Source organism: Schistocerca cancellata, chromosome 2 (genome assembly GCF_023864275.1).
Source record: "Schistocerca cancellata isolate TAMUIC-IGC-003103 chromosome 2, iqSchCanc2.1, whole genome shotgun sequence".
NCBI lineage: Eukaryota > Metazoa > Arthropoda > Insecta > Orthoptera > Acrididae > Schistocerca > Schistocerca cancellata.
The window spans coordinates 355,205,575-355,461,177 of NC_064627.1; the positions used below are offsets into that span (position 1 = coordinate 355,205,575).

The 255,603-nt window shown below is 41.8% G+C and overlaps 1 protein-coding gene and 1 non-coding gene across 3 annotated transcripts; one reads left to right on the forward strand and one right to left on the reverse strand.

The window, feature by feature from the left end:
* The first annotated feature begins 77,468 nt into the window (after positions 1-77,468).
* On the forward strand, positions 77,469-243,176 carry LOC126145661 (vascular endothelial growth factor A-A-like). 2 transcript variants are annotated; one of them, XM_049915573.1, is made up of 7 exons: positions 77,469-77,657; positions 141,702-141,860; positions 178,464-178,560; positions 200,649-200,854; positions 218,698-218,805; positions 226,577-226,764; positions 242,713-243,176. In XM_049915573.1, the coding sequence occupies exons 1-7, from the start codon at positions 77,556-77,558 to the stop codon at positions 242,744-242,746; spliced, it is 894 nt and encodes a 297-aa protein (XP_049771530.1). In that variant the 5' UTR covers positions 77,469-77,555; the 3' UTR covers positions 242,747-243,176. The 2 variants fall into 2 exon arrangements, with proteins under 2 accessions (XP_049771530.1, XP_049771531.1); XM_049915574.1 differs by lacking the exon at positions 141,702-141,860.
* On the reverse strand, positions 122,285-122,356 carry Trnah-gug (transfer RNA histidin (anticodon GUG)). Its single transcript has one exon. It is a non-coding gene; the product is annotated as a tRNA-His (tRNA).
* Positions 243,177-255,603: the final 12,427 nt, after the last annotated feature.

The following is a 255,603-nucleotide window of genomic DNA, read 5'->3' on the forward strand; positions in this document are numbered from 1 at the left end:
TTCAACACCCAACCTAAACCTATTACAAAGATCAACAAAAGGCGCAGTGCATGTGAGTGTCTGTGTGAAACCAAAAGAGTTAAGTTATCTGTATAAAACATACAGATTGAAATAACTTCAGAACGTCAAAACCAAGTACCTTTGTCTTCCTCTTTATATAGCAAAAGCGACCCAAAATTCCTAAACCCCAGGAAACACTTCAGTCACATTCAACGGTATATACCAGCACTGCAAATCCAGAAACTCATTCCCTGGAAAGCCATCATCACCATCAAAACCAATGACCTGCATTATCATTCGTCCATACTAAGATTTGTCTCTTCTTTTGGAGGAAATTCGACCATAACAATCCTTTTAACCCTTTACCAAAACAACTACAGCCTCCACACTGGCGCCCAATGTTCACAGCAGTAATTAAAAATGTTGACTGAGAACACACAGACAAAGAAATTGAAAGTGAACTGAACGCACTACCAGGAATCAATGTACACAATGCACCACATGTTGAAAATGATAACAGCCTCAAAACTTAGTAAGAGTTTTTTAGAAGGACCTGACAACATAGGTAGACTTAAAAACAATAGGGCCTTATTTACTGCAGGAAACAACTTGTAGCAGCATCTAGAACAATGATGACAATGTAGTAGTGTCACCAATATAACGGCCATCTGACCAAAAACTGCAAGAACCCACCCAACTGTCTTCAATGCAAGCAACACCACCTTTGCAAACAATGAGTGAATCTACAATCCCCACCTACCTGTAACAGCTGTGCCCAATCTCATCATACCTCCTCCTACAAGTCTAAATCCAAACCCCTTCCCCAAAAACCTGAACTCACTTTGGCCACATACATTGCTAATATACTGCTCCATGCTAACAACTCCCTCCATCCTCCACCCACTGCTGAATACAGCTCCTTTTTTTAACCATAGTCCTCCACAGCATCCACTCTTTTGAAAGACCCCATATCCTGCAATATTAATAAAACTTGTCACCTGAACTATTTTTTATCTCCATACATACGTCACATATTCCCAAAATGAAGCCCATTTCATTTTTGATTGCTTCTAAACACTCATTTGAACCTAAACCTCAAACATCTCCCTGCCTAACTGAAAATAGTGTAACAGACACACATTACTCTTTACCAAAATATCTGTTCCCTCTGCTCCAATGAAATGCTCTTACCCATGCCCTCAAACAACACAAAACTGATGCTCTCCTCCTTCACAATACCTTCCTCCAATCCTAGCATTGCTCACATGTCTCCTTATATGCCACACTGAGCTGATAATGCTAAGCCTATTTCCCATGATAGAGTAGTCATTGCCCATCTCCCAAATAGGCATTCTACACATTAACCCATCTTAAATGTTCCAATTGAGCGCCTCACCTGCCGCAATTTTCTCCAAAAACTTACATTTACCCTTGTCACTATCTACATCCACCATAAGTATCACATTACTTATGATTTTCTAACCTACATAGACCAAGCCCTTAATATACACATAATCAACCATTAACCTGTGAAAAACCTGTTGAAAACTATATGATGGTATTAGTTTATTAACATCCTGAGTGGCTACAAAATCCACATCCCTACCCACACCCAACTCGATACCCCTGTATACTACCCCTAATGACATTATTGCTCCAAATAACCCAGTGATTGTCAATCTGCATGCTACAAGCTGTATGTAGAGTAAATAAAGTATTTGTGTGACTCATGGTTCTCAACCACATTTTATAATAATATCCAAAAACGTCAACTAACACTGAAAACAAAAATATTTACAGGCACACTAATATTTTAAGATATTTTTTATTTCAATTAATGTTGATGAATTCAGCCATGGGCAAGTTTGCCACTTATCTTAGGGGCAGAAGTGGGGATTAGGGAATGTGATAGGGAGGAACATTTGATTGTTTGTCTTCCAGTACTGATAAATTACAGGTGTGAGCCACTCATACTGATTAGCTGATATGGTATAAATATGAAACAGAAATAACCAGGATTTATGAATGGGAATTATAGAGTTTATCACCTTCAAATAAGGAATATGAGTTTAAATTAAAGCTATTGTAATACAACAAAATCAGTAGAGGAAAAATGACATTCAAAACATTTAGTGAACATTTATGATCATGTCTCATATTGCATAATGCATTTAAATATAAATCCAATTAATGTTATTAATCAATTAATGATCCACTGCCACAAGCAACTCAACAACACTTCATAGGCAATTACAGGGTCGCAACTTTGTTGCTGAGGTGTTGCCCCACACTGTCAGTAGCAACCCTTGAGCAAAAGAGTTTGACTAAAACTGCCCTAACCTCTTGAGATGCAGTCCAGTAGAAGCCCTAAATCCAACTGGAGGTGATCATCTATCTCAACTACTTCAGATTTCTTACTGTGTACCAATCCCAATACAACACACTCCTAATCATCCACCATGAGGAATCCAGGATTTTCCTATGCAGACTGGAATGGATGCCATGACCAAATCCTGCCTTTATCGAAAGCCACAATTCCAAACTTCAGAATCCTGATGACATCCAGCAAGAGGCTGATTTCCTGTAACAAACCATCTCAAATGCAATTTCCAATCACATCCCACTATGAGCTATAATGGCTCTGAGCACTATGGGACTTAACATCTGTGGTCATCAGTTCCCTAGAACTTAGAACTACTTAAACCTAACTAACCTAAGGACATCACACACATCCATGCCCGAGGCAGGATTCGAACCTGTGACCATAGCGGTCACGCGGTTCCAGACTGAAGCGCCTAGAACCGCAAGGCCACACTGGCCGGCTATGAGCTATATACTACAACTGTCGCACTCCACCTTCATGTGCTCTTCCTCTGCTCCAAGAAATCCATTAGCTCTGTAGAGAATTGTTTCATACCTGTGACTAAGACAAGCTCACACACCACAAATAGCTCCTGCAGTCACATATCCCTACCTACACAACAAGAGACTCCTTCCTGGCAGTCTCACCAAATCCAAGCACTTTGATTCCTACTTTGCAGATGCTTTCACCACCATAAATAGTCCAGACTTTGACAACTTTTGATGATAACTTGATGGACCCTATGTGTATGAACATAAATACATATCCAACCTCTCACACCAAACTGCCTGTACTGACACAGCATTCCACAAGCAGAATAAAACACATCAATAACAGATGATAACACAAACTCTCACAAAAAAGTGAAACGCTGCACCTGGTCATGAAACAGTTACTGCCACCTCAAGGAATGCCCTAGAATCTACCCCAAAGTCATTGCTATACTTTACAATACCAACCTCTACACAGGTCATTAGCAGAGCTGTGGAAAACTTGCAAATTCCTGCTGTTCCCTAAAGCTAATAAACTACCACCACAGACCCCTTTCTATTGCCCATTAGCCTCACATCAGTTTGCAGCAGAATCCAACTCAATGAACCCATTATCACCTTGCACTCCACGTACCTATCTCCAACACCCAATGTGGCTTCATTGACGACCAACTTCCTTACAACAATCTCTGACAACCATGCCTCCATCCTTGCTACCCTCCCTATTTTCCTTTCCCTGTGGCTTCATAACCTGGGTTGTGAGTAACTGAATCTCCTTTCCCTTCTTCCTTTTCTTTCCCCTCTCTCCTCCCCGATGAAGGGACATTTGTTCCGAAAGCTAGGAACGTAAATTTTCGGTTCTGTTTTATGTGTACCTATCGGCTGTACTGAGCTGAGGTAAGTACTGGCCAGCCCCTCTATCTCTTACCTTCAATCAATTAAATTAATGAAAACCTGCCATATTTGACTCCATTCATATCCAAAAACAACTGCTCTCTATGTCGTAAATCTATGCACTCTCAGTTAAATATATCTGTCTTACTGGCATCCTTCCTTCACCACTGTCCTACATATGTCACATCCAACCACACCTACTCCCATACATTTCACCACAGTGCAGATCTGTCCCAAGGCTCTGTCCTGTCCTCCCTCCTTTACATCCTGTACATTGCAGACATTCCCAGACCTCTACCCTCGACCTATTTCCTGCAATAAGTTGAAGAATTCACTTACCTAGCCACTCGCCGCACCCTTCAGTTCTCCCATACCTTCTTCCACCGCCACTTCCTGCTCAAGAAATGTAATATTCCAAAATTCAGATGATCCACAAAAGATTTTTTGGTCACACAACTTGATATTTCTGTCATCCAGACTGCTTCCACTTCTCCATTTGCAACTAACTCATCCCTCTGACTAACACATACCTCCTTACCATCCAACACGAATCCCAAAACTGACTAAAATTACAAAACAGCCACACCTGGGCTGTACATCCTTCTACCTTTATTGTCACCTATAAATCCCTCATCTGCCCCATCCTAACTGCCTGTCCCCTAAATTCTGCAAGTCCCTAGAAGTCCTGGAACGACATGCAACCTACCTTGTCTTCTGTATGACCGCACCTTCTCCAACTCACATGCTACACCAACTCATCCATTTCTCACTACTTTTTCTCTTCATGAGCACCTTTGATATAATACATTAATCGTAAAACCCAGTGCCTATGAAATGTCCCATTTTACCTTTTAGCTTTTATACACTTTTATTCTCTTATTTATGTCAAATGGTTTGGGATTACTATGAGAACTTTCTATCTTGATAGAAAAGTAGAATAATTTTTATTTAATTTTTAGTTTCCTTTTATTTATACAGTCATCTAATACAATTTTTAGAATCAATTTACATTATGTCTAATATTATCTATTTGCAATGTATCCACTCTTTGAAACAGTATCTCATAAGCTATCTAATGAAACAGTTACAGGATGTCTGTACTGTGACCAGTCCACAACTCATAAGTCAATGGTAAGGTGATTGAATTCCAAAGACAGAATGTCATTCAGAACAATGTCAATTAAATTTTTATATTACTTCCTACTTGCCTAGCATCCATTAACAACATCATAGTTTTGGGCATTGCAGTACATACACACATGCTGAGACAGAAGACAGCATTTACAGTTAGGCTATCCACCCATAATTCTTGTATTTTTGAAAGTGCTGTAAATACTCTGTATTGAAATGTTAAAGTTGTATTGAATCTGAATTTTGTCACTCTTTATTGACCCTTTAGAAAGCAGAAACATTCAGTTTACTACCAGGATGGAATATTGGTGACATTATGAAAAGAATGGATTCCTACTCACCATACAGTGTATATGTTGTGCAGACAGGCACAACAAAAGGACTGCTAATCAAGTACACTTTTGGCAAAAAGGCCTTCTTCAGAATTATACAACATACATACATACACACACAGTCATGCAAACACAACTCACACATATGTGACCACTGTCTCTGGCTGCCAAGGCCTAACTGCCCTTTGGCAGATATGACCTTCAATTCCAGCCCAAGATGCTGGAGTTCGTGGTCATGTTTGCATGAGGTATGCTTGCCTGTGTGTATGAATAGTGTGTGTCTCTTTTACTAATGAAGGCTGTGGCTGAAAGCTTCATGTAAGTGTCTTTTAATTGTGCCTGTCTGCAACTTAACATCTCTTCTTTATGGTAAGTGCAACTGTGCCTCGGTCGGGCACACAGTTTTAATCTGCCAGGAAGTTTCAATTTTAAGTAAGATGTCAAAAAACTGCGTGGTTGAAGCCCCTTAATATTTTACTCAGTAAATAAGAACAATAAAAGTTATCAACTTTAACAGTACATACTAAACATCATAATTTTGAAGCAGCACTGGCAATTTTGCATCTCTCTGTACTGTTAGTAAAATAGATGCTTAATTAAATTTGTTCATACACAATAAGATACAAATTATAACTTCAATAACACAGTAGTCTGCAGTCAATTAAACACATTAAGATTATAGTGAGATATATAATCAAATTCTAGAAAAATCACACTGATACAAAAATTAATTGAAAGAAAAAATAGCTTCGGCATTTTGTGGTCAATGACGCCCTGAGATTTATTATCAGTTCATTGGTGCTCAGATGTGCTGCATCATATCGTTCAGCTCTCATACCATTTGCATGTTCTTTTTTCCTGAATATCTCTTCACATTCAATTACTATTCAAACAGCAGCATATCAATCCAAGGTTAATAATCATGATCTTGAACAGCATGCAGGCTTGTTTTGTCTACTCTAAGATTTTTTCTTGCATCACATGCAGAACAGTTCTGTTTTTTCAGGATCACATACATAACAAACTGATATGTATTGTTTTTGTGTGCATGACAACGTAATACAGCTCTACATCACAGGAGATTCCCCAGCTTGTTGCATCCAGATCAGATTTACAAATTGTGCTCCTAATCAGGGTCAGATTACAAATTCTCTTTGATAATTGCAACTTCTTATTATGTAATTACTACAAATTTCTTCTGATAAAATTTACACAGACAATAGCCATGTATCATCAATAAATACAATACACAGTGTTAGGCAAAAATGACATTTCACAAAGCAGATACAAAACTGTGTTAAATGTATGTCAGATGGCAGTGTAGTTACATTATACAGGCACCCAATACCCCTCCCACTAATCATCAATTCAGGTATGTTGCTGCACCATTACATCCACATTCAACCTTCCATGCACCTTCATGCCTTACCTATCCTCCTACTTCACAGTGATGAAATCCATCCTGCAATATAGTCGCCTTTCCAACCCTAGTCACAACATTCCATCTCTCCACTCCTCCATCTCACTGACCTTTAGTTGTTGCCTGCAGTCCCACAGGTTCCAATTTTCACACTCAACATCCCACCTCCATCATATCATTACCATTTTCATGCACCATCAGGATCAGCATTGTACCAAGGCATCATTAATGTTTACCACGAGTTGTCATTTTTAACTAAAATTTCAAATAGTCTAAAAAGTTTTAAACACCTATTGTTCATCAACGTACTTTTTAAAGAACACCATTTATTGTCATCTGTTGTTTTATGTCTCTCAAAATTTGTTTTAAATATGTATAATGTTTGGTTGGATGGTTAGTGGTTCTTATCCATTGCAATCTCTCCCTTCCCCCTCCCCCTCACAGGGAGTTGCAATAGTTGCAATAACAATAAAGGAAATGTAAAAAGTAGCACTTCAGAAGATTTATGGAGAGTTTATACCTCCTCAAATATCACAGACACACTACTACATAGCATTTTCTTATCTTGTTTACTATCCCATGCTATCACCATGGTCTATATTACAATCAACTTCTTCTTTTCTCTTAAACATTTTGTACCTTCCTCTCCCTCATTTTATACTCTTCTCTTGCTCCTGGTGTCTTCTGTAGAAACTGTACTCCAAAAGTACCGTTCTTCTTCAAACCTAGTTCTTTAACTTCAGGATTCCACCAAAGTGTCTCCCTGTGTCTCCGCCTTTTATCAGTTCATTCATACAACTCATCCCCTTCTTTTAAAGAGTATTCTTAACACTCCTTCATTCTTATTGCACAGTTTATAGCTCAATCAGAAACTTTTTGTTTCTTATTTTCCTCTGATATTGTTCCTTTAGCTCTGCTCCTTCTAGTTTCATAGTATCATTTACGATTCCTGCTTTTCTTCTCCTTTTTTTCTACTTCATTACCCTGATTTTCATCAGTAACATCTGGTGACAGCTATCTAAGCTTCTGATTGTATTCCTTTGATAATTTCTACATAACTCATCATCTGATCATCTGTTGTTGCTGTTATCTTCAGTACAAATGCGTATCTGATGCAACTTCTAACCCCCTTTCTTTGTTTTCATATTTGTTAAAATCAATGGTTGAAATTCAGCAGGAAACATCAGTGGCATGCATTGGTGTAGTCTGGGTATGACAAAGCACAAAGGCAATGCTAATAAATTACAATGTGATGAAAAAAGATTATTTGAAAGAGAAAAAGTTACTTGAGTTATATTTTCTATGTAATCTTCACAAAGTTTCTTTTATTTGGCTCAGTATCTATTTGGTTGATTCCTGCTTTAGGAAGAGAGATCCAGATTTTGTAGTTCATTTATTATATTTTAGAAATGAAATATTGCATAGCTTTGCTTGTTTTCATTACTTACACAATTTGTTGCTTGTACAATGCATCACACAATTACAGGACTTTTTCAGATAAATATCTCCCTACTTGGATTTCCAGCATAGAACAGCACAGAACTGGTAGCACTGAACAGAATGTACAGAACACAACTCCATCAATAGCATCAACAAGTTAGACTATCTCGCAACACAGAAACATTATAACATATCAGTCTATGCATCAAAAGATAAACTCTTATGTCATTTATATGTTACATAATTTGCTTTACACATGTTTTCAAATTATCATCCAAAAGTGATAATAGAAATAACAAATACAATAACAGCAATTTTGAACATATTTTCCAAATAAAAGAAATAGGTTTGACAGGGCTTTTTAGTGTTTTAATTCTTAGTTTGAAATAGCTGTTTATTGCATGTTCTTAAAACTGAAAATGAATAAAATAATCCTTTAATGTTTGTTTACTCATAAATAAAACAACAAAATTTTGCTATCTATAAAGAGTGTCAGTAGATAAGGTAGTATGTTTATTTGAATGTATTGACAATCATGTTGAAGAAAAGTGTGTCACTGATCAGTCCCATTACAAGCTCTTCTTCATCTCTGAATAGCTACTGCAATCTACACCATTTGTACCTATCTACTGTATTCATGCCTGGGTCTCCCTCTAAGCTTTTACCCCTCCACACTTCCTTCCTTTACCAGATTGACTATTTCTTGATGACTTAGGATGTATCCTACCAACTAGTTTCAGTCAGATTCTGCCATACATTTATTTTTCTTCAATTTTGTTCAGAATTTCATCATCATTACTTAGTTGATCCTGATGTTTGATCAGTGTGCAGATTGAATAACACTGGAAATAGTCAACACCCCTATCTTACGCTCTTCTTAAACTACTGCTCCCCTTTCATGTTCCTTTGACTTACAACTGCACTCTGGTTTCTGTACAAGTTGGAAATAGCCCTTTTGCTACCCAAATAGCAAAACCCATTTATTACTTTAGTGTTTCATTTGCTAATCTAATTTCATTATCCTTGCCTGGCTTAATATCAGTACCTTCCATTATCATTGTTTTAATTTTGTTGGTGATCATCTTATGATCTCTTATTGAGGCATTATATATATATATGCCATTCAGCTCCTCTTCCAAGTCTATTGCCAACTACGACAGAATTATAATACTACCATCAAACCTCAAAGATTTTATTTCTTCTCCCTGAATTTTAATTCCGTTTCCAAATTTCTCCTTGGTTTCCATTACTGTTAGCTCAGTGTACAGATTGAATAATATGGGTTATAGGCTACAACCCTATCTTATTCCATCCCCAACCACTGCTTCCTATACATGTCCTTTGGCTCTTACAACTGTTTTCTGGTTTCTGTAGAAGTTGTAAATAACCTCTTTCACCCTGTATGTTATACTTCTGACCTTCAAAATTTCAAAGAGTTTATAGCAATCATCTTTATTTAAAGCTTCCTTTAAATCTACAAATGCTATAAACATAGATTTCATTTTCTTTACCTTATCTGTTAAGACAAGTCATAGGGTCCACAGCTCGTGGTCTCATGGTTGTGTTCTCGCTTCCCAAGCATGGGGTCCCGGGTTTGATTCCTGGTGAGGTCAGGGATTTTCACCTGCCTTGAGATGACTGGGTGTTTATGTTGTCCTTGTCATTTCATTATCATTCATGAAAGTGGCGAGATCAGACTGATCAAAGGTTGGGAATTTGTATGGGCACTGATAACCGCACAGTTGAGTGCCCCACAAACCAATCATCATCACAAGTCATAGGATAAGCATTGCCTCAGTTTTCTACATACCTCTGAAATCCTTACCTTCATTGTTTTTCCATTCTTCTGGTAATTATTTGTGTCATTTTTTGCAGCTGTGACATATTAAACTGATAGTTTGATAATATTGATGCCAAACAGCACCTGCATGTTTTGGAATTTGAATAATTACCTTATTCTTGAAAGCTGAGAGTATTTCTCCTGCATTGTATCTCTTAAACTTCAGGTGGAATATTTTTGTTGTGCCTAGCTCTCTCACCAATCTCAATAACTCTGAGAGAATGTTGTCTGCTACAGGGGTCTTGTTTCGACTTAGGTCTTCATGTTCTCTGGCAAGCTCTTTTCACAGTATCATATTTCTAATCTCATAGACTTCCTCTTTTTTATCTATAATATTGTTTTGAACTCTGAGAGAATGTTGTCTATTACAGGGGTCTTGTTTTGCCTTATGTCTTCTTGTTCTCTGCCAAACTCTTTTCATACTATAATATTTCTAATCTCATGTACTTCCTCTTCTTTATCTATAATATTGTCTTGAAGTTCAGTTCTCTTGTATAACACTTCTATAATATTCCTTCCACATTTCAGATTTCCCTTGTATGCTTTGTACTGTCTTGCCATCTAGCCTCTTGATAGTCATACAGCTGCTTCTCCTTCCTCTAAAGCTCTCTTTAATTTTCCTATACATGCTTTCTGTCTTCTCCCTATTAATACATGCTTCTACAACCTCACATTAGTCCTGTAACCATTTCTGATTAGCCATTTTACACTTTCTGTCAGTTTCATTTTTAGACATCTGTATTAAGTTTCACCTGTTTCATTTGCTGCATTTTTATATTTTCTCCTTTTGTCAGTTATATTCAATATCCCCTGTTTTACCCAAAGATTTCTATTAAGCTATATCTTTTTACTTGTGTTATCCTCTACTGCTTTCATTATTTCATATCTCAAAGCTACCCATTTCTATTCTGTGGTATTCCTTGCTATTGCTTCAGTCAGACACTGCCTAATACTCACTTTGAAACTCTTAAAAATCTCATGTTCTTTCAATTTATCCACAATCAATCTCTTTAATTTCTTAATCTAGTAACATATGATCATTTACCACTTTTTACACCTGTCATTGCTATATCATTTTATCTTATGATTGTGCCTCTTATCAAAGTACTGGATTTCCCATTTCAATCCCTTTTCCAAAAACTTAATCACCTTTCACCTTCCTTGTTTCTGCCACCCAGCCATTTGCTCCAAGTATACTTTTGCATCCATGTCTTTCTACATCAGCTAGTGAATTCAGTATTCGGCAGTACTGAAGAATTTAAGAATTACTTTACCAAATGTAAAAAAAAATCTTTAGAAATGTAGTTAATCCATCGAAAAAACTGCAAAATGATAACCTGCTCAAATTATCAGCTAACAAAAGTAAATCTATGTGGAAAATCGTTACTGCACATAGTGGCAGAAATCAACAGCTGACAAGTAATATGAACCTAAAAATAAATGGGAAATCAATCACAAATGAAAAAGAAATAGCAGATGAATTTAACTGATATTTTATTAAAAATGTTGAAAGTCTCACAGACCACCTTAAAAATAATCACCTCCTAAACTTAGAACAAAACAACAGCACCGACACACTGTTCTTATTACCAACAGCAGAGGCAGAAATAGAAAAAATTATTCATACAAAGATTAAGAAAAATTCTCTGCAGGACAAGATCAGATCCCCTGCTTTCATCTCCATAACTGCAGCAACCTTATAAGTAAACCACTGTCCCACATAATAAACTCTTCATTCCTCAACAGCATATTTCCTAATAAACTCAAGACCACAAACATCAAACCCATTCATAAAAAGGAAGTAAAGATGATATCAACAATTACAGGCCGATAGCAGTACTCTCAGTATTCAGCAAAATATTTGCATATACTACGGCAGACAGACTAAATTCTTTTCTGAAAAAAAGAAAAGCCATATCAGCTGCTCAGTTTGGTTTCCAAGGAGGAAAAACCACAACTGATGCAATACAGCAACTCCTGGGTTACACCTTAACACTAATAGACAAGAAGCTTCCAGCCATAGGCATTTTTCTTGGCCTAAAAAAGGCATTTGGTATGGTCAATCACAATATACTGCTCCAAAAAAATTTACTCCCATGGAATAAGGGGCACTGGCCATGACTGGTTTGAAAGCTACCTCCAAGACAGAAACCAATATGTCCAAATGAATGTAACCAATTGACCAGGAATTGCTAATACTGTACAGTCATCTACCCAAATCACAGAGCATGGAGTTCCCCAAGGCTCAATGTTGGGACCCTTATTATTCTTACTTTATATAAATGACATATCCTTAAATTTACACAATAGCAGAACCTTCCTCTTCACTGATGATACCACAATTATGATACCCCACTCAAATGAACATCTTCAAGACGCAATCAACAGGAGCACAGCACAACTAAACTCATGGCATAATTCAAACAGACTACTCCTAAATATAAAAAAGACAGCTGGTATTACTTTCCACCAGTACCAAATATATCACTGAGTGATGATAAAATCAACTGTGTAAAGGAAGCCAAATTTTTGGGGGTTTACCATTACTGACATGCTTACATGGAAAGTCATATTGATATAACCTGCACCAAACTGAGTAAAGTATGTTTCATGGTTACACAAATAAGAAATATTGTTAATACCAGCACCCTCACATCAATGTACTATGCTTTATTCCATTCTATATTAAGCTACGGAATTATCTTTTGGGGCCACAGTGCAGAAGCAGTGAGACTGTTTAAACTCCAAAAAAAGTAGTTAGAATAATATTATTCAAACAGCAGAAAGAATCTTGTAAACCACTGTTCCAGAATCTGAACATATTACCCCTCCCATGTCAGTACATACTGGACCTCATACTGGACCTACTATGTTCCACCAAGAAAAATATTAGCAACTCAGATATAAACTGAAACTGGCACCAACATGTTACAAGGTCAAAGAACTCTCTATGAGTAATTCTCTATTCAACAAAACTATACAGTAAATGCATCAAATATATGGGAATAAAACTCTACAATCATCTCCCAATAGCAGTGAACAACATTACACAATTGAAGGATTTTAAAGTAAAACTACGGCCACTTCTAATTAAACACTGCCTCTATAGCATACAGGAATTCCCTGAAAACAACTTGCTATAAAAAACTGCTATAAGTAAGTGCTCAGCAGAAACATCATCAGAAAATGGATCCCAAACTACTGACCTTATGTAAGACAACTAAATGTAAGTTTTATTTTATAAATGCTAAATTCTGGTAGAGAATAAATATAAGACCTAAGTACATTACACATGTGATATAAAAATGCAATCATTTTATAGATTCAGATACATGTATCTCTTCTTATAAAAGACTAATATGTATAATAAATAAATAAAATGAATAAAAAAACTTTCATTCTGTTCAATGTGAGATAGGATAATAGGTTTAAATATTTTATTATGGTGTAATTAGTGATATTGGTCTATAATTTGAAACTTCTACCTTACTTTCTTTCTCAGAATCAGAATCAGTATCAAAATCTTATTATCTTATTATGTGCATATATAAATCATTTACTTAATCTACAGGAGACTCATCAATATAAATAATGCAACTGACATTCACTTAATTTGCGAAAAAAACTAAAATGAACATTAATTTACAAATATAATTACTAGTTTTATGTGTTACTCTACAAAGAAATCTTTATAATCTTTTAAAAATTCTATTACTGAATAACAACTTATTTACACTAGGATGGCATGTAATTTTATCTTCAGTACATCTACTTCGTCACCAGGATAGTTTCTCAGTTTTAAAAAATTACTACAAATTTTCATAGTTATGTACTAAGGAGTCTGGGAGAGACTTTTAATCTATGAGATGGTAACATAGCATTATCTTCATTTCTTGTGTCACACATAGATTGAAATAGTTTCCTATAAACAATTCTGGACTGTAGCACATAAAGATAAATAGTTCAAAATGTAAATACATGGAATAGTTAAAATATTTAGATCCCTCAATAAAGGTTGACATCAAAGCCTAGGCATCATATGACATGTATTTCTAATAACAGTTTTTTGAAGTGTTAATATTCTGTTTACACTTCTTCCTGAAGATTATTGTGTATCTTCCAATAGACTCAAAATAACTATGGTAAACAACTTTCCTATTGTCCATGTCACTTGCACAGGCCAATATTGTGACTGTGAATGCAAGACTATTTAGTTTGTTGCCAAACAGCTTATGTGAGAAATCTGAACAAATTTTTTTCTAGAAATATCCCCAAAATTTGACACAATCTGCTTCCCTAATTTCCTAATTTTTATGTGTAGTTTGGAAGTGACTTTATTTTGATTGTTTGGTTCTAAACTGCACTAGCTGGGTCTTTGTCACGTTTAATTTTAATCTATTTACATCAAATCAATGTTGTAAACTATTTAGTGGGCCAATAACTCTTTGAGGAATTTGTTCTGGAGTCACACTTTCAATGAGTATAGAAGTGTTGTCTGCAAATAAAACTGAGCAGGATGTTGTATGTAGAATACATCATTTATATAAAATAAAACCAGGATTAGGTCTAAAAAGAAAACTTGTGGGACTCCTCATGAAATAATTTTCCAGTCTGAGAAACACTTTCCTGTACCTGAAATTACAGCTACTCTCTGCTTTCTACCTGTCAAATATTATTTGAACCATTCCAAAGCACTACTATCTTTCCAATTTATGTACGAATAGAGAGTAGTTTGAACAGTCAAAAGTCTTCATAAAGTCACAGAAAATTCCTGTGACTTTTTTGGAGTTGTGCAGAGAGAAGAAAATTTTATCAATAAATTTGTTGACAGTACATGCAGTACTCTTCCCTTCCTGGAAGCCAAACTGATTTAATGTGATGACTTTAGCTTTTGCTATGAAATTTTGCACCTGGATTGCAAATAACTTTTTCCAAATACTTTTGAGAATATTGTTAGAAGACTTACTGGTTGTAATTTTCTACACCTTCCAAATACTCAAAGCATTTCTTGAAGACTGTTTTTATTACTGCAGGCCTTAGAACAGCCTTAATGGAATGACTTGTAAATTATTTGAGTTACGGGCCCTGATGCTGTACTATAAATTGTGTTAATTACCATAGTGGCTATTTCAGACATTTGCTTACCCACCGTTACTTTTATGCTTCCTGCAATACTAAAATGAATGTGTTATGTAAGGGATTACTGATAGGCCTATTGTTTATATGATTTTTACTATCACATTAAAGATACCTGCCTAAATAGGCTTTCCATAATTAAGTTCCAATTTCAAAACACTGTAGAACAAGAATGACACCTCAGAATGACAATAAATGTAAACAACTTATTATTGCCACAGAGAGAAATATAAAAACATTTAAGCATAAGAATATGCACAACAACAGACATGCAGCACATGGCTATTCCTCAGTTTGTGTCCAACATGACTGTTTTGATGAAGGATTGCATGATGCTGATGAAGCTCTTTTATAAGAATGGTGATTATATGACAGTTGGCCTGCAGAAAAACTAGACACTCAAGTGCATGAAAAAGGCTAGGGGTCTGGAGGAAATGACTACAAAATGTGAAAAGACAGGTTGTCTTGAAGTGCAGTAAATGGCACAGGGAGGAAAGCAGTTGGTCTGACATCTGCTGGAGATGTGTCCACAGCATTCCAGGAGGGATCAAGTGATGGTGTGCAAACATGCTGTGCATGGAGAGTTGCCTGAACATTGGACATGCCTGTGAGCATGATGCATAAAATCCTATAAAACATCTTGCATGACTACTCATACAAAATCACCCATGTTTAGGAGTTGGTCCCTGCTGACCTGCCAGCAAGATAAAAGTTCATTCTAGAATTTCTTGCTCATGTAGAAGTGGAGTGTGAATGACTATGGAACATTCTATGGCCAGACAAAGCTCATTTCCATCTCCAAGGACATATCCATACACAGAATTGCACAGAATATGGGCAATGGGAAATTTGCATACACATCTACCAGAACCACATCTATCTGCAAAGATAATAGTGGTGTGGGTTGACAGCATTATTTATCAAAGGACCATATTTTTTCAAGGAGATGAGTTCTGTGGGTTATGTCACCTGTACTGTAACTGGGAAACACATGAGACTCTTTTGCACACCAGTGTCATTCCCGCCCTTCAACAGTGTGGAAGGTTGGTGTTTCTCAACACATTGCACAGCCAGTGAAGCAGCTACTGCAGAATCATTTCAGAATTGCTAGAATTATGAGCCATCATTTCCCTACAGCCTGGATATCCAGGTCATCTGATCTTAATCTGTGTGACTTCTGGCTGTGGTGTTACCCAAAAGGTGTTGGATTCAGTGCACCAATTAAGAACATAGATGAATTGAAGGCAAGCATTGTCCAGCAAATTTTGAACATGACCCCCAAGACACTCCAATCTCAATTTCAACTTGTGGCAGAAAATGGTGGTCAGCATATAGAATATGTCTTGTGCCAGTCTCACTACAACTAGAAACTGATGTCATTTTTCTTTTTATGTGGGTTTTGGCCCCAGGAAAATTAAAACTAATGTCATTTTGTGTAAAATGAAGGTCGAGCTATGAGAAATGAAAGGAAAAGGAATAATTACAGATGTAAGCTGCATTGGGTCCTTATGTAGAACCAGTGGCGATGAGTGAAAATATGTGTCAGACTAGGACTTGAATGCAGGATCTCCTGCTTACTACACAGTAGTGTTAACAACTGCATCATCCAAACACAGTGTTTATCACAATTATTTGGATTATCTCAGCACACTTCTCTGATTAAGTATTTTAACAGTCAATGATGTGACACAAGTAAAGAAAAGGAATACTTCTGTAATAATGACCATCTTTTACATATCTCTTAATCTATTTTAAAGGTATTGTTCTCTAGTATCAGAGATAACTAGATTTCTTTAGTTTATATGAATATAATGTATTTGTCAGATTCATGTAAATTATACTACAGTCCAATAACTTTATGTTTAGTTAACCCATTTGAGTGAAATTTTTTGTAGAGCATGGCACCAACCATTTCAATTGCTCCTTTATTGCTGTTCTGTTCAAGAAATGAAATTCTTTTAAATGGAATATGTTTACTAACAAATATGCCATCCCACCTCTTTTGTAGTCTAACCTGCAGTAACTAATTGCTAATGGATAACCACCTTATTTGTGATGTATAAATTCACTAGCCATCAGTTCAGGGTCTGTTATTACTAATAGGTGTAGTGAGTTCTCATCCACAGACAGTTTTACCAACTAAGTTTTTTATAGATGCTGACATTTAGGTGCATTAATCTTACGGGGACAGATTTTTTCCCACATTCTCTTCTCTACAAATCACGACAATAGATAAGGGAGCTTGAATCATGAAATGCATCCATATTTAAGAATATGGACAACCATCAGCTGTATAATGTAATGACAGCAATGAAAATTTGTGCCAGACCAGGACTCAGACCCAGATTTCCCACTTTAGGTGAGTGTTTGTCTTAACCACTTTGGCTATCCATGCACAACTCATGGTCAGAACCATACTCCTATATGTTATCATTCATGCATTACAACCTGCACTTGTGCACATTATGTAATTTTCATATAGAGGGGGGAGATTTTAATTGAAATTAACTGCCTGGTATCGGTGGATAAATATGATATTGCAGTGCCTGCGCAGTACAGTGCAATGTCCCTTCAGACATGCATGCAAGCTGACAAACCAGGCTGTGACTTTCAATTGAAATGTCCTCCCTTGAATACATGATCCATATGAGTGCAGGATGCAATGCATGAATGATCACACATGGAAGTTCAGGTCTGGCTATGAGTTGTGCATGGAGAGCCAAAGTGGTTAAGGCAATCCCTCATGTAAAGTGGGATATCCAGGTTTGAGTCCCAGTTTGGCACAAATTTTCATTGTTGTCATTCCACTATACAGCTGATGGCTATCGATATTTTCAACTGCAAATATGTGATGGCTGAAGTCACTGTAGCGCCTGCATTACATCATACTTCTTAACAGCACAAACACTGAAATGTTGTATTTGGAATCTTTTGACTTATTACACAGATCTTTCAAGCTGCACTACAATCACAAGTTACTCACTTCTAAGCCTTCCTTTTAGCCAGGAGAACAAGGTTCACTTACAGTCAAGATTTCTAATTTAACAGTGTTATTTTACTTCTTGCTTCCAAAAGAAAACTTTAGGATGACTAGGATTTCCTTTCATACATTTCATCACAGGGTCCTGTTTACTGGTTAAATAAGTGTAGCTTTCCATTTCTGTTTGAGTGAAATCCATGACTAGTGTAACTTAACTCTTTTTTTGAAACATATTCCTACAGAATTTGAGTCTTATATTTTGCTAAAATAAAAACAGTAAAATTCCAGAATGAATCTTTGACTCTGCATTACAGCTTGTTCTCTGGATTAGATAAAACATTTTAAGCCCAGCAGTTATTGATCCCCTGTTCCTGCTTCTATTTTATTTTACCTCTGAAACTTCCTGGCAGATTAAAACTCTGTGCCATAACATGAGGGGAAAGGTACAGGATTTGTGACCCTTCCTGGTATTGTTTTAATCTTCCAAGAAGTTTATTGGTAAAATTAAACAGAAGATGGAACAAGGGATCAATTAAAGTAGCAGTACATTCCACCTAAATCAGAAGATCATCTATAGTCAAGAGTTAGTACCAGTATTGTAAATTCCCCCCAATCTGTTATTAAGTAGCTGAACACAAGTAGTATGCACATAACACAAAAAAATCAAGAATACAGCAAAAATAATTTGGAATGTTATTAAAAAAAGAGCACAAATAGTGGTATAAATGAAACTGCATTTCTGGAAAATAGAAAAAGAGGACATATTGAAATCATTGACCACAAAATTCAATAATTACTTTCCTCAAAGTGGCAACAAATGTTAAACTTTTAATAAACAACCAATACAAATGCAACAGATTTACTTTGGTGGGTACTCTACCACCAAAAGATACTGATTTCTAGAATATAACCACTAAGGTTGTTAAAAAGTAGTAATTATTTTGAGTTAAATGGTTTTTCCAGCATAATATCATAATCTAGGACTATTCTCAAACTATTTTATAATCTGTCAATGAATCAGAACATATTTATTGGCAGACTTCAATATGCTGCAGTAATATGCACCTATAAAACTGAAGCTAAATGAAAGATCACTGATTACAAACACATTTCACTCCTCCTAGCATTTTCAAAAGTTTTTCAGAAAGTAGCCTCTAATATGTGTTGACTCATTTTTGTCAGTTTATCTTGTTAACTACCTTCGAGTTTGGCTGCCACAAAGGATTCTCCACAGTGAAAGTCATACAAGATCCATAAATGAGACTCTAGAAGAGCCAACAAAATAATAACAGAATGCTAATAGTAATAATAATAATACTGCCTACTATTTGAGTTTCCCAAAGCCTTTAATTCTGTAGACCCCAAAATTATATGTATGAACTAAAATGTTTTGGCACTGAAGTCATTCTCCTTACACAGATGAAATACTACTTTCACAGCATAAAGAAGAGGGCCATAGTGTCAGACTGTGTCACAGGAATAAAATTAAACTCAGAATGGCCAACATCATGCATGGAGTCCCAAATAATGGCATGACAAAATGGGTCTGGTAGATGACTAAAGAATGACATGATATGGTGGATCAGGTAGGTTACTAGAGAGTGTTGGTGTTTTGAGAACTCTGACAGCCAAATGGAGAGGAGTCATCAGCACCCAGACCCCGGCAGTAGCTGGAACGGGATCCGGATATAGATAGCTAGATAGACAGAACTCTGACAGTGTCTAAAAGGGGCATCATTGTGAGTTCCCATTGAATCAGGTGGTCAAATCATGTAATATCCAGATCAGTGGTGCATTTGGATGTGACAGAGGCCTGATAGTGGACTGCTTGGGTACATAAGGGGAGGCACACTCATTGTCAAAACTCCAGCAGAACACCTCTGACCATGACAAGGAAGGATCACTATGTTGTGCATCAAGCACACTCCAAACCCTTCACATCTGTGACTACCATCCCAGAACATGTAATGGACTCCCTGAAATATTCTGCATCATCCTGAACCATTGGTTGGAGCCTAGCAGCAGCTGGATTAGGTGCAATGTAAAGGACTACTGAAACTACTGATACCATCGGCTGGCGAGGTGTGCGGTTCCATCAATCAACTTGAAGGAGCAAGTGAACTTTAACTACATAAACATAAAAATATTATTATTTTGTTACAAAACTGTTAATATGAGGACAATCATGAGGTATATTGCCACAGAACTATATTATAAACACTTTTCATTTTTCATATTATGTTTTTCATATATGTATAGATGCAAAGTGTAAAATATTGATATACAACCAACGTTGGCAGCACTACACAGTTTGTAAGCTCTGTGAACAGGAGCGCGTTGTTGGCGGGTGTAGAGACAATGGGCAGTTGACGTTGAGACATCTTTTAATATGCTTGCTTTGAGAAGGTCAAGGATGGAGGGAACGAAATGATGTATTGTAAAAAATTATTGAACATCGTCACGATCAGCATTTATAAAATAAAAGTGGGAAGTTTAAATATGCGTCAGTTCTTAAGCAGCAGAACCTCAAATTGATTTAACTAACAGCGGATGGCGAGGTTCATCACTGGACTACAAGCTTCCAACAATGACCAATAAAGGTAAGAAAAGTTATATTACTCTAAATTCAAATTGTGATGATACCTTTCTTTCTCCATGTCTTCAACCCCATATGTACTCTGTTGTTAGAGTGAACAGCATGATGGGGACTTGTGGTCGACTAGGCACACCAGGGAGACCACACAGGTTTAAAATGATAATTTGTAACTTAATATACTACTACTGACCATAATTAATATATGTCCCCCAGAGCAAGAGGTGCATTACATAGGGAATTACCATTCCATCCATAAGGTTACAGTTACCACCACAACACAAATGGCTGTGTTTGAAGTGATGTAATAACTAGGAAACATGGACTGCTGATGAATGGTGCCACATTGTGTTCAGTGATGAATTGCACTTTTGACTACCCCAAATGACCACCACTGATGAGTATGGCAGCAATATGGGGAGAAAACTCCTAGTTCCAATGTTCTGGAGAAGCATGGTGTTAAATTCCTGGTATCATGGTGAAGGGAGCCACTGGGTATGACTTCAAGTCACGGCTGGTGGTATGAGAGAATACTAATGGCACTGTAGTACATCATGGACATCTTGATCCTCATGTATTTCTTCTCATGTGATAGTATCAAGGTGCCACTTTTCAACAGAACATTTTCCACACATGTAACATGTTTTTATGAACTGTCTGCATTCTTGGTGGTTTCTGTTATTGCCACTTTTCATATGACTGTAAAATGTCAAATACTCATAAATACTTCATTACACACATTCTATTGAATTGACAGAGGACTATGTAACCTGCACTTTTGCTTAGAACATTACAACTTACATTTAACTTACAGAACATGACTTTCATTATACAATATATCACATGTTTTGACATACAATTTAAACTTAACATTTGTTATTAGTAATGGCAAACTGTCCTAAATGATGGCAATGCATTTTCCTGTTAATTTTAGCTTGCATCTGGCCATCACTGATTCTATAATGTCAGTGATTATAACAATATGTATTGATTCAATTTTCATTTCTTAGGTAGCCATCTTTGGACTACTTGTAGCTATTGCTATCTCCTACAGAGGGTAGGCCATGTTGAAATACTTTCTTCCTTTCAATTCTCTATCACAAATAAATATTCTTTTCATTGCATATATTATACATCATCTCATACTTATATTTTTTGCTATTATGTTAATAGAAATTAAACTTTACTGCAATCTTATTATGAAATTACATCATATTCTGTAACCATTGGCAGTAAATGGTATTATGCTGAAGACAGTGGATGAAGCCTCTGCTTCTGAAAAGCAAGTGGCCATGCATTGGTCAGTAGCATGTGTTTATCATCACTATATAGCAGACTGCTCCTTGTCACTCTCTCCAGCCATCATCATGGGTAGGTGTGGAATCATGGTTTAAATTAGTTATGTTATTTACATTTATACTTAGGTCTTGTTTTCTAAAACTTTGTATTGCTCTTTTCTCAGCGTTTTAATGGTCTGGTGATTATCATATCATGATCAAAACTGGTCACCTGAATAATAAATTTATAATTATAATAATTTATATGTGATCCTAGACAGTTTTTGTTTTAAGAAACTTTTAAAGCACTGAGTGCCATTTTGGTTAATCTACATTCACTCATCATTATCACTGATTAAGGGAAATGTTGATTAATTTTAGCTGTTCCTCCAACTGTAGTATCAGAGCACTGACCCTAAAAAAAATCAAACTACCACTTTCAAATCTCCTATCTAATGTACAATACTGCAAACCAAGTACTACAAAAATTATAATGAAAAAGAATATTTTAGATGAGTTTCTAATAGTTCTACACATATTCATGGAACAAGAACCAGTTTGGACTTCGTTTACTTAGGAAAAACAAATAAAAATCCCAAAACAGCATTTTTATCAGGGAATAAAATTGTATAATAACTTCACAAAGAAAAGAGAAAGATTACTAAAAGGTATCTGTTTAAAAAGGCATCTAAAACATTATTCATAGGTAATGCACCTATAAAATTTAAGATCCCTTAGAGGATTCAGAGTAGTGGGTAGCAATGAAAAAAGGGTAACTACAACACCCCATTGCATTTCAGTAGGCCTACATGATCACAGGTTACTGCTTTCACAAGAAAATCATGTGTCAGGAAGAAAAATGCATTATAGTAATGTCTTGTCATTCTCCAGGGTTCAACATCTCACTCATCATGGGAGGATGCTGACTCAGTTTTCCATTTGGGCTGAGGAACATAGCTGAATATGTGCAGGCATGAAATCTGCTTTCTGAACAGGCTGGAGTTGGTGCAAGGAGCACAGTAGCACCTTCACAGTACAAAAACCTCCAGTGGGTATCCTTAGTGTGCTCAGAGATAAAGAATGGGACTATATCTTAAGTTACAAGTTACATGATGGTTGGTTGGTTGGTTTGAGGAAGGAGACCAGACAGCGTGGTCATCGGTCTCGTCGGATGAGGGAAGGATTGGGAAGGAAGTCGGCCGTGCCCTTTCAGAGGAACCATCCCGGCATTTGCCTGAAGCGATTTAGGGAAATCACGGAAAACCTAAATCAGGATGGCCGGACGCGGGATTGAACCGTCGTCCTCCCGAATGCGAGTCCAGTGTCTAACCACTGCGCCACCCCGCTCGGTAGTTACATGAAATAAATTGTGTGTAATCAGGGAACATTGTACAACAGCGATGAGCTGAATGGGGCAATGCAGCTGCTAAGACATTGACATCATGTTGAGGAGGATGGAGTTGCTCTGTCTGGCCATCCTGATTTGGGTTTCCTGTGGTTCCCCTACATCACTAAAGCAAATGCTGAGATGGCTCCTTAAATCAAGCCCACGGCCAACCACCTGTACTACCCTCAAGGACTACTTGTCCTATCCTGATGAAGCAAATTATGTATTCTTTGTTTTGTGTATGTTGAGTTATTGATCTGTATTGTATTACTTTCATAAATCCTACATCATTGTGAAAGTATTAAATGATCCATGGATGAATAAGGATAATAATAATAATAATAATAATAATAATAATAATAATAACAATAATAATAATAATACAAGGTCCTCTTTGATCAAAAAGTATCTTCCATGCTAGTAACTACAATTTCTAACCTTACTAGTTGACTGTGATAAACTCTCATGTTGTCAGCAGAGCTCAGTGACTTCAAATGTGGACTAATCAGTGGATATCACCTGAGTAACAAATCCATCAGGAACATTTCAACCCTTCTAAAGTCGCTTGAGTTGACTATTGGTGATGTGATTGTCCAGTGGGAATGCAAAGGAACAACCATAGCTACACCAAGACCAGAAAGACCTCATGCACTGACAGCAAGGGACTGTCAAGAATTGTGGAGACTGGCTATAAAAAGTCACATTATATCAGTGGAAGGAATCACTTGTGAGTTCCAAAAGTGCTACAAGAAGTCCAGCTAGCACAATGACTGTGTAGGGTGTAGGGAGCTAAAAATAATTGTGTACAATGGTCAAGCAGCTCCTCACAAGCCATAAATTTCTGTATTCAGTGCTAAGCAACACTTGAGGTGCATAAATTGCAATGCTATTGAACAGTGGATTACTGGGAATGGGTGATTTGGAGTTATGAATTATGTAATACCCTGTAACAATCCAATGAAAGGGTTTGGGTTTGGTGAATTCCTAGATAATGTTACCTCCCATCATTTGTAGTGCTGTCGGTGCATTTTGGGTGAGGCAGTGCTTTTTGTAGTAAGGGTTTGGTCCCCTTATTGCACTTAAGAAAACACTAGGTGAGGAGAGATATGAACACATTTTACAGCTTTTTGCAGTAGAAAACAGTTCAAAGATGATGATTGTTTGCATGATGGTGACAATGCACCATCATAAAGCAGCAATATATGGGCAATAATATTCATGAAATGGACTGGCCTGCCCAGACTCCTAATCTGAAACCCGTGCATCACCTTTGAGATGAGTCAGAATGCCTATTCCACTCCACACACCAGCATACAACATCACTATCTTCTCTGGTTTCAGCTGTTGAGGAGGAGTGGGCTACCATTCCTCCACAGACATTCAGACACCTCATTGAAAGTGTTCCCAGCAGAATTCAAGCCATCATAAAGGTAAAGGGTGGGTACAACCCATATTAACATCTGCTAATGGGTATCTGGATATTTGTGATCAGATAGTGTATGTATGAAATATGTAGGCCCTCACTTTGAGGAAAAAATCAATAATTTCAATGTATCAACTTTTCTGTTGCAGCTATTTACTGGGAACTCAATGTATCACATTTTTTGTTTCTTTTTTGCTTTAATAATGTCCCAAGTTGTTTTTGCTTTATTCTTATAGTGTTTTACTTTTTGAGCATAGCATTTTAGTTTTACTTTTTTATAAAGCTGGGAGAGTTTTAGAATACTGGAAATAATAGTGTTTCAGTTCTGATTATAGCTCTGAATTAGGTAGAACTCTCTCCTATTAGTACACAATCCTTTTATCAAAAGTTATCCATCCCTTGTCTTCATTTCTATTCTGTTTTACATTTGTTTGGTAAGGACAAAACAAGACTTAAAGTGCTCAGCACTAAAAATATGCTTTATAAGGGTATAGCTTTGCTTTTTACAGCTTTCTGAAAGCAGCACTATTTTGTGAGTTGTTGCAATCTGTAATAGTCATAATTTACCATGATAACTTACAGTGCACCCATGAACTTGCACACAGATAATTCATTCATAAATGAAATCAAACCTTTAACATTTCAGATTTGTTTGGATGCCTGTATGCAATCAGTGGCATAAATATAATTGCTTTCTGATGATTCCTTCATAGTACTACATTTTTATGCATGTTTAATTCATATCAGTGACCAGATCATTATACAGGAAAGGTAAAAAAACTTCTTGAAAAATGTTACTAGTTTCTGACATACACTTGGACTATGTATGCCTGATAGGAGACAACTACCAGATTTAGGAAGGTGCCTAATAGACAATAAAGGTATTTGATACCTACAGAAAAGCTTTGAACTGATGAAGACAGTAGAAGTATCAAGAATTTGTAACAAAAAAGAGCCAAATTACATAATGTCACAAGTAACTGTAATAATAGGTGGATTAACATGAAAACCCTTTATATAGCAACCATCTGGAGAAAAAATTGGATTTAAAATTAAGAACACAATAATAAAGAAGTCCTGAGATAGTGGAAAAAAGTTAGGAACACTAGAAGAAGTGAGACAGTGGAAACATGTGAATGTGATGATTTTCAGAGCATGAACATTACATATGGCTGACACAGAACAACAAGTCAGCTGTAACAGAACACCACCAGAAATGTGGCCTTCCTATCAGTTTTCAAGAACCTAGTGTGCTTGCTCAGCAGGTGCAGATGCAACAACGGAAAATAAGAATGGCTACTGAAATAATTAAATTCCCAAAAATACAAACAGGGAAGATGACTACAAGTTTTCTATGGCCTGGCTGCCAGTGATTCCAGCCTAGTGACCCACATGTGTTCATCAGCCTGCAGCACCACTTGATCTCAATTTAACTGTATAAACAGCAACTGATGTAGTACTGCCAAGTGGCCTTAACAACTCCCTGCAGGAAAACAGTACCCCCTGGACAAAAGCTGCTGATGTGTTATTGCCCTCCAATCACCAACAAAAGCTTGCAAGCTTCCAGAGCCAGTGATTCCTTTTTCTGGAAGAAGGATTGAAGGGGAAGGAAGAGAGGTGAAGGGAAAGGAACTGGAGTGCTTTAGGAAAAGGACTAGAGTTTGGAAAAGTCACCCAGAACCCTGGGTCAAGGGAGACCTAGCAGACAGTAAGTTTCCCCTGAGCCATGTTTCTGGCTCAATTACTCAACGTGTTTTGTGAGTCATGCAGCGACTTCCCTAGCCAGCACAATCTCTGAATCTGTTTCCAACAGAGCACGTGTGAGATATGATGGGATGAGAAGTGACTTGTGCAATGTTTGAATCAACAACTCTTGCAGAACTACATGAACAGTTTGAGCAGATGTGGCATAACATATCCCAGGACAGTATTCACCAAGTTTATCTGTACCTTCCCAGTTTAAATAGTGTTTTAAGAGTGGTTGGTCAAAACATTATTATCTTCTGGTTAGTAGCTTGTTGGCCCAATTTTGGACCTCAGTACAGCAGCAGTTCTGCATGGCATAGAGTCAGCAAGTCCTTTGTAGGTTTCTGATAATGGCATCCATCCATCCTTGAGGGATGATGGTGTAGCATGCTTGGTTCAGAGTCTACAGCATCTGCTGTTTGGACATGTGAAATTTGAGGGACTTCGAACAGAAGCCGCTCTGTCTCTTCGCTTTGTCCTCTTCCTGATTTGTTCCTGTGTGCGTTCGTCCTCTGAGAGCTTGACGCCGTTGCGCACAGTTACTCGCCACTTGACACGGTTATCTGCAATGCTTTCCCAGCGACTTGGATTGATTCTGGTCTTGGTCAAGTCTCTCTTGCAGACATCCTTGAAACGAAGATGTGGTCATCCCGCTGGCCTCACACCTTCCTGAAGTTCGCCGTACAGCAGCTGTTTCGGTATCCGTTCAGGATCCATGCGCCTGACATGTCCCAACCATCTTAGACGTCGATGACTCAGGAGTGCAAAGATGCTGGTTGTGCTTGCACGATGAAAGACTTCGGTGTTGGGTACTCTATCTCTCCAAGAGATCTGAAGGATCTTCTGGAGACAGCAGAGATGGAAGTTGTTGAGTAGAGATTCATGCCTAGAAAGAGTTGTCCATGTCTCACAGCTATAGAGAAGGGTGCTTATAACACAAGTGCTGTAGACTTTTATTTTAGTTTTTGTGGTAAGCAGTCCATTGTTCCATACTCTGTTTTTTAATCTAGCCTTGACAGATGATGCCTTTGCGATTCTGTTAGTAAGTTCAGTGTCCATGGACAAGTTGCTACATATTATGGATCCCAAGTAGGTAAAGTCATCAACTATCTGGAGAGGATTGCCATCAATGCTAATGGATGGAAGGTTGGTAGTGCTCTGCGCCATGATCTTAGTCTTTTGAAGGCTGATGGGTAGACCAAACTTTTCACAGGCATTTGATAATTTGTTGATTATATACTGCAGCTCATGTTCTGTGTTCGCTACTAGAGCTGCATCGTCCACATATAGCAACTCATGGATAACAACTGTATTTACTTTGGTCTTGGCCTTGAGGCGAGCAATGTTGAAAAGATTTCCATCAGACCTCGTATGTAGATACACTCCCTCCTCACAGTCTTCAAAGGCAAATCTGAGCAGAAGGGAAAAGAAAATCCCAAATAATGCAGGAGCTAACACACACCCCTGTTTCACACCACTATTAATAGGGAATGCTTCTGATGTTTTACCTTTGAAGCAAATTGTTGCTTGTGTTTTCTCATGGAAAGAGACAATTATCTGTAGTAGTTTAGGTGAGCATCCAATCTTCTGCAACAGTTTGAAAAGCCCATTTCTGCTCACTAAATCAAACGCTTTAACAAGGTCAATGAAAGCAATATAAAGTGGCCTCTGCTGCTCACTACATTTCTCTTGTAGCTGTCTTAAGGAGAAGATCATATCCACGGTTGATCGGTCAGGCCTGAAGCCACACTGAGATTCTGGATAGATTCTGGAAGCTAAGATCTGTAATCGCATTAGGATGACTCTTGTATAAGCTTTCCCAGCTACACTTAGTAATGAAATGCCTCGGTAATTGTTATGATCACTTCTATCCCCTCTCTGTTTATATAGAGTAACTATCCTTGAATTCCGCATACTCATTAGGACATAACCTTCTTCCCAGCTGGTTGTGATAAGTGAATATAAATGTTTGAGAAGAACAGACTTGTTATACTTAATAACCTCTGCAGGGATCCCATCTTCACCTGGGGCCTTTCCGTTAGCAAGAGAATCTATTTCTCTACTAAGTTCTTCCATAGTAGGCATTGCATCTAGTTGTTCCATAACTGGCATTTGTTTGATGGCATCACATGCATCCTTGCTAACTTCATTCTCGGCTGCAAACAACTCGAGGTAGTGTTAAACGCAGCGTTCCATTTGTTTGCCTTCATCAGTAATGACTTCACCCATCTTGGACTTCAGAGGAGCTGTTTTTATGACAGTTGGTCCACTTGCTTTCTTAATACCATCGTACATTGCCTTAGCATTCCCAGAATCAGCCGCTTTCTGTACACCTGCACGTAAATTCAGCCAGTAGTTATTTGCGCATCTCCTGGATGTTTGCTGTGCCCTGTTCTTTGCTTTTCGTAGGTCATCTCGAGTTCTTTCATTTGGGTTTCTTTTGTAAGCAAGCAGGGCTTTCTGTTTAGCCTCAGTGACTGGTTCCATTTCTTCCAAATTTTGCTCGTACCAGTCCCTATTTCTTTTTCCTTTTATTCCATAGGCCAATAATGCTGAGTTGTAGATTGCACCCGAGAGTTTTGCCCATTTCTTATCAACATTCCTTTCTGCTTGCACGTTTCCTGGGAAAGTACTTTCAAAATTACTGGCAAAACCCTGCTTTCTTTGTGTGTCATGAACATGATCTGTGTTGATAGGGGGATGACCTCTCTGTTTAGCGTGGTGACATTTCTTAGAAGTGAGCCTCAATGTGCACGCCACTAGGGCGTGATCTGTGTTACAATCAGCACTATGAAAACTTCATGTCAGTAGCACATTTTTGAGACCAGTACGCCTAGCTATGACTAAGTCAAGTTCATGCCAGTGATGAGAGCGCAGGTGTCTCCAAGACACCTTGTGCTGATCCTTAAGCTGGAAATATGTGTTTGTGATACAGAGTCCATAAAAGCAACAAACTTCAAGCAGTCTCTGGCCATTTTCATTCATTTTTCCCACCCCATGATGAGGCAATTCGGCCATATGTCGTTATCTGATGCAACTCTAGCATTAAAGTCCCCTAGAATATACAGTGTCTTGGTGCTAGGTACCTTGGCTATTCTGTCACTGAGTAAGTCATAAAACAGATCCTTCTCTTCGATGCTGGATGATAAGGTAGGAGCACACACATTTAGGATGTTGACAGTGCCACTTGAGGAGCATATTGTCAAATCAATAATTCGCTCTGTTCCACCGGATGGTGGCACAGTACAGTCCAGGAGGGCGTTTTTAACAGCAAATCCTATGCCATGAAGTCTTGGCTCATCTTGAGACTTCCCCTGCCAGAAGGATGTGTAATTATCCTCCCTGATAGAGCCCGCGTCTGGAAGCCGCGTCTCCTGCAGTCCCGCGATGTCTACATTCAAACGATGGAGCTCTCTGTCGATTACGGCAGTCTTATGACTGAAATCAACCTCTTGGGCATCGTCAATGTACCTTGGACACATGGTCCTAACATTCCAGGTGGCAATACGAAATAGTGATTTCTTTATCATTTCATTTTTGTTGTTGGTAGGTGTACTATATCAACCCTCTTGTCGAAGATTACTTCTAAGCTTCACACACCCAGTGAAGCAGGCGGATAGTGGCAGGACAGCACCTTATTGGCTGGGGGCTGCCCAGCTTGAGGTGGGTGGTAGCTGTCCAGTGAGATGCAATGATCTGTCCCACCGTCGGAAGTGGCCCCTGGCACTCGAGTCTTACGCCAATCAGACAGAGCTTATAACCGGTGACTGCCTCTTCCCGTGTTGTGCCGAAGTCCTTGGATGTCGCTGAAGTGTCCTCTCCAGGATGCTACAAGCCTGAGTAATAAATATGAAGACATGTGAGTTGCCCAATCATCATGGTCTCCCTCTCGACCTAAATGATAATATCCAGAGGAAAGGCAAGCCAATACGTCTGGTATCACTTCGGTTGCAGGAGTTGCCGAAAGGGGACATAGTACGCCTTCCAACCGCCTTTGGGGCCCCACTCCAGATTTTCTTTCAGGGTTTTCTCCCTTAGCCTTCATCCCTCCCAAGACCAACCACAAGGCAGTGGTGTGTTAAGGTAATTAGAGAAAGAAAAGGAATGGTAACTGAGGAGAGGGTAGGGAATAGGATATAGGATATAAGATGGGTCATTGTGATGCACACTTTGTCTGGCTCCTCTGCTGAGACCTGCCTGGCTAGGTTGGACCTTCCAGTAGCTACGCTACCACCGATATAGCTCTCAGCTTCCTCCCACACAGACAGTGCTACGATAAGGTGGTGCCTCATGGGAGAGGTTTCTGAAGGTATGTGATAACCTGATGTATGTACATAGATAATGTAAAGCTTGTAAATTATGGGCTGCTGGATCACTGGCACAGAACTGGCACCTGATAACATCTCAAATATGTTCCTTCGAGTTCAGATCAAGTAAATTTGGTGGCCAAAACATCAACTTGAGTTCATTATCACAATCCTCAAACCATTGTTGAACAATTCTGGCCTTGTAACATGGATAGCTATCTTGCTGGAAGCTTCCATTGCTCTCAGCAAAGACATCAAGCATGAAGGAAAGCAATTGGTTCACAACAACGTTCACAAAGTCCACATGTGACGAAGCAAGTTGGTATCTCTTTACTTCCTCTCTTGTTTTGCCATTTGCGTCCTCCAATTCATTTTATTTTCATTTTTGCCTGATTACCATTAACATACATGAGTATAATCTGCATTTTCACAAAAGAGATAGGTTGGTCCTCAGTACAAAGGAATATAGCAACAGGTCTAATGTTATGCTTAGTTTTTTGTGTATCCTAATTTATTTTGTTATAAGGTGAAATCAGTAATTGTTTCATGACTTAGATTCTATTGGCGACTTATAAACCTATATAAATTCTATACTAATTATAAGCATTTGGAAGAAGAACTACTAGGATTCTTAAAGTATTTATTTGGCACTATTCAAAAACATATTAGCAAAGCCAGCCCTTAATTCCAAAATAATTACTATATTTGTCAAAAGTATTGTTTGTATAACTATATCTGTTAATTTCACTATTTAAACAAATAATATGGCCTAACTTCATGGTCAAAGTACCTGTTAAGAAGAAGGATTTTTTTGATAGATTCAATTAAATGAATGAGTTCTGTTTTAATTGTAATTTCTGTAACTTAAACATCAAACATATAGTTTTAGTACCTATTATTGTGAGGTTATATAAAGGCCCAATTTTTGGTCCCAAGACAGTCAGGTCCCAAGACAGTCAGACCACACCCAATTTTCAGACAGGAGGTCTGTATCAATTACATTAACAACAATACATCAACTGAACAATGGAATTAGTGTAACATAAATAGGCTATGTGTTAAAACAATGACAGTCTCTGTTCAATTTATATGAGAAATAGTGAACTGTGTGGTTAGGTATTTCCTATTCATAGATGTTCAACAGCAAAGTATTGTAGCAGTACGCTGGTGTTCGCCTGCAGACTATTAGTGAGGCTTATCACAAGTTAACCAATAGTGAATTCGCTATATAACTGTAACATTGAGGGTTGTGAACAGTGAAAGTAAAGAACTGTAAAATGCAACTGTGCAGCTGTCAGCTACTTACATCTTTTGCAGTAGTCAGTGTTGAACTTCCACCCTTCATTTTTCATCCATTACAATATTGCAGTATGTTGACATCAATGAAGAAATAAAGCAGGTCAATGTCACATATGGAGCCCTTTTGGGTGAGGACTATTGTATTTTGGCACAATAAACTAGGACTTGTAAACTTTGAAAAGTGAACTCAAGAATGTTTTACAGTATAATGATTTTAACAAAGGAAGTGCAACAGCAAATGAGTGCATGGGTTTCATGGCCACAGTGTGACAGCAGCCAATCAGCAAGTGGCTTCTATGAAAGCAACCATTGAGTACAGGAGCAGCCAATCAGTATACAGGTGGACACAGCCAACCGGAATAAACAATTCGCCTTACTGAGAAAATTACACTTGCAGCAGCCGTGCAGAGATGACAACTGCAGCAGTGGCAGCAGCAGCAGCAGCAGGAGGAGGCAAATGAATAAAAATAAGGTAATTCAGAGCTAAAGCCATTTTATATCAACTGATGCATAATGAGTGGCCTTAACAAACAAGACAGTGTGATGGGGGAGAATGGTCAATAGTGGAGTGATGTGATTGATAACAAAGCTGTAGAGGTTAAGTTTTTAAATGAACAGAAAGACTTAATGAGGACTGGTTCTGTAGATGATAGTGGTTATAACCAGACGTGAATGTAACTTTGAATGATGGGGATGAAAGTGATATTGTAGACGAGATGATAAAAGTATCATCTACACTGTGTGGTGATGTGAGCGAAATGGATGAAAAGAGTACTAAAGTGGGTGAAATCATTAAGACTAAGGGGGAGGAAACTAGCAGCGAAAGTCAGCAAGGGCAAAAGTTTGTGGCAGACAGAAAATTGGAAGTGATCTTAAGGTAAATTATGAGTCATTTGAGTAGTATGTGTATGAAAGAAGATATTAATAGGGTGGAAAAGGAAACTGGTAGCATTAAAACTGACATGATTAGCTTAAAGGATGAACTGAAGAAAGAAATTGAAAAGGAAATTAAGGTAGTCAGCTCTAATATTTCAGAATTAAATAAGAAGGTTGAGGCAGTAGAGAAATATTGTGATCAGAAGATAAAGAAAGTCATGCAGAATACTAATGAGATATTAACATGAATCAGTAGTAAATGTGCAGAAGAGAGAAAGAAACTTTGTGATGATTATAGTAGGAGGGTGGAGGCTTTCGAGAAACAGTGTAAAGATGAAGTCAGATCAGCAAGGAAATTTTGTGCTTAAAATAGGGTCAAACTTTAGAACCAAATCAATCAGATTAAAAATGATTTAGAAACAGAGGTAAAAAAACCTAGTTTGCAGTAGTGTTAGAGGAAAAACTGGTAAAAGTAAATAAAAATATAGATTCAAAATTGGCTGAAATGGAGAAAAACATGGAAGAGATGAAAAATCTAAAGCATAGAGCATGTAGTGTCCCAAACTGTCCTTCATTTGTTAGTTGTAAGAAATTTAATAAGTTTGAATCATATGGGGAAGTGAATCCACTGCATTTCATTAGGGAATTTAATGATTTTCCTGAAACATTGAATGACAAAGAGAAAATGTCATTTGTGAGAGGTTTTTTGAAAGATGATGCTTATGGATGGGCAGCTCAGGTATCTGATAGTTGTGCTTCATGGCATAGCTTTAAGAAAGCATTTTTAGATGCATATTGGTCCAAAGAGAAGCAGCAGAGAATTTTGAGTGAATTTTGGGACAGAATGAGATTTGACTCCAGGAAGGGTACTGTGAAAGGTTTCTGTCAGCTTTGGATAAACAAACTGAAACATTTGGACAAAGAGCTACTAAGAAACTAAGTTGCCTCAGAAAATTGGAGAATTGCTTGTACCTGCCCCTAGGGGTAATAATAGTGATTTTTTTCAATTATGTTGATAAAGTGGTGAGGGTAAAGCCCTCAGTGGAATATCGTAGGAGGAATTTTGATGACAATAATCAGTCAGGAAGAGAGTTTCAGGTAATTAGGATGAACAGAGATAATTATAGTTGAAATTCATGGAATGGTTGGGTGGAGAATAGCCAGAATGGGCACAGGAATGGTAGGAGAAATTCAAGTAACAGAAATGGAAGAGATGATTTTAATTCTGGATCAAACCATTTAAACAAGATAATGCTCCAGTTTTGGCTCACACTAGAGCAGGTAGTGATGAAGAGCTATGTGTGCATAAATGTGCTGTAATCACAGGTAAGGGTAATGACAGTAGTAAGACAAGTGTAAATTCTAATTCTAGTCAGATGTTGACTGATGGTGTGTGTAGCAATGTTTATCCTGTAAAAAGAGAAGAGGAAGTTAGTATAATAAAACTAAGTGATGAAACAGTGTGCATTGCTGTTGCTCAGGATGCCCCGAGTGTCAAAATGGATGGTAAATTTTTAAGAGAACATAAGGAATTCAGGTCTAATAATGGAAACAAGGATCAATTAATTAGCCAAGTATTTGAGGAGAATCAAATTGACAGTGGTTCTGATTATGACAGTAGTTGTAATGATGATAGCAGATGTGAATCCAGTAGTGATGAGGACAAGGTATTTGAATGTATAATTGATAATTCTGGCAATGTGTTAAGTAAAGAAAGAGTAAAAGAGGAGAATACAAGGCTGAATGAAGAGTTATAGTTTAATGAGAATGGTAATGAGGAAGAGGACCATGCTGTCTGTCATTTAAGTGTGTGTGATAATTGTTTTGGTAACTAGCATGATAGTTTTCCAGCGAGAGGATTATCAAAGATTTGTAGTTTCAAGAAGATGACATGGTAAGTAAAAAGGAAGTGTGGCACCCTGCAATAACAGCAAGTGTACAAGGTATACGTGTTAGGTGTTTACTGAACAGTGATAGTGATTTTAATGGCATTTCACAAGCATTTTTTGAATCTATTAAGATCACAGAGGGTACAATAGTAATGCATGTTACTGCAATTATTGGTGCTACTGGTAAGCTATCAAAGAGTGAGAAACAGGAGGTACTATTAACTGTGGAATTGGCAGGATGGCTATTGGAGTGCAATTTCTTGGTGATTCAAAATCTCAGCATTGATTTAATATTTGGGACTAATTTCTTGTGCAATTAGCAAGTAGAGGGTTTGACATTCAGTGTTGGATTCATTATGTGGTGATAATACTTACACCAGTGGTCTGTCTCATTTTTTGTGCTTCCTGAGACAGTGAAACTCTTCTCCTAGCCTATCTGTAGTTTATAAGTGAGTCAGAAACATTCTATCTTTGACGTGAATGTGATTTTGTACAACAAGATACTTTAGTATAGGAATATTTTAGAAAAGGTTTCTCCAATTATATCTATATATATTACATTGTGTTAATGATAAGTAATGGAATCATAAGAGGATGGAAGAAAAGGCAAGAGAACAGCACTGGTATTTGGTTGAAATCTATGAGATACTGTGTTTACTCTAGTTTTTTGAAATATGATGACAGTAAATTGGTATTATGGTTAAAGAATTTCTATCAAACAAAGAGGTAAGGTAAACAGAAAATGAAAGGTGGCAGCATATGTGGAGGAGAAGGTGCAGATTATCTGAAAACTATAGTTAACATCTGAAGTAATCAGCTCATGGGTGCAGCAGCAGAGGCAGTATGCAGTAAACAACATCATGAATACTAGGTATTAATATTAATTGTGGTATAACAGATGTGTTTGTGTTCAGTGCAATCAGTATATGGAGATAACTATCTACCTATAAAGTGTGTCATGGCACAGTCTCTTCTAACATTAAGGAAATAAAACTTTAAACATAGTTGCGTGGAGTAATGTGTGTGGAAAGAATAAGCAAGATTTGTATGTATATTGCCCTTCAGGCTATAATCTCAAGCAATTTGATGGAATAAAGTGAAATAATAGTTTTTCTAAGAGATAATTTTGTCTGATCAGTAATGAGAGTTACATTTGCGTTAGCATAAGAATCCGTTACTATGGAGTGTTTTTCAATATAATCGATTCTGCACTGGATAAGCGGAGCAGGTGTTTATTTATTAGACGATGAAGCAATAATGAAATAATAAAATAATGTATAAAGTTAGGGTCTTAATGGTTAGGGAGCCTAAGTAAAATGGTGGAGGTGACAGACAAGATGAGTAATGGAAAAGACAACTGTATACAAACAAATGTGGTACAACTGTATTGATGATCTGTTTTTGAACTAGGCAACATTGGGTACTATATATATTGTGCAATCCATGACACTGCAGCTGGGAAAGAGAGTTTGACAGAAAGAGCAATAATTTAGTTAGGTCCAAGACATATAATGCTGCATTATTGAATCTGTAGGTTATCTGAAAAATACTAACACAAATTCTTTACAGACGAATGGAAAAACTGGTAGAAGCTGACCTCGGGGAAGATCAGTTTGGATTTCGTACAAATGTTGGAACACATGAGGCAATCCTGACCCTATGACTTATCTTAGAAAATAGATTAAGGAAAGGCAAACCTACATTTCTCACATTTGTAGACTTAGAGAAAGCCTTTGACAATGTTGACTGGAATACTCTCTTTCAAATTCTGAAGGTGGCAGGGGTAAAATACAGAGAGCAAAAGGCTATTTACAATTTTTACAGAAACCAGATGGCAGTTATAAGAGTTGAGGGGCATGAAAGGGAAGCAGTGGTTGGGAAGGGAGTGAGACAGGGTTGTAGCCTATCCCTGATGTTGTCTGTATATTGAGCAAGCAGTGAAGGAAACAAAAGAAAAATTCGGAGTAGGAATTAAAATCCATGGAGAAGAAATAAAAACTTTGAGGTTCGCCAATGACATTGTAATTCTGTCAAGAGACGGCAAAAGACCTGGAAGAGCAGCTGAACAGAATGGACAGTGTGTTAAAAGGAGGATATAAGATGAACATAAAAAAAAGCAAAACGAGGATAATGGACTGTAGTCGGATTAAATCAGGTGATGGTGTGGGAATTAGATTAGGAACTGAGACACTTAAAGTAGTAAATGAGTTTTGCTATTTGGGGAGCAAAATAACTGATGATGGTCAAAGTAGAGAGGATAGAAAATGTAGACTGGCAATGGCAAGGAAAGCGTTTCTGAAGAAGAGAAATTTGTTAACATCGAGTATAGATTTAAGTGTCAGGAAGTCGTTTCTGAAAGTATTTGTATGGAGTGTAGCCATGTATGGAAGTGAAACATGGACGATAAATAGTTTAGACAAGAAGAGAATAGAAGCTTTCAAAATGTGGTGCTACAGAAGAATGCTGAAGATTATATGGGTAGATCACATAACTAATGAGAAGGTATTGGATAGAATTGGAGAGAAGAGAAATTTGTGGTGCATCTTGACTAGAAGAAGGGATCGGTTGATAGGGCATATTCTGAGGTATCAGGGGATCACCAATTTAGTATTGGAGGGCAGCGTGGAGGGTAAAAACCATAGGGGGAGACCGCGAGATGAAAACACTAAACAGATGTAGGTTGCAGTAAGTACTGGGAGATGAAGAAACTTGCACAGGATAGAGTAGCATGGAGAGCTGCATCAAACCAGTCTCAGTGAAGAACACAACAACAGCAGGTTATCTGAAAACTTCTATTTGTGTTCTGAGGAACTATGAGATTAAAATGGTAACACTGGAATAAAGAAAAGTAATTTTACTGATTAACTGATAAATGAGGTGCTACAATGATGTGAATATTCTGACAGGTCAATTATTTTGTAACATTTTGTGATTTTGTGAGCTTTCAATTTTCTGGTTGAATGAGAGTAGTATTCAGAGCTGAGTGGAGAAGTAGCCCAATGATGTGGTACAACCACAGTGTAATATATTCTGAAAATTCTCTCTCGTATATCGTGCAAATAGTAAATGGTCACTGAATACAGCATATCCATCTAATGTGCCATTGACGTGTAAACATCATTTGACAGTATCACAATACAACAATAATAGGAATGGTAAGACTAGTATTGTCAAATCAAGTGAATGTGAATGACATATTCCTTCAAAGAACAAGTCGATATGCTTCTCACTTACGGAGAATGCCAACGAAATTCAGTGAGAGCTAGAGCCTCATACGCTGAAGGATATCATCAATGTACTCGCCCTACACATCATACATTTAAATATGTGTATGATAAATTGAGAACAACTGGATCTTTAAAGCATCAGAAGGAAAGTTACTGACGAGTAAACAAAAATTGGTACTCTTGCCACTGTGGCTTGAGATCCTTGTGTTAGTTCACGTCAAATTGCAAGAGAATCTGGAATGAGCCAGAGTGGTATTGTTTGTGTTCTGCATTGCCATAAATATCGTCCTTACCATATTGGTCTCCACCAAGAATTAACTGGTACAGATTGTATGCATTGCATTGATTTCTGCGGATGGGCTAAACTTCAGATTCAGAGGGATGACATATTTATTAATTTGATTTTATTTACTGATGATGCTACATTCACAAAAGATGGAAATGTTGAGTTGCATAACATGCATTATTGGTCAACCGAAAATCCATGTTGGTTGCGTCAAGTTGCACACCAAAACCCATGGATGGTGAATGTATGGTGTGGGATTCTGGAGGACAGAATTATAGGCCCCTGTTTCATTTAAGGAAATCTTAATGGTAGGAAGTACATCATATTCCTGCAAGAAACATTACATCCATTACTGGAAGAAATACCTTTAGGAACAAGGAACAGAATGTGGTATCAACATGGTGGGTGTCTGGCACATTTTTCACTTATGGCTAGAAACGAGTTGCACATAGAATTCCCAAATCATTGGATTAGACATGGAAGAGATGTGTTGTGGCTGGCTCACTCGACAGACTCGACTTGTCGGGATTTGTAAAAGACATTGTTTATAAAGGCATTCCAACTACACCTGAAGATGTGTGAGAGAGAATTGTCAGAGCATGTTCTTCAATAAGTGCCAATGTGTTAAGGAATACCACTCAATCCATGATAAGAAGACAGCAGCACTGCATTGATACCAATGGTCATCACTTCAAACACCTTCTATAAATTGACGTTTATGCCACCTTTGTGACCTTCATTGACCTTCAAAGACCTTACTGTTACACATCACTGGATTCGTCTAGATGGCCGCCATCAGAAAATAAATACCAAACTATAGCATCCCATTAAAAAAAGAAAGTTGACCTCCATATCTCTGAAGCAACAAAAAACCAACATCATTTTATGGCCCCCATTGTCCCATGCAACTTTTGTCCCACAAACTTTTCAGCCCCTATCATACTTTCAGAGTTATTCTTGATGGCAATAGTTAGTGACTCGCCCTGTATACTCTTTTCACTTTTCTGCTTTCCCTTCTTTGCTTAGGACTGGTTTCCCGCCTGTGCTCTTGATATTCATACAGATAATTCCCTTTTCTCCAAAGGTCTCTTTACTTTTTCTGTAGGTGGCAGCTATCTTTCCCCTAGTGATATGTGCTTCTAAATCCTTACATTTGTCCTTTAGACATTCCTGATCAGCCATTTTGCAGTTCCTGTCAGTCTCATGTTTTAGATGTTTGTAATCCCATCTGCCTGCTTCATTCACCACATATTTATATTTTCTCCTTCCATCAGTTAAATTCAATATCTCTTATGTTAGCCAAGGATTTCTACCAGTCCTTGTCTTTTTATGTAGTTAATCCTCTGCTGCCTTCACTATTTCATCTCTCAAAGTTACCCATTCCTTTCCCCTGCTCTTGTCAATCATTCCCTGATGATCCCTCTGAAACTCTCTACAATCTCTGGCTCTTTCAGTTTATTCAGATCCAAGCTCATTAATTTTCTACCCTTTTGTAGTTTCTTGGCTTTTAATTGCAGTTTGTGGTGGATCCACGTGTCGAGTAATGTGAAATATATGTACTAAGAACTGTAGCCCGCGCTGAGCAGTCAGCTAGTCTCTTGATTACAGATGTCATCTAGTAATGAATGTCTGAAACATTTGCCCCATGATTTGACACTTGCGATGAGGCTATAGATATGCAAAAGAGTATCAAGAGTGCACTATCAATGGAAAAGAGCTTTGTAAAAACTGAGAATGTTTTCCATATCCACTCTTCAAATGATATATACTAATGGCACTGGATTTATTTGAAACATTTGCTCTACTGCTGCCATTGTATACGTCTCTAGTGCTTTAAAATACTATAGTTTTCCAGTAATGCTTCCCAAGAATTTTACATTCTTTCATATTTTTGGCTTATCTCAACACTTATATTTGTTTCAGCTGAAAGAAATTCACTAATTTGAGAAACACTTCAACATTAGATTCAGAGATGAAATACAACTTTTTCCACTTAATTTTGCTGATATTTAAATATTACTTTCATCCTCTTAAACATTAATAATAATTTCTGTGACGGAAAGTTTTATTTGCACTTAAACCGAGGATAGTAGAAAATTATTACATTTCTTCTGTAATCTACAGAGAGGATAACAGAATGGAGTGAACTAAGGAATGGTGAATGTATGGTGTGGGATTCTGGAGGACAGAATTATAGGCCCCTATTTCATTTAAGGAAATCTTAATGGTAGGAAGTACATCATATTCCTGCAAGAAACATTACATCCGTTACTGGAAGAAATACCTTTAGGAACAAGGAACAGAATGTGGTATCAACATGGTGGGTGTCTGGCACATTTTTCACTCACATCCAGCCATTCTTTGCTTAACCTTTCTCCACAAATTATTAAATATTACTGTTTCATGTAACTTTGCTGCTGTTTTTGTAGTACCATAATGCCCATAACTCTCATGTAAATAATCAGTCAGTTTGTCAACATGCAATTCAGTAAAATTTAACCAGGGTGGCATACTCACCAAGTAGTGTATTCACTAATGAACCCTTAATCCCTCCCTATTTACTTCTGGCAGTTTTTTGCAATGCTGCTTAAAAAATTATTTTTCCCTATTTCAAAAATAATTCAGAGTCCTGCTCTTGTACTTCAAGCATTTCACAGATAGTACGTATATATGGTTACAGATAAATAATATTCTTTAAGCAATGCACTCTTTTAGATTTTGGATGTGTTAGATTGTATACATTATCATGGGCAGTCCTGGCTACTGTAAATGGGCCATTACATAGATGTAGAAATATACTCATTTCTTCATGTACTCTTCTGGACTTTTCCTTGGTTTTAACTAAAATGAAATCTTACCACCACACATTGTTTTTCTTCCAAGATCTTTATTTTCTTACATAAAATTTTTTCCATACTAATTTTTCTTCTTTAGTTATTTCACTTAACATTGGAAATTTTATTTCTTCACCAGTAATATTATTAGGCTTTTTCCCAAACATTAATTCACAAGGATGAAAACCAACAGAATCATTCCATCTATTGTTTATTAAGTTTTCATTTTCAAAATCTTGTATATGATTTTCACCAAGCAATGTTTCTTTTTGAAACTTCCTGGAAGATTAAAACTGTGTGCCGGACCGAGACTCGAACTCAGGACCTTTGCCTTTCGCGGGCAAGTGCTCTGCAACTGAGCTACGCAACCACGACTCACGTCCCATCCTCACAGCCTTACTTCTGCCAGTACCTCGTCTCCTGCCTTCCAAACTTTCCCCGCGAAAGGTAAACGTCCCGAGTTCGAGTCTCAGTCCGGCACACAGTTTTAATCTGCCAGGAAGTTTCATATCAGTGCACACTCTGCTGCAGAGTGAAAATCTCATTCTGGAATGTTTCTTTTTACTACAAAAGATGTGGCATAGTCCATTAGTTTCCTTCATTAGACTCTCATTCATATTTCCTTATGGAAAGTAGCTTTTAATTCCTTATAAGCCTGATTTTATACATACTCATCCCTTGCACAAACCTTTCTGAAATGAATTTTTAGGAGCCCCAGATTTGAAAATAGTCAGTTTTCAATTTTTCTTCGTTTGTTCTCATGTTGGTGTTTTCTTATAGGATGTAATTTTACATGTGTGTAGAAGGTATCCAGTAATACCAACATGAGTTTCTGCTACCACCTCCTCCTCCCCCACCAGGTAGAAGTAGCTAATAGCCCTAATACATCAACCCAAGTAATTCTTTTGGGACAGTGGAAATGACAGAATGCATCAAGCCTTTTGATGGGAGAGCTGTTTTTACCCTCTGACATTTTTCACATCCAGCCATTCTTTGCTTAACCTTTCTCCACAAATTATTAAATATTACTGTTTCATGTAACTTTGCTGCTGTTTTTGTAGTACCATAATGCCCATAACTCTCATGTAAATAATCAGTCAGTTTGTCAACATGCAATTCAGTAAAATTTAACTTGCAGTCCTGATTATCTGATCACTTTCTTTGAATACCAACCCTTTGTAAATTATGTAATACTGTTTTATGTTCTGAAAGTTATTAGAATTGTAATATTGTTTAATTTTTCTTAAGTTTGCATCCTCATTTTGTTTCCTATGCATGTATTTATGATATTTTCTAATTAATTTTTCATCTTATACCCCGTTCAAGCAAAATAATCTTACATAATCCATATTTGCATTCTGATCACTTCCTTCCCTTTTTGCCATAGGCATTCCCGATAAAGTATTTGCTTTACCCAATCTCAATATCAAACTGTTGTAAGAATAAGACCCACTTAGTCAGTCCTGGATATTCCAGTCTACACTTTGTTGAAAGAAACTTAAATTTTATGATCAGTTTTTACATTTCTTTGTTTCAAACAAATACCCTTCACGTTTCTGAAATCCATGTACCTTGGTAAATGCTCTAATTCTGAGATATGATAATGATTTTCTCCTTTCATGCAAAGTTCTCCTCACAAATGCAATTGTTTTGTGTATCAACACTTCTTTTGTTTGTAGCAACTCAAATACCTCAGCCCCAGACCACAAAAATTGAATCCGTGCTCAAACAAAAAGGTAGAGAAAAAGAATGTTGCGATAAATTATTGTTAATTAGAGGAGGAGGTGGAGGTTTATGTTTAACATCCCATTCATAATGAGGTCATTAGAGATAGAGCACAAGCTCAGATTAGTGAATGATGGAGAAGGAAATTGGCCATGTCCTTTCAAAGGAACAATCTTGGCTTTTTCCTTCAGTGATTTAGCAAATCACAGAAGACCTGAATCAGGAGGGCCAGACATGGGTTTGAGTGGTCATCATCCTGAATGTGAGACCAGTGTGCTACCCACTGTTCTACCTTGCTCATTTTATTAATTCGCTTTTCAATTTTTGGAAGACATCTTCATTTTCTTTTGCCTAATTCCATACAATATTTTTCTTCAACAAATTGATCAAATATGGGCTGTTAAAAGACTAGTCAGCAACAGATGTCATGTAAAATCCAAATAGTTCAGTTTTTAGCAGCAGGAAAGCTCTCAACTACTTTATTTTTCTTTGGGTCTGATTGTATTCTCTTTGCATTAATTATATGATCTAAAAATTAAATTTCCTTTTTTACAAACTCAGATTCAGTTAGTTTTGACTTCATTCCTTCACTCTGAAGTGCCCTTAGTAACTAATTTAAAATTTTTCTGTGATCATACCAATTAGAAATAGCTATCAGAATGTTATGCACATACATAGTTATTTTATTAAGCAATTTTCTCCCCACAATATATTGTTAATAGCCCTTACTAACACACAGACAGAAAGATTTAGCCCAAAATAAAAGATATCAGACAATAATAGTAGCACTTTTCTTCATGTAGAATGCTCTCTATGATGTGGATTCTTTAACTAAATTAATATTCCAATAACCAAATGTTGCATTATAAGAGGCGAAAAATTCATAATCATGAAATATTTGTAAGATTTTATCAATACTAACAGGCCAATCATTTTCTATTTTTACTATTTCATTTAATTTTCAAGCATCAAAAATCACTCTGACACCTCTATTCTTTTTACCAGTTATTAATAAGGGATTGTTGTATCTACTGTTAGAGCTTTTATTTGTACTCCTTTCTACCATTTTATCTGTTTCTTTTCTAATAGCTTCTTTTCTAATAGCTTCTTTTCTAATAGCTTCTTTTCTATAAAAATTAATGATATATGGTTTAAAGAAAAAATGTTCTTGTGGTTTTAATCCCAATTTACATTCAAAATCTCATACCAGCCCTGTTTTGTCTGAAAATACAGAACTATTTTCATCATAATTTCTCTAAATCTTGCCTTTGACTGTTTGCTGTAAGCCTACCCTTTGTAATCCAAGGACTTTATTCTTGACCTTACAGCCTTAATTTTTCATTTTGGTTCTCATACATATTGTATGTTGCTCATCTTTCCCTATATCTAACATATATTTTCTTGAGAATTTCAGACATGTTGCTATATTTTACATTATTGAGCCACACATCTTCTACCCTAGACAATTTCGTTAACTAATCAAACAAACAAATCAGTGTATCAAGCATACATGACAACAAAGATATCTCATAGAGGTACATGTAAGCATTAAATGCAATGAGAGAAATCTAACCAAGTATAAAGTGGCTGTAGCTAATAATTAGGGCAGTCATTTCAAGTGTCTACTATTGAAGGTAACTTGTGTACACTGGCAGCAGAAATGCGTGGTGACTGTAATGCATTGGCATCTTTGGTGGCGACTCATAAAGGGGAGAAAAAATGTAGCCAGCACAAGTACACTAGCATGAGCACCAAAGGTTCCTTGGGAACTGGCTGAGAACTAAGAGTAAGGCTACTATGAACACATCAATGGATAGGTCTGATCAGCTCAAACTCCAAGTCTCACTGGATGCTTGGAATGCACCACCTACACATGGTTCCCAGTGGTAATGCTTGGAAGTGGATAAAAAAAAGCTGCTCTTCAGAGTGTTTTTTTTTTCCTTATTAGTTTCCAAGATTGAGTGTGGAAGTGGTAGTAGGAAGCCTAGACTTAACTGCCCACAAACTGAGTGACCACTAGTTGGAAAAGACTTGCTGACGACAGGGTGTTGAGCTCCTATGTACATTTCAGGACAAACCAGGTCCCTATGAAAATGGTTGCCACTGTTTCTTATTTCTTTCCATCTATTGTTGCTTGTTACTAATTTTCCTGGATAGTTAGGTACTGGTAATAATTTAAAAGAGGAAAAACAGTGTACTGGCTAAATGGATACGTGGCTAAATGGATACGTGTAATACTGTTTCAAAAAGACAAAAATGAAGAACAATGAAGAAATAAACAAGCTGCCAGAAAATAACAAATATGTAAAAAAAAAAAAAAAAAAAAAAGCTCTGACACCTATGAAAAATAACATCAGAATTTTCATAAAGTAAAACAAAATTTTCTTGTTCATGGCTATAGGAGCCTAGTTATTGTTACAGAGTGCATACTGTATCCACACAGCTTTTAGAGCTTCTTTCTCTGAATACCAGCTCATCAATATATTTGACAAAACAATAATGTGGACACCCTGGTACCATGCTACATTCAATAGAAACTCTCCCAGCCTTGGTTTCAATGCACCTGACTATACCCCTGAACTTATAGGAAGCACACATCATGTGTGGAATGGTAAATGTGAAAAACCACATTGCCACAGAAGTTGTCAGTACTATAATCTGTGACCTACTGCTCCAAAAAGATATTTATTTATGCACTGAACATACGGTTCCCAATAAGCTACAAATCAGAAAGTGGTGCAAATCACTTAATCATTTCATGTGGGAACTATCTGTAACCTCATAGACCAGAAAAATATTATGCAAGAGTATTTATGACTATAACAAAGGCTTTTGAAGGTACAGGCCACAAAACAATAGCAGAAATATTAGGTGTATATAGTATACGGGGGAAGGCAAAAGATTGGCTCATATAATATCTGAAAAACAGGAGCTAATATACAGAAGCTACAAAAATGGCAGGAGGGATAATAAGATCTGAAGCATGAATTCCTACACTGCTCTGTCCCACAGGATTCAACATTTAGCCCACTGCTCTTCATTTTATACACAAGTCAGAACCATATCGTAAACACTGTTAATTACAAGGGTGGTTTGAAAAGTTCTCAGAATCAACATGAGAGGTCAGCGCTCTCATACTGAGTTGTACATGTGATGTTCATTGGACTGTTGACTGTAAATATGTACCACATCAGTGCTCTTGGAAGAGAGCTGTGGTGGAGACATGGCTCTGTTGTTGTTCCAGCATAGTGATTTGTGAAGTGGGAAAAATCGAGATTCGAGCAGTGATTAAATACTTCATAAAGGAAGGTATGAAAACAAAGGACATTCATGCCAATTTCCAGAATAGACTGAGGGACTCTGCTCCTTCTTATTCAACTGTTGCCAAGTGGACAAATGAATTTAAATCTGGTCAGGAGAGCTTACATGATGATCTGAGCAGTGGTCGGCCAAGATGTGTCACTATTTGAGAAATCATTGCAAAAGTGCACAAAATGGTCATGGATGATCACTGACTGAAATTGTGTGAAATTGCTCATGCTTGCCAGATATCATCTGAAATGGTATATCAAATTTTAACTGAAGAAATGGAAATGAAAAAATTATCTGCAGGATGGGTGCAGTGACACTTAATGCTGGACCAAAATTATGAGCCATTGCCTTGGCAAAAGTACAAGAACTAAGGTATGAATTGTTGCCATACTCACCTTATACACTTGATATGGCAATTTCAGGCTTCCATCTCTTTCCAAAACTGAAAAGTTTTCTTGATGGATGAAGATTCACCTCAAACGAAGAATTGATAGCCAGAGTTGACAACTATTTTGCAGCCCTGGAGGAAACTCAATTTCGAGATGGGATAAATGCACTGGAACATTGTTGGACTAAGTGCATTAATCTACAAGCAGACTACATAGAAAAATAAAAAAAAAAGTTTCAGTGGTGTAAGTACTTGTTTTCTATTCCATTCCAAGAATTTTTCATACCATCCTCGTATTAAGATATAGTTACTTATGCAGATGACACAGTGCCTCTAATAAAGGATAATGAGAGAGAAGATCTAGAAATAACACTTAAATGGAAGCAAATAATTCTATCCAAGGGTTGCTGAAATAAGTTTGCATAGACCCAATGCCAATGTGGAAGTAATTTGTTAAAATACCAGAATAAAATGCTTGGAATATTTGCATAGATGAGTGCAAAGAAGAACCCCCCCCCCCTGTTCAAAAATTCCTTGGGGTAATAATTGATAAATAATAAAAATGTAAGTTGGGATAAGCATGTGCAACATATAAGAGGAAATTCAACTCAAACCTTTCTGTCCTGAACAAACTCGGCCAACTAAGCACATAAGCACTATTAAAATGACTTATTATGCTCAAATTTATTCTGTGTTACATTGTGGCACAATTTTATGTAGAGGCACCTCCGAAACATACGCTAAGACTACTCAAAATACACAAAAAAGAACAGTAACAATGATGTTGTTGTTGGGTCTTCAGTACAGAGGCTGGTTTCATGCAGCTCTCCATGTTTCTCTATCCTATGCATGCCTCTTCATCTATGAATAACTACTGCAACCTAAATCCTTTGGATCTGCTTAGAGTATTCATCTATTGGTCCCCCTCTATGATTTTTTACCCTCCATGATTCCCTCTAATACTAAATTGGTGATCCCTTAATGCCTCAGAACATGTCCTATCAACCCATCCCTTCTTCTGGTCATGCAGTGAAACAGAATCCTCTTCTCCCCAATTCTATTCAGTACCTCCTCATTAGTTATGTGATCTATCCATCAAATCTTCAGCATTCTTCTGTAGCACTACACTTTGAAAGCTTATATTCTCTTCTTGTCTAAACTAGTTATCATCAATGTTTCACTTCCATACATGGCTACACTCCATACAAATACTTTCCGAAAAGATTCCCGACACTTAAATCTATACTCGATGTTAACAAATTTCCCTTCTTCAGAAACATTTTCCTTGCCATGGCCAGTCTGCATTTTATATCCTCCCTATTTTGACAGTCATCAGTTATTTTGTTTCCTAAATAGCAAAACTCATTTTCTACTTTAAGTGTCTCTTTTCCTAATTTAATTCCATCGGCATCACCTGATTTAATTTGACTACATTCCATTATCCTCATTTTGCTTTCGTTCGTGTTCATCTTATACCCTCCTTTCAAGACACAGTCCATTCTGTCATTCTGTTCAGCTGCTCTTCCAGGTCCTTTACTGTCTCTGACAGAATTACAATGTCATCAGCAAACCTCAAAGTTTTTATTTCTTCTCCATGCATTTTACTTCCTACTCCAATTTTTTTTTTTTTTTGTGCATGCTCAATATACAGACTGAATAACATTAGAGATATGCTACAACCCTGTCTCACACCATTCTCAACTACTTGACTCTTTATAACTGCCATCTGGTTTCTGTTCAAATTGTAAATAGTCTATCACTCCCTGTATTTTACCCATGCCAGCATCATAATTTGAAAGAGAGTATTCCAGTCAACATTTTCAAAAGCTTTCTCTAAGTCCACAAATGCTAGAAATGTAGGTTTGCCTTTCCTTAACCTATCTACTAAGATAAGTTGTAAGGTCAGTACTGCCGTGCATGTTCCAACATTTCTATGGAATCGAAACTGATCTTCCTTGATGTCAGCTTCTACCAGTTTTTCCAATCATCTGTAAAGAATTCATGTTAGTATTTTGCTGTCGTGACTTATTAGACTGATAATTTGATAATTTTCACACCTGTCTGCACCTGTTTTCTTTGGGATTGGAAGTATTATATTTTTCTTAAAGTCTGAGGGTATTTCGCCTGTCTCATACTTCTTGCTCACCAATTGGAAGAGTTTTGTCATGGCTGGCTCTCCCAAGGCTATCAGTAGTTCTAATGAAATGTTGTCTACTCCCAGGGCCTAGTTACAACATCCATCTTTCAGTGCTCTGTCAAATTCTTCATGCAGTACCATATCTCCCATTTCGTCTTCATCTATATGCTCTTCCATTTCTATAATATTACCCTCAAGTACTGTACAGACCCTCTATATACTCCTTTCACCTTTCTGCCCTCTCTTCTCTGCTTAGGACTGATTTTCCATCTTAGCTCTTGATATTCATACACGTGGTTCTCTTTTCTCCAAAGGTCTCTTTAATTTTCCTGTAGGCAGTATCTGTCTTAGCCCTAGTGATACATGCTTCTACATCCTTACATTTGTCCTCGAGCCATCCCTGCTTAGCCGTTTTGCACTTCCTGTTGATCTCATTTTTGAGACGTTTGTATTCCTTTTTGCCTGCTTAATTTACTGAATTTTTATATTTTCTCTTTTCATCAATTAAATTCAATATTTCTTCTGTTATCAAAGTATTTCTACTAGTCCACATCTTTTTACCTACTTGACCTTCTGCTGCCTTCACTACTTCATCCCTCAAAGCTACCCATTCTTCTTCTACTGTATTTCTTTCCCACATTCCTGTCAACTGTTTCCTTATGCTCTCCCTGAAACTCTGTACAACCTCTGGTTTAGTCAGTTTGTCCAAGTCCCATCTCCTTAAATTCCCACCTTTTTGCAGTTTCTTCAGTTATAATCTACAGTTCATAACCAATAGATTGTGGTCAGAGTCCACATCTGCCCCTGGAAATGTCTTACGATTTAAAACATGGTTCCTAAATCTCTGTCTTACCATTATATAATCTATCTGAAACCTTCCAGTGTCTCCAGGCCTCTTCCGAGTAACAGCCTTCCTTCATGACTCTTAAACCAAGTGTTAGCTATTATTAAGTTATACTCTGTGCAAAGTTCTACAGGTAGCTTCCTCTTCCATTCCTGATCCCCATTCTGTATTCACCTATTACATTTCCTTCTCTTCCTTTTCCTACTATTGAATTCCAGCCCCCCACTACTATTATATTTTGACTCCCGTAACTATCTGAATAATTTCTTTTATCGTATCATACATTTCTTCAATCTCTTCATCATCTGTGGAGCTGGTTGGCATACAAACTTGTCTACTGTGGTAGGCATCGGCTTTGTGTCTATCTTGGCTACAATAATGCATTCACTATTCTGTTCATAGTAGCTTATCCACATTACTATTTTTTTATTCATTATTAAATGTACTCCTGCCTTACCCTTATTTTATTTTGTGTTATTAAGCTGCATTCTACTGAGCAGAAATCTTATTCCTCCTGCCACTGAAATTCTCAAAGTCCCACTATATCTAACTTTAACTTATCCATTTCCACTTTTAAATTTACTAACCTACCTGCCCAATTAAGGGATCTGACATTCCACGATCCAATCCATAGAATGCCAATTTTGTTTCTGAGTAGTTCCTGCCTGGAAATCCAAATGGGGGAACTATTTTACCTCTGGAATATTTTACCCAAGAGGATGCCATCATCATTTAACCATACAGTAAAGCTGCACGTCCTCAAGAAGAATTATGGCTGTAGTTCCCCCTTGCTTTCAGCCGTTCGCAGTACCATCACAGCAAGGCCATCTTGGCTGATGTTACAAGAACAGATCAGTCAATCATTCAATCATACAGGCTGTTGCTTTTGAAACTATTGGAAAGGCTGCTGCCCCTCTTCAGGAACCATATGTTTGTCTGCCCTCTCAATAGGTACACCTCCATTGTGGTTGCACCTACGGTATGGCTGTCTGTATCGCTGAGTCACACAAACCTTCCCACCAACTGCAGTGGGGGGTCAATGATAAGAATGATAGTCAATATGAAATGAAGAGAATCATGTATGTCAGCATTTAAAGCACTTAGGATCATAACACTACCAAGAAAGTCATATGCTGGACAGAGTTGAGATATTTTCCTGATATTTACAATATTGAGATGTGATGCAACCATGATGCAAGAAAAGTGAACTACTTCTATGATCCCAGACACAATGTAATTAACTTCCTCCATGCACCCAGTCACATCAACATGAAATTCAAAACAAAGTCATTCTATGGAAGACCAAAAGCTCTCAAAAACTCCCTTCAAACTCGAGAGAGGCAAGAAATAAAATTATTTTCAAAAAAATCTCTCAAATCATTTTTGGTAGAAAACTGCCCTATAGTATAAATGATTTCAGGTACACTATATTGTAAGATAAATTAAAATGTAATACTGTGTAAAAAATGAGACAAGCTAACAATGTACAAGCTATGTTCTTAAACCATATGCAGTAGAAACATACACATATAGCACAGATTGTGAAAGCAAAATTGTAATTTAATATGTTGTAGTCCTACAATATTGGTGTATGCCATTGTAATTTGCTGAAGGCTGGTAATTAGAAATTTGTATATTTTTCTATGATTGTGATACCAATTTGACTTGATCCATACAATGTATGTTGTTTACACATTACAGCAGGTCACTTTGTGCAAGAGAGTAAGCAAGATAAAACACCTATTGACCACCAGTATCTCTGTTGCCCATGCATCAGAAAACAACTTACAGCATCATCACAGACTATTTAAGAGGTTGTAACCTGCTCATATAATCGAATGCCCACGCCCATGAAATGATTCTGTACCATTTCATGGACTGTCAAGCAGTATAAAAAAAAAAAATTCTTTAGTCCTGACCTTACGTATACAATTGTCTAGTGAGAGAACAGTGAAGAAAATTCAGCTCAGAAGTAATCAGTGAATCAATACTGATCCTTAACCCTTTTTTACCTTTGATAATCTAGAAAGAAATGTGTTTGGTGGCAATTAATATGATGTGTTATTATCAGCTATTATATGCTCTGTATATCCTTAAACAATTTTTAATCATATGATTTACTACCTTTGTAATGCCACATCAGGTTTGAGCTCTGAATATATTCTAACATCATAGGTAACATGGTTTGTGTGCAATCTCCGTCTTAGACTGATTCCATTTTCTCAGTTTCCTAACAACAAACTGAAGCCTGCCATCTGCTGCACTTATTACTGAGCCTTTGTGGTCATTCCAGTCCATATCCCTGCAAACAGTTACATCCAAGTAGCCCTATTTGTATACATCGCCAAATTCCTGTTGTGACTCATTAATATTGTAGTCATAGGATACAACATTTTTGAGTTTTATAAAACGCATAATTTTACATTTCTGAACATTCGAAATAAGTTGCCAAAATTTGCAGCAATTTGAATCTTAGAAGTTCTGTCTTGATACATGTGCCGCTTTTTTGAGATGGTTCTTCATTATATATAACTGCATCATCTGCAAAATTCTGGGGTTGGTAGGCCTGTTATCTGTCATGTCTTTCATATAACATGAATCACAAGAACATAAGAATTTTTAACATTGTGCAGCCCTGTCAGCAACTGTGATAATTGAGCATTTAACATGTCAGCCTCAGCTGCAAATAGAAACCAAACTTTACCCAGCTTTCAGCCAAAATAATTTGGCCTTCTTCAAAATCAAGTGACACTAAAATACTGCATGCCATAGTTTGGCCATGTCAAGTATAAAACTGTAGCACCGTAGTAACCAGTCATAATCTACATTACTTGGGCTGAAGAGAAACAGCAGGCCCCACTGCACGGATGAGGTTGGTAGGCCGCGAGAGCTGCCGGAACTAAACGCAGCAAACAGCTGTGTACTGAGCAGTGCTGATGGACATGCGCATGCACGTGTGGAAATATAGATACATAACAGTAGCTATCTTTACATTAGGAATTGGATTAATATAACCATTAAAACCTTCAATGGTGTAACATGTAAAAGAACTTACTTCTGAGGAGACTGATACCCCTATAACAGATTCTGAGCCCATGAGAAAGAATAGCTATTACTCAGAAAAATTATTTCTCAATTTTGAATACATAGCTCAAAGTTTATGTGGTTAATTAATAAATGTATGTGTGGCTATTTACAGGAATGATCTGTTATATTGGGGACAGTACATCAGTATGACAAAGCATCAATAAAGGCAACAGTGCCTAAAATCTTTAAGGTAGATGAATGTGAATTAACATAGCATTAATAGCAGTAATCGTGATAGCATTAACAAAAATTGCATAGGGTAGTCAGAAACAGGGTAGGCCTGGCAGAACATCAGGTAGTAACATAACATGACGTAACATGTTAATCATGGTACTACAAAAGTATAAAGCTAAGTGTTAAGTTTACGAGGACCTTTTTATGATTTTAGCGGATAACATCATAAATACAATGGAACAATGTACATGCAAGTATGTTGTTGTGGTCTTCAGTCCAGAGACTGGTTTGATGCAGCTCTCCATGCTACTCTATCCTGTGCAAGCTTCTTCATCTCCCAGTACCTACTGCAACCTAAATCCTTCTGAATCTGCTTAGTGTATTCATCTCTTGGTCTCCTCTACAATTTTTACCCTCCACGCTGCCCTCCAACACTAAATTGGTGATCCCTTGATGCCTCAGAATATGTCCTACCAACCGATCCCTTCTTCTAGTCATATTGTGCCACAAACTCATCTTTTCCCCAATTCTATTCAATACCTCCTCATTATTTATGTGATCTACCCATCTAATCTTCAGCATTCTTCTGTAGCACCACATTTTGAAAGCTTCTATTCTCTTCTTGTCCAAACTATTTATCATCCATGTTTCACTTCCATACATGGCTACACTCCATACAAATACTTTCAGAAATGGCTTCCTGACATTTAAATCTATACTCGATGTTAACAAATTTCTCTTCCTCAGAAACGCTTTCCTTGCCATTGCCAGTGTACTTTTTATATTCTCTCTTCTTCGACCATCATCAGTTATTTTGCTCCCCAAACGGCAAAACTCATTTACTATTTTAAGTGCCATATTTCCTAATTTAATTCCGGCAGCATCACCCGATTTAATTTGACTATAGTCCATTATACTCATTTTGATTTTGTTGATGTTCATCTTATATCCCCCTTTCAAGACACTGTCCATTCCGTCCAGCTGCTTTTCCAGGTCCATTGCTGTCTCTGACAGAATTACAATGTCATCGGCGAACCTCAAAGTTTATATTTCTTCTCCTTGGATTTTAATAACTACTCCAAATTTTTCTTTTATTTCCTTTACTGCTTGCTCTATATACAGACTGAATAACATTGGTGATAGGCTACAACCTCGTCTCACTCCCTTCCCAACCACTGCTTCCCTTTCATGCCCCTCGACTCTTATAACTGCCGTCTGGTTTCTGTACAAATTGTAAATAGCCTTTCACTCCCTGTATTTTACCCCTGCCACCTTCAGAATTTGAAAGAGATTATTCCACTCATCATTGTCAAAAGCTTTCTCTAAGTCTACAAATGATAGAAATGTAGGTTTGCCTTTCCTTAATGTATTTTCTAAGATAATTCGTAGGGTCAGTATGGCCTCACACGTTTCAACATTTCTATGGAATCTAAACTGATCTTCCCCGAGGTCGGTTTCTACTAGTTTTTCCAATCATCTGGAAAGAATTCGTGTTGTATTTTGCAGCCGTGGCTTATTAAACTCATTGTTCAATAATTTTCACATCTGTCAACACCTGCTTTCTTTGGGATTGGAATTATTATATTCTTCTTGAAGTCTGAGGGTATTCCACCTGTCTCATACATCTTGCTCACTAGATGGTAGAGTTGTGTTAGGCATGGCTCTCCCAAGGCTGTCATTGGTTCTAATGGGATGTTGTCTACTCCCTAGGCCTTGTTTCGACTTAGGTCTTTCAGTGCTCTGTCAAACTCTTCACGCAGTATCATATCTCCTAGTTCATCTTCATCTACATTCTCTCCCATTTCTATAATTTTGTCCTCAAGAACATTGCCCTTGTATAGACCCTGTATATACTCCTTCTACCTTTCTGCTTTCCCTTCTTTGCTTACTACTGGGTTTCCATCTGAGCTCTTGATATTCATGCAAGTCATTCTCTTTTCTCCAAAGGTCTCTTTAATTTTCCTGTAGGCAGTATCTATCTTACCCCTAGTGATATGCACCTCAACATCCTTGCATCTGTCCTCTAGCCACCCCTGCTTAGCCATTTTGCACTTCCTGTCGATCTCATTTTTGAGATGTTTGTATTCCTTTTTGCCTGCTTCATTTACAGCATTTTTATATTTTCTCCTTTCATCAATTAAATTCAATATCTCTTCTGTTACCCAAGGATTTCTATTAGCCCTCATCTTTTTACCTACTTGATCCTCTGCTACCTTCACTATTTCGTCTCTCAAAGCTACCCATTCTTCTTCTGCTGTAATTCTTTCTCCCATTCTTGTCAATCATTCCCTGATGCTCTCCCTGACGCTCTCTACAACTTCTGGTTCTTTCAATTGATCCAGGTCACATCTCATCAATTTCCCACCTTTTTGCAGTTTCTTCAGTTTTAATCTACAGTTCATAACCAATAGATTGTGGTCAGAGTCCACATCTGTCCCTGGAAATGCCTTACAATTAAAAACCTGGTTCCTGAATCTCTGTCTTACCATTATATAATCTATCTGAGACCTTCCAGTATCTCCAGGCTTCTTCCATGTAAACGACCTTCTTTCATGATTCTTGAACCAAGTGTTAGCTATGATTAAGTTATGCTCTGTGCAAAATTCTACCAGGCAGCTTCCTCTTTCATTCCTTACTCCCATTCAATACTCACCTAATACGTTTCCTTCTCTTCCTTTTCCTGCTGTTGAGTTCCAGTCACCCACGACTATTAAATTTTCGTCTCCCTTCACTATCTGAATAATTTCTTTTATCTCATCATACATTTCAGCAATCTCTTCATCATCTGCAGAGGTAGGTGGCATATAAACTTGTACTACTGTTGTAGAGGTGGGCTTTGTATCTATCAGGACCACAATAATGTGTTCACTATGCTGTTTGTAGTAGCTTACCCACATTCCTATTTTCCTATTCATTATCAAACCTACTCCTGCATTACCCCTATTTGATTTTGTATTTATAACATTGTATTCACCTGACCAGAAGTCTTGTTCATCCTGTCATCAAACTTTACTAATTCCTACCATATCTAACTTTAACTTATCCATTTCCCTATTTAAATTTTCTAACCTACCTGCCCGATTAAGTGATCTGACATTCCATGCTTCGATCTGTAGAACGCCAGTTTTCTTTCTCCTGATGATATCATCCTCCTGAGTACCCCACCCAGAGATCCGAATGGGGGACTATTTAATCTCTGTAATATTTTACCCAAGTGGACACCATCATCATTTATCCATACAGTAAAGCTGCATGGCCTAGGGGAAATTTCAGGCTGTAGTTTCCCCTTGCTTTCAGCCATTTCCAGTACCAGCACAGCAAGACTGTTTTGGTTAGTGTTACAAGGCCAAATGAGTCAATCATCCAGACTGTTGCCCCTGCAACTACTGAAAAGGCTGCTGCCCCTCTTCAGGAACCACACGTTTGTCTGGCCTCTCAACAGATACCCCTCCATTGTGGTTGCACCTATCTGTATCGCTGAGGCACGCAAGCCTCCCCACTAACGGCAAGGTCCATGGTTCATGGGGGGAGGACATGCAAGTATATTGTGTCAAATTACATATCCTTAGTAAAACATAATGGTTGAGAGAAAGAAAGGCAGCAATGCCTTAATATTTTGTACTTAAAAATAAGTTAGTGTACAGGTGTGTTAAACTGAAATTGTCTAACACTGATTAATGAAAGAACAGAAGTTAACCATCAGTATCAGTAAGACTGGGCGTGCAACACCACAGCCCTCAATCACAATATTTTTTTTTTAAACTGACATTAGGTCAATTTTGCATTTAGGCTATTAAATATGCGTTTCTGCTTTCGAATAATAACACACTGATATTAAATATTATTTGTAAGAGGAAATGCTTGTTTAAATGTCTAAATGCAAATTTGACTTAATGACAGTTTAAAATTTTTTTTATGTAATTGAGGACTGTGGCATTGCACACCCAGTCTTACTGATGCTGATGATTAACTTCGGTTCTTTCATTAATTAGTGTTAGACAATGTCAGTTTAACACACCTGTACACTAACTTATTTTTAAGTACAAAATATTAAGGCACTGCTGCCTTTCTTTCTCTCAACCATTACATTTTACTAAGGATATGTAATTTGACACAATATACTTGCATGTACATTGTTCCATTGTATTTATGATGTTATACGCTAAAATCATAAAAAGGTCCTCGTAAACTTAACACTTAGCTTTATACTTTTGTAGTACCATGATTAACATGTTACGTCATGTTATGTTACTACCTGATGTTCTGCCAGGCCTACCCTGTTTCTGACTACCCTATGCAATTTTTGTTAATGCTATCACGATTACTGCTATTAATGCTATGTTAATTCACATTCATCTACCTTAAAGATTTTAGGCGCTGTTGCCTTTATTGATGCTTTGTCGTACTGATGTACTGTCCACAATATAACAGATCATTCCTGTAAATAGCCACACATACATTTATTAATTAACCACATAAACTTTGAGCTATGTATTCAAAATTGAGAAATAATTTTTCTGAGTAATAGCTATTCTTTCTCATGGGCTCAGAATCTGTTATAGGGGTATCAGTCTCCTCAGAAGTAAGTTCTTTTACATATTACACCATTGAAGGTTTTAATGGTTATATTAATCCAATTCCTAATGTAAAGATAGCTACTGTTATGTATCTATATTTCCACACGTGCATGCACATGTCCATCAGCACTGCTCAGTACACAGCTTCTTGCTGCGTTTAGTTTTGAAGAAGGCCAAATTATTTTGGCTGAAAGCTGGGTAAAGTTTGGTTTCTATTTGCAGCTGAGGCTGATGTGTTACTTGTTCAATCACAAGAACCCAACACACTTCCCTCAGGCAAATCTGAAGATGCTTATACATCTGTCAATGACTCTCCAGCCAGGATAAGATCTACATCATTCTTTCCGATATTCTTTAATCCAGCCACAAATTTTGTTTGATATATCTAAATATCATACTTACATCAACAAACTTTCATGTCATACTGACAATTTTTTTGTCAGAAATGAAGAAATAAAGCATTTATCTGATTGCCTTAATCCTATGCTTTTGGGGTATTGTGTTCAGAAAAAGATGTGCTGAGTTTAGCATGACTAACGATTTCCAAATGCATGCTGCTTGGCATGGAGGAGGTCATTCTCTTCGTGATACCATATTAGACTTGAGCTCTGAACATATTGTAAGATCCTACAACATGTGTGTGCCAAATAAACTGGATGATATTTTTAGAAATCACTTTTGCTATGGCACCCATCTATTAGGCTGCTGTGAGTTGTTCTTACTTCTAATTACTAGTCACGGCTTGTTTGTTCAAGGTGTCCACAGCATAATACAGTTAAAATGGAAGTAACTCTGCTGCCAATTCTGTATAGAATGTGAGAGTGATTTCATTGAGTCCTGGAGTCTTGTTTAATTTTGGCAATTTCAACTGTTTGTCAATGACACTGACACTAATATCTGTAGCTCACACCTTTGCAGTGGGTTGAGAATTAGCCTTGGGGCAGTACTCACGTTGAGGCCTGTCTTTCTTTGTGAATGAACATTTGGAAATGGAGTTAAGCATTTCTGCTTTCGTTTTTCTACTATCAATTTCAGTACCAGTGTCAGCCATGAGTGTTTGGAATATTAACTTTTCTGTTGCTGACAGCATTAACACATGACTAGAATTTCTATGGGTTTTTCTTTGACATTATTCGATATTTTCTTTTTCGGTAGTTGTTCAAGGCTTTGTGTATTCCCCTTTTGACAGCCAAATGTGATTCATTCAACATCTCACTATCTATAGGCCCACAGTATTCACTATTTCTTTAGAAGGTTCTTCAAAGAGACTGAATAAAATGGAGACCCTCTCCGATCATGAACTGCTCTAGTAGTAACAAGTCAGGATGAACTTTACACGAGGTTGTAATCTGCTTATGTAATTGAGCGTGCATGACCTCAGCAAAAGCACATGAACAATCAGGCTATATCTGTGTATGGTATTGTTTGCTCCTAACTTTATGTATGCTTTTGATTAACTAGAAGTGTGTCTAAAAATTTAAATTGTTAGGACATTTAATGTATTTATACTGTTCCAAACTTATTTTTTTTACTTTCAGTAATCCAAAACGACTGTATCTGTTGGCAGTTTACATGATCTATTATAATTAAAGCTAATAAAAAGTAATTATCAGCTATTATATGCTCTGCATGTTTGTACACAATTTTTTATCACAATTTGCCACACATGTTTGGGCTCAGTATACTTTCTTAGATCCTAAAATGTATGGCTCTCATACTGGACAGTAGTTTTGTGGATCACTTACATTCTCTTCTTGTAGATGGATGTATTTTGTCCTCTCTTCCAACTATCAAGCACATTATTTTGTTCAAGGGACATTATGGTTAGAACTGTGGCTAACTCAGCTCCAAATTCCATATAGAATGTTCAGCTGGTTTGAGAACATTGTTCCATATGAGCAAACACCACTTGAGCAAACTCTTCCTCTCCATCAATCACACATTACCTGACTGGCTTTCCTTGTACTCCTTAAAAAATAAATTTAAATCTAGTGATGGTGGAAATAGGTCATTTTTCTCTTTAAAATAAGTACTACAGTGACATTCCACTGTAACATATATATAAGTTTCTGAATCTAATTCTAGGGCTAAAGATTAAAAGAAGAAACATTTCAGTTTAAGGTAATTTGTGAGGTGTTTAAAGGTATTTAGTGAAAGCAGAAAATGTAGATGTACCGTATTGTTCTAGCGTAAATAAAAATGTGCTAGCAATTAAATCAAGTTCAAAGACTAAAAATATAAAATTTCTGGGATTTTTTTTAGTTTAACAATAGAACTTTATAATTCTATAGGGTGTTCTATTCAAAAGAGGCCCCACAAATGTGTGTACTAATGCCGCTGAAATTGCACCATGTAATTTGTGACATTTGATGTGGCAACACTGCACTCTGCAACACTGTTTGACACAACAATACGTTTTTGCGCATCACTATGGCTGGAGCCCAGTGTTGAGTGTTTGATCACAATGTGTCACTATTCTGTCAAAGACCAGGTGTTTCTTGTGAAACAGTATTGAATTACTGGTTCCATGAAGACATGTCAGTGAATGTTTATTGAATGGTTTGGTGACCAGCATATACCATATAAATGCTGCATACAAAAGTTAGTGAACAAGATGCAGTGGAACTGTGTTGGATCTTGTATTGTATTGTATTGTATTGTATTGTATTTTTATTGATCCAGGCAATCTTAGTATTGTACAGCTGTACATATGATATTGGATAGGTCAAGAGAGCTATTTACAAGTAATTTTTACAAATTGATTTTTGTATTATTTTGTAGCAAGGAAATTATCTATCTTGGGTCGACAGAAGTGTCCGATCCCACGCGTCGGCTTTGACCCGTGACGTAAGGGTGTTGTGTGTGACGTCATGACGGCACGGAGTTTGGTTTGAGTGTGGCTGTCTCCAGTTCTGTTTTATCTTATTTTATTTACTTTTCTGATCTGTTCGTTCTATCTCGTGAGATTTTTTTTTTTAATTTAAAAACACTTATTACTTATTTTAATTATCTGTTTCCTCGAATTTCTGTTTTAGTTTATTATATTTATCTTTCTGATCTGTTCGTTCTATCCCGTGACATTTTTTTTTTAAAGATAAAAAACACTAATCAGCTACTGAAGCATCTTTATCTTCTATGGGTTGCAGGGGTTACGACCCCTGGGGAGGTGGGTGGGTATTCATGCATGGCGGTCTTCACTTACACGTTGTAGCTACGCAAGGCGTCTAAATTTGTTTATATTTAGTTTGCCCCCCACCCAAAACACCCCATTTCCTGCGCTTGTCCCGTTAGTGTCATTAGGCTTCTTGTGGAAAGTGTGTGTGTTTGTTTTTGTTTCCGCCATATTTGTGATGTCATGGGTCAAAGCAGACGGGTGGGATCAGACGCTTCCGTATTTCCTCTATCTTAAACAAAACAGTTAATACAAATCATAGAATTGTAAGGTTGTACATACGATATTGGACAGGTCAAGGGAACATATTTGCAAGTAATATTAAATAAATTGATTTTACATTATTTTGCAATGAGGAAGTTAGCTATCTTTAACAAAACAATCTTCAATCTTTCAATCTTCATTGAAAGGGGGGGGGGTGCCACCATTATTGGAAGAAAAATTGATGTGAAACAACAATTATTGCCCTCTCTCCTGCAAAGTCTGTTTGACATTTATCTCAGGAATGTGGAATGTCACGGAGCACATGTCACTGGGCTGCGAAGAAAGTTGGCATGTATCCATATAGGTTTACAAGTGTTCAGGAACTGAATGTCAATGACGAATATACATACACATTACATTTTGCAGTTGGTGTCAGCAATTTATTGCTCAGGGAGAGGAATATTGCAGTACATATGGTTCAGTGATGAGGCACGATTCCACCTCTCTGCCTATGTAAAATCTCAGAATATATGTTTGTAGTGTAATGAAAATCCACACGACATGTACATGTCGAGCAAATCACCCATTCACAAAAGATTGGTGTGTTCTTTGTAATATCACAGCATTGCATCATCGGACCAGTTTTTCCGAGTCTACTGTGAAAAGTGCAGTTTACATTGAAATGTTTCGGGAAGTTAAATGATCAAGAACTTACCCTTGGCTGGTACCAACAGGATGGTGCCACATGCCACACACCTCGACTGACCATGGATGAGGTATAATCATTTTTCACCACAAGAGTGATTTCGAAAGGACTGTGGCCCCCAAGGTCACTTGATTCAACACCATATTTCTTTTCCCACTGGGGTGGTCTAAAAGACAAGATCTACAGGAACAAACCACACAACTTGGAAGATGTTTTGAGAGAATATCATCTGTGAAATCCAGGCAGCGAAAGCAGAGGTTCTGTCAGCAACATTTGAGAATCTACAGCATCATGTTCAGCTTTGTTTACAAGTTGAGGGTGGTCACGTATAGCATATTTTGTGAGTCACCTTTGTTTCCCTATGAACAAGGTATCACATGTTCATTTCATTTGCTTTCCTAATTTGTATGTTCAAAAAAAATGTTCAACTATGTGAGAAATCTTATAGGACTTAACTGCTAAGGTCATCAGTCCCTAAGCTTACACATTACTTAACCTAAATTATTCTAAGGACAAACACACACACCCATGCCCGAGAGTGGGGGAGGGGGGGGGGGGACTCTAACCTCCGCCGGGACCAGCTGCACAGTCCATGACTGCAGGGCCTTAGGCGCTTGATTTGTATGCACAGCCTTTGAGTGTAATTTAAGAAAATGTTTGCTTGTGGAGCCTCTTTTGAGTGAGACATCCTGTATAATTTAGCCTGCAAATTATTTCACTTTCCACTGGGGAAATGGGACACAAATATAAAAAATATGACAACTTCGTATTGGCATGTGAAGCATCAGACAATGTTTAGATGCATTATTTGTACAAGGTGTGTCTGAAACTTCAGTGAATGGCCTCAGAAAATCAAGGAAACTAGGAATTAAGGAAACAAATTCGTTTACTAGCCTTTACAGTAATCACCATTGGCTGCAACAGACTTCTGACGTCGACTGTGAGGGTGCTGAAAACCATGAGCAAATGCTTATCATGAAATCGCTCGAAGAAGCATGATTACAACGAAGCTGGGCACACGCAACGTCTGCAAAATGTTCGTGAACACCAACGCATACATTCCCTTCGCTTACCTTAAACTCATCTGCTCTATCTCTCATAGACAGGCGCCGATTATCCGCAAGCATCTGCTGCGCTCGTGTCATTGCAAAATGGAGTAACGCTTTAACGTTAAGTTTTGCTTCCAGTCACGGGAAATGGCAACGGAGATTCATAGAAAGTTAGTTCACGAGTAGGGTGTTGAAACAGCGAGTAAAATGTGTGTGTTCGAGTACTTTAAACGCTTTATAGACAAACAGGACGGTGTCGTGGATGAACCGCGTTCGGGTCAACATGCGAAGTCCCAGACAACATCGAACGAATACGACAGATGTTTATGGATGAGCGGCGGCTGTCTTTCAGAATGAGTTAAAGACAGCATTATTGTTTACGAACGTTTGCTGTCGTTGTAGATATCCAAAAACATGTGACCACAGTGCTTCCAGCGATTCTACAAGAAGCGTTTGCTGACAGTTTTCAACAGCTTTACAACGGAAGTCGAAAGTGCGCTGTACTTAATTGTGATTTCTTTGAAGACTAGTAAAGGTATTTTGTCTGTAACTCTTATTTCCTTTATTTTGTGAGACCATTCACCTAACTTTTCAGAAGCATCATGTATATTACATGTGCAGAAAACTCGTCACTATGTCGAAATTACAAATAAATTAGCCTCTGACTGCAACGATAATTTACTTGTAATTTCAGCTGATCACACAACTGCACTCCTACTTTCATCTAGATCGAAAGTTTAAATATCATTAATAAATAGTTAAATTTCAGAAAATTTCGCATGAAAGTAATTGAAAATTAGAAAATTTTGTGTTGTCTTGTTGTCACTGTAGGCTTGTACCATGGCAAGCAAGAAGAGGATGTTGTTGGTGACCGGTATCGTGTTTCTGTAACACAACAGCACACATATATTAACAGGACCCTTTACTAATCAGAACAAGAAGTTACTTATCTTAAGCTGGTTGTTGTGGTACAAGCTCTTCCGTAATCATCCACATTAGCCTCTGCTAAGTCCCACTACGTACACTACTCTGGTCGTTAGGTACTGACTGAGCTACAGGCTGAGATAACTGTGACTGCGGCTCCCACTGGGCTGTAACTGAAGACTCAACTGGGTGACTCACTGGATTACTGACTGGCTGGGCCCTCCGGTCTGTGCTGCTGCTGCTTTGCACTAGAATTCCACTTCTTGAGGATGTTAAGGGGGAGTTTGTTGTCGTTAGACATTTACTCCACTTAGATGGGTTGAAGTTTTCTGGGACGTTTGGGAATAACTGGGACGGTTGTGCGTGTTTGGGTACATATGATTGCCGGTCAGAGACAGGCGGTAGGTCACGTGAATTGACAGGTATGCATCGGCTAGGGGCCTTTACTTGACTGGCCCTGTCGACGCCTGGGACTGTCAGTCAGCGACTGACAGAGCGTATATTTGATGATGATGGTGGTGGGTGTCGGGCGCAGTGAGGAGGAGAGTCTTCTAAGTCCTCCTGGTGTCAGGGTACCTCTTCTTGTCCTTCTTCTTTTTCTGGTTGTAGTATGTGTCTGCTTGTGACACTTTAGGATGTGTCACATCCTCCCAGTTGGCACCTTCGGCGTCTTCGGCGGTCCTCGCCCCTTGTTGTTGGCTTGTGTTCTCTTCTTCTTGTTCTTGTTTTTCTATTGAGACGAAGAGAGCTTCCCACTGAACAGGCGTGAGAGGAGGGCGGGCGTTGTAGGACCTGAGAGTATCCAAGTGAATGGACACTACCTTCTGCAACTGCGTCTTGGAGAGGGGGCAAGGAGCCTCCTCCATGATGACTTGGGTTGCCATGTTCTTCGCCGCGATGATTGTCTGTGCGGCTGCGTCTTGTGTTTCCACCCTCGTGGCTTCCTGTATTACTACAGGTTCCACGGGGGCGGCAGTCTGCGTGTCGGCATCCTTCTTCTGTGCTGTTTGGGGCTGGCTGGCCAATGCATCACGGAGACTGTGCACCAGCAGCCGAGCCTCGGCTAGTTCGGCTTGGAGTGTTGCCCTCTCCGCCATTGTGGCTTTGAGGGCAGCAATTTCTTCATTGGCGGTGGCGCGGACCCTGGCGCACGCCTCGCTGACTGCGTCCGGTGGTACAGCCACGTCATCGGCCACCACGGATCCGCCAGAAGCGGGGGGTGGCGAGGACGCAACGACCTCGGCTGTATCCAAGTTCTTAGTGGTCTTGTGTCTCCGTCTATCTTTGTCGCCGCGACTCCAGTTCTTGATGTAGCTGCACCCGCGGTAATTCGCCGCATGAGGGCCGCCACAATTGGCGCAGCAGCGTGTGGCGTCTTTCTTGGCGCAGTGGCGCGAATCGTGTGCTTGCGCACAACGAAGACACGCCACTGCATTACGACAGTACTTGGCAACATGGCCAAGTTTTTGGCAGCGATAGCACTGCTCCTTCCGCTCCGCCGTCTTCTTGCGTTCCCCGTCTTCTGATGCGCCGAGCACGAGGCTCAGCAATTGCAGCAGGGCAGCAGCTTTGCCTCCCTTTCCGCGTCGTCCATACATGCTAGGGAGCTAGCGCTAACATGCAGCGATCAGCTCACCCCCGCAGCCTGAGCGGTCTGTGGCGGCAATCTATATACTGGAGACCAAGAGGGTGTTGGCGGCGCGTTTCTTGCGAGTCTCTCTTTAGCCTTTCTTCTGATAGGCGCGTTGCTTGCGCCTACTATCGATCTTCTCACAACCTCTTTGCCACCTGGTGGGCTGGCGAAAGCTTACGCCAGCACAGAAAATATGGACAAGATTTTTATGTATACAACTGAAAAGAAAAACACAAATTTGTGTGTGATACAAAATAGAAATACTCTATTACAAGTGCCATTCAAAAATTAATGCAAAGATTTTATTTCTCAACCAGTTTCAGTTGGAAAAAAATATGTGATTTGTTGTGGGACATCATAGAATATTCCCATTTCAGTCCCTTTAGTTTCAAGAGTTCCAATACATGGCTGCACTATATGTACCCTTCAAAATAGCCTCTGTAATGGAGGTGCATTCCAAGCAGAGAGCTGTTATTGAATTCCTTTTGGCCAAATAGCAGAGTATCGCATATACAGGGTGACAATTATTGAACTATATGAAATGAAATCGTTATAAATTCTGAATGGTTTGTGTTAGGACATTCAAACTGCAGTGTTGGCTGTGGGCCATGTTGGGAATTAGTATGCACATGCATGGTTTGGCTTAGTGATGAAGCCCCCTTTCATCTGGATAGGTTCATCAATAAGCAAAACTGGCACATTTGCGGGACTGAAAATCCGCATTTCGCAATTGAGAAGTCTCTTCACCCTCAGTGGGTGACTGTGCAGTGCGCAAGGTCCAGTCAAGGAAAAATCGGTGCAATATTCCTGGATGGCATGATGACTACTGAGTGGTGCATGAATGATTTGGAAGAATATTTCATCCCCATTATCCAAAGTGACCTTGATTTCGACAAGATGTGGTTTATCCAAGATGGAGCTCGACCCCACCGAAGCAGGTGAGTGTTTGATGTCCTGGAGGAACACATTTGGGGTTCACATTCTGGCTCTGGGGCACCCAGAGGCCACTGGTATGGGCCCTGATTGGTCGCCATATTCTCCACATATGAACACAGCCAACTCCGTTTTGTGGGGCTATATTAAAGACAAGGTGTATAGGAGTACAGCAATAATGCCAAAACCATTGCTGAGCTGAAACCAGATATTCAAGAGGTCACCAACAACATCGATGCTCCAACATTTCAGCAGGTCACACAAAATTTCGTTATTCGTCCGCACCTCACTATCGCCAATGGTGGCAGGCATATTGAACATGTCATAATCTAAATTCAAATATTTGTAGTGACATTTAAATGTTGAATGAAGTGTGTGCACGCCGTAGTTTGTAACTAATTTGCGTTTTTTTTCATACAGTTCAATAATTGTCACCCTGTATTTAGGACGCTTGCAGAATGACTGCAGGACCTGACAGTAAACAAAAGCACGGTGAGTCATTGGGTGAGGCGTTTGTCATCATCACAACAAGGTAGCGCAAATCTGTCCGATCTTCCACATGGCAACTGGCCGCACACAGCTGTGACTCTTGCTATGTTGTAAAGTGTGGATGCTCTCATTTGAGAAGTCTCGATTGATCACAATTAAACACCTCGCTGCTCAATTGGATGTCCCTTTTGGTACTGCTGATACGCTAGTCGACCAATTGGGGTGGTCAAGTTTGTGTGCTCACTGTGTTCCTCATTGTATAACAGGAGACCATAAAGATCAACAAAGGACCATCTGTGAGGAATTGCTTTGTGCGTTACGGGGCTGATTGTGACAATTTTTTGTCAAACTTCGTCACAGGTGATGAAACATGGGTTCATCACTTCGAATCTGAATCAAAACAGAAATCTATAGAGTGGCGCCATACCACCTCTCCTACGAAGGAAAAGTACAAAGTCGCATCCCCAGCCAGTAAGGTCATGACGACGGTCTTCTGAGACTCTGAAGGGATTATTCTGTTTGATGTTTTCCCCCATGATGCAATGATCAACCATGAAGCGTACTATGTCGCTCTTTGGAAATTGAAAAAAATACTTCAACATGCTCTTCGCCACAAAAAGCCAAAGGAACGTTTCAATCTCCATGACAACGCACGGCTTCCCACAACTCTGCGCACTCGAGAGGAGTTCGTAAAACTTCATTGGACTGTTTTGATTCATCCATCATACATCCTGGCTCTCGCACCGTCCGATTTCCATCTGTCTGGACCAAGGAAGGAAGCACTTCGCTGGAAGCAGTACTTGGATGAGGGGGGAGATTATTGATGCAGCAAGACGTTGGCTTCGACGTCAACCAGTAGAATGGTACCATGAAGCGCCAGTAAGGTGGCGTAAAGCCGTCGCTCTGAACGGAGATTATGTCGAAAAATAGGGTTTAACAGACAAAAGAGTGTGGAATAATATAGTGTATTGGAATCATGGGTGAAACCAACATGCTTTCAGAAAAAAAATGTCTTGCATTACACGTGACTCACAAATGTAACATGTAATGTGCTGAAGTAGTATTATACACTCCTGGAAATGGAAAAAAGAACACATTGACACCGGTGTGTCAGACCCACTATACTTGCTCCGGACACTGCGAGAGGGCTGTACAAGCAATGATCACACGCACGGCACAGCGGACACACCAGGAACCGCGGTGTTGGCCGTCGAATGGCGCTAGCTGCGCAGCATTTGTGCACCGCCGCCGTCAGTGTCAGCCAGTTTGCCGTGGCATACGGAGCTCCATCGCAGTCTTTAACACTGGTAGCATGCCGCGACAGCGTGGACGTGAACCGTATGTGCAGTTGACGGACTTTGAGCGAGGGCGTATAGTGGGCATGCGGGAGGCCGGGTGGACGTACCGCCGAATTGCTCAACACGTGGGGCGTGAGGTCTCCACAGTACATCGATGTTGTCGCCAGTGGTCGGCGGAAGGTGCACGTGCTCGTCGACCTGGGACCGGACCGCAGTGACGCACGGATGCACGCCAAGACCGTAGGATCCTACGCAGTGCCGTAGGGGACCGCACCGCCACTTCCCAGCAAATTAGGGACACTGTTGCTCCTGGGGTATCGGCGAGGACCATTCGCAACCGTCTCCATGAAGCTGGGCTACGGTCCCGCACACCGTTAGGCCGTCTTCCGCTCACGCTCCAACATCGTGCAGCCCGCCTCCAGTGGTGTCGCGACAGGCGTGAATGGAGGGACGAATGGAGACGTGTCGTTTTCAGCGATGAGAGTCGCTTCTGCCTTGGTGCCAATGATGGTCGTATGCGTGTTTGGCGCCGTGCAGGTGAGCGCCACAATCAGGACTGCATACGACCGAGGCACACAGGGCCAACACCCGGCATCATGGTGTGGGGAGCGATCTCCTACACTGGCCGTACACCACTGGTGATCGTCGAGGGGACACTGAATAGTGCACGGTACATCCAAACCGTCATCGAACCCATCGTTCTACCATTCCTAGACCGGCAAGGGAACTTGCTGTTCCAACAGGACAATGCACGTCCGCATGTATCCCGTGCCACCCAACGTGCTCTAGAAGGTGTAAGTCAACTACCCTGGCCAGCAAGATCTCCGGATCTGTCCCCCATTGAGCATGTTTGGGACTGGATGAAGCGTCGTCTCACGCGGTCTGCACGTCCAGCACGAACGCTGGTCCAACTGAGGCGCCAGGTGGAAATGGCATGGCAAGCCGTTCCACAGGACTACATCCAGCATCTCTACGATCGTCTCCATGGGAGAATAGCAGCCTGCATTGCTGCGAAAGGTGGATATACACTGTACTAGTGCCGACATTGTGCATGCTCTGTTGCCTGTGTCTATGTGCCTGTGGTTCTGTCAGTGTGATCATGTGATGTATCTGACCCCAGGAATGTGTCAATAAAGTTTCCCCTTCCTGGGACAATGAATTCACGGTGTTCTTATTTCAATTTCCAGGAGTGTATTTCTTGTTAAGGTGGGCCTTGGGTGAAATGGTTCACATTTCAAATACGTCTGCGCTAACTAGGAAAATATTTGACAGTGAAGTAAAGGCTCGTCTGAGGACACACATTTACTTGGACGTTTTGGCTTCTATTATCGTAACTTTCATCCGTGTTAGTTTTCGCTATTCATTATGACCCTTCCCGTGTACAAATTTTACACATGAGCGCCTCTCTTAGCTTGGCACCTCAAGCGGCCATTTGTATTGCTAGGGCCTTAGAAGTGCCGAGACAGAATGTGGCAGGAATTCCATCGGGCCCTGAAGCACTGCTCAGTTTTATCAGTTTGTGGTGCTGTGTAGCCCGCTCCGATAACAGTGAATGTGTAGCGCAGTTGGTAGCGTAATGGAACGTGTACCAATAGTGGGTATTCGTGCGCGTTGGTTCAAATCTCGCGTTTCATCTTGTCCGCAGCTCGTGGTCTTGCGATAGCGCTCTTGCTTCCCAACACGGGGTCCTGGGTTCGATTCCCGGCGGGGTCAGGAATTTTTCCTGCCCCGAGATGCCTAGGTGTTGTTGTGTCGTCTCCATCATCATCATCATCATTATTCATCCCCATTACGGTCGGAGGAAGGCAATGGCAAACCACCTCCACTAGGACCTTGCCTAGTAAGGCGGCATGGGTCTCTCGCGTCGTTCCCCTACGCTCTGTAAAGAAGTATGAGACTTCATCATCTTTAATGAAGATATCAGTGCCAACTGAACGTTATATATAGAATAATTTTTTGTCGGCACGGTAGCTCAGCGTGTACGGTCAGAGGGTTAGCTGCCTTCTGTAATAAAAAAACTGAGTTAATGGATCATCGCCGAACTGAAACGGATGTCTTGCGACGTCCGCCCCGAGCAGATGCAACGAACGGATACGAACAAAATGAGATTAAAAAAAATGGATAGCTGAGTGGTCAGCGCGGCGGTCTGTCACGCCAAGGAGCCCAGGTTCGAGTCCCGGCTGGGTCGGAGACTTTCACGGTTGAGGGACTGGGTGTTGTGTTGTCCTCATTATCACTTCATCACCACCAGTCGAAGGCAATGGGAAACCACCACGGGAATCACTTTCCTGGACGCTCATGCGGTGGACCTCTCTGACGAGGCTTCACCCATGACAGGACCTGCCGTAAGGCAGAACACAAAGTTTTTCAGTAGGTGGTGTGTATTCGATCCATTTTGAATGAAAAACGCACAATACAGGTGTAATGCTGCACAATATTTATTGTTTTACAGACCAATTTTCGGCTGTTACGCCACCGTCACGTACGAAGACAAATATTCGTGGCTGTGAACGTTTTGTGGGATCAAAGCTTTTAACATTATGCATCTACAGCATAAACAAGGGAGCCGAAGTATTTGGTGTTTCAAGAGGCATTGTATCGCAGATTTATACCGCATAGATGGGAAGCGGAGAAACGTCACCCGCAAAAACAAGTATATGTTGAGTTCTCATGACAGACCGTCATTGAAGAGAATTGTGACGAAAAATAAAGAGGACGACAGTTCTAAAGGTCACTGCAGGACTAAATGTCGCAGTCGCGAACTCTGCTAGCACCAAAACAACAGAAAGGGAGCTCCATAACCTGGGAATTGCAGGACGAGATAGAATTACAAAGCCACACATCAATGATGCAAACACGCATAACATCAACAACAGGTGTCGACGCCATAAACGCTGGACTAGAGCTAAGAAAGAAAGTTATTTGGTCGAATGACTCTTGCTTCACACAGTTTCCTACTTCTGGCCGGGTTTATATTCCCAAGAGTGAAACATGGCAAGGGTGCCGTGATGGTTTGGACACTCATGTCGTGGTGTTGCATGGACCCGATGGTTACTCTGCAACGTCGCATTACTGCCAAGGACTACGTGACCATTTTGGCTGATTAGGTCTACCTCTTGGTTCTCGTATACTGTTTGTTCTCCAGTGGTGACTCCATGTTCCAAGATGACGTGCCCCTGTCCACCCAGCTCGCATCGTGCCAGCCTGGTTTTACGAGCATGGGGATGAAATGCAGCAATTCCCCTGGCCACCGGAGCCATTATTGAGCCCCTGTGGTCTGCTTTGGAAAGAAGGATGCCTGATCGCTATCCACCTTCATCATCTGCAAGTGCCACTGTTTAGCAGGAAGAATAGTAACTTACAAGATTGCCTTGAAAACGATATAAGACTTGTATTTATCTATTCCGATACGACTGAGTGCTGTTCTGAATGCCAACGTGTTTCTTACACCGTATCCGAAACGATAACGCGTTTCTTGGTGTTTCCGTATTTTTGTCCACCCCCTGTATTTTATTAAAGCTAAATAGTTTCACACCGCATTTTTACTGAAATGGTAGCTCTCGTTGTAGTGGTAATCAAACATTAACAACTACCATCTTTGGAAAGCAGCTGAGGGAGATATACTGTAGATGCACTTTTTTAAAATCTTTGATGCGAAACAAATATTTTACAGCCTCGCATATTTATCTTTGAAACTGGTGATGACGTAAAAGCTGTAAAACGGGTTGTAAAACAATAAATATTGTAGAATATTACACAAGTGTCAGGTGTTTCTTCATTCATAATGTATACAATATGAGGGGCGTTAAATTAATAATGCAACACTTTTTTCTGTAAGCAGGTTGGTTCTATTCAGGATTCAAATACACCATATTATTTCCCACTCTTTGTCTATAAATCCCACATTTTTCACCGTACTCTACGTTCAATGCGACGGCCTTAATCCACGTCACTGGGAGAACCTGTGTCCCCGTATGGTACCACTCTACTGTTCTCTACTGGTCGACGTCGGGACCAGCGTGTTACTACATCAACAACCGCCCCATCATCCATGTACTGCTACCCACGGACTGCATTCTTCATTGGACCAAACAGATGGAAATCGGAAGATGGATGAGAAAGAATAGTCCAATGAAGTTTTGTGAGCGCCTCTCAGGTGTGCAGACTTTTGTGAGGCCTTGCATTGTCATGGAGAAGTTCGTTTGCATTTTTGGGGCGACAAGCACGCTGATGTATGTGTATGCGAGTCAGATTCCTCTCAGAGTATGCTGATAAAATAGCTCCATATTTAGCAATGATATACAACCACTCGCTCACAGAACGATCCGTACCCAAAGACTGGAAAATTGCTGATGTCATACCAATACCCAAAAAGGGAAGTAGGAGTAATCCACTGACTTACAGGCCTATATCACTAACGTCGATTTGCAGTAGGGTTTTAGAACATATACTGTATTAGAACATTATGAAGTACCTCGAAGAAAACGATTTATTGACATATAGTCAGCATGGATTCAGAAAATATCGTTCTTGTGAAACACAACTAGCTCTTTATACTCATGAAGAAATAAGTGCTATCGTTAGGGGATGTCAAATTGATTCCATATTTTTAGATTTCCAGAGGGCTTTCGACACCGTTCCTCACAAGCGTCTTCTAACCAAACTGCATGTCTACGGAGTATCGCCTCAGTTGTGCGACTGGATTCGTGATTTCCTGTCAGAAAGGTCGCAGTTCGTAGTAATAGACGGAAAGTCATCGAGTAAAACAGAAGTAATATCCGGCGTTCCCCAAGGAAGTGTTATAGGCACTCTATTGTTCCTGATCTATGTAAACGACATAGGAGACAATCTGAGCAGCCATCTTAAATTGTTTGCAGATAATGCTGTCATTTACCGTCTTTTAAAGTCATCAGATGATCAGAATGACTTGCAAAATGATTTATGGTGCGAAAAGTGGCATTTGACCCCGAATAAAGAAAAGTGTGAATTTATTCACATGAGTAGTAAAAGAAATCAGCTAAATTTCGATTATGCGATAAGTCACACAAATCTCAAGGCTGTAAATTCAGCTAAATATTTAGGGATTTAGTTGTTACAAATAACCTAAATTGGAACGATCACATAGACAATACCCTGGGTATAGCAAACCAAAGACAGTGTTTCATTGGCATTACACGTTGAAGGTTCAACAGGTCTACTAAAGAGACTGCTTACACCACGCTTGTCCGCCCTGTCCTGGACTATTGCTGTGCGGTGTGGGATCCGCATCACGTGGGACTGATGGATGGCATCGAAAAAGTACAGAGGAGGTCAGCTCGTTTTGTATTACAGCGAAATAGGGGAGATAGTGTCACAACCGTGATACGTGAACTGGAGTGGCAATCATTAAAACAAAGGCGTTTTTCGTTGCGACAGGATCTTCTCATGAAATTTCAATCACCAGTTTTCTCTTCCGATTGCGAAAACATTTTGTTGCCACCCACCTGCATAGGGAGAAAGGATCATCATGATAAAATAAGAGAAATCAGGGCTCGCACAGACAAATTTAAGTGCTCGTCTTTCCCGCGTGCCGTTCGAGAGTGGAACGGTAGAGAGAAAGCTTGAAGGTGGTACACTGAACCCTCTGCCAGGCACTTTATTGTGAATAACAGAGTAATCACATAGATGTAGATGTAGATGATGTCGTTCTTCAATTTCCTGAGAGTATCACAGTACACTTCAAAGTTGATCGTTGGATCACGAGGGAGGACCTAAAACGGAATAACGCTTTCAGAGTCCCAGAAGACTGGCTGAGGATGCGGCTTTGAACTTTTCCTTCGAAAGAGAAGTGGTGTGGCGCCACTCTCTGGATTTCCGTTTTGATCCCGATTCGAAGTGATGAACCCATCTTCCATCGCCTGTGACGAGGTTTGACAAAAATTTGTCACAGTCAGTCTCGTAACGCGTAAGCAATTCCTCACAGATGGTCCTTTGTCGATCTTTATGGTCTTCTGTTAGGCAGTGAGGAACCCAGTGGGCACACAATCTTGACCACCAAATGGTCGACTAGTGTGTCAGCACTACCAAAAGGGACGTCCAATTGAACAGCAAGGTGTTTAATTGTGATCAGTCTAACTTCTCGAATGAGAGTGTCTTCACGTTCCAACATTGCGAGAATCACAATTTGTGTGCGGCCGGCCGGTACGCGGAAGATCGGACAGATTTGCGCGACCATGTCGCGATGACGACAGACGCCCCACTCAGCGCCTCTCCGTAATTTTTTTTCACTACCAGGTCTCCGTAGACATTCTGCAAGCGCATACGAATATTTGCTATGCTTTCATTTTTCGCCAAAAGAAATTCAGTGACAGCTGAATGCACCTTCGTTACAGACGCCATTTTCAAGGTTTCGTGTAGCACCGTCACCTACCGAAGCTTCATGAAAATACATGTGCTGAAACGGAAATATTCCATGATGTCCAACCGAGCGAGGTGGCGCAGTGATTAAACACTGGACTCGCATTCGGGAGGACGACGGTTCAATCCCGCGTCCGTCCATCCTGATTTAGGTTTTCCGTGATTTCCCTAAATCGCTCCAGGCAAATGCCGGGATTGTTCCTTTGAAAGGGCACGGCCGACTTCCTTCCCCGTCCTTCCCTGATCCGACGAGACCGATGACCTCGCTGTCTGGTCTCCTTCCCCAAAACAACCCAACCCATGATGTCCAACGACAAATTCTACATTTTCTCAACCGAAATTGGCCGAGTAAAAAAAATTTTGCATTACTTATTTTTTCTTCTTTTTTGTTATTTTTTTCGTTTTTCTTTTCTTCGTTAATTTTTTATTTTTTTGTCTTTTTATCTTTTTTCTTTTCTTTCTTTTGTTCTTTTTTTCTGTTTTTACTTTTTTCTTTTTTTTCTTATTTATCCGATGTGGTGATCGGAGGAGAACCGGTGTATTTTTTAATTTCTTTGTTTTTTTTCTTTTTGTTTTTTCGCTTTTTTCATTTTTTTACATACTCTCCAAGTGAAACCGCATCCAATTACTCAGTTACTCTTACTCTCTCTCTGACTTTCCTTCTTTTTTTCCCCTAATATATATATATATACACTCCTGGAAATGGAAAAAAGAACACATTGACACCGGTGTGTCAGACCCACCATACTTGCTCCGGACACTGCGAGAGGGCTGTACAAGCAATGATCACACGCACGGCACAGCGGACACACCAGGAACCGCGGTGTTGGCCGTCGAATGGCGCTAGCTGCGCAACATTTGTGCACCGCCGCCGTCAGTGTCAGCCAGTTTGCCGTGGCATACGGAGCTCCATCGCAGTCTTTAACACTGGTAGCATGCCGCGACAGCGTGGACGTGAACCGTATGTGCAGTTGACGGACTTTGAGCGAGGGCGTATAGTGGGCATGCGGGAGGCCGGGTGGACGTACCGCCGAATTGCTCAACACGTGGGGCGTGAGGTCTCCACAGTACATCGATGTTGTCGCCAGTGGTCGGCGGAAGGTGCACGTGCCCGTCGACCTGGGACCGGACCGCAGCGACGCACGGATGCACGCCAAGACTGTAGGATCCTACGCAGTGCCGTAGGGGACCGCACCGCCACTTCCCAGCAAATTAGGGGCACTGTTGCTCCTGGGGTATCGGCGAGGACCATTCGCAACCGTCTCCATGAAGCTGGGCTACGGTCCCGCACACCGTTAGGCCGTCTTCCGCTCACGCCCCAACATCGTGCAGCCCGCCTCCAGTGGTGTCGCGACAGGCGTGAATGGAGGGACGAATGGAGACGTGTCGTCTTCAGCGATGAGAGTCGCTTCTGCCTTGGTGCCAATGATGGTCGTATGCGTGTTTAGCGCCGTGCAGGTGAGCGCCACAATCAGGACTGCATACGACCGAGGCACACAGGGCCAACACCCGGCATCATGGTGTGGGGAGCGATCTCCTACACTGGCCGTACACCACTGGTGATCGTCGAGGGGACACTGAATAGTGCACGGTACATCCAAACCGTCATCGAACCCATCGTTCTACCATTCCTAGACCGGCAAGGGAACTTGCTGTTCCAACAGGACAATGCACGTCCGCATGTATCCCGTGCCACCCAACGTGCTCTAGAAGGTGTAAGTCAACTACCCTGGCCAGCAAGATCTCCGGATCTGTCCCCCATTGAGCATGTTTGGGACTGGATGAAGCGTCGTCTCACGCGGTCTGCACGTCCAGCACGAACGCTGGTCCAACTGAGGCGCCAGGTGGAAATGGCATGGCAAGCCGTTCCACAGGACTACATCCAGCATCTCTACGATCGTCTCCATGGGAGAATAGCAGCCTGCATTGCTGCGAAAGGTGGATATACACTGTACTAGTGCCGACATTGTGCATGCTCTGTTGCCTGTGTCTATGTGCCTGTGGTTCTGTCAGTGTGATCATGTGATGTATCTGACCCCAGGAATGTGTCAATAAAGTTTCCCCTTCCTGGGACAATGAATTCTCGGTGTTCTTATTTCAATTTCCAGGAGTATATATATATATATATATATATATATATATATATATATATATATATATATATATATATATATATAACAAATATACACAGATGCATGGAGACTGATTCTATTTCACCACCTGATGCTAACTATATATCAAAACTTATCTTTGGTAGAGCAACATATAAGACGCAAGAATGAGATCGGTGTGTGAATCATCGAACCTCGATTGCAAGACTGAATGGACAATTGAGGGAAATAAGAGGAGCTCGCACACGTTTTCACAAGGGAAATGAAGTGTAGAGTAGTTTCTAATATGCATGATGTAATGCAGCTGATAAGAAATTGGCAAAATATTCGTGGTGTTTTTCACTGTGTTTGATCTTAGAATATTGTTCCCAAATGTAAGTCAAAAAGGCGAGTCGATCGTGGATTTGGCGATCGATGAGGGCGTAGACAGTATGGCCCAACAACCACACAGCAGTATTGTGTTTTGCACGTGGGAAATATTTAAAATCCGGTACAATGGCACTGTCAACAGAAACGTGGGCCGGCGTAGTTCGAGTGATGAGAGCTATCATTGACTGGCAAATCCTCCACACACCGGAAACATCATGAACCTGCAGGCGGTGTTCTCTGGTGTCAGGCACGCCACACCTGCCACAATTGGGGGAGGCGAGAAGCTAAATATCGGCTAAACGCTGATTGCTGGGCAGCGTGTTGTTAACAAGTTTGTACCACGAAGCAGACACATCGGACGACAGAACACTGTTATTGATATTTGACCACACTTGCTTCCAGTTTACAGTAGGTAGGCGAACTTCCAATTTATTAAGCGGAGGTTGTCCCATCAATTCGAAATAGAGTTGCTGTGCTGCCCTGTTTGGTTGAACGCCCGTCGTATTCTACCAATAACCAAGGGAACAGACGATTCGGTTTGGTTCTAGGAGACGAAAGTGATCGATATCGTGAAGTTTTCGACTTAGCCTATCGATGATTTGATGTGTGAGGGGAGCGCCGAGGACGGTCCCGCCGAGGCCGGAAGATTGCCGAGGAGCCGCGACCGCAGCAGCGGGCAGTTCTGGCCTCGGCGTCTTTCCTGCGGCGCGCGCTCGCTTCCTGCGACAGCGCCCAGCGCCCAGCGTCGCCGCCTTCCGCTTCCCGGGGCAGTCACTCGCGCGCGCCGCCTCACACGCTCAACCTGCACCGGTGCCCGCGCCACACCTCACCGTCACACCTCCACTGTCGGCGTCGCCATGTCGTCCTCTGCCCTGCCGCTGCTCTTGCTGCTCCACATACTGACGGTCGCCGTCTCGCCGTCCGGACACTTGCACAGAAAGGACTCTCATCGGAGCAAGGTAAGGGAGTACGATACCCAGCGTGCTTGCCGGTTTATACAGGGTGGCGCACGAAAAATGCCTTCTCTGCACGATAGCAATGGAGATATTATCGAAGACAGTGCTGCCAAAGCAGAGTTACTAAACACACCCTTCCGAAATGCCTTCACAAAAGAAGACGAAGTAAATATTCCAGAATTCGATTCGAGAGCAGCTGCCAACATGAGTAACGTAGAAGTAAATATCCTCGGAGTAGTGAAGCAACTTAAATCACTTAATAAAAGCAAGTCTTCTGGTCCAGACTGTATACCAATTAGGTTCCTTTCGGAGTTGCTGATGCATTAGCTCCATACTTAACAATCATATACATCCGTTCGCTCGACGAAAGATCCGTACCCAAAGACTGGAAAGTTGCACAGGTCACACCAATAATCAAGAAAGTTAGTAGGAGTAATCCACTAAATTACAGGCCCATATCGTTAACGTCGACATGCACCAGGATTTTATAACATATATTGTGTTCGAGCGCCGGCCGCGGTGGTCTAGCGGTTCTGGCGCTGCAGTCCGGAACCGCGGGATTGCTACGGTCGCAGGTTCGAATCCTGCCTCGGGCATGGGTGTGTGCGATGTCCTTAGGTTAGTTAGGTTTAAGTAGTTCTAAGTTCTAGGGGACTTATGACCTAAGATGTTGAGTCCCATAGTGCTCAGAGCCATTTTGTGTTCGAGCTCTATGAATTACCTCGAAGGAAACGGTCTACTGACACACAGTCAACATGGATTTTGAAAACATCGTTCTTGTGAAACAGAACTAGCTCTTTATTCTCATGAAGTGTTGAGTGCTATTGACATGTGATTTCAGATCGATTCCGTATTTCTGCATTTCCGGAAGGCTTTTGACACTGTACCACTCAAGCGGGCTCATAGTGAAATTACGTGCTTATGGAATATCGTCTCAGTTATGTGACTGGATTTGTGATTTCCTATCAGAGAGGACACAGTTCGTAGTAATTGACGGAAAGTTATCGATTAAAACAGAAGTGATTTCTGGCGTTCCCCAAGGTAGTGTTATAAGCCCATTGCTGTTCCTTATCTATATTAACGATTTGGGAGACAATCTGAGCAGCTGTCTTCGGTTGTTTTCAGATGACGCTATCGTTTATCGACTAATAAAGTCATCAGAAGACCAAAACAAACTGCAAAACGATTTAGAAAAAAAAAAAATCTGAATGGTGCGAAAAGTGGCAGTTGACCCTAAATAACGAAAAGTGTGAGGTCATCCACATGAGTGCTAAGAGGAACTCGTTAAACTTCGGTTACATGATAAATCAGTCTAATCTAAAAGCCATAAATTCAACTAAATACTTAGGTATTACAATTACGAACAACTTAAATTGGAAGGAACACACAGAAAATGTTGTGGGAAAGGCTAACCAAAGACTGCGTTTTATTGGCAGGACACTTAGAAAATGTAACTGGTCTACTAAGGAGACTGCCTACGCTACGCTTGTCCGTCCTCTTTTAGAATACTATTGGGCGGTGTGGGATGCTTACCAGATGGGACTGACGGAGTACATAGAAAAAGTTCAAAGAAAGGCAGCACGTTTTGTATTATCGCGAAATATGGGTGAGAATGTTACAGAAATGATACGGGATATGGGCTGGACATCATTAAAAGAAAGGCGTTTTTTGTTTCGACGGAATCTTCTCACGAAACTCCAATCACCAACTTTCTCCTCCGAATGCAAAAATGTTTTGTTGACACCGACCTACATAGGGAGGAACGATCATCAAGATAAAATAAGGGAAATCAGAGCTCGTACGGAAAGATATAGGTGTTCATTCCTTCCGCGCGCTATACGAGATTGGAATAATAGAGAATCTGCCAGGCACTTAAATGTGATGTGCAGAGTATCCATGTAGATGGAGACATGTAGATGTAGAGAAACAGGCCCTTAAATACACACGGCTTGCCAGTTACGCACGAATCAATTCGCAAGGCTGACTCGCGTAAAGTTGACAGGTCGCATCATTTTGTTGAACCACAGCATACGCCATACGCATGTTCATTGGTGCGGCGCGGGGAGGAAGAGTGGGGAGGGGGGGGGGGGGCGGCAACTGTGCGTAAAATTCCTCAAAGATTCTCATATACGAGGCGTGTTGGACGTGCTAAGATATCTCAAAAATTTTATTTTTACGTGAAAGCCTGTACCTTAATCTACTTTTCTATATAATTTCCGTCAATATTGAGCCACTTGTCATAACGTTGTACTAGTTTTTGAATACCCTCCACATAGAAGTCTGCCCCCTGAATTGTTAACCACTGCACCACTGTTTTGACTTCGTCATCGTCTTGAAGACGCTGACCGCCTAGGTGTTTCTTCAAGTGCAGGAACAGATGGTAGTCATTGAACGCAAGATCGGGGCTGTACGGAGTATGATCTAGAGTTTCCCATCGAAAAGATGTGATGAGATCTTTGGTCTGATTCGCCACATGCGGATGGGCATTGTCTTGCAGCAAAACGATGCCCTTCCTCAACTTCCATGGACTGTTGCTATGATTCTGCTGTGACGTAGGCCACCCATGTTTCATCGCCCGTAAAAATTTGGCTTAAGAAATCATCACCGCCGTTGTGGTACCGCTCAAGGAAAGTCAATGCACTGTCTAAACGTTTGGTTTTGTGCACATCCGTCAACATTTTCGGTACCCAACGTGCGCACAATTTTCTATAATTCAAGTGCTCGGTCACAATGCCATACAAAACACTACGAGAAACATTTGGAAAGTTATCCCGCAAGGAGAAAATCGTAAAGCGTCTGTTTTCTCTCACCTTATTGTCCACTTCCTGCACCAAACTTTTATTAACGACCGAAGGACGCCCACTCCGTTGTTCATCATGCACATTTGTGCGGCCATCTTTAAATGCTCTCACCCACTTTCTTACCATTCCATCTCTCATAATGTTTTCTCCGTAAACTGCACAGATCTCACGATGAATATCGATCACTTTTAGACCTTTAGCACTAAGAAATCTTATGACAGCCCGTACTTCACAGTCGGCGGGACTCACGATTATTGGAGGCATCTTAAACACTCAGTACACAACGTAAACAAGGAAGAATCAGACTGTAATGGCGTCAGTGCGTAGATTAAGTTACAAGCTTTCACGGAAAATTAAAATTATTGAAATATCTTAGCACGTCTTTTTTTAATTTCAAAACGGTACTTACTCAAAAAACACGCCTCGTACATAGCAGAGTTTACTGCTGTTTCAAAAAATATGGGACCCACGATCATTGTAGTTGACAAGGCACAAAACACTCCGATTTTTTCACCGTGAAGACGTTCGTTAATCGTATAGGGAAGGGGTCGGAAATTGTAGATGGAGTCCGGATACTTTTGAAAATTTTTATCGATGTCCAGAAGAAAAACCTCATATTCCGAACACGTTTTTTATTTTAATTTTCACTCACAAAGTATGAAATACAACACATAGGCATATTTGTATTAAAAAATCAATGGGAGAAATTACATGTGCGATGTTGAGCCAGTTTCTTAAATTCAGGTTCACGTTGGGAGCAGCGTATGCGAACGGTGGCTTCAAGGTGGGCGGCCGTTAATCTTGAGCGATACTTTTTCTTCAAAAAATCCATTTTGGGAACTGGAATTTCGTAAGTAAATGTGGAGCCAAACGAAGCATTCAGGTATATGGCTAATGTTTTTGCAATGTTCTTATTTTTCTGGGACATGCCTACTTCAAAATTCTTCAGGGGATGTGGTTATAAGTTTGCAAGGAAATGTCTTCCTGCGAGTCTGTTATCTCCATTTGGAGTAAGGCTTTGAAAGGCAGAACAACTTCGTAGCCACATCCGTCCATTCTGCCACTGAAGAAACTTCAAAAGGCGATTTTAAGAACTGCGACAGCTTCTCTGTCTCCAAAAAGTCTTGGAAACTTTCTTCTTAAGATTTGACATAAAATTTGAGAATACTGAAATGTCTGTTTCAGAATTACTTTTATATTCAAAGATATCCAACTTGCGACGGAAAGAGGAGACACTTTTGTCGAATCACATATTAATTTCCCACTTCCTTGTAGCGCGGTATTCAGCGCATTTAAATGTTTCAGAATCTCTTTCAAGAAAGCCACAAGTAGCGTACTGCGTTGCTTTGCTAGGAACTCCAAATGGTTTCTCGGTTCTTCTAGTTTTCTAAGGACGTTACATTTTCTTTTATTAGCCTCAGAAAGAAACTTTTTGAACTGTCTCCGCTGAAGAGAAGAACGGGACCTCATAAAATTAATCAACTTGATCAATCTGCCCATTACTTCTTTCAGAGCCAGACTAAGTTTTCCACAAAGGGATGCCTGATGAATTATGCACTGATAAGATAATAGCCCACCATTCTTATCTTTGATTCTCTTTAGTAGTCCTTCTTCTTTGCTGATTATCGCTGGGGCCTCTTTAGTTAAAAGAGTGACCATTTTATTATAACTATTGTTTCCTAAGTCATAAAACGTCTTGAATAAATCTTCTCCGCCAGTCTTGCCTTTCAACGGCAAAATTGTTAGCTGTTCTTCTCTAAATTCTTTGCTTTCAATATCCAAAACTCACACGAAAATGGACATTTGTTCTTCATCAACGGCGTCGCATGATCTATCTAGTGCTGTGGCGTAGCAAGGCTCCTTCTGCAGAAGTTCGAACTACTTTTATTGTCAGCAGCCAAAATTTCCGTTCTTCTTGTATTACTTCTTGATTACAATGCAATCCCTCGGACTGTGGCAACAACGTCCTATTTCTCTTCAAAAAGTGCCACGGTCGCTTCCGAATACGCTTTTTTAGTACATCAGAGTCTGAAAATGGTTTCTGGTGTTTATTAATCGTCCAACACACACGTATCGCAGCTTCTGGAGATTTTTCTTGCTCGCTCATAGAGCGAGCTAGGAAGGCCGTGGTTTATTTGTGAGAAGCTAGATATACCTCGTGTATTTCTTGACGAGCTTCATCGCCCACAGCAAAATTTTTATGGAACTGCTGATGAGTTGTTTGACAGTGTCGTTTTAAATCGACACTTTTAACAAGTGCGGCAGTTCTGTGGGATGTGAGGCTAATTGGAACAGCTGCAGGCCTATCAGTCAGCGTATGTTCAATCCACTTAGCAAAAAACTCCAATTTTCATTAGCAACTTTACGCTTCTTAAGGTTCATATCACAGCAGAAGTTCGTTCTTTATAAAAAATACCAGCGCCCGGCACACAGCACCTGCCGACGCATCGCAAAGGAGCTACTTCCGTGTAAGATACATGCTGTCGCACACCAAAGGAGTCGCACCGCAACGGAGCCGCATTGCGAAGGAGGCGCTTATTTGTCAAAGATCCACTGTCGTCGAGTGAACTCGACTGAAGTTTCATAAAGTAACTTCAAGCTATCATTCGAGTTACGAGCATAAAGCCGGCCAGAGTGGCCGAGCGGTTCTAGGCGCTACAGTCTGGAACCGCGCGACCGCTACGGTCGCAGGTTCGAATCCTGCCTCGGGCATGGATGTGCGTGATGTCCTTAGGTTAGTTAGGTTTAAGTAGGGGACTGATGACCTCAGAAGTTAAGTCCCATAGTGCTCAGAGCCATTTGAACCATTTGAACGAGCATAAAAAATTGTGTTTAAATGAATGTGCTTTCTCTGATTTAATATAGGTTTCAGAGGTTGCCAGAGTGTGAAATCGATTTATAAAATTTTCTTGTTCATTAATTAAAATTCTTGTGTTGCATTCGTTTGTTCAGATCTTTTATGTGGATCGACATAACATGCTGCGCCGGCCGACCAGCTTGCTCCCTTCCGTCCCCGCTCTTCAGCACACTCTCCTGCTTAGCTACTATGTATTTAATCTACCCAAAACTAACCATTAAGAATTCTAATTATTCGGAAGTTAATCGTACACTACTAAATACGTCCAAACGAAGTGTTATCTACAGAAAAGCATTTTTTTTAAATAATTTAAGTACATAATTTATACGTTCAAAATATTTTTGGCAGGCCAGTTTTTGATCCATCGCGGTTCGGACCTGGACCGCGGTCCGCCAGTTGCCGACTGCTGGTACAGGGATTGTTTGTTGACCAGTACCTGGTGTTCCGGGAGTTCACGTGTCCTGTCGGATGGAACCAGGCTTCATCACTACAGCAGCGAATCCAACATTGGTTCAAATGGTTCAAATGGCTCTGAGCACTATGGGACTTAACATCTATGGTCATGAGTCCCCTAGAACTTAGAACTACTTAAACCTAACTAACCTAAGGATAGCACACAACACCCAGCCATCACGAGGCAGAGAAAATCCCTGACCCCGCCGGGAATCGAACCCGGGAACCCGGGCGTGGGAAGCGAGAACGCTACCGCACGACCACGAGATGCGGGCGAATCCAACATTCCACTCTCAATTGTTTGACATAGTATTTCACACGTTTTGCGTTATCACTTCTTGAATACATGCCATTTTGTAGAGCTTCATCCCTATATGATGTAAAACGCGCTATCAAGACCTACGCGAAATGTTCACTTGGTGTGACAGTTCGCGTCGACTTCTTTGGACTCTGGATCATTCTTTCTCTAATATTTTTTCTTTTTATTTTATTTTATTTTTTTTACCCTGTAGCACGGCACTTTGTCACCAAATCTCGTTGGTATTGCAACGCCAGGAAACTTGTTTGCAAAAATGTTCCGCGTTTCCTTAAAGGAACCGGTAGACATGCACGCCTCCATTACTGCGAATTCTTTCTGGAAGAGCATAAATTTCGCTGAGACATTTGCTTCACACGTGTCAACCAAGTCGCAACGACTTTCGAACTAACAAAGCAAACCGTAGCCGCAACAGCTTGGAAACAACAGATGACAATTGGCGGGCGACAGTGTGTTGTCTAGGACTCGCGGTCTGTTCTTCGTGTGCCACCAAGTATAAGAGGATGAAACAGAACTCCACCGACAAACTTCTGAGTATGTTGGTATAAACGATCCACGTCACCGGCGGCTCGTTACAGAGCAATAGTGTAACTGCGATTTATTCGGTTTGTTACCGCAATCTTGACAGCCTTGAAATGCTTAACTATGTGGTTGCCGTCGGTGTGGCAACAGCTCAGCGTAGCACTGTTGTCCCGCTCCCCATTGCATTCACTGAGCCCGTACACAAGTTGCCTATCTGTGTGTATCACTATTAACACACAACTGACACTGCCGGAAAACAAAACCCTACACTAAACCGAGCACTACTAAATGCAAACTTGAGGGCAACGAGTTAAAGAGGGCGTTACTGTTTCCAGAATGAGATTTACACTCTGCCAGTCGAGTGTGCAGGTTAAAACTATGTGCCCGTCCGAAACTCGAAGGCGGGGCCTTTACCTTTCGCGGGCAAGTCATTTACCGGCAGGGCTGACAAAGCACTACTCACGACCCGTCCTCACAGATTTACTTCCGCCAGTACCTCGTCTCCTAGCTTCAGTTCGTGAGTTCTGCTTCGGGAGCTCAGTCGGTAGACCGCTTGCCTGTGAAAGGCAAAGATACCGAGTTCGAGTCTCGGTCCAGCACATAGTTTTAATCTGTCTGGAAGTTTCGGCATTACTGTAGTCAACAACATGTACCATGAGCGAACAGAAACAAGACAACTTGACACACAAATTAACGTCAACATTTCCACTGTTGGGCACTATTTCTGTGCAATATAAATACGAAGTTAATTACGGCAAGAAACCAAACGAAATGCTATAATTGTGTAACGAGCAGCCGGAGACAATGGGTCTCTTATACCAAAATACTCAGAAAGTATTCCTGAACAACTAATGAAAGTTTGTTGGTCGAGTTCTGGATCACCCAGGTGTCTCTCCAAAGAGTCGTCAGGAGCATTTTCTCTGCCGATTCGGCTGATACTTGCAGTTTAGTTTCTGGAATGTGTATCTAGTGTTAACCCAAACAAAATTGGACGTCGGTCTCTGTTTATTCTTTTCACTATCAAATTCCTGAACGGTGCATAAGTGCTACTACACCTAAAGGCCGAGATGATCTGTTCCAAGTAACATTCCTCACGAAACGTTGAACGCATTTAAACGACTAAGCAACTGAAGGAAGATGGCAATCACCCACTTCTTGCACCTTATTTTCTCAGTATACATTTCGGGCTTCTTATCCGATCTTCCGATCACTCAGAGCCAATACAGTCTTTTCTTTCCATTCTACAGACGATGCACGAACGATGGCGGTTCGCGCATGTCGAGGCACGGACTGTGATTGCATTGTTGACGACTCCAAGCGACAGTTGCGGTACACGCATGCGCGTGGCTGGCTCTGAGCACTACGGGACTTAACATGTATGGTCATCAGTCCCCTAGAACTTAGAACTACTTAAACCTAACTAACCTAAGGACATCACACGACACCCAGAGAAAATCCCTGACCCCGCCGGGAATCGAACCCGGGAACGAGGGCGCGGGAATCGAGAACGCCTGCGCGTGCTTTCCGCTTGAGGAAAGCGTTTATCCTGCAAATTATGTCACTCGCTTGTTTGTGCAGAATTTATCACTTGCCACCACAGTCAGCGATGACAACTTGCAACAAATGGAATCGAAATTCACTTAACAACTCCCTACTATCACGTTTAATGCTCGCATTAGCTACGGTACTCACAGCAGAGCGCTCGGAACACTTCTAAGCGCTCATTGGCTGTCAGAGAATACGTGACTTGGGCGCACAGAACAGGCCTAAACTCTACCGTCGTCGTTCGTGACTCCAACTATAGATGTCACGGCTGTTTTTAGCGGTTCATAGCGCAGTAGTTCCTTCTTCCATTGCAAAAAGTGGGTGACTGCCATCTTCCTTCAGTTTACACTCATGCCTTTTTGATCAAAAATTGGTATCGGCATGCACACTGTTAGAAACTCTACATTATTAGAGCGATACATTCGCCATCCGGTCGGTTGCCAACTTCTCACAATCGCTATACTAACATTTAATAAATAGGACAATTTGCAGAATGTGTTATTACGCAGGGGAAAAGGGAGAAAAGGAGAGGAAAGGTCATTGGACACTGAGCTCTTGCTGGATGTGGTGGACGAGGACAGACGAGGAAATCGACCGTGTCTTATCAGAGGAATTATTCCGGCAATAGGCTTAAGCGTTTTAAGGGAACTGCAGTCTCTAAAGCCGGTTATCTCGAAGGGGCACGGACCTCACTTCCTCCAAATGCGGGTCCAGTGTCTCACCACTACCCACCTTGCTTTGTACCTGTGTACATTGTCGCTGTTACTTTTTTCATAACTCCGTAATACCGGCAATTGTTATATTTTATTCTATTTTCGTACTGTTGCACAATTTTGGCCTATACCGTTTTCAAGTACTTGAGCAAATTTCTTACCTCTTTGATCACGATGGCAAATACTGACAGTTTGGTGGAGGGTAATATTACAAAGAAATTCTGTCAAATTCTGTACACTGCACTATATGCCAACACATGTACTTTATAAACATAAAAATGTATCTAGGTGCTTGAAAATTGTCTAAGGCTGAAATTCAACAATAACACGAAAGTAAAATAAAAACTTACTGTTGCAGGCATGGAGTTATTAAACAAAACTTTACATGGGTGAGCCTGACCATCGTTTATCCCTTCCATCAGTGCCACCTTTGCATCGCGTCTTTTATTTTGGGTCTTAATTTTTCATCATCTTTCCCCAGTACCTATTCCCTTTCATAGCTCCGTACCTCGTTCTGCCCAGTAAGGTGGGCAGTGGTAAGATAAATTTTGAGGAGTGAGGTTCAATTCCCATTCGAGTTAACTAGTCTTAGAGTCGATGTGGTTTCCTAATGCTTAAGGGAAGGTTTACTATCTTTGGCCCGAAAAAAGCATGTTCTTTGAGAATTTGTTTTCTCGGGATGTGTTATAGATATCAATGTCAAATTTGGTCCAAATGTTTATTGGTATTTCCTCTACAAACTGGAATTTTTTCGACCGGAAATGTCGAAGAGCAAAGGCGGAAGTGCCGTTGGAACGAAACAAAATTTTGATGTAGACCTCCACGCGCGGTATGTCACAGATCAGTCGGCTAGTCTGGAATCCAAATTGAGTTGACGTTAGCGAAGTACATAAAATTCTTTAGGGATTGTACATCGCTTAAGTTATTTGGACCATAGGAAACAAAATGGCGGCCATTTGAAACAAAATAGAGTTTTTTCATCGATTTTGATGGATCGGAATAAAAGTGGTACAAGTGCTAAACAATTTAATTACCTTCATCGGAAACAAAGAATCATGCCAATGGATTCAGTAGATGTGAAGTTACCATACCGCGCGATAAAAAAAAAGTCATTTCGAGAAAAACGCGTTTGAAGTTTTAACTACATATAAATGCAATATTATGCAACTTACGTTCAATCTGCTATTCCGGGTCCATAAACTAGTCCTTCCTCTTCCTCATAGAGGGCGTTCTGCTCGATCTGGGCCATCCTGCGATGGTCCAGAGCAGCTTGTACGGCCGGTGACAAGCAGTTTTCGGCCGTTTGAATCCGGCGGTCGTCCGAATGCTTGGCGAACTGCGTCAAATAGAGTCCCAGGGTGACGTCCATCGCTGTCATGGTCTTCAGAATTGCTGAATACCCTTCACTGAAGCTGCTCACTGCCAGGAAAGTCGCAATCTCCACAGTCTTCACACCAGAATGCAAATGCTTGGGGGCTAACTTCCAAACACACGCGTTCAAACTTTCATTTGAGTTCTGTGTGTTTCCTCCCAAGCACCGGTACAATAACTCGTCCTCCGAAAGGGCCTCGTAGATCGGATGAATCACTTTTTGAACTTTCTTGGAGAGCGGCTGGTCGTGTTGATATTCGTCCAGATGTCCGGTAGCCTCTGCAATGCGCCACTTGCACCAACTAGTTTCCCCAGCCGGACAATTTTGGTGTTGTGGGTGGTTATCCGTCGAACACTTGTGGAAATACATTGCCCAAGTTGCCTTCTTCATCTGTTCCACCGAATTGGAATGCCGTCGGATTGCCAAGCCGTAGTACGTCGTAAGCTCCTTGATAACTTGATCACTTGATCCTTGGGAAAGCACATAGAATAATTTTTCGCAGCTACAAAGTCGAAATTCCCGAAAAAACTGTTGCGTGAAAAAGGCCAACTTCAGGCAGGGGCATTTTTTTGTTCAACCGCGAATAACAATCATTTCCGTTCCGTATTCGGAAAAACCGTTTCAGGGGTGGATTCTAAACACTTTTATTGATCCAAAAATGCAATTTTTTAAAAAATCGATTTTTTGAATCAAAAGATAGCAAACCTTTCCTTAAGACGGATACCGGAATAATTACTTTGAAAAGACATAGCCGATTTCCTTCTCTGCCCTAGTCTATATCGACTTATTGCTCCGTGGTCATCTCGTCGTCTGCACGACATTAAGATCTCCTCCTCCTGCTCCTTTTTCCTCACCTCCTTCCCCCTTTTCCCCACCCGCGTAATCGCACATCCCCCCTCCCTTCGTCCGCTCCCACCAATGGCGTCAACATTTGTCACTTCGCAGTTTGCCCCATTTATGAAGTAGTTTTGCTGTCGAAAGAAGCAAGTGTACTGACCCGATGACAAATGTGTCGCTGTAATAAGTGTACGGTTCGTAACAGTGCTCATAAAGGCCACTTGAACATAATCTAGGCCAAAATTTTACAAGAGTGCGAAATTGTAAAAAAAAATTAACAGTCGCAGGCACCGTGGAGTTATTAAAAAACCGTACACCTGTGCTACTGTCACTTGCCTCTTTTTACCATACAGAAAATGATCGCTCTTCACCTTTTTGTCCCAGCAGTATAGTAACACCATAACCACACTCAGGTCTACTTTTAACACACAGCAGCGCTAAAATTATGAGACTTCTGTACGTGTACGTGTTTTACCGATTACGGAAAACAATAGATTTAATATACACACATGACAGTCATTTACGTTGGTTAGCTACGCTCATAACATAACTCTCACATCTCCATAGGAAAGATGACAGTCGGAATGGAGAGGAAAAACCTTTCCATGATTTTGTTTGCTATTCTGATAAAATAGGTAACTAGCGTATCCAGGTACCTAGGGCCAAAATTGTAAAACAGTGAGAAAATAAAATAAAAATTAATATTTGCAGAATTATGGAGTTATTGGAGCGTTCATAGCGACTACGAGCACGATAATTATGAAAGAAAATAATGAAACGGTTTTCTCTCATCATTCCGACTGATATCGTTCCTTTGGAGATGTGAATGTTGTGTTTCGAGAGTAGCTAGTTAGAGTAAATAGCTGTCAGGTGTGACTATTAAATTCATTGTTTTTTGTAATTGGTGACACAGGTATAAATGTCTCCCAAATTTAGTGTTACAGTGTATGAAAAATAGACCTGAGTTTGGGTATAGTGTCGCTGTACATAGGGAAATACAGTAATCAGTTTCTGTAACATAAAACAAAGCAAGTGACATTAGTACAAGTGTACATGTTGGCAGTATAATATAGAATACGCAGTATATATTTAATGTAAAAATATACAACAGGTAACGTAAAACAAAATAAGTAGCAATAGTGAAGGTGCAAAGATTAGCAGAAAATCTCGAGCACCAATAACGTTCACTTAAACTGACGATGTGAATGAGCCTTCATAAAGCTACAAATATTACACACATCAAAAAAAGTCACCCCAGTTCCCAGAACTCCTGAAGAAAGACGTTGACTGCGGATATTGTATCACAGACACAGTCCCTTTGACTATTCAGAGATGTCACTTAATCCACCCAAGGACGTAAATAACCAGGCATGAGCAGCGCCTATTAGACGGAGGGGGTCCGACAGCCGATCAGGTCCAGTCATTCCACCAGGAAGGAGGTACACGGCTCGTATTGCCTGTAGTTCAACCATGCCTAGACGGTCAATACCGCGGTCCGATCGCGTCCGCATTGTTACTTTGTGCCACCAGGAAGAGCTCTCAACAAGGGAACTGATGCCGTGCTTCAACAAGGATGGCGTCTCTAAGTGAACCAAAGCGATGTTGTTCGGACATGGAGGAGATACAGAGAGACGGGAATTGTCGATGACATGCCTCGCTTAGGCCGCCCAAGGGCTACTACTGCAATATATGACCGCTACCTACGGATTATGGCTCGGAGGAACCCTGACAGCAACGCCACTATGTTGAATAATGCTTTTCGTACAGCCACAGTTCGTCGTGTTACGACTCAAAATGTGCGCATTAGGCTGCATGATGCGCACCTTCACTCCCGACGTCCATGGCGAGGTCCATCTTTGCAACCACGACACCATGCAGCGTGTACAGATGGGCCCAACAACAGGCCAAATGGACTGCTCAGGATTGGCATCAAGTTCTCTTCAGCGATGAGTGTCACGTATGCCTTCAACCAGACAATCGTCGGAGACGTGTTTGGAGGCAACACGGTCAGGCTGAAAGCCTTAGACACATTGTTCAGCGAGTGCAGCAAAGTAGAGGTTCTCTGCTGTTTCAGGGGCAGAGGGGGGGGGGGGGCATGATGTGAGGCGGACATAAGCCGCCGGTGGCCACGGAAGGCGCCGTAACGGCTGTACGATACGTGAATGCCATCCTCCGACCGATAATGCAACCATATCGGCAGCGTATTGGCGAGGCATTCGTCTTCATGGACAACAATTCCCGCCCCTATCGTGTACATCTTGTAAATGACGTCCTTCGGAATAACTACATCGCTCGACTAGAGTGGCCAGTATGTTCTCCAGACATGAACCCTATCGAGCATGACTGGGATAAATTGAAAAGGGCTGTTCATGGACGACGTGACGCACCAACCATTCTGAGGCATCTACGCCGAATCGCGAGATAGGTCACGGCCAAAGGCGCAGGTACAGCAGGAGCACAAAAGCTCACCAACCAAATAGAAGAAAGAAATACCGTGTAAGAAATTACCCGGAAAAGTCAGTTCTCCCACTACCCCGTGTTCCTATCTCCTGCCTGTGAGAATAAGGCATTCCCCCGGCCCGCAACCATTTGCGCCCCCTGTTGTGACAGTGTCATTTCGGCCAAACAACATCGTATAAAGAAGCGGCTTCCAAATGACGGACGTTATCGCTTATAAGTAACATTATTTATCCACAGTGACTTTGGAGATGCAGCTCCTCCTACACAGCTGGCTCATGTCCTACTGTAGCTGCTACGTTATTGTATACTGCTTGACAGTTGCTAACGAACGGAGATATTGTTGGACAGGAACAATCACAGGCATTACTGGGCGGCTTGAGACACTAAATACGTAATAGAGGTGGAGTGGCAGGTTTATAACGAAAAACATAGAAAAGCACTGTAAGACGTAAATAACTTGTTTGACACAGGTCAGACTCCCAACAATAGAGATCGATATAGACTCTCAGTAAGGAACATCCCCTTCTCGGGCATCTCTCTCAAGGCGGTTATCAGGTCCTGCACAGTTCAGAGGGGGGTATGTCCCAGGCATGCACTATAGGGTTTAGGCCCGGGGAGTAAGCAGGCGTTCAATATCTTCGCTTTCGAGTGTGTCCGACACCTCAGCTGTCCTGTGTGAGCGGGCATTGTCGTCCGTTAACAGGAAGTCGGATCTACAGTACCGCACCCACAAACGGATGGAAATGCCGCAGACTAATCTCCGTGCAATGCGGCAGTGCTGTGACGGTGCCTCGTGCAAAGATATGCAGCGGTCTTAGGCCGTTGTGCATAATCCTTGTCCACACCACAACGCCTAAGCCATTTCGATGACGTTCATGAACATTTTGTTGTGCCTGACGTGTTCAGCTCTCTCTCCATACGAACTGGCGGCCAGAATCACTTGCCACAGTGAAGTCGGTTTCTTCAGAGAACATCACTATGTTGCTGACCCGAACCAACAAGGTTTCTACAGCAACGAACTATTTTTCAACGATGGTGTGATTGAAATGGGATGCAGAGTACTACTTATCGATCCTCTTGGGGTGTGGTTGTCCGTCTAGGACCACCAACATGCCTTCGCTTAGCATTTACATCTTCAGCGGCCTTTTTAAATCTCGAGATGACAATTTTGAACATGCTGTGGCCACAGTGGTGACACTTTGATTGGCCTCAGGACGCCAACCGCTCGTCCACCATCGTAAGCACTCAAATGATGTCTTGCAAACGTGTTACCGTACCACGCGGAATGTCGCACTAATCGGTTCCACAACAGCTTCCGTCAAACACCGTAATGCATGAAATGTCGAATGGACACAGAGCGTCCGTGCGCAGGCTTCGCTGCGGTAAACACGTCCCGCCCTCTAAATTTCCTTTTACTATCATTGGCCGCGAATTATGTACAATTATCGATTGTTCCCTAGCGGCTGGCAGGTGTTCCTTAGCAAGTGTCAGTTGTTCCTAAGTAACTGTCAAGCAGTGTAGGATCTCAAAGATCGATTGTCGGCGAACTGGTGGTTGAGTAAATATGCTGTTTGACCGAAGACTTCCTATTTTTGCCGAACTCTGCCGACTGAGGACTAGAGCAAGAAGCTACAGTGAAGGAAGTAAGCAAAAATGTGCTGGAGATAAGTAATTTAGTTGCCCTTCAAGACAGTACCTTTGCAGCTCCCAAGTTGTTTTGGTACGATCCGCGGTTTGAATAAAAAAAGAATTCTAGAATAGACCTTCTGTAGCTGATTAATAACATTATAGGTAAATTCCAAGTCCGTGACCGGACCATCGGCCCGACTGCAGGTAGAGTGCGGGCATCTTATGCACTGCTACGGCCGCCTTTCACCTCCGAGAAAGCTCCCACATACTCATCATGGCAGCGTGATGAATGCACCTGGGGCCATCCTGAAGGGATTGGAACGGGGAACACCCCTCGCCTGGATTGAACACAGGACCTCTAGGGCCGGAGCCCAGTGATGTACTCACTAGACAACGACGGTAACGATTAATAGAACTGTGGAGTTGTCTTTCGTTGTCTCTACAGACAGGTGTACTCTGTTCATCTGAGCTGAACCCTCTTGTAAACGTATGCTCTGCTTTTGTTCATCGGCTGCAATGCTGATGCATTTGTTGTCGTAAAACCACTGGAAGTCGGCCGTACTTATATATTAGATATTTTGTTGCTATTCTAGTGCAACTATACATGCCAAAGCGTTAAGAGTCTACGTTTCTTTGCTAATAACTGTGCTAAACGTTTAAATCATGTACTTTTTGTACCAGGCCTCACTGGTGAGTTGATTTCAGAGTGCTTCATTTAAATTAAAACTACTCACAAAGCTATTACACTTTCTAAATTTCGGTAGAAACGGTAGTTTTACGAGGGCAAGGGAGGGGGGAGGGCTGCTTTAGAAGTTCTGCCACGGCTGCAGGTAGGAAAAATTCGGTACGTTAGCCTTTGCAGCTCTCACTCGAAGGTGGGTTACGGAGCACACACGGACTCTGAGACGGGCTCTCTCACGACTGGCAGAAGCTTAGAGGCGCGATGGGTCAGCATGTATTTAAGGTAGCCCATTCAGTGCCGCTCCATTGCGTGTCGTCCTCGTTTAGCACCCGGCCAGCCGCACGAGTGAGTAACGTGGAATGTCTGGGGCCGGACGTGCGGGCGCGTGGGTCGCGCTTATGACGCACTGTGACGGAAGTGCGCGCTGTCGCGTGTCACGTGCCGCCCGTGCACTTTATCGCTCGGCGGCGACCGTTCAGACACGGCCACTACCGTCTCGTCACGTCGAGCCTGCCCCCGCCAGACATGACGTCGTCCGGATGCAAAGTGATGAGCCAACAAAGAACCTCGCAATGCAAGTGATACTGGTCCACTGACGTGCTGCATAATGAAAACCCCTCTCCTTCTCCTTCTTCTTCTCCTGACAGGCCAGGATTACGCAAGGCCTGTTCCGGCCTCACCTTCTCGTTCTCGGCCTTGCCACACGCCTTCTTCCAAGAGGATTGTTTTTCATCGCTTGTCGATGGATTCTAACTAAAGCGCCAAAGAAACTGGTATAGGCAGGCGTATTCAACAACATCGATGTGTAAACAGGAAGAATACGGCGCTGCGGTCGGCAACGCCTATATAAGACAAAAAGAGTCTGGCGCAGTTGTTAGATCGGCTACTGTTGCTACAATGACAAGTATCAAGATTTAAGTGAGTTTCAACTTGGTGTTACAGTCGGCGCACGAGCGATGTAACAAAACATCTCCGAGGTAGCGATGAAGTGGGGATTTTCCCGTACGACCGTTTCACGAGTGTACCGTGAATATCAGGAATCCCGTAAAACATCAAATCTCCGACATTGATGCGGCTGGAAAAAGATCCTGCAAGAACGGTATCAACGAGGACTCAAGAGGATCGTTCAACAAGCCAGAAGTGCAACCCTTCCGTAAATTGCTGCAAACTTCGATGCTGGGCCATCAGCAAGTGTCAGCGTGCGAACCATCCAACGAAACATCATCTATATACGCTTTCGGAGCCTAAGGCCCACTCGTGTACCTTTAATGACTGCACGACACGAAGCTTTAAGATTCGCCTGGCCCCGTCAACACCGACATTGGACTGTTGATGACTGGAAACATGTTGCCTGCTAGAACGAGTCTCGTTTCAAATTGTATCGAGCGGATGGATGTGTAGGAGTATGGAGACAATCTCATGAATCCATGGACCCTGGGACCCTGCATGTCAGCAGGGGACTGTTCAAGCTGCTGGAGGCGCTGTAATGGTATGAGACGTGTGCTGTTGGAGTGATATGGGACCCCTGATACGACTAGATATGATTCTGACAGGTGACACGTACGTAACAATCCTGTCTGATCACCCCCATCCATTCTTGTCTATTGTACATTCCGACAGACTTAGGCAATTTCAGAAGGACAATGCGACACCCCTCACGTCTAGAATTGCTACAGAGTGGCTCCAGGTACACTCTTCTGACTTTAAACATTTCCGTTGGCCACCATAGTCCCCAGTCAGAACATTATTGAGTATATCTGGAATACCTTGCAACGTGCTGTTCAAAAGAAATCTTCACCCCCCCCCCCCGTACTCTTACGGAATTACGGACAGTTCTGCACTATTCATGGTGTCAGTAACCTCCAGCACTACTTCAGACATTAGTCGAGCCCATGCCACGTCGTGTTGCGGCACTTTTTTGTGCTCGTGGGGACCCTACACGATATTAGGTAAGTGTACCAGTTTCTTTTGCTCTTCAGTTTATGAAGTGACGTACGCAATACATGCTCTTTCCAACCCTGCATTCGTCGTATTTCTTTTTTAGTCAATTTCTGTAATCCCAATTATTTTCTTGTTTCTTGCTCTGTCTTTTCTTGTACACTCTTTCGCATATCTAAGAAACTTCATTTCTGATGTTTCAAGCTGTGTTCGGTCTTTCGTATCTTAACTCCAACTTTCTGTTGCATACAGTATTGTGGGTAGTGCCATGAATTTTTAAAATTTCATTTGGGTCTCCCCGTTTTGCCCTTTCTGTTCTTCTTATTGTGCCACATTCGCAGTATGTCCCAGTTCAGTTAGGACTGCTTGTGTGAAGTTCTAAACTGCGATGATATTTCGTGGAGATTTCCAGTGTTACGATCCCTGAAGTTTCAAAAACAGCTGTGTAGAAAGTCAAAGTGCTAGCATCCACGCAGCTGGAATCTTGGCTGCGAATGTAACAGCATGTGTCTGATACTCGGGGAAACATCAGTGGAGCTGCGAGATAACATACAGGTTTTTTTTCCAGTGTTTGTGGGCGAGTATTTGTCGAATTCTACCAGAATACCGACAGGCAGATTCATGGTTACTCCTCCAAGCCGACACCCCAGCCCACAAAGTAAATATTGTGCACCAGTTTTTGGGGCAGCAAATGGATCACAGTCCTGGATCGTCCACCGTACTCGCCGATTATGACCCCACCCGACTTCTGTTCGTTCCTCAAATTGAAGTTGACAATAAGACGAGACCGTTATGACACAATTAAGGACATACAAGAAAATTGTGCTGCAAGACTAAATGCAACCCCAAAAACGGACTGCAGTGACTGTTTCAAAAAACTTTTAAACAATTTCAGGTGTCTTTTGAGTCAGGGGGAGGCTATATTAAATAAATACAGTGATTTTGCGAACATAATTTGTGACCTTTATTTTTCATAGCCACAGTCGTAACGGAACTGGGACACATTGTGTGTATATTGATAGGTATCAGTTTCCTTATTGATGTTTTTCTGTTCTTAAAAATTTATGTCACATTCTAGATACTAGAAATGAGACACCTGTTCTGTTATTAAATTACTGATGGTTATCTTAGTTGTCACTGGTGTTTCCTAAAAAGGTGATCGTTTTTATGTTAGCTGGCATCATATCATCAGCTTATAATTTAGGCTTTTATTGTTTAATCTATGTATCATTATTTGCAGTTTATCTTCATTGTCCAATAAGATTACTTGGTCGTCTGCAAAAAGAATTATAATTAGAAATTTGCCTGGCCCAGTTCTTATACGTTGAGGTATTCTGTCCTCCATCGATTCCCTGACTAAGTCGTCGACGTAGATACTGAACAATGCTGGTGACTTGCTACAACCCTGGTTTATCTGCATTTCTGGTGTCAGCTCTTTGCCACTACTCTTATTTTTGTATTCTTATGTAAAACGTAGTATACTTTTATCCGGTGACTAGAGAAACTCTGATCTCTGTTATTGACCAGAACTTTTCTCTGTGGATGCCGGCAAACATGTTTTTCGTCGTCGATGAATTTTAAGTGTGTTTCCAAATTGTATTCTCGTCCTTTTTGTGAAATTTATTTGAGAGAGAAAAACCTCGTCGTTACGACATATTCCTTCACGGAAGCCCACTGAGTCATCAGTCTTCTGACTGGTTTCATGCGGCCTGCCACAAATGCCTCTCCTGTGCCAATCTTTTTATCTCAGAGTAGCTATTGCAACCTATGTCCTCAGTTATTTTCTGGATGTATTCCATTTCTGTCTTCCTCTACAGTTTTTACTGTCTCCAGCTTCCTCGAGTACCATGGAAGTTATTTCCCGATGGCTTAACAGATGTCTTACATATTGTCCAGTCTTCGTGTTAGTGTTTTCCATATACTCCTTTCCTTGTCGTTTCTGCAGAGAACTACTCCATTCCTAACCTCATCAGTCCACCCAATTTTCAAAGTTCTTCTGCAGCACCGCGTCTCAAAGGCTTTGATTCTCTTCTGTTACAGTTCTCCCACAATCCATGTCTCACTACCACACAATAATGTGCCACAAACGTACATACTGAGAAATTTCTTCCTCAAATTAAAACCTTTGTTTGATACTAGTAGACTGCAATTGGCCAGAACGCCCTTTTTGCCAGTGCTACTCTTCTTTTTATGCCCTCCTTGCGCCGTCCGTCGTGTGTTATTTTGCTACCTACATATCAGAATTTCTTAACTTCATCTACTCCGATCCCCAATTCTGACGGTCAGTTTCCCTTTACTTCCGTCTTTCTTCGATTTACTCTCAATCCATATTCTACACACATTATACTGTTCATTCCATTCAGCAAATCTAATAATTCTTCTCCAGTTTCACTAAGGATAGCGATATCATCATCAAATCTTATCTTTATATCTTGAATTTTAATTTCACACTCGAAACTTTCTTTTATTTCTGTCACTAGTTCTTCGATGTATATCTTGAACAGTAGGGGCGAAAAACTACATATCTGTCTTATATTCTTTTTAATCCCAGCGCTTCATTCTTGGTCTTACCCTCTTATTGCTCCTTCTTGACTCTTGTACATATTGTATATTACCCCTATTTCCCTATAGCTTACACCTATTTTTCCCAGAATTTCGGATATCTTTAATCATTTGACATTGTCGAACGCTTTTTTCCGTATCGACAAATCCTATGAATGTGCTTTGATTTTTCTTTAGTCTTGCTTCTATTAAAACGCAACTACATAACTGCCTCTCTCGTGCCTTAACCTTACCTAAAGCCAAACTGATCGTCATCTAACACATCCTCGATCTGCTTTTCCATTCTTCTGTTTACTATTTTTGGCAGCGACTCGGATGTGGTAGCTGTTAAGCTGATTGTGCGATGATTGTCGCACTTGTCGGCTCTTGCTATCCTCGGAATGGTAAGGATGATTTAGGAATGTACATCTTATTGCATGGAGACAACGAGGTGTCAAGTTTAGATTCCTGATGAAAGCTAGCCCATGTGTACTAGCAATAAGGATCCCACAGTAAATGCGCCAAGGAAATCAAATATTCTTTTGGCAGTGGTGGGGCCAGATGCCAGATATGCCGCTGAAAGTTGTCGTGTGGTGGAATAAAGACATTCTCAAGATACAGCTCTGGTAGTACTTTTTCTCATAAGTGCGGATGAATGTTATCTATCGATTTTGCTTTCTTTGTTCTTCAGTCTCACAAAGCTCTGTTAGATTTTGATTCTAATACTGGATCCCCTATCTCTTCCCTGTCGCCCCCTGCTTCCTCTTGTATCACGTCATCAGACAAAACTTCCACTTCGTAGAAGCTCGCTTGCTGCTAAAAACTGAAACTGAATCAGCCAGGTTTCGAAGCCTTTCATCAGTTATTTTGCTGTAGATTTTATAAGAAGACCGATACCCCTGTAGTTACTTGTGTTACTTCTGTGTCTTTTTTCAAACAATGAAATAAAGAAAATTAAGCCACATACCTGTGTAAAAATGACTACTGCCACTGTTGTGTACATCATTTATAGGCCACTAGCTGCAGGCAGAGGGTACTTCTGGTACCACTGTCATTTCCTCCCTTCCCTGTACTATTCGCGTAGGGTGCGCGTGAAGAATGACTGGAAGTAAAAATCAGATCGAATTTTATTTATTTTTCGTGTTAGGGTCTTTTGGCGAGATGTGTATTGCAGGAAGCGATATGCTGCCTCACTTATCTTCGAAAGTACACTCTCAGAATTTCAACAATAATCCTCTCCGTAACGCACATTAGCTCTTTTGTAGAGTCTGCCACTGGAGTTTGGTCAGCATCTCTGTAACGCTCTGCCGGTAACTAAATGCGCCGTCCTCCACGTAGTATTAGTTAAAGCTACGTAGAAGGAAAGTTCCTATAATTATATATGCGGGGGCCAACCCGTGTTGACGAGTAACATGTAGATAATATTCGGTGGTACAGATGAGACAGGATTCACAAGAGATGGCATAACAAATTTCCACAATACGGAGCAGTGGACAGAGAAATCGTCGAACAGTTGTGGAGATGAGGCATCAGGATCCCTTCAGTTCAATGTATGGGCAGGAATTGTCGGTGACAGAGCCATACGGCCATACACTTTAACAAACGGATTGACAGGTGCTGCGTATCACTGATTAGAAAAGGTTAGTTTTGCAGAAAGACAACGACTGCGGTTTATTTATGATGAAATACCACCTTACCGCAAGGTGTCATGGGCGATGGATTGGTCAAGGAGGGCCGGCAGCATGGCTTCCTCGCTCACCGTCCTGAATCCGTTGAATTTCTGATTATGTGGACATTTAAAGCCACTGGTGCATGCCCCGCCTATCGGCAATCAGCAGACGTTCCAGGTGCGTGTGCTTAATGCATGTGACACAATGCGATAAGCTAAGTCTATTTGAAGCAGTGCGCCGGCCTTTGTGACCGAGTGGTTCTAGGCGCTTCAGTCTGGAATCGCGCGACCGCTACGGTCGCAGCTTCGAATCCTGCCTCGGGTATGGATGTGTGTGATGTCCTTAGGTTAGTTAGGTTTAAGTAGTTCTAAGTTCTAGGGGACTGGTGACCTCAGATTTTGAAGTCCCATAGTGCTCAGAGCCATTTGAAACAGTGCGTGATTCACTGCGAGGAAAGGCTGAAGGATCTGTCGGGATGCGTGGTAACCGCATGCATCACTGCCTACAATGTCTGCTTCTACGTAAGAAGCAGATGGAAATGAGAGGACAGATTGTTCCATATCTCATTGGTTTCCAGACATATCATTATAGTCTTGGCCAGTACTACCTCCTGTAGGTATGTGTGAAACATTTTGTAAAAAATTCCCTGTATTTAGTGTACAGTATTGGCCCTATAACACCTCTTGAGATACTCTCGATTTTTTACATCTGACAGTCTCGGACCGTTAAGAATGATGTATTGACTTCTGTGTACTAAGAATTCCTTAATCCAATCACAAACCTCGTCCAACATTCCGTAATGTATTTTATTCGTTAGGGAACGATGCGGAATTGTAGTGAATGCCTTCAAGAAGTCAAGGAGCCTGACATCAACTTGGAAGCTGTTTTCAAAGCACTCTGGATGGCAAGAACGAACAGAGTGAGTCGAGATTCACAAGATCGTTGTTTTCGGAGTTCATGTTAATGCTACAGAGGAGTATAAAGCGTGTTCCAAATTCCACAACGGAATTACGTAGCGATATTGTCCTATAATTATCTGCATCTTTCCTACGCAGTTTCTTTAAAACGAGCCAGACCGAAGCCTGTTTTCCAACAATTCACTACTCCAGAGACCTACGGTAAACTGCTGCTGAGAATAATATTTCTCTCCGTTAAGAACGACCTGATGTCTTCTGTTTGCTAGAAACTCTTCCAAACCTATTGTGGGAGGTAGGGGGTTACAATGCTGCAGCTACTAGTAGAGATCAAGAAATCTGCAACAGACACTGTTGCATAATTGTCTGAGACTTTGGTTTAGCCCTTCACTTGTCTCAGAGTTAAAGTCCAAGATCAATCGTGGGCACTACTGCTGCAGTTTGGCAAACTATGGTTCCACCACACTGGCGAGGATAACTATCATCTCCAATTCAATCAGCTGTCTAAAGGAACCTAGGATTCCGTCAGAAGCAAGGTACCACGTGTGTTTCGTGTCCACATGAGTCACAGTGTGCAGATGATGGCATCCGTTGATTCAACGACTGTTGGCTGAGCCTGTTTCATGTTTTGGAATAGATCTCCAGGTGAACAAACTGAATGCGCACTGACCTTTCATCTGATCTACCGACTATTCCCCACCAAATACTGCATCTCCCAGTGAACAGCATATTCACCCTCTGAATGAGTCTGGCTTACGCAGGAAGGTCGTGCATACCCCCATTCTGCACTGGTTCAGATGTGCTCATAACGGTGGGCAGCGTCGTATACCTGGAGCTCAGAGATTCTCGGACTGCCAGTGGATCACACTTTCAGAGGTCCACTAGTTTGTAGCGGGCTTTACCTAGGGGCCAAACAATCCACAGTCAAAAAGCGTTTTAAGTTGGGCATGTTTCGTTAGCTCCATAAACCATCTCGTAAATTAACCCAAAATAAGCCCTGTTGGGGGAATGGTTCTTCCAAAGTAGGGCACCATTACCCAGTGGTCAGTGGTGAGAACTAGCAACCAGTGCCCGCAGAGAATCCCGTGGACGTGGTGCTGCCAAATCATTTATGCATAATGTGTGAACCCAGGGCTGGAGTTGGCGAAGCCCATCACTTGTCAAGCCCAGAATATTGCAGGTTCCCAACGAGATAGGTCTGATATGGACGACTATGCACTAAACCCATAATTGTCATTCTAGAGCTCCCATGTAAGCGAGATTTCTTTCACAGCGTTTTCTGAGAACGTGTAGTACGCTTATGCATTACCTCTACCACAGATGCTGTCAGTGCACAACCATTACCAACATATGTAGGATTCGGTAGTCGTAACACAGATTTTGGGGCGAATGCCGTGCAGTCCGCTCAGGAGCTTCAACGTCGCCTGGAAGGTCCCTCGCAGATTAGTGATGGCCGCAGCATGTGCGACTAGACATCTCGAACGATTGCCCCAGTGCGTTCCCACGATAGCAAAAACTCTTAACGTAATCCCACCAGACGGAATACTAGTCACGCCAAGAGACATCAAGCTAATGAGGTGAACACCACGTCTTTCATACTGGCCTTCATTCGGCAAGGAAGACAATCCACAAGTTTCTTCAGGCATACTCATTGGCGATTATATTCCGTAGAGGTATCAAAGAGTACGGACGTTGAGAGCTACATTTCAGACAATGTTGTAAATAGTGTCATACGTTTTCTATGGCATTAAAACTGGTAACTTTAGCGGGCTAGTCGGGGTGTGATAGGGTGTCTGAAACAAAGTGTTCGTCTAACCTGGAACTTGTGTGTGTGTGTGTGTGTGTGTGTGTGTGTGTGTGTCTCTGTGTATGTATTATGTACGTGTGTGTTTTGGGGGGAGGGGGGGCTGTCTGCGAATACAGTTGGTTTTCGTCTTGGAAAATGTGAGTATACCTAGCGTACTCATCACGAAGAGCCCAGTGTAATGTTATGTACAGTAAGAATATATATCTACCTAGTGCTTGTGGCGGGAAACAGATAGCAGATTATAAAAAAAAAAATGGTTCAAATGGCTCTGAGTACTATGGGACTCAACATCTTAGGTCATAAGTCCCCTAGAACTTAGAACTACTTAAACCTAACTAACCTAAGGAAACCACACACACACATGCCCGAGGCAGGATTCGAACCTGCGACCGCAGCAGTCCCGCGGTTCCGGACTGCAGCGCCAGAACCGCTAGACCACCTCGACCGGCAGCAGATTATAAGCTTCATTAATTTATGCTGAAGGAAATGTAGAAAATAGTGCATAAAATTCTGTAGTATTGCTAAATGAGCTTTAGACATGCAAGTGCCGAGCAGTTTCGTAAGGAATGGGAAAGACCCGTCGTGGTTCCGTAGCCATGTTAGAAGTTGCTATGAAGCAAAGAGGATCTTTATCACACATTTAAAAGAAGTCGTGACTGTGCACATAAAAGCTAAACTAATTCGAAATAAGAGGACAGAGAACAACGCGATAATTGTTGAGTGAACTAGAAAGTAATATTTTGTCGGCTGATCGGTTGAGCTGGACCAGACGATCCAGCTCATCCCATATAAACACAGCCCACACCATTATGGACCCACCACGAGCTTGCATAGCGCCTTGTTGACAGTCTGGGTCCATGGCTTCATTGGGTCTGTGCCACACTCGAATCCTACCATCAGTTCTTACCAGCTGAAACCGGGACTCCTCTGACCAGTTCACGGTTTTTCAGTCGTCTAGAGTCCAACCGATATGGGCACGACCCAAGGAGAGGCGCTGCGGGCTTTGTCATGCTGTTAGCAAAGTCACTCGCGTCGGTCGTCTGCGGCCATAGGCCATTAACGCCAAATTTCACCGCGCTGTCCTAACGGGTACGTTTGTCGTACGTCCCACATTGACTTACGCGGGTATTTCACGCAGTGCTTCTTGTCTGTTAGTATTGACAACTCTACGCAAACACCGCTGCTCTCTGACGTTAAGTGAAGGCCGTAGTGGGAGGTAATGCCTGAAGTTTGGTATTCTCAGCTCACTGTTGACGCTATGGATCTCGGAATACTGAATTCCCTGACTATTTTTGAAATGAAATGTTCCATGCGTCTAGCTCCAACTATCATTCCGCCTTCAGAATCTGCTAATTCCCGTCGTTCAGCCAAACTCACGTCGGAAAACCTTTCGCATGAATCACCTGACTACAAATGACAGCTCTGCCAATACACTGCTTTTTTATAACTTGTGTACACGATACTACCGCCGTCTGTATGTGTGCATACCGCTATCCCATGACTTTTGTCTTACCATTGTATGATGTGGTCACAGGCACGCCCAAAACAGCTCATTTATACCGTGTTGACATGTCTCCAAGTCGACCCATTTCTTTGCGCTGATTCCATACAACCGACTTTCACATATACACCACTCCATTGCAATGTCTTACATTAGCGGTGGGGGTCACATGACCCCCTGGTACCATTCTACGCCATTTAAAGCTCTCCAAAGTGGCCAGTGTGCTCATTTTAGGGGTGACAATTTTTTTTTTCCGTTGAGCCTATAACAGTCCCCATCAGATGTACCGGTCAGACAACACGTCGCCAGTCTGCAGCGGTACACATTGCCGTGCGGTGACTCAACGCAATCGAAGAAGACTATTCTGAGACGCTGATTGTAGTAGGCAGTAAGCAATCGTGTCACATCTGATGTCGGTAGCGTGAAGCCCTTGGAGAATGGCGCGTGCACGAGCTGCCGTGTGAACGCGCAGGCAGTTTGACAGACTGGCGGCATACATATCACTCATTACTTTGATACGCAAGCACTCAGTGCGTCCCTAACCGAACTGAATAAAATGGGCTTCGAGACCAGGCAGGAATCGTTGTACTAGCAAACAAACCGCGCCACATAATTCGAGAGCAACTTGATAGCGTATTGTCTTGCTGAACATACGTGGATTGGACAAAATAAAATGAAGATATACTTACTATGACGTGTGGCCACCTTAAGCGTCCTTAACAGTGTGAAACTTTTAGAGATCGATGTGTGTAAATCATCAGTTTTGGTAATTTAAACTGTAAATCACTCATCGCAAAGAAACTGTTATAATTCTTTGAGATATACTGGTACAAAGTAACGAGTCAGCAGTCGTTTTGCAGTACAGACCACAATGGAGGCTTTAAGTAGAGTAATCTGTGATCGCTAAGTCTATTCAAATATTACTGGTTTCGATTGACGGATAATCCATCATCATGTTTGTTCAAAAACAGAAAAATAGAGCACTTACGTCAGTTTACCTACTACAGAAACTTAATACACAATAAAAATAGTGGAACATCATACGAGTAAGGAATTTAAACGTAACGTGCAGTACTGTGACTGGAGAATATCAATCAACTGTCATACAACATAGCAGGATTGAAGAAAGACGAACAATTGTGAAAGCTTAAACAAATCGAATACAGGACAAATTTCCAGGAGTCTGTTATTGGAAACATGCAAATGACAGCAATCAGATGGCTCTCGGGACTCCTTTTATTCTCCAGGAGAATGAATTAAGATCGGTTAACGGACACATGAAAGTACTGAATGAAGCCCCGAAAGGATGCTAACCGAAGGTTTTGGAAGAGTTCGAAAGAAACTGAACAGATTATTTGATGGGCAGAGTAAGTGTCAGTACGATATTAATTTTTATCTACTTATCTTAATTTGCCATCAAGTATTTCGTTTGCTACCTAGAAACAAAATCAAACCGTACAACCAGAAGAAATTTTTTTTATTAATTCCAGAGCGAAATAGATTCTAGCAATAAACGGATTATCTTGCAAAATTTTCTAATTAACCTATCTAAATGAAAACTGTCGTTTGATCCTGGCATCATTCGCAGTATCTTCGTTTTATCAAACATAGTCTCATACTCTGGTTCTCAGTGACACATGCTGCTGGTTCCCTGATTCTCTACCTATCATTATACACCACTTATATTGTTTCTCTAAAATACTCACTTTTTTGTTTTTAGTTATGGTAGTACGAAATACATCGCAATGGTTGTCTTGCACGTTAGATGGAGTGCTATGTCCTAGTATTAGCCCGTACACTGCGTCCACTAAGAGGAACCCTCACGGGACTCTTGTTTCCCATATCTTATGCAGGCAGTTTCCAGAACGTGACATCACTCTCATGTTTCCCACTTGTACCCGAAACATGCAGGGTACGGTGACCTGAAGTGGCCAGCAATAAGAACTCCATTTGCCTGCGTCTGTAAACTCCATTTGCCTGCATCTACGAGGGTTGGAACTTAAATAGTGGCAACTATTTATTCATAACCGATGCAAAAGAGTTACATGTTTGAACCTGTTACTGTCCTTCAAAGTAGTCACCAGCGTTCTTCAAAGTAGTCACCAGCGTTGTGTAGAACCCGTTGCCAGCGATGTGGAAGGCATAGTATAGGGTTAGCAAAGCGTGTACTGTTGATGGTGGGAATGGAACGGTCTAAAGTTATGGTGATTCTCGTGTACGACTGTGATGGTATTATCCTAACGCATTAGGTTCCTCCATGGCAGACCATCAATGCACAGTATTACTGTTCGTTTTTGGAGCATCACCTGCGACCAGCTTTGCGAAAGAAGCGGCGACAGTTTCTGCGCAGCCCACCCATCATTTTGGACGACAATGTGCGGGCGCATACACCGCAGGCTGTGGCTGCTCTGTTCGGTCGATGGGACTGGGAAGTACTGTACCATCCACCATACTCCCCGGACTTAAGTCCTTGCGACTTTGATTTGATTCCGAAGATGAAGGAACCACTTCATGCTATTCGCTTCAGAACTGCTCCAGAGATTCTACAGGCAGTAGACTGCTCCATTCGCGCCATCAACAGAACAGGCTCTGCTAACGGTATACTCCGCTTTCCACGTCTCTGGAAACTAGTTCTACACAACGTTGGTGACTACTTTGAAGGACAGTAACAGGTGCAAACATGTAACTCTTTTGTATCGGTTGTGAATAAATAGTTGCCACTTTTTAAGTCCAACCCAAGTATAAGCGCTGTGAATATTGTGCCACTTGTTGCACATTATTTCTTAAACATTATATACTAAATTGAATTAAGAAAGACCTTTTTTTAAATGCAGTGTGCTCATTATTACCTAACATTTATGTACTACAGTAGATTGAAACTGATGATGATTTTTTTTTTGTTTTTTTTTTTTTTTTGTCTTCAGTCTTCTGACTGGTTTGATTGGGCCCTCCACGAATTCATCTTGTGATAACTTTTTCGTCTCAAAGTAGCACTTGCAACATACGTCCTCAAATATTTGCTGAATGTATTCAAATCTCTATCTTCCGCTACAGTTTTATCCTTCACAGCTCCCTTTAGTACCATGGCCGTTATTCCCAAATGTCTTACAGATTTACTATCAACCTGTCACTTGTTATTGTCAATTCTTTTCCTTACATTCCTTTCCTCATTGCTTCTGCGGAGGACGTCCTCATTTCTTAGATTGTCGGTCACCTAATTTTCAACATTCTTCTGTAGCATCACATCTCAAAGGCTTAGATTCTCTTCTGTTCATCTCAAATGCTTCGATTCTCTTCTGTTCCGGTTTTCCCATAGTGCTTGTTTCAGTGAGGAATTGTACAGACAATATCATTCTTTCTTTAATGCTCTTGAGCAGCATGTTTAACTCCTTGTGATGTGTTGCTTAACCTGTTGCTCCTGCCATGAAGTGTAACTTATAAGCAACGTATGTAGTTTTGGATGTTTAGTTGTTTCTGATACTCTTGAATGGTATTCAAGTTGTTCTCAAGAACCACTGATGCTGGTCTTCCTACTTTAGGGGCATCTTCATGTCGTCTCACTTGTGCTGCCTGTCGTGCCTGGTAACTTCTTTTGACAAATACAATTCCAATTCACCTTGCGAAACCTTTTCAGATAATCTGTTTAGTGCTTCATATACTCCACTATCCCCTAACTATATTAAAAACACTATTATTTCTCAAAAGTTGCCTCTCTCACCCCATCTTTGATATTTGTAGGTAGATTACACTCAAGAACGTGCCCATGAGTCTCCTCTCAGACCACAAACACAAATGTCGCTTTCCTACCGTTTACGCTTTTCAGTTAGGTGGAATATTGACTTATAAAGTGAACAAAACGTCTTGACGGATAAAAATCGCCCATTTACAACCTTTCTTCAACATTAGGGAATATTTCATACATTTGTCTCCGAGTAACGCAGCTTTCTCAGGCTTTTTGACACTCTATATTGATTTCCAACGTACTCTCAACAAATGGCTTTAAATTTCTCTGTCTCTTTTTCTGAGCCAATACACTGCACCTCTGTAACGTATGATCTAATCCACTGGACAGATTCCAAGAATAATAAAAAGTTCATCTGTTGGTATCGTTCGATATGCTCCTGGTAATCTTATCAGTAGTATTGCTCAGGCAAGCGTTATTGTCCTCAGTCTGTGAGACCACATGGTTGCTCCATATCACACGATAACTGATCAAAAGTAGTCATGACATATTTTATTAACTGCAAAGCCAAAAATTTTATTAACGCTATACTTATATACAACTGTAGCTGCTTTATTATTGGTTTTATTTTTATGGGTTGGAAAATTTTGCCTTTCATTAAAAATAATGCCTGGAAGCCGATTAGTAAATACTCTGCATATTGACCCATTACTTTTTTGTCAAATGATAAGTGCCGTTTAACAATATACGAACTATTTATTCCACTGGGAACAATCGTATAAAATTTGCATTGCATTTCTTCCTCGTTTTTTCGAAATGTGCCCTAGTCTCCCTCCTCCCCACCCTGCCCCCCCCCCCATATACTCACACGCACACAATTAATAGGATGTCTGTACAAGCGAAGTCTGTGGTTTCAGCCATTTAGTTATTACGGCTACTCTTTAACGATATCCAGGGTGTTCTCAAGACATTTTCTCCAGTAAGGGTTCTAACTCTGTGTCCAACAATATAGGCCCACTGATTGAATACTGAGGACAATCTTTAGCTGTGGCTTTCTGTATGCTTTGCGTTGGAAGTGCCTTGCATAACATTTTCTGCAGCAATCCCTCAGGCTCCTGTATAGGGCAGTACGACTTTCATATTCACGCAGCAGTAAGAACAAGACTAGCCACGACAGGGTTATCAAATGAACTTGCGACTCCGACTGTTATTAACGCGGTATACGCTTCATTTGAATACTGACCAAGACTGATTATCTGATTGGTGACATTTTCGGTCGAACGTGCCAGTCTGAATTCGTATTGATCGTTGCTCATAGACCTTAACTCTCTTAGGTCCATGAACCTGTTATGCAAAGGGTGATCCTATGTTTTCGGAAAATTCATTTAGCGGGGAAGTAGGCCAATTTGGCTTTGGGAGAGTAGCATCTATATCTTCCACTTTCTGAAGACAGGAGCTTCAACTTTTTTGCATGTCGTCGAAATTATTCGGTGATGCAAGCAATCCTTGATTAGACTTGTCAAAAATAGTGTTATGTTATCTTCCACTGCCTGAAGAACCTCGGCCAATATACCGTCAGATATCTTTGTCGTACTTTGGCAACAGGTCTTGAAGAGAACCCGAGAAAATACTGGTTCATCGTAAACATGCTAAGTAGGTCTAGGGCTTCTATCCAGTTACTTGTTGACCAGTCTGGTGTGGGAGTAGAAGATAGCAAAAATAAAGTCGAAGTTTCAAATTTAGCATTTAAGAAATCGTTCACAAAGGAGAATCGTATAATCATACCGTCGACTCGCTATTGCACAGACTTCCGTATGCGGGACAAAGTAATAAGCATCGCTGCTGTAGAGAAACAACTGAAAGAGTTGAAAGCAAAGAACTCGCCAAGTCCTGATTGAATACCAATTAGGTTTGACAAAGAGTACTCTACGGCACTGGCTCATACTTAGTTTGCACTTATCGTGAATCTCTCGCCAGGCGGAAGGGCTCAAGCGATTGGAAAAAAGCGCAGGTGACTCTTGTATATAAGAAGGGTAAAAGAACGGCCCCCAAAATTACAAACCAATATCTTTAACATCGGTTTGCTGCAGAATCTTTTAACACATTCTCAGTTCGAATGTAGGAATTTCATTGTAAGGGAGAAAGCTTCTGTCCACAAATCAGCACGGTTTTAGAAAGCATTGCTCTTGCGAGACTCAGCTTGCCCTTTTCTGACATGAGATCCTGCGAACCATGGATGAAGGGCAACAGGAGGATTTCACGTTTCTAGATTTCTGTAAAGCATTTGACACGGTGCCACACTGAAGACTGTTAACGAAGGAATAAGCATACGAAATAAATTCCCAGGTATGCGAGTGGCTAGAAGACTTATTAAATAACAGAACCCAGTATGTTGTCTGCGACAGTGATTGTTCATCAGAGACGAGAGTACAGCTTGAAGTCCTCCAGAGAAGTGTGATAGGACCGCTTTTATTTTCTACGTACATAAATGATCTGGCGGACAGGGAAAGCAGCAGTCTTCGACTGTTTGCTGATGATGCTGTGGTTTATGGGAAGGTGTCGTCGTTGAATGACTGTAGGAGGATGCAAGATGACTTAGGAAAAATTTCTAGTTGGTGTTATGAATCGCAGCTAACTCTAAATGTAGAAAAATGTAAGTTAATGAGGATGAATGGGAAAAACAAACCCATAATTTTCGGATACAGCGTTAGTAGTGTCCTGCTTTACACAGTCACGTCGTTTGAATATCTGGGCGTAACGCTGCAAAGCGGTATGATATGGAACGAACATGTGAGGAGTGTGGTAGGGAAATCGAATGGTGGACTCCGGTTTACTGGGAGAAGTTTAGAAAAGGGTGGTTCATCTGTAAAGACGACCGCATACAGGACTCTAGTGCGACATTTGTTCAATATTGTTCCAGTGTTCCACACCAAGTCGGATTAAAGGGAGACATCGAAGTAATTCAGAGGCGGGCTGCTAGGTTTGTCACCGGTAGGATCAAGCAACATGCAAGTATCGACGGAGATGCTTCGGGAACTCAAAAGGGAGTCAATGGAGGGAAGGTGACATTCTTTTCGAGGAGCACTGTTGAGGAAATTTAGAAAACCGACATTTGAGGCAGACTGCTGAACGATTGTACTGCAACCAACGTACATTTCACTTAAAGACCATGAAGATAAGATTAGAGAGATTAGGGCTCATACAGAGGCATATAGACAGTCGTTTCTCCCTCCCCCGTTTTGCAAGTGGAACAGAAAAGTAAATGGCCAATAATGTTAGAACAGGGTACCCTCCGATACGGACCATACAGTGGTTTGAAGAGTACGTATGTAGATGCAGATGCAGGTCCCGAAGAGTTTCTTTCTTTCTGCTGCCTGATGACTACTCTTACTTGTTCCTGAATGAGGACACTGCTGTATGGTTATGGTTCGCGTCATCCTTCTTTATCCGATGTTGAATTCGATTAACATTTTCTTCCTCTAATATGTCGTTCGTTAATAACACTTGCGTCAATAGACTCTTGTCAGTCTTTGGTCATTTCTCAATTTTCTCGTTTCAGAATTGTCAGTAGCGTAGGCGCCCTTAGTTTGCTTTACCAAAAACGTCTCTGAGCACTATGCGACTTAAATTCTGAGGTCATCAGTCGCCTAGAATTTAGAACTAATTAAACCTAATTAACCTAAGGACATCACACACATCCATGCCCGAGGCAGGATTCGAACCTGCGACCGTAGCCGTCGATCAGCTCCAGACTGTAGCGCCCAGAACCGCACGGCCACTCCGGCCGGCGTTTGCTTTACCTTGTAGATATACGCTAAGGATTTAAGGCCAGTTCATGGTCAATAATAATAAGTGCAACAGTTATCTCGAAACATTTAGGGATATTCTCGTTATTAGTGGTTCCATTCACTTGATGTCTATTATTACATGCGTATAGAGATGGTCTACAGTCGGTGGTTTTTTTTTTTTTTTCCTCTCTCTGATGTGGAAAGCCACGAATTCTTCTCCTCTGACAAACTTTTCATCTCAGAGTAGCACTTTCAATCTACGTCCACAGTTATTTGTTGGATGTATTCGAATCTCTATCTTCCTCTGTAATTTTTACCCTCTACGGCTCCTTCTAGTACCACAGAAGCTATTCCGTGATGTCTTAACAGATATCAGTGTTCTCCATATATTCCTTTCCTCGCCAATTCTCCAGAGAACCTCCTCATTCCTTACCTTACCAGTCCCTCTAATTTTCAAAATTCTTCTGTAGCATCACATCTCTAATGATTCGATTTTCTTCTGTTCCGGTTTTCCTGCAGTCCAAGTTTCACTTCCAAATAATGATATGCTCCAAACGTACATTCTCAGAAATTTCGTCCTCAAATTAATGCCCATGTTTCATACTAGTAGACTTCTCTTGGCAGCGAATACCCTTTATGTCAGTGCTAGTCTGCTTTTTATGTCCTCCTTGCTCATTCCGTCATGGGTTATTTTGCTTCCTAGGTAGTAGAATTCCTTCGTTTCATCTACTTCGTGACAATCTATCCTGATGTTACGTTTCTCGCTGTTCTCATTTCTGCTAGTTCTCCTTTCTTTCATCTTTCTTCGATTTATGTTCAATCCACATTCTGAACTCCATTCAGTAGCTCATGTAATTCCTCTTCGCTTTCACTGAGGATGGCAATGTCATCAGCGAATCGTATCATTGATATCCTTTCACCTAGAATTTCAGTTCCACTCCTGAACCTTGCTTCAAATCTCATCATTTCTTCTTCGATGTACGAATTGAACAGTAGGGGCGAAAGACTACATCCTTGTCTTACACCCTTTTTAATCCGAGCGCTTCGTTCTTGGTTGCCCACTTTTATTCTTCCCTCTTGGCTCTTCAACGGATTGCGTATTACCCGTCTCTCCCTACAGCTAACCCTTATTTTACTCAGAATTTTGGACATCTTGCACCATTTTATATGGTCACACGCTTTTTCCAGGTCGACAAATCCTACGAACGTGTCTTAATTTTTCGTTATTTTCGTGCTTTCATTATCAAACGCAACATCAGAGGAGAGTGAGTGATTCGATATAAGCGGGTGACATTCGTAACAAAAGAGCCAAAATTTGACGCACAAAATACTAGACCTCTTCCGCCGGCCCTCAGTGTAGCCAGTGTTCCTATGGATCCTGAACGTTGCAGTTCACACATCTGCAAGATGGATCCTATGGAGTCACTCTCGAGTAATCTTTTTGTTCACCGCCAAGTACCAGGTCAAACGTACGTCCGAATCTAGCGTTACGGCGTTCACAGTGCACCATACTACGTTCCAGTGCACGGTGAGACATGTTAGTTCGATGACGTTAGGCAACCGGCGGCGAAGCAGAGAGAAGATAGATGTCACTGGACGTTAGTAATAGAGACAGGGAGAATCTCCCATAGGTAGCTAAAATCCAGATAAAACATCCCAAAGTGGGGGAATGGCACCGGTATATCAGTAAGTGCCACCGGAAGGCCAAGGGAAGATGAACCACAGCCTCCATCAGTAAGCCCGAGAAGCTGGTCAGGCATCGTCGCCAAAGCGTGAGGTGCATACGGAATTACAGAGACATCGCTCGATCATGAGCATTGACAAGGCCAAGTCCACTGTGCTCTTTAGGAAGAGTAAGGGAGTCGTATCGAACGTTAAATATAATTCCAGCGCTGACAAATGAACCGAATGTTGCCATAAGGCTCCGAGGTATGTATTTAGGCAACGGTAGCGTTTGCGCTACATGCGCAATTCGTGATACCTGACAGACAATAATAAATTCGGTCAGTTGATGAAGGTCCAAAACACAGAGGCGATGTCTAGCACGGATGTGTCGCAAGAGGGTCCGATAATTAAGGGTCGTCGTGCTTGAGATGTGGTCCGTGAAGTAGATACCAAGACAGCGGGCATTATCGCACAGTCTGAGTGGGGCGAGCCTGAAGGTGTCATCCCAGCGCCAGTATTCAACGCCATCGGTTTACGTAAGTTTATACGGCTCCCCGAAGCTGCACCATAAGTGGCTAACCAATCCTAGGCTCTGCGTACATCATGTTCGTCACGGAGAGTTAACATCAGATCATCTGCATACGCAGTGCACCTAAAAATGAAGCCACCAGGAGACAGACCCACGAGGCGATGTCGCAGACCGCACAAGAAAGGTTCTAACGCTAAAGCGTACAGTATTGTCGATAAGGGGCATCCCTGTCCAGCAGAGCGGCGAATCTGCAAGGTGTTGGGCAGTCTACCGTTGACAAGCTTCTGCCGCAAGGAATAGCTGCGCGGTCCAAGGTGCCTTGCCACGGTTCGCTCGGCTCCCCCCCCCCCCCCCCCCCGTCGTAGGTTCGAGTCCTCCCTAGGGCATGGATGTGTGTCTTGTCCTTAAAGTAAGTTAGTTTAAGTTATATTAAGTAGTGTGTAAGCCTAGGGACCGATTACTTTAGCAGTTTGGTCCGATAGGAGCTTCCCACAAATTTCCAAATTTCTAAGCACTTTCGATGTTGCGCTACGTAGTAGACGGACCACCACCTCGACGAAATCGCCCAGGTAATGCATTTTCTGGAGAACAGCATTTATGTACATATGACTGACGCGATCAAATACTTGACTGAAGTCTGTCGCAACCAGCGCCCCCGGTACACGACGCACCTTAGCGAGGGCAACTACTAGACCACAGGTACCTTTACTTTACTATGAGATACAGTGAAGTGTGACCAATACCCACAGGCCTTGGTATAGCAACAGGATAGAGAAGACAGCACACAACGCTCACTACATTCTTGTAATGAATCTCCTTCTGGCAACTGGGTTTCCTACGATTGCTTTCATGCGATTTTCCCCCTTTAAAATGATGCATGCGCATACTTCTAGATATTTAATAGATTTGACTACTAAAGTATGGTTCGACAACCGCATAATCTTACAGTAACGTATATTTCCATCTATTTGTGCGTAATTAATTACATTTATTTATTTGAGGATAGCCGGCCGTTGTGGCCGAGCGGTTCTAGGCGCTTCAGTCTGGAACCACGCGACCGCTACGGTCGCAGGTTCGAATCCTGCCTCGGGCATTGATGTGTGTGATGTCCTTAGGTTAGTTAGGTTTAAGTAGTTCTAAGTTCTAGGGAACTGATGACCTCAGATGTTAAGTCCCATAGTGCTCAGAGCCATATTTGAGGATAAGTGCCAATCTATGCACCAGGCGTCGATCGTCTGCAGGTCTTCCTGCATTTCTTTATAATCTTCTAGCGTTGAAACTCCTCTATACACAATATCATCCGCGATCAGCCCCATGGAGCTTCCGACGTTATGTGCTAGGTCATTTATATACACTAAACAGCCAAAGAAAGTGGTACACCTGCCTAATAACGTGTAGGGCCCTAGCGAGCAGACAGAAGTGCCGAAACACGGCGTGGCATGGACTTGACTAATGTTTGAAGTGGTGCTGGAGGGAACTGACGCTATGAATCCTGCAGGTCTGTCCCTAAATCCGCAAGAGTTCTAGGGGTAGAGGTCTCTTCGAAACAGCATGTTGCAAAGCATCCAGATATGCTCAATAATGTTCATGTCTGGGGAGTTTTGTGGCCAGCGAACGTGTTTAAACTCGGAAGAGTGTTCCTGAAGACACTCTGTAGCAATTCTGGACGTGTTGGGTGTCGCATTGTCCTGCTGGAATTGCCCAAGTCCGTTGGAATGCACAATGGACATGAAAAGGATGCAGGTGATCAGACAGGATGCTTACATACGTGTCACTAGTCAGAGTCGTATCTAGACGTATCGGTGGTCCCATATCACTCTAACTGCACACGCCCCACACCATTAAAGAGCCTCACCAGCTTGAACAGTCCCCAGCTGAAATGCAGGGTGGATGGATTCATGAGGTTGTCTCCATACCCGTACACATCTATCCTCTATTCCCTATCCTCTATTACAGTCATCAACAGTCCAATGTCGGTGTTGACGGGCCCAGGCGAGGTGTAAAGCTTTGTGTCGTGCAGTCATCAAGTGTACACGAGAGGGGCCGTCGGCTCCGAAAGCCCATTTCGACGATGTTTCGTTGAATGGTTCGCACTCTGACACTTGTTGAAGGCCCAGCATTGAAATCTGCGTCAATTTGCGGAAGGGCTGCACTTCTGTCAAGTTGAACGACACTCTTCAGTCCCGTTCTTGCAGGATCTTTTTCCGGCAGCAACTATGTCGGAGATTTGATGTTTTACCGGATTCCTGAACTTCAGGGTACACTCCTGAAATTATCGTGCGGCAAATTCCCATCTCATCCCTACCTCGGAAACGCTGTGACCCATCGATCGTGCACCCTATAAAACCACGTTCAAACTCACTTAAATTCTGAAAACCTGCCAGTGTAGCAGCAGTAATAGATCTCAAAATTTCGCCAGACGCTTGTTGTCTTATATAGTTGTTGCCGGCCGCAGCGCCGTATTCTGCCTGTTTACGTATCTATCTGTATTTGAATAAGCATTCCTATACTAGTTTCTTTGGGTCTTTAGTGTAGGTCACCTTTGATCTTTACTCTGAGTCAGGATCTACAGGGTGTTACAAAAAGGTACGGCCAAACTTTCAAGAAACATTCCTCACTCACAAAGAAAGAAAATATGTTATGTGGACATGTGTCCGGAAACGCTTACTTTCCATGTTAGAGCTCATTTTATTACTTCTCTTCAAATCACATTAATCATGGAATGGAAACACACAGCAACAGAACGTACCAACGTGACTTCAAACACTTTGTTACAGGAAATGTTCAAAATGTTCTCCGTTAGCGAGGATACATGCATCCACCCTCCATCGCATGGAATTCCTGATGCGCTGATGCAGCCCTGGAGAATGGCGTATTGTATCACAGCCGTTCACAATACGATCACGAAGAGTCTCTACATTTGGTACCGGAGTTGCGTAGACAAGAGCTTTCAAATGCCCCCATAAATGAAAGTCAAGAGGGTTGAGGTCAAGAGAGTGTGGAGGCCATGGAATTGGTCCGCCTCTACCAATCCATCGGTTACCGAATCTGTTGTTGAGAAGCGTACGAACACTTCGACTGAAATGTGCTGGAGCTCCATCGTGCATGAACCACATGTTGTGTCGTACTTGTAAAGGCACATGTTCTAGCAGCATAGGTAGAGTATCCCGTATGAAATCATGATAACGTGCTCCATTGAGCGTAGGTGGAAGAACATTGGGCCCAATCAAGACATCACCAACAATGCCTGCCCAAACGTTCACAGAAAATCTGTGTTGAAGACGTGATTGCACAATTGCGTGCGGATTCTCGTCAGCCCACACATGTTGATTGTGAATATTTACAATTTGATCACGTTGGAATGAAGCCTCATTCGTAAAGAGAACATTTGCACTGAAATGAGGATTGACACATTGTTGGATGAACCATTAGCAGAAGTGTACCCGTGGAGGCCAATCAGCTGCTGATAGTCCTGCACACGCTGTACATGGTACGGGAACAACTGGTTCTTCCGTAGCACTCTCCATACAGTGACGTGGTCAACGTTACCTTGTACAGCAGCAACTTCTCTGACGCTGACATTAGGGTTATCGTCAACTGCACGAAGAATTGCCTCGTCCATTGCAGGTATCCTCGTCGTTCTAGGTCTTCTCCAGTCGCGAGTCATAGGCTGGAATGTTCCGTGCTCCCTAAGACGCCGATCAATTGCTTCGAACTTCTTCCTGTCGGTACACCTTCGTTCTGGAAATCTGTCTAGATACAAACGTACCGCGCCACGGCTATTACCCCGTGCTAATCCATACATCAAATGGGCATGTGCCAACTCTGCATTTGTAAACATTGCACTGACTGCAAAACCACGTTCGTGCTGAACACTAACCTGTTGATGCTACGTACTGATGTGCTTGATGCTAGTACTGTAGAGCAATGAGACGCATGTCAACATAAGCACCGAAGTCAACATTACCTTCCTTCAATTGGGCCAACTGGCGGTGAATCGAGGAAGTACAGTACATACTGACGAAACTAAAATGAGCTCTAACATGGAAATTAAGCGTTTCCGGACACATGTCAACATAACATCTTTTCTTTATTTGTGTGTGAGGAATGTTTCCTGAAAGTCTGGCCGTACCTTTTTGTAACACTCTGTATAGGCGAGCAGTGAGTGGAGTGACTGGTCACGATTCCTGTAAGTCAGTTTCCTGCAGCTCGTTCGCTCGCAAGTGAGCTTCCATGTGCTTCTGCTCCACAGAGCTAGTTTTTATAGTGAAGTGCTGAACTGGTCAGAACAATTATTGTTCCTTGCATGGTGTTCTTTTCCAATCAAGAGCTGCAATAAAGGCGAGAAAGTGTTTGCTGTGGTTATACAGTGATCTTACTTCACATTCTATTCTTTTTATGGCTGGTAAAAGTTCCTTACAAGAGTAAGATAATAAACACATTCATACGCATTGTCTATAGTGTATCTTTCTGTAGTCTGGGAGATGTTTCTCACTATAATGGTCTATGCTACAGTTACTAATCAGCATGTTGTGTGGGAGGTTGTTGCCGGAGTCTTACCCAGAAATTTCATTCCATTCACTGCCGTTCCTGGAGAGACATTTTGGATCTGAAGACCTACCTCTCGTTTCCTCCGAATTACCGATTGCTTATTCGATAGAGAGATCTAGCTCTTTGAATCACAAGTTCAGGAGCGGATAGCCATCTCTGTCCGTGAAAGGTGAGGCACAATGATTATCTGATACTCAGATTTCCATATCATATTCCTATCCCATCTCTCTTACTACAGTATGCACACTGAAGCACATCTTAACTGACTTACAGTGAGTAGCTTTGGACACCGCTCAACGAATCAATTGCACCCTTTCAGCTCAGCAGGCCAATTGAAGCCAATGCCAGTGGCCTCTGGGTACCCCAGAGCCAGAATACTGTCCCCAAAGTGCTCCTCCAGGCCATCAAACATTCTCCTGCTTCGATGGGGTCGAGCTCCGTCTTGCATTAACCACATTTTGGCGGAGAAAGGGGTGCAATATGCTGCCACAATGGTCTTTTAGTCGTTTACCAAATAGCGTTAAAAGCCTGACACATAGCCAATCAGCATTTAAAAACAAATTAAAAGAATTTCTGAATGACAACTCCTTCTACTCAACAGATGAATTTTTAGATATGAAGTAGTAATTGTAAAAAATTAATTATATTGTGTAAAGAAACCTTATGTTAAACTGACTGATTCCACATCATTATGAAATATCGTACTCATGATCTATGGAACAAGTATTAATGTAATGTAATGTCATATCCCTGTCTGACCTTCATCTACAGTCTCTTTCCTTTCCATAATATTACCTTCAAGTTCATCTCCCTTGTACAGCCCCTCTATATACTCCTTCCACCTTTGAGCTTTCCTTGCTTTGCTTAGCACTGGTTTTCCTTTTGAACTCTTTGATTTTCACACAGCTACTTCTCTTTCCTTCAAAAGCCTCTTTAATTTTCCTTTAGGCGGCATGTATCTTTCTCTTGGTTATATATGCTTCTATAGCCTTGCATTTGTCCTCTAGCCACTCCTGCTCAGCCATTTTGCACTTTCGGTCAGTTTCATTTTTTAAATGTCAGTAGTCCCTTTTGCCTGGTTTTTGCGCTGCATTTTCTCCTTCCATCAATAAAACTCAATATCTTTTTTGATGTCTAAGGATTTCTATTAGGCAATATCTTTTTACTTATTTGATCGTCTGGTGCCATAACTATTTCGTGTCTCAAATCTACGCATTCTGCTTCTACTGTATTCCTTTCCCCTGTTGTGCTCAATCGTTCCCCAATGCTCCCTCTGAAACTATCAATTACGTCTTGTTTTTAACCTTTCCAAGAGCTATCTCCTTACTTTTCTATCTTTTAGCAATTCCTTCAGATTTGATCTACAATTCACAATCAATAAATTGTGATCAGAGTCCACATCTGTAGCTGGAAATGTCATACAGTTTAAAATCTGGTTCTGAAATCTCTACATTACCATTCTGTAATCGATCTGAAAACTCCAGGGTCTCCAGTTCTCTTCCACATATACAACCATCTTTCATAATTGTTGAAACAAGTGCTTGCGATGATTAAATTATGCTCTGTGCAAAATTTTACCAGGCAGCTTCCTCTTTTATTCGTTTCTCACAGTCCATATTCAGCTTCCGTCTCCTTTTTTTCCTACTATCGCAATCCAGTCCCTCATCATAATTAAATTTTCATCTCCGTTCACCATCTGAATATTTTTTATTTTATTATAAATTTATTGAATCTATATTCCTCAATCCATTTTATAAGAACGTAAAAATCTGGGCCCTAGTAATGACAGTTGCCTGAATTAAATTGAACCGTGTTTGCTAGCGCTAGCACTTCCATAGAATGCAAGGCCTTAGATTACTGAACTACGACTGTAAGGAAATTCAGGACGTCGATGACAAATACCTTGTTTGCGCTAGACACAGAAAGGAATTAGAGTGGCTATTTATAGAGTTGTTTCAAATAAAACAAGAACTTCCCTTGAATGTCTTGACTCTCTTGACGTTAGTGAACATAAACATTTATAAATAAGTCGTGGCAATTTCGTTAAAAGTTGCCATTAAAATATAATCGAAAAGTTTGTGTGTGCGTGTTTATTTTATTTATTTAGAAACTACTGTGGTAACCTAAGATGCAGAGACTTTTTGCCCCCTCACTTGTTTATGTGTTCTCGTTAATATCACTGAAATTTTTGTGTTTGTTACTTAGGAATATGTGGATAAGCAGTCCTGTATGGCTGAAATGCCTTTATTGATATACCCAGATGTCAATAATATATAATAGAAACACACACTAGCAGACGAAATTTTGCCTGTAAAGGAAACTTTTGTCAGCTGCAAGAGATTTTTTTGCGTTATAATTCGAGTAGGAAGTGCACTAAAACTTCGATGATCAAACCAAGCGAGGTGCCGTAGTTTTTAAGGCTCTCTGTTGATATTCGGGAGGGACGGGTTTCGAACCCCTTGCAGTAACCTAACTTGAATTTTTCCACGGTTTCCCCAGATCAGTACAAACGAATTCCCGGACAGGTCGTTCGATAACGTGGCAAGATTTCCCCTCGCCCGTCCCGGTCTGCCCATCCTTGTCCAACCCGAGCTTTTCCTCCGTCTCTAATGATATCGTCATCGACGAGCCGTTAAATCTAAATAATTTTACAAAATATCCTCAGCTAACTAACACGGTTAGTAGCTGATACGTTTTAGGTAACGTCAATCACGCAAATCTTTGATTCTCTTGATACAGTTGTTCAGATTTCTTACAGTCCGCTGTCTCTGTCCGGCTTATTCTCCATTGCGTAGTCCTTGTTTTATTCTTACTTAAGAATAAATGTCAAAAAATTAAAAGTGCGAGATAGTTAAGATTTCTTACGATCTCCCTACATTGCTTCAGAAGTATGGAAGTATATTTCCTGCAAGCAAGCCCATTAACGCCCCTCTTTTGGTTCAACTAAGCTAGTACTCCATCTCTAACTCACTGTCGATGAACCACTAAATTCTTATCTTGGTTTTTGTTGTCCTTTAAAACTCCCCTGGAAACCCCAAATAAGTGATTTATGTGATATTTTCCTTCAGTTACGGAGATCAATGTCTATAGTTCATTTTTTAAGCAGCCGAGTTACGTATTTGATTTACTGCGATTTCAAAATTTTTCTTGAGAAAGGAAAACATCTATATACATAATACACGCTACTTATAAGGTTATTTTTGTCTTCAAAGTTTTAGCACCTTTCCGGAAGAGTCGGTCTAAGTGTTAGTTTTTAAAATAATTAAGTTGTCGCCGTTGTTAATGAAATTACTAACTCCACGTAAACCATACATTTTCGTCTCTCTCGTTGCCGTTGTGCTATTCGCATTTCGTAAGTCTGCAAAAGGACAATTCCCGATTTTGGAGATTCTGTAGTTATTGTTTTATATATATGTCTGTATTTCTGTCTTGTTACTGCTACTTCGTTTGCCCTAAGATGTGGGAAAAAACGTGTACGGCATATGTCTGCGAATAGTGTGAACTTACATACATGCACTTTAATATTTTAACTGTTGATTTATTGTGTTTGTGAGGTAGAAAGAAGTAAACGTCCCGACACTTGCCTAGGCGGATGTGAGAGACCACCAAAAAAACTACAAATTTCCTGCTGCGTGTTTTGGACCAACAGCCAGTAATCCCTTGCTAAGAGTAGTATGTTTTCTCTTGAATGCTGTGTCTTCTTGAGGTCCGGTAATGCATATGCGGGATTGTCGTTACTTGTTCATTCACTTAACTTTATGTTTAGATACTACACCGCGTGTACGTCAAATTTATCTTTAAGAATCCGCATCACAGCCTTAACTGTGTTGCCCGCTATTATTCAAAAATAAAGCTTCTGCCGTGACCAGGATTCGAACCTGGGTTCTTGCGGCCACAACGCAATGTCCTAACCACTAGACTATCACGGCTGGCGAGCGCCGAGGCTCGGGTACAGAAGCACCCACGGCTGACTGCGCAGGCCTAATCGCTGACGTGCCTGTGATGTCATTGGGTAGTGTGCAGGCAGCTCAACGCCGACAGTAAAGTGAGCGAGCGATGGTTGACCAAGAAGCGTAGTTTTTTGTGTTTTATGTGCGTGCCTCTTTTTCCAGGTCGGAAAAAGGGAATTGGGGAAGGACATTCCACATCCCACACGTTTATGCGCAATAAAGCACTGTAGTTAGGGTTACCAGATACTCCGTTGCACGTATTCTTCTGTTTCTTCGCCCAAATTTTTAGGCGGAGTGAATAATTCTACGTTTTTCTTTTGAAGACTATTACTGATTATATTTTATGGAATAAATATAATCTTAATGTCGTTCACTTCTAAAAATGACGATTTTGTAGTTGTCATAGTTTCTTTGGAATGTTGAACATCATAAACTTTGGCTTCCAGACCGAATCAACAACAACGACACTAATTTAAATTACTTTCTCCACCGCTTCTAGTCTTCGTTACAAAATTAATTTCAAGCTACAAATATTTGAGAATGAAGGAAATTCGTCAAAGAATCCTTCGCAAAAAAGTTTAAATTTCGAGGCAAACATAAACAAATATATCTCATGAGGTGATAACATGCCTTCTCATGGGTTAAGCCAGGACCAGACGAAAAGCGGGCATTTTGTGATTTGTACTTTGCACAATACAATGGACATATCAGTAAAGAAAAGTGTAATTCTAGAAGTTCAAATGAACTATCGAGTTTTTTTATTAACTTAAACTGTAACTTTAAACAAGAGCATGATAAACGCACTGTGCGTGAATTTAGTCATGCACTGAAACGTAACCTAAGTTACTCGAGTGTTGACTGCGGAAACAACATTGTATCCCACATTTCTACTGTGTCTGCAATTATTGCTAGCAAACTTTCATATGGACGCATTAACATGGAAAAGATTGTGAAGACGATTCTTGCTCCTGGAAGTGTTAATGACTCTGTCCATTTTAAAATGCCCAGAAAAGCCTAACACCTTCTTTGTTGTCAGCAAATGCATCAAACAAATGCAATTGGAAAGTGTTTCCAGGCTGCATCCGGTACTTCATAGAAACTGCTAAGAAAACATGTATGGCAGTTACCGATACGTCACTGCAAAAATTAGAAAAACAAAATTTTGATGTGAATTATGTGTCTTCTTACTGTGCAGACAGCGCCAATGTGAGCTCTGGAAAATACATTCCATACAGATGCTGAAAAACAAAAACCCTAACCCACTGATAGGTAATTGTTCTAATTTTATATGTAACACACTAAAGTTTGCTATTGATAAGCTATACTGATGTCGAAAATGTAGTCTTAAAGAAGTGCAATCACTTCACTGTATCAGCCAAAAAAGAGAAGAATGAAAATCATTATTTGAATTTGTGGATTAGATTAGATTATATTACATTAAATGTACTTTTCATTCCATTTGATCCATAGTGAGATCCTCTGGTATGTGAAACAACTCAGAAACAACATAAAATTAAACAGCCAACCTGTTGCACATAAACGGTAGGTACTTTGATCTAGGTTTCGACACCGACCAGGGGTGTCTTTATCAGAATGGACTGTTGCTAAATCCTACAAAAATAATACAAAGTAAGTCAGGCACGAAAAAAAAACACATTAACCAAGATGACAATTTTCATGATGCACAAATGTTACTTACGTAAAATTACACTGCTAAACAGCAATAGCATTTGGAGCAACTATACTCAAGCCAAAAATAAAATAAAATCTTCTAATCTTTGCCACACGTGCCCAGCTGGGAACATCAGACTGATCGGTCCAGTGGCTTACACTGCTGCCACGAAAACAATACGAGTTGCACCGCCTATCAGACGCGGATAGTAACATGTGTCCATTTAAAACATTATAACAGAAATACTTGAAAACAACGACAGTTAATTTTAAAAACAAAATATAAAGAGAGCTTTACGTCTTTTTGAAAATAAATAGTAATCAAGCAGATGAAGTATAATTACTATTACCTAAAGGACAGAATCACATAGAATTTTTTTTTTTTTTTTTTTTTTTTTTTTTACAAACAGCTGTACAATCTAGAAAATATTTGCATGAAGGTAACTTCAGCAGCACATATGTATGAGATAAGAAGAAAATAATGTTTCGAAACCAGAAGCAGGGAAAATATAGTAAAAATTAAAAGAATCAAAATTCCATGAGCAGAGAATTGACACCATTGAAAAAATTTTCGTTACATAGTTGTAACAGTTCATTGAGAATGAAGCCATCGTTCTTAGAAATACGCTTGAAAATCTCTAACTCTTCTAGTACATCGAGTCTGTGACCTTTCTTTTTTCTGTGTAGAATGGAAATTTCTTCAACGTGTTTTGGTTTGTGTCTGAAAATTAGCAGATGATCAGAAAAGTGGAACTGTGTACGTTAGTATCTCTTTTTCCCAACAAACATTCCTCGTACCTGACATTAAAAGACCTTCCAGTTTGTCATATACAGTATAAAAAATGCGACACGTATTACAAGTGATTTCTTGCACTGCTGAATTGTCTATGGGAGCAACTGTGGACTTGAGATTGTGGATGAGATTTTTTGCAAGTTATTGTTCGTAGAAAAGGGAACTTTCAATCTGTCTTTTTTAATCAAAAGACGACCAATTTTATATGAAGTAGGAGCTTAAAATGAAATCGAAAAAACATTTTTATAATCGTTAATGTCAGGAATAGCACTGCTGCCTAAAGAGGTCACTTTAGCATCAGTTTTAGCTTTGAAGATAAACAGCATGATGAATGGCTGAATGGGAAAATGCTTTCTCGCGGCAGTATAGATGTACTGAATTAGCGGTCACAATTTGATCTGTATTAGTGGCTTTGCGAAAAATATCGAAAGAAAATCTCTCTTTGTCAACAGCAATACTGAGGTCCAAGTAATTTCGCTGAGGATCGTTATTACCTAATTCACAAGTGAAGCTGATTTTTCATGAAGATTATTAAAAATGTCAAACAAATGGTGAATTTCTTCCGAGGAACCACGGTATATGATCAAAATGTCGTCTATGTACCGACCATAAGATAAAATACGATGATCAGCAATTGGAGAATTGTCGAAGAATTTCTCTTCCAGCGAATTAATGAAAATGTCGGCCAAAACACCTGCTAGTGGGTTTCCCATTGCCAAGCCGTTAAGCTGGTGGTATAATTTGGCACCGGTCTAAAAAAAAAAAAAAAAAGAAGAACTTAAGTATATTTACATATAAGAGGATGTAAAACTTGTCACCAAATATTAAATGTTCAGTACACTTTCGTGCATATAATAATTCTTGTCCTGTTTCCGCAGTCCATCATCGAGTAAAATAAAAACATTTTACAGCACTTATTCACAATGATTGCACAAAATTTATATAGATATCGGATTGTAAGCATTATTCATATTACACTCCTGGAAATGGAAAAAAAGAACACATTGACACCGGTGTGTCAGACCCACCATACTTGCTCCGGACACTGCGAGAGGGCTGTACAAACAATGATCACACGCACGGCACAGCGGACACACCAGGAACCGCGGTGTTGGCCGTCGAATGGCGCTAGCTGCGCAGCATTTGTGCACCGCCGCCGTCAGTGTCAGCCAGTTTTCCGTGGCATACGGAGCTCCATCGCAGTCTTTAACACTGGTAGCATGCCGCGACAGCGTGGACGTGAACCGTATGTGCAGTTGACGGACTTTGAGCGAGGGCGTATAGTGGGCATGCGGGAGGCAGGGTGGACGTACCGCCGAATTGCTCAACACGTGGGGCGTGAGGTCTCCACAGTACATCGATGTTGTCGCCAGTGGTCGGCGGAAGGTGCACGTGCCCGTCGACCTGGGACCGGACCGCAGCGACGCACGGATGCACGCCAAGACCGTAGGATCCTACGCAGTGCCGTAGGGGACCGCACCGCCACTTCCCAGCAAATTAGGGACACTGTTGCTCCTGGGGTATCGGCGAGGACCATTCGCAACCGTCTCCATGAAGCTGGGCTACGGTCCCGCACACCGTTAGGCCGTCTTCCGCTCACGCCCCAACATCGTGCAGCCCGCCTCCAGTGGTGTCGCGACAGGCGTGAATGGAGGGACGAATGGAGACGTGTCGTCTTCAGCGATGAGAGTCGCTTCTGCCTTGGTGCCAATGATGGTCGTATGCGTGTTTGGCGCCGTGCAGGTGAGCGCCACAATCAGGACTGCATACGACCGAGGCACACAGGGCCAACACCCGGCATCATGGTGTGGGGAGCGATCTCCTACACTGGCCGTACACCACTGGTGATCGTCGAGGGGACATTGAATAGTGCACGGTACATCCAAACCGTCATCGAACCCATCGTTCTACCATTCCTAGACCGGCAAGGGAACTTGCTGTTCCAACAGAACAATGCACGTCCGCATGTATCCCGTGCCACCCAACGTGCTCTAGAAGGTGTAAGTCAACTACCCTGGCCAGCAAGATCTCCGGATCTGTCCCCCATTGAGCATGTTTGGGACTGGATGAAGCGTCGTCTCACGCGGTCTGCACGTCCAGCACGAACGCTAGTCCAACTGAGGCGCCAGGTGGAAATGGCATGGCAAGCCGTTCCACAGGACTACATCCAGCATCTCTACGATCGTCTCCATGGGAGAATAGCAGCCTGCATTGCTGCGAAAGGTGGATATACACTGTACTAGTGCCGACATTGTGCATGTTCTGTTGCCTGTGTCTATGTGCCTGTGGTTCTGTCAGTGTGATCATGTGATGTATCTGACCCCAGGAATGTGTCAATAAAGTTTCCCCTTCCTGGGACAATGAATTCACGGTGTTCTTATTTCAATTTCCAGGAGTGTATAATTTTGTTCATTAGATACTTCTATTTATTTTGGAGTGGGCTGAAATTTTGAATTATGTTCCTACTATGTGGCTCTCATTAATACCACGCATTTCTAGATTGGTTCAAACTGAGAAGCAGTTAAAAGTTCTTTCAAAAGTATTATTGACTGCCTAAATTACTATTTAGCATTTTCATGAAAGAAGACAGAGGAAGCAGTGTAATATTACTATAAAATTACTTAAATTCCTTAAGTAACGTTAGGAGGCAGCTAAAACTCTAGAAAGGTCTGACTTAAGTGTACTAGAGACGTACAAACAAATGGCGTTTCTGAATTCTAAAATTTAGCACAGAAGGAAGACAACTGTTTTTGGTATTAAAGTAAAAGAACTCATAAATGGGTTGTCTATGCCACTATAGAAAAATCTAGCTGAAGATCTTAACAGTTTTTGCAGCAATATGCTTCAGTATCTGCAAACAAGTTATGATAAGACAGATGACATTCCCTATGCAGCCCTTGCAGCACTTTCTCTACAGGAAGGAATTCAGTTCAAAGATTTTGAAAAGGCTGTAGAGATGTTCTATTTAAGTGAAAATATTTGCACAAATTATCTTTGCGAGGTTTTTGACAGTCATCGAGATTACCTTAGCAGCAGTGTGAACAAAGATGGTGATTATTTTGCAGATTTTCTTAAATACTTTACTTCAGTACCTAAGCAGTCCACTCCCGGTAGCTGAGTGATGCCGGCACAATAGCTCAGCGTCTTCGATCAGAGGGTTAGCAGCCCTTTGTAATAAAAAAAACTGAGTTAATCAATCAACAACGAACTTAAACGGATGTCATACGACGTCCGCCCCGAGCATATGCAACGAACGAAAGCGAAAAAAATCAGATAAAAAGAAAGTGGTCAGCGCGACAAAATGTCAATCCTAAGGACCTGGGTTCGCTTCCCGGCTGGGTCGGAGATTATCTCCGCTCAGGGACTGGGTGTTGTGTTGTCCGAATCATCATCATTTCATCCCCATCGACGCGTAAGTCGCCGAAGTGGCGTCAAATCGAAAGACTTGCACCTGGCGAACGGTCTACCCGACTGGAGGCCCTAGTCACGCGACATTTATTCTAGTATCTAAGCAAAGTACACCAGATATTTCCAAAGTAGTAGGATTTTTATTCAGTAGCTCTGGCTCAAATGCCTTAGTGGAGCGAATATTTTCAGTCATGAAGAGTAAGTGGTGTGACACAAAAAACAGATGTCCAACAGATTTAATCGAAGCAAAATACCAGGCAATAGTGAACTAAGAAATCATGCCCTGTTCAGAATTTTTTAAATTTCCAACGAGTGATATTAAATTATTAAAACGTGCCAAGAGTTCAGTGAAATACAGTTCGAATCGATCTGAACCTGACTGACTAGCTCTTGAAAATGATAGATATGTAATTTTTGTGTTATGTAGATGTATACTTCCACACTATTAATATTGTGTACACGATCTTAAATGTATGGAAGGGCTATGTAAATTTTTATGTGATATAACATATACGTGTATTTTCGTTTTGAAATTTTTTATAAACCAGTAAATTTTACATAATTTGGCAACCTTTATTGTAGTGTTCAGACAAATCTTGTTGTTGATGACTGATCTATTTAACACATTACAAATTAGGCCAATTGTAGAAACGTTACTACATAAAAATAAAATACCACAATAAATTAAGCATTTTGTCATTGAAAACTGTTGATCAAAAGTGCAGAAAAGCTATGTGAAATAAATTTTTTTGTGATAACTTGTACGAACCAAGAAAAGCATGGAAAGAATTACACTAATGGCGAGAAGAAAAGTTTTCCTCCTCACTGCCCCCATGTTGTTGGTTACAAAAGTTATACTTTTTTTGCAGTGCTTGAACCTGAATTTGTTGTAATATGTCTCACACAAAACTAACCTGTAGATTGACTCTCAGGTGAGACATCCACAGATATACGTCAGAACATAACTTTCATAACTGCTTCATAGTAATTTTGTCATGTCTACTTCATAAGGACTTCAAAGCCTGGAGCGGTACTCAAAAATTGGCCACAACAGCGTCTTGTGTGCAATTTGCTTTACAGATTTACTGCATTTTCAGGGAAAACTTCCAACATATATTTTTTCCATTTGCCTTCCCTAATACTGTTGTATGTGACCATTATACTGTAAGCACTATCTTATATTTGTACACCTGCAAAGAGAGCTATCATTACTTTCCGGTAGACAACAGTCTTATAGTGCTGGCGATCCTATCTGATGAACTGTGGTTGTACACTGAGCATATGGAGCACACCCAATGTTCCTTTCGCCCTGTGTAGAGGTCACACCATTTAGCGCTAACTCTGTCAGCAAAGTAGGTGTGGCATTCAGACTTTGTGAAGTCCAGTTCTCTACAGGTGATAGTCTGTGCTGGGGCGGACAGAATTCACGGTATGACAGTCCTCACCATCAAGGTGCTATGCAGCATTAGGGGGTATCGAACCCCTTGCTACGTGTTTGCTGTACGAACAGCTGACTTTGCAGACTTTAGGCAACTCAAGGTGGATGATAGTCGAAAGCCATATCAATTTATTGTCAGGTACGGAGAGGGATGTCCATGACAGGAATTAGGCAGCATGTCTAGAGGAGAACAATATGCACTATTCTAAAAATATTTTCCTGAATGCGATTATTTGAATATTCGAAAATATTTTCTGTTGGCTGACCTCATCAGCTTTGATTAACTTTAGAAATGACATCATGTGACCCGTAATTTGCTGTCAAGAGATCTCTTTAATAACCCTATTGAAGAATACTTTTAACTGAAACATATGCTATTACACGATGTTGTTCGTACACTAACGCAGTGACCGTGACTGACTCTATAGCACTGATACTTTTGGAATAACGTTGTATTTTCCATTTGTATGTATATGGCATCAGTAGCTGATCTATCAATAGTTTATTAATGCAGTCTACTTTCGATAATTTGAAACACAAGGGATCATGGAGAAAGTTCAGATTACCGAGCGTTCAAAATAACAGGAGTTCGAATAATCGAGAGAGACGGAGGAAAAAATTTCGGATAAACGAGAGTTTGCTTGAAAACAAATTGCAGTACTTGCGTACATACACTATGTGATAAAAAGTATCCGGACTCCCCCAAAACATACGTTTTTCATATTAGGTGCATTGTGCTGCCACCTACTGCCAGGTACTCCATATCAGCGACCTCAGTAGTCATTAGATACCGTGAGAGAGCAGAATGGGGCGCTCCGCGGAACTCTCGGACTTCGAACTTGGTCAAGTGAGTGGGTGTCACTTGTGTCATACGTCTGTACGCGAGATTTCCACATTCCTAAACATCCCTAGGTCCACTGTTTCCGATGTGATAGTGAAGTGGAAACGTGAAGGGACATGTACAGCACAAAAGCGTACGGGTCGACCTCGTCTGTTGACTGACAGACACTGCCGACTGTTGAAGAGGGTCGTAATGTGTAATAGGCAGACATCTGTCCAGACCATCACACAGAAATTCCAAACTGCATCAGGATCCACTGCAAGTACTATGGCAGTTAGGTGGGAGGTGAGAAAACTTGGATTTCATGGTCGAGCCGCTGGTCATAAACCACAAATCACGCCGGTAAATGCCAAACGACGCCTCGCTTGGTGTAAGGAGCGTAAACATTCGACGATTGAACAGTGGAAAAACGTTGTGTGGAGTGACGAATCACGGTACAAAATGTGGAGATCCGATGGCAGGGTGTGGGTATGGCGAATGCCCGGTAAACGTCATCTGCCAGCGTGTGTAGTGCCAACAGTAAGATTCGGAGGCGGTGGTGTTATGGTGTGGTCGTGTTTTTCATGGAGGGGGCTTGCACTCCTTATTGTTTTGCTTGGCACTATCACAGCACAGGCCTACATTAATGTCTTAAGCATCTTCTTGCTTCCCACTGTTAGAGACAGCAATTTGGGGATGGCGATTGCATCTTTCAACAAGATCGAGCACCTGCTCATGATGCACGGCCTGTGGTGGAGTCGTTACACGACAATAACATCCCTGTAATGAACTGGCCTACACAGAGTTCTGACCTGAATCATATAAAACACCTTTGGCATGTTTTGGAACGCTGACTTCGTGCCAGGCTTCAGCGAACGACATCGGTACCTCTCCTTAGTGCTACACAAGGATGGGCTGCCATTCCCCAAGAAACCTTCCAGCACCTGATTGAACGTATGCCTGCGAGAGTGGAAGCTGTTATCAAGGCTAAGGGTGGGCCAAAACCATACTGAATTCTAGCATTACCGATGGAGGGCGCCACGAACTTGTAAGCCATTTTCAGCCAGATGTCCGGATACTTTTGATCACATGGTGTATTATGTACATTCATCTTTATTTTAATGATGTGCAAAATTTTAGTATGTGTGGAAACCACACCAGTGAAATGTTACATGTCATTTTTGAAAAATAGCTGGTGATTTTCGTTTGAGAGGGCGACTTCCATCTAGGTCTGCCCAGCGATTTTATGATGGTGATGAGAGCTAAGACAAAATAACGACTCGGGTCTGTTCGGAGGGCGTAGGAGCCAAGGGCATGGACAGATGAGCTTGATTCGCTCGATGTGACTTGAGTTGGTGGTTGTTCTTCGTTGTCTTCCTCGTCCTCACCCTGAAAGGCTACAGCTAAGCATCGCAGACATACATCATCGTCAACATGAACGAAATCCTCAAAGGCACAACAGCGGAGTAGAAATTCCCATCGTCAGTCTGGTGGGATTGAATTAATTACTTCTCATGACTTTGATGGAGTTCCGCATTTATTAAAAAAATCCCGGTTTCGTCTATGTTGTATACGTTGCGTGCGTCGCAGCGATTCAAACATTTTTTTCTTTCAACACAAAAATGAAATGAAATGATCGTATGGCATAATTACCTGAGAAACCCTAACTGGAGTTGTACGGCCGTCTAATGCAAGTCTTTACTTCATTGAAGATTCAAAGAAACTGGTACACCTGTCTAATATCGTGTAGGGCCTCCGCGAGCACGCAGAAGTGCCGTAACACGAAGTAGCATGGACTCGACTAATGTCGGAAGAAGTGCCATGAATCCTGCAGTGTTGTCCACAAATCCATAAGAGTACGAGAGGGTGGAGATCTCCTCTTAACAGCACGTTGAAAGGCGTCCCAGATATGCTCTATACTGTCTGGGGAGTTTAGTGGCCAGCGGAAGTGTTTAAACTCAGAAGAGTGTTCCTGGAGCCACTCTGTAGCAGTTCTGGACGTGCAGGTGTTGCATATTGCCCAAGTCCGTCGGGATTCTCAATGGACATGAATGAATGCAGGTGATCAGACAGGTTGCTTACGTACGTTCCACCTGTCAGAGGCGTATCTACACTCCTGTAAATGGAAAAAAGAACACATTGACACCGGTGTGTCAGACCCACCATACTTGCTCCGGACACTACGAGAGGGCTGTACAAGCAATGATCACACGCACGGCACAGCGGACACACCAGGAACCGCGGTGTAGGCCGTCGAATGGCGCTAGCTGCGCAGCATTTGTGCACCGCTGCCGTCAGTGTCAGCCAGTTTTCCGTGGCATACGGAGCTCCATCGCAGTCTTTAACACTGGTAGCACGCCGCGACAGCGTGGACGTGAACCGTATGTGCAGTTGACGGACTTTGAGCGAGGGCGTATAGTGGGCATGCGGGAGGCAGGGTGGACGTACCGCCGAATTGCTCAACACGTGGGGCGTGAGGTCTCCACAGTACATCGATGTTGTCGCCAGTGGTCAGCGGAAGGTGCACGTGCCCGTCGACCTGGGACCGGACCGCAGCGACGCACGGATGCACGCCAAGACCGTAGGATCCTACGCAGTGCCGTAGGGGACTGCACCGCCACTTCCCAGAAAATTAGGGACACTGTTGCTCCTGGGGTATCGGCGAGGACCATTCGCAACCGTCTCCATGAAGCTGGGCTACGGTCCCGCACACCGTTAGGCCGTCTTCCGCTCACGCCCCAACATCGTGCAGCCCGCCTCCAGTGGTGTCGCGACAGGCGTGAATGGAGGGACGAATGGAGACGTGTCGTCTTCAGCGATGAGAGTCGCTTCTGCCTTGGTGCCAATGATGGTCGTATGCGTGTTTGGCGCCGTGCAGGTGAGCGCCACAATCAGGGCTGCATACGACCGAGGCACACAGGGCCAACACCCGGCATCATGGTGTGGGGAGCGATCTCCTACACTGACCGTACACCACTGGTGATCGTCGAGGGGACACTGAATAGTGCACGGTACATCCTAACCGTCATCGAACCCATCGTTCTACTATTCCTAGACCGGCAAGGGAACTTGCTGTTCCAACAGGACAATGCACGTCCGCATGTATCCCGTGCCACCCAACGTGCTCTAGAAGGTGTAAGTCAACTACCCTGGCTAGCAAGATCTCCGGATCTGTCCCCCATTGAGCATGTTTGGGACTGGATGAAGCGTCGTCTCACGCGGTCTGCACGTCCAGCACGAACGCTAGTCCAACTGAGGCGCCAGGTGGAAATGGCATGGCAAGCCGTTCCACAGGACTACATCCAGCATCTCTACGATCGTCTCCATGGGAGAATAGCAGCCTGCATTGCTGCGAAAGGTGGATAGACACTGTACTAGTGCCGACATTGTGCATGCTCTGTTGCCTGTGTCTATGTGCCTGTGGTTCTGTCAGTGTGATCATGTGATGTATCTGACCCCAGGAATGTGTCAATAAAGTTTCCCCTTCCTGGGACAATGAATTCACGGTGTTCTTATTTCAATTTCCAGGAGTGTAGAAGCATCAGCGGTCCCATATCACTCCAACTTCGTACGCCCCGCACCATTACAGAACCTCCACCAGCTTGAATAGTCTTGTGCTGACATGCAGGGTCCATGTATTCATGAGGCTGTGTCCATACCTGTACACGTCCATCTGCTCGATACAATTTGAAACGACACTCGCCCTACCAAGCAACACGTTTCCTATCATCAACAGTCCAGTGTCGGTGTTGACGGGTCCAAGCGAGGCGTAAAACTTTGTGTCCTGCAGTCATCAAGGATCGGCTCCGAAAGCCCATATCGATGATGTTTTGTTGAATGGTTCTCACGCTGACACTTGTTGATGGCCCAGCATTGAAATCTGCAGCAATTTGCAGAAGGGTTGCACTTCTGTCACGTTGATTGATTCTCTTCAGTCGTCTTGCTCCCGTTCTTGCAGGATCTTTTTCCGGCAGCAGTGATGTCGGAGAATGATGTTTTACCGGATTTCTGATAATCATGGTACACTCGTGAAATGGTCGTACGGGAAAATCCCCACTTCATCGCTACTTCGGAGATGCTGTGTTCCATCGCTCGTGCGCCGTCTACAGCACCACGTTCAAACTCACTTAAACCTTGATAACCTGCCATTGTAGTAACCGATCTAACAACTGCGCCAGACACTTGTTGTCTTATGTAGGTGTTGCCAACCGCAGCGCCGTATTCTTCCTGTTTACGTATCTCTGTATTTGAATACGCATGACTGTACCAGTTTCTTTGACGGTGCAGCGTATATTCGACGTTAATAACTTTGTCTTCTTGCCGTTGCTGTTGCTAGTATACATTTTACATCCTCTCTGCTTCGGCCGTCATCAATTATTTTACTGCCTAAACAGAAAAAAATAATCTACTACATTTAGTGTCTCATTTCCTAATCAAATTCCCTCAACATCGCCTGACTGAATTACAGCGTCATTGGCAAACCTCAATGTTTTTATTTCTTCTCCCTGAACTTTCATTCTTTCTCCAAATTTCTCTTTGGTTTCCTTTACTGCTTGTTCAGTGTACAGACTGAATAATATCGGGGATAGGCTTCAGCCCTTTCTCACTCCCTTCTCAACTACTACTCCCCTTTCATGCCCCTTGATTCGTATAACTGCTGTCTGGTTTCTGCACAAGTTGTAAATAACTTTTCACTCCATGTGTTTCGCTCCTGATACCTTCATAATTTCAAAGAGTGTATTCCCATCAACATTGTCAACGTAGGTTTGCCTTTCCTTAACCTATCTTCTAGGAGACGTCATGGGGTCAGTGTTAGAGTCGCCGCAGGATATGGTGGCCGACGTGTATGACCAGTTTTCGTCCAAAGCACGAGACAGTTCATTCGTTCGTTAGAAAGGAGAGGCCGATGCATATTACATAATATGTTGCTGTGTATGAATTTTTCTTTAGACTTTGGTAGATGTGTCTATGTGTCACTAATCTCGAGAAAACCGATCTGACGCAGAACACTCATTTACGATCGTGCCGCTCTAGCGATAAAGCTAGAGTGAAATATTCACAACATTCCTCATATTTCATAAATGGTTTCAGATATCGGAATGAGATTTTGACAAATGATAGCAGGCAAAGAGGAGAGTATTTTTCCATATCGTTATTATGCAAAACGTCATTATCTAAAATATGGTTCAAATGGCTCTGAGCACTATGGGACTTAACTGCTGAGGTCATCAGTCCCCTAGAACTTAGAACTACTTAAACCTAACTAACCTAAGGACATCACACACATCCATGCCCGGGGCAGGATTCGAACCTGCGACTGTAGTGGTCGCGCGGTTCCAGACTGTAGCGTCATTATCTACCGTGTTATTCCACTAACTAGACTTTTTCGATGAAAGAATTTTTAAGGGTCATCGATAGGTGGCGAAATGAGAAATACCATGGGTTTTGGAACAACATTAGTGAAGATAGAGTCTTTTGTACCGAGGGTATGCTTTTTCACAAGCTGGTAACCTCAGTTCATAAACTTCCTCAGTTCCTCACTTCATAAACTTAATAAACCATTGTTTCAGAATTATCTCGCAGTTGTGTCTGCACATCATGTTAGTGAGGTGAGACTGTGTATCTCCATATCTCTTCCGCACATGCAGCTATCTTTCATGATTCTTGAACCAAATATTAGCCATGATTAAATTATGCTCTGTGTAAAATTTTACCAGACAGCTTCCTCATTCATTCCTTTCTCGCAGCCCATATTCAGCCGCTATTTTTCCTTCTATTCGTTTTCCTGTTATCAGACCTCAGTCCCCAATCGCAATTTTCCCTTAACTATCTGAATAATTTCTTTTATCTCCTCATACATTCTTTCAGTCTCTTGATCGTTTGCGGAGCCGTGACAGAGTGGCAGGAATCAGTTATGGTGTTTCGACATGCCCATCATCACTCTGTGAATGAAGCTGCTCGATTCGTTGGTTTGTCAGTGCGGACTGTCCAACGTATGAACGGGAATGGTGTACCACTCGCAGCCATTTCACAAGCGTAAACAGGTTGGTTGTTAGAAGACCATACTAAGAGTACACCTTGTTAATGGCAATTGTCTTGACACTCGACAGAAACTGCCGCTGAACGCAAGTTCATTTCTACCAGTTCCCATGAGAACAATGAGAACTGCAAAGGCATTTGGAGTCGGAAACCTTGAAAAGATGGCCCAGAGTGCGACATTCCAGAGCTCGGAGGGTGTAGTTCAGGCCGTAGGTGGTTCTGTGATGTTTTGGGTTCGCTACCATGAGTCGGCCCACGTATTCAGATTACCCTGAACGTGAACCAGTATGTTTATTTCAACATTCTCGAACACCAATAGTTGCCCTTATCTTACATTTTCAAGATGACTATGCTGTGGATGCTCCTGTCTTTCAAGATTACAACAGTTGTGTTCATGGGGCTCCATGTAGCAGTCAACCTCCCCACAATTTGCTAGATCTGCTGAATTTATTCATTAACGAGTGGCTTCATCTGGATGTGACATAGCCGAAGGAACTCGTGAACTCCCATCCTCGCCGAAATGAAGCATTATCAACGTTAGAGATAGAAGTATAGGTATCAGCCTATTGTCTCCTGAGTGTGACTAATATTTTGGTCACAAGTAACCTTTAGCTTATCTTTGCTTCCACAGCTGAATGATGTAAATGTTAATAAAAACCACCACAGATGCATTTGAGTTACGTTTATTACGTCATAACCGGTTTCGTTCTAAATGAGCATTTTCAGGGGACTGAAAATTTACCAGTAGTCTTCATAGATCATTTTCACAAAGGGAAAATTAAAATCGTATGACATTGCTGGATGGGAGACCCCGAAGGGCAGGTTCAGCCGCCTAATTCGAAAGGTTTTTGTCGTCCGCGCACACTGGCACAATGCCTTCGTGAAGAGTGAGAGATGTGTGTATCTGATAAGGGTAGGTCACTGTAATTGGTGTGTGTAGTGTGGTCTCATGTTCGTATTGGATGTTGAGGAGAGAAGGAAGAGGATGAAACCTGGTGCCAGAACAAAGCCTACTAATTTCGAGTAGCACTAAGGAGGCTGCCACACCTAACTCCCCCTCCTAGCAGACAGAGCACTATCAACAGTGTCACATGCCCACACTTCATAAGACACCGCAAAGATGTCTGGGATTTAATCAGGACATTTGCTCAAAGTTTGATGATCATGAACTTTACGCCAACACCCCTCCTCTCCTTTGCCATAAAGGCAAATGGATAGCAGCCAGCAGCACTTGGCGTACCCGACGGTTACTCAGCCAAGTACTGGCCACGTGCGACGTTGCTTAACTTCGATGATACGACGAAAAGGGGTGCATCCAATGAGGCAACGACGTTCGCTTTCACAAAGTGGAAAATCAGCACATTTCTGTAGATTCCTGAAACTCAATCACGAAGACTGCTGGTGAATTTTCGGTCATCTCAAGATGTTAAATTTAGAACAAAACGCATTGTGGAGTAGCAAACGTATCTAAAATACATCTGTGGTGCTTTTTATTAACATTTCTCTTTTTGTGGGTCACGCTTCTGTTAGATATATCTGTGATGTTCGACTCTTTGGTCGTATTTTATCATCATATGCACAGCTATCCTGTCTACTTCCAGACAAGCGCAGAGATTACCATACATTCTGTCTTGTCTGTTACCTTATCAATATACACTGTCCCTCATATCTCCCCTGGACCTTCTCGCTCTTGTCCAAACAATATGAGAGGAACGCTGATTCCGATCAGAGCAAAATCCTTTCTGTCCCACTCCATCGTTCAGCCACTTTCTCCAAGTCGTTCTCAGTAGCAGGAACCCAACTCTGGAATAATCTCCCGCAATATATTAGAGAACTGAAAATCATCTCTAGCTTCAGAAGACAGTTAATCACACAGCTACTGAAGCAACAATAATGACTACCATTGTCCCTGTACGCATTCGGTACCCCTGAACGTCCCTCTTTCCAACCACAATTTTTTAATTTCCCAGTCCTCTTAGCTGGTGCAGTGTCCTTAAATTTCCTTCCTACAGAACTCGCTATATCAAAAAATATGTATTTTGTGCACCTATAAATTCTTTTTATATTTACGACGATCTTTATTGCTATTATAGTCATCATCTCTGTTATTATTATTAATATTATTATTATTGTCGTTATTAGTGACAATAGAAGCACTAATAGAAGTAATGCGAGTATTAACTTTATTAGTGCTTAGTCAGTATTATTTACTCACTTTGTCTCTATACAGTGTGCCCCAGAAATGTTGCTACAAATTTTGAGGAGTTGTAGAGTGTATCTTGAAGAACAAATCAACGGTAGGAACCCGTGCCCGGAAACGTCATCCGACGACGCTACAGAATGTCGAAGCTGCGGGCACTGCGCCTACCACTAGACCACCCCTTCGGTAGCAAATGTGACTTTGTATGCTGACTGACTGTAGGCAGAACGTGTCGCAGTGTTGTTTGTTATTCAGTGATCGCGACTGATTGCGACGATCGCCAGTGGAGAAGATGGAGCTCTCTGCTGCTTAGAAAGGCCTTGTCTCCTATGAATGCGATACTTCGTTGCCTCTGCGGATGACGGTTTCAGACAGGGTTTCCATCTGCAGTTTATTTTTCCTCTGGAACTCTCAAAAATCTCCAATGTTTTTCAGTATACAGAAGAAAAATAAACTGCATATGGTAACCCACGTCCAAAAGCGTCATTCACCAAGGCAACAAAGCCTCACATTCATAAGAGGCAGGTCTCTCTAAGCAGTAGGTAGTTCCATCTTCTCCACTAGAGATCGAGGCAGTCAGTGGCGATCATTAAATAATAAAGAACATTGCGAGACTTTCCGCCTATAGTCCATCAGCGTACAAAGGCACTTTTTGTGTCGAAGGGGTGGCCTCGTGGCAGGGGCCAGCACTTACAACTTCGACTCTCTGTAGCGTTGTTGTATGACCTTTCCAGATACTAGTTCTTATCCTCTACTTGTTCCTCACGACATCCTCTACAATCTCTCAAAGTTTGTCGCAATATTTCTGGGACATCATACAGACACTCAAATCATTTTAATACTATTTGTCTTATTAAAATTGTTATTTATTAGGTAACTACACTACTGGCCATTAAAATTGCTACACCACGAAGGTGACGTGCTACAGACACGAAACTTAACCGACAGGAAGAAGATGCTGTGATATGCAAATGATTCGCTTTTCAGAGCATTCACACAAGCTCGGCGCCGGTGGCGACATCTACAACGTGCCGACCTGAGGAAAGTTTCCAACCGATTTCTCATACACAAACAGCAGTTGACCGGCGTTGCCTGGTGAAACGTTATTGTGATGCCTCGTGTAAGGAGGATAAATGCGTACCATCACGTTTCTGACTTTGATAAAGATCGGATTGTAGCCTATCGCGATTCCGATTTATCGTATCGCGACATTGGTGCTCGCATTGGTCGAGCGATATTCAATGACTGTTAGCAGAATATGGAATCGGTGGGTTCAGGAGGGTAATACGGAACGCCGTGCTGGATCCCAACGGCCTCGTATCACTAGCAGTCGAGGAGGAGGAGGAGATTAGTGTTTAACGTCCCGTCGACAACGAGGTCATTAGAGACGGAGCGCAAGCTCGGGTGAGGGAAGGATGGGGAAGGAAATCGGCCGTGCCCTTTCAAAGGAACCATCCCGGCATTTGCCTGAAGCGATTTAGGGAAATCACGGAAAACCTAAATCAGGATGGCCGGAGACGGGATTGAACCGTCGTCCTCCCGAATGCGAGTCCAGTGTGCTAACCACTGCGCCACCTCGCTCGGTACTAGCAGTCGAGATGACAGGCATCTTATCCGCATGGCTGTAACGCATCGTGCAGCCACGTCTCGATCCCTGAGTCAACAGATGGGGACGTTTGCAAGACAACAACCATCTGCACGAACAGTTCGACGACGTCTGCAGCAGCATGGACTATCAGCTCGGAGACCATGGCTGCGGTTACCCTTGATGCTGCATCACAGACAGGAGCGCCTGCATCACCTAACGACGAACCTACGTGCACGAATGGCAAAACGTCATTTTTTCGGAAGAATCCAGGTTCTGTTTACAGCATCATGACGGTCACATCCGTGTTTGGCGACATCGCGGTGAACGCATATTGGTCATCGCCATACTGGCGTATCACTCTGCGTGATGGTATGGTGTGCCATTGGTTACACGTCTCGGTCACCTCTTGTTCGCATTGACGGCACTTTGAACAGTGGACATTACATTTCAGATGTGTTACGACCTGTGGCTCTACCCTCCATTCGATCCCTGCGAAACCCTACATTTCAGCAGGATATTGCACGACCGCATGTTGCAGATCCTGTACGGGCCTTTGTGGATACAGAAAATGTTCGACTGCTGCCCTGGCCAGCACGTTCTCCAGATCTCTCACCAATTGAAAACGTCTCGTCAATGGTGGCCGAGCAACTGGCTCATCACAATACGCCAGTCACTACTCTTGATGAACTGTGGTATCGTGTTGAAGCTGCGTGGGCAGCTGTAACTGTACACGCCATCCAAGCTCTGTTTGACTCAATGCCCAGGCATATCACCGAGCGAGGTGGCGCAGTGGTTAGACACTGGACTTGCATTCGGGAGGACGACGGTTCAATCCCGCGTCCGGCCATCCGGATTTAGGTTTTCCGTGATTTCCCTAAATCACTGCAGGCAAATGCCGGGATGGTTCCTCTGAAAGGGCACGGCCGACTTCCTTCCCGCCCTTCAGTAATCCGATGAGACCGATGACCACGCTGTCTGGTCTCCTTCCCCAAACCAACCAACCAACCAACCCAGGCATATCAAGGCCGTTATTACAGCCAGAGATGGTTGTTCTGAGTACTGATTTCTCAGGATCTATGCACCCAAATTGTGTGAAAATGTAATCACATGTCAGTTCTAGTATAATGTATTTATCCAATGAATACCCGTTTATCACCTGCATGTCTTCTTGGTGTATCAATTTTAATGGCTAGTAGTGTATGATGTAAAAAAGGTACTATACGAGAGAATCCTTGGTCCGTTGTAAGAGAGGGTTTGGTGGCCGTAATGAGATCTTGTTAAATAAATAAAAAATATTTCTGACTACAGTGAGTCGATGATACTTGTGTGTGAGCATAAGCTGACCTGACGGAAGGATCTGTGGACAGGAGCGGCTGCAGCAGCTGTCGCTGCGCTTGCACCGGTCGGCGTCGGCCGTGGAGCTGGCGTCGGTGCTGGCTGCGCACGACCCGGCCGCCTTCTGCGACAAGGACATGCTGCGCTGGTTCCGCAGGCAAGCGCACGCCGCCAGGTCGCCGGAAGCCACGGTGAGCGCCTCACTCCTCTGCTGCAGAGCTGACGCCAAGTGACTGGCAGGGGTCCTGCACACTACAGGCCATTACTGCACGCACTCTAACTCTTATCTAGTATGGTCCCTAAAAACAGTATGGCTTCTGTCAGGATGAGCAAATAAAACGGTGGGGATGGACAGCAGCAAGTAGCACGGAGCAGTGAACCACGTGAACGTGCGAGCCGAACCAGTTTCGCAGGTACTTATTTCGCGTTTAGCATTCACTTATTTAGTCTTTTTCTTGAATAACTCGAAAACGGCGGCGTCTAGCGAAAATGATTCCCGATACAAAATTAAACTGCGTCAAATTTACTACAAAAAAGGCTACATTAATTTTTTGTCTATGACTAAGTTTTCGTGTTCCAGGGGATGGAAAAATCGCATTGGTTAAAAATAGTGCTTTAATGGTACAAAAATAATATTTATGTTTACATAAACTACACTCCTGGAAATGGAAAAAAGAACACATTGACACCGGTGTGTCAGACCCACCATACTTGCTCCGGACACTGCGAGAGGGCTGTACAAGCAATGATCACACGCACGGCACAGCGGACACACCAGGAACCGCGGTGTTGGCCGTCGAATGGCGCTAGCTGCGCAGCATTTGTGCACCGCCGCCGTCAGTCTCAGCCAGTTTGCCGTGGCATACGGAGCTCCATCGCAGTCTTTAACACTGGTAGCATGCCGCGACAGCGTGGACGTGAACCGTATGTGCAGTTGACGGACTTTGAGCGAGGGCGTATAGTGGGCATGCGGGAGGCAGGGTGGACGTACCGCCGAATTGCTCAACACGTGGGGCGTGAGGTCTCCACAGTACATCGATGTTGTCGCCAGTGGTCGGCGGAAGGTGCACGTGCCCGTCGACCTGGGACCGGACCGCAGCGACGCACAGATGCACGCCAAGACCGTAGGATCCTACACAGTGCCGTAGGGGACCGCACCGCCACTTCCCAGCAAATTAGGGACACTGTTGCTCCTGGGGTATCGGCGAGGACCATTCGCAACCGTCTCCATGAAGCTGGGCTACGGTCCCACACACCGTTAGGCCGTCTTCCGCTCACGCCCCAACATCGTGCAGCCCGCCTCCAGTGGTGTCGCGACAGGCGTGAATGGAGGGACGAATGGAGACGTGTCGTCTTCAGCGATGAGAGTCGATTCTGCCTTGGTGCCAATGATGGTGGTACGCGTGTTTGGCGCCGTGCAGGTGAGCGCCACAATCAGGATTGCATACGACCGAGGCACACAGGGCCAACACCCGGCATCATGGTGTGGGGAGCGATCTCCTACACTGGCCGTACACCACTGGTGATCGTCGAGGGGACACTGAATAGTGCACGGTACATCCAAACCGTCATCGAACCCATCGTTCTACCATTCCTAGACCGGCAAGGGAACTTGCTGTTCCAACAGGACAATGCACGTCCGCATGTATCCCGTGCCACCCAACGTGCTCTAGAAGGTGTAAGTCAACTACCCTGGCCAGCAAGATCTCCGGATCTGTCCCCCATTGAGCATGTTTGGGACTGGATGAAGCGTCGTCTCACGCGGTCTGCACGTCCAGCACGAACGCTAGTCCAACTGAGGCGCCAGGTGGAAATGGCATGGCAAGCCGTTCCACAGGACTACATCCAGCATCTCTACGATCGTCTCCATGGGAGAATAGCAGCCTGCATTGCTGCGAAAGGTGGATATACACTGTACTAGTGCCGACATTGTGCATGCTCTGTTGCCTGTGTCTATGTGCCTGTGGTTCTGTCAGTGTGATCATGTGATGTATCTGACCCCAAGAATGTGTCAATAAAGTTTCCCCTTCCTGGGACAATGAATTCACGGTGTTCTTATTTCAATTTCCAGGAGTGTAGGTTAAGAAGAAATATAAAATGAGCATACCACATCTATTAAAGTAGAACTGTATTAAGGGATACATTGTGTTCTGGTCTGTATTACTTTAGAAAGCGTGGGAAGGGGGGGGGGAGGCTAAAAGCAAATAATGAGTTTTTTGCCAGATCTAAGTGCCGTAGATATGCAGTAAGAGATTGATTGTCTTCTGGGTTGTAACAGGGTGGAAAGGAAGAGGGTTCAGGGAGGGGAAGGGGCATGGAGATTGTCATGTCTTCCTTTGCACGTTGTGTGGTTCTTTAGTGGCTACAGGAGTGAGGAACAGATGCTGTTCATGAATTGAGAACTCGGACATTAGTTTATTACACATCTAATATCAAATAGTAAAAATAAGACATAATTTTTTGCTTAAAATCGCGTTGTGAGCTGCTAACAGTAAATTATTTCTTTCTTTCTTTCGGCCTTTGTCCCGCGCCAACGCGGGTCGACCGTGTTTTTACGGATTTGGCAGTGTTAGTTGCAAAAGGTGGCCAGATGCCCCTCCTGACGCCATCCCGAACCCACTGCAACGTAAGTAGTGGACCCCAGCTGCCAGCGTCTAGTGTACGCCATGAAATAGTGCGAATGTCTCCAAATGTCTGGGAGTCGTAGAACTGAAGCGGAACGTGGGGACCAGCCTGGTATTCACCTGGCGGGATGTGGAAAACCGCCTAAAAATCACATCCAGGCTGGCTGGCTTACTGGCCCTCGTCGTTAATCCGCTGGGTGGGTTCGATCCAGGACAAGCACGCCTACCCGAGTCCAAGAAGCAGTGGATTAGTGCTCTTGACTACCCTGGTAGGTAGTTGCTAACAATGAATCTGAATGTAAAAATATACAGATACAAAAGATTTATAAATCTGTCACTCTTGAATAAAATGTCTATTCAGAAGACGTTGAGCCCTGGTCACTATGAAAGTCTGTAAATGTTATTCGTCGGCCGTTGTGACCGAGCGGTTCCAGGCGCTTCAATCTGGAACCGCGTGACCGCTACGGTCGCAGGTTCGAATCCTGCCTCGGGCATTGATCTGTGTGATGTCCTTAGGTTAGTTAGGTTTAAGTAGTTCTACGTTCTAGGGGACTGATGACCTCACATGTTAAGTTCCATAGTGCTCAGAGCCTTTGAGCCATTTGTAAATGTTATTCAACTGAGAAACACACAAAGTGGGCTCAGAAGATGAATGAAACTTCCTGGCAGATTAAAACTGTGTGCCGAACCGAGACTCGAACTAGGGACCTTTGCCTTTCGTGGGCAAGTGCTCTACCAACTGAGCTACCCAAGCACGACTCACGCCCCGTCCTCACAGCTTTAATTCCGCCAGTACCTCGTCTCCTACCTTCCAAAGTTCACAGAAGCTCTCCTGCGAACCTTGCAGAACCAGCACTCCTGGAAGAAAGGATATTGCGGAGACATGGCTTAGCCACAGCCTGGGGGATGTTTCTAGAATGAAATTTTCACTGTAGAGTGAAAATTTCATTCAGAACATGAATGTTCGAACTTTATACCCGCCACTGGATTTCCGGAGATGGGATGCTTGCAACTCATTGGCAGCAGCGTGACCGTTCGTGGCAGCGCCCTCGTGCCGCGATGGCGGCTGGAGGAAATGTGACGGCGTCCTGACGGCGAGCGTGTTTGACAGTGCAGTCGACCGGATAGGGGCCGATACCGCACCCCTCCCCGTCCAACTTGGATGGTACGGGGGAAGCCTATGTCATAGTGAGGCTGGTTGCTTGTCTGGGGGACATTGCGTCTTGCGAGTGCGAGGGAAACTGCCCTGAAAAACCAGGCGCAGAACATCCACGGCCCAGGTAGGAGCATGGAGGGTGCTGCAGAGGGTGCCGGGCACTAGCCGACGATGACGGCGTCGGTGTCCATGGGAGAGGTGACCTGCGGAGTTGGCGGCGACTGTCTCAGGTGCGCCGGCGTCGACTTCCATCGGCGAGACGGCCGAGGATGGAGGCACCCGATCGGTAAGCTGCACAGGAGGCTGCGTCACGGCGGATAAACGTCGTGCAGTGAAATCTGAAACAGTTTGATCTACAGCAGGATCACTCTCACGGAGCCGTAGATGATTTTGGTGGCGCTGAAGTGTTCCTTCCCTGCTGTGAATAGTATAATGTTCTCTGCCAGCTGATCTGAGAACGACGCCGGATACCCATAAATGTGGCTTGTTGTACACTCGATATTGAATTCTGATCTTCGGGTGAAACTTCGTGGTGAAGTCTGAAGCTGGAGCAGAGCAGTAAGGACGAAGCAAATGCAGCAAGGTCTGACGGCGTCGCCCAGGCAAGCTCACTGCCGGCGAAATGTGAGGAGCAGTCAAATATGATATGAACTCAGAAACATCAGTAAGACAGTGTAGGGAAGCAGCCTACTCACGCTGTAGTAAATTCACATCAGTTTCCATTGTGTGCCAGCCAGTCTGCTGTAACTAGCTCTGACGTCATAAATGTTGCGCAATACCTTAAAAATCAAGCAAATGACCTAAAACTTTTCTAGCATGTCAGGAATAATACTAAATTAATGTGTGTTAAATACCAGTTCGATAACTTCAGCCATTTTCGAAATTTGGACGTTTTTCTAAAAAATTCATTGGCGCAACAGAAAAGAGCTAGAGACTTCAAAATTTATATTTAGATGCATCTTTCATAATGATTTAATAAAAACAGTACTTTGGATTTCACAAATTGAGACTTTAGTGGAAATTCATGATTTTCTGGTTTTCGTTTCAAAACTGAAGGAAGCAAGATAGATAAAGTAGGCTAATAAATAAGGCTAGGATGTTTAGATTTAAATAGGTTGGAGGTCCGCTATGACTGTGAAGATGTGAAAAGTTTCTTTTGAATACCTATAAAATTATAGCGATAGCGGATCTCAAAAGGGCCAGTTCAGAGCTCATCTACTGCGTGCAGTGTAATTTAATTAATTCTCTCGCCCAAAATATTTAACTCAGCCACGTCAAAATTTTATTATCAATACTTACCTGCGTGCTGAATGCACGTTTAAATTAAGAGCTTCATCGGCCATCATCAAAAGAAGCTATAAATTATTATGTAACTTGAAGTGGTGCGTTACTAGCCAAGCGGCTAGTCGGAAGAGCCGATTTGAGCAGGCGTTCCCTTAGCCGTCCGCACCGCGGCTATATATATAAGAACGCTGCGCGAGGAAGAAAGGCCCCAGTTCTCTCCAGACGCTGAATAACACGCCATCTGTGTCGGGAGTCGCGTCGCCTCGGTATCACTGCTACAAACAGCCTCAGGTGCCGTATTAAGTTACTAGAGATACGCGGACCCATGAAATCATTTCAAGTGAAGGGTTAATTCTGGGAGGATTTTCATTATCTAGCTTCAGTTTGCGTATTGTCGTATTTTCACGTGCCGTCGCGGGACAGACATTCTACCAATTATTTAGCGTGGCGTTTGATGAAATATTCTCATCAAATTTTGGCGAGCATTCTTGTTAACATTTAATTCGGACATTTATAGTTGCATCAGCGCATTAGACTCTGAACTGATCTGTTAGTTAGGTTGTAGGGATACTTGTGTTTTTATCAGTGAATTTCAGAATATACTCAACTATTTTGGAAAATCGTTTTTGATTAGAAATCCCGGACAATCTCCTAATTCCTCAGAGCTATAAGCTGCAGCTATAATGGTATTCTCAGATGAAGTGGGCACTAGGAACTCTAATTACAGGCTTCACGTTTTGTTAAATCACTTTCTGGGGGCTAAAAAGTAAATAGAGAGCCAGTGTTGAGAACGGCGAAAGACAGCATTAACAACATTCTAAAAGCCTGAAACTGATTCAACATTCAAACATTTATACAGCAATTATTTTAATTTTCACAAGTTACTCGCCGCCCCACAACAGCTTCACCTGAATGTGAAGCTCAAAATTCTGACTTTGCGTCTTGAACGTTCGAAGGAGACGTTAGGCCTCGCCTTTAGACTATGACGAGAATGGCGCTGTCCTGACATACTATTGTTCATTGTGTTTGCAAAATTCTGCAAATTCATTGGAAGGAAAAAAGAGGTCCAATGTCAGGAACAAACTGTTTGTGGCAAGCCATTGAGAGAAAATACGGAAGCGAGTAGCCTTGATAATGCTGGCGGCATTCGTCAAATGTATTGGGATAACAAAAGGGTATTTGCTGTAGACATCGACAATAATCAACCAACGTGCTAGCCGAAAGGGACCAGCAAAGTCTATACATAGGCATTGCCATGGAGTATCAGAATGTGGCCAGGGGCGGCCTGATTGTCTGCTCAAGTGCGACGTGGTGCCGTCACACGTTCTATTTGCTTACGTAAACCAAGCCACGTACAATGTTGATGTTTAGGAATCCTGAATACTCGGTTCGCTAGACAAACAACCAAACAACTCATATTAATGAGTTTTATTACAACAAGACAAGTACAAATACTTAACTTTGTCTGAGAATTCTTGTAGTCCTTTATTCATGATCTTCCACAACTGCAATTACATAGATGTGTTGCAAGCAAAGGGCGATATACAAAATAATTAGTCTACTTCAGGATAGACAAACGCAAGTAACACTTCTGGTTCTAGCGACCGCTTCTAACAAAGGTCTGTCACCTGAACTGCAGTGAATGCTGATCTCTGACTGAGCGACGTAGAGACTGCTAATAAAGCGGCTACTCCACATTGGCTAACGAAGTGGTCAACGTTGAAGCTGCTGTGTAAGTGTGCTGCCACCAGTTGGGGCCGGCGCTTATGTTGTCTTCACGTAGGGGACGCTGCTGTCACGTTGTCGTCCTGGAAGGAGATGGGTCAGCATACGATTGGTTGACCTCTTCTCACAGCCTTCTCTTCTCTGTCGTTCCCGACTGGCGTGCTGGCGCTAACTTTACGCTGTAACAGTTGGCACGACAGCTACTTAGTGTGACCTGTTCCCCAATGACCACTATACGGAAGACTTAACAGCTGCTGTTGCAACGTGGTAGATATTAACACTCTTGTCTGTTCTTTAAGCGTGTGAAGCAGTAGCACATCATTCAGAAGAGATAAACTTTGGAGTGCACGAAATATCTTCTCACTAGGGATCGTGAATACATTTCTGAGACAGCAAGCCAGCCTTCGCGAATGTAACTTTTTAGGAATCGTAGTGATTGGCCATCCTCCATGGCTTGCGCGATCCAATGTGAATCAATTGGAAAAGAATACAGTGCTTGCGAATCAGAACAACCAACATGTGAACAAGAAGCTTCCTGTGCATCGAATGCTGCATCTGTGTCGACAGGTAAACGAGGCAGTATGTTGGCCTTTGCATGTTGTAGAGTTTCATACTGGAAATTTGACAATAATAGCGTCCAGTGTTGAAGCTTGTGCAATGTGCAGTCGGGAACTTGTTTCAATAGATGAAACAGTGCAGTCAAAGGCTTATGGTATGTGACCAGGAAAAATTTTCTGCCATACAGGTAATGATGAAACTTGGTGACACCATGAATATTGTAGCCAGGGGTTCCTTCTCCAGCTGATTATAATTAATCTGAGCACTGTTCAAATTTTTGGAATCAAACATGGTGGGATGTTCTCTTTTGCCAAGGGCCATAGACGAGTCATCAGTGCAAGCAGAAGTGGTTTGAGCCCAGCTCATAGTGCATAAGGCAGTGTTGACGAGTCAGTGACTTTTCAGTCTTTTGTCCAATGGAACGGAACATTTTTATGTCTAAGCCAGTTCAGAGGTGCGGCAATTTGCACCACATTAGCAATGAACTTTATGTAAAAAGTCAATTTTCCAAGAACTGCTTGCAGGTCATGTAAATTCTTTAGAGATGGCAGTTGCTGATTTGCTTGCAAGGACGAGAGCCATTGGCGTGTATGATATGTCCTAAGTATTCAGTCATTTTGTTGAGAAAAAGAACATTTCTGCATGTTACATTTGAGGCCCACCTCAGTTAAAACTTGAAAAAGGAAGTCAATATTTTTGAGGTGTGTTCCAGAGACGACTGGCAACGGCCTTGCCGCAGTAGATACACCGGTTCCAGTGAGATCACCACCGTTAAGCGCTGTCGGGCGTGGTCGGCACTTGGATGGGTGACCATGCGCTGTTGCCATTTTTCGGGGTGCACTCAGACTCGTGATGCCAATTGAGGAGCTGCTCGACCGAATAGTAGCGGTTTTGGTCAAAAATACCATCATAACGACCGGGAGAGCGGTGCACTGACCCCACGCCCCTCCTATCCACATCCTTCACTGAGGATGACACGGCGGTCGGATGTTCCCGGTAGACCACTCGTGACATGAAGACGAAGTTCCAGAGACGATTATGTCGTCAACGTAATTAAAACAAGAAAGCATCTTGGACGTTACTCATTCGAGAAATTTTTGAAACAATACAGATGCGGAAGCCCTTCTGAAAGGTAGGCATTGATATTCAAACAAGCCAACATAAGTATCCACAACAAAAATTTTCTTTGTCTCTTCGTCCAATGTAATCAAAGATAGGCTTCTGCAAGATGAATTTTTGAGAAGAACTGTCCTCCTGCTAAGCGATCCAAAATTTCCTCTTTACGTGGGAGTGAGTAGGAATCAATGACTGTCTGTGAATTTAATGTGTACCTGAAATCCGCAGAAAGACGAAATTCCCACTTGGCTTACAAGTGATGACCAAGGGTGATGCCCACTAACTTGCTGAAACAGGTTTTAAGACAGCCACCGATTCCAGTCTCTGAATTTCTGTAGCCACAGTAGTAGGGTTAATGGCGTTCTTTATGCACTTTTGATATCAAATTGATCTGCAAATTAATTAAATTGATCAATTAATACCCCCACCCCCGCCCATCCCCACCCCCACCTTTGGATGCTCGCAGAACTCTTCTAGTTTCCACATGTTGTGACTGCCTTTTATTTAAAATCATCCAGCGTGTGTGTGTTGTGGTAGCAGTAGCAATAACTTGATTTACGCCATGCAATATCTAGGTTTCTGTAGAGCCAATGGATCAAAACGTGTTAATGTCAGTTTAAAACCTGACACAGACCTTGAAGTCGTGGCGGAAAATGCAAAATGTGTGGTAATGTACAAAGCATGGTACAGCAGAAAAAGCAGTGTATCAAACAACAAAACAGGGACCCTCTGTTGTGACTGATAGTCTGTGGGATATGGTCCTCGTACAGTAAATGCAATGAAACTTTACACTGGTCTGTACAAGTGACTTCGATCACTGGACGCCTGCTCCAATGGATCAATACCTGTATATTTAATAGGAATGCTGCATATGCTTGATTCCAGCATGCAGACAGTATTTATTTTAGATATATCGGAGGAGAGATGCAGTAAAAATCTTATCGAGTTCTCTATCAGATGAAATTAGCGGAGCTTTTACAGTTCCTAATGTTTCTCTGTTGAATGATACAGAATAACGATAATAGAATGGATAGATGTGATAGATGTGAATGGACCCTAAGGGACGTGGATCTTCTTTCGACTGCGGTACTTGTATGATGTTGAGTCTTCCTAATTTTCCCAATAAGAAACACCACCATAATTGTTCGTACTGTCTTTTATACTACCTCATGTCGCAGGAGCAGGCTTTGTTTGGTGCACATGGTACACGGCTGGCAGAGCAACATGTTCCCATTTCCACCGAATGGTCAAAACACGGTCCTGTTGCATTAACTCAGCTTACTGTTTCTACATGGGTTGCAGAATTTGGTAGATATAGCTCTCTCCGATGTCTGCTCAGTTACGACTTAAATTAGAACGATCACATGCGCAAAGCTGCAGGGATAGTGGGGCAGAGTCTGAGGAGCAGTTACAAGATGTATAGGGACTATCTAAAACCACGTTGGAATTTTGCTCTAACAGATAGCTTCGAAAAAGGTGACTCGTTTCAAGATATGAGAGTGCCACGAATATGAGTCACTAGTGGCTGTAAACATTAAAAGATTTCTCCACAGGATCCAACGCAGGTATTTTGTTGAATGGAGAGACTTCATTCCAAATTGCAGACAGAATTTCTACTGGAAAGTGTAACACTAGGGATCCGAAGAGCCAGTGAACATTTATTACGACCCCAATTAGCACACCATCTACTGTATGTGATCATTCTCAATCAACCATCGCCTACAACCCAGTGTACATATCGCAGAACCTCTGACGTGGCATCAAGACAGAATGTGTTACAAATACTAGAGAAATATCTAGCGACAGCATGAGGGAGTTGCAAATACTGGCTTCATACCATATTCCTTAGCCGAATCATTTTCTAAATTAGGTGATTTTATTTCGAGCTTACACCTTGAGCGACGTGTAACCACACTGACGGTCTGTTAATACACACTCCAGCGATCACCATCTATATTCAGTGTCGTGATATTTGTGTGGAAAAACCACTTTATTTGCAATTACTGCCAACATCGATTTATAAGGCTTGTATAGTTTTTAACATGGATATCGTTAGCGATACTTGTGAGCACCTGTAGAACCAAGAGTGCTTGCGACAGTAAAATGACCGTTGCGATCTTGTTTTTAACAACTGGGGTCTTGCAAGATGATTACTCCTCTCTTTATAAGATACAGTGGTACCACTTGCAAGGAAAAAAACTTATGAGACATGTCCACCCATCACTGATTTTCGCGCAGTGTTGTTTCGTCAGCATTCAGTTACTGGTGAAGTATGATACTTAGTAGTAGTGGATGCATGATAGTTTCGCCTTGAGCAGCAGGATTATAAACTATGTGAGTGTTCTGACATGAGCAAAGAAAATGGCTATGTCCTATCATAGTGTTTCAAATTGCTTACAAAACTATAACGTGAGAATCTTCTGCTGTATGATAGAACCTTTACAGACATGTCAATGGAGGTCAGTTATGTATCAAAAATATCTAATGTAAGCACGCGGGCGATAATTGGTTTAGATTTAACGGAAGAGAGAGATCGTGATAAAATTTTATAGGAGCTTCTATTACAAGACAGGCTCTCACAATTTGTTTCGTAAAAGCTAGTGTGATATAGCATTGGAAAAACGGGACATGCCATAGTGTACAAAACAGCTGTGTTCTCTTGAATTATAGCTTGTTGGTGACGAACGTAAAATGATTGTGTTTTTTTCCGACATGTGAGCCAATGGCTCGAAATATTGTATTCTCTAATGTTATTTCACATGTTTGAAATGTTTATAATACACACGTGCATGACAGTTTATTTACAGACACTGATTTGAACGCGAGAGATGCTGTCAGGTCGTGTTATTTGTCCAACGAGCTGAAAGAAAAATGCTTAACATAGATGTTTTTCTTCAGGGTTTAAATTCTCGTGTTTTCTTTACTCCAATGACGGTTTTGAAATAATGAGGACATTCTGCGGTGATCGGTAGTTTTCGCATCAAAATAGTGGAAGCTTTTTCCTGATTCTACACAGGGTGGACATGTCTCTGTTGATCATCTGTATTCGGCGGCGATACAGTTTGCTGGATGTCGCAAAATGATGAGATGTGAAGTGTATCCGACAGTGGAACATAAAAACTATACCGATTTTGCTTATAAAACTAAAAGAAAATGGACTGCGCCTATTTTCGTCGAAAGAGGACATCTCTTATCATCCTGATTGTGTTTTCTTTTTTAGTAGAATCTTGATTACAGGAGATACGTTGATGTTAAACACAAATGTTACAGTCCAGTGCTCAGAATGGTGTGGTGGCCGAGTTCCATAAAAGGTCGTGGCTGTCCCTTTAGACACACAACCTGTGGCCGGGATAGGCCTCAATTTTGTTCTGAGGGATGAAGGTGACATGCTTTGTCGTATGTGTAGCTTTTGTTGGCATCGATAATGCTGGCAGCCCAGTCACGCGCTTGCGGTGACGTATTGTACTGAGGACACTGTGGACCATTCTCCGGAATTTCGTTGTTTTTCCAGAGGGGTCCAGTCTTTCCGAGAAATACGTTTTACAGATTACAAGAAAGAGTTGTGTTGATGTCAAATAAAAGCCTTATTCCATCGCAGAACGACAGGCCCACTGGAGGCGTTGGGGGCCTTTGGCCTTTCTAGTCCGTGTCAGATCGCCGCCTCAGATGCGCCCCCTGACCATTAGGGGTGGCGTTTGGGGGCGGGGCTGTGTCGCGTCGCTATACTTCAGATGAACAAGTTGCATTTGGAACGGCCTTCGTTTTGTCTCCTATTGTTTAGTTAACTATATCTCCTTTTGTGTTGGAGAAGGACCATCGCCTCAAGGTCGACAGCGGCCGCGGCCAGCTCATGCCGTGAAGTCCTCGGCTGTAGCAGTTGCAGTTGACCGTTTGAAAAAGCCTGTGTTCTCCCTGTAGGTGGATGAATTGAGGGAGGAGAGGGGCGAGAGGAGGTAAGAGGCCTCGATTTCGGCAGTTTTTGAGCACCTATCGATGAGAACACATATTCTGCAGTCTTTTGGGACAACGATTTTCCCCAGTACATGTCTTGCACTATGACCTGTACATTGCGAGTGCTCGTTTTTTTCACGACAATTTCGAAGTGTGATGAGAACAGTGATGCATTTTTTCCCATCAGTTGTCGTAGTGTGTATTGTCTTCATTTACCTGGGCTGCAGGGTGGTTTTTGAGCAGGCGTCTTTAGTGAACTCTGATGTTAAACAACAATAGATACTGTCATCAGATGTATGCTTACAGGTAATACACATATTAAACTCCTCTCTGTTCAGGATTTGCAACTCGTCAGTTGAACATATTTCCCGCCAAAAAGAGTAAAGAACTACCTTACACCTCGGCCTTTTCCCCACCAGCTTGTATGTGAAGGGTAGAGTTTATGTCTCACAACTTTCCGGTGGTATTGTGAATTTTTCTTACAGCAGGATAACCCCAGTTTTATGGCATCGCCAATTTTTGAGCTGTTTTGTGATTTTAGGCAGTCCTTGTGTAGCGATACGCAATAGTTATTTCATTAGGGCCGATCTTTATGATTAATTACGTAATTAGGGCCGATGTTTACGTTAGTTTCCAGGCCAAAACAAATAAAGTACACTAACCTAACTTTCTCTCCTGCACCTAGGCATTTTCCATGTGTTGGGGGTGGGCTAGGGCTTTCCTTCTAGAAGGACCAGGATCTGAATCCCTTAAAGAGTACCGCCATTTTTAACTTCCCGCCAATTCCCGGATGGGGGGTTGAGTGGGATCTGAGCACAGCCCTTGGACAAAGAAATTCCCACCAAAATTCGAAATTCCCGCCAAAATTCGAAATTCCTTCCAAAATTCGAAATTCCCACAAATAGGATTGTTTGGGATAGTGGCAGGGTGGGGAGAGGGGGTGGAGGCTTGGCCCACGTGTCGGCTCAGAAAAACACTTAACGTCATCCGGAGGTAGGGTTGGGAGTGGGCAGGGGTGGAGGAGGTATTAATCGATCAATTTAATTCATTTTCATATAAATTTGATAACAAATTTGCACAGAGTTCCCCAATACCCTAGTACTAGCGACGTCGTCTCATAATGTATGCGGCGCAGGATGTGCACGGCAAAATTATGGTTGTGCCTTAACTTGCAGCATAATGTGAGCATGAAAATTTTTCGCACATCCTTGAGTATCGTCGAATAAATATTGATACTTGTCACAAAGTTGTTGAATTGCGCCATGGGAAGGTTTTGTGTCAATGGAATGCACATTGTCCCGTACATCTAATCCGAAGGAATGAAACGCGTCCATGCCGAAAATATGTGGGCTTCTGCTTGAGCGGAATACAGTGGAAGGGACTGCCTTGGTTGTGTTTTCGTATTTTTCAGGTAAGCGGTACGTTCCAAGCAATGAAATGCTGTAGCCGTTGCAGGCGGTGAGAAGCAGACTTTATGTTTGCAAACGTGGTTGGCCAATTTTTTTCGTACGTAGATAGGTTAATCAACGTCGCAGAACTTCTGGTATCTAGTGGAGAAGGCACTGACCGGCAACAAATTTGCAGTGTAATCCACATCTGCGGTGTGTTTTCTGAATACAGTTATCCATTCCGTGTCGCGAAAAATTGTTCTCTGTTTTCACCCGCGCAGAAAAATTGTTCCAATGTATCTGAGCACTGTGGTACTTAACATCTGAGGTCATCAGTGCCCTAGAACTTAGAACTACTTGAACCTACCTAACCTAAGGACATCAAACACATCCATGCCCGAGGCAGGATTCGAACCTGCGACCGTAGCGGTCGCGCGGTTCCAGACTGAAGCGCCTAGAACCGCTCGGCCACAACGGCTAGCTCACACGTGCACTAGAGCGCTTTCGTTAATTTCGAGGTTGGGAGAGCCTTTTTGAAGTGTGTGGCATCGTATTCAATGCGCTTGAGTACGTTTTCTGCACGATTTAGCTTGTCTGATCGTTAAACAGGAGGAGGCACAGAATCCGAACATGAAATGACATTGATTTCCATCTGTTTCTACTTAGCTTTATTCCCGCGTGAAACAGAGGAGAGCTTTCTAGCGTTTTGCCGGCAGACCGGTTTTGTTTGTCTCGTGTAATGACAAGAATTGCATTCAGCTTGTCTGAAGGAGCAGTTCTTCCGATCTTGGGTGACATAACATTTTACACGATACTTCACTTTGGACGGAGGTGGGGTAGTGTAATTAGCGTTGCGACGGCACGGCAAACGCTGTATGCAGTGAGTCCGACCTTGTTAACACGGTGTTGACTTATGAGTGGCTGTCTCAAGGGAAGCGATAATTGCCATAAAGAAATTTTGCTCTGCTAAATCTTTAACGTCGCGTTCATCGATAACTTTAAGCACTTTACTGAAGCTAGAGTTGTCATGCTTTAGAATTTCGGTCCTCAATCTCTGATCTGATAGATTCTGAACAACAGCATCACGAAGCGTTTCATTCTGGTACGTTGCTCCGCAGACATAATTGAATGTATAGTCTATAGCCATTCCCTGCAATTCCACAATGTATTCTGTTTAAGATCGATGACTACGACGTTCCGTGCGGAAAAATTTATACTGTACAGCAGCAACATGTATTTGACTCAAAAAATTCATCTAATCTTGCAATTATGACCTTTTAGGGCTATGTTTGGGGCTCACTGAGGGGAATCTATTTCACTAGGAGACGGTCGGTGTACGCTAGTACACATGAAAAGAAAAACGCACGACGTGATTCACCTGTGATTTTGTACCGTCGAAATGTTGATGCAGCTATGTTATGTATTATTTCTATGTTTCCTTCTTCTCATCGAAATGTCGGAAGGGCGGAGGTGATAGCTGAACTCCTTCTGTAGCTTCAGGCACTTTTTGCTGCTGGGCTGCTTGCGCTTGTACGAGGCAAGAAACTGCTAACTTCAGTTCTGATAGTTGTTGACTCTGAAACTAAACAAGAGATATTAGACGCTTCTCAGCACTTAGACGTTGCTCCCTCTACCAGATTCGCCGTGATTCCTTAAATATCTCATCTTAAATATTTCGACTTATGTCTTAGAACTTAATACACACACACACACACACACACACACACACACACAGGAATTCAATATAAAGGAAAACATTGTCCTGCTCTAGTGTTCAAAGCTCCTTATTCCACTTTCCTTTTGCTTGTCGCCAGTCGGTTAAGTCTTTATGGATCCTTAGTGGATATACGAATTAGGAACATATGCTGCTTATGAACAGAGAATTCAGATATTAATTCATTCCCAATTAATATCACCGGCTGGAGTGGCCGTGCGGTTCTAGGCGCTACAGTCTGGAACCGAGCGACCGCTACGGTGGCAGGTTCGAATCCAGCCTCGGGCATGGATGTGTGTGATGTCCTTAGGTTTGTTAGGTTCAATTAGTTCTAAGTTCTAGGCGACTGATGACCTCAGAAGTTAAGTCGCATAGTGTTCAGAGCCATTTGAACCATTTGAATACAATTAATATCAAATAGAAAAAATAAAATGCATTGCTTTGTTGCTGAAGCAGCAGCGTTAGTTGCTAACAGTGTACAGGGTGTTTATAAACGAATATCGGGGTTTTAACGCTTTATAATATTTATTAAATTAAACTTACAGTTATAAATGATATGTCAAATGAAAGAGCAACTCAAACAGTTTTACCAAGAACCTTACAAATGTTCAATGCGAGCACCATTTGTCACACGGCACACATGAAGTCTATAGCGGAGATCTTCCCAAACTTTAATAAGTGTGTCTTCAGTGTTTGTAGGAACAGCTGCTTCAGTCCGGTTTCTTAATTCAGGGAGGTCTCCTGGTAGCGGAGGCACTTACACACGATCCTTGATGAAGCCCCAAAGGAAAAAATCGCATGGCGTTAGGTCGGGTGAACGTGGAGGCCTTGCAAAGCAAGCCCTGTCATTGGGCCCCTTGCGGCCTATCCAGCGCTTGGGCTATAGAATTGATGTGTGCCGTGTGACAAATGGTGCTCACATTGAACATTTATAAGGTTCTTGGTAAAACTGTTTCAGTCGCTCTTTCATTTGACATATCATTTATAACTGTAAGTTAAATATAATAAATATTATAAAGCGTTAAAACCCCGATATTCATTTATAAACACTCTGTATTTGAATGAAGAAATATTTACAGACACCTAGATTTATAAATCTGTCAGTTTTCAGTAAAATGTTTATTCAGAAATTGTCGATCCCTAGTCCCTATGAAAGTCTGTAAGTGCTATTCAACTGACAGCCACACAAAATGGACCCAGTACATGAATATTCGAACTGACATACACTTGCCGCTGGTGTTCCGGAGAGCGAATGCTAGCATCTCATTGGCAGAGGCGTAACTGTTCGTAGCAGCGCCTTCGTGCCGTGGTGGCGGCTGTATGAAACGCGTTGGCATAACAGGGGGCGCGTATTTGAAAGCGCAGCAGACCTGACAGGTGCCGACAGCACAGAGGGAAGCGCTAGGGAAGGTAGGTCGTCAGATTGTGGTCACGAACTTCCCTCCTTAGCTCTGCTAACTGAAGAGCAAGTAGGCGATCCTCCACTCTCTCAACGACACTACATCAAAAAGCAACTATAAAGTCATGCGAACCATGCCACAGCTTGCCTTATGAATTAATGCCGATGTAGTGTGCACACATGTTCGGAAGTGTTCATTTTCCACCAATTTCGTTGACACTACTTACAATACTGATATGGTTTACTGATAGAAGGCCCACTCGTGTACCGCAGATGACTGCACGACACAAAGCTTTATGCCTCGCCTGGGCTCGTCAACACCGACATTGGACTGCTGCTGACTGGAAACATGTTGCTTGGTCGGACGACTCTCTTTTCAAATTGAAGCGAGCGGTTGGACGTGTACAGGTATGGAGACAACCTCATGAATCCATGAACCATGAATATCAACAGGGGACGGTTCAAGCTGCTGGAGGCTCTGTAATGGTGTAGGGCGTATGCAGCTGGAGTGATATGGGACCTCTGACACATCTAGATACGACTCTGACAGGTGATAAATACGTAAGGATCGTGTTTGATCACCTGCATCCATTTAGGTCCATTGTGCATTCCGACGGACTTGGGCAGTTCCAGTAGGACAAAGCGACTCACCACACGTCCAGAATTGCTACAGAGTGGCTCCAGGAATACTCTTCTGAGTTTAAACATTTCCGCTGGCCATCAAATTCCCCAGACATGAACTTTACTGAGCATATTTGGGTGCCTTACAACGTGCTGTTCAGAAGAAATCTCCACCTCTCGTACTCTTACGGATTTATGGAGAGCCATGCAGGACTGATGGTGTCAATTTCTTCCAGTTCTGCTTCAGACATTAATCTAGTCCATGTCTCGTCGTGTTGCGGGGATTCTGTGTGCTCGCGGGAAAGCTACACGATATTATGCAGGTGTACCGGATTTTTGGCTCTTTAGTGTATTTTCAGCTTATAGAGTACTTGTTTACTATTGTTAAGAGAGCTATCATGAAAAAACTCTAGATCTTGAAGTGTTTGTCCTAAGTTTAATATGCTAGTCATATGTATACTGTATCTCTACTGTCAATGGCTGGAATAGTTTCCACAGCATGAGGTATATAAAATGCGTCACCCGAAGTTTCGCTTTCCAAATATTTGGAGAATCCGAGAGGCGCAAATTCGCTCACTCTACCACATAAATAGGCCATCTAGGTCCTACAGAACTTAAAATATTTCAACATAAGTCAATCAAATTATTACAGCAGATTTTTTTTTTTTTTTTTTTTTTTTTTTTTTTTTTTTTGTTTTAACGTAATCGCCCTGTTTCATCAGACATATTGACACCCACCTTGCAAGATATTCTGTGAGAGTGAGGTAAGAGGTTCCACTCAGTGCAGCCCATTCTACAAGTGTCAGAAATTCCTGAATGGAAGAGATTTATGGAGTCTACTAGCAACACAATTAAGATGACAGAATTGCAGTAACTATCTGGTTCATTAATTCACCACGAAGTGAATACAGCACGATTACAATAGCGTCATAATTTGCTGTCAACGACAGACAAGTGCCACATTTATTAATACGATCCTTTTCCTACCAACGCTACATAGGTTGCTGACACCACAATTACAAATAAAGCACTTGTCAGCCATTGTTTATAGCAACGTATTTTACATAAAAGCTTACTTAACAACTTTAAATAAGAACGCACTCAATAAAACGAAAATAACTCCAGCTCCAGCTCAGTGGAGTTATTCTACCTACCTATATAAGATAACTCGACAGGAAATGCCTTGAGGTGGGGGGTATAGTCTGTTGTCCGTTTGTGAAGCGTAAAGCAAGCAGTGTTCATGGTGGAGGAAGTCGCCTTTCCCGGAAGAACGTTACAATTGCCGCACAGGATGACTAAGAATCAGTTTCCTCTCTAGTGGCGTAAAACAGTGTGCAGAGATTTACATGGAATCAGTCCATGTGTTGCCCTTCCATAAGTGTAATTTGCAACTCATATCAGTATTCAATGTAGCGTTAACAGATTGTGTAGAAAATAAACACCCCCTCCCATGAGTGTCTCCGGACTGTGTTGCCATTCATAAGGAGAGCTGCGAAAGGGTCTATACAGCTTTCTGAAATAGCTTAGTGGCTTTTTGTAATGAAATGGGCTAGAGAGAGTGGAGAATTGCCTGCTCGCTCTTCATTTTGCAGACCTATGCAGGAGGGAAGTGCATGACCATAATCTGGCGACGTACCTCCTAGCGCTTCTAACCTCCACGCCTCCCCTTCCCCTTCCCAACCTGTTACAGCCCAGAACACGATTTGTCGCTTAATGCGGTTCTACGGCACTTAGATATGGCACAAAAATTTAATATTTATTTCTAACCTACTTTATTTAACAATATACGTTAATTTTATACCATTAAAACATTTTTAATAGTACGCGATTTTTCCATGCCCTACAACGTAGAAACTGATAGTCCTAGAAAAAAAGATGAATGGAGCCCTTTTGCGGGAAATTTAATCTAGTTTAATTTTTTACGGAGAATATTTTCGCCAAAAGCGCCGGATTTTGTTATTCAAGAGAAACATATTAAGTGAACACACACAATTCACCGGTCAGGATTTTTAGTATGTTGTTCATGATAATACCCCTACCACTGTACAAAAATTTGTGAGTGCGTGAGTTTTTTCCTCTATTCGACGTGTTTGGGTGTTCGTTGACTGGGTTAATTGAGCTTTTAAGTCTGCCCGATGATAAAGAAATAGTGGAACCTAGCTGAAACAGTTTTATGGTGATACATGAAAAACATGTTTTATCAAAGCTGTGGATCACAGCTTGAAGAAAATTATGGTTGAACATCTCGTCAATAACCAGATCATTAGAGACAGTGAAAATTCTCGACTAGGAGACTAGATTGGAAGGAAATCGGCCGAGTCCTTTCACTGGAACTATGGAGGCATTCACCTTAAACAGTTGAAAGGAGCCCATTGAAACCTTAAATCCTAAAGGCCAGATGGGAATCTGAATTGCCGTCATCCCGAGTGAGAGGCCTTTGTCTTACCACTCAATCACTTGGCTCGATTCTATGTAATAGCGACACAGAAATCGATCGAGGAAGAAGTATTTCTACGTGTGTTGTTTAACAATCAAAATTGGTCTCTCTCTTACGTATCTCTGTGGATGGTGCTGTGTGTTCGACCGGAGAGCTTTTCGTCATGCCAATAAATTCCACTTTATACGATACCCAATGGTCTGAGCAGTTAGCGGGCGCTACTGTGTATATGTTCTACCCGGAAACAGTAGTTTCGGAGCCTGGGTGTTAAGGAAAGTTTCACGAGCAGTACTTAGCTGCAATATGTGGATGTACAGAGTGTTTCAGAAGTGGTGGTCAATACTCAGGGATATGACAGAAATGATCATTCGAAACAAAAAAGGCTCTAAAACAGATACCTTAAGGGCTATGAGCAATTCTTGATCTTCGATGCTGTGAATCAAATCTTTTCTGCAAGTGCTTTGCTTTCCATATTTTTGGAAGTGGTAGTACGGAGAAAAACTAGAAAAACAGTTAACATGGGCTCTAAAATACGTACCTTAAGAGCTATGAGCGCTTGTTTATCTTCGCTACTTTGAAACACAACTTTTCTAATGAACAAGTGCTCGTAACCTTTAACATATGCATTTTAGAACACATGTTCACTGGACTTTTTCTTGTTTTGGTCAATACTATCACTTCTCAAAATATAGAAAGCAAAGAGCTTCCAGTACAAGAGACTTGTTTCATAGCAGAAGAGATTTGTTTCATAGTAGCCAGGGCCAGATTCGACGTTAACCTGTAGGTCTTCCTACAGCGGGCCAGGTGGACGTTAAACGTCGAGAAAGGCAATGAAATGGCACCGGACCTTGCCATAAAAAGGCTCTGAAGCCTTGTAATCCAAACATTATGCTACGGAGGAACTATATATTTAGACCTACCTGCAATGGAGCGTGCATCTAACACAACGACAATCAGAAAGGCAATGATCTATTCACGCAAGCATGATTACTTAAAATTTCGTGTATAAGTTATGAGGTAGTATGATAAATATTCTTCACAGACAGCTGCAAGCACAAAATGTGTCGACATGGCTCATTGTCGCTTTACACGACGTCATCAAATGGTTCAAATGGCTCTGAGCACTATGGGACTTAACATCTACGGCCATCAGTCCCGTAGAACTTAGAACTACTGAAACCTAACTAACCTAAGGACATCACAAAACACCCAGTCATCACAAGGCAGAGAAAATCCCTGGCCCCGCCAGGAATCGAACCCGGGAACCCGGGCGTGGGAAGCGAGAACGCTACCGCACGACCACGAGCTGCGGACATGTTTAGTGGGTTCACGATAATAGAAACTTAGGCCTAAGTATTTTTATAGTTACTGTTTGGGTGTTTGTCTTTTAGCTTAATTCTAGTACCCCTGGGTTTGTACAACATTATTTCCTTCTGCTTCGGGTTCGTGTCAACTGCAATGACACGGTGTTTTTAACGAAGTTGTAATAATTAGGAAAAAACCTTCTGCTGTATAGGTTGTTAATTTTTTTGTATAAGATGAGAGTCTCGTTCTTTTGCGAAAATGATTTGTCCTACATTCAGCTTAAAAGAGAAAAATTGCACATCCTACGCAGATACAATCATTTTCACAAGTTCCCACCACCTTCCTAAAAACATGATCTTGCATCAAGCAGGCATCCATGGAAAATGAATGAATACTCAAAAAACAAAACAAACTAATAATTGAGGCAAAAGTAAAAATTGCAATTGCAGCAGCAATATTTGTCTAATTTCAAATCATCGTTGTTAATGTTAAAACATCCAAACATTGCAGAGCAGAGAAATTGAGAAAAAAATTTATTTTATTAAAGTAGGGAGAACTCATAAATAGAGTGATCCAGGCGGTGTTTTCTTTCATTACAGCCAGTCCTGTAATCACTAGTAGATATTCAGATGGATTCAAGTGTGGATTTTTCCTATATTCTTTCATCTTTACCTCATCTGCTGTCAACAGCGCAATAACGGCTGCTTTCGGTCAAGTTTTCCAACACGATAAAAATGCAGAAATTAATATTTTAAACAAAAATAAGATAATATTAAATGTATAAAATACATTTTCAACTAAACTATTTATGTGAAGTTTTACTGTACCAGGAATAATTGATGAAACATAGTTGCGGTGATAGTTAATCATCGAAAGTAATGATTTTATATGAATGAGTTTCAGGGGTGGGGGATTATGGAGAATTTCAAAGGAAAGTACAGTGTATAGTGAAATAGTATTATATATGTATGTTAGGAACGATCAGGTACGGAAAGGATCTGAAACTTGATTGGGAAGAAAATAATTTCTAATATTTGATGGGGTGCCTTGTGTTAGCATAGGATTCTTTGGTTCGTATTGAGAGCTGATTGGCTACTTTAGAAGATCATGAAGTACTTTTTACTTGTATTGGTGGAAGGATGTGTTGGTGTGTGTGTGTGTGTGTGTGTGTGTGTGTGTGTGTGTGTGTGTGTGTGTGTCAGTGCGCCAATCAGGGAGAAAATGATGGGATGCTTGATGCCAAGTTTATGTTGAATGTAAGGCATCGTTGGTAAACGCTGTTGGTTAGAAGAAAGGAGAAACTTGATAACTGTTAAAAGGATGCGTTTTAGAAAGATACATTCTTAAGATGCTAGAGAGCAGGATGGGAGAGTGAAATTTCTTGTAGCGCTATGATGTGGAAATGCCGTAGCTATCTCCACTAACAACACAATCACAATTTAATGTGCCCATCTCCAAATTTCGTTGTATTTACATTCCGGTAGATAACGTGTTTTTCTAGTATATGGACAGACCAAGCAAAATACGCATCTTGCGATATTACAATGTGTTGTGTCTTGCAGGTAAATAACGACTTTCCTAGTATACTCGTACGAAATTAAAAATGGAGTGGAAAACAGAAATAGAATCTATACCAATTTGACCGAATTTATCTTTCCTCCGGATGAGAAATGCAAAAGAGAAAGAAAAAATAGCGCCCTTTGTGCCTCGAGCATTTCCAGCTTGGATCGCTTCGCTTCCGGACGGACGGTTCGGGAGGTAGGATTGTAGTCTTGTCTGGGTGCTTATGTTGTAAATTGTGGAAGTTAAAGGGAAAAAGAGGATCGCAGTCAGTACAAGAACATAGCCTGGCCATTTTTGGTAACAGCAAGACGTCCACTGAATTTAACTTACCCATCATAGTCATCATAGTCTGATGTGCTCTCACTCCATGAGACACTAGGGATAAGTTCTAGACAAGGGTTTAAGACAAACTAATGGCGCATAGTCTCGTGATTTGCAACTGTACTCCACCACTTTTTCAACCCTTACCGGCCATGTACTGCTGTTGATGGAAATATCTTCGACCATTTGGTTGGAATCACTTACATAAAATGCGGTTATTATGATCGCACTAGCAGTACTTTTTTTATTGGTGTGGCCTACTAGGAATCATATGAATAATTTGTCTCCTTTTTTCTTCCTTTTTTTCAGTACTTCTTCATTCTTTCTGTATGTTCTCTTTTCATCTGTCCGTATTGCACCTGTCCTTTTGCTTTCTCCTGGAAGCCCTTGAACTTTTTTACTTTTGTTCTGAGCTTTTTCTTCCTCTGTTATTTTCATTTCGCGTAGGTATATTGTAATTTCTTTGATCCACGTCATCGATGTAACTCCTAACTTCCTACAATGGCTATGGCAGCTACACATCGTGGACTCTGACATCATGGTCATTTTCGATGTGGTGTCGCTCTTCACAGAGTGTCACTCACCGATTCACTCAATGTCATTGGAGAGAAGTTCGATGGTGCGCTGCTCGACCTGTTCAAGCATGTACTGACCTCAACATATTTTCTTTATGGGGGTCAATTTTATGAGCAAACGGAAGGAGTGGCAATGGGCAGCCCTTTATCAACAGTGGTAGCCAACCTTTTCATGGAAAGGTACGAAGAGGAGGCACTTGCATCAGCCACTTACCAACCCAAGTGCTTTCTTAGATATGTTGATGACACTTTTGTCATTTGGCCCCATGGTAGGGAGAAGCTATATGACTTTTGGGAACATCTAATTTCACGCCTGCCAAGTATAAAATTTACTATGGAGCTAGAGAAGGATAAACAACTCCTATTCCTGGATGTCCTGGTCAAGAGGAAGGCAGATGGCACTTTGGGGTACAGTGTGTATCGTAAGCCCACCCACACTTATACCTTCAAGCCAGTAGCTGCCATCACCCGGCACAGAAGAATGGAGTCTTGAAAACATTAGTTCACAGGGCTCAAGCTCTGTCAGATACGGAAAGTCTAGCCACAGAGATAGAACATCTACAGCTGGTGTTCAGCAGAAATGGATACTCCTCCACGGACATCCAAAGGGCACTTTGTACTACCAGTCAACCACAGGGTACACAAGAGGAGCCAGAGGAGGCGAAGAAGGTGGCATACCTGCCATATGCTGGACCTATTTCTGCAAAGATCAGGAGAATTCTTTCAAAATATGATATAAAAAGTATCTTCTGTCCACCCTCCAAAATTGGGACCATGCTAGGGAGTGTGAAGGACGACCTGGGGCTATGTAAATCAGGCATTTACAACATCCCGTGCCAGTGGGGAAAGTCATACATTGGCCAGACAACCAGGACGGTCGACGTCAGGTGCAAAGAACACCAGAGGCACACCAGACTCGGACAGGCAACAAAATCTGCCATAGCGGAGCACTGTCTGGAGCTCGGCCACTCAATGGACTATAACAAAACCAAAATTGTGACACAGACGCCAAGATTTTGGGACAGTGTCATAAAGGAGGCCATCGAGATCAAGGTCACAGACAACCTAATAAACCGAGACAGCGGTTACCAGCTCAGCTCGGCGTGGAGTCCGGCTCTGGAGCTTATCAGGGCTCAACGAAATGAACCAACAAACTCCTCAAGAAGTAGTAGCACTGCAGGAGTAGCGCCAGGCGGGTGCGGACCGCGAATGCAACTCCCGACGCAGGACGAGCCTCTGACAGCCGCCACGACCGCAGATGATGGACGAGCAAAGCACGGACGACCGTCGGAGCACCAAGGAAGTGCCAACACCGCAGGATCAGCGTCAGGCGGGCGCGGACCGCGAATGGAGCGCCCAACAAAAGACAAGCCTCAGAGAGCTGCCACAGATGGAGACCAAGTCGGGCGCGGACGTCCGAGGGAGCACCGGGGAAGAAACAACACCTTACAAGCAGCGCCAGGCGGGCGCGGACCGCGAACAGAGCCCCCGACGCGAGACGGGCGTCAGACAGCTGCCACAACGGCAGATGGTGGACTAGGCGGGCGCGGACGTCCATCGGAGCACCAGGGAAGTGCCAACACCTCGGGAGCAGCGCCAAGCGGGCGCGGACCACGAACGGAACGCCACATGCAGGTCCGACCCCAGACAACTGCCACGACCACAGATGGTGGACGAGCCGGGCGCGGACGTCCGTGGGAGCACCAGGGAGGGGTAAAAACCTCAGGAACAGCACCCGGTGGGCGCGGACCGCGAACGGAACGCCCGATACAGGACAGGCCTCAGAGAGCTGCCACAGATGGCGCCCAAGTTGGGCGCGGACGTCCAAGGGAACACCGGGGAAGAGACAACACCTTACAAGCAGCGCCAGGCGGGCGCGTACGGCAAAGAGAACACCCAGCGCCCTCGGGCATAAATACTGGACAAGATCTTCCAACACGGCTAATCAGCATCGGCATCCCATCCAAAGTAGTCAGGATTGTCCAATCATACATCACCAACCGGACCTGCAGGGTTCACGTCGCCAATCAGGTGTCAGAAGCCTTTACCCCACAAGCTGGCGTCCCCCAAGGTGGCATCTTGTCCCCACTACTGTACACACTTTACACTGCCGACATACCTACCGTAACGACTCCCCACGAAGAAATGGGACTATATGCAGACGATACGGCCTACTGGTGCACGGAACTACGCACAACGACACTGCAACGAAAAACGACCACATACCTCCACCGCCTAGAAACCTGGATGGCAAAATGGAGGATACGACCTAACCCAACCAAGACACAGACAGTCCTCTTCAGACACAGACACTTAACAAAAAAGAAACAACAGAACGAACATGACATCCGACTAACCCTCTGGAACAGCCCCCTTTCACTAAACGACACAGCTAGATACCTCGGAGCATACCTGGACAAACATCTCAACTGGAAAACCCACCTGACGTACCTCCTCAACAAAACCCGACTCAGACAAAACCTAATATGACAAGTGCAAGGACGCTTCCATGGCTGCAACATTCAAACGGCACTACATACCTACAAAACCTTCATTCGTCCAGTATTAGAGTATGCTGCAGCCCCCTGGGAGGCATACATGCGCCGATCGCGAAAAGACTGTACAGCACAGAACGCAGACTAATACGAAGTATCGCAAGGCTGCCGTATCTGATGCCAAGTAATGAAGTATATGAGACAACCAGAATGGAACCACTACAAACCAGGTTAGCCAAGATGAGAGCCAGATACGGAAATCATATCCTAAACAAAAGACCGGACATGGAGGACCTAATCACAGTCAACCACAGAACAAAAAGGAAACCCAGATTCAAATACATAGCACCCACCCACACAATCGCCCACAACACAGCTAAGACGTACCCCGATCTCACCCCAATACTATCACCACTAACAGCAAACACCACCATCCCCGCACACCTAGACGAGAGGACTCAAGCATAAAACACAAACACCACTAAACACACAAGAACATGGCCCAAGAAGAACCACCAAAATACACCTAACCCAACTCCCTCTACTCCCCCTCCCTCGCTCTGTACACTAAATAAGAAATATAAAACAAATGCATATGTATAGCAAAATAAGTAGTTACCCATATTATAAGAAATCTGTAATTATAATCTAATAGCGACAAAGAACAAATGCATGAAAAATTAAATAAAGCAAAACGAAACTGAAATGTAATATTAATAAAATTGTTAAAATATCACTGAAATTGCTAAAATATAATTGTAGTTGAAAAAATCTCATTGTAATTGTTAAGCTACCACTAAAACTGCTAAAATATCATTGTAATTGTTAAAATACCATTGTAAAAGTTAAAATATCTAATTATCTTGTAATTGTTAACGACCAAAAGAAAACTTGCACTATGTAGCAAGACAAATGTAAAAATTGTTTAAAAAATAAAATGTACAAACCCACGGCTGAAAAGGGCAAATAGCAAGCCCTAAAACAGCCCGCTCTGTCCCCTCAGGGCAGAGAATGAAAAGTGCAAAAAAAAAAAAAAAAAAAAAAAAAAAAAAAAAAAAAAAAAAAAAAAAAAAAAAACCCCTGAAGAAGGCAACGAGTTACGTGGTCAAAATATTGTGCCAGAGCGACACAAACATCCGACAGTAGACCCAATTACTCCACATGTCATTCATTGATGTTTTTTAGTTTCTTTACAAAATAAAAAAATTGCTATTTGTTATATTTTTCCAGTCTTTTTAGGTGCTCGTAGAATACAAATCTTGTCTTCCTCACTGTGTCTAGTATTCGTTCTATTTTTTTCATAGACTCTTTTATTACTTCTTAATTTTCATTTTCCACTGTCATATGTTGACGTCCCATGACTTTTCTGTTTAAAAGGAAGGTGGTATTTTCCGCTTTTGCTAAATTAATTTTATTTGTTCAATAAATAGAATTAATATGGTAGAAGTGGAAAACGTCACCTTCTTTTTTATAAATCAATTTCTGTAGTACCCGATATGAAGAAAAGCTCCTCATTATTATTGCTTTCCTTCTTTTCTATTTCACCTAACTGTTTGGCTGTATTTAACAAAATCCATTCCGAAGCATAAAGGCATTCTGATCTGATGACAGTTTTGTAGTGCTACCGTAGTTTTGTATTGATGGTAATAGATTTCTTGCCGTACACTGCTTTTTTTTTGTCCAGAGTATTTCATTGTATCATTTATATACATTATACATTATTGCATAGCTATTACTGGATTCATCCAGTTATATCTTCAGATGTCCTCCACTCTATTTTTAATTACACTCGTTCGTCTTCTACATCTACATCTATACTCTGCAAACCACCGTCTGGTGCATAGCAGAGGGTACGTTCCATTGTACCAGTTATTAGGCTTTCTTCCCGTTCCATTCACTAGCGGAGCGTGGAAAGAATGGTTGTTTGCTTGTCTCTGTGCGTCCTGTAATGATTCAGATCTTATCCTCACGATCCCTATGTGACCGATACAAAAGGGGTTGCAGTATATCCCTAGAGTAATAATTTAAAGCAGATTCTTGAAACTTTGTTAATAGACTTTCTTGGGATAATTTACGTCTCTCTTCAAGAGTCTGTCATTTCAGTTCCTGTAGTAAGGTATCTTTGTGATTCTCTCCCATGGATTAAACAAACCTATGACCATGTATGTGTTTAATATCCCCTGTTAGTCCTATCGTGTACGGGTCCCACACACTTGAGCAATATTCTAGGGTGATTTGTAAGCAATCTCTTTAGTAGGCTGATTGCACTTGCCTAGTATTCTATCAATAAACCGAAGTCTACCACCTGCTTTACCCACTACTGAACCTATGTGATGGTTCCATTTCATATCTCTACAAAGCGTTACACCAAGGTATTTGTATGAGTTGGCGGATTCCAACAGTGATTCATTGATATTATAGTCATAGGATATCACGTTTTTACGTTTTTGAAATGCACAATTTTACATTTCTGAACATTTAGAGCAAATTACCAGTCTTTGCACCATGTTGAAATCTTATCAAATCTGACTGAATATTTATGCAACTTCTCTACATCTATATCTACGTGTCTACTCTGCAATTCACATTTAAGTGCTTGGCAGAGGGTTCATCGAACCACAATCATACTATCTCTCTACCATTCCACTCCCTAACAACGCGCGGGAAAAACGAACACCTAAACCTTTCTGTTCGAACTCTGATTTCTCTTATTTTATTTTGATGATCATTCCTACCTATGTAGGTTGGGCTCAACAAAATATTTCCGCATTCGGAAGAGAAATTTGGTGACTGAAATTTCGTAAATAGATCTCGCCGCGACGAAAAACGTCTTTGCTTTAATGACTTCCATCCCAATTCGCGTATCATATCTGCCACACTCTCTCCCCTATTACGTGATAATACAAATCAAGCTGCCCTTTTTTGCACCCTTTCGATGTCCTCCGTCAATCCCACCTGCTAAGGATCCCACACCGCGCAGCAATATTCTAACAGAGGACGAACGAGTGTAGTGAAAGCTGTCTCTTTAGTGGACTTGTTGCATCTTCTAACTGCCCTGCCAATGAAACGCAACCTTTGGCTCGCCTTCCCCACAATGTTATCTATGTGGTCTTTCCAACTGAAGTTGTTAGTAATTTTAACACCCAGGTACTTAGTTGAATTGACAGCCTTGAGAATTGTACTATTTATCGAGTAATCGAATTCCAACAGATTTCTTTTGGAACTCATGTGGATCACCTCACATTTTTCGTTATTTAGTGTCAACTGCCACACCATACAGCAATCTTTTCTAAATCACTTTTCAACTGATACTGGTCTTCGGATGACCTTACTAGACGATAAATTACAGCATCATCTACGAACAACCTAAGCGAACTGCTCAGATTGTCACCCAGGTCATTTATATAGATCAGGAACAGCAGAGGTCTCAGGACGCTTCCCTGGGGAACACCTGATATCACTTCAGGTTTACTCGATGATTTGCCGTCTATTACTACGAACTGCGACCTTCCTGACAGGAAATCACGAATCCAGTCGCACAACTAAGACGATACCCCATAGGCCCGCAGCTTGACTACAAGTCGCTTGTGAGGAACGGTGTCAAAAGCTTTCCGGAAATCTAGAAATACGGAATCAACTTGAGATCCCTTGTCGATAGCGGCCATTACTTCGTGCGAATAAAGAGCTAGCTGCGTTGCACAAGAACGATGTTTTCTGAAACCATGCTGATTACGTATCAATAGATCGTTCCCTTCGAGGTGATTCATAATGTTTGAATACAGTATATGCTCCAAAACCCTACTGCAAACCGACGTCAATGATATAGGTCTGTAGTTCGATGGATTACTCCTACTAGCCTTCTTAAACACTGGTGCAACGTGGGCAATTTTCCAATTTGTAGGTACAGATCTATCGGTGAGCGAGCGGTTGTATATGATTGCTAACTAGGGAGCTATTGTATCAACGTAATCTGAAAGGAACCTAATCGGTTTACAATCTGGACCTGAAGACTTGCCCGTATCAAGCGATTTGAGTTGCTTCGCAACCCCTAAGGTATCTACTTCTAAGAAACTCATGCTAGCAGCTGTTCGTGTTTCAAATTCTGGAATATTCCATTCGTCTTTCCTGGTGAAGGAATTTCGGAAAACTGCGTTCAATAACTCCGCTTTAGCGGCACAGTCGTCGGTAACAGTACCATCGGCAGTGCGCAGCGAAGGTATTGACTGCGTCTTGCTGCTTGTGTACTTTACATACGACCAGAATTTCTTCGGATTTTCTACCAAATTTCGAGACAATGTTTCGTTGTGGAACCTATTAAAGGCATCTCACATTGAAGTCCGTGACAAATTTCGCGTGTCTGTAAATGTTAGCCAATCTTCGTGATTTCGCGTTCTTCTGAACTTCGCATGCTTTTTCTGTTGCCTCTGCAACAGCGTTCGGACCTGTTTTGTGTACCATGGGGGATCAGTTCCATCTATTACCAATTTATGAGGCATGAATCTCTGAATTGCTGTTGCTAATATATCTTTGAATTTCAGCCACATCTCGTCTACATTTGCATAGTCAGTTCGGAAGGAATGGAGATTCTCTCTTAGGAAGGCTTCTAGTGACACTTTATCCGCTTTTTTAAATGAAATTATTTTGCGTTTGTTTCTGGTGGATTTGGAAGAAATGGTATTGAGCCTAGCTACAACGACCTTGTCATCACTAATCCCTGTATCAGTCATGATGCTCTCTATTAGCTCTGGATTGTTTGTGGCTAAGAGGTCAAGTGTGTTTTCGCAACCATTTACAATTAGCGTGGGCTCGTGGACTAACTGCTCGAAATAATTTTCGGAGAAAGCATTTAGGACAATCTCGGAAGATGTTTTCTGCCTACCACCGGTTTTGAACAAGTATTTTTGGCAACATAACGAGGGAAGGTTGAAGTCCCCATTAGTGGGGTATTTATTTGTTATGAGACTCAAATTTTCTCTGAACTGTTCAGCAACTATATCATCGGAGTCTGGGGGTCGGTAGAAGGAGCCAATTATTATCTTAGTTCGGCTGTTAAGTATAACCTCCACCCATACCAATTCGCACGGAGTATCTACTTCGACTTCACTACAAGATAACCCACTACTGACAGACACAAACACTCCACCACCAATTCTGCCTAATCTATGTTTCTTGAACACCGTCTGAGACTTCGTAAAAATTTCTGCAGAACTTATTTCAGGCTTTATCCAGCTTTCTGTACCTATAACGATTTCTGCTTCTATGCTTTCTATTAGCACTTGAAGCTCAGGGACTTTCCCAGCACAACTAAAACAATTTACTACTACAATTCCGACTGTTCCTTGATCCAAGCATGTCCTGTATTTGCCATGCACCCTTTGAGATTGTAGCCCACCCCGTACCTTCCTGAGGCCTTCTAACCTAAAAAACCGCCCAGTCCACGCTATACAGCCTCCGCCACCCGTGTAGCCGCCAGCTGAGTGTAGTGAACTCCTGACCTATTCAGCGGAACCCGAAACCCCACCACCCTATGGCGCAAGTCAAGGAATCTGCAGCCAACACGGTCGCAAAACCGTCTGAGCCTCTGATTCAGACCCTCCACCCGGCTCTGCACCAAAGGTCCGCAGTCGGTTCTGTCAACGATGCTGCAGAGGGTGAGCTCTGCCTTCATCTCGTAAGCAAGACCGGCAGCCTTCACCAAATCAGATAGCCGCTGGAATCCAGAGAGGATCTCCTCAGATCCAAAGCGACGCACGTCATTAGTGCCGACATGTGCCACCACCTGCAGCTGGCTGCACCCTGTGCTCTTCATGGCATCCGGAAGGACCCTTTCCACATCAGGAATGACTCCACCCGGAACGCACACGGAGTGCACACTGGATTTATTCCCCTCCTTAGCCGCCATATCCCTAGGGGGCCTAATTACGCGCATAACATTGGAGCTCCCAACTACCAATAAGCCCACCCTCTGCGACTGCCCGGACCTTGAAGGCTGAAAATCATACTCTGAAACAGGGCAGGCAGCTGCATCTGGCTCAGCCCGAGACAGTGCCTGAAACCTGTTTGTCAGACGCACCGGGGAGGCTTTCTGATCAGCCTCTGGGGGCGTCTTTCGCTGCCTGCCACGCCTTGGAACGACATCCCAATCAACCACAGGCGAGGGCTCAGCCCCACTGCGGGCAGCAACTGGGGCAACCACAGCGGCAGACCGATCTGGGGACAGACGGGACGAGGTTGATATCCCCGTGATACTCAAGTCCGGCTCCCCACAGTGGTGCCCATTGGCAACAGCCTCAAGCTACGCGACCGAAGTCAGCGCCGCTTGCAGCTGTGAGCGAAGGGATGCCAACGCAGCCTTCATCCGAACACAGCAATCACAGTCCCTGTCCATTCTAGTCGATGTTGAACAACAGTTACTGAAACACGAGTCTGTGCCTAGATAACGCAAGGGAAACACGCAAAGAATGTATGAACTAACCTGTACAAATGCCTAACGACTGCGCTACAATCTGCCTGAATTTACGATTACAGTCACTAAAACTCGAAATTACACCTCCTATACTAAACTCACAAGCAATTTAAGTAAGAATCTACGAAGTAAACACTAAAGCGCGATGCTACAACTCTCAAATACTATAATACGCTCGAAATTTATGAATTAAACAATGCAAGTACCCAAAAACAGGCAAAGGAATTAAGAATTAAAGTATGTAACAAATAAGTAAGCTAGGAGTATACGACTTGCTGCTGGCAGCTGCTTATCCACTCTCTCAGATAGTACTTCATTACAGATAACTGCATCATCTCCAAAAAGCCTGATTTTACTATTAATATCACATTCATTAATATACAACATGAACAGCAAGGGTCCCAACAAACTTCCTTGAGCCACACCCGAAGTTATTTCTACATGTGACGATGACTCTCCATCCAAGATAACATGCCGTGTCCTCCCAACCAAAAAGTCCTCAGTCCAGTCTCAAATTTCACTTAATACCCCATATGATGGTACTTTTGACAATAAGCGTAGGTGCGGTGCTGAGTCAAATGCCTTTCGGAAATAAAGAAACTCTGCATCTACCTGGTTGCCTTGATCCAAAGCTTTCAGTATGTCGTGTGAGAAAAGTGCGAGTTTGGTTTCACATCATCGATGTTTTCGAAAACCATACTGGTTGGCATTGAGGATACCTCATTATGTTTAAGTTCGGAATATGTTCTAAGATTCTACAACAACTCGATTTCAAGGTGCTGGACGGTAGTTTTGTGGATTACTTCTACTACCCTTCTTGTAGACGGATGTGACTCGTGCCTTTCTCCAAGAACTGTTCACGGTTTTTTGTTCGAGGGATCTACAACATAATGAGAAGAGAGGCAAACTCAGCCAAAAATTCAGTATAGAATTTGTTAGGGATAACGCCAGAGCATGGAGCTCTTTTCAACTAACGATTTCAGCTGTTTCTCAACACCACTGACAATAACACTTATTTCATTCGTCTTACCAGCCCCTCAGTTCCCGTCTCTTTCGGTGGGGATTAGACATTAAATTTGGTGCCGCTAACAGTCTTTACTTGGTCACTTGACAATATTCTGGCACAGTAGTCACTGAAGGCATCACTCATTGGTATCTTGACAGCCAAATGCGTTTCTACAGCGTCTCTCTGTCTACAGCCTAGGTTCCCTCCCATTATGAACTGTTCTACTGGATACATATTCTATCCAGTGCGTGGTCAACTAGTCTTTTATACTTGAGCCAGAGTTCTTCTACATGCTCCTAACCTGTGCTGAAAGTTTCAAGTTCCTCATTGAGATTGGCACTGCTGATTTTGTATCTAGTTTACTGAACATATATATATCTTTCTGCTTGTTTTAATTGTTATTTGTACTTTGGTAATCATTGTTGCCACAACCGCGTCATGGTCACTGATATCAGTTTCGATGTGGACATCTTCAAAGAAGTCAGATCTGTTTGTTGCCATTACATCCAATATATGAGGGTTGAACGAAAAGTAATGCCTCCACCTTCGTTAATTGGGTTTGTATGGGAATATTTTAATAAATCAAACGCAGAAATAATCCTTAGAATGTGATCTTTAATTACGAATATTAACTTTTCCACATAATCACCAGGCAATTCGATACATTTTCTACCAACGATGTACAAGTTTTCTGAAGCCGTCACGGAAGGAGTCGACGCTCTGTTTCCGCAACCACAGTCTCGCAGTTCTCTCAAAGTCTTCAGCAGAAGCACAATGATGTCCCCGCAGATCGTCTTTCGTTATCGGCAACAGATGGAAGTCAGACGGTGCTAAATCTGGACTATATGGAGTTTGCCATACGGTGGTGAGATTCAGTCTCTGAAGTTCTGCTGTGGTGGCACGTGAAGTGTGTTGTTTATCACTGTCATACTGAAGGAAAACATTTCCCTAATCCTTTCGGGCCCTTGTTAACCGTCGTTTCACAGTTCGCAGCGTTGTGATGTAACGATAAACGAAATAAACATGGGTAGCACCATCTGCGTCCAGAACACCGAAGCCATGATTTTCCAGCTGAGGGCTGCGTCTTGAATTTCTTTTTCTGAGGCGAGTCTTTGTGTCGATATTCCATTGACTGACGTTTCGTCTCCGGGTCGTGGTGGTGGTTAGTGTTTAACGTCCCGTCGACAACGAGGTCATTAGAGACGGAGCGCGAGCTCGGGTTAGGGAAGGATTGGGAAGGAAATCGGCCGTGCCCTTTCAAAGGAACCATCCCGGCATTTGCCTGAAACGATTTAGGGAAATCACGGAAAACCTAAATCAGAATGGCCGGAGACGGGATTGAACCGTCGTCCTCCCGAATGCGAGTCCAGTGTGCTAACCACTGCGCCACTTCGCTCGGTTCCGGGTCGTAACGGTGTACCCACGTTCCGTCTCCTGTCACAACTGAATGGAGAAAGGCGTCACTTTAATTCTCGTAACGCGAGAGGAGTTCCTGGCAAATTTCAAGTCTGTGAGCTTTCATTTCAGGAGTCAGCATCCGGGGTACCCATCATGCACAGATCTTCCGACGGCCAAGCAAAGCAATAATGTGACCCACACGTTCTTGTGAAATGCCAATTGTGCTTGCAGTTTCTCTCTGAGTGATACGACGATCGACCTGAATCAATCTGTCAACATTTTGCTTGTGAAACTCGGTGGTTGCTGTCACAGGACGTCCAACTCTTTGTATGTCACGCAGGTCACATGTCAGATGCCACCTCAACATCTGCAAACTTATCGACCAACGACGTACAATTATCACATCAACACAATCAGCATAAACTGCTTTCATTCTCTGATGAATCTCCTTTGGGTTGACACCTTCTGCTGTCAAGAATTCAATGACTGCACAATCCTTAAATCGCGTTGACCGACCGTTTGCGCAGGGTTCTATACTTTACACTGTAACAACAGAATCGATCAGTGCTAAGGCTTCCCGCCAACTGGAGCTTTAGAGAAGAAGCTACAGAACAAGCCAGTACTTGCCACATGCCAATGATGCCAACTGTTGAACATTCACGAAGGTGGAAGCTTTACTTTTCAGTCAACCCTCGTGTTTCCATCATGAGTGGGGTTCCTAACTATCTGTTCTAAGTAGTTTTCAGAGAAGGCATTTAGTAAAGTTTCACAGGATGTCTTATCATGCCCACCACTAACAAAACTGTCATTTTCCCAATTAATTGTTGGATTATTAAAGTCTCCGATGACTGCAGTATGATTGAGGACCTTATGCACAAATGAACTGAGATTTTGTCTGACGTTTTCGGTTACATCACGAGATGAGTCTGGTGAGCGATAGAAGGATCCAGTTATCATTTTATGCCCACCCACCCCTGGTACTGAGTCTCGCCCAAACAGTCTCACATGCAGCTCACCTCAAGCCATACACACTGAGTGCACTTAGTGTCCTTTCCTGTCCCTTACTGTCATTTCCCTAAGGGTCTTCGGTCAAAGACATCGTCACATTATCTTTATAACTGTAGAAATGACACGTCATGATTGTTAATACTGAGCCTCTGCTGTGCTCTTCGCCAACAGTAGTTAATACGAATGGGATGGGTACCTTCCCCAGATCAGGCGACAGAACTCTGTTGATCTTTAGCGTCATTGGTGAGTGCCAGGATGCCACTTAGATAGCAGGTCACGTTAAGCAGGCAAAATAGAGTATGCTGAACTTGAAGATGCACGCTGATCATAAAATTATCTGCTCATTCTCCAGCAACAGTAATGTGACTCACGCTACATCTCACTGAATTTGACTCAAAAAGTTACACAAAACTATTTGACACAAACAGTTACACAACACAATAAGTGACAATTATTTATAAAGGATGAAAAGTACGCATATTCATGTAGAGATGCATTACACTCAGTGACATTTAGCATGTCTATAATTTAAGGAAATATGCTCTGCTAATGAAACAACTCATTTTATTTAGAATTATGGTACAAATTTTCATGTTTCTATAAATAGTGATACGACTAAGGCAATCGTACGCATATAGTATATTCCCGAATATGTCTTAAGTTGTTTTTATTATCTCATTTAAGGCTTCCTTCGAGGATCTTAAGCAAAAGTGCAGACGCTTCAAAGTCAGACGCCACCCCAGAAGGCTGTTAGGTCCGAAGAGAGGCGCATCTTCTAAAGGTAAATAGCTGCATCAACATCTCCTGCCTTGAAGTATCTACAATTTTTTTCTCTAAATCGCTAGTTTTTCGTCTTCAGGAAGTCTTGTCCAGTAATTTAACAACTTTTTACAATTCGGAGAAACTTTGTTATTGTTTATGAGATCGGTTCTGACTTTGCGAGTGAATAGAAAAGGGAATAGGTGTGTGAAGATTCTGCGCCGCGATATAAATATTCACATTTTATTATACTTACCGTTCTCAGTGTACTACAATTGCACGTTACTTGAGCGAGACTCGATAAACCGGTGAAATGTGAGATATCGTCATGAAAGGCTTTAGTATAACAGTTTGTGTAAAATACTGCAGAAAGTTTCCTACTGTTTGTAATTGCCTCTTAAGTGGTTCAGAATAAATAAGTTTTTTTACACTTTATGTAATTAAATTGCATTAAATTCAATAAAACTGGAGACAATTTATGTAAATGGAAGTTATTAACATTCACTTGGTGCATCTAGTAAAATATCATGTTAACATTATAGTTTGTCTGGGACGGTCAAGAATTCCATAGCCCTCAGTCTGGCCGCACATTTCCCCCACCACCACCCCACCCTGTCTGAGAAGGAGGAAGGGGATGAGGAGCAAACTGCGAGCCCGCCGTAATTAGATGGAAATGCCGTCCCACTGCATACGACTTGGTATCGTATTTCATCTTTCTCCTCAACACATATTACAAACGAAATAAATTTTCAGTATGAACTGTTTATTTTTGGTGCACTGAAGACATAATATGTGGTACAAATTGTTGGCTTACAGACAGACACAGACGATTTCACGGATTTTCGCACTCAGGTTGCCGCATAATCGTGACTTATTTTGTTTCGTAACCGAAACAATGTTCTTACAGACATGTGTTGATCAAAATACCGTAACACTTCTGCAGCCTCGTTATGGAGACATGGATACTCTACCTGAAGACAATAGCCTAAACGCTCTAGACAGTTTTAACGCAGAAAGATTAGTCTTTAAAACGGGACTCGATCAGTTTCATCTGGACGTGCACGGAGGCCTTTTCGATCGAAACGACAAACGGTCTCGAAAACAGCTCTAAAACAGATGTGAGAGTGACAATGTCCTCAAAACGTTTAGGAAACTGCCCCTATAATCCTGCCTAGGCCACAATAAATTCTAGAGACCTCGAAATTTGTTTAACTCCAGTGAGCTTTGGGAACTGGACTGTGTTTGTCACAATTTGTCTCTTTTACAATGTGATTTTTTTAGTGCATCCCCGTCAAATCCGAAATAAGCTGTTCCTCACCTTGCAATGTCTTACTTTGGACAGTGGACAGTCAAGCCCACTTAAAATGCTAGGTCTGCAGTCCATTCCGGACGCTCTAATTTTAGTTCCTGCACTCCATTTTCCGTCATAAAAGCAACAATAGCGAGTTTTAAATCGAGAAATTGTCCCATGCATTCACCTTCACTTAACCAGCATAAGGTCTTCGTTCATTTCCATACAAAACTGTTGCAGCTGATGGTGTAACAATGTAAGCGACTTCTGAAATCTTACTATTCGTACCACCAACTTCTTCATGTGCTCCATGCCTACAAATATGGCACAAAATGTTTCTTGACGTACAAAACAATGAACTGCATCTGCTGATCGTTGTACCCCGAACTGAAAACGAGCACAGTGTTCCGTCTTTGACCTCGCGCTACAGTCTGGAACCGCGCGGCCGCTACGGTCGCAGGTTCGAATCCTGCCTCGGGCATGGATGTGTGTGATGTCCTTAGGTTAGTTAGGATTAAGTAGTTCTAAGTTCTAGGGGACTGATGACCTTAGACGTTAAGTCCCATAGTGCCCAGAGCCATTTGAACCATTTTGAACCTCGCATTTGAGGTTGGTACATAGTGGTGAGAACGGTAGATTTATGGGCATTGTTATCTAATGTCATCTGGCACTTACCTGCTCAATGACCAGGTGGAAGTGAGAATCACCCTGTTTAAAAGTCACCATCTAGAAAGCAGAGATAGTTATGATCCAGCAGCGTCGTCTTCTGCCTGGCGCGTTCTTCTCCATGTCGTGACTCTTGATAGCTTATCAAATGAGAACGAAATTTGTGGTTGCAAAATTATGTTGATTTTCCCGTAACCACTTAGACTTGCAGGGAGCTAGAATCTGGGAGCAGTAGGGCGCTGAGCGAAAAGAAACTGTAAGTCTGATAGAGAATTATTTATCATTTACCACAGAGGCCGTTTTTTTTTAATTTTCTGAAGCAAGTAATACCTGTTCGTACTCAAATGTTATCCAAAATTTTCTCAGACAACAGTTTGTGTAATACACAACTGCGGATATCTGACTCTGGAAATAATACATACATCTGCGACCGACGGAATTGACTGTAGCATCAATGATACCAAAAATACTTAAATGAAAGAATTATTAGTAGTAAGTGTACGTACGGGGCGGTGAAACAGCCAGGAGGAATGTTGTCCCGCTAATATATACAGATGAAAATTTAAAGTAACAATTGCTGTAACATGCGTTAGTAGATGTCTGAAACTGGAAACAATATATAATATTTGTGAAGCAGACAGGACAGACTATAACATCAATAATTACCAAGATACGTAGATAAAATTACTAGTAAACATTAAAAAATTTCCTTGCACAGCTGAAAAGCGACCAAAGTAAACTGTCGTCTCTCTACTTTGTAGGGTAATAGCTAGCAGAATATTTTAAATGTGAAGGAGTCTTTTGCATCAACAAATATCAATCACATAGACGTGAAATATAGCATTAAAAATTTAACTTTGCATACACGGCTGTGAAGCAGCCAAAGGGAATTACTATTTCACTAATAAGCCTAATAGGCCTTGTAGAAGACGGAATATTTGAAATTATGTACATGTTTCTGAAGTAGACTGAGGGTGTTACCAACCAATTTTATGAGCAACAAAGTCCCACATGAATTAGTCAGTTACAGTAGCCGTTAAATCTAGGCCGTCCTCTAGACGCTTCATAACCTGGCTACACTCTTCGGTAATAAGTTAGTTAATGACTTGTCTATCTAATGTTTCTTATTTAACAGGAAAAGGCATCGTTTCCGTAGAATAATGCTAACTAAAAGAATGCAACCAATGTTATAACTTGATTGCTGTCACACAAATATTTAACGTGTTCAACAACGATCTGAAACAAATTTCCTATGGAAATAAATAATGCACTGTAGGTAGCTATAATTTTGCATAAGTAATTGAAATGGTACGAAATTTGGAATTATATTAGGAAATGAGACACTTAAAGTAGTAAAGGAGTTTTGCTATTTGGGGAGCAAAATAACTGATGATGGCCGAAGTAGAGAGGATATAGAATGTAGACTGGCAATGGCAAGGAAAGCGTTTCTGAAGAAGAGAATTTTGTTAACATCGAGTATAGATTTAAGAGTCAGAAAGTCGTTTCTGAAAGTATTTGTATGGAGTGTAGCCATGTATGGAAGTGAAACATGGACGATAAATAGTATGGACAAGAAGAGAATAGAAGCTTTCGAAATGTGGTGCTACAAAAGAATGCTGAAGATTAGATGGGTAGATCACGTAACTAATGAGGAGGTATTGAATAGAATTGGGGAGAAGAGAAATTTGTGGCACAACTTGACTAGAAGAAGGGATCTGTTGGTAAGATATACTCTGAGGCATCAAGGGATCACCAATTTAGTAATGGAGGGCAGCGTGTAGGATAAAAATCTTAGATGGAGACCAAGAGATGAATACACTAAACAGATTCAGAAGGGTGTAGGTTGCAGTAGGTACTGGGAGATGAAGAAGCTTGCACAGGATAGAGTAGCATGGAGAGCTGCATCAAACCAGTCTCTGGACTGAAGACCACAACAACAACAACAATTTGGATTGCAGATTAATAATTTAATGTTGCCAGATCAAAAAGTGAGCAAAAATTAAAGATTGTTGCTGACTAAATTGAAATTCTAGTTACGCAATAATTACATCCGTACCTACATCAGTACTCAGAAAGGTACCTGAGGTGTGTGGCGACCACTAACTTCCCATTTCCCTGTTCAACTCGCAAGTGGCGCGTGGGAAGAATGATTGCCGGTAAACCTCAGTTTCTAGAATTTTCTCATCGAGGTCATTTAGTAAGATGTATTTGGACGAAGTAAGATGTTGTACGACTCTTCTCGGAAAGTACTGTGTCGAAATTTCAATAGGACACACCATCTCTCTTATAGCATTTGCCACTGGAGTTTGCTGAGCATCGTTGTATCTTTTCTATCTCTTCTATGAGTTCTACCTGGAAAGGGTCCCAGATTGATGAACAACACGAATCGGTCTAACTCCTTGTAATCCACTTCCTTTGTGGATGAGTTACATTGCCTTAAGGTTCTTCCCATGAATCTTAGTCTAGCATCTGCTTTTGCTACTACTTGTTTTATGTGGTCATTCCATTTAAAGTCGCTCTGAATTGTTACTCATAGATATTTAACAGTAGATACTATTTCCAGCATGTTATCATCGATAACGTAATTGTACAGCATTGGACTTCTCTCCCTGTGTATGTGCAGTTGTTACATTATTTGGCGTTCAGGAACAACTTCAAGAACCAGCATCGTTCGTCAACCTTCTCCAGGCCATACTGCAAATCGGTATTGTCTTCTGCCATTGCTACTTTCTTATAGAGAACCGCATCATGTGCGAAAACTCTTAAAGAGTTTCCGACGCTTTCCATTAGATCATTAGAATACATTGTAAATAGTAACGGTCCTATCACACTTCCTTGGTATACTCCCGAAATTACCTTTACATCTGTCAATTTTGTTCAGTTAAGATTGGTGTGTTGAGTTCATGTGGAAGGAAGTCCTGAATCGAGCCACAAATCTGTTTCGGTAATCGGTAACCCTGTATTTCTTTTTCACTAAACGTCAGTGCGGGACTGTGTCAATTGCCTTCCTGATGTCAAGAAACACAGCATCAGTTTGAGCGCAGCTGTCTACAGCGCTGTGGGTATCATGGAGGAGCAGAGCGATCTGAGTTTCGCAAGTTCTCTGTTTGAGGAGTCAATGTTGATTTTTATAGGGCAGATTTTCGATTTCTAAAACAGGCTCCATAATTCTACGACGGGCGTTTGAAAAGTGCATGCAAAAATAAAAACTACCTACGTGTTTGGGGTAAACCTTTTTTATTTTTTGACGGTCTCCTTTTAGACTTATACACTTCGTCCAACGCTGTTCTAATTTTTTGATCCCTTCCGAATAATAGGAATTGTCCAAGTCTGCAAAATAGCTATTAGTTGCTGCAATCACCTCCTCGTTTGAATAAAATCTTTGTCCCACCGGCCATTTCTTCAAATTGGGGAAAAAATAGTAGTCCGAAGGAGCCAAGTCTGGAGAATAGGGGGTATGTGAAACGAGTTGGGATCCTATTTCCATTAACTTTGCGACCACAACTGCTGAGGTCTGTGCTGGTGCATTGTCGTGATGGAAAAGGACTTTTTTGCGGTCCAATCGCCGGCGCTTTTCTTACAGCTCGGTTTTCAAACGGCCCAATAACGATGAATAATATGCACCTGTAATAGTTTTACCCTTTTCCAGATAGTCGATGAGGATTATCCCTTGCGAATCCCAAAAGACAGTCGCCATAACATTTCCGGCCGAAGGAATGGCCTTCGCCTTTTTTGGTGCAGATTTTCCCTTGGTAACCATTGTTTAGATTGTTTTTTGGTCTCGGGAGTATAGTAATGTATCCATGTTTCATCCACAGTGACGAAACGATGCTTCGAGTCCTGCGGATTCTTCCTGAACAGCTGCAAACCATCCTTGCAACACTTCACACGATTCCGTTTTTGGTCAAGCGTGAGCAATCGTGGAACCCAACTTGCGGATAGCTTTCTCATGTCCAAATGTTTAGGCAAAAATTATGTGCCCGTTCATTCGAGATGCCCACAGCACTAGCAATCTCACGCACCTTAACTCTTCTGTCATCCATCACCATATCATGGATTTTATCAATTATTTCTTGGAGTCGTAACCTCCTCAGGGCGTCCAGAACGTTCAGCATCACTTCTGCTGATATGGCCACTCCGAAAATTTCGAAACCACTTATAAACTGTTCTAATCAAAGGTGCAGAGTCACTGTAATGTTTATCAAGCTTCTCTTTAGTCTTCTGAGACGTTTTGCCTTTCATAAAGTAATGATTAATCAACACACAAAATTCTTTTTCGTCCATTTTTTGACAATCACTCGACTTCCTTGATTCACACGAATGCCAAACACAAAGCAATAGACCAATTTGTATGAAATTTGGTGTGCGTTCTTTCCAAAGATGCTACTAACTAAACATGACCTCGATACGCGCCGGTGGTGCCATCTCTCGGACTTTGCACGGACTTTTCAAACACCCCTCGTATAACAGATTGACGCCAAGAATATAGGCCTACATTTTGCTCACCTGTCATACGATCCTTCTTGAAAACGGGAATGACTTGAGCTTTTTTCCACTCGCTAGGTACCCTTCGTTCCTCCAGTGAACTACGATAAACTGCTGCTAGAAGGGGAGCTGGTTCTTCGCACAATCTTTGTAGAATCTTACAGGTATCTCATCTGGTCCTGATGTCTTTCCACTAAGAAGCGATTATAGTTGCTTTTCTGCTTCGCTATTGGTTGTCTCAATATCCGCTATTTCCATGTACGTAGCATAACTGGAAGGTAGAATCTTATTACCGTCTTCCACCGTGAAACAGTTTCGGGAGATCGGATTCAGTATTTCGGCCTTCTCTCTGTTATCTTCCGTTTCAGTGACAGTACCGACAATGAGTGCCTAAATAGATAATTTCGAACCTCCTACTTATTTTACGTAAGATCAAAACCTCTTAGGGCTTCAGTCGGATTAGTTACCAAAATTTTACTTTCAAAGTCATTGAACGCTCTATCATTGCTCTCCTTACGCTCATTTTCTATTCTTTCAGCTTTTCTTTGTCAGCTAGATTTCGATTTATCTTGAATCTCTTACGAAGCTATCTTTGTTTACGTAGCAGTTTTCTAAAACGGCTATTAAACAACGGTGTCTTTTCTATTCCTTAAGATCGTGCTCAGAACATACTTGTCTGAGTCATATTAAACGGTGCTTTTCATTTTTTTCTCTTTGTGCTTCACATCTTCGTCCGCTGCGTATAAAGGCAGTAGCGGGACAAAAATGCACACGTGCGAGCTTACTGTAAAAACTACATATGATAAAATGATCTTAAGTTAATTATGGATAGAATGAGCTACTGACTGGATGCAGCAGAAGCAGTACAATGCACAAACAACATTAAATATTACTGCTTCTAGTTTCATGACGTTCTCGATTCAAATTAACTGCAAATGTAATTAATTTTCTCTTCGTTGAAATAACTTTACCTGTTTCAGTTATAACTGCCTCGGTAACAATGATGAAATGATAGGCTCCTGATAACGACTAATGAACTGGGATAACGCTAGCTCTAACAATATTTAAAGCTCAACTAAAATACGACCATTATTGGCAACAGGCTCTTCATTAACAATGAGCAACTTTTAATAATTTCGGCCACACATTACTCTTCTCCCACTACCAATTCTTCTTACATGCTTTGTACTGTTCCCAGATATGTGCTCGCTCAAACACTCACAGTGCCACAGTGCCTTCTCGCTCTTAAAATACCATTCGAAAAAGCTCTCCATTACACCCTTGAGCACCACGGCTTTGCGACCATACACCACAGAAGAAGACTCCTCAACAAATTCTAAAAACATATACACAGAGTACAAAGTAAATTTACACAGCAAGTGAGTGCCAGGTAGTATACGGACTCCCAACCAAAACAGAAACATGATGGTTTACAACTGAGTCCATTTAGCTCCCTTCTTATCGCCAGGATGCTGATCCATACAAAGACATCAGCCAAACATAGCAAGTAGACCGAAGCGAATCAGTTTCCTGACAAATAACACACGACACTCAGAAGAGATTGCACAATGGGTGAGGGCGGGGGATGTTCTCTCCAGAATCATGACCAACACTTCACGCCCACCGTAGAACCTGTACAGGCCAAAGTGAATCATGGTCGGTTTATGGGGCCACGTCCACCAACCAGGGCAGGAGCAGCACGCCCGAAACCCAACTACAGAACGTGGTCCATCATCATACAGGCAGAACCAAGTTTCAACTCCCCAGTAGGCGAAGGCTCGGCCCGCAACGATGTGCGAGAGCCGCGATACCAACACGAGTGTGTACGAACATTCTCAGATCCCAGCAGATCTCGTGTGAGCCCCCCGCGCTCTTAAATCCCTTGCCGCTTCACCAAGCCGGCACCACTCAAGACGTCACGGAAATGATAACCAAGCAACACTAGGCACAGAGTTACTGCAACACAGAATCTCACTATTGGCATTTCGTTCAGTAAGTGTTATTAACTTCAAATCAGGCCATTGTATAGTTAACTGAATTGTGAGTGAACATTTTATAGTGAGCTTTATTTTATGTTACTTTCTCTTAACGGCCGTAGCACTACAGCTCACAAGACTGTATTATGTAGAGTGTTATCATGTTTTTGGTGTTTTATACGAGACATTGTAAAATAAATTAAAAATAAAAATAATAATTGTGATTTGCTTACACCAAGGTCTCAAGCAAAAGTTTTTTAAAAAAAGCTTTAACAATAGTTTTAAGTCCCATATTTCACATCATGATGAGAGGGTTGTTCCAGTAAGTCTTTATCTCGGTCTTAGTTTATCATGCCATCTGTTTAATGCAAAACTTGTATTCTACTATAACTGTTTTTTGTCTACTTTTATTTTAATACCAAATTTGGTTTGAACTGTTAGTCTTACACAGATGTAATTGGCATAGCGGACGTTCTTCGTCCTCTATGTTGTATACTGCGGCTGGTTGTATAGGTCTGTAGACAGGAAACTTAGTTGTATACAAGCTATGTTCGTGAATTTAAAAGCCTGTTGAAGCTACATGACTCACTTCATAAGGAATGTTACTTTCTATGGAGTCTCCAGTTCTGCGCAACTGTGACATAGATCTACTTTGATGCCATTCAGGGTCTGATTCCTTTGTATTTCTTACATTTCTGGGACTGATCATAACTATACTATAGCTGAAATCTAGATCAGTAATACATTATAAATTGAATCACAACGTGCACACCAGTTCCAATGGAATCCAGCCTGATTCTAAAGACTGTTCACAGGTCCTGCATTTTGTTCTTAACCCCGCTCGGCACCTCGTGTGCCTCCCACAGACTGTAATTCAGTTATTTGCACATCCAGGTTTTACAGTCAGTGCTACTCAGATTGTCTCCTAAATCGTTTATGTGGATCAGGAACAGCAGAGGGCCCATAGGGCCTACAAGAGTTTCTTGGGAAACGCCAGATATTACTTCATTTTACTCGATGACTTTCCGTCAGATGGTATGAACTATGACCTTTCTGATAGTAAATCACGAATCCAGTCACACAACTGAAACAATGCTCCATAGAAAATCAAATTAAGTTACAAGTCTCTTGTGAGGAATGATGTCAAAAGCCTTCTTGAAATTTAACACTATGGAATCAATTTGATGTCCCCTGTCAATAGCACTCATTAGTTCGTGAGAATAAAGAGTTAGCTGTGTTCCGCAAGAACGATATTTTCTGAATCACTTGAGCACATATCTTCGAGATAACTCATAGTTTTCGAGCACAGTACATGTTCCAAAGTCCTACTGCAAATCGATGTTAGTATTTCCTTTTTTCGGTATTGGTGTGATTTGTGCAACTGTCCAGTCTTAAGGTAGGGTTCGGTTGCATATAAGATATGCGGAGCTATTGTATCAGCATACTCTGAGAGGAACCTGACTGGTATACAATCAGGACCGGAGGCTTTGCCTTTATTAAGTGATTTAAGATGCTTTGCTACACTGAGGGTATATACTTCAAAATTACTCACATTGGTAGTTCTTTGTTCAAATTCTAGAAAATTTGCTTCGTCTTCTTTGGGTGAAAGAATTTCGGTAAACCGTATTTTGTAACTCTGCTTTAGTGGCACTGTCATCAGTAACATCACCATTGCTATCACGCAGTGAAGGTATTGATTGTGGCTTTCCGCTGGTGTACTTAAGGGGAGCCGGAGGTGGTCAAATACAAAAAATTAAGGTTTTTTTTGCTACCAAAAATTAATTGGAACATTCCTCTTTAATGTAAACTTTGAATTATTGTTCTACTCGCCCTAGAAGTGGAGTTATTAACATATTTCCCACGCCTGCAGAGGAAATGGGCGGTTATCCGTCCTATCCTCTGTTATGCCAGCGTTGCCTGGATCTCCGCCCCCACCCGCTTTTACAAGGCCCTCCAAATCCTTGAACGCCATGCGCTCCGCCTTGCCTTCCGTATCCGCCTTCCTTCCCCCACACGGCTCCTGTATGAACTGATCCCCTTCCCCCACCTCCTCCTGTTCCTCCAACATCTCCGCATCCTTTACATTGTTCGCAGGCTTGATCCCCCCCACCCTCTGGTTTCCTCCTTCCTCTCCACCCCCCGCCCGTTGCCGCACCTCTATCACTGTATCCCTCCCTCTCTCCACCTCCACACCCTCCATCTCCTTCATCAGGGCAATTTCCAACGCCTCCCCTTCCCGGATGACGAACTTCGCCGTGACATCTACCCTTCCTTCCAACTATAACCTGGCCTTGTCCCCCCCCCCTCCCCAGGGCCCCCTTTCCTCTTTCCTCCTTCTCCCAGAGCGGATTTCCCTCTGTCCCCCCTCCCCTGAGACCCTGCACCCCATACTTGCCTCTCTCCTTCCCACCCTACCTGGCCCTCTCCCGTGCGCCCCCTGCTCACCTCCCCCATCTCTTCCACTCCCTCCCTTCTTCAGGTCTCCCTCATCTCCTAGCGCCTGGCAGATCCTCTGTATTGCTCATCATCAGTGTGCCACATCAGTGTTGTGTTTAGTGCTGTTACTCGTGTGCGTCAAGAGATGTGATTTTAATTGTGTCCTGCCTTGAGGTTCGCCGTCAGTGTTACGTTATGTGCTATGCCATCCGTCGCTACTTTTATGCTCCAGTCATACTGTGCCTTGTGTTCTTTTAACCGTCGCAGTGTGTGGCTTTTTATATGTGCTACTTTTAAACAGTTTTTTGTTATCTCCATTTTACAGTCACCCCGTTTCTTTTTTTTTTTTTTGTCTTCCATGCTGTTCCCCCTTTTTTATATCTATGTTCACCTTATTCTCTCCTTTGCTGTTTTTCAATGTCTTCTATTGTTTTGTTCTGTCTTTTGGCTGAAGAGCAGCGCCTATGCTGCTGCCAGCCCGCCCCGATGGGGAATTGAAACACAATAAAGGAAAAAAAAAAAAGAAAGAAAAGAAATGGGCGGCCGCTGAATGCATCTAACACCCTCTCGTGACTTCCTGGCGAACTGCTTGGGATCTTCTCGGCCTGTTACGCATACAGCGCCTTATGTTACGCATACAGCGAGTGTGCAAGGGTTGGCTACATTGTTTTCTGTGACAAATGAAGCGCTAAGAGCGCGGAACATCGTCTCTTTGCTGTTTACCGTTTCGAATTAGTTCAGTGTTGCGCCTGTTGTTGGTAGTATTATACTTCTTGTGTAAAGCGTTGTTCTGGTTACGATGCCACGTTTTAGTAACCGTGTATATAAGAAGAGGAAGAACGTAGGAAAAAGAAAATTAACACTAATGCCAAGTTGCGATACTACAATTACTGAAACAGTGCGTTCTTCTGCTAAGCAACACATGGCCGGCCATAACCCTGTGACATCTTCTAGCAAATACTACCTTGGGGATGGTGACTCCAAAGGTTTCAAGACTATAGAGGAACTGAAACCATATGGAAATGAATTTGTAGTTGAAAAGTTGGAATGCATTGGGTATGTGCAAAAGCGTATGGGTGCACGGCTTCGAAGGCTCAAACAAACTTTGGGTTCAAGTAAGCTCAGTGATGGAAAGACAATAGGAGGGAGAGGCAGGCTTACTGATGAGGTGATTGAACGTCTACAGAGATACTATGGGTATGCTATAAGGCAACATACTAGTAATGTTAGTGACATGCAAAAAGCAGTGTGGGCATTGTTCCTTCATACTGCCTCTTCCAATGAATACCCTCAACACAGGCTGTGCCCAAAAGATTCCTGGTGCAAATATAATGCAAAAAAGGTCTATGATCACAAACATGGTTTGCCAGCAGCTGTGATAAATGCAATAAAACCAATTTTTCATAACTTAGCACAGCCAGAATTGTTACACAAATGTCTACACGGAAAGACGCAGAATCCTAATGAGAGCGTAAACAATTTGATTTGGAAAGTGATTCCTAAAAGGGTGTTTGTAAGCATAAAAACACTGCACTTTGGCATTTATGATGCAATAGCAACCTACAACCAAGGGAACAGTGTGAAGTGTGAAGTTCTGAAGGCATTAGGATTTACAGCTGGGGTGAACACTGTACGAGCACTAAGAAATATTGACAGAGAAAGGATAAGAGGAGCAGAAAGAAGAGAAAGGCATATGAGGTATGATGGAAAAACAGGCCAGAAAAGAAGACAGAAGAGGAAGAGTTTGGAGGATGAAGAAGAAGACCCTGATAACCCATCCTATAGTGCAGGAAAGTATTGAGAAACTTTGATAGCCATTTCCTGTAAATTAGAATTTTTCGAATATAAGGAAATTTTCTCAAAATCCACTCAAGCTAGAGAGATGAAATTTTTATACAGCACTCCTAGTGGCGAAACTTACATTGTAACACAACCATTTGGCAATATGTTCAGTAGTTTCATTTCAGTTTAATTATAAAGCAATTATTTGTAAAAAAAAATTTGGGTCATTAATAAAAAAGATAATTGGAAGGAAACTAGAAAAGATATTCCAAAATCCCTCTGTCATAACTGCAATACTAAACCACTCTATATGTAAAAAAAATTCAAATTTTTCTATTTGGTAGTTTATTCATAAATGTTCCTCAAACTTAGTGATTTTAAAATGGGCAGCATAGGCACCTCCGGCTCCCCTTAACATAGGACCAAAATCTCTTTCGATTTTCTGCCAGATTTCGAGACAGAGGTTCGTTGTGGAAAGTATTAAAAGCATCTCGCACTGAAGTTCGCGCTGCATTTCGAGATTCTGTAAGACTTCTCCAATCTTGAGGGTTTTGCGTTCTTTTAAATTTGGCGCGCTTTGCTTGTTGCTTCTGCAACAATGTGCTGATATGTTTAGTGCACCATGGAGGATCAGTACCATCTCTTATTCAATTATTTCGTATATGTCTCTCATAGGCGTCGATACTATTTCTTTGAATTTAAACCACATTTGGTCTGCGCTTACATATTCAGATTGGAAAGAGTGGAGATTATCTCTTATTTACTTAACTGAATGTCTCGCCAGCCGAATTTGTTTTTTCTCCATCGACTGAACGTATGAAATTAATATTCTAAGGCTTTTTGTCCAAGATAAAGGCGTAGAAGAACTTTGAGCATTGCCCGAAACAGCCCTGAATAGGGATAGTCTGCGTTGACTCCATGCACGAATCACAGAAAAAAATTGTTAATATTTGTAGAGCTGGAATAAAATATCTTTGCTTTGCAGTGGCGGGGACAGCGTTTCAAGGATTCAGACAGCTATTCCTTACGAGACTCTCCAGGTATCCACGGAATAGGCAACGCGGCGAACGCGTGACTCTCGAGAACGAACTACTAGTGTATTGGTTCCCAACCTGGTGGTAAATGAAATTTTCTGAGGTGTAAAAACCAAACCACACGATTCTGTTTCAGTCAAGAAACTAAATTATTTTTAAAAGATGATTACTGTTATCACAGTTTTGTAAGAATCTAATACTGATTACATCATTTATCAATAATTACTTTGTTCTCAGTTAGTAGCACTAATGCGGTGGAGGTTACAGGTTCCTCACGCAGTCCACCCACTACACACATATGTCGTGCTTTATTCCGTACATCGCTGATGATAAAAGTGAGACATATACGTAACAGTTTATAAATATCTGAAGAAACTGTCTTCTCCAAATTGTAGATAGTACCTGCAGCAGTCCGGAAATTTTTTCATTTCTCCCTTCGAAACAGATAAACGAATTAATTGACAGCACGACACGGCGTAACTACATGAGAGCTACTATTGTGCTGTACACAATTTATTATAATAATAATTATTATTATTATTGTTAGAGTGGCTAGACTGAAAGCATTAACAGTCTGAAGTTTCTGCGGGTTCAGAACTGAGGAGTGCAACAATGATGTGAATAAGTATAGAGCACACATCTGAACATGTTTGATTTTAAATGGGATTACAGTGTGCAGGTCGAGCAAGTTCCGCAATGGAGAGGAATAATGCAGGGAAAGCACTTTTTGAAACAAGTGTGTACCCTCACTGTGGGTAGTTAGCTTTCTTTTCTGGGAAGTAGTTGTCAGTGCCACTTGCGATGCACCACGAATTCCTTCGTCATACATTCTAACACACACACACACACACACACACACACACACACACACACACACACACACACATGCAACCTAAATATCATTCATCTTTCATCATTTTAAAAATAAAAGTGTTCCGAGGAAAGTCCTTCATTCTACAGTTTAGTTAGATGCTGAAGTTGGTGTTAATATGAGGGGAAGGGGGGGGGGGAGGGGGCCAAGTGATGGCAGGGTGGACGAGGGTACTTGTTAATGTCTGTAATGTCTGATTGCACTCAGGGGTACTGGTCTAAAAAACCGCTGTACTAGTGGCTGCTGGCTGTTTCCTACTGCACGACTTGCTTAATCGTGATGATGATGATGATGATGATGATGGTGATGTTTGGTTTGTGTAGCGCTCAACTGCGCTATCATCAGCTCCCCTACACAGTCCCCATTTTTACACAGTCCAGTTTTTTTCAGAGTCCAATCTAACTTTGCTTAATCGTGAATCACAAAATAATTTTAATCGAAATACAGGAGCAGCATCATGGGCATGGCATCTGGTGAGTCTTATAGGGGACACCTTATATAGCAAGGACATTATTGACGCACGCACACCTTCGCCCGTGTCTCATGATTGGAGTCGCACGCAGGGCAGCCCGGCTGGTTCGTCGGACTGTGGAGCCGAACTGGAGTCTGCCGAATACTGAGCCTATGACGAGTGACTGGTAGCCCACGGGACGTCACGAACCCAGGGACAGAACAGAGCGAGTTGTGTGTGAAATCCCACTGTGATATAGGAAATGTTGGTTTTCGGCCGAGTCATACCACTATGGGCTCCATACTGATGATCTTGCCGGTATTCGTTATATTAGAAACTTCGTGAAGTTTTTAATCAACTCAAATGTTTACCACTGCCTGTACCTTCCTCTAAACATACTGGTAAACTTACACATGACACCTATTTGTTGTTAATTTATTTATTTTTTGCTACATTCAACAACCACAATCACACATTTAACGGAACGTTTTTATCACATATGTGCGCTGTTAATTTTTGTTATTGGGTAAAATTCAAACAGATACACTAGACAGTAAGTTTGTTCGCTATAGGCAAATGTGAGATACATGTTGCCACGCGGCAGTTTCGCAAGTCTTACAAGGAAACATCACCAACTTGACCTTATATTTTAAGGGGAAGAAAAAAACAATAGCGAGATTTGAGCCCCAGCAATCGATCCCGCTCGGAACTTTGTGCCGCAGTTCTGAGAGCACGCATTTATGATCTTCAGAAAGTACAGCTTTTAAACTTTATTCGCGCGCACCGTTTGTCTGTCACTCGCTCTGCCCCACTGCATTAACTGACTGTTCGAGCACGAAGTACTGTACAGTGGAGTGAGTAAGAGGTCTGTCAAATACTGTTTTGAAATTGGTAACATACTTTGTTCATTATGGCGAAGTGCACGGTTTCTCACCTGCAGCTGATACCAGGGATTCCTGTGCTTTCAACAATTTTATGTTGCGATACGCAAATAGAGGTAAATGATTGAAACGAATGAGTGTGTCATTAAAGAAGCAGAGTAACGCTATTTAATTATTAACATCGCTGTTGTGCGTTGTATTCTTTGAATTTTAAGTTTGGCACTGTTAAAGTGAAGTACATTTGCACAGGATGCACTATTCTTCAACGTGATTGGTATGATTAAATTGTAAACCGAAAATCATTAAGTTGATTTTGTAATAATTCTTCATCTGCTTAGGTTCATTCATTTTGACTTTGAGACATGTATATAAAATAGGAATAATAATTGATCAGTTGCTTATGTTAATTCATTTTCACTTTGAGGCACGTATATAAATCCAGAATGTCGGTACGAGAATTCCCTTACTACAAGGTCCGGCAGAAAAACCTCCCCTTTAAGGAAAGCTAATAAAAACAAAACCAAATAAGTTAGAACAATTTTATTTATACTAAATAAAAGTACATATTATGCCATTTTAGAAAATACTCTTATGGTCTTACTTTTTAAATAAAACATCCCTTAAATGGCTTCCTGCACTGTCGACACACTGATTGAGTCTTTCCCTGAAGTTATTCATTACTCTTTGAGTCATTTCAGGTGGAATAGCTTCAACCTCTTGTGTAATTACTTCTTTCAGGGCTCGTAAAGATTGTGGACGTTGTTCATAAACTTTTGCTTTTAAATAGCCCCAAAGAAAGAAATCACAGGGCGTTAAGTCCGGCGATCGTGGGGGCCAGCCAATGTCTCCACGCAACGAGACCACATGTCCAGGAAACATTTCCTTCACCAATGCCAGTGACTGCCGCGCTGTGTGGGCTGTAGCACCATCTTGCTGGAACCACACGTTCTCTATTTCACCAAAAAGCTCCCTTAGTTGCGGTTGGAGAAAGTCGCGGAGCATGGCACAATAGCGTTCACTGTTGACGGTTAAATTCCTGTCATTTTCTTCGAAAAAGTAAGGACCGATCACTCCGGAATTGTAAACAGCACACCATACTGTTACTTTAGGGCTATGAAGTGGTCGTTGATGAAGTTCTTGGGGATTGTGTTCACACCAGTACCTGCAATTTTGGCTGTTCACTGTTCCGGCAAGGTGAAAGTGTGCTTCATCAGAAAAAATCACAATATCGTTGGGACGAATGTTCCGAAGAAGGTCTTGGCACAAACTTACACGGACACCACAGTCTCGTTCACTCAGTTCCTGCGTAGTTACAAGTTTGTAAGGATGCATTTTAAGATCTCGATGCAAGATTCTTCTCACACTTCGATCAGATATCCGTAATGCTGCCGCATGCTTTCTAGCGGATCGTCGAGGAGATTGTTGAACTGAAGCTCTAACTGCATCAACATTTCCGGGGCCTGTTGCAGTCCGTGGTCGTCCAGGTGGTTTCCTTTTTAATGCGGAACCTGTCTCACGAAAGTTAGCAACCCAAGAATAAATTGTTTTCTTATCGGGAACAGGGTCCCGTCGTCCGAGCGCAAAGCGAACGCGAAAAGCACGTTGAGTATTAATAGGCGATTCGCCATTTTGAATAAAATCTTCCACTACGAAGGCACGATGTTCACCAGACCACGCCATGGCGTACACTGAAAACGGCACGTAGGCAGCTACGTAACGACGCGCCCCCCACCACTCTGCTCCTTCTACTGTCCGCTGCACGTTACTTTGTAATCGGGGAGTTTTTTATGCCGGACCCTGTACAACACTGAACTGATAAGAGCGTAATGTTGGCATACAAAGTACTCATATAATTTAATATTTTTCGCGTAAAATAACGTGTGTTCTCGTGCAAGACATCAAAATACGTTCGGCAGATGTGTCCACTTTCCCTCTCCTCTTCTCTGGTTTTCGACATCTCTCTAATAGGGGAGCTCTGGTTGTCACTCGCGTTTGGGTATGAGGCGGATGAAATGAGATGAAGCGAGTGACAAAGGGGGCGCACGGAAGCTTAAAAGCTGTGCTTTCGGAAGATCATGACTGCTTACTGCCAGAATTATGGCCCAAATTTTCGAGTGAGATCGATTTCTGGGACTGATGTCTTGCTAGATTGCTTTCTTTCTCCTCAGAATATGAGGTCAAGTTGGTGATGTTTCCTTGTTATACTGAATAGATACTGCAATAACAACATGCGTTGACTGTGGACTTCCTTGACGTGTTGTTCTTAACCTTACCGGCATCTGCTGGATTCTTTGTGGCTCTTATTATATCCTTAATGTATGTGTGCTTAAGTGGCTTTCCTAAGTTATACCTTTCTGCGGTAAGCGTAATTCTTTATCATCAAATGTAATGTCAGTTCCACCACTTATAACTCTAGAATAAAAATTATGTTGATTCCCAATGCTAAATCTGCCATAGCTACTCGCATTGACGACGCAACACAGATAAAACTAATAATAATTCATAAACCAACAACAAAGGTCAAAAATCTCTGTGAAGAAACTTCTATGAAGAACTTGAAACTTTTTTTCCGCAAGCAGAAAAAAGGGATTAAACATCTTCAATGACAAAGCTGTCACAGTGGCAATGGACTGTGTTTGGAACCTTCCCAAATATTTTAGACGACAGACACCAACTTTTACTGTCATTTGGTTTTTATTGATCTAAATCTTGAAAACAACTCCCAGATCACCAATCAGTACATTAACAACTAAGGTTTCTTGTCCCAATTAGCTTTGTATCTGTATTGCACTGAAAATAGTGCAAAAAAGTGCGAAATGTGGACAGTATGTCTATAGACAGATTTTCTGATGAAGCGTTGGCCGATATGCACCTCATGTATGGATTCATTGAATGTAATGGAAGGCAAGCATAACGATACTTTGCTGAGCTGTTCCCACAGCACGGGCATCCCCATAACAATACAGTGTTTTGTCTGAGGACTGTTGAATTACCCTATGTGTTGTATAGTATATTGTACGTTTTGGTTTTTACATGTTAGAATCACTTCGCTGGTGTGAAGATATTTTCACAGAACCAAACCAAATAAATCATAATTGCATAATTACTCTGTAATGATCCGCCGATTCCGTGGGTTCCTGATACTAGATTTCTCTGAACAATGACTGGAAATTTGTTGGTAGAGTTCTAGTTCACGCTACACACACAGGGTATTATGGATATAAGGGCAGAAGTTTCTGTTGATGGCTGAGGACATTATTTTGAACAACACTGTATCACTACTTACTTCATTTGGAGACTTATAATGATAGCTGTTACGAATGTTATGTTTTTAGGTGAGTTAGTACCTCCAAGTATGCATTGTTTAATGTCCCTTGGGCAGAAGGTTAGGCACTGAAGTGTGGATGCATCGACGCAGAATGAATTGTCTATACCGACAAGCACATACTTCGTTGTGGAGTTACGAGCATGCAGAAAACATTAGGTAGTACATTATGTGATCTGTTTGTGTGAAAGACCATTAGACGCTGAGAAAAAATAACTAACACACGCGAGTTGGTACACATTAAGGTACCAATTATCAGAATATCTGTACCTATGTCTGCAACACCCTGTACACACAGGGTGTTCCACCTAAGAGCTGTCAGGCGCGTTTTCTCTGGCGTTTCGGCAGATACCGGGTGACCAAAAAGTCAGTATAAATTTGAAAACTGAATAAATCACGGAGTAATGTAGATAGAGAGGTACAAATTGACACACATGCTTGGAATGACATGGGGTTTTATTAGAACAAAAAAAAAAAAAAACAAAAGTTCAAAAAATGTCCGACAGATGGCGCTTCATCTGATCAGAATAGCAATAATTAGCATAACAAAGTAAGACAAAGCAAAGATGATGTTCTTTACAGGAAATGCTCAATATGTCCACCATCATTCCTCAACAATAGCTGTAGTCGAGGAATAATGTTGTGAACAACTCTGTAAAGCATGTCCGGAGTTATGGTGAGGCATTGGCATCAGATGTTGTCTTTCAGTATCCCTAGAGATGTCGGTCGATCACAATACACTTGCGACTTCAGGTAACCCCAAATCCAATAATCGCACGGACTGAGGTCTGGGACCTGGGAGGCCAAGCATGACGAAAGTGGCGGCTGAGCACACGATAATCACCAAACGACGCGTGCAAGAGATCTTTCACGCGTCTGATAATACAGCTTCACTAAAAGCGCCTCTTCAGGTAACGTCAACATGCTGCGACTGCTGGCGCATCTGATTCTCTCTCTCATTAGAGCTCCTTTTATACACGATTGTCATGCGCAATCACTGACGTTTTGCTGTCCAGCGCCATCTGTCGGACATTTTGTGAACTTTGTTCTTTTTTTTGTCTTTTTTTTTTGTTTTTGTTCTAATGAAACCCCATGTCATTCCAAACATGTGAGTCAATTTTTACCTCTCTATCTACATTATTCCGTGGTTTATTTAGTTTTCAAATTTATACTGACTTTTTGATCACCCGGTATTTGTAATTTCGTTTGCTGAATGTGTACCTGGAGTGGCCCCAAACAAATACTGTTAGTCACGTCTTTCATTCGACTCCCAGTGTCGACGGAAAATGCTGGTTTGTTTCCCGTTTCAAACGAAATATTTTAATTACCCATTCAAGAGAGTAGTCCACAATTAGTCTTGTCCGATATTTATTTCATCGATGAACATCGGATGTAAGAAGAAACAGCACTCCAGCAGCAGCAGCACCGTCCTGGCACGCTCTGAGTGATACCGGCGTGCATTGCTGCTGTTCAATCGCTACTGGAGTACTGATTATTGTTACTGTCTCTGCTGAACTGTCACGCTAAGACGAATATCACATTAGTCTAATTTTGGATCGCTCTGTCGAATGGGAACGTAAAACAGCGCCTTAGAAATAATGTTCTTTGTAACAGGGAACAAACTTATGCTGACTGTCGACACTAGGTGTCAAATTAAAGACGTGACGCCGGCCGCTGGGGCCGAGCGGTTCTAGGCGCTTCAGTCCGGAACCGCGCGACCGCTACGGTCGCAGGTTCGAATCCTGCCTCGGGCATGGATGTGTGTGATGTACTTAGGTTAGTTAGGTTTAAGTACTTCTTAGTTCTAGGGGACTGATGACCTCAGATGTTAAGTCCTATAGTGCTCAGAGCCATTTCAACCATTTTTTAAAGACGTGACGAGCAATATTTATTTGGGCTGACTCCAGCTACACACTGCAAAAACGAAATAGCAAATATATGTCGAAACATCAGAAGAAATGACTCTTAGGGGCAATTCGCAATGGAAGCTGATAATGCTCTTTGACTTAGAAGACGCTTCATTTCTACTATATGTGCACAATCTCTGGACTTTTTGTGCTACTGTTTCGTGTTAGTGTGCCACATGATGATGAAAATGTTTATGAATAATAAATCTCGTGGTTCTTTCAGCTGTAACATCTGGTAAGTAGCTTTACTATTATTTAAAATTTACAATTCCAGTGTCATATTACGATAACTAGAGCAAATTATACATGATTTGTAGCGGAAAAAAGTTCAGAACAGACAGCTGGCTACATCCAGCAAACAAAAGTTGGATGTATTCCACTGTTGTGCCTTAAGATGAGGGTGCTAGCCCTCGAAACGCGTCGTGAGAAGGAAAGTGATCGACACAGTTAATTGTTTTAACTTGTTAAAACCCAACATGAACAGTCACTAGAGCAAGAAACTTCTTTTTTTATTCGTGCAGTCGTCGCGCCTGCTCTGTTCGCAACCACCGTCTACCATAATGGTGTGAGATCTGCAGATGGTCTAAAACGCGCATAAACTGGTAACCTCATAAAAAAAGAAGTTTCTTGCTCTAGTGACTGTTCATGTTCATTTTCAACTAGAGAAATCTTCTCAAAAATCATTGTTTTAATTTGTCCTTTATGCTATAAAGAACCGTAGTCTCGTAACCCCAGTCCGCAGCTCGTGGTCCGTCGGTAGCGTTCTCGCTTCCCACGCCCGGGTTCCCGGGTTCGATTCCCGGCGGGGTCAGGGATTTTCTCTGCCTCGAGATGACTGGGTGTTGTGTGCTGTCCTTAGGTTAGTTAGGTTTAAGTAGTTCTAAGTTCTAGGGGACTGATGACCATAGCTGTTAAGTCCCATAGTGCTCAGAGTCATTTTTTCGTAACCCCAGTCTAGCACGGACTCGATAGCATTACTGCAGAAACGGTGTGTGGTGCCCGCAGTGTCGCCGGAACAGCTGGTGTCGCTGCACCGGCGCCTGACGGGCCTGCGCTGCCAGCCGCGGCGCGCCATGGTGACGCTGAACGTGACGCAGCACGACGCCATCACGTTCCCCAGCTGCGTGGCGGTCAGGCGCTGCGCCGGCTGCGACTGCCCGGGAGACGGCGAGCACTGCGCGCCCACCAAGACCGCCACCGTCAAGCGCAAGGCAAGTACCGTCCAGCACTACCGCACAGTCCTATCCGCCGTGCGCGTCCGCTGCAGATAGTCCCCGAGAGAGCTGAGAGTGTGAAGGCGACTATGCACTGGAGGAGCGTATAACGTGTCCTTGCCAATTCGACAGGCGCTGTCTGCCCGTGGAGTGATTCACCGAGTCCATTATTTCAGTTGCTACAGGCTCTACGACAAACACTGTCTGAATAATAACAGTTTCTGTGACATCCACTGGATGGGTTAAAGTATATCTTTGGTTTCGTTATTGCGCACTTACAGCAGTCAAATGTTTGCAGAGCACAAAAAAATCAACGCATCAGGAAGGAATTATCCGAATGGCACGGAAATCGTTAGATGTGTTGTAATTTACAGACAAATAAATAATTACAGTTTCAGAAAACTTGGAGGTTTTATTCAAGAGAAAGAGCTTCACAAATTGAGCAATAACGCGTTGGCCCACCACTGGCCCCTATGCAAGATTCGCGATGGCACGGGTTGATGTAGTTGCTGAATGTCGTCTGAGGGTTATCGTGCCAAATTCTGTCAAACTGGCGCGTTACATGATTGTTGAAATCCTCAGCTGATTAGAGGGCCCTAACCATAATGCTCTAAACGGTCCCACTGGAAAAGATCCTGCGCCCTTGCTGGCCACGATATTGTTTGGCAAACACGAAGACTAATCAATAAAACGGGACGCTGAACGTGTTCTACGTATCTCTGTGCTGTAAGAGTGCTGTAGATAGGAATCAAAGGGTCCTGCTGTGAAATGAAATGGCACCCCAGACCATCACTGCTAGCTGTCAGGCTGTATTTGGGCGACAGTCTAATTGGCGTCCTCCAAGTGTTCGGGGCGTCTCCAGATATGTCTTCGCCACTCATCACTGAAGACAATTCTACTCCAGTCAATGAGATTCCGGGCTGAAGACGTGTCTACAGACGCCCTGGACAGCGGTCGGATACCATGCTCACCGTCCCCCGCCATAGGGCCAGACAACCAGAACTGACGGCCTGTGGTGCCACTTCTTTTCGTAGTAGTCGGATCCCTTTGGTCGTCATCGGCGGCAGCCTTACAGCAAAGCGCTACGTCGACGATATTCTGCACCCCGTGTTGTTGACCTTCATGGCAAACCATCGTGCACTTTCATTTCAGCAAGATAATGCTGGCCCACACACGGCGAGAGTTTCTACTGCTTATCTTCGTGCTTGTCAAACCCTATCTCGACCAGCAAGGTCGCCGGATATCTCCAAAATTGAGAACGTTTGGAGCATTATAGGCAGAGCCCTCCAATCACCTCGTGATTTTGATCATCTAACGTGACAGTTGGATAGAATTTCGTACGGTATCCCATCCAACAACTCGATCAATTAATGCCAAGCCGAATAACTGCTTGTATAAGGAACAAGGGTGGACCAACGAGAGCTTCTCCTATTGAATAAACCATCCAATGTTTTCTGTACATGTACACCGTATCTAGCAATTTCCGCCCCGTTCGGATAACTCCTTTGAGATGCGTCTTTTTTTTTCTTAGTGTGTATTTATCAATCAGCACGACGTTTCGATCAGATAAAAACTAACAACGCGGAAAAAAAGTCACTTGCAGTACGGAGAAGAGGTGCCTAAGACGGCCTCCCATAGGCGTAGCTACACACCATCATGTTCACTCCAAAAACCCTTCTGCAAATAACACCAGAGTAAGTGAAACTATAACAGTTCTGGCGTCTATCGTGATATACATCCATTCCTGGGTCCAACGTAAACATTTTCTCCTTTTCCTGACAGAGACAACCTCGAAGTCAACAGGTTTGTATGGCTGTTGTTGTGAACGCCTGTCTTTAACAATTTGAATCATTGATTCTCTCTGTAAGCGAGATCACAGTAATTACCTCTGCGCTCACCTGCTTTGCGCAGACCTCAGTCGACCTAAGCTTACACACTACTTAACCTAAATTACTCTAAGGACAAACACACACACCCACGCCCGGGGGAGGACTCGAACCTCCGCCGGGACCAGCCGCATAGTCCATGACTGCAGCGCCTCAGCCCGCTCGGTTTCTTTTTCCTTTCATCCCAATTTTTTTTCATACTTTCATACTGCTGTTTCCTGTGTTCCTCAGTTACGATTCCTTTGCGCTCTTTTTTCCTTTTCCTTAACTTAGGTCATGATGTTTCCTCTGTATTAGATATCTTCTTCAGAAATATTTCTTTCTTCTAAGTCTTTTTGACTTTCCTCGATCTACTTAGTATTGAAATATTTGTGTAGTTAGCCTACTTTCCTCACTTCTTTTTATATGAGCACATAAAGTGACAATTTTTTTCCGAATTGTGTAAAATCTTCTTCAGTTCCGTTCTTTGTTACTCGCTATATTTGCAATTTCCATCTGTTTCCGACCCCAGAATTTTTAAGGATTTTTATCTCCTTCTCAGTCCCTCTCCATTTCTTCTAGTTTGAGTGAAGCAATGCACTCTGCTACGAAAAGTGCTTGATGTCTTGTTACAATGGTATAGTTCCTGATTTTTGTTTTTTTTGGGAAATGACTTTTTTTATTGTATGTAGCATTGGAGAGTTCGTACACAGTCACTGTCGATCAGGCTCTGGTGTCATTAGCTTATATATTATCCCATTTATTTGTATACTTTTTCCAAGATTTTGAGCTTCTGAATTTTGTTTATTCTTCTGAAGTCTGTTTGTAGTGATTTCGGGGCATATAAGACATTAGTCATGTACTTCTTTTTGGTTGTATACGTATATGTATACATTGATTTTTCTTTCGGCAGTTTTTCCAGGAGCTTCATCTGAATTATGGCTGAATGTACGTCTTTGAAAAAGGTGCTTAGGTCATCTGCGGAAGCCACATGACGGATTTTGACTCCTTTACTTTTTACATGATATGTATTCACAGTTGCGAGTGCGAACAACCATGCATGCATGCTGGAAGGAACATTGCATTTTTATTTTACGGCACTGAGTAACACATCACTTTCTCTCACATACGTCTCACGAAATGTCCGCAGCGAGATAATCCAAGAAAGTAGTGCTAACACAGAGTGTTACCGATAGTAACTTTTCCAACGCGTCATTCCCGAATGGAACAGGAAGTGACAAACAGATAGTGGTACCTGAAGTAATCTCCGCCACACTCCATAAGGTGGCTTGCGGAGTATAGATTACATGCAGACTAGATGCTTATTTGTATTTGTAAGGCTAGTTCGCGTCCGTAGTAGAATACTACACGTGCACCCTGGGTAACGCTAAATGAACTAGCACTAAAGGCAACCAGATAATCCAGATAATCTTGTGCTGGATCTCCTGGTAAACACATCATGAGTGATACCGACCAAATGAACGATGAAGAATTGACTAGAGCACTCGGACCGTGCCTCCGAGTCTGCCACCTAAACATTGAAGGCATAAGTAGGAGCAAATGTGAATTTCTCCAGAGAGTTCTCACTCAGAACAAAATCGACGTAGTCGCGATACAAGAGACTCATGCGGAAAACATAGATCAGCTGGCCTCACCTAGAGGAAAAATCCCTGGATTCGAGATACTGGGAGCCACCTATCACCGCAATTACGGTGTGGCAACCTACATACGAAATAAGATAGGAAATGCTGAAAGGTGGCTACACTGAGCCACAGCGCCAGAAATCGCGCCAGAGAGTATTGTTCCGCCGCCTCCACAGGCAGTGATTATTGAGACGCAGCGACAAGCAGTTCTTGCCGAGAAGTTGTGGTGGACACTGCTTGTAGCTGAAGTCAGAGTGAGATGCGGTAGTGGAGAGTGTTGTTCCATGTTTTATGCAGTGGTTTGATGGGAGAGATGATGATGTTCTAATGGAGATATTGTAATGGTCAGAGTGCATTTCGTCAATATATATGGAGGTATTTTCTTTTATTCTTTTATTCTTTCAGTGACCTGAATAATGTGTCATTACAGGTTCAGTCAACAAAGCATCTGGCGTGTGTTCTTGTATTAGAGTGTAATTCTGATTTTCTTGCGCAATTGTAGTATTTCTAATTTTCTTTTATCACGTCAGTATAATTGGTATTAAAAAATTCTTGTCTTGTTGAAGAAGAACCGTGCCAGATGTGCGTTGAGTCATACTACCACATACAGAACAGCTACACTTGTGTTTGTTGTTTCGTAGGTTTTATAGTTGCTGGGGACTTAATTAATTGTGCTAACAGAAATTTCCTTACATTCTTTGTTGTCATTCTAAGCAGTCAGATTGCGTACTAAAACTAGTCAGGGCCAGCCGTTTACGAGACTTGCGTAATCGGACTTACAGCTACTAAAAAAAAAAATATATATTTGCATTCAAATTTAATTAAGCCCCCATGCACGTGGCGACCGCTGCTTCGGATCGTCCCTTGGAATTCTTCTGATTGTAAAAATAGTAGACGGTAGTATTGTTGTAGTAATTTGTAGTTTAGTAATTGTAGTCTATTTTGCATGTGTAGATTTGGTAATTGGCATTCTTCTAATGGTATTTTTCAAAATTTAATTTTTATTGTCTTGTCTATGGGTTTGACAATTTAGGGCAATTATTTCAATTGTTCGATTAATCGTGTTTGAGGGTAACATTTCATGTAAATGGTATTGTTGGAGATAAAGAGTCATTGTGTGTAATTTTCGTACAGTGACGAGTTTTGTATGTTTTGTAAATGATTACGCGATCAATGAAAAAGGCAAAAATGATGAATAGTGAGAATAACGAAATTGTTAACATGGCGAACTCGCCAACAGAGGAAAACAGTATCATGAATAATGAAGTGGAAAACAATTTAATCAGTCGAGAAAATAGTCCGGAACCATTTCAAAATTTTTCTCAATCAGAAAATTCACAGAATACGAGATTAACGATAGAAGATTCTGGAATAGTATCGAACACAGATAGCCTTATGGCTATGCAGAAGGAAGTTAGTATTGCGGAAAATGTTAGGGGCGAAAAGAATTTTGAACCATTTAATATGGAGCAGTTGATGAGTGCAATATTAAATTTAAGATCTGAATTAAAAACAGATATGGGAACAATGGCAACACGGTTAGATTTACAAATGGGAACAATGGAGCATTTACGATCTGAATTAGAAACACGGATGGGAACAATGGAAACTCGGTTAGGATCTGAATTTAAAACAGTGGCAACACGTTTAGAAACAGAGATGGAAACAATGGAAACACGGTTAGACTCACGAATAGGGACATGCTTCAAAAACATGAAAGACGAATTAAAGAAAGAAATCAGAGAAGAAGTACAACCGATTTTGAATTCTCACAATAATAGATTAATTGCAGTAGAGATTAGGCAAAGGGAACAGGATAGAGAACAGGAAGAAAGAGATCGCGTGATAGTACAGAAATTTTCAGAGTTAAATTTACAACGTGCAAAAGATAAGGAAGAAATATTTGAGAGAATCGAGGAATCCGTACCAAATGACAGGATAAATAACTTAACGCAACAGTGTGAACAGTTAACTACTAAATGTGACCATACCGAAACCCGAGTCGCGACACTTACGGAAGACGTAAATAAACAGAAAGAACAGATAGGTGATTTATCGGAAAGAGTTGAGGAGATTTCAGATAAACTGACAAATCTTAGTTTAAGTGGGGACAGAGATTCAGATGACACAGCTCCACTGCCATTTTCAGAAACCGAAGAGTACCAGAGCATAAATAAACATGTTGAAAATCAGGGAAAATTTAATGAACGCGTGAAAAGGGAATTTGAGGCATTAAAAAAGCAAGTCAAACAAATTGAAGGCGAAATCGTAGGAAAAGACGGCAAAAGAAATTTAGAATCACAGATACCAGAGGGGTTTGAAGAAAATAATTTTTTTCATTTACGGGATGCAACAAGAGAGCGCCAGGCGCGCGAACTTGACAATAATCGACATTGGGACTGGGACAGACGCGGTAGGTCTTTGTCGCCACGAGGCGAAAACTTTGACTATAAACACTTTTTGACTGTCCGGAAATTCAAGATCTTCCGCAATTCTAAGAATGACATACATCCATGTGCATGGTTGGATCAATTTATGTACGCACTCCCACCAAATTGGCCACTAAGTCACAAACTGGAATTTATGTGTGGATATTTAGAAAACGAACCGGCGACGCGGATGCGCGCACTCATTAGAGATTGTAATAATCTGAATGATTTTTATCATGCATTTCTATCGGCATATTGGTCCGAAAACACGCAAGACAGAGTCAAACACAGTCTTATCATGCAGCGTAATTTCAAACAGTCTGAATTCCGCACGCCAGCGGAATATTTTGAAGACATGATTCGAAAGAATCAGTTCCTTTCCAACCCTTATAGCCCGACTGAATTAATTCGCATTTGTTTAACCAAGCTGCCACAATCCATAAGACAAATTGCTTTAGCCGGAAGATGTAAAGACGACATTGAGACTTTTAAGACTTTGCTACAAGAACTCGAGTATGACAACGACGACGGGACTTCTTGTAACTTTTTCAGTAACAGTAATTACAATAGATTTTCAGAGAAAAGGGATAGTGATCGGAACGGGCGTTATATGGGTAACTTTGAGAATGACAGACGTAACAGACAGGACAATAGATACCAGCCTTATGACAATAACAGACGTTCTAACAGAAACTACACAGACAATTATAGTAACGGTAATTCGTACCGGAATGATCAATCATACGGAAACAGTAATCGGTATCATCAAGACAGAAATTATTCAAACAGTAATAGAAATTCTTACTACAGAAATAATCCGGGTAGTAGATACAACAATAATTTCAGAAGTGACAGTCAACATTACACAAGAAGTAGCTATGCAGACAGACAGGAAAACAGAAATTTTAATAACAGACACAACCAAGAATTTGTATCTAACAGACAGGAGGGACTTAATTGGCATCCTCCACGTGACAGAACTTCAGAGAGACAAGTGCAAATCGTAGAAATGGATCCGCGAAATGACGCGAATAATCAAAGACGTGACGCAAACAATCGACAATGACTAGCAGCTTCGGCTTCTGGCAGCAATATAGACGGTTCAGAAAGTAATGACACTACGGTTTTACACTACGTACGCCTGGAAGACATGAGAGACATTTTGTTTGACGAAAAGGAAAATAATGTAGACGCATTTTTACATCCTGTTATTGAAGTATGTGTGGGTAAGAATAAGTTCACTGCAGTTTTAGATTCTGGGAGCCCATTGAACGTCATTAGTGAATCAGTTTTTCGTATATGTGAAAGGACTATTGCCTGTCCTGTGTTACCTATTTCTAAAACTACAATTCGAGGAGCGATTTCTGGAAAAGGTGTAGAAGTTAAACAACAGACCAACCTAAATTTCGATTGTCAAGGATACGAATTTTCTGCTAATTTTATTATTGTTCCATTACTCAGTACACAAATTATATTAGGTATGGAGTTTCTTAACGCACATAAGGCAATTTTGAACTTTAAAGAGGGAAGTGTGAATTTGACTGTTGTCGGAATGCCGAAATGTTTGAAATTTTTCGAGTGTTTAACAAGATCTGAGTCAGATACAAAATGTTTAAGGTTTCTTACTTCTGATGTTTTCGTTGAGTATTATGACGACAATGTGTTTATTCATGACAATGACAATAGATACAGAGACGCGATGGATGATATAATTAATAGCGAAGAACTGATTAATGAAAAGGTTAACACATGCTACAGTGTTTAGTCATCACACGGGAATTATACAAGGCTTATAATATTTATTTAAAGTAAAAGAACACACACCATTTCGGGGGAAAACGTACCCTATTCCTTTGGCTTACAGAGACAAGGTTAAGAATGAACTTCAGTACATGTTAGATCAGGGCATTATTGAGCCTGCAGTCAGTCCTTATACTAGCCCATTACACGTTGTTCTTAAAAAGGATGGGTCAATTCGTTTGGTTCTGGATTCAAGACAGATAAATAATATCATCATTCCTGAAACTGACCGCCCACAAAATTTAGATGAACTTCTTCAACATTTCCATGGAATTAAAGTTTTATCCACGATTGACATGCGCGCAAGTTTTTGGCAAATAGAACTCCACCCTGATTGTAGAAAATATACTGCCTTTTTAGCCTTTGGTAACTGTTACCAGTTTCGGAAATTACCGTTTGGACTTACTGTATCTTCAGCAGCATTCATTCGTAGCTTAAATGAAATTTTACCTGTTTATCTTCGTGACAATATTACTTCATATGTTGACGACATTCTTATTGCTAAACGTTCTTGGAGTGAGCACAACAAAATTTTGGATTCATTATTACGTATCTTTGCAAGAGTTGGCATTACAGTGAACTTAGAAAAATCTGAATTTGGTCGTTCTCAGGTGAAATTTCTCGGTCACATTATTTCTACAGAAGGTATTCTTCCTGATCCAGAAAAACTAGACGCTATTCGTAATTATGCTGTTCCTACCACAAAACGTGATGTTCGTAGTTTCCTTGGTGTCTGTAATTTTCTTAGACGCTTTGTTAAATTGGACGATTTGGCCACACCTCGTTTATGTGAACTATCTGAAAAGAAATCTAATTGGTGTTGGGATGAGGAAGCTCAGTCAGAATTTGAACAACTCCGTGATGCTTTAGTTGCTGCTCCACTTCTTTCACACCCGGATTTATCTAAAGATTTTTGTTTGGCGACGGACTCATCATACAAAGGCCTAGGGGCACACTTATTTCAAGAGATAGAAGAAGACGGCGTTGTAGTCCAGATAACTATTGCATTTGGAAGTCGTGTTCTTTCTAAATCAGAGAAGAATTATTCGATTACGGAACTTGAAGCTTTGGCTGTTGTTTGGGCTTTTACAAAATTTCGGACATTTTTGTTTGGCAGACATACTAAGGTTTACACCGATCATCGAGCTCTGGAATTTCTTATGTCAACAAAATTAACTCATGGCAGATTGTCACGATGGGCGTTGTACCTACAGGAATTTGATTTTAGTATTGTTTACATACAGGGTTCTTCAAATATTGTTGCTGATGCTTTATCACGTGCACCTATGGGTTTGAAACAAAGTGCTGAAGAGGACTGCAAGGAAAACAATTATTGTTTGATGTATATTCAAGGTGTTGCGTTTGAGAACTTTATTTCGTCTTCGCTCCAGGACATTGCTAAGGAGCAAAATAAGGATCCAATCTGGAAGGACATTAAGGAGAAGTGGAAGAGAAAGGAAAGCGTAGCGATTAGACAGCATTATTTAGTTCGCAATGACATTCTGTTTAAACGAAAATCGGTCGACAACTCTGTTTGGTTAGTTTGTATTCCTGATGAGTGGGTTAATAAGCTGATTTGGTATACGCATTTCAGTTATGCACACTTTGGTCCCAGAAAATGCTTTCATAAATTACGAGAAAATTGCTACTTCAATAATATGGAAAAACGTATTCGATTTGTTCTTGCCAAATGCAAATTATGTCAAAAGGCTAAGCCGCCGACAGTTTCTCACAGAGCACCGTTGTTTCCTATCATTCCAGCAAAATTAAAGGACATGGCTGCAGTTGATTTGTTCGGTCCAGTGGTTCGATCTACTAATGGTTTTGCGTACATTTTCGTAGCAGTGGAGTTGACATCAAAATATGTGTGTTTTACACCGTTACGCAAAGCAACAGCTCGTTCAGTATCTAATGCTTTCATTAACCATTTTCTTAAAGAAGTGGGTCATGTTGATAAGGTTATATCAGATAATGGATCACAGTTTCGTTCTAAAATTTGGCTTCGTACTCTACAGCGTCGTAAAATTAAACCAATTTTCATTTCACTTTTTCACCCTCAATCTAACGCTTCAGAGAGATGGATGAAGGAAATCAATAAATTGTGTCGTCTTTATTGTCATCAGAATCACAGAACGTGGGATCAGTATCTTCATATTTTTCAAAACATTCTGAATGAACTCCCTAATGATTCAACTTCTTTACCTCCTTTACTGATATTAAAAAACAAAGCACCGACAAATCGCATTTCTGAAATCGTTCCTTTTCCGCCTACACGGAAACTGCGGCATTCTGAAATTGTCAACCTGGCTCTACGAAATATTGCATCTGCGGCTGCTAGAAGAGAGAAATCAGCTAAGCGTCCTAGTCGTTTAAAAATCTTGTCAGTTGGTCAGAAAGTGTTAATTAAGTCTCATCGTTTGTCTCACAAAGGAAAAGGCTTGTGTCGGAAATTTTTTCTGCTTTATAACGGCCCATATAGAATTCGCAAAATTATTCATGATAACACTGTCGAAGTAGAAACTCTTAAATCACGACGCTCTAAGGGAATACATCATATATCTAACGTTAAAATTTTTGTGGAATGATATACTTTTGAAAAATTTTTGTAGAATGACATACTTTTGAGAAACTAACAGTTGTATGTAAACACACGGAGAGTACAAGGATACCGCGCTGTGTTTTGGCGGCGGCACATACTCAAAGCAACAGTTACGTCTGCGCGCCGCTAAAGGCAGTCGTTGACCGCAAACAATCACTTCCTACGTGACGCGCCTACAGCTGATCGAGCGCTCAGTGCGAATGCACTGACAGCCGTAAATAAATACACAGTCTAATTTCTCCGACTAAATTCAGTATAAAGCTATAGTGACTTGATGAATTCTGTTATTAACATTCAGTATTTTTCAGGATATGGTTCTCTAAAATATTTAAGAACTTCAGGTAAATTCTGTGCGTGTCCGACGTTAAGACGACTTGCTATCGAGAAAATTTCAGGAAAAATGTCATTTCGAAGAAGAAAGTAATAAACTAAAAAGGTAATTATTAATTGAGTTTATTTTTCAGGTAACATATTTCCACTTAGGTACGTACTTTAGACGTAATTTGCTGCTCGCAATTACGTGATTCATACTTTGTACTAATTACATGTTCAATGAAATTACTTGTGAAGCGACGTGCTTGCGTACGTTAACTGATTTTGACAATGATTATTAATGAACTGGATTGTTACTTGTGTATATTATGCATCGCTTGACTGCACTGCTTTGTCACTGATGTTATATTTTTTTATTATGTGCCTGCTGTGCTTATTTATTTAAATTATAATTGTCACCTGATTAATTGTGCTGATGTGGTTAGGTATGTAAGTTATACTTTGTGATTTATCTGCTTGCGCCTTCATGTTTACTTATTAAGATACGATGCTAATGACCTGTTTAGTACGTAAGATATATGTTTACTGCTATGCGTATGGATTGCACATTTACACATTTCTGCTTGTTGTCATAACTATACTTTAATTTGGTATATAGCAATGCTGATGTACAGTGTACAAACATAGAGTTTAGGTTACACTATGGTACTAGTTACAGATTGTTCGCTTGGCAGAGCCTCGTTGTAAGAATTGTGCTGCATCCACTTGTTGACATTCTGTTCATTACTGGTATATTTACTCGCTATTGCTTGCCTTGCTTACGCTCAGTGCTTTATATTTTAACATAAGAAAATGAACTGCAGTAATTCGACGAGCGACTTTAGTACAAGAAACATCATAGAAGTCACATGAGCTGGAGGTTTGATGAAAGCTGTATAAATGTATGCCAATAGGAACGAAGCTAACGACATGACATACCAACATAGTTATTACACTGCATTTTTCGTGAGCAATTGAAATAGGAAGTGACACTTGACACAAGAAATACTCCACATGTTTGCTTCTGTTTGCCATAATTCTTGAAGTGGTGTACACACTGTGAAATATTAGGATCATTCACACTCCGTAATCGTACTTAATTACTGAGAGTTATTCGAACTAAGTCTGTTAGAGGTCATGTATGCATTCTTTGTTTATAATTCATAATGAGTAGAAGATTTTGGTCAGATGGATTACACAGAGGTTGTGTGTTGACAGTGTGTCTTCGGATTGTATGGGATGATGAGGTTTGCATTAGGATTTTATCTGTACTTGTTCGAGGAGACTGACTAGAGGAGAGAGTTGTTATGGAAGTGAAATGATACTGGCAATAATGTTTATATGTATCGACGTATTGAAGAGGTATTATTGAGGTATTGAGATTATATGAAGTTGATGGGAAACTGGCAATAAGGTTTATATGTATCGACGTATTGAAGAGGTATTATTGAGGTATTGAGATTATATGAAGTTGATGGGAAACTGGCAATAAGGTTTATATGTATCGACGTATTGAAGAGGTATTATTGAGGTATTGAGATTATATGAAGTTGATGGGAGTTTTGGTGTATAAGAGGTAAAATAAGTGAGGTGCATATATTTTTTTTTTGTGTTGGTCTATATGGAACAAGGAGGATGAAGATAGCAGACTAGAACACTAAAATGGAAGGAAGATTGTCTACACACACTTTGTTAAATCACTAAGCAGTATGTACTTTTTTTTGGAGAGAGGAAGTTGCATATCTTGGCACACTGACAGTTGTTCAGCAACCGTACATTTTGATCTGGCTTGGCAAACATTGGTCTTGACATGATGACTATGACGTTGACTTAACTATTATTGACTGTTATACATTGCTGTCACTACTACTTGATACACATGATGAACATGAAATTTTGACAGAAGTGGATTCACACAGTTAACACTATTCAATTACACAGTAGTACTTAATGTGGATGAAAGATGAGTGAGTGTGTTTTGTGTGTTTTCCTTTCCTAATACTACCCACCTATCTCCTAAATATTATTTTATTTGTTTGTAGTGGCTTGCACTGACACCCATAAATATTATAGGTTTACTGATGTTTGTGTAATTGTAATAGTAATATGACAATTATCTGATATCATTTGTGTGTTTGTTATGATTTGTATGTTTAGTGTAAGAGCATTGTAAAAGCATTTGTATGTGCATTCAAACTATTGTTCATGCTTGAACTGTCTGATTAGTGATAGTAAATATTATGGACTGTTACTTGTACTTTTTCTACATGATTGGTGCCACTAGGACATGTTTAATTTCTGCTGATGAACTGTGTGATCAGTGATAGTGAATATTATGGACTGCTGTTTGCACCTACTCAACATTGCTGGGTGCCACTGATGGACTGCTTCTACTGAAATGATGTCACCTGTTGGAGTCTGCACCTACTCCACAATGCTGGGTGCCACAGATGGAGCTACTTCTATGGAAATGATGTCATTTGTCGGTGTCTGCACCTACTCAACAATGCTGGGTGCCATTGATGAACTGCTTCTACTGAGAAATGTGACTTGTTGCTGTGTGTACCTCTTCAACATTGCTGGGTACCACAGATGGAACTGCTTCTACTGAAATGATGTTACTTCTTGCTGTCTGTACCTCTTCAACATTGCTGGGTACCACAGATGGAACTGCTTCTACTGAAATGATGTTACTTCTTGCTGTCTGCACCTACTCAACATTGCTGGGTGCCACTGATGGACTGATTCTACTGAGATGATGTCACCTGTTGCTGTTTGCACCTACTCAACATTGCTGGGTGCCATTGATGAACTGCTTCTACTGAGAAATGTGACTTGTTGCTGTGTGTACCTCTTCAACATTGCTGGGTACCACAGATGGAACTGCTTCTACTGAAATGATGTTACTTCTTGCTGTCTGCACCTACTCAACATTGCTGGGTGCCACTGATGAACTGCTTCTACTGAAATGATATCACCTGTTGGAGTCTGCACCTACTCAACATTGCTGGGTGCCACTGATGGACTGCTTCTACTGAAATGATGTCACCTGTTGGAGTCTGCACCTGTTCCACAATGCTGGGTGCCACTGATGGACTGCTTCTACTGAAATGATGTCACCTGATGGTGTCTGCACCTACTCAACATTGCTGGGTGCTACTGCTGGAACTGTCAACCACTTGTTATGAAAACATTTTATGTGAATATTTGTATAAACTGATTTTTTGTGTATTACTGTTTGTGAAAAGTTATAAGACTCTTACCTGCTCATATTCGCCATTGCTGACGCTATCGATTGAATTGTTTAACCACATGATATTTGTGTAAACTATTATGTAAAGTCATATGTATGAAAGAATTTGTATTCCTTACTGTATTTTATATATTAGGCTATTGTAAGGTCAGTGCAAAGCCAAAATTTTATCTAGTTATATGATACTTACGTATTAATATTATCTTTTATTTTTGTCTGTATTTTTTTTTGACGAATTTGGTGGTATTTTCACCACCAATGCTGGCAAAAATACCATCAAATTCTAGCCCGTGGAGGAAGGGCATATGAAAGGTGGCTACACTGAGCCACAGCGCCAGAAATCGCGCCAGAGAGTATTGTTCCGCCGCCTCCACAGGCAGTGATTATTGAGACGCAGCGACAAGCAGTTCTTGCCGAGAAGTTGTGGTGGACACTGCTTGTAGCTGAAGTCAGAGTGAGATGCGGTAGTGGAGAGTGTTGTTCCATGTTTTATCCAGTGGTTTGATGGGAGAGATGATGATGTTCTAATGGAGATATTGTAATGGTCAGAGTGCATTTCGTCAATATATATGGAGGTATTTTCTTTTATTCTTTCAGTGATCTGAATAATGTGTCATTACAGGTTCAGTCAACAAAGCATCTGGCGTGTGTTCTTGTATTAGAGTGTAATTCTGATTTTCTTGCGCAATTGTAGTATTTCTAATTTTCTTTTATCACGTCAGTATAATTGGTATTAAAAAATTCTTGTCTTGTTGAAGAAGAACCGTGCCAGATGTGCGTTGAGTCATACTACCACATACAGAACAGCTACACTTGTGTTTGTTGTTTCGTAGGTTTTATAGTTGCTGGGGACTTAATTAATTAATTGTGCTAACAGAAACTTCCTTACATTCTTTGTTGTCATTCTAAGCAGTCAGATTGCGTACTAAAACTAGTCAGGGCCAGCCGTTTACGAGACTTGCGTAATCGGACTTACAGCTACTAAAAAAAAAATATATATTTGCATTCAAATTTAATTAAGCCCCCATGCAATGCTTCCCTGTGTAAGATATCTACAGACAACAACATACATGAAGTTGCTGTCAAAATTGGCGATACCACTATAGTTAACATCTATAAGCCTCCCGGCTGTCCACGGCCTCCAGAAGTACTCCAAGAATATCCCCACTCTGCTATCTACGTAGGAGACTTTAATAGTCACCATGAGAACTGGAAGTACGCACGAAACGACCAGAACGGTGAATCCCTGATGAGCTGGAGTGAGGAGACTAACACCCACCTGATTTTCGACGCTAAGGACCGCGGAACATTTCGATCAGCAGCATGGAGACGAGATTATAACCCTGATTTATGTTTTGTCACTAAAAACAAAAACAACCAACCGCTAGCCGCAACTCGTGAAGTCCTGTCTGATTTCCCACATCGCCCTGTTATCTTAGAAGTCGGAATTAACATCCCAATCATAAAATCTTTTCCGCGCCCACGATGGAATTTCCAGAAGGCAGACTGGGCCACCTTTGCAGAAAACCTTGACAAGTGTCTAGGTTGGATACCCCCGACTAGGGACAACTATGACAGATTTGTGGGAGCAGTCATCGCCACGGCTAAGAGGAATGTACCCAGAGGCTACCGGAAAGAGTACATCCCAGGCTGGAATGAGAGATGCGAAGACCTGTACCAGGAATTTACCGAAACCAACGACCAAGAAATCGCGGACAGCTTAGACGCAGCTCGACGGGAAAAATGGATGGATACCGTGGAGAATCTAGATTTCACTAAATCCAGTAGGCAAGCATGGACCCTACTTCGTAACCTGGGAGGCAGTAAACGTAAAATAAAAGACACCCACCCGATAACCCCTAACAATGTGGCCGCACACATAGTTAGAACCTCAAGAGCACCAAGGGACAGAACACACACCACGACCGTCAAACGTGAATTAAGATCCTTAAAACGAAGGGCATCGCCTACCTCCGAATTTTCCCAGCCTATCACAGCGGAAGAAGTTGCAGCAGCTGTGTCAAAAATCAAAAGTGGCAAGGCCCCCGGCTTCGATGGCATCCACCCGGAATTCCTACTTCACTGTGGAAAATATACTAGAACATGGCTCGCAAACTTCTTAACAGATATTTTAGAATCGGGTAATACCCCACACCAGCTTAAACGAGCAAAGATTATAGCGATACTAAAGCCAGGCAAACCTAACGACATGCCCCAAAACTACCGCCCTATCGCTCTGCTGAACTGTGTCTATAAGCTGCTGGAACGTATCATCTACAACAGAATAAGCGGAAAAATTCTTGAAGTGGTACCGATTGAACAGGCAGGTTTTCGACCCAACCGCAGTTGCACCGACCAGATCCTCTCCCTAGCAACTCACATAGAGGCGAACTTTCAGAAAAAACTCAAAACATCAGTAGCCTTTATTGACCTATCAGCCGCTTATGATGACGTTTGGCGACAAGGCCTGATATTTAAGTTGCTGCGGGTCATACCATGTAACAAGCTGGCCAACCTCATGCTCACAGATAGAAGTTTCAGAGTCATAATGGGCGACTCAAAAAGTGACCAAATGAAGCTCAACAATGGTTTACCACAAGGCTCCGTTCTGGCGCCATTGATGTTTAACCTCTACATATCTGACTTACCTGAAACCACTTCTCAAAAATTCGGATATGCCGACGACTGGGCAATAGCTGCAAGAGGCAGATCAATGGAGGCAACGGAAAACACATTAACTGCGGATCTAACAAAGCTGGGAGATTACTTCCGAAGGTGGAGATTTCGGCCAAACGCGACAAAAACGGAGGTGACATGCTTTCACCTCGACAATGCCCAAGCAAAAAGAAAGCTCAACGTTCATTTTGAAAACAGGCTGCTAAACCATAATAATTACCCCAGATATCTAGGCATCACCTTTGATAGAACCCTAACATTCAAGGAACACCTACGTAATACAGCCGCAAAACTTAAAACTCGAAATAATATCATACAGAAGCTATGTGGGACTACGTGGGGCTCTTCCGCGGCTGTACTGAGATCTTCGGCTCTGGGATGTCTACACAACAGCAGAATATGCCGCACCGGTATGGCTTAACAGTAAACACACAGGCTTGATCGATGCTCAACTAAACTACACAATGAGGATGATATCAGGAACAATAAAGCCAACGCCTTTACACTGACTACCTATACTGAGCAACATTCCCCCACCGGACCTGCGCAGAGAGAACGCTCACTTACGCGAGTATGGAAAAGTGCTGAACAACGAGAAACTGCCAATCCATAAGGATGTTCCTGCCCTGGAGATGAACAGATTGCGCTCCAGACACCCCTCTTTAAAAAAGGCAAAAAATACGCATCCTCTCAACCCGGATTATGGCAACTTCTGGAAAACGCGGTGGAGAGAATCTGTGCCCCAAAACCTGCAGAATATGCCATGTATCAATGTCCAACCACCAGGATTCAATTTGCCAAGGAAAACTTGGACGACCTTGAATCGAATTCGGACAAATAACGGCAGATGTGCAGACAGCCTCCACAGGTGGGGTAAAATCACCACCCCGAGATGTGACTGCGGTGCGAACCGGCAGACGATTCGCCACATCGTGGAAGATTGCCCTCTGAGACGTTTTGCAGGAGACCCCAATGAGTTTTTGACCGCGACTGAAAGTGCAATAGACTATGTCACAAATCTGGATGTTTGTTTGTGAACTTTTGTTTGTTATATACACTATTTTAAATACTTTTATATCTACAACTATATGTTATACACTGTGACTACTCTTTATTTCTGTGTCTTATGATTTTTATGTCTTTTTTATATGATGTGTTACATGCCATAAGCTAAATAAATAAAATAGATGCTTATTTCTCTAGTTTTACTCACCCTTTCGTATGATGTCGAGTGTTTGATTTGTGGCTGTTGTTTATCCGCAGGTGCTGTCTGTAACCAGCCGGTTGCTAGCCAACGGGACATTGAAGGAGAGCGTTCACGTCAAGGTTATCCCGGTGGAGAGCCACCTAGAGTGCGGTTGTGTCTGCAAGGTACCGTAGCCTATTCTCATATCTGCTTTCTTCTTATTACCTTACGGCCTCTGTAGAACCATGGTTAGCCCCCTTCATGAATTGCATTTTCTTCTCCTCCTCCAGAACCTCTTCATCCTTTCTGGTCTCTTCTTGCGCTCATATTCCGCGATCATCAGTACCCTTCTCTCTTGTTTGCAACACTGGTGAGTCATTGACATTTTTCTATCCTTCTCTGTCGTTGATCTATGGTGTATTGGTCGTTGTATACTTGCTTCTCCACTTTTCCTGTCCTTCCACGTTGATTCCTAGTCCTTTCTGAGTTAAACAATCCACTTGGTTCCTGTCTTATCTCTTGTGTACCGGTTGTTTATCTTCAATAAATGTACCACAAATGTTTCCCTTTTCTAGTGTATCTTGATATTGTCTTCAGGCCCCTGTACAATTCTCCCCTAGGTCTTCGCATTTATCTCTCATCACTTCTTTTAGGGCCCAAAAGTTTCTTCAGTATTTTTCCCTTTTCGTTTAGTTGTTCTGCATCATGTGTTTCCAGTTTAAGCGTCTCAGCTGTATATGGTAGCGCACTGTACTGTACATGCTTTGCGATGTTCCTACAGTTTACCGAGAGCAAATACTGTAGCTTTACCAACTGTTCCATCCACAGGAACAACATAAAAATTCTGTGATCACGTGTTCACAATAAAACATTCCTGAAGTCAGAAGATAAGACATCATACTGAACCAAGACATTAGTACGGCAGTCATATCCAACGTCACTAAGGGTTCTCTGGTTACTCCCCTGTCACCGTTTCCAAGACTTTCGGGAATACTTCTTTAGTAAGGAATTACACTATCTGGATTTTACTTCGGGTAGAAACTTTACACTGCTTAAGCTGGCGTGATAGATTGCCCTCACGGACACATATTTTCTGTCACTGAGACTGTAGCTGGCTGTAAATAGAAAGAATGCTTTCGAACCGTTTCAGGAGACATTTCCATTTACTTGCATCTAGCAGAGAATGTATATAATTAAGACGAAGTGTAGATAGCATTTTGGAAGGTTCCCGGTGCACGCTGAGTGCCTCTGCATAACTTTGTGGACGACTCTAAGCGTCAGATGATTTCCCATGACGTTAGTCGAATAGTTTATGGATTGTATGAAACGCTTAATATGAACATTTCGGAGAGGTTTCACAAAGAAACAGGAGCGATCAGAGAGGTGTCAAAAGAAAAGAAAGGGCAGCATCGATTCGAGTGATCTTTAAGGAGGCAAAACTAATCAGTACGGACTCGCTGAAAGACTGAATCTTGAAAAATTTCTGTGACCTGCTCTGGACAAGAGAAATCGAGAGGCCATACACGAAATTTGATATAAGGAAATGGGGTGCTTTCGCTGCAAATTAAGAGCAATAGTTTGTCAGGTGCTTCGGTTTTTCGAAGGTCGGATATGTGGTCAAGGAGGTCCGACTGCATTTTATTTGTCATTACGTTTAGCTTGCTTTTATTTCCTCCCTTGGAAACATTTTAGTAGAGGCAGTGCGAACCGGGAACCAACGCATAGCACATTATTCTCGAGAAGCCGCCTCTCAAATGATTTCGTGGTCAACGGGGCATTATACCAAAATCGGCCGTTCATCCGTTCTTCGAAAAACACCAACGCGCAAATTAAGCTTAACGTCCCCAGCCTACGGACGGAACCCAACCAACAATGTCACACTCACTACTGTAAAGACGTCTGAGATTTATTTAATCAAGAACATTGGGGCAAAGCCGAGGTATCAGATCTCCTCATCATTCCAGTCAACTGAACATGAACCTACGGAGCGAGCACCTCCATACTGTTGGATGAATGTCGCGCACTACTAAAAATAATATGCGATTTCACAGTTGCGTTTCATTGAAGAGATATATGACTGCTTCTTAAGGGTACAGTTACTTTTGGCATCTGATATACATGATTATTTATTGTTATACTTTACGTATATCACATGATCACGTCTTGCTTAAGTTTCGTATCACAGTGCCCTATTAGTAACGACGTTGTTATCGACGTAACGTTAAACTCTAATCTTTCTTTCTTTTTTCCTTCCTTATACGATGGCATCAACTACAGTCAGATTTTCTTTCGTATAAAACTACAGGTCTGTTGTGGCGATGGAGCGAGGAGCGGTGTAGTGAATGAAAAGGTGAATAATGATGACTGATTTCTTCTCCTTTATTAGTACGATAAGCTATTTCTGCTGCAGAATGTGTACTCACATAAGTGCGGAATTATCGTCCTCTGAGGCTTCGTATTGCAATGAGCACCATGAATGCACTTGGAGTCTTCAGAGTTCAAATTGTCTCGCCATTTTCGCTCTTGTTTTCGGCATTCCATGAATCAGGCACGATGTTCTGTACGATCTCGAGAGAGCAAGAGATAACAATCACGAGCACATGACGTTTTGATTGAAGACTGCAGTAACTGATGGCACTACCTTCTTACAGAGGCCTGAAAAACTGGAAAGAAAGAGGGACGGCAGAGTCTTTTTGCATGAACTACAACTATTCGATAATCTCAGACAAAGAAATTATCCGAAAGGTACGGAAATAGGCAGACGTTTCGTACATGTGCAGACAAACAAATGATTACAATTTCAGAAATATTGAATGATATATTCAAGAGAAAGAGCGTCACAAACTGAGCAAGTCAGTAAAGCGTTGGTCCGCTTCTTGCTCTCATGCAAGCAGATATTCTGCTTGGCATTGATTGCCAGAGTTGTTGTGTGTCATCTTGAGGTATATCGTGCCAAATTCTGTGCAATTGGTGGGTTGGTTCGACCAAACGCCCAGCTGGTAGAAGGACCCTGCCCACGATGCCCCAAACATTCTTAACTGGGGAGAGATTCGGCGACCTTACTGCCAAAGTCATGGTTTTACAAGCACGAAGACAAGCAGTAGACACTCTCACCATGTGCTGGTGTGCTGGTGGGCATTGTCTTGGTGAAATGTAAGCTCAGGATGGCTTTCCGTGAAGGACAACAAAACCGAGCTGTAAGGGTGCCGCGGATTATGACCAAAGGGGTCCTAGTATGAAATGAAATAGCACCCCAGACCGTCAGCTCTGATTGTCGGGGTATATGGCGGGTGATAGTCAGGTTGGTGTCCCACCACTGTTCGGGGGGTCTCTGGCAGCGCCTTTCCTGGTCATCGGGGCTCAGTGCGAAGGGGAACTCATCACTGAAGACCATTGCACTCCAGTCAATGAGATTACATTATTTTTAAATACATTATGGGAGTGGCAGTGATCAATGTCTTACAAATATTTACTGTTAAAAACAGTCTTGATAACGGTTTATTTATCAAGGTGACCGGTTTCGACCACTACTGTGGTCATCTTGACTAGTGGTGATTCTCCAACAGAAAGAGGTTCCTACTCAATGGTCTGAAGATGACCATAGTAGTGGTCGAACCGGTCACCTTGATAAATAAATCGTGATCAAGATTGTTTTAATAGTAAAAATGAGATTACAGGCCGCGATGATCAGCGAAGATGTGCTTGGAGACGCCCTGGACAGCGGTGGGATACCAACTTGACTGCCGCCCGCCATGCGGCCCGACACCCAAAAGTACTGGTCTGGGGTACCATTTCATGTCGTACCAGGACGCCTTACCCTCCCTTGGCCTCCGCGTCTGAGAAACACGTTTGGGGCATTACGGGCGGTGCCCTCCAACCAGCTCGGGATTTTGACAGTCTAAGGCGCCAGTTGGACACAATTTGGCATTTTTCCACGCAGGAGGACATCCGACAACTCTATTAGTCAATCCGAAGCCGAATAATTGCTTGCATAAAGACCACAGGTGGAACAACACGTTATTAAGCTGTTCTTTCGCTTGAGTAAATCACTCAATTTTTCTGAAATTGTAATCATTTGTTCCATTAAGTTTCGGGTGTGCAGCCGCAAGAAATCTCCTTCTTACATCGGACAAACAACTCGTACTGTCCAAGAAAGATGTACAGAACACCGGAGGTACACACGACTTTTACAACCTAATAAGTCGGCAGTGGCAGAGCACTGTATTGATAATGGTCACAGTATTTTGTGTGACAACGTCGAAATTTTGGCAACTACATCATCCTTTTGGGACTCGATAGTGAAGGAGGCGATTGAAATTCGCTTGACGACGAATTTAATTAATAGAGATAGTGGTTTCAATCTTGATAAATCATGGAATCCGGCACTTGCTGTAATAAACTCACAAAGAAGTCGTCACAGTGCAGCTCACAATGATATATCGATATGCCAACAAAGATCAACTGCGGAGCCATAGATACAACTCGCGCGTTATGCACGTCTCTTCCGCCGACCAACGTCTCTGGCGCATTTGCATCTGTGGCCGCATGCGCAGTCGCGCGGTACACGAGTATAAACGGACGAAGCGAGCACTGGAGCGGCTAGTGCAGTGTTCCAGTGACTATTCAGTGTTGTTCGTCTTTCTCGTGTTGCGAAAAGAAACCATGCTGTCGCTAGGTGTGAATTTTATGTCTTTTGCGAACAGAATCCAGACTGTCGCCGTGTTTTTTAATTGTCTGTCTATTGTTTTACCTGTCTGCTTCGTATGTATTTTATTAGCATCATCATCCCTCTGTTCTTTGTTTTAAGTTCCACGATTTCTTTTCGCCATGTTACTCTTTAAGTCTCCGATTTTATCGCCTGTTTTTTATTATTTATTCTCTTGATCTTTCTCACAAAGTCTGTAGGCTGAAGAGCGGCATACTAAGCTGCTGCCAGCCCGCCCCCTTCGGGGGGAATTGAAATTCAATAAAGAAAAAAAAAACTGGAGCGGCAGTCTTGCGGCTCACTCTGAAGATGGCTGAACGTTATACAGCCTAAATATTAGAAGAAGAAGGAGATTTCTTGCGGCTGCACACCCGAAACTTAAATGGAATAGTCTTTGCGCCGCCAAAACCTTGTAATCATTTGTTTATCTACACATGTATACCACATTTACCGATTTCCGTCCCATTCGGATAATTCCTTCGTGGTGCGACGGTTTGTTTGTGTACACTGCGACAGATGTCGCGATGGAACTTTTGTGTAGCGATTTGGTTTATGTGAGGTGTAACGCCCGTGAGAGGTCTGTTACTCTAATGGAAAACGACAAATGAACACTCTAAAGTAACTGTCACAAATGAAGACCTGTTCACGTAGTGCACACGTCTACATCGATATCAAGGATTGGACTTCTTGGTCCGTTCCGTCTCCTTCAAAACTGGTCAAGCCATCTCTTCATTGATCTTCCTAAAAATCTTTTGTCTCTTCTTCTATATCGTTTTATGGCTTTAGTGATTCTTACATTTAGCATACGGTCTATATGTTCTTTCCATCTTAACTGATACTGATCGAGTGAGGTGGCGCAGTGGTTAGCACACTGGACTCAAATTCGGGAGGACGGCGGTTCAAGCCCGCGTCCGGCCATCTTGATTTAGATTTTCCGTGACTTCTCTAAATCTCTTCAGGCAGATGCCGGGATGGCTCTTTCGAAAGGCCGACTTCCTTGCCTAATCCGGTGGGACCGATGACCTCGCTGTTTGGTCTCCTCCCCCCAAATCAATTAACCAACCTGATATTGTTTCATTATGTCAGTTACGCTCAGTTCAGTTAAGATCGGATGTCATGATTTCTCTTTTTATCCATCAAAGTGTATCCAGCGTTGTGTGTTGTGAGCGGTCATAATCAGATAGCCACAAATCAGTTAAAAATAATGTTCGGCAATAATTTCAATTTCGTATCAGGCCTGCTTGAGTTAGAAAATGTCCTGAAATAATGCAGAGGGATGATCATAGAGATATCGGATGTCTTCGTGAGAGGTAGTGTTCAATGCTACATCCATCTCCTGTCACAACACCTCAAGGGGCCCAACCGCTAATGTTGTTCAGACGAGCCGTCATCCCATCATGTCCATCATATGACGAATGGTAGAGAGTGCTGGTGATATGGCTGACTAGTAAAGTTAATGCACACGGTGCGCAGAGTGCAAGTCAAGAAAAAGACTCTGTTAGAATTACTACGTTACTGTTGGATTTCATGGAGCGATTGGACTGTACCGCAAACCCAGGATGGTTCATGTCCATTGAGGCTTTAAAATAAATAAAATCATTAGATCAGTTCAATAACACAGTTCCCGTGATACCAATTATCTATCAGGAGGTCTGAAATTCTTCCCACAGTGATGCTGTTCCCAAATCCCACGTTAGATAACTTTTGCTTGCAGTGTTTGGGAGGACAGGAGGGAAACATCAGTGAGGCTGGGAGTATGAGTCCGTCCTAGAGGCGTGCATGCAGGACCTAGTAGGTTAAGTCGACTGGTTTTTTTAAGCAGGTCTGCAGCTGAAACTCACTCTGGCACAAATTTTAAACACACACAGCAGACGAATATGTATGGGGTGTTCTATAAAAGGGTGTGAATGATGTGGACAATCTGGGTGGAAAATGGACGGGTTAATTTACTAACTGATGCTAATTGGGGATTTAGAAATGAGAAGGAGATGGAACGAGCAATGTGACGGACGAAAGGAAGAGTTTCCTAACTGCACAGATGAGTGGCTCAGTATTTATTTCGTGGATTTGTAGTGGGAAGTGTTGGAGCATTATAAGCAGAGGATGTGGAAAGTGCTTGTTTGATTAAGGGGACGAGCTAGCATTTTTGTAAAGGGTACAAGAACTGCGCATTGATGAGAAAATATGTGGTGGTTACTTTCATGTCTGCAGCTGGTGCAAGGTAATTTGGTAAAATTTTGAAGGGTGCCTGATGGGAAATATAGGCAGATATGGAAAGAAGTACGTAGTGTATGCTGTTTAAAGTTTGGACAGACATGTGAAATTTTTAGTGTGCAGGAATTCTGGTAATATTGCCAAACATATGGAGGTTCAAATGGTTCAAATGGCTCGGAGCACTATGGGACTCAACATCTGAGGTCATCAGTCCCCTAGAACTGGGAACTACTAAAACCTAACTAACCTAAGCACATCACACACATTCATGCCCGAGGCAGTATTCGAACCTGCGACCGTAGTCATCGCGCGGTTCCAGACTGAAGCGCCTAGAACCGCTCGGCCACTACGGCCAACAAACATATGGAGGATCAGGTAAGTGTTTTGTTGGATCTCAGAGTGTTGGAAGTCTACAGTCTCACTTTTGAACTTCAGCCCATTGTGGCCTTTGTTCTGGATAGCGAGTACATGAAACTTCCATTTTCGTATTGAGTCAAGACTAGGAGACTGGTCAGTGACAGAGTTTAAGTAAATGCCTTGTCAGCAGTAGTGGAGAGTGATGCATCCTGTAATTCATGAATCAGTGTTGAAACGTAGACTCAACCACTTTTCACAATGCAAAAGTGGTAGTAGCTAAACATTTGTTGGTCTTATGTTGAAGAGACATTGGTTACATTGCGGAGTTGAACCGGAGAGATCTCTGTGGTGTTTGACAGATGCCAAAGAGAGCAGTATTGTCGATACGCTGAAGGAGGAGGATGGGAATTGCTGAGGAGATACAATAGTGATTTAGCAGCTGAATGCCACAGCAGACATTATGAATCTGTGTCTCTTCATAGGTCTGAACGCATATCTAACGCTTGTGTTGTCGCAGTGAGGGAAAATTGCACCACCTACGTACTTCATCGTGGTTGCACTGCCTCTTGAGGCCTGTAATTTTGTGAGCACTTGCTGCGGCCGCTGTTCGAAGCTGTATTACGACTGCAACTCAGGCAGCTGCAAGTGCGCCACGCTACTGTACTTGTGAATGGTGACAGGTGCAGCCAGAGGACTGCAGCCCGTGGCAGTGGTACGACGAGAACTCGTGCAGCTGCCAGTGCCGGCACCCCGCGGCGCAGGCGCACTGCAGGGGGGTGCGGCGCTGGAACCACTGGCGCTGCCTCTGCGAGTGCCGCTCGCCCCCTTTCTGCAGCACCGGTTTCCACGTCGACCCCCTCTCCTGCAGGTACGTAAGCCCGGCACTCTTCTCAATTCATGTTACGTGTTGTTGTACAGTCAAATACCGTCTTCTATGCTGGGCCCGCAGCTTCCATAACGTCACAATTAGGGTTGTCGACAAGATATCGATGCACCCACTTACCGATATTTCTCCAAAACGTATCGATATATTTCGGACGCGTCTTTCTCCGCTATATATCAATACCGAAATGACAATATCGAGGGCCGATATTTTTATTTTATATTACCTTTTTTTCGAAATTTACGGTAAATATTTGAAATTGCTCTTTTGAAACTGTAGTAGACATAATTTTACTTTCACTGTATGAAGCAGTCTTACTACTTTTTGCGCTTTCATGACGTCCAGTCTTTCTCATTGGCTGTGTGAAGCAAGTATAGGTGGCACAAAGTTAAGTCCGATTACACTGGGGGTGACGGTGTGAATGTAATAACAAGATTTCCGATGAGAAGATATAGTACACAAGTTGCGTTAAAGATCAATTTTTAACGCCTTGCCCGCGAAAGGCGAAGGTCCCGAGTTCGAGTCTCGGTCCGGCACACAGTTTTAATCTGCCAGGAAGTTTCATATCAGCGCACACTCCGCTGCAGAGTGAAAACCTCATTCTGGAATCAGCAAAGTGGTTATCACCAAGCTTTACCGTGCACTGTTTTCCTTTCACTTCTTGCTCTAAGAGAGTAGGCAGGCTACTGTTGATGTACCCGTATCGGGTTCGCGCTACGTCTCGTGTGCACTGCAGCAACGCGTTCAGACGGAAGCTTTGATCGTCCCGTATACAAAAGGGTGACGAGAAATAAGAGATAGCGAATTTATTCTTGACACATTCATTCCGACAGAAAAACAACGAACCAACTAAAGAGCTATAATTAATAATTGAACAGGGAGCCAACAAGTGGCCTGTTCCAAAATGAAAAGAGAAATTGCTGAAATTAATTACACTACTCGCCATTAAAACTGCTACACCAATAAGAAATGCAGATGATAAACGGGTATTCATTGGACAAATATATTATTCTAGAACTGACATGTGATTACATTTTCACGCAATTTGGGTGCATAGATCCTGAGAAACCAGTACCCAGAACAACCACCTCTGGCCGTAATAACGGCCTTGATACGTCTGAGCATTGAGTCAAACAGAGCTTGGATGGCGTGTACATGTACAGCTGCCCATGCAGCTTCAACATGATTCCACAGTTCATCAAGAGTAGTGACTGGCGTATTGTGACGAGCCGATTGCTCGGCCACCATTGACCAGACGTTTCCATTTGGTGAGAGATCTGGAAAGTGTGCTGGCCAGGGCGGCAGTAGAACATTTTCTGTATCCAGAAAGGCCCGAACAGGACCTGCAACATGCGGTCGTGCATTATCCTGCTGAAAAGTACGGTTTCGCAGGGATCAAATGAAGGGTAGAGCCACGGCTCGTAACACATCTGAAATGTAGCGTCCACTGTTCAAAGTGCCGTCAATGCGAACAAGAGGTGACCGAGACGTGTAACCAATGGCACCCCATACCATCACGCAGAGTGATGACGAATATACGCTTCCAATGTGCGTTCACCACGATGTCACCAAACACGGATGCGACGATCATGATGCAGTAAACATAACCTGGATTCATCCGAAAAAATGACGTTTTGCCATTCGTGCACCCAGGTCCGTCGCTGAGTACACCATCGCAGGCGCTCCTGTCTGTGATACAGCTTCAAGGGTAACAGCAGCCATGGTCTCCGAGCTGATAGTCCATGCTGCTGCAAACGTCGTCGAACTGTTTGTGCAGAAGGTTGTTGTCTTGCAAACGTCCCCATCTGTTGACTCAGGGATCGAGACGTGGCTGCACGATCCGTTACAGCCATGCGGATAAGATGCCTGTCATCTCGACTGCTATTGATATGAGCCCGTTGGTATCCAGCATGGCGTTCCGTATTACCCTCCTGAGCCCACTGATTCCATATTCTGCTAACAGTCATTGGATCTCGACCAACGCGAGCACCAATGTCTCGATACGATAAAGCGCAATCGCGATAGGCTACAATCCGACGTTTATCAAAGTCGGAAACTTGATGGTACGCATTTCTCCTCCTTACACGAGGCATCACAACAACGTTTCACCAGGCAACGCCGGTCAACTGCTGTTTGTGTATGAGAAATCGGTTGGAAACTTTCCTCATGTCAGCACGTTGTAGGTGTCGCCACCGGAGCCAACCTTGTGTGAATGCTCTGAAAAGCTAATCATTTGCATATCGTAGCATCTCCTCCCTGTCGGTTAAATTTCGGTTCTGTAGCACGTCATCTTCGTGGTGTAGCAATTTTAATGGCCAGTAGTGTAGAATGGGTACCGCTCGTAAACAGACCTAATGAGAGAAGATATTCGTAAGTAAAGTGATAATCTGCGCTGCAAACAGCTGTTGTGCTCATCTGTCAGCAGCAGGATCGAGGAGCGAACTGTGTGGCGGATGCGGCGACCGCATCTCCATCCGGCTGCGGCTGCGACCGCCTGCTGGCGGTTTCCGCCCGGCTTCCGTACGTGGCTCACCAAAAACGTTTACGAAAGTGCTCCCCGTGAGAGATAACATTGCTGTGTGCTGGAAATACGCTTAAGTATAACTTTTTAAGCACTGAACAGTCTCGAAATTTCCTGTCGGCTTAAAAGTGTATGGCGAGGTGGCATTCGGATCCTGTTCCTTGCCTTCATGGCCAACATCCTTCCCGATCTAAACAGGACATACCCCCTTTTCTCGTAACGCTTTAGTCATCTGTCTTACGTTAAAGGAGCTCCGGTCAGCCGCTGTGGCCGAGCGGTTCTAGACGATTCAGTTTGGAACCGCGCGACCGCTGCGGTCGCAGGTTCGAATCCTGACTCGCGCATGGATGTGTGTGTTGCCCTTAGGTTAGTTAGGTTTAAGTAGTTCTAAGTTCTAGGGGGCTGATGACCTTAGCAGCTAAGTCCCATAGTGCTCAAAGCCATTTGAACCATTTTCAAAGGGGGTCTCCTATATACCTTGTTGATTGCCGCTCCTGGAAGAAAAGACATCTCTGAGAAATGGCAACGGCTTCATTAGAACGAAGGAATTGTTTCCAGAATTGTTACGCATGCGACAGCATTCGTTATCAGTATGTTCAAATGGTTCAGATGGCTCTAAGCACTATGGGACTTAACATCTGAGGTCATCAGTCCCCTGACTCAGAACTACTTAAACCCAACTAACCTAAGGACATCACACACATCCAAGCCCGAGGCAGGATTCGGACCTGCGACCGAAGCAGCAGCGCGTATCAGTATGTTCCAAAACGCTGCGCATAAAAACGGGATTCTTCCAGGGTTCATACTTCGGTTTCCGCTGGTGATAGAAAGGTAGGGTAAAGTGTTTTTGGATAGTCTTGGACTAGGAAACAAATGTATACCGAACAGAAGTATCGTCTTAGTGTCACTATCCTACAGGACAGAGTCAAAGTATGAATATTACACACTTCGTCCTGCTTAGGAAAATGAAGCAAATCGGTTGGTTCTTATTTTTTTCATTTTATGTGCTGTAGCGAGGACCTTAGTGGGCTTATGGGGACACCATTATTTCATGGGATTTTCCTTAGAAAACTTCAAAAACGGGTCTTTTCGTCGTTTTTACATACCAAAAAAAAGTCGCGATACCAAGACTGCTATGCACAGCATGTGGCTGAAATTTTTACGATATATTCCTAAGATCACAATGTAGAATAACGTTGAAAGCTTCATTGATATCTGTATTTGATTTCGATATCCATAAGTTCAAAATTGCCTTGCATGAGCACATAAAATACGCACATCCGGTGTGAGTCGAAATCTAGATAATAAATAACAGCAGAAAATTGCTCAAATTTTAACATCGTATTCTCTAGGCGTTTATCTAGAAGTGCCATCTTCCCGCTTTCAGAAACCTTTATCTGTTTTCGAGAAACGCCTCAAAAAATGTTTTTTCGGTATCAAAACCGAGCCGCATATTCCAGGACGGAAGTGCACAGTAAATGGGTGTACTTTTCACGATGTATTCCTAAGATCTCAATCTCGAACAAACTTGAAACTTCTCTTGATACCTGTATTCATTTCCGAGATACATAGGTCCAATTTTACCCTACCTGTACACGTAAAATACATATATAAAATTCTGTGTATGGCGAAAACGTGGTCTATAAAGTGACATAGCGTGGAGAAATAAACTGTAAAGCAGCGTTAGTCAACCTGGTCCCTACTGCTCGCTAGTGGGCGTTCTAGCTACCATGGTGAGTGATAAGCTGTTGCGTTTTGAAAACATTTTCTTTAGGTTGTCATCAGGTTTTGATATAAAGCTGTTAAGTAATCGTTACATGCATTAACTTTATGTGGCTCTGCATCATAGATGTTATGATATAAAGGTACTCCCCTATTCTATCAATCACCGTTACAGTGGAACAGGTGCGCGATTAGAAATATTACTGCTAAAAGTGGGCGGTAGGTATAAAAGGTTGACAGCCCTTGCTGTAAAGTGTCTCTACTATCACATGGGAACTCTATGTTGTAGAACTGAAGCACATGCAAAATTTTTGTGCACGTAAAATCCGATCTGAAATTTAAAATTAGTTTTGCTTTATTTCAATTTCACATAAGTAAACTATCAGAATTTTACTGGCCCATAGTGTTCTTTTCATATGAGTGGTATACCCTGCTATGGCAGGGAAAAGAAGGGAAACAGCGGAAAAAAGCTTCTATAAGAACACAAAAAAGGCGAATATGCTTCCTGTTTAAAAGACTCCGACTGAAAACTAGGATGCCAACTGCATCTTTCTACCTTCCGTAACAGCTTTAAAAATGTTTGGGAAAATTTTGAAACGTGCTTAGGAAGACAGAATGAGGCATATGGTACGTACCCTATGTTTCAGTCAGAATCTTCTAAACAGAGGCCGCAGCTCGTGGTCTAGGGGCTAGCGTTGCTGCCTCTGCTTTCGGGGTCCCGGGTCCGATTCCCAGCCGGTTGGGGATTTTCTCTGCCCGGGGACTGGTTTTCTGTTGTCCTCGTCATTTCATCATTCGTGAAAGCGGCTAGATTGAACTGTGTAAAGATTGGGACTATTTATGGGTGTTGATGACCGCGCAGTTGCTCTACAAATCAAACATCATCACCTTCTAAACAAAAAACAAATTCGCCTATTCTGTGGTCGTATAGGAGCATTTTTTCGCTGGTAAATATTTCACTCTGTTGCGGCGAGTGAGTTGTTTACTTAAAATATGTGTCGGACCAGAACTTGACGGATGATCCTTGCCTTTTGGGTGGAATCATTTGAGATTAGTAAGTAGGAGAGAAACTTTGTAAACGATCCAGATAGTTTAGTCGGCAATACCTGAAACCAAGGTCCCTGGCTTGAGACGCGGTTTGGCACACAGGTGTAATGACTCAATAGGTTTCAACGCACCGTACGCGACTGTGCAGAGTTGAAGATCCCTTCTGTTGTTAGTCACCTAACTTTTCCATTATTTTTTCAAACGTACCCATGTTTTCCACAATTTAAAATTCGCATGTAGCTCTGGAAACGGTCGAGCTCATACCACATTCAATCACCCCTGATGCGTTTTGAACACTTCTCTAAGCTTAGGGTTAAAATTGTATGTATCAGTAAAGAGTTAACACTCTAACGGTCTAAGTATTAACATTACCGTGAAGATATTTTTCTCAAAAACCACCTTAAAATATTTGGCTGCTGTTGTTGTTTTCATTGTTGTTATCATTTTGAAGAGTGGTTCGATGTAGCTCTCTAGCTAATCTAGGAATAACTACTTGTATACTTCATTTTCATGAAAATGTTAACGTTTAGGAGTATGTACTTTAGTTTTAGTAGATTCTACATTCGCCTGGATGTAACAATTAGACCTACACCCAGTCCAGCCAGAAAATTATGACCACCTACCTACTAGCTGTTATGTCTACTTTTGGCACAGATAACTGCGGCGACGGGTCGTGGCATGGAAGCAATGAGGTCTTGTTAAGTCGCTGGAGGGAACTGGAACCACATTTGAACACACAAGTCACTTGATCTTGAGGATGGGTCGGGGGGCTATAAGCTCTGGTGCCGTGTTCAATTACTTCCCAGGTGTGCTCGAACCGGTTCAGATCTGGCGAGTTGTGGGGGCCAGCACATCAACTGGAACTCGCCATTGTGTTCCTCCAACCACTCCGTCACACTCCTGGCCTCGTAACATGGTGCGCTGAAAAATGCCACTGCCAGCGGGAAGAATGATCGCCATGTAGGAGTGTACATGGTCTGCAACCAGTGTACGACGCTCCTTGGCTGACATTGTGCCATGCGCGAGCTCCACTGTACCCATAGATGCCCACGTGAATGTCCCCCACGCCATAATGGAGCTGCCGCTAGCTTGTTTCCGTTCCGCAGTCCAGGTGTCAAGGAGCTGTTCCCATAGAAGACAACGGATTCGCACCCTGCCATGAAAAAGATATCAGGATTCATCACATCATGCTACGATTTCCTACTGTGCCAACGTCCAGTGCCGATGGTCATGTGTCCATTTCAGTCATAGTTGCGGATCTCGTGGAGTTAAGATTGGAACATGCATGCGTCGTCGGCTGCGGAGGCCCATCATTAGAGTGTTTGGGGCACTGTGTGTTCAGACATACTTGTATCCTACCCTACCTAATGTTAATTCCGCCACAGTTGACCTCCGGTCCTGTTTTACCACTCTGCCCGGCCTCCGACGTCCGACATCTGCAATGAGGGGTGGCCGCCCCCCCCCCCCTCCCACCGGTGTCTGCACATGGTTTCATCTTGGTTTCGACACGTGTTGAAGACACTTACCGCAGCACTCCTGCAACACCCGAAATACTCGTGCAGAGTCTCCGATGTATCCCAAGCTGCCGTCGGACAACCGCAGATAGATCGGGCGCCTTCCCCATTCTACACTGGTACTACATGCACAGTGCGTGTGTCTGACTAGCAGAATCCTCACCAGCTGACGCTTACATCGCCTGGAAGGGTTTATTTCGATAGTAAGTCGGCGGTTGCAATGATCTGGCTAAACAGTGTCGTCCTTGAATGCGGTTGAGTGCGAGTTAAATTAAAGTTATGATCTTCCTGTTGGTTACGTTAAAATACTCGGTTATTGGTAAGTAATTTTAACGTATATTTAATTATTTGTAAATGTGTATTTACCCCAAAACTGCCATCTGAAAAACGAATTTGTTCGTTTGAGATGCATAACAACGCTATGAACCTTAACATTAATGTTGAGGCGAACCCATAGCAAAAATTAGCAGTTGATGAGGAATACATGACGGCAAAAGCTCGAGAGTCAATAACCTGCAAAAAAATTGCTAACGCCAGTGGAGTGACAGAAGTTTGCTGTATGTTCTACTATCCCTAAAGGTCACTGAATTGTAAGGCTTAGGCATCAAATTGTAGGTTATCCTACCTGCCTTCCCGTGGGCTAGATCTGTGTTTGGAAGTTTTACGTCGAGGGACGTACTCGTTCTATAACCAGTTTCTTTCTCATATCTGCATCAGCTGTGACGTCTATCTTGGCGGGTATTGAATGGTCACTGAAGCTGTTAATTTCTAGATGATACTGATTTGTGGCCGATTATTCTCACCATCTACATTGTTTATCTACTTCTTTTTTTATACTTATTTGTTTTTGCCGTCTTCAGGGTATTAAAACGTCAATACATAATGAAAGAGAAATGCCGACATCAGCTACATGAAGACATTGGAATAATTCAGTAGTGACAACTGAATATTTGTGCCAGACCGGGATTCGAATCCAGATTTTCCATTCTACGCCAGCAGTCGCCCTAACCGCTTCGCCCACCTGAGAACGCTTCGCTTCCAACCCATTCCCCTCCAAATCCATTTTCCTCATTGCTCACAGCATCTTACATGAATGCATAATTCCCTCAAGAGGTAGAATCTAGTGTTCATGCACACTGGAGACATGAAACGACGTCAAGGCTTGAATATCACTGTTATATGTGCAGTGTCTGTTCTTCCGGACCTCACACATGTGATATCCAGCTTTCTGTACGCGACTGGGAGACCTCTAGCAACATGCTCCCTTACTTTCTTTCATTTTCATCGAGTTGCTAATACGTTGTTTTACTTTATCTGTCGCGTCCTTAAGTTTTGCAAAGGCACTGTATGAAGAGTAGGAGTGGCCCAAAACTGAATCCTGTTATTTCTCACTAGCTACTATCATTTTCTCTTCTTTCAACATCGTTCGAGTTAATCAGCACAACATTTGGCATCTTGTTTGTTAAGTATGATTCAAACCAGCTGTATGTAAAGACTTCAATTCCATAAAACTTAAGTCTTTCTAGGGAAGTAATACGATCTACGAAATTAAAGCCTTGGAAAGACCACAAAAAATTCCAACTGGTGATACGAGTATTTTATAACTCAAGCCTTGTAATGTTTGGTGTGTACCTGTACAAATAGCATTCGTGGTCAGACAAAACTTCTGGAATCGAAACTGCGATGTGCCAAGTAAATAGTTTCTACTTAAATATGAATCTATTCTACGTCATAAGGGAACTGAACGGTAATTATTTGTCTTTCTTGTCACCTTTCTTTTTAAAGAGGTTTAACAACTGCATATTTTAATCTGTCTCGAAAAATTCCTTGTGCTAGTGATACATTACAGATGTCACTAAGGACATTACTTACTAAATTAGAATCACTTTCCAAAAATTGTTTGAAATTCCATCGGATTTGAGCTTTAGCTTTCTGGAATCGTCATAATTCTAGTAATTTCAGTGAAGGATATTGGTCCTACTTCTAATTGCTTAAAAGTGTGGTGGAATGATATTTCTCCTCTTGCTTCTTCAACTGAACTATTTAATCATATTGGGTATTAAAAAACCACTTCAACTGTATTTAGTCCTTTATTTTTAGATCATTACTGGTTTCGTAGCACTAAATGCCACATCTTCAGGTGAACATCTATAGAACGATAAATTCAGAAATAATAACAACCTTGAGACTTCCAATTCTGTGATAATTTTCTAAAATTATTTTAAGATTTTAAAAATTAAAAAAACTATTAGAAACTTTTGTATGAGTATATTAAAATATTTGTACTCACATAACTAAAACGTTAGAGCTAAAAATCTCAGAAATTTGTTCCCAATAGTCATTATCCGTCAGAACAAAACACCGCTAAAAGCCGATATGTCAAGGAATAAAACAGCCGGTTTCCAATCCAGTATGGTGGATGCGTCCTAAACACATTATTACGGACACACAACACCGTGATTTCAATACAACATTAATTTTATTTCTCTCCAAGGTACGTACATCATGGAATATAAAACATTAATTCAAGGATAATCAATATTACCAGAGTGTCTATAATTACAAATATCAACCCGCAACACCGTCCCCACCCTGGTCAACTTCCAGAGGAATGACCAGTTGAACGGGGCGTGAGATTATGGATCCTTCTGAAGTTCGTAAGGTTACAGTTCGCATTTTCCCGTCTCTTCCTTCATGAAGATCTTCTATCCGCGCCTTCCTCCACATGTGTCGTGGACGAACATCCTCTTGTAGAAGAACGACATCACCCAGCTGGAGTCTTCCTGAACCTGGCCTTGGTTGATGAGTTTCATGGAAGTTTTTGAGCAGGATCAGATATTCTTTCTTCGACCTGTTCCAGAAGTGTTCTACCATCTTCTGCAGCCGTTGAAATTCCTTAGACAAGTCCTTTCTAACTGGTGATTCTGGACCAGTTGGTAGTGTTGCGAGTCGATCACCTACAAGGAAATGTGCGGGCGTCAGTGGCTCAGATTCCTCTCCCCCTTGCGTAATTGGTCTAGAGTTTAGTGCTACTTCTATGCTGACCAGGATTGTGTTGAGACCTTCTTCGTCCAACTGTGACTGTCCTAAAACTTTTCTCAGGCGGCGTTTGACAGATCCTACCATCCGTTCCCAGAATCCTGCCCACCAAGGCGCTTGTGGGGCGATGAATTTCCAAGTGATGGCTTGCTGGGCGAGGTACTTGTGCATCTTGCTTGCCATGAGAGCCTGCCAGAGCTCCTTCAGCTCTAAGTGCGTGGCATGGAAGGTAGTAGCATTATCAGTGTCAATTGTGCTGGGCACTTTCGTCTTCCGACAAACCTTTGTAGGACTTGAAGAAATCTGTCAGTTGACATATCTGAGCATAGTTCCAAGTGTATGGTTCGTGTTGTTGCGCATGTGAATAGAGCAATATACGCTTTCTTCGTAATATGTCCTTGTCTGACATTTAATGGACCAGCAAAGTCAATACCTGTTACTGTAAATGGTTTCAGTGGTGAAACTCGTTCAGCTGGTAATGGAGCCTCAGTTTGTTGAACAACGTGAGCTTTCACCATCTTACAAGGTAGACAACGGTGTAGAACATGTTTAATTGCCTGTCGAGCTCTAAGGATACAGAATTCTGTTCTCAGTTCAAATAACACAATGTTTACTCAAAGGTGATGCAAACGAATGTGAGTCTGCTGGATCAGTAAACGTGTGAAATGATGATGTCCATCAAGAAGAATCGGGTGGCGTTGATCTCTGGTTAATTCTGCAAACTGCAGCCGTCCACCGAGACGAATAAGACCATTATCCAAGAATGGGTTGTAGCGAGCTATCGGAGAGTTACGTGGTAGAGGCATGTTGTTGTATAGTGCATGCAGTTCGAGCGCAAAATGTTACTGTTGAACAACTTGAATCCAGTAAGTGCGTGCTTCGACCAAATCTGATGCTGTTAGTTCTCCTGATGTTCTGTTTTCTTTCAATAAGTGCCGTTTAAAGCGAAGTACCCGTCCTGTAATTCTTAACAGCTTGAAGTAGCTACTGTACCGTGTAGCTATTAAAATAGGAATCGTTGTTTGTACCATGAAGACTTGGTCTGCTAATTTCTTCTTTTCTGGCAAGGAGTGCTCTTCCGTGTGTAAAATTCGAGGCCACTGTGTCCTGTTCTTTGTTAACCAAGCAGGTCCATGGAACCATACAGAAGTATGGTGAAGTTTATCTGCTGTGGTACCTCTGGAGGTTAGATCAGCTGGATTTTCGTCACCAGGGCAGTGCCTCCACTGTGATGGATTCGTTAGTCGTTGTATTTCCATAACGCGGTTTGACACAAAGGTTTTCCATCGATTGGGGTCACGTTGCGTCCATCCTAAGGCTACAGTTGAGTCAGTCCACAATGTTGCACGACTTGCATTATAGTACGTGGCCTTACAGAAATAATGAAGTAGTCTTGATCCAAGAAGTGTCACTAGAAGTTCCAGCCGTGGAAGGGCTATTTTTTTGATGGGAGCTAGTCGGTTTTTACTGCAAACTAAATGGACTGATACCAAATTTGTTGTGGTGCACCGTACATAAAGGACTGGTCCGTAGGCCTTTTCTGATGCGTCGCAAAAGACATGGATTTCTGGCTCAGTGTTTTCAGATACACCAACCCATCGGGGCACTTTTATCTGTGAACATGATGGCAATGTTGATACCCACATTCACCAGCGTTTGCTAACATCAAGGGGTAAAAGCTCATCCCATTCAATTCCTCTTGACCAAATTTCTTGAAAAATTATTTTTGCAGTGAGGGACTCAGGCGACAACAAACCCAGTGGGTCATAGAATCTAGCAGTGTTTCGTAGTACTTCACGCTTAGTGGCAGGACGATTTATAACATTGTCGGTAACATTGTTATGAACAACACTGAGCGTATCAGTCTGTGTGTTCCAGTGGACTCCCAGTACCTCCGTATCTGTAGTGTTTATGACACCGTTGGCTTGAATTTGTGGCCCACTTTGCCATTGGTAGACTGATCTGTCCCATGAGTGATGTAAGCTTATAATATAATTACGGCATTATCATCTTTAGCACCTGTTACAAAATCATCCATGTACATATTATCTTCAACAAGTAAAGCAGCTTGCGGAAAATTCGTTTTGTGCATTACAGCAAGTTCTTTCAGCGTGGCTGTAAGAAGAAACGGACTGCAGGTAAGTCCGAAAGGTAGCCGGGTGAAGCAGTATGTAATCCTTTCGTCAGTTGTAATATAGTTTCCTTGTTGATCTACGATTACTTTGTACCAAAAAAACCTCGTGAGATCTCTATCTTTCCTGTGAAGAACTAACTGTAGAAATGCTTGTTTGATATCGGCAATCAAGGCTACTCGATGTAGACGATGTCTCAGTAATATTGAAAGAATGTCAGGAAGTAAATTAGGACCTATTTTTAAAGAGTCATTCAATGAACGTGCATTCTGGTCGTGCGACGAACCATCAAAAACAATCCTCCATTTGATGACACCTAACTTTTCTTTCTTTACTGCATGATGTGGCAGATAAAATGTGTCACGCAATTTCTGTCCAGAAGGGGTGACTTCCACATGTATCTTCTTGGTGTGTTCTATCATTTGCGCCTCGTAAATTTGTTTCAGTTTCTTGTCCTTCGTAAATTTTTTCTCCAGCGAAGCAAATCTCTTCTCTGCTTGCTGAAGGTTATTAGATAACATAACGTTGGGTTTTGTGAGGAAAGACACAACTCTTCCTTTGTCTTCGATGCAGTAGGATTTTGATAAATCTTGCAATAACGCCAATTCCTTATGATTCAGAGTTGTTGTTTCATCTTCTGTGATTCCCATTGTTTCTAAATTCCAGAAACGTCGTAAAATATCGTCTGTTGTTGTCGTTGTCTCTAAACTAATGTAGTTTGCAGTCACAAGGTTAGCCGTGGTACTTGATTTGCTTCCACTAAGAATCCAACCTAGAATGGAAGGTACCAGAACAACTGATGACGTTAGTCGAATCGGAGGGGAATCTTAAACGATTTTCCAACAGTCATCTGCTCCGATAAGAATATCGATGTGAAGATCTTCTGTACCATCCCTTACGTCCGCAAACTGAAGTCCCCGTGTGCGTACAAGTTGTCTTAAATCGGAAGGCACAGTTTGGTGCGCGGAAAATGAGTACGTGCTTTCAAACGCAGTCGTAGACGTCTTGGAATTAGTCCATGTACCCTGTAGTGTGAATTCTACGACTCGACGATGCGTTGAAGTTGCGGATGGCATTTCAAAGGCGTTGACAGATAGATCACGATGTTCTATAGTTCTTAAACCTAGCTCATCAATCAGGAACTTGTAAATGAAGCTTGACTGACTACCGCTATCCAGAACGCAGCGATTAAGTTTGCTTAATCCTGCGGGTCCACTGGCCCAAACTCGAGCTGTCTGAATATAAGTAAAACCTGCTTAACTTACGTCGATTCTCCCTACAGATGTAGAGCTAATTTGCTGAGAAGATGAAGAAGAGGCAGCAATGTCAGTACAGATAGCTTTGTGATGACTTTTCTTGCACTTAGAACACGAGACCTTGCCCTTCTTACTGCAGTTTCTAGCATTATGACCTCGGTTTAGACATATAAAACATCGATTATCTTGCTTTAGTTTATCGATACGTTGTTGGCTGTCAGTTACTATGTTGCAGTCTTGGGCCCAATGAGAGCGAGCTTCGCAAAATGCGCAATATGGTTGTACCGGTACTTCTCGTTTAGGCTTACGCGGATTTTTCGCTTGCTTTGCATTTATGTGAAGTGTTGCTGCAGTGGGCGTGAAGCTAGGAGATGACTGATATTCTGTACGAATATTTTGCGTAATGAGAGCACCACGAACTTCTTCTTCCAAAAAGTTAAGTAGTTTCAGTACGTCTCCTTCCGCTACTTCGATTCTTCTAGCATGAATGACCCATTTCTGGTACATTTCAGCGGGAAATGCACGCAGAATTTTCGGAGTGAAAATTTTACCGTATGCCACGACGTATTCTCCTAAGGCACGCAGTGCTTGAATACGGCGGTTACATTCCAGGAATGTACTGTTCAGCGTTTCAGGTGTCGCTGACTGTACAGGCTTTAGCGCATCCAAATAATCGGGGTGCGCCTGTATAATGCGATTGCTATCTCCGTATCTATTCAATAAAATTTTTTTTGTTTCTTCATACGTGTTAGCCGTTATAGGTATTCCATCTACTAGCAACTTCGGTTCGCCTGACAGATACCCTCGTAGGAAAACATGTTTTTTTACTGTGGAAAGGGATGGGTCTTTATCAATGGTCGATTCAAATTGTTCCCAGAAGCGGGACCACATTTCGACATCTCCACAAAATGACTCAAGCTTAATTGCTGGTAGCTTGACGGAGTGGAATACAGTTGGTTGTGTGAGCACTGGTGGTGACGTGATATTCATCTGCGACGTTGTGGCTGAAAGCTAGTAATCAATTGCTTTTGTAGACTTCTGTATAGCGCGTTTGACTTTGTCTATATATTCCTCACAGCTCAGCACGTCTGCATTGTATTCATCGTCAGAGAGAAAATTATGAATAGCGTCATCTAATGAAACGAGCTTCTCTAGAGTTTCTTGAAGACATTCCCAGTAATGTTCAAAATTATCAAACGGGCTCTCTGTGGTAAGAGCATCAACAGCCGCACAACACCGCGTAGCATTAGTCCTCTCCCTAATTCGCTTTCTTTTGAAGTTTTCTAACAGTATCTCTGATTCGTCCTGCATTATGTCTTAATAAAGGCGGCTGTTGTAAGATTGTTTATGAGTGCGCTTGTGAATCGCTTAAACGTTTAACAAGCAGCGTATGCGCAAACGTAAGTGAACGAAAACCTTTTAACAAAACTAGCTACTCTGAGTGCAAGTTTCAGGCTTGCAATACAAAGCCGCAAAAATAGTTTGGAAGCAACCAGTTCATGCGATCATATTATATTGGAATGGACTTAGCTTGTGATGCGGTCCGACGTCGTCTCTTGTTTCCTACAGCGTGAAGTAAGCCGTTGATTGTTGAAATCACGCAGGAAATCGCAATTTCTTCCCGGGTTTCGGCACCAAAATATTACGGACACACAACACCGTGATTCCAATACAACATTAATTTTATTTCTCTCCAAGGAACGTACATCATGGAATATAAAACATTAATTCAAGGATAATCAATATTTCCAGAGTGTCTATAATTACAAATACCAACCCGCAACACACATTATATCATAGACACCCATTCTCATGTAAAAGTGTCCAGTAGCTTTTTTAAAAAATTTTAAATCTTAAAATCATTTTAGAAAATTATCAAATCATTGGATGTTTCAGAGCTGTTATTACTTTTCGATTTATTTTTATACAGATGTTCACCTGAAAATGTGACTTTTAGTGCCATAAAATCTGCAGTGGTCTAACAATAAAGGACTAAATACAGCTGAAGCGGTTTAGTAATACCCAACATGACTACTCATAGCTGTGGTTCCCCTACCTACAAGGTTGTATGCTGAACCGTTTCATTCTATTTTTGCTGCTAAATTTAGAAAGTGGTTGTTAAAGAGACTCGCAGATTGTGAATTATCAGTCACAACATTGTCATTTAGTTCAATCGCTATGGTATCTTGTTCACTGACTGTCTTGTCTCCCATTTCACAATATAATGCACAGTTTTAAACTTACTATTTGCGTTATTAATTTCTGACGGGACGTACATATTTCTCGGCATTTTAAGGAGTTTCTATAAAATAGTAGAGCATTTTTTGTACTATGTGAAATTTTAGTGTGGCTTATTTGCTTTTTTGTTAATGGACTTTCTGGATAATTTTTTTAGGAAGCCTACTATCAAATGATGACACAAATTTACTATGGAATATATTGAATTTCAGATTAGCATCTCTTTATATAGGCCTATCTTCATCTCACCTCCTCTTTTAACTTATTCTTTAAACATTGTATACTGTTCTCATTAGTAATACTAAAGTTAACAGTCTGCCTCAGGCAGCCACAATGACAATTCATAGTCAGTATCACCAACTTTTGAGCTAAATTTCATGTATACATACTGAATACATTTTCGAAAGAAATTTTTATGTGTCAGATGTTACAAAACCTTTGACATTTTATTTCATTTTTTAAAGGTGCGTGCCAGATCCTGACAACAACGTGGTCTGACGAAAAAGACAACTTACAACAGCAGCGATTCTCTCGACCGACGTCAAAGGCCTGGATATTGTACAACGGCTGCAGCGTACTCACTCTGACAATAAACTAAAACTTCGGAGGATACAGAGGAAGCTCTCTGTGGCTAAAGTAAATGCAAGATTAAACCGACGTGGTATTCTGATAACTCGAGAGCCTGACAACAATACTTTCTCCTCGACGGATAATGTTTGAACTTATCACAGTGGTCCATAGCTGAGAAAGACGGCGAAAAGGAAGCTTATATTATACGTCTGCACAAATCGCTGGTTTGATATTGCCATTTTTTCTATGTGTAGAAACAATCTTGGAACGTGGTTTAAAAATTTTATCACTGACTTTCCTTGAAATGAACACCATCCATCAACTGTACAATATTTTTGTAATACATTCATATAATATAACGTGAAGTTTAAACTTTCTTAGCCTTATAGCAAGACTGTATTATACACTATGTGATCAAACGTATCCGGATACCTGGCTGAAAATTACTTAAAAGTTCGCGGTGCCCTCCATCGGTCATTCTGGAATTCATTATAGTGTTGGCCCACCCTTAGTCTTGATGACAGCTTTCACTCTCGCAGGCATACGTTCAATCAGGTGCTGGAAGGTTTCTTGGGGAATGGCACCCCATTCTTCACGTAGTGCTGCACTGAGGAGAGGTATTGATGTCGGTCGGTGAGGCCTGGCACTAAGTCGGCGTTCCAAAACATTTCAAAGGTGTTCTATAAGATTCAGGTCAGGACTCTGTGCAGGCAAGTCCACTACAGGGATGCTATTGTCATGTAACCACTCCGCCACAGGCCGTGCATTATGAACAGGTGCTCCATCGTGTTGAAAAATACAGTCGCCATCCCCGTATTGCTCTCCAACAGTGGTAGGCAAGATGTTTAAAACATCAATGTAGGTCTGTGCTGTCATAGTGCTACGCAAAAGAACAAGGGGTGCAAGCCCCCTTCATGAAATACACGACCACACCATAACACCACCGCCTCCGAATTTTACAGTTGACACTAGACACGCTGGTAGATGACGTTTACCGGGAATTAGTCATACCCACACCCTGCCATCGGATCGCCACATTGTGTACCGTGATTCGTCACTCCACACAATGTTTCCACTCCTTACACCAAGCGAGGCGTCGTTTGTCATTTACAGGTGTGGCTTATGAGCAGGCGCTAGACCATGAAATCCAAGTTTTCTCACCTCCCGCCTAACTGTCATAGTACCTGCAGTTGATCCTGATGCAGTTTGGAATTCCTGTGCGATGGTTTCGATAGATGTCTGCCTATTACACATTACGACCCTCTTCAACTGTCGGCGGTGTCTGTCAGTCAACAGACGAAGTCGGCCTGTACGCTTTTGTGCTGTACGTGTACCTTGAAGTTTCCATTTCGGTATCACATCGGAAACAGTGGACCTATGGATGTTTAGGTGTGTGGAAATCTCGCGTACAGACGTATGACACAAGTGACAGCCAATCACCTGACCAAGTTCGAAGTCTGTGAGTTCCGCGGAGCGCCCCATTCTGCTCTCTCACGACGTCTAATGACTACTGAGGTCGTTGATATGGAGTACCTGGCAATAGGTGGCAGCAGAATGCACTTAATATGAAAAACGTATGTTTTTGAGGGTGTCCGAACACTTTTAATCTCGTAGTGTACATTTGGGTGTGTAATGTTCTATGGGGTACACGCCGACTGAAGTATCTTACGCTTTGTTTCAGATAGTTTTCTCTAATTTTTATCGGTGAACATACACACTAACAAATGATAAACGTATTATGCTGTTCCTGCATAGAAGAATTAAAACATAATAAGACACCAATTCCAAACATGAAACTGATAAGATATAACCCCTAGTGGTATCTTCGTAAAACCCTGTATTTGAAGGAAGATAATTGTAACTCTTAACTTGCACAGTTGCCCATCAACGCTTTAAGGAATTGATTCACACATTTTCTATCGATAAATGCGATTAATGTTTCAGTGAAGTTAGCTTCTTCAATCTGTGTGATCTGTATACAATGATCATCGTATTCGTCGATACAACAATTAACAAACACGATAAATTAGTAGCTGCTGAAAAACATCCCATGTACGTATCACTTATTTACTGCTAGTTGCAAAAGTCTGATGAATGTACTTTATGATTATGAAATACCCATTTAACTTTGTGTTGCGCTGAATAATAGTACGGCCATTACAAAATATTTCTTCATTGGTCATTACTGAACAGTGTTGGATGTAACACAACAGAACGATACTGCGAGAGAATTATGTTCAAAAAGTAGAATCCTAATAAGTAGATATTTCCCTGATGTGAACCAGAGTGGCAGAGTACGGTTGTGTTCCGGACCAGGATCGGAACTGGACTCATGTCGACCAAAACTCATTCAGCTGAACTGTCTTACCTCACCTACCAGGCCGACTGAAGCCTTTGGTCTACGTCTGCTTAACAGGATCAGGCGCCGTAGAACCTCTGCAATTGTATGAGGGGCGTTCAGTAAGTAATACAACACACTGTTTTTTCGAAAGCAAGTTGGTTTTATTCAGGATTACAGTACACCATGTTATTCCCCATTCTGTTGGGTACAAAACCCTATTATTGATTATAGTTTCCGTTCAATGCGACGACCTTACGCCGTCTTACTGGGAAGTCCTATATGACCGCACGGTACCACTGTACTGGTCGACGTCGGAGCGAACTTTTTTGCTTCGAATGATCGTTCCTGACAAACACTTTAATAGTGATCATTCCTACTGGGACACACTGTTTATCCTACGATGCCTGGTAACAGCAATAAACACGAACAACACTAATGCACTCTGCTGGTCATTCTATCGGTTACAGAAAATTGCAATTCTAATCATTTACATACGCAGCGATGGTCTGTACGTGAACGAAGTTACATCGACATCCGATCATGTCTTCTGAGTGCTTTACTTTTTTGTCAGGTAATGTATATACTTTTGATAATCAAATCTTCCATAAAAATTTGAGAAGAGTAGTGGTTTCCATAAAAGAAAAATAACCGCTATTGCCCATTTTGCAAGCAGTCAGTGGCCTAGAAAGGACTTCAGTATGCTTCAGCAGAATTTTTGATCATTTGCCCAAGAATATAAATGCCTGGCAGGCATAAAATAAATTTTAAATCTAAACTAAAATCATTTCTTGTGGTCAACTCCTATTTCCCCGACGATATTTTTAAAAACGGGTACCCTATAAAAATAATGTTTCAGTAATATTCCATCAGTAGGACTGGAAAAAATATTATGTTCGTTAATACTGAAACTAACCATATGTACTTATCGTTTAAACTGATTCGTTTCACATCATTTCGATAAAAATTGTTTAAAATTATCTAAGAAACGGAGTAACTAAATATCTACCTAAGTAACTAAATTGTCCAAAACGAAATTTCTCCAGTGCTTGGAAGAAGTAATGACTTTCAGCCTCGATGCATTTGTTGATGCTTCTTGTACAAGATCACTGACAAGGCAATAGTATTTCCTGCTAGCGTTTGCAATTCGTGCAATAACTCTTGCCTGAGTTGTAGGCTTTCTTTGTCCATTTTCTCTTTTAGAAAACTGAGAGGAAGAGATCTAGAGATGTGAATACCGCCCACCATCACCGTGGAACCACATAATTTGACATGACGAAACTGAAATAGCCGCAATCAGGCACTGAAACAAATTCAATGGTGACAAGTAAAAACCTGTGCTCACCCAGGACTAAAACCCAGATTCCCGCCAGATGTCGGACAAAGAGAACATATTTGGTGAATGCTCTTTAATTGGCGTCAGGGCGCATGTATTTGCACACGTCAAAAAAAGTTTTGCATCACCCCGGTTCCTAGAGTTCCGGAACCAGTACAGAAAATTGGAATAGAGATCAACATAAACATCATTTCCGCCCTTGTTATTGTTCGTGAAAACCGCACATTGCATGTTGTACCACCATGCACCGAGACCTTCATATGTGGTGGTCCAGATTTCTGTACACACCGGTACCTCTAATACCCAGTAGAACGTCCTCTTGCATTGATGCATGCCTGTATTCGTCGTAGTATACTATCCACAACTTCATTAAGGCACTGTTGGTCCATATTGTCCCACTCCTCAACTGCGATTCGGCTTAGATCTCTTAGAGTGGTTGGTGGGTTACGTCGTTCACAAACAGCCCTTTTCAATCTATCGATACTGTTCATGTCTGGAGGACATACTGGCCACTCTAGTCGAGAGATGTCGTTATCCTGAAGGAAGTCATTCACAAGATGTGCACGATGGGAGCGCGAATTGTCGTCCATGAAGACGAATGCCTCGCCAATATGCTGCCGATATGGTTACACTATCGGTCGGAGGATGGTATTCACGTATCGTACAGCCGTTACGGCACCTTCCATGACCACTAGCGGCGTACGTTGGCCCCACATAATGTCACCCCAAAACAGCAGGGAACCTCCACCTTGCCGCACTCGCTGGATAGTGTGTCTACGGCGTTCAGTCTGACCGGGTTGCCTCCAAATACGTCTCCGACGATTGTATGGTTGAAGGCATTTGCGGCACTCATCGGTGAAGAGAACATAATGCCAATCCTGAGCGGTCCATTCGGCATGCTGTTGGGCCCATCTGTACCGCACTGCATGGTGGTCGTGGTTGCAAAAATGGACCATGCTATGGACGTCGGGAGTGAAGTTGCTCATCATGCAGCCTTTTGCGCACAGTTTGAATCGTAACACGACGTCCTGTGGCTGCACGAAAAGCATTATTCGACATGGTGGTGTTGCTGTCAGTTTTCCTCCGAACCATAATCCGTAGGTAGCGATCATCCACTGATGTAGTAGCCCTTGGGCGGCCTGAGCGAGGCATGGCATCGACAGTTCCTCTCTCCCCGTATCTTCTCCATATCCGAACAACATCGCTTTGGTTCACTTCGAGACGCCTGGACACATCCCTTGTTGAGAGCCCTTCCTGCCACAAAGGAGCAATGCGGACGCCATCGAACCGCGGTATTGACCGTCTAGGCATGTCTGAACTACAGACAACACGAGCCGTGTAACTCCTTCCTGGTGGAATGACTGGAACTGATCGGCTGTCGGACCTCGTCCAATAGGCACTGCTCATGGATTGTTGTTTATATCTTTGGGCGGGTTTAGTGACATCTCTGAACAGTCAAAGGGACTGTGTCTGTGATACAATATCCACAGTCAACATCTATCTTCAGGAGTTCTGGGAACTGAAGTGTTGCAAAACTTTTTTTGATGTGTGTATATGTGTGATGTCCGAAAGAACGAACACCGTACCTATAAACATATATGCCTTGACGCCAATTAAAGACATTCAGTGCAGATCCACTCTTTGTCCGACTTCTTGCGGGAATCTGAATTCGAGTCCGGCCCCGACACAGGTTTTCACTTGTCATTGGATTTATTTCAATGCACGATTACATCTAATGTTGGAATTTCAGTGTCATCAGATATATGTACGGCTGCAGGATCAAAAGCAAATGGCGTCTGTTCTTTCGGATGTGTCTGAAGGAAGAAAAACACGTAAATCTAAACACAATTCGACGTTAATAAGAACTAGCATGTTCAAGCAATAGCGGTTGTACGGTTTATCAGACTCCATTAGTACATTTGGTGTCATTTGAACTCACTGTGATTGATAGGATTTGATTTATTTGAGAACAATAAATGGTATAAAATGTGGATGTTTTACTGTTTTATCAGAAACCTACTTACAGAACATGAGTTAATTATGAAAGGAATAATGTCTGTCGTATGATGGTCTGCTGTAACACAGGTTGAAGGTAAGAAAGAGAACAGATTTCTTTACTTGTAGTATTTATAGCAGAAGGGCCTTCAATAAATGACTGCCTACAACATTCTACTGCGTAACGTTCTGTCCGGTACTGATATATCTATAAACACAGTCCCCTCCCCATGGATAGTGCTTGAACAGCCTGTATGACCTTCTGCTTAAATTCCATCGTACGTACATGCTAATAACGATTTCGTGCATTTGTGAACGGTTTCAGTACAAAGTTCATTTTCTATTGGAAAGTGAGCATGCAGTTAAAATTAAGGGTCTTTATTTTATAAAAATGAATTTTCTGTTTGTTTGATCGACAACAGCGCCATAGCAGAAACTAGATAGGGACACCTGTCCTTCATGTTACTTTTCTTTTTGCTGTTTTCTCGGATGATTCGTGCTCTCGACATACTTTGATATTTCAGGTGGCTAATTCTGCATTTGGCATGGGCACATGGTGATTTAAAAGTGTTTGCAGAATATTTTGTAGTAATAATAAAAAAGAAAGAACCTACGTATGAAGGTATAATTCGTATCAGTGCACAGTGTTTAAGCATGCATTGTTCTCCCGTGGGAGGTGTATCCTTGGCTTCCTATGACCCAAATACGGCTTACGCAGCCAGTTACTGGGGTGGCTCTACATTTTGCGTGGATTCTCGACGTTTTTACCAGCATGGTCGCCAGCGTCGCTCCTACTCTTACAGTATATACTTCGATAATAGCTTGCTCGCTAATTCAGTTCCCAGCTGTTTCTCGCTCATCCGTGCGCTCATTTCTATCAGTTTTAAGGACGTACGTCTTGCTGTGGGACAACTATAAAGATAACTACACAACTTCCCCACATTCTCTGCATTTTTTTCTTTCTTCATGCGTTCACAAGCATAATGAATTAGTTATGTAAGTCATTTTTCTTTCAATGCTGTACTTTATGGAAGAACCTTGTTACTGTCATTCTAATTTTCAAGTGCACCAGTATTCAGTAGAGTAAATGATCAAGTACGCAGTCTTAATTGATCATATACACTTCCAGACAAAAAAAAAAACACGTAACTCGAAGAAATTATCCGAATGGGACGGAAATCGGTAGATGTGATGTACACTTGACAACAAAAAAGTAGGCCACTGCTGAATGCAACCAACATAACGTAGTTGGTTCGCATGTCCTTAACACCGTAACACTGCGGAGTACAGGAGGAGGAGGAGATTAGTGTTTAACGTCCCGTCGACAACGAGGTCATTAGAGACGGAGCGCAAGCTCGGGTGAGGGAAGGATGGGGAAGGAAATCGGCCGTGCCTTTTCAAAGGAACCATCCCGGCATTTGCCTGAAGCGATTTAGGGAAATCACGGAAAACCTAAATCAGGATGGCCGGAGACGGGATTGAACCGTCGTCCTCCCGAATGACTGCGTAGTACAGTCGTTCGACTATACACAATGGTTACAAGAGGCCACTGGAGAACATTGCTCATTATGGCAGTCAGTCCAGATGTAAAATAATACCGTGATACAACAAATATTAGAAAACACGTTATTAGAGATGATACAGTCCCCATCGCTTGTAATTTAAACTTAATTGCAATAAGTGACACTTCAGATGTCTTATCACACCCATTAAATGAAATAACGAGTTTTTGTTCGTGATCTGAATTTGAGGACACTGTTAACCAAACAAAGCTTGCGTCTCTGATCGAGAGTCAACTAGGCAAAAGCAACATAAAAAGTCAAAATTTCACCAGTATCACTTTACAAGAGCGAACGTTCAAGCCTGGAAATAAATGACGATGTGTTTAGCCTAGCACGGGGAACCCCTTGAAGCCTATGCTGCCCCTGAGAAGTAACACGAAAAAGTGCAACGCACAAGTGTGAAACGCCATGAACTAAAGTGGTGGTGTTGGAGAGTGGAACACAGTACCTAGATGAGTTGTTAACTAATTTTAGCTAGACGTCACATATTAAATATGTTCACCAATAGCGTGATACTGGAATCTGAAACGACGCCTTTCGCAACTGTCTTATATCTAAGAATAGTCATGGAATATGTGTTTCTTCACCAGTAGCCCAACGTGCACATAGACATAACGCAACGAATAGTTCTCTGCTGCCAACCCTACGCATATCGTCGTCGTTCACCCCACACGAAGAGGTGCCAACTATCAAATTCCCTATGGCTACTAGTTTTGGTCGCTCCGTTTGTAGAGACCTGGAGGAGTTTGGCATGGTGAGGAAACGACGAAATGATGGGACTGTATCATCTCGAAGAGTTCAAATGCAGAGAAGAATTGGAATCGGAGCTCGAATCCCAGTCCAGTTCCAATATTTTCAGAATCTCAGAGTCACTTAGGATAAGAAATGAAGGTCCTATGACCATACATGATGATTGGTTTGTGAACTAAAATAACATCACTAGTGTAAAAAAGCTTACTACAGACAGTTTCTGCAAGCAGCGACTTCCGCCTCTGACAACCAAAACTAATTCAACTCTGTTCCAGTCAGTTGTAAACTAATACATGCTTAATATTGATTTGGAACCACGGCACAGTCCTGCCTTCTTTACTTGGTGTTACTGGAGGTGAAGGGGATAAGTTTCTGGCTTTTGGGATTACACTGGTCTGGTATGAGACGGTCCCTGGGGGGGGGGGGGGGGGGGAGGTGGGTCCACTGGGGGCCGAACCGCACAATAACCCTGGGTTCGGTGTGGGGCGGCGGTGCGGTGGGATACTGAGGGCTACGGCAGGATGAAGCCTCTCCGTCGTTTCTATGTCCCCAGTTTAATACACACACACACATACATACACACACCCTACCCAAGTCTGTATTATAAAGTAAAGCAGCCTTTTTGCTGTAACATGAGCAGGCGCTTTAGACGTTCCATTCAAATATTTAACGAAAAATAAGTTACGGAATACACTCATGATAAACGTAGCTACCACAATACATTTCAACTATCTATCAATTGCACCTTAGATCTCACCTTAAGGAAACGTGTATTCTACCAAGATAACTAAGCGAAATGTAAAAGCAAGCAGTTTTGGTGGCAACCTTGCAAAACAACTGCGCGCAAGTAGTATGTCATCCACAGTTTGAGCACTCGCAAAGTGTACTCAGTGTCTCTCAAACAATATGTGCTGCACGATAGGAATTACGTTCTGCTGATGCTCTTCATTCACATCGCAATGATACACGATTATTCTGTAACTCACAGTTATGTGTTTTAAAGGGTTCACAAAATCGTTTCAATCTCTCGACCGTTCCAATTAAAAAGCTCGAGGAAAAAGAACACCGAAATCTTTATGTGCAAGCTCTAATTTCTCTTATGTATTACAGTTGTAATATCATACTTTGTACGGCGCTGGCAACAAAAACTGTTGCATTCAGAGGAGAAAAATGACTGTTGTAATGTCGTGAAAATAACGTGCCGCAATGAAAACGCGTTTGTTTCCATACTGTGTCCCCATCTCGCGCCCCATGACCACTTCCCCCCACCACCCTCAAGGAAAAAAAAGGAAAACATTCGCGACACTCTCTCCCCTACTTCGATATACTACAAAATCAGCTGTCTTGTTACAACGTTTTCGATATCCAGGTAATGATCACACAGTGCTCAGTAATATCCTAGAAGAGATCGAACAACTGTAGTACTGGCAATCTCCTTAGTAGATTTCTTGGATCTTCTAAAGGGTGTATCAATAACCCAACGTTTGTTTCACCTTCACCACAAAATTTGATGTGTCGCAGTTACGCTTTTTGTGCTTGTAACACTTAAGACTTTCGTTAGATCGATAACGCTCAAATTTATATTACTTATCGATTTCTCGAAGCTTGACGAAACCTTCTTAGTAATCACGTAGAGAACCTCACACATTTTATTGTTTAGGGTCAATTGTCACGTTTTGCATCCTGTAGATAAATTTTCAACATCATTTTGCAATTCGCTTAGCTCTTCTGAGGAGTTTCTTAGACGGTAGCATTACCTGTCGCAAATCTAAGAGAAATGTTCTGATTGTCTGCTATAGCAGAAAGTCTACATCACTGTACTTGCGGAATCACACTCATCACTTCCGTTTCACCAGGTGACGTCCCATCAGTTGCTGTGAACTGTGACCTTTCAGGCAGGAAATCACGAATCCAGTCGAACAACTGAGTAGATAGTCCATAGGAAACCAATGTGGTTGGAAGCCGCTTATGAGGAATGATATCAAAAGCCTTTTTCGAACTCTATAAATAATGAATTAATTTTAGAGCCCCTGTACACAGTTCGTCGTGTGAATAAAGTTCCAGCTGTGTCTTACAAGGGCGATGCTTTTCAAATCCACGCTGGTCTGATGGCAAAAGGTAATATATTTCGGTGTATTTACAACATAGGGACAAATTATTTGTTCATATGTCCTGCTACATATCGATGTCAATGAAATAGATATGTATTATAACTCGGTGGAGTACGTATATTGTCTTGCTTATATATATATATATATATATATATATATATATATATATATATATATTACGGCGGTCTGTGCAACTTTCCATTGTTCTCACTCATCATTAATGCCACAGTCATTTCATTTCGTCCTCAAGACGTTGTAGGAAAAATAATTAAGCCACTGCATCATTGATAGACAAGACACACTCCTGAATTGTTAGACCACTCAAGAAAGACATTGTCTGTTGAAACTTAATCATCCTGCTACGTCTACGTGAGTCTCAAGATAACGTAATGGAACATGTCTGCTGACTCTGTGATAGTATTGTTACTTCCTGGAAAGAGAGAGAATTATCCTGCAAGATTTACTTGATATATTCGTGGTATACCAATCAAAGATTCTGAATGAATTCCACTTAAGTGTGTCATCGACATATCAAACACATATTTACAGAGGAGATTAATTACACACAGCAGTCACAGATAATCTCGTTATCTACATTGCGAAGGGCAATGGCAATGAGAAGGCTGCAGTTGGTCGCTTGCTCCCTGAAAATATCGACGCGCTGTAAAGACTAAGAGGCACTAACTCTCAATTCCAAACTCGCGCAAGAGTAACACTAACTTCTCTGTGACAGAGTTACAAACAACTATATCGAACTTAGAACGACAGGTTAAGAAATTTTGTCATCATAAGACGTATCGCTACCTTCAGTAACCAGTAGATATAGACGTAAGAAACATAAAATACAGCAGAAATCCTACGGAAAGCACACAAATCTGTTAATGAAATCATAATAATGGATACTCTGTTAATTGTGTTTCATTCCGCAACTACTCTCACAGCCACGCACGCGACGACCTGCTGATTCTGAGTTAATCCAAGAATGAAGCACAATCACCAAGAAAAAAAAACTTATTTTTAAGGTAGTTGATCGATTAGGGACGAGAAAGGTAAACACATGCGGGCACCTGATCAGAATATTTGCGGTAGGCATGTTTACCAACGAAACTCTTTGGTGCTGTGTTCCAGGTTGCATTTGTTACTTTGCGACTGCGAGGCAGTTCATTTGTTGGCAACAAATGTCAGCTGTGAAGGACACATCCCTGTGAAACAATTCATAACACGAAACATCTTTGTACCACCATTTGTATATCTGTAACAATACTTTTTGTGGACATATACAGGCCATCGTTTAAACTGTTTTTTATGGCGTAACCACTATTTTCTACACATGAAGTTACCATACAGTACTTCAAATCGCCAACGGGCTACACTGATTTAGATTTACGATAATCTCCTTAAATCCATTACAGCAAATGCGAGGATCAGTCATCCTTGGAAAGGGCACAGATGAGTTGAGTTTATAGCTCGAGATTCTGCTTCGGATCTAATCTCGTTTTCGACGATACATCGTATCATAATCGTCCCTCCTTTCTTTTAACCTCTATATGACTACTGAAGGCAAGTGCCGCATGAAGGCTAATTGCTCGTCATACTTGCCAGTTATCGGATGCACTGTCGTTGATCCTAGTAGCAAATCGGAAAAACGCCCTGCATCAATGCCTGTTTCTCTTCCTGAATGTGGTGATTAATTTATCTCAAAATGACAGTATTTGAAATGATACAACTTGACATTCTCGATGGCACTCACTCCACACAGGGCACAAGTGTTTCGAATTCTCTTCACTGCTTTCACCCTTTTATTATACACAAACAGAACAATATCACAAATTTTAGGCTCCGTTTTCCAATGTGTAATCGACGGTACTAATCACGTCAAAAGTGAAAAATATCTAATTGTCACGGGATTAGCTATACTACAAACTTGAACTAAATAAGACCATAGTTATATATGCTTATAGCAACATGCCATACAAAGTCGCCATGGAGCATGCTGAACATAGTACAGGGTTATTGCAAATGATTGAAGCGATTTCACAGCTCTACAATAACTTTATTATTTGAGATATTTTCACAATGCTTTGCACACACATACAAAAACTCAAAAAGTTTTTTTAGGCATTCACAAATGTTCGATATGTGCCCCTTTAGTGATTCGGCAGACAACAAGCCGATAATCAAGTTCCTCCCACACTCGGCGCAGCATGTCCCCATCAATGAGTTCAAAAGCATCGTTGATGCGAGCTCGCAGTTCTGGCACGTTTCTTGGTAGAGGAGGTTTAAACACTGAATCTTTCACATAACCCCACAGAAAGAAATCCCATGGGGTTAAGTCGGGAGAGCGTGGACCATGACGTGAATTGCTGATCATGATCTCCACCACGACCAATCCATCGGTTTTCCAATCTCCTGTTTAAGAAATGCCGAACATCATGATGGAAGTGCGGTGGAGCACCATCCTGTTGAAAGATGAAGTCGGCGCTGTCGGTCTCCAGTTGTGGCATGAGCCAATTTTCCAGCACGTCCAGATACTCGTGTCCTGTAACGTTTCTTTCGCAGAAGAAAAAGGGGCCGTAAACTTTAAACCGTGAGATTGCACAAAACACGTTAACTTTTGGTGAATTGCGAATTTGCTGCACGAATGCGTGAGGATTCTCTACCGCCCAGATTCGCACATTGTGTCTGTTCACTTC

Excerpts from the sequence above, each read along its gene's own strand:
- LOC126145661 (XM_049915573.1), top strand. The coding sequence starts at position 77,556 with ATGTCGTCCTCTGCCCTGCCGCTGCTCTTGCTGCTCCACATACTGACG. Across the intron at positions 77,658-141,701 it reads AGGACTCTCATCGGAGCAAG|GAGCGGCTGCAGCAGCTGTC; the intron begins GTAAGGGAGTAC and ends ATCTGTGGACAG. Across the intron at positions 200,855-218,697 it reads CCGCCACCGTCAAGCGCAAG|GTGCTGTCTGTAACCAGCCG; the intron begins GCAAGTACCGTC and ends GTTTATCCGCAG.